At 46.1% G+C, this 220,700-nt stretch overlaps 4 protein-coding genes and 2 pseudogenes across 13 annotated transcripts; 3 read left to right on the forward strand and 3 right to left on the reverse strand.

The window, feature by feature from the left end:
- Positions 1-9,982: 9,982 nt before the first annotated feature.
- On the reverse strand, positions 9,983-60,753 carry Ube3b (ubiquitin protein ligase E3B). 8 transcript variants are annotated; one of them, XM_074060834.1, is made up of 29 exons: positions 60,433-60,752; positions 58,499-58,649; positions 57,043-57,143; positions 55,457-55,638; positions 55,185-55,305; positions 53,273-53,332; positions 52,764-52,868; positions 49,973-50,069; positions 48,459-48,544; positions 47,193-47,275; positions 42,803-42,908; positions 42,380-42,500; positions 41,256-41,433; positions 39,343-39,506; positions 38,609-38,776; positions 34,779-34,950; positions 33,041-33,159; positions 32,329-32,443; positions 31,534-31,633; positions 27,317-27,436; positions 23,261-23,437; positions 23,038-23,148; positions 20,664-20,801; positions 20,263-20,328; positions 18,713-18,771; positions 16,476-16,658; positions 15,910-16,021; positions 12,996-13,088; positions 9,983-12,156 (listed from the first exon to the last, which is right to left on the reverse strand). In XM_074060834.1, exons 4-29 carry the CDS (start codon positions 55,615-55,617, stop codon positions 11,965-11,967), a joined length of 3,207 nt encoding a protein of 1,068 aa, XP_073916935.1. In that variant the 5' UTR covers positions 55,618-55,638; positions 57,043-57,143; positions 58,499-58,649; positions 60,433-60,752; the 3' UTR covers positions 9,983-11,964. The 8 variants fall into 8 exon arrangements, with proteins under 8 accessions (XP_073916935.1, XP_073916934.1, XP_073916933.1 ...); XM_074060833.1 differs by having other exon boundaries at positions 60,418-60,752; XM_074060832.1 differs by having other exon boundaries at positions 60,132-60,752.
- Positions 57,538-57,636, forward strand: LOC141419081 (U6 spliceosomal RNA; annotated as a pseudogene).
- A 45-nt stretch (positions 60,754-60,798) lies between the features above and the next one.
- Kctd10 (potassium channel tetramerization domain containing 10) lies at positions 60,799-85,551 on the forward strand. 2 transcript variants are annotated; one of them, XM_020169977.2, is made up of 7 exons: positions 60,799-60,939; positions 66,691-66,904; positions 74,028-74,197; positions 77,378-77,467; positions 77,786-77,838; positions 79,112-79,307; positions 82,793-85,551. In XM_020169977.2, exons 1-7 carry the CDS (start codon positions 60,937-60,939, stop codon positions 83,015-83,017), a joined length of 951 nt encoding a protein of 316 aa, XP_020025566.1. In that variant the 5' UTR covers positions 60,799-60,936; the 3' UTR covers positions 83,018-85,551. The 2 variants fall into 2 exon arrangements, with proteins under 2 accessions (XP_020025566.1, XP_020025567.1); XM_020169978.2 differs by having other exon boundaries at positions 77,381-77,467.
- On the reverse strand, positions 85,536-158,762 carry Myo1h (myosin IH). The gene is made up of 32 exons (XM_020169985.2): positions 158,478-158,762; positions 129,112-129,273; positions 126,560-126,675; positions 122,431-122,629; positions 121,413-121,493; positions 118,985-119,164; positions 115,743-115,841; positions 114,650-114,763; positions 114,295-114,366; positions 113,603-113,722; positions 112,738-112,805; positions 111,897-112,002; positions 111,536-111,616; positions 109,618-109,709; positions 107,569-107,663; positions 103,821-103,867; positions 100,769-100,849; positions 99,840-99,945; positions 98,943-99,060; positions 97,225-97,338; positions 95,739-95,815; positions 94,461-94,529; positions 93,192-93,276; positions 92,360-92,519; positions 91,391-91,474; positions 90,615-90,708; positions 90,371-90,426; positions 89,414-89,549; positions 89,127-89,197; positions 88,880-88,977; positions 87,343-87,442; positions 85,536-86,261 (listed from the first exon to the last, which is right to left on the reverse strand). The coding sequence occupies exons 1-32, from the start codon at positions 158,577-158,579 to the stop codon at positions 86,238-86,240; spliced, it is 3,207 nt and encodes a 1,068-aa protein (XP_020025574.2). The 5' UTR covers positions 158,580-158,762; the 3' UTR covers positions 85,536-86,237.
- An 11,516-nt stretch (positions 158,763-170,278) lies between these two features.
- On the reverse strand, positions 170,279-181,029 carry LOC141418820 (large ribosomal subunit protein eL37 pseudogene; annotated as a pseudogene).
- Positions 181,030-197,079: 16,050 nt separating this feature from the next.
- On the forward strand, positions 197,080-218,502 carry Foxn4 (forkhead box N4). 2 transcript variants are annotated; one of them, XM_074060948.1, is made up of 9 exons: positions 197,080-197,168; positions 211,412-211,557; positions 212,262-212,387; positions 212,471-212,589; positions 212,868-212,995; positions 213,526-213,622; positions 214,531-214,738; positions 216,800-217,192; positions 218,129-218,502. In XM_074060948.1, the coding sequence occupies exons 1-9, from the start codon at positions 197,083-197,085 to the stop codon at positions 218,386-218,388; spliced, it is 1,563 nt and encodes a 520-aa protein (XP_073917049.1). In that variant the 5' UTR covers positions 197,080-197,082; the 3' UTR covers positions 218,389-218,502. The 2 variants fall into 2 exon arrangements, with proteins under 2 accessions (XP_073917049.1, XP_020025575.2); XM_020169986.2 differs by having other exon boundaries at positions 197,083-197,168; positions 212,262-212,386; positions 212,479-212,589.
- Positions 218,503-220,700: the final 2,198 nt, after the last annotated feature.

A 220,700-nucleotide genomic window follows, 5' to 3' on the forward strand; every position in this document is an offset into this window, starting at 1 on the left:
AATCGCTGACTCTCTACTGTAGAGGGAGTGGAGTGGACACAGACTTTGGGAGGGCGACTTGGCAAGGTGAATGAAGGTCTGGAAGCATGTGTGCCTTATGGTCCTGCAAGTCCACATCTGAGGACCTCTCGAAGCCATAAGGACTTATTTCAGTACAATGTTGATCATTACAGTGAAAATTTGGAAACCAGTGTCCAAAAATGGAGAGCTAGTTTACCAACAAGAGATATTAAGAATATCTCTTAATATCTAAATAAAATGTTTAACAAGATATTAAGAACTATAAAGCCTGGGTGTGAAGGTGCCTGCATATTTACTACTTTGGAAAGGTGTTCGCCAGTTAGTGGGAAAAACCCCAAATTATAATATGTACAGAATAATACAACAACACACATGAGTGCGCACACACACATACACACACAGAAAAGTGGCAAAGATCCATATCTTATTAATGCTTATCTCTAACAGGTACAGTTGTGGGTGGTTTTAGTGTTTGTTTCTGTTTGGAGTTTCTAAATTTTCTACAATGAATTTGGGTTGGATTTGAGAAGAGCTTACCTGTACAATAGACATAATGAAAAAAAAAAGGGAAGACACTGATAACTGGTTTCCACCTGCAGTGGAAAGTAACTCACCGTCTTTTTACCCTTGGGATGGCTGGAGACAGGAGAGAAGAACTTGGAGGATGGTAGTCCCTCTGGGACCCTCTCCCCTCCACAGGTGGAGCCGTCAGTGTCTCTGAAGTCTGGAAGCCTGCAGAAGTGAACTGTGCTCTTTCTGTGAGAGACGGCTGCCACTCTAGGGCAACAGCAGTCAGAAGAAAATGACCCTGGTCCCACTGAGGTGACCCCAGTGTGTGTGTGTGTGTGGTAATTATGTCAGCATCTCACCAAATGGACATTGGTGACCTCCTCCCTCCTCTCTTGCTGACTGCTTCTTTCACTACTACAGGACTTGTGAGTCCACAAAGAACTCTGGTATTTATTGTCTCTCGTGGATTTTCATCCTAATTTCCCCTGGACAAAAGGCATCCTCACAGGTACAGTGATGAGCCCAACGTCAGCCAGTGGCAAAGCAGCACTCAGTCCTGGCCTTTGTACCAAAACCCAGCTTCCACTCTCCTCCCTTCTGCTCAGAATAGGGAAGGGCTGATCCCGGGAAGGAGAAGAGGTACCAATTCCAACTGGCTGCCAGTTAGAAAGAAGCCTGCAGAGGGGCCAGATTCATCAGGAAGAAATTTGGTAATCCATTAGTAATGTCTGCCATGGCCTTGGAGGTATGAGACACTTGGCGTGTGTTTGATGGGTCTGGATTCCTAGGGCAGAGCCCTCACTGATCTCAAAGGAGTGGAGACTTCAGAGCGAGATGTGGTCTCCACATGGCCTCAGGGGAGTCAGCTTGTCCAAGGCTCCCCAGGAGAGCTAACTAGCAGGAGAGAAATTTCTCAGAGCTTTGAGGTGACACATTGCAGCCATAGATCTCCGAGAGCCAAGTACTTGTAAATCTGACTAATTAATTAGTCAGCCCTGATGAGCTCACAGCCATAATTTAGTATTGGAAATTACATTTCGCATTAAAGCATGTAAATTCAAAATCAAAGGCGGTGAGAAATGACGGCGTAACAACTCCCACCTCCTCCTCACCTCCGGCCTCTGCCTCCTTCTTCTCCTGGGGTGCAGTTCCAGACACCACCTCCTTTGAATTGTTTTGTCTCTCAATCCTTGTGGTGCTGTCCCCACTTGTTTGAAGAGCCAGTGCCAGTTCCCACCTCATGAGGTGGCCATATTTAGTTGGGGCCATTCTGGGACTTACAATTGACAATGCCCACCAGCTTCAGACCACCAACAAAACTCCTCCTTGTTGTCAAAAGACACACACGCCACTGTGGGGCTGTGGGTGCCTGAGAAGAGGTTACAACAACAGATTTACTATAGAGTCTCGGCAGTGCTGTTGGTGACTTGGGGAGGGTTCACAGAGCATGGCTTTGCTCTGGGTTGGATGATATCAGGAAACAGGGCTGACCCTGCGACTGGATATTTTAATCTTTCCTAGAAGGAGAGAAGAACTGACACTAAAGCCAGCGACATAGCCATTTTTGAGTAAGTACACTCTATGATGTTCATTCAGAAACAAAATTGCCTAAGAACACATTTCTAAGAACGCATTCCTGTTGCTGAGTGATGCAGGACTGACACTGGCCACTGGCTTGGGGGCCTTCCCTGGCGCCCGTGCACATGCACACCCCCCTCAGATGTGAGCAAGATGGTTTGGGAAGTAACTCAGTCCTCACTGTGTGCCAGGCTCAGCACACAGGGCCCCACTGGATTTAGCAACCCTCTGTGAAGGATGGTCACCTCCATTTTCATGCTTGGAGAGGACAAGTGATGGCTTCACAATGAGAAGTAGCCAAAGATAGATTTGAATTCTAGTCTAATTCCAGACCCTGCATCCTTACCACCACCCTGGGAGGCGGAATGGGTTTTTGAAGCCCTAGAAATGTTAAGAACCCCCTCGTGGATATTTCCTATGTTTGGGGACAGCCCCCAACCATTCCCTCTTCTCTTGACATCAGTGCCTCAATTTCCTTTTGAGGATCTTTCCTGGGACACAATCTCCTTGAGGCCTTTTGTCTTATCTTCAGCACACCAGGAATCATCTTACTAGGGTCCTGTGTGGTGCTTGACTCTCCCTAAACAGATTGCATCCCAGGGCTCAAAGCAGTGCCTGGCACAGGGCAGGTGCCCAACGGTATTCACTGAATGGATATGAAAGAGTGACACTAGTGCCCAGTTGACTTTCTCTTCCAGAATTTTCTCTGACTCTCCCAAAACACTCTCGCATGCCTGAGCAAGGACAGGCCATTGTCTTTCATGACCATGGGGTCTAGAAGAGACTAAACCTGTGCCCTGGCCAGTGTCTTACTGCAGCCTGGGCATCTCCCTTCTCACCCCTCCCCCACCTCAATATCTGCCACTACATTCCTTTTCTGTGACCCTTAAGTGAGGTGAGCTAGTTTATGCCTCTTGTTGCTCAGGAACCCTGGCTGACTAGACACCCGATGGTGGTTTGGAGGTGGGTTGTAACTGACCACTCAGTATCATCATGGTTTCAGCACCTGTTGGGAGGAGCCACCCAGCATGTTGACCAAGGACTCTGGCCGCTGTGGCCACTGTCCTTTTTATTTATTTATTTATTTAGTTAGTTTTATTATTCATATGTGCATACAAGGCTTGGGTCATTTCTCCCCCCCTGCCCCACCCCCTCCCTTACCACCCACTCCGCCCCCTCCCTCTCCCCCCCACCCCCTCAATACCCAGCAGAAACTATTTTACCCTTATTTCTCATTTTGTTGAAGAGAGAGTATAAGCAATAATAGGAAGGAACAAGGGTTTTTGCTGGTTGAGATAAGGATAGCTATACAGGGCATTGACTCACATTGATTTCCTGTGCGTGGGTGTTACCTTCTAGGTTAATTCTTTTTGATCTCACCTTTTCTCTAGTACCTGTTCCCCTTTTCCTATTGGCGTCAGTTGCTTTAAGGTATCTGCTTTAGTTTCTCTGCGTTAAGGGCAACAAACGCTAGCTAGTTTTTTAGGTGTCTTACCTATCCTCACCCCTCCCTTGTGTGCTCTCGCTTTTATCATGTGCTCAAAGTCCAATCCCATTGTTGTGTTTGCCCTTGATCTAATGTCCACATATGAGGGAGAACATACGATTTTTGGTCTTTTGGGCCAGGCTAACCTCACTCAGAATGATGTTCTCCAATTCCATCCATTTACCAGCGAATGATAACATTTCGTTCTTCTTCATGGCTGCATAAAATTCCATTGTGTATAGATACCACATTTTCTTAATCCATTCGTCAGTGCTGAGGCATCTGGGCTGTTTCCATAACTTGGCTATTGTGAATAGTGTGTGGCCACTGTCTTTATGAAGATATTTGGGGCTGAGCGGCAAGGTGTTCATTAAAGGAGACACCCTGCTGTCCCCTAGTGGAATGTGTTCCCAGATACAGTGAAGGAGCCATGATTGCAGTGGATGCTGTTCTTGTCCCACCTGGAAGGGGCTGGTCTTGTCCCTGGCATTTCTCCAGGCTTCTAAAGGCAAACTTCTAAAGGGAGGGAGAGGGGGTATGACAGAGCAGGAGGTCCTTTACTTGTCCAATACTGTCTTGTGGCTCTGTAACTGGGGACCAGCTGCAGCCTGTCATCTCTCCTGGGTTTGCAGGACTTGGAAGTCCAGAGCTCTGAGGTCCTTAACACATCCTTCAAAATCCTTTGGGGATCATTAGCAAAATGGGTGTCCTGTTGACAGTTTCTAGCACCCTGAAGGGGGTAACTAGGTCAGGGATGGGCTGCAGATAAGGGCCAGAGCAGCCAGGGCATAGCTCAAGGTCCTGAGTTCAAACACCCTAGCACTGGAGAGAGAGAGAGAGAGAGAGGGAGACAGAGAGGGAGAGGGAGACAGAGAGGGAGAGGGAGAGAGGGAGAGGGGAGAGGGAGAGGGAGAGAGGGAGACAGAGACAGAGAGGGAGAGAGGGAGAGGGGAGAGGGAGAGGGGAGAGGGAGAGGGAGAGAGGGAGAGGGGAGAGGGAGAGGGAGAGGGGAGAGGGAGAGGGGAGAGGGAGAGAGGGAGAGGGGAGAGGGAGAGGGAGAGAGGGAGAGGGGAGAGGGAGAGAGGGAGAGGGGAGAGGGAGAGGGAGAGGGGAGAGGGAGAGAGAGAGAGGGGAGAGGGAGAGGGGAGAGGGAGAGAGGGAGAGGGGAGAGGGAGAGGGGGAGAGGGAGAGGGAGAGGGAGAGGGAGAGGGGAGAGGGAGAGGGAGAGAGGGAGGGGGAGAGGGAGAGGGAGAGAGGGAGAGGGGAGAGGGAGAGGGAGAGGGAGAGGGAGAGAGGGAGAGGGGAGAGGGAGAGGGAGAGAGGGAGGGGGAGAGGGAGAGGGAGAGAGGGAGACAGAGACAGAGAGGGAGAGAGGGAGAGGGAGAGAGGGAGAGGGGAGAGGGAGAGGGAGAGGGGAGAGGGAGAGAGGGAGAGAGGGAGAGGGGAGAGGGAGAGGGAGAGGGGAGAGGGAGAGGGGAGAGGGAGGGGGAGAGAGGGAGAGGGAGGGGGAGAGGGAGAGAGGGAGACAGAGACAGAGAGGGAGAGGGGAGAGGGAGAGAGGGAGAGGGGAGAGGGAGAGAGGGAGAGGGGAGAGGGAGAGGGAGAGAGGGAGAGGGAGGGGGAGAGGGAGAGAGGGAGACAGAGACAGAGAGGGAGAGGGGAGAGGGAGAGAGGGAGAGGGGAGAGGGAGAGAGGGAGAGGGGAGAGGGAGAGGGGAGAGAGGAGGGGGAGAGGGAGAGGGAGAGAGGGAGACAGAGACAGAGAGGGAGAGAGGGAGAGGGAGAGAGGGAGAGGGAGAGAGGGAGAGAGGGAGAGGGGAGAGGGAGAGGGGAGAGGGAGAGGGGAGAGGGAGGGGGAGAGAGGGAGAGGGAGGGGGAGAGGGAGAGAGGGAGACAGAGACAGAGAGGGAGAGGGGAGGGGAGAGGGAGAGGGAGAGGGAGGAGAGGGAGAGGGGAGGGAGAGGAGAGGGAGAGGGAGGGGGAGAGGGAGAGGGGAGAGGGAGAGGGGAGAGGGAGAGGGAGGGGGAGAGGGAGAGGGGAGAGGGAGAGGGGAGAGGGAGAGGGAGAGAGGGAGAGGGGAGAGGGAGAGGGAGAGAGGGAGGGGGAGAGGGGAGAGGGGAGAGGGAGAGGGAGAGGGGAGGGAGAGGGGAGAGGGAGAGGGAGAGAGGGAGGGGGAGAGGGAGAGAGGGAGGGGGGAGAGGGAGAGAGGGAGGGGGAGAGGGGAGAGGGAGAGAGGGAGAGGGGAGAGGGAGAGGGGAGAGGGAGAGGGAGAGGAGGGGAGAGGGGGAGAGGGGAGAGGGAGAGGGAGAGGGGAGAGGGAGAGGGGAGAGGGAGAGGGAGAGGGAGAGAGGGAGAGGGGGAGGGGGAGAGAGAGGGGGAGGGGGAGAGGGAGAGAGGGAGGAGGAGAGGGAGAGAGGGAGAGGGAGAGGGGAGAGGGAGAGGGAGAGAGGGAGGGGGAGAGGGAGAGAGGGAGGGGGAGAGGGAGAGGGAGAGGGAGAGAGGGAGGGGGAGAGAGGGAGAGGGGAGAGGGAGAGGGGAGAGGGAGGGGGAGAGAGGGAGAGAGGGAGGGGGAGGGGGAGGGGGAGAATTATCTTGAGATCAATGACAAAGCAACCTCCTCCTCCCACCACCCAGGGCTTTGCTCCAGCAGGCCCTTTTGTCTAGAAGGCTCTCTCACCTCTCTGCACACTCAGCCCAGGGCTCTGGCACACCAGGGTTTGGATCCTGGAGCACAGGAGGCCTTCCTTGTCTATTTGGATAAGGAATGTGAGCTGGACTCCCTGGCAGTCTGGCTTCCTGGGATGGCTCCTGATTGGGACACCTGCCAGCTGCCCAGCCCATCTGGCACCATCTGTGCCAGTCACAAAGCCATCCAGCAGACTGCATGCCAGGTCTCTTCTGCACTTGCAGGGTGATGCTCCCTTCCCCAGACAGTGTCCAGTGTGGGACAGAGCAGTTCAGGCAGTCCCCCTGGGGAAAAGATCAGGAAGCCCGATGCTGGGCAAGGTTGCCCAGAGCAGGCAAAGCATTGCTGTTTCTCTCCCATTTATCTCAACCCCAACTTCAGACTCCCCCTCCTTCCCCAGGGACCTCTCCTGAGTCCAGCTCATCCTGCCTGTTTGCGCCCATCCAGCACAGAGTTTTCCTTGGGCAGTGAAGTTCCACAGACCCAGGGCTGAGGCTCAGCTGTGGCACTGTGTGATCTTGTGCAGGTGACTTCACCTCTCGAATGAGGCCGGCTATACTCCCAGTTCCCAGAATCCCTGGGTGGATTAAATGCAGCCATTTGTGCAGAGGGCTGAGCACAGAGCCTGGTCCAGGGAAGACACTGCTGGGTGTCGCGGAGGACTGGAGGCCTTGGTCATCACCATGTGGAGTGTGCTTTGGGGACATGTTCTAGTTGCCACCCTCCACCACCTTCACGTCTTGGTCTTTCTGCTTCCTCCACAGCACCTCCTTTCCCATTTTCAAAGTGGAAACCCTCTCTTCCAGGTGAACATGGAAGAGCATGTCCCCTTTTCCCTACAGACATGAGCTTTTTTTTTTTTTATGGTACTGGGACTTGAACTCAGGGCCTATACCTTCAGCCATCTCACCAGCCCTTGTTTTTTCAAGATAGGATCTCATTTGGCAAGGCTGGCTTTGAACCACAATCCTCTTGATCTCTGCCTCCTGAGTAGCTAGGATTACAGGCTGAGCCACTGGGACCCAGCTGTGAGCCTCTTTTTTGAAGCCATGCCCTCCCATGACTACAGTGACACCTCCTAGCAAGGAGTTGGAAAAAACAAAGCAAACTCCAGAGAGAAGGTTGACTTGGTCTCTGGGAGAAAACAATGAGTTTTAGCAGCTTAGTCACCAGCTGCCCACAGATGGCACAGGTGGGGCTGTTTTCTCTGCATGGAGGTGCTGCTCTCCCTACTTCATCAAAATGACACTGCAGCTTCAAGAAGGTGCCTTGCCCCAGCCTCCCTGCTCATGGGTGGCAGAGCTGGGACACCAGCCCTTTTGTAGGATGCTCCAAAGTTTTCACTCTCACCAGTGCCCTAGTGAGATCCAGAAAACCCCAGTGCGGCTCTGGAATCCACACTCAGTCCACTGCGCAGATTCTCTTCACACATATTGACTATTCTGATTAGGAGGAGATGCTTTCAGTCCAAACCCACACTCCAACGGCTGAGGGAAGAGCAGGTCTGGCTTGGGCCTCCATGCAGTCTCTTCTGACCCTGGGAGTGTGTGTGCTGCTGGACGCACAGCCTGCAAACACCTTGGCCCAGGTCCTTCTGGCTAAAGCCCCCTTTGCTGGACCAGGAACTAGAGAAAAGGTTAGTTCGAGAAGAATTAACCTAGAAGGTAACACCCACGCACAGGAAAGCAATGTGAGTCAATGCCCTGTATAGCTATCCTTATCTCAACCAGCAAAAACTCTTGTTCCTTCCTATTATTGCTTATACTCTCTCTACAACAAAATTAGAGATAAGGGCAAAATAGTTTCTGCTGGGTATTGAGGGGGTGGGGGGTGGGGTAGGTAAGGGGGGGCAGGGGGGAGAAATGACCCAAACATTGTATGCACATATGAATAATAATAATAAAAAAGCCCCGTTTGCTTATGTTCCGCCCACAGGCAGCACAGGAGAGGGCTCATGCTTGTCTTTAGCCTATGAAAGTTCCACAGACGGTGGTGACCTTTCTTCAGTGCCCTGCTGGCAGCAGAAGTGACTCTGGAAGCTTGATAGGAGCCTCAGGAAGAGGACTGATATCTAATGCTTGTTCTGAGCGGGACCTGTGCCCAGCATATCTCAAATGGTGACTGACTAAAGTCTCACACCAATGGAGGCACAAGATTCCCGCTTCCACTTAAGGAAACAGAGGCAGAGCTATACTCACGGGAGTCAGGATCGGGAGCTGGGGGTGGGGCTTGCACCTTTGACTATGACTCCAGAGCCCATGACGATTGATCAAGTGATTTTTGAGAGAGGACCTTGCTATGTAACCCAGGCTGGCCTTTAACTTGAAATCCTCTCCTTCAGCTTTCCAAATGCTGGGATTAAAGGCATGTATCACCAAACCTGGCCCACACTGGTTTGTTTTTGAAAAGTGCACTGAAAAGTAAATAAATCTCTGTCCACAGTTCTTCCGCCCATCTGGTCAATCTGTTTCCAGTGCTGGGTGTAGTGATGCACACCTGTAATACCAATGCTCAGAAAGCAGGAGGATTGTCACTTGGGAGGCCAGCTTGCGCTATAGAGCAAGACTCCTCTGTCTCGGAAAAAAAGGCTGGGGCATGGCTCGGCTGGAGCCCGAGTTCAAGCCCAGTACTATATCCCCAGGCCTCCAATAGTTTCTAGGAAATCAGCCCGAGGCCTAGGGGATCCCTGAATTTACATGAGTCACGTTTAGGGAGAACACGTCTGTCCATGCCTGATCACCCAATTTTGGCAGCGTGATACCTGGTAAACAGTGCAAGACGGAGCAACAGCAGAGACCAGGGCTTCTCAAGACTGTGTTTCACCTGAAAATCCTTAGGCACCTAAATGTCCTGTCAGCATAGTGAAACACAAAGCCCCACTTATTTTTCCCAATTACAAAAACAAACTTTCTGTTTGCAGTGACAATTTTAAGCCAAAATGCCAGAGTAGGGCTTTGTTTTCAGGTAGTGTGCACCACACTGGAGAGGACTAATGTGTTTTGGGACTCTGCAGTATTTTTCCGTTAGTGGTGTGAATGGTCCATTTAAGAGGCCGTGTGCACCAATTCCTCTGGGGTGTGAGGTGTTCTCATTGCTGGGAAAGGGGCTGCGGCCTCAAGACCCCTTCCCTGCCTGCATCTCACCCAGCCCAGCAGAGGCAGCGAGAACTTAGTGGATATCAGAGCTCCCAGGGAGAAAGGAAACGCCATCCAAGGCAGAGTCAGAAAAGGCAGCAGGTTTGAGAAAGGCTCCCCTTGCTGTGTGCGCGAGGACTCCCTGCAGAGCACAAGCCACGCTTGTTCAGTAGTGGTAGAATTTCACTTCATAACTGTCTGAGTTATCTGGATTTTTTCCACAACCATTTATATACTTCTGTAAGCTGCCATATAAAACATGAAATGCAGTCACACACACAGCAACAGGCCCTGGGGTACCTCTTCTGAAAAGAAATGTGGGCACCAGTGTGGCAAGTGGCCAACATTCCTAACTGGGGCTGAGAGACCAGGGCATCTGCACAGCACCCTGTTCATCTTGTCCCTGTGAGATACATACCTGTGCTCTGAGCCCAGCCACATGCGCTGGATAAAAAGCAGAACACAGGGCTGTCAGAGTGGCTCAAATGGTAAAGTGCCTGCCTAGCAAGCATGAGGCCTTGAGTTTAAACCCTAGTACCGTCAAAAAAAAAAGAACACAGCCACAGTGTGCTCAAGTACAAATTTAATAAAGCCTTTAACATCTTAACGCATAAGTTATCTACAAAAACAAAAAAATCCGACAATGTTTTAGAGCCATCAAGAGCCATCAGGGTGTCAATGAACACCAACTGTAAAAGTGCAGACTCAGTGTCTAAGACAGTGCAGTACTACATCTGCTAAAAAGAACAACTTAAATGGAACTACAATTTCCTTGTCAAGAAAACCAACAGGTCAAGTTGATATTGGTGCTTTTAATAAACCACTGCTTCCCCAACTCCCTGCTGGCTCTGATTCTCAGGCAATAAAAATCAAGATGGGCTCCATCTTCTTTGTGCAGATGGACAGTTAATTGGGCACCAGCATCTATGGACAAACTGTCCACACGTGGTCAGTTCAGCAGATACCTTCAAAGGAGGCAGCGATTAAAGACAGTGACAAGTTCACAGAGCCGCAGTTACTAACAAATCTTGTTACCACTTCCTGTCTTCATGTTGCTCTCCATCTTTCCAAGGTAAAGCCCACATACTGTTCTCAGAAGCCCAGAGCAATCTTCTGCCAACACTGGGCCAGCTGCCCCCTCTGATGGACTCTGCGGACCCGGAGCTCGCCTGCTTTCCTGACAACGCGAGGCTCCTTGCTGGAAGGTGTCTCTTGGCTTTGACGAGAGCTGTGAGCCCCACAGGCACCGAAGAGCACAGGAGGGCCAAGCACTCCTGGTCTCTACCCTGGCTTCGGCTGGGTGGAGTGCAGGGAGTTCTATGAGGTGGAAGAGCGTGGGGCTGTAGTCCCAGGCCTATGCCTCAACTCCCTGGACTGGAGAAAGTTCTCATGATGAGGGGGAAGAGGAGGACAGAAAAGGAAGCAAAGTAAAAAACAAAACAAAAAGGGCTGGAGGCATGGCTCAAGTGGTAGAGCACCTGCCTAGCAAGGCCCTGAGTTCAAATCCCAGTACTGCCAAAGAAAAACAAGTAAGAAACATAAAGGAAAGATGAGATAGGAATGCCAACCCAGAGCAGTGCAAAGGCGTGAGGGGGTCTCAGCCTCCTGAGCCTGTCAGGGCTAAGGGCTCCTGGTGCTGAGGAAGTACAGACAACAGGACCCAAGATTCTTGGGATTTTGCAATCCATGCAGTGAAGTCACTGCCCAGATGGGTAGGTACCTTAGGTTAAAAGTGTTTGCTTCCTCATTAGATAACAAGTGGGGCAAATGAGCAGAGAAAGAAGGTGGAACGAGCTGGCTCTGGGTAACAGCCAGGCCAGTGTGTGCAAGGAACGGAGCTGCTCTTCAGAATTGGTGGGCCTTTCTCCTGAACTAGGATGCCATCGAGAATGCATAGGATGGGAGCCAGTGAGGGTTCCCTGGCAGCGAAGCCTGCTGAAGACTTAGAAAGGAGGGCTGTGGTGTGGAGTGCATGGCTTCACCCTGAGGGTAGTGCCCTGAACATTCCTGGGCAGCAGCTAGATTGGCCACCTGAAAAGAGGTGCTGTGGACAGGATGGGAGCAGGGGCGTTGTCAGATGCATAGCGGCTTAGCAAGGACTTACCTGAGTAGAGTTTCAGAACGGGAAGAAGACCGCGTGTGTAGTAGGCTTCGTGTGTTCTGAGCCGCACCATGGAAACCACTCTAGACCCTCACAGTTCCAGGGACTCAGCCTACATGGCTCACTCAGGGGAAAGAGAGGAAAGACACACAGAAAGCCCACACTACCAAAGAGAAGTACCTCAGCAATTGCCAGGTCTGTGCCTCAGGCCACTGGAAGGCAGGGAGAGGACCAATGTGGGTGGAATCGGAGGTTTATTTCCAGCACCCACTTCCCAGTGCTGTCACTGGAGGAGGCTGTGCAGTGCTGTCATGTGTGTATAAAGTTTTTGAGGCCACAGGGGTCTCATGGCCACAGAGAGGATCTGCGGCCCACGTCACCCAGCATGTTGGTCACACTCCCAGGAGTGGAAGGTCTCTAGCAGCCCGGCTGGCAGGCCTGGGATGAGGCTAGGAAAGCTCGAAGCCCGTGTTCATGCTGATGGCGTAGCGTAGCTTTTCTCGCAGGACGCTCTTCTTGCTATAGTTGGGCAGCTTCAGCAGGTTGAAGCAGGTAGAGGAGGTGGGCAGCCGGCCCCCTGGCTCCCGCTTGCGGATGGTGAAGAATCCCCTGAGGACACTGCCCAGGGTGTCCCCAGTGTCCTGCAGTGCACACACAGCCTTGGGTCAGGAGGTGCCTAGCTTGGGTGTCTGGCAGATGTAAAAGCAAGGAGGGGAAGGTGTGTGCTCCCTGTGGGTGTGTGCACACTCCACAATGCCTGAGGTCAAGTTTCAGCTCAGGACAATGGAGCTCACACAAGAAGTCCTGCACTAGAAATGCAGCTCCTGGTTAACGGATGATTAAAGACCAGCACACTGCAAAACTGTTTTAGTTATCAAAATATTTCTAAATATAGCCTAAAGTTCCCTCCCTAGTCTTGCCGGTGCTGTGGCCAACTATAACTTGAGTCAACTTTCCCTTAAGTTCAAAGGCCAAGGATCACCAGGGTCCCATGTGAGGAGCAAACTGCAGTTTACACTGCAGCACAAGGAGGGGCTGCTACATCTGAGCATGAACTGATGTCAGGTTCACAACACACACAGCACCTTGAATCTGGGCACTCTTCTTTAACAGACCTGGGAACAGGCAGCTGTCCAGATGCATGTGGCCAGCAGGGGCAGCACTGGCACACGGACCTGTACTGTTCACTGCCTGAGCCTGTGCCCTCCCCAGTGGCAGACCTGAAGCCTTGGTCAGCCCAGGAGCCATGAAACACAGCATGTTCCACCTCCACCCAGGTCCCCCTTCCCAAGGAAGGAAAGAGGAACGGCCTCCATAGAGCTGGGACTCCGGGGATGCCTCGGCGTTTCTGCAGGTGACTAGCTTTTGTGTTATGATAACCATGGAACCTCATATGGCCACAGGAAGCCCAGCTGCCTACCTCACTGAGACACAGACCTGGGAAGGGCCCCCCACACAGTGGGTACAACAGATTTGGTACCTGATCATCTGACACTTCCACACAGCGGATGGAGAATGGAGGCTTGAGGTAGGCGAATCCCAGGAGGGGGGGCCTGGAGCAGCTGGTCACAAACTGTAACATGAAGCAGGGTCAGAGGGGATGGGGAGAGGCTTCTGTGCTCTACTCAGCAGCAAGGGTGACGGAGGTACAGCTGGCCCAACAAGTGTCCAGGACACATCTCAAGGGCAATGCTCTCTGAGACCAAAGCACGTGAGAGCCTCATCTATCAGACAGGACTGGGGATTTGTGGGAGAACATTTTACAGAGGAGTTTAGGTGCAATGCAAACTCCCAGCCAGGGCACTAGGGTGACATCCCAGGAACAGGTTTCTAATGGGACTGTGACCGGCAGTGGCAGCACTGGGGAGGCCCGGGGCAAGGTACATGCTGGAGGTGGCTACAGGCATGGTGTGGGAAGTAGGCTGTGCTCATGAGCCAAGGCCCTACAGCCAGGCACAGGGAGCCCTGGTACAGATGGAACCTTTCTCACTCACAGTAAACCTGGCGTCCTGCTGGGTTTCTCAGACACCAGGGGAAACTTTAGCCCCGCTCACCTGAGCCCCTGGCCAGTGGCCTGCAGAGAAGTTTTGTGAGCAGGGCTCCCATGGGCCCCGCTCCCAGAGACTCATTTGCTCTGTGTGCTGAGAGAGAAAAATCAAGTCTCTGGAGCCAGCGAAGTTAAGGGGTGGACGGAGGTACCAAGCACCACACGTGGGGCTTGTGGACCACAAACCATACGTCTCTGCTGTACCCTAGGAAGTCCTGGCGTTCACTCTCCTAACACCACACTTGAGTTAATGCCTCTAATGCGCTAGCTCTTGTCTGGACACAGGAATCTGACCAACCAAGAAATCCAAGAGGTCAATGTGCACAGGGAAGTCCTAAGAAAACGCCCTTCCTTTAATTCACCAGTACCCAAAAACGTGCTCTCTTCTCTAGGAGGCACTGGATCCTGCTACTTACCAACACCCAACTGGCTCCAAAGTTCAGTGGTCTTAAAATAAATATAACCATTTCAACAATGTTACAGGTGGTGAGATTCCTGAGGTCACGCAATGACAATTTTGTGTGTCATGCTTCAAGACATTTTTTACGGGGCTGAATGTACTGCTAGTGTAAATGTGTGGCTATGAAATCCACAGGAGCAGCAGCTTGTGTGTAGAGGGCACTGCTGTGCTTGTACACCACGCCAGCACTCTGGGAACACGGTCTCGCCCAACCACTCTGCAGATGCTGTGTGCCTTGGCTGGGGCCGGCCCTGATTTAAGGCTGAGAAGACAGACACAAGGTGTCTGCATGCCCTGCCAGCTGGCTCAGAACTACTGCCCACTGCAAACTGAGGCTGGTCAGAGGAGGGAGGGGCCCTTCACCCTCCTGGGACAGGACTGGAAGCACAGAAAGCCTCTGGATGCTCTGCTGTCATTGCAATGAAAAGCGCAGTCACATCCACTCCTGCACAAGAGTTCCATGTCCTCCAGCTGACTCTGGAGCCCACCTGCAGCCTCAGAGTGGGCAGGCACGTGACAAGGACTTGCAGGTCTGGTGACAGTCTACCCAAAAGCACAGACTCATTGTCATGCAGGTTGGACGTGAGCTGTTGGCTGTGCTCTCTGTGGGAGGCAGAGCACGTAGGGCTCACAGGTCAGCAGATACTGCTCTGCCTAGTTAAGATGCACTGTTCCAGAATCCCTGCAATTACGTCTGCCTGAGTCCCTGGAGACCTGTGGGGCGAATGGAGTATGTGTGAATCTGCTGGACTGGAGGGAAGGCCTCAACAGAATAACCAACCAAGGTGAAAGAAGAGCAGCTGCCACTTGGATTGGTGGAGACACTGCCACATTGTCTCAACAATGGTGGCCACACAAGAAACAACATGCCTAGCCAGGCTCTGCTGGCTCATGCCTGTAATCCTCACTGAGGATCCTCAGCTGGAAGGCGAGCCCTGGCAAAAAAAAAAGTTTGTGATCTTGATGGAAAAAAAGCTGGGTGTGGTGGCACATGCCTGTCATCCTAGCTATGGCAGGAAGCATAAAATAGGAGGACCATGGTCCAGGCTGGCCTGGACAAAAAGCGAGACCGTATTTCCAAAATAACCAGAGTGAAAAATGCTGGAGGTGTGGCTCAAGCAGTAGAGCGCCTGCCTAGCAAGTGCGAAGCCACACGCCTGAAGAAACAGATTCTAAAGCACAAATTTTCTCCTAGGACATGGCAAGGAGTTCGTGCTTGTCAGAGAAGGGTTGTGGTGAAATGGTGACTCTATTTATACCACTACAGTAAAATAGAACACATACACAGGCAAGTAGGCATGTCATCCCGAGTCCTGTAACGAGCTTACACTCTGCTGATGTCCATCATCAAGAGTCTATGCAGTAGCACGGGGGAACGTTTTGAACATTCACAACTCTATTGACAGTAGGACAGAAACTGGTAAACGTCAGCCACTCTATTTGCAAAAATGCACACTGATAACAGCTTAAGCAATTGTGTGTGCGTGCGTGTGTGTGCGTGTTTTGGTGGTCTGGGGATTGAATTCGAGACCTTGTGCTTGCTAGGCAAGTGCTCTACCACTTCAGCCATGGCCCCAGTCCAGCAACTGCATTGTACTGGGACACTGTTATGTGTATGTTATTCATACGACTGAGAAAAATGGTACACAGAGGTGGTCCTTATTTGATCAGAATGTAGACAGTTTAGAAATTCTGCATTGTAGGAATAGTTAGAACTGTAGAGTTGTTTGAGATTTTGTTTTTCTGTACTGCTATGACAAGTGAGAGAAACAGATGTTAGCAAGGCCAGCACAGGTAACGGGGAGGCGTGGTCCCGCTCCTTAAGCCCCCGTGGGGTAGGCCTCCCGCCGTTTCCAGGAACGGGCGTACAGGAAGTAAGTACAATACCTTCAGGAACATGGCTCTCTCATCGGGTGTGAAGTCAGACGCCAGGACATCCCAGAGCCAGGTGATGACTCTGTGGCTTCCGTGAAAGCCACCATAGTACACCGTGTGCTTCCTGGAAACGATACAGACGGGCTCAGCAGCATCCTGATGGGCACTCAGGGACACAAGCGAGTAACGCAGCAGAGTGGCACAGCCAACTCTGTGGGCCTGCATTACACTAGTAACTTCTCTTAATACCCTAAGTTCATGCCTTAATGACTGCATTTCTCTGGAAGGTAAATGGGCAGTGTTTAAAAGAGCTGGCCCTGTTGTTCCTAAGCAGAAGCCAACCACAGGTCCTGTGCCACCACCTGCTAGACCTTCAGTGAGCCCCAGTCTTCAAGACCTCATCAGTCTCCAGGGAGACAAGTGGCTGAGCTTGATTCCAAAGCAGCCCAGCTGGTGACTGGGAAGGAGGAGGTTTGGTGCCGGGCTCCCGGAACAACTCCACAAAAAGAGCCCAGTGAGAGCAGCTCTCCCTCTAGAAGGCCTAGGCATTTCACACTTCCCTCCTCACGTCCCCTTACTTCAAATCTTCTAGATCAATCTCAGCGTTGTCACCGGAGATGAGACGCTGCAGCTCAGGGGTAGAGAACATTCGGATCCACTCGGGTTTGATGATGGGCCGGAATCCGCTAATGAGGGCAGCAGTCTGGTTTTTGATCTGAGTGTGCATTCGAAAATGTGCCACCAGATGGATGTAGCTAATCCTGTCCATAAGGAAGAGCAAACAACAGAAATAAAGAGGACAGGGCAGGTTACTGCCAAATGGGCTGAAGATGGGTCCAGTCATTTCTGAACCATTTTACAAATACAAATAGTACCAGAGCATTTCACCAGAACAGTGACAACCTCTCTGAATGGCACCTGTGGGCCACTCTGAAGGCCATTAAGGGTTCAAGGCGCTGCCTCATTTACTCATCCCTCAAACCCCCAGCCCAGCCCAAGCACAACTCTTACAAATTCTAAGTGTAGTCCAAATAAATCTGTTTTGCCCTACAATGTTCATGTCGAAGTTATTGATCTTGAAAATATTCCTACTTCTAAAAATATCCAGCTGCAAATCTATACATTAATACATTCAAAGGTGACTCTTTCTATTATTACTCCTCTTTCCATGTATTCTTTGAAACAAGTCACTAATACTGTTTTGTTTTACCAAAGAGAAAGAGGAAGAATGGAAAGCTCTCATTACCAGAAGCATGGGATCAAGTATTACCACCACTGCCTCCCCACCCTCTGCCCCCGAGGGGGAAACAGTCATCTCCAGGCCTTGGAATCAGGTGCAGGACTGGATATCCTGGCCTTCCACACTGAGGCTTTATGCTTGGAACTCAAGACTTTGTGAAGTTCATTTCCTGTGTTGGCTTTCAAGGCAGTATAGGAATGTCACTCTGACACAGCCTGCCCAACTCGCCTCCTCTAGCTTTTATTTATGCAAGCTGTATATATACGTTTCTTACCATCACCCCCATGCCACAATTCTGGCCTCTCTAGGTGGCGGTGGCTCATGCCTGTAATCCTACCTACTTGGGAGGCCAAGATCTAGAGGACTGCATTCAAGGCCAGTCCTGGCAAATAGTTCGTGAGATCCCGTCTCCAAACAACTACGGCAAAATGGATTGGAGGTGTGGTTCAAGTGGTAGGGTGCCTGCTTGGCAACTGCAAATCCCAGTCCCACATACACATACACACATTGGCACCTGCTCAGGATCAGGACTCACCTCTGTTCTGACGCCCACAGCCCTTCACCCTGAGCTCTCTGTTTCAATCTAATGTCCGTGACCAGGGGACACGATGGAAACAGTGTGTTTTCCTGACTATTCTGAAAATTAAAATGAAAATTCCCTAAGCTCACAGGCTGACAGAGCCACTGATCTGAGAAGAACAGTATGCCTGGGAACCTGGACTGTGTGGTGCATCTGCTCCAGATGCTGGTGTGGAACTGAAAAGCCGGATAATCAGACGGTGAACAGTTCAGGAGTCCAAGTGCAGCTGGTAGCGGAAGATTGATCAACTGATAAGAGGGCCAGGCCCCATTCCAGATTCTACTGTTGTTTTTAGGTATTTAAATCTTTTATTTTATTTTTGCAGTACTGGGGTTTGAACTCAGGGCCTCAACGCTTGTTAGACAGGCACTTTACCACTTGAGTGACACCCCGAGTCCAGATTCTGTTTAAATCAGGCAAGCATAGGGCTGGTGGAGGCTGTATACTGAGGGGTTTTGCTTCTGGCACCAAAAGGGCTGATATGTAAGACAGACTCCTAAAGTACGTTATCTGTGACAATAGCTGCTGGGCCTCAGCACCTCCTTGGATCCACCATGTTGAGCGCATGTTTGCTATATCTGAATTCATCACTGTGTCTTCTTCAGAGCTGTGTTTTCTGCAACTAAACTCCACAAGTGATCATCCAAAGTGAGATGCCCCGCAAGGTGTCACCACTGCTTCCTGCCCCCCCCCCCCCGCCCCGGTTTAGAATCCATTTGCCTCATTTTAGAGTCATTGTTACATTCCTAAGAACACTGTGACCTGGAGGGCTCTGACCTTAGAAGTGCTACTGAAAAAAATAAATTGTCCATTCTTATTTTGCAAATCGAACTTAATACAATTCCGGCCTATGAACTGTAACCAGCAAATTCCATTATGATATTTATGGCCTCCTTCTACTTCAATCTATCTTAATAAATTTTCAACGTGAGCCCAGAGAGCCAGAATGAAGTCTTTTCAAGTGGTGACCTTAAGAATCTAATTTCTATACTCACTTATTTTCATTTGTAACAGGAATGGTCTTCCCTCCAGGAACCAGTTCGTGGCAGACAAGCTGGGGGCGGGGGTGGTAAGACAGGGAGTAATTACTAGAGAGAATTCTAATGGGGAAATAAAGTTTCCTGAAGATGAAAGGGACTGATGTAAACATCCACGATAATGACAGAATTAAAATGCTGTATGTCTGGGAACCATAATTTTTCACAAAACCCCAGGGCTGAAGCATCAGCAAGCAGACCCTGTGTGACCAGTATGAGAGGTTTTTCTCATCAAGATCCTTGTTCAAACATTTACATTAAGGCTGCAGGATGTCACAGAGGGAAATGTGCTGGCATTTGGCCCCACAGAAGATGTTAAGTAAATGCTGCTACATCCATACTAGGGAGTACTGTGCAGCTATTAACAAATACGGAAGTGTGTACTTACTGAAAGGGTGAAAAAAGTTTACATAACAGCACACCAAACATGAGTGGTATGGTATTATTTCTGCAAACAAAAAGACACACACACACACCAATGGGAAAAGTCTGGAAGGACACAGGCAACATACTGCAGTGTGTCCTCCAAGCACAAGTGGTTTCCACTTGCACCTTTTTGTTCAAAACATAGCTCAATTTTTTTGTGAGCTGTTTCAGCTAGCCTGGTGTTTCCTACAGAAGTTTCCAGTGGACACCTTGATTGTGTGCCACTCTTTGGAGAACTGTTTCCTTCCTTCTTTGAAAGAAGAGCTCTGTGGTCAGGAGTTGGGTGACTTGAAGTACACCTACACTGAGGTTTCTTTCTCACAGGCCTTGGTGCCAGCATGCTCAGCAGCCACTCAGGAGGGGAGGGTATGAAGGCAGGGATCTCATGGTGTTTGGACATTAGTCCCACCAGGGACTCACACTTTGGCAAATGGCACTTTTGTGAGAAAAGACAGTCTGAGTGAACTGAGAGGTTAGCAGGCCTGAGTCCAAGAATCCAGCTCTGCACCAAGCTCGTGGTCTTGCTTCTCCAGAGCAGCCCTCAGGCCATGAGCAGAGCCTCATGTAGGTGCTCCCAGTGGGACCCTACCCGAGGGAGCAGAGGACACTTGAGCAACAAGCCAAAAGGAGCAACTATGGTAGCAAACACTTTTAGCACCATGATTTTAAGGGCCTCTTTTCATCCTACTCTGCTCTTGTTCACATTACAAGGACAGGACTGTGAGAGGAACTTCTCAGGTGGTTTGTCCCCTCAGGGCCATAATCCTCCACTTGTGAAGGCTGATGCTCACCATGAAACCACAAACGGGGTCTCACCACATACATGAGGAACAACCTTAAAATGCGATATGGGATGACATTGCAAGGACTCTGGGGGAAGCTTTACAAGGGATGAGCACGCCAAGGCCAGGTCAGTGGGGAAGGCAAGGGAGCCATCCCTCCTAGCTGGGTGGGAGGAGGAGCCAGAGACGACAGGAAGATCCTCAGTTTGTGGGTCTCTCTCTGAGGGAAATGCCGCAAGTCAGAGGTCTTAGGAAGCCCATGGAGAGAGGGAAGGAGCTTGGCCAAGAAGGCCAGCCTACCTGACCCATGACGTCCTCATCGTAAGACAGCGTTAGGCCAAGGTCCGCGATGTCCCCATCGTAGCGCTAACGTAACAGAGAGGGGAAAGGTTGGGGCAGTGTAGCACTAGGCACTGGAGGAGTTAAACTCTTCCCTCCTTGGGGCATTGTTTGGAAGAGTTAACAACCATGCTGCCCAGAGCTTGGAGCAGAGCAGGCCACTTGTCACACTGAGGGGGGAGGGTGTCTCAGTTGAGAGGGGCACTGTGGGGGCGGGCTATGGAGGTCTGCAGTAGCCCTAAGAGAAGGCAGGGGGCTTCATTCTAGGATGTGAAGACGGGTAAGGTCGAGCCATGCAGGGCTTGGTTTAGTTGCGGGTGCACACTAGCGCCTGGTTTAGTCACCCACTATTTGGCACTGACCTTAATGGAGGTGAGGTTTTTATAGAACTCTGAGTCCAAGGAAGGAAGTTCATCCACGGAGCTATAAAAGATGCTATGGTGGTGCCCGAGCAGTTGGCTCAGGAAGAAGGAGGCAAAGGGCACGTCTACCACAATCCCCTGTGAGGGAAGAGACCCATGAGGCTTGCGGTTCCTCTATCCAGGATTCTGACTTGGTGACTGGCTCAGGCGGTAGGAGTGGCCCCAAAGGTGCCATTGGCATCTAAATGTTCAGTCTGGAGAGCTGTACTTTCTCATCATTTAAGAAACCCAACCAAGTACTGCCTGGGGACCTTAGAGCCACACAGTCCCAGGATGAGATCCCAGGTGAGCTACTGGCAGGCCAGTGCCCTTGCCTTTCTCACTGTGAAGGGGACAGCCTCTCAGTTACAGGACTGAAATAGCACAGCATTGCCCTCTGCCAGCTTCTCTGCAGCCACGGGTGCAGGCAGAGCAGTACAGAGATAGGCTCTCCCCAAGGCTGGCTAGAAGCTTCTAGGAGGAAGAGCTATCTAAGCAAGGACTAGAGGAGCACCTGGCCCTTGTGCGAGGCCCCACCAGGATGAAGCACACCTCACAGGTTTGCGAGTCAGGGAGGGTTGGCGAGCTGTGAGGCCAGACAGGAAAGATTTTAAGCTCACTGCAGTCTGCATTCAATCCTGAGGACCCTACACAGGGAAGTGATAGATTTGCATTTCATGTGGGGATGGACTGGAGAGAGTCAGGGCCACAGCTAGGCGGCTGAAAGGGTGGTGAGACTGTTGCCCATAGAGCTTTGGAAAGGAGGGCCACTCCAACTCTGTGACACATCTTCTTTGAGAGGGCGCAATGCATCCTCACTCCTCACAGCTGCCGGAGGTAAGGGACAGAGTCCAGGCCTGGGAAACAGCCTCACTTTAACTGGCCTGGAGTCTTCTGAGCCTCATAATAGCTACTCAAAGGAGAAAAAAACTAAAAACACAAAACAAAAAAAAAAAATGAAAAGCAGCATCCACCTGAAGTATCTCCATTTTGCAGGTGCAGGCCACCCCACCAGCACAGGCAGGAGGAAAGACCATGTTTGGGCAGGCCCTTGGAAGGACGCTTGCTTTTATCATGGCTGGGGACTTTGACCATAGATAGAATCTTCCAAGGAGAGAAAGCAATGGGCAGCCAAGGCCTCTCTTCCTCCTCCACTTGCTCAGCTCTGTCCCCCCTTTGGAAGGCACATGCCTGTTCCAGGGCTCACTGGGATGAGGGCTGCTGCTTGGGCAGCTCACTTCCTCGGCCCTTACTGAGACCCACAGTGTGGGGTCTCAGGAAGCCCTGGCAGCTCTGAAGCCCATGGTGAATAGCACAAAGATGGCTGCAGATGGGCTCACGCTGAAGTCCTACTTCCTCTGGGGACAGGACTCACAGCCCAGTGCCATCCGGAGGGAGGTCCACTTCTCCCAACCTGGCTGTCAATGGACAGGGACCAGGAGCTATGTGGACCTCACCTGAAGCCTACAGAAGTCCACACCGCTCTGGCCCAGTAAGCCCTCAACCGTTCTCTTATGAGACAGGGTCTCACACGTAGTCCAGGCCTTGAATTCGAGATTCTCCTGCCTCCACTATGTGGCCACTATACTGGTGCCAGCATTTCTTTTAACAATATGCTGATTGACCTGGGTAACCAGGTACCAGACGGTGAAGGAGGCTTTACATGTATTATATTCACCACCAATGGCAGCCCAGCCATGCAGCTTTTCTTATCCCTACTTTACTGACGATATAATCAAGGCTCAAAAAAGGAAAGAACTCAAGTGCACAGTCACATTGCTGGCCAGGCAGGAGCTAGTCTTGACCAGCTTCTATACTTCTTGTTCTAGTCTACGGGTCAACTCCCAGGAGCCCTGGCTCCCTCCCAAGTACTTGCTCAAATAATGGAAGATTTAAAACTGAGCTCAGTGGCAGAGTGCTTAGTATGCGAGGCCCTGGGTTCCACCCCAGCACCCCACAAAACCAAAACCAAAGTCCACAAAACAGTGCCCTCCTACAACAGGGACCAAACTTACCTGAGTTGGGCACATCAATCCCCACACCTCAGGAAGACAACGGCAGGCATAGGACTCAGGCCAGTCTGGGTTTGAATTCTATTTATACTACCTAAGTAATGAGGAGACCTGGACAAATGGGTTCTCAGAGCTTCAGTTCTCTCATCCCTGAATAAAGATGGCAGCAGCAGCCATGTCACAGAACGTCATCAAATCATGGTTCCTGTCCTTTTCCTCAATTTCATCTTAACCCCATATTGTTTACACACAGATATACAAAGTCTGTGGTACCTCACACATTTCATTTTTCATCACTGTCCCATGCTTCCTCATGTGCTTACCTCATACACAGCCTTCCCCAGCATCTTCCCCACAAACTCAAAAAGCTGTAGGTAATTCTCGTGAATGTAGGATGTGGGTGAGGGGTACAGCCTCTCATCCCCACTGGTTGTCTGCCAGGCAAAAGGACAGGGAGAATTAGAGACTTACACGCCTCGTCTTCACTTTTCATCAGTCGCGCCCGGGATTGGCTGCTGCCAGCCCCACTCCTGCCCCCTTAACCACCTTGAACAGATTGAGTGCTGGGTCAAACACCCTCTTGATGATCTCTTCCAAGAACTCCTTGAAAACACCATCCTGGTCAATCCCAGCCTCGTCCACACCAAGGTCATTGACGAACTTCACACGGATCACACCCTTCATGGCATGCTGGGAGAGCTGCCGGAGCTGCTCATAACCATCCTGCCAAGACAATTACAACCCAGTAGGAATCCATGACCTTCTGCATTCCCAGGGCTTCTACTCCCCTTCACAAGACTCTCCTGGTACAATTACTAAGTGTGTAAGTCAGGACTCGTGGGCCCATGAGAAGAGCGTTCTTACTAACTTTGGAATGAGAGAGCCTGTTAAAAGGAAAGACTCATTTTGGGGATGTGATGGGCTTCCTCTCTGGCAAGGGGAGACTGCCCTCAGAAGATGCAGAGCAGCCAGACAGGGAAGTAGACAGAATGAGTCATGACAAGTTCACCACCAACCACCAAACAAAGGATGATAAACAGTGGAACAAGATGGATCTCTTTCACTCTTTTTCTTAATACTAAAGAGTATCTTTCAGGTTATGGAGAAAATGTGAAACTTACAGAACACCATAATATGAAAAACGAAAGCATCCCCTACCTCTCAGATCCTGGAGCCTTTCCCTAGATGATGAAAGACCTTGGGAGTCATGCCCCTGCCAGGGCAATTAGGGGGAAGATCATGAGAATTCAGGAAGGAAACAACAGGGTTGGCTTTGGGTCACAGAAAGATCTATGGGCAGCAGAGCAGACAGATGGCAGAGGATAAGTGGAAGGTAGAGAGACCTGGGTGGAGGAGTGATGCCAGGCCTGGATGAAGCAGAAACAGTGGGGAGAAGCCTCAGCACACTCAGGCTTGTGGGCTGCTCCCTCAAAACATGGCCATTTGCTGGGTATAGCTCATTGGTAGAGTGAGGCCCTGGGTTTGATCCTCAGTACCACAAAACAAACAAACAAACATTCAGCCATTCAGCATGTCTTCCCTTTCCAGAACTCAACCTAACCCATTCTGGTTACTGTCCAGTGTACCACTGCATTATCATGTCAAGTCTTCTGCCTTCTGACTCTGTCATCCACTATATTCCTGATATTTGGGACACTGACATTTTTATTTTAGAGCAGTGATGATAAATATCAGTAAACAGGACAGGGCCCAGGGAAGAGTCCTTTGGCCCAACACAAGAGGGCACATCACCAGGGTGAAACTGGTGTCTTTAGAAACTGTCATATAGTGAGCTACAAATCAACTTCCATATGCTCCTGAGACCACACTGCACCTCTCAGTTTCAGTCACAAGTGCAGTGCTGGTCACATATCCTGCTGCTGACATTAGCTAGACCATTTCCATAGGATCCATTCACCCACCTGTCTAGCTAGTCTGGTCACCTTGTCACAAAGCCAATGAGCAATCTGTCACAATGATAAGACCTGTTTTGGGGTCTTGCTGCCTCCCTGCTGGGCTCACTTAGTGATCCAAAGGGCTGTCCTATCTTGCCTCCAAATCTTACCATGGGTTACACTCCAAGGTTAGTTAAGCCAAACAGAAACTATCATTGAAGCTCCTAGGTCACCATAGGAACAGGAACACAGTTTTGCACACACATACCTGAAAAATCACTTTTTGTGGACATAAGGAAAACCATTAAATTAGATGAAAAAAAAAAAAAAGGGAGAAACAGGAAATGACCATGCAGCTGTAGCAGCACTTAAATCACTGGGCCCGAACTGAAAATCATTTTCCTGGCACTGCACTGAGAGTGGTGAAACTCCAACATGCTCCTAAGGGCTGCAGAATTTCTGTTCTGCTTTAAAGTCATGCTGCCTAATCTTAACCCAAGTAGGCAGATGTGTGGGGTTGAGGATATTAAATGGATGGCACATGTGATGTACTTAGCATGTGGCTGTCCTCAAGGAATATCTGCTGGATTCAGTCTTGCTTGATCAACCCCACATTAGCCTGTGTAGAAAGCAATGGAGAGGAATTTGTCACCTGCCATCTGACGTACTTCCTGCCCTCTGGGAACTGGTGGGGTTGTGTAAGGACTATATATGTGCCTCTTGGGAAGGGGAGAGTCAGCCCAGTGTTTCTCCTGCTACAGCTTATTAACAAGCAGCTTCAGACAACACCCATCTGGGAAAGGCAGGTCTGGCTTCCAGGCCTAGCTCTGTCACTGACACTTGAATGACCCTAACTGAGAATCTAAAGTTCTCTGGCTTCAGTTCTGCCTTTGACAGGCAAAGGGCAAGAACTGGACTAGAGCATGTCTGACGTTCCTCTAGTTCTGAAATACTGGAGTCCAAGTCCACCCTGTGGGAGTTCTGCCTTCCTGCAAAACTGAGATGAACACCTGGAAGTCTGCCAAGAGCGTGGTCTCCCACATAAACCATGAAGGAGGCAGAATAATCCCAGGACTACATGAGTCAGGCATCAGCTTCTTGGTGCCCCCTTGTGTCCATATCAAGCAAATGCCATGGGCTCTCTGTTTCTAATAACCAAAACACTAAATAAACAATCTTGTCACCTTCCTAATTTGACTTCATGACACATATGCTCTCATGGGAAGCAAAGAGGGAACGGATTTTGCCTAAAATCTAAGACAGATACCTCTGCCTGGCTAGCTCAGTTGTACAGCATGAGACTCTTAAGACAGATACCCCTTCTTTTCTGTCCCTGAGGGATGTGTCTTGGGCCCCTTAGACTGGAATGCTGAGTGAATTCCCAAAAGCAATGACACTGAGGAAAGTCAGAGACCCACTACTTTCAGGACATACCACAATCAATACTACTGAACTCTTCCAGGGGCTGGATGCTGGTTCACATCTGAGTGGCAACGATACATGGTAGGACTTTTACAGACAGGGGAGCTGCAAAGATTTGAAGATTCCACATGGGACCCCGGATTTTGGAACTCTAAAGTGCAGAGCATTCTGGAGCCCACATTTCTACACTGCAGGTCCGGAAGACCTGAGTGGTTGAGTTTCTTGTGGGGGGGCACGTGTTGTTCACTTGCCTATCCGTCTACTGCTTCCCAACACTGAGGATGGGTGTCACGTGATATTTATCCACTAGCTCATGGGGTTGTTTTCTTAGGCAGGGCACATAGACCAAGAGGGCTATGTTTTAGAAAAAATGGAAGGGAGGGAAGAAGCAGAAGTAGAAAACATTTCTATTTGTTTAGCATGCAAACACGGTGTTCCTGTGATGAGGGCACCCACCCAGCTTTGCTTGTGCACATGACTTGAGAGCCCCCTAGGGGCACTTAAGTTTCTTATCCCTACTTTTCTTTTCTTTTTTTTTTTTTTGCAGTGCTGGGATTGGGACCCAGGGCCTCATGCATGCTAGGCAAATGCTCTATCACTGAGCCATGCTCCCAGTGCTCCAGCAGACTACAATCAGGCTGAATGTTAAAATCTTACTCTGCGGAGCAGAGTGACAGGCTTCCATAGGTCTCTCCAAGCACCTCATAACCAATCAACACAATATGACAAATTTGTGACACACTGGGGTAAAGCACTTATGGGCAGGGAACCTATTTCTTACATGAAGTGGCTATACAGTGGTAGCCCCGTTCTAGGTTGGCAACTTGTACTTCCTAAGATTACAGCTACAAAGACCTTCCAGTTCCACAACAACTTCGTTTCTGTGTGGCCCAATCAGTGTGACGCCTCCACTACACCCTTGGGAGTGCAGGGATATCTGGGAAAAGTGCTGGCCAAGGCAAGTGGAGTGTGCAGACCTGGGAACAGCCATGCCGCTGCTACAGCTGAGCAATTCCTCACTGCAGAGAGGCACAAGGTGTGCACTCTTGCCGAAGAGACCTCACAGGGCAAAGGAAGATACTGAGGGTGCCCAGCATGGAGGACACAATTAACTGAGAAGCGGACAGAGCAAAAGACCCCTTTCCTGCTCCAGAACTTTGATTTCAGAGGCAGCAGACCAAGGAGTGACAGGAGGAGTTTGCAGGCAAAAGACCACACACTACACCCGTCCCATCTAGCGGAACACACATCTCTGGGCCAGGCTTCTGTAGGCCTCCTCACTCACCTCCAACATCCGGGATCGTCGAATAGTGATGTGAGTGACATGAGGGGAGGCAGAGCTGCTTTCCACAAGCCCCAGCTTCTCCTTCTCCTTGGAAACCATGTTTCGGAACAGAAGAACTCTCTGAAATGAGCAAAGGTGTGACCACAAACAAGTCAACAAGTGACATTTCTATAAAAACCACTCTAGTAAATTACTGAAATTTAAGTCCCATGAGATGCAACCAGTATGGGACACTTTGATATATGCTGCTGGCCAGAGGAGTTGTGTGAGAACAATAAATGTCACTGAAGGTACTTTTGGGAGAAATGTTCCAGAAAGAGTGGTCTAGAGTATAGACAGCAACAGTCCAGGAGGAAATCATTTTCCTCATGCAGTCAATAATCCACCACAGAAACCTGGTGGCAGAATGAGTTGCAGAGGCCACCTTCTGTAGCTGTACCTGCTTCTAAGGAAATCAATATTATGAATTTAAAACACAGAAACAATTCAAAGATAATGTTCCCACAGTCAGAAATATAAAAAATGACCCTACAGCGTGAAGGTCCCTGGCCTTTCTGCCTGCCTCCCCTGTGCCCTCAAGCACACTACAATCCTACCAGTAATATTTTCAATTGTTGGTTGAGAACTCTCTTCTTAGCCTGAAATTTCTGGTGAGCCCTTTATTTTATTTTATTTTAAGAGATGGGGTCTTCTATGTTACACAAGCTGGCCTTAACCCTGAGTCCAAATAATCCTTCCACCCCCGCCTAGTGAATACCGGGACAACAGGTGGGAGGCGCCATGTCTAGCGTTAGCTCTTTCAGCAGAGCATAATCTTTTGCACCATCCTGGGTTGAGAACCATCTGCATAGTAACATTGAAATGAAATCAGCTAAATGAATGCATAAGCCAACCACAGCTGTGTTTTATAAAAGAGGACCTAAAAGTTAGAAGCTTTACTAAATACAAGAGCAGTAAAAACAAGTCAGGCATGGGCCTATAATTCCAGCATTCAGGAAGCTGATGCAGGAACAGCACAAGTCTGAGCCCAGCCCAGGCTACATGGCAAGTTCCAGGCCACTTAGGCTGCACAGCGAGACCTTGTTTCAAAACAAACAGGTAAAAACAGTTAATAGGGTTAACTATGGGGGAACACTAGCACATTTTCACTTAACATTTATATTAACTCTATAAAGTAAATATGGTTAACAGAAAAAACAATTCCCAATGGCCTCTAAGGAGGGGGAGGGGATATCCAGTGGAGGCACCACTGTTCAGCAAGGCACGAGGAGTTTAGAAACAAGGACCCAAGTGCTCTGAAGATTATCAGAAGCTCTGAGGGCTCCAGGGCCCTGAAGAAGGGAGATAACAGACCAAGTGTCCAGTGAGGGGGCCAGCAACATGGCCAAGAATGCTCTCTCTTCTCCCTTCTATGGCAGGGCAGTTTCAGGACTTAGGGGAACAGGTATTTAAATCATGTGGGGCCATGACTGCTTCCTATGATCCCAAATCTTCAGCATTACTGAATGAACAAGGACAGCTGTTCTGTGGAACATGTGGCAGAAGACAAGTGTTGTCTCCAGCACACGGAGACAGGACACAGAAGTAGAACTGCAAAGACGGAGGTGACTGGAGAGTAGTGGTCTCTCAGGAATCAGAAAGCCTGGATCAACTCTGAATTTCCATGTGGGCATGGAAGAAGGTTTCAGACAACCTTGTCCAGGCTCCAAGGGGCTGGGGAAATTCAGCAACTTCAGCAGCCTTCTGGGTGAGGCTCATTATCCCCACTTTGCAGATAAGAACATTGATTCACCCAAGGTCACACACCAGTTGGCATCAGGGCTAGATTCAAAAACAGAGCCCACTTATGGACTACCATGGGACTGCTGCCCACCCCACACCACTCAGGTCTACCAGGCTGAAAGAAGAGGCAAAGGCCTTAAGTCCCAGTCAGGAGATGAGTCACAGGTAAATGAGTAAAAGCAAGGTAGTGAGCACAGAGAAAGCAGCACTATGTGTGTAAGTGAGGCAAGCTGGGCTTTACAAAATGTTAAGAAAATAAGACAGGCATAGAAGTCACCCACTGATAGCACAATGGGAACACGAGAGAGAGGCACCATTGCCCTTCAGTGTGTTACAATAAGACTATTTCAGTAGCAGTCAGTCCGCACACTCTTGGTTAAGAGGAAGTGAGACTGCAGACAGAAAACAGTAGGAATGCTGTGTACACTCTATATACAAGTCTCAGACACTGTCCCAGAACTGCTGGGGCAACCCCCAGGGAGGACAGCCAGGAGATGGCCCAGGGCGGAAATTTTAGGAGTCAAGGATAAACAGCCTTGATGACATCTTAAGCAAACCTCCTCCTCCACCCCCTAAAGAACAGGTCAACAAATGGCCTGCCTTCACAGCACCCCTATTATCTCAGTAATTTTTTATGGCATTCCTAGGGCAAAAGAAATCTTTACCAGGGGCTGGGGCTGTAGCTCAGTGGTAAAGCACTTTCCTTCAATGTGAGAGGGCCTAACAACTCAGACTATTTATGGAGCTGGGGTGGCGCTCAATGGTAGAGCACAAGCTTAGCATATGCAAGGCCCCAGGTTCAATCCCCAGTATCAAAAAAAAAAAAAAAAAAGATTTATGTTCTAAGGAGTTACTAGCTATGTTTTTAAAATGAAAATAAAATATTTGATTTTATTCTTTTTTTGTTGTTGTTGTACTGGGGTTTGAACTGATTTTATTCTCAAAACCTAGATTTGTAAGCACAATACCACTGCAGAGAAGGCAGTGCAACTGAAGATTAAAACCCTGAACTACCTTAACACCTTGACCTAGTTTCCATGGTGTTTCACTGTTCCTCTCAAAGATTTAAATGCTCCTTTGGCAATCCCAAGTGCCCGAGCAGTTTGTTAACTGCAGCTTCATGGAGCTGAGATTCCAGACTACACATTATGGAAACACGAGGGCCAAAGATTGAGTTCCCTGACACACAGGTCTAGGACAAGGGACTGTTTTCAATCAGATGTGTCACCAAACCAGAGGCAGCCAAGGAGGTGAAGGGCTGGGGACAACTTCACATGAAGAACAGCTAGAGAAGCTAAAGCTGCTACACTTGGGAAACAGAAGACTCAGAAGGCAAACAGGGGCCAAGGGGTTGTTCAAAGACCAAGAGAAGAACTTACAGAGCAGTAGATCAGCTAAAGATGAGGAGGAATGTTTCATGCTTTGGAAGAGTACAGCCATAGAATACCTGCTTGCAAAGCTGTTTACTATTGGAGGTAGGGTCAGGGATGGGGAGTGGGAATTTCTTTTAGAAGAGTATGTCTAACTAATCTCTAAAAGGTCCCCTCATTCCTGAGAGTATGTCAAATACAGTAAGAATTTAAACAGTCACATCATTTGTGCATTATTGCTTGAGATGAATGAATAGCAGCTACAGGGGTCAAAGTCAAGGTCAAACAGTATCAGAGAGTAGTGAGTAGTAAGCATATCTGAAAAGTGAGATTTAATTTACAGAAAAGGCATTTATCCTCTTTTCTGAAAATTATGTCTATCTTAAAAAAAGAAGAAAAGGGCACCCCTGTACTCTTAGGGGCCTCTTTGGAGACAGGCATGGTACTGTTATGGCCTCCAGCAGGTATTGCTGCAGTGCCCACCACTCACCAGGGACGTATGTAATGCCTTTCCAAACTTCCTGGATGCTCCTGCCCCAGTACCCAGCCCTTTCCACCTCTCTCATTCCTGGGGATTTGATACCACACTGTCCTGGTTTTGCTCCTTCCTTGGAGTCTCATTCTCTGCTCTTAACAGCTCTGTAAATGGTGAGTCCCATAGAAGGCTGGACTTCTTCCATTTATAGGTGCAGACAGGAGAGCAAGGTGCTGCTCACATGCAGAATTTACCTCCAGACCAGACCTTCCTGAACTCTGGAGCCACCAGGAGCCACAGCTACCTCACATTCTACTGGCTCACAGCTGAAATCACCACTATGTTCCAGAGCTGTCCTTGCCTCTTTCTACCTCACAGTACACTCCCATACCACCAGAATCGCCAGTTCACATGCTTCTCCACTTCTGCACCTCCAGCAGCAGTGCAACCTGCCAGAGTGAGATGGGCTACTGTGTTTGTAGAATGAGAGATGTCATTCCGTCTTTTCCAGTAGCCGTAATGAAGACAGAGTATGGGATATCCATGGGACACAAAGACACACTGGGAGTCCAGCCCCAAGTGCAACTCACATTTTTGTGAGGAATGACATGAGGAATGTACTGCAGGATCAGCTGTGCCCGTTTTCGGTCCTTCTCAAGTTCCTGGAACAGCACACTAGGCTTGAGATCCCTTAGAAAGACAGACATGGGGCTGGGGTTATTAAAACAAGAAAATCACCTTCTACTGCTGAATTTACAAACTATGGTGTTCAGGCCAAATCCTGCCTATTGCTTGCCTTTGTAAAGTGTGTAGAGCACAGCCATACCTGTTTACTCATATGCACTACCTGTGTCTGCCCTCATGCTACAATAGCACAGGGAGTGGCTGTGGCAGACTGTGCTCTACAGGGCTTAAAACCACCTGGCCCTACTCTGGGGCAGAACTGAAACAGATACATAAGTGTTGACATGTCACTGACAATTGCTGTAGGAGGATTACCCTAGCCACCCTCCACCTCCAAATAAACCTGAAAGCAATTTTTACCCTGGCAATTCTGCTGATCAAAAAACTGCTATGCAACTATCATACCCCATTTGCTCAGGTCAGCTAAAAGACCTTTTCCTAAAAACAGCTGCTGAATGTGACCTGGCTTTGCCTCCATTAATGAACTCCAATGATAAAATGGTGCAACAGAATGACTGCTAGGTGGCGCATGCCAACAGGTACTTCACAGGAGCAGCAGCAATTCCTGCCAATGCGGACAGGATGAAAGAAGGGAAAAGCCCTCTGCCTGAGAACACAAATGCTGAATGCTTGGCCACCTCTGCTGCAGGGGTTGATGGAGGCCCCAGGCTGCCACAGTCCCTCCCCACCCTGGTACTCACTTTCGCAGCCAGTGGTCCTCAGGGGCGAAGCGCCGCCGGCAGTCCCGCTCATAGAGCACCATCAGCCACCCGTGTACAGATTGGAACAGCTCCAAGGTCTCACCCTTGGCGTTTTCTGCAGGGCAAACAAACAAGAGGGTCACACTTGTACAGGGCAGAGGCCAGAGTAGGAGGACAACTTTTACCTTTCTCCTCCTGGGCCCTCAGTAAGCCTGCTCTCCCTTGTTCTGAAGTTTCTGTGGAACTGAAAGAATTAAAAGGTCCCCAGGAAATGTGTGAAGTGTCTACTGAGCCCGAGTGTCTCTTACACAAATCACTCATGCGGTCTCCCACTTGTGTGCTGTCCAAGGGCCTTTCTTTCTCTAGGAAGCTATGTATGAACAACCGGAAACACTTTAGAGCTAGTCTCTGGCTGGAGGCGTGAATTGGCACACAGTTCACCTTTATGGAAAGCAACATGAAGACTCAAAGGGAGATGGAGTACCAACTCATACACGTATGTGCAAATCCTGAAAAATGCCTGTTGAAATGAGACTTATAGAGTCACACTACTATCTTAAGAGGCCACAGAAAGTGAAGAAATTTAACTTCCAGTATATAAACTGCATTTTCTATTAATTTTGGTAGACCATAAAGCTAAGCATCAGTTGGTATCATAGACTCTGGCCTCTCTTGGTTCAACATTAACCAGTAGTAGAGATCTTTACCTTACCTACGATTCCATCCCAGATCATCTTAAACACGAAGGAATTCAGAAAAGAGGAGATGGTAACCAGCTCTTCCAGTTTGAATGAAATTTGTTCTTCATAAACTTCAATGTCATCAAGGATCCTAAATCAGACAGAAAATCATTCAGAATATCCTACTAAGAGGGGAAAAAAAATGAGATCTTACTACTTTTAAGACAACATAAACGTTAACAAATACACTTCCATTTCTTTTTTCTGAGGCACTTCCTGTACAGTTTACAGATAAAATAATAGGGATTTTTTTTGGTGGTGGTGGTATTGGGGACTGAACTCAGGGCCTCATGCTTGTTAGGCAGGCGCTCTACCAGTTAAGCCACTCTGCCGGCCCTCAGATAAAATGATAGGATAGGTAGATCTTCAAAGTGACCAAGGGAAGGAGAGCAGTTACATAAGCTGGTAACTGCTGAAGCTGGTGCTAGCACATATGGGTCCATTGTTCTTTCCGCCTTCGATTTACTTGAAATTGTCCACAGTGAAAAGATAAAACAAAAAGAAACAAAAAAACCCTACACTCTTACATTTTTCTTACTGATAAGGCTCTGTGATACGTTCTTGCTTCAGGCCTCATTCATCCCTGAACAGGAGGGAACCTTAACCGAAAGGGTCTGTTCACTGAGGAAAGCTGTGGAACCTTACTCCACATACAGACACTCGTGGCATTTGGTAAGAATTTGTGAGTGAATGGAGAAATGTTTGACAGAATATATGAATGAATGAACACGAGACACAGCTCCAAATGAAAATTTACTAAAACTATTTCACACGCTCCTGGATTACCCTGAATCAGCAGTTAACTGCAGACCCTGCTCTCACCTCCACCTGCTCATTCAACTCCATCCTTCAGGACACCCACCCCATCTGTCACCTATATGCCCTTTGTTCTGCTAAGGTTTGTAGCCTGAATGTAATTGCCTAAGGTCCATTCTATCTTATAATTCTTCACCAACCTTTTAGGAAAAAAGTGGAATTAAAAGAATACCAAGTGTACAAGTAGACAGATATATTTAATAAGTATTTCACATTCCTTCTCTCATTTACTCTTTATTAGATTGGTAACATTATCTCCATTCTACTAATAAGGAAACTGAGGCTCAGGTGTTAGGGAACTTCGCTGGGGTCAGCTTGATAACAATGGCCAAAGCATACTGAGCTTTTCCTATGTGCCAGGGACTGTGCTAAGCACTTGGCATTAACTCTTTCTTTTTATCCTTACCACATGCCTGAAAGACAGGTGCTAGTGTTATTCCCATTCGTAGATGAAGAAACTGAGTTTCAGGGTGGTTAAATCCCTTAATCCCGTGTCCAGGGTGTTTCAGGAAATAGACAAGTCAGGTTTTGCACCCTGCCTCTCTTGATTCTGGAATTTTCCAGTAATCTACCTGGCACAGTGTAAATAGCTGAGTTGTGATTTGAACCCATCTCAGTGAGACCCCAAAGCCCCCAAACTGTTTGAGATGAGGTCTTGCTATGTTGCCCAGGCTGGTCTTGAACTCATGAGTTCAAGTGATCTTCCTGCTTCATCTTCCTGAGTACTATAGGTACACACTGTTGTGCCTGGCTCTTTTCTAATTCCTATAATGACCCGCCTCACAGGTCCACATGTCTGCAATAATCCCATCAGCAACTGCTTGCTTCCCAACATTTTAACTTGGCCTCTATGAATTCTGGGAAAAGTCCCAAGCCCCACAGTGGTCAACCTACGTGACAAGGTGTCGGGAACAGTCACAGAACAGCATCAGCATGGCCAAGAGCTGCTTGGACTCTTCAGTGTTGTTGTTCAGGCATTCCAAGAAGAGCTTTAACCCTCCGTGGGGCCCCAGCTCACAGATAAATGCCCACAGTTTGGGCAGCAGGTCATCAAGGTAAGTGAGACCTGGAAAAGGATAGAGAAACCCAAGCTTCAGGTGCAGGCTCCACCTGGTCATTATTTTTCTTTCCCTTGGAAAAACAAACACTTAAACCTATTAGTGAACATTCAATGTGTGAGAGAAGCTGCAATTAGGAAAAGCACGATGATACTAACAGCCACCATTTAATGGGGCGTCGGAATGCACCCAGATTCCACTCTGAACACCTTGCAGGCATGCTTCCTTCCTCCCATGACGCCCAATGATTCCTCTACTACATAAGAGAGGAGACAAGCAGAGAGGCTAAATAATCTGCACACAGCTAGTAAGTGTCAGAGCCAGGAAAAGAACCCAGGTCTGTCTGATTTAGCAATTATGTTTTGGATCATCAAGTTTTTTTTTCTGTAAAAGCCAGAGAGTAAATATTTTTAGGCTTTGTGGGCCATATGGTCTGTTACAATAAAAAAAAAAAAAATCTCAAGACAAATTAAGTTTAGCAGCGTTTAATTGAGCAAAGAGCAACTGGCACCCTGGGCAGTGCTCAGGACCAGAATCGGTTCAGAGAACTGCATCTGAAGGTGAGCAGGCAGCGTTAATGCCACCTTGGTGCTTTCTCTATTTGAACATGGGCACCTGTGGTTAAGACGGCTGCTATGATTGGCTTAGACTTCGCTATCGGTTACAGAGTAGTCTTCTGAGTCGGCTTTCAGCTTGCTTGCATACTACAGTGTGGTTCATCAGCAAAGACAGTGCATGTCAGCATCCTCAAGCCAATTTAATTTACAGTCATTGCTGCTCAATGCTAGCACAAAGCAGGCATAGTCATGTAAATGAAAGGATTTGGCTGTGTTCTCATAAAAGCTAATTTAGAAAGATAAGTAGTGGGCTGACTCTGGCCCATGGGCAAAATCCCTGCCTTAAACTATCTCTCAGGCTCATCCACATCTCTCAAACTCTTCCTCTAATCTACTTCTATTCTTTTGTACTAAAAAGGGAAAGAAATAAATGACTGTAGCAGAGACACTGTGAGATAACACACTAAATTAACCTTAGGAAGCAAAAAGTGAAGCAAAGGACATTCTATGTCTGCTTCTTGAGGATTCCAAAGCCTCACACAAACTACATCACTGCATATTTTATGTCTAATAATACAGCCAGTGACTAACAAAGTCAGGATCTGAAATCCCACATGTCACGGAATATACAGTGAAGTGTGTCCTTAGGAAAGCAGAGTTGCCTGCATTTGAGCCCTTATAGTGCTCATTTTATAGGGCACGCTGAATTATTTAGTTCTGAATGAAGAACTGTTTGGGGGAGACACGGTAGCCAGGGGTGGGGCTGTGGAGCACTCAATGCTACTCAAGTGTGCTTAGAGGTGAACTGAAAGAATTGTTACCTCAACTGAATTACTTATTTCTGAGGTTTGACCTCAAACTTTCAAGAGTAGGAGGATGTGGCTACAAAGAAGTCTTTGAAAAGCAAGAGTTTCTTGACTAGGATATTAGGTACATATGTGTTGCGCTTTTAGGTAGTCCATGTTACATCATACATATTAAAGAACACAGAAACCTCACAAATTAAAAACAGGTTTAAAAAGAAATGAAGTAGTCATACTGTGGAGATCATAAATATGTCCTGCCGAACCAAAGCAGGAAAGCAGGGTCTTGGCATTACATGAAGTGGACTCATGGTGTAACCTAAATATCGGCTCACAGCTTCATCCACCAACTTGGCAAGGGCTGCATCCTGTGATTAGACAGAAGGGGAGATGCTGTGCCCTGAAGAATGGTGTATGAGGACCAGCAGAGCTCCAGTGCTCCTGGGGACACACGAAGAGCAGGAACAGTGATGCTTAGTAAGTGGTAAGAGTTGAAAAAGCAGTATCTTTGACTTAAAATGTATTTAGCTAAATGAATAGACTACCACGTATTTTATTCTTTTTTCCCTTGTCTTCTTGGCACTGGAGTTTGAACTCAGGGTCTCATGCTTGTTAGGCAAGGTACCCTATGCCTTGAGCCACACCCCCAGCACTTTTTTGCTACTACCTATGCTCCCAACTAGCTGGAATTACAGTTGTGAGCTACAGCGTTTGGCCATCATTTTATTCTTGAAAGTGTGTATTTTTTTTACTGGTCAAAAAAATTATTTTCAGATACTCTCACTTGGGAAATGAGATTAGATGTGAGCTCATTTTAAAAAGCTCGAACAAAGGGTAACCTCAAAATCCTCTCCCCCAAGATATTCCCAGGACCTCAAGTGTTGGGGAGCCCCAGGCATGGTCTCAGTCCTTCTCTCCTCCCTCTGATCTCTCTTCCAGGGCTGTGTCCAAGCTCTTACCATCAGTCTCTTTGTTGACGTCCCCACAGTGTGCTCAAAGGTCTTGGCCACCTCCGCCTGCATGCTCAGCAGGTGCCTTACACTTGTTACAGCCCAACATAACTTCTAATTCCTCACAAGCCCCACACCTGATGGGCTTCTCCAGCTCAGCAAATGGCACCGCCATCCACACAGATACTCAGCTCCAAAACCTGGCATTACCTTTGACACCTTTAGTTCTCACCCCAAATCCAATTTACCAGAAGAAAAAGACTGCACCTCTGAAACGCATCCAAAATCTGCCTGCTTCCATCTCCACTGCTTCTACTAGCCAGTGCCGCTCAATCAGGGAGCATTTGGCTATCTCTGCAGACACGCTTGACTGTCACCACTGGGGAGGAAGGTGCTACTGGGCCAGGGAGCCATCCAATGATGTACAAGGCTGCCCTCTACGACAAAGAATCACCTAGCCCAAACGTCAACAGTGCTGAGGCCAAGATACTCTGCTCTAGTCCAAGCCAACACCAGCTCCCTCATGTTCTTTTTCTACAGTGGCCATTTTACTTTTTACTTGTGCATTGTTGGTCTCCCCATTACTAGAATATAATCCTCTTGGGGACCTTAGCTGTCTTGTATCCTCAGTGCTCTATAAATATCAGAAGCGTGAACAAGTAAATGTGAAAGAGAGAAGCAGCAGCAATTGATGATTTCGGACACAGCAGAGTTTTTTATGTAGCAAATGACTTTCATGTTTACAAGGGCCCTTTGTACTAATAAAACCAATTTGTCCCAACAACTTCTGAGCTGTGTCCTCAAAGCCCTTGACACCTAATTCTGTGCTTACAGATGAAACTTTCTTGCTCCGTTAAAAAGAAATGTTGGGCATATGGAGGCGATAAGATAGCATGCTGTCAATGAAAATGAGGTTTTTGAAGAACTGTTGACATGATAAGATAAAATGCTTATAAAAGATTCATGGACAGGGAACAATAAAAGGCTATATGTTAGTTTAGATACATTTATGTTATATGTGTAACATACTTAGGCACAAGTTGTCAGCTAAAAGTGGTATTTCTTTCCCTGCCTTCCTACCTTTTCTGTGTTCTAATTAGAAAAAATAACCTTTTAAAAAGTTGTACTTTACAATTAAAATAAGAGCCAGGTAACAGGAACAAAGGGGAAGTGCTATGATTGAGGCTGGCTTGAGTGAGACATGCCACTCTCTAAGAAAAATTGCTCAAAAAAATCCTCCTTCAAAATCTATTTTCTGAGTCAAGGAAGCCAGAAAAAAAAGAAAAAAATCAACTTTTTTCTGAGAACTGTTTGCCAAATTTGAAAGCTGGGAGCAGCAGCCTTGGGCCTCCAAACCTGTGAGGATCTGCAGGCGGATCTGGGTTAGAGTTGTCAGCGAGGTCTGGTAGAGGACACAGATGTTGCAAACCTTCTGTACCTCCACAGAATCCACACGTTTACCCCCGACAGGCCTGAGGATATTCCGAACCGATGCAGATTTCTGAAATGCACGCTTGAGGAGACCTGGAATAGGATAAAGAAGACATGCAACAGAAGTTCAGCCACCTGACAAATCCCACCTGGTCAAGGGAAGGGCATTTTGATAAAACTCCAAATCTACAGGCAGGACAGACAGTGGAGCTGCTGCTTGGCTCAAGACATCACTTTGGAATGAACTGGAAAAATGTTAGTAGTGGGCTTTTAGGAGCAAACCACACACCTTTTCAGAGCATCAGAACATTTTTCAGAACAAGCCAGGCATGCTCAACCACGACATGATATTCTTTTACTGAATTACCTAATTTCAGAAGCCATAAATACTAAGAATTCAGAGACCCATATGAGGTGGAGGGGAGAGGTTTTTTTTGTCTTTTCTTTTCTGGTGCTGGGATCGAACCCAGGGCCTTATGCATGCTAGGCAAGCGCTGTACCACCGAGCTACATCCCAGCCCCAGAGGACCATATGAGGGGAAGAGGGCAAAAGGCACAGAGCCCTACTGAGTCTCAATTTTGTGTACTTTATCATGGGGAGAACCAGCGGCTGGCCTTTGGTCCTGCAGAGCCCTAGGGCAGCCCACTCTGTCACTCACTCTTCACTGGGAGCACATTCTGTGGGGATGCTGGCTGTGTGGGGGCTGGCTCGGGGTGCTCCAGCAGTTTCTTGCTGAGGATGTCACTGAAGAAGATGCGGATAAGAGGCACTCCCCACAGGAACTGCAGCTGTTTGGTGATCAAATACATGGACTCGTTGAGACTAGGAAAAGAGCAGGAGACCGGAGTGTCAGCCCCACAGGCTACAGGGCCAGGGACAGTCCACTCTGTACCCCAGTGGGAGTTTAACTTGTAGATACAGACTGGCACTCCATGGCAGAGAAAATAAGTAAGAACTGAGCTAGGTGTGGTGACACACACCTGTCATTTTAGCACTTGGGAGGCAGAAGCAGGATCACGAGTTCAAGGCCAGCTAGGTCTGGCTCAAATAAACAAACAGGAACCAACAAAACTGTCACTGAGGACTGGGAATGTGAAGACAGTGAATCTTTGTGTACTGCATCACCCAAACTTCCTGAGCTGCCACCAATATTATCACTTTCCCCAGATCACAGTCATCTTGGAGACCATCCCTTACCGCTGGTGGATCAAAGCTGTCTCATGCTAGCTGTGCTACCTCCCCCATCCCCCACCGCTGCCAGACTGCAGCCGTGACCCCATCTGGATGACTCAGCACCTCCTCAGTGTCTCCTTGCCTCCAGAGGTTCCTCTCCAGTCCAGGCAGCAGTCCCTGTTCCACCCCCATTCCCGGAATCTGCTCACATCACCACACTGCTCAAAACCCTAAGCTGGCTTCCACCAACATGCTTCTCAGTGGGGACCCAGTGGTGGCCCTGAGTGCACTGTCTTCATTCATCCTCAACACAACCCTAACAGAGGGGTTATGACGATGACCTCACACGTTAGACAAGGAAACTAGGGAAGCAAGTTTTTCAAAGGGCCTCAGGGAAGAAGCAGTGGAGCCCAGACTGGGCTGTCCCCTAAGGGGCTATTGTGTCCCACCCTGCCCCTAGAACACCATCCCCCAACTCCAAGAACACATGCTCCATTCTTTTCAATGGGGATGTCACACAGGGGTGGCTGGCCTCTAGCAATAAGATAGTACACAAGGATATCACTCAGGTATAAAGGAAAGGAAGCAAACCAGGGATTTCCTTCCATGGCCCTCAACTTTTAAGGGTACCCACCAGGGACCCTATGCCTCGGGCAGACGTCTGAAAGGATAACAGCTGGACACCACAGCTGCCTTTGCTTCATCCCAGCCCAGGGCACATGGCTCACACTGGTGCTACTGCCTTACCTAATCTCTGCTCTTCCACTCTAATGCTTCTGAGCCCTGAATAAGAAAATGCTAAATTCATATTCCACCTCCTGTACAGGATAGGGCGACTGTTATCTCTTTGAATTACTTGTCTTGTTTCAGCAGATTCAGAATATGGTAATCTAGTCAATCAACAAAAGTGGTATTTCTCTTAATTTATTAAGAGAAAGAAGAGTTTGAAAATTTAAATGACAAAAAAAAATGAAAATTAAAAAAAAAAAGAAGAGAATGTAAAATCGTATGATCTCACTTTTATAAAATACTGATGCAAAAGGCTGAAAGGATATTCACTCAGGTCATCTTTGGGTACTAAGATTATGGGTACAAAAACCCATAATTTTGTTTTGTTTTTACAGTCTTGGTCTGATCACTGTTTCTTTTTCCCACTATTATTTTTTTTTAATATTTTTTTGGGGGGGGGCTGGGGATCAAAACCATGCATGCAAGGCAAGAGTTCTACTACTGAGCTACATCCCCAGCCCTTATCTCTATTTTATACAATGAATACATACTATTTTTGTAATTAGAAGTAAAACAACAGAACCTGGAAGAAAGAAGGAAGGAAGAAGGGAAGTGGTGGTAGAGAGGCAAGAAAGGCAGGAAAGGCAGCGACTTGTCTCCAGGACTTACCCATAATCCACAGACTGGGAGAACCAGCCGAGGACAGGGTGCCAGTGAGTCAGGTTGGATTTCTTCTGGGACACATACTTCTGACAGTAGCACAGCATCTGGGTGAGTAGACTCACAAACCCATCAGTTTCCTCCTCTAACACTTTGGGGCTGAGGGAGCCCAAATGTAGGAGGTTGCCTACAGAGAGAGAAGACCAAGTGTGCTGGACTACACAGATACACTTGGTGCCCCCTAGCTTTGCTTTCTGCCTGTGGCTCAGGCAGCCACACCTAAGAGATTCCATGTGAGAGGCACTGGTCAGTGTAAGGGGCTACACTGTAGCCATGGCGGTCTGACTTCAAATTGTGGATAGGCCACAGATGAGCTGTGTGGCTCTCAACCTACCTCTTGAATCTGTTTCCTTATCTGTAAGACTGGAATAAAGATTCCTGCTCTTCAAATGAGGATTGTATGAAGAACATGTAAAATGTCAGGCACACAGAGGTACAGGGTATTTAGCATTATACTTTAATGTTATGTATGTTAATATTTAAAAATCAGGAGTGAACACAAGAAATGACAGTAAAAATATCCTAGGAAATCATTGTTATTCAGTGTTCATCAAAGTCCTTTAATATCTCTTGTGTGAAGATCCTTTTCAGACATTTTCCTAAACTTCAGCCCTAAGAACCTTTTTCTACCTGAATTTCTTCTCATTAGGCAATGAGAACTGCATTGCATTGTTGTCAAATGCTTTCATCTACAACCCTTCCTTCACCTATAGTGGAAGCACTGTGAAGTGGCTGAAGCATCTGCTGCTGGGAGCTTAGCTTCACCTCAGGGCTCCCTTCCTGCTCTTGTCAATCATCTAGGTGGCTCACCACACTTATTTTTTCCGTGGCTGCCGAAAGCCACAGGCTGAAACCTAGTGTTAATTTATAGTCATGTACCTAGCTTGCCAAGTGTGCTTTCCACATGATTTTTAATTCATATTATATTAACTATTTATGTTATCTATCTGAATACATTTTTTTTTTAACAGAAAGAACTTCCAATTGTTACTAAAAATAACTGATGATCTCAGAAAAATATTTGGGCTTCCCTGATGGCCAGAGTCAATCAAATTTCAGCCTCCACTACTCACCCATTAGGCAAAGCGTATGGCATCCTTCTAAACTTTCACATATGTCACGGCATCGACCTTCATCTCTTAAAAATACGATGAATTTACGGAGCATGTCATGAGATTCTAAAACAGTGAGACGCTGCAAACAATGGCAGACTGTTAAAGTGGAAACTGACAGGAAGTTTCCCACTAAAACATGAACTTGATCCCTGCAGATCAGCCCTACTGATGTAGAACATGCTCTCGAGCACGGACAAGAGAAAGGAACAAACAAGAACCTTGTTCTTTGGGATTAACACGAATGTGTCTATACTGGTTATTAGTTTAGAAGAAGAACCGGGAAGAAGCGAGAATTAGCAGAGAAATCATTTTACCTTCTAAGTTCTAAGAACAAAAGCAAAACCAGAATTAGTTTTAGGGGGCAACTCAGAGCCCACTTACCTCAGGGGTCACTGTGCTGAGATGAGTCACAAGAGCAGGCACAGACACGATGTGAATGAGGAAGGGCCGAATCAGATTGTCTGAAAATTGTGCAGCAATCACAGGGCTGGACACAGACAAATCAGCTCAGTCAGTCAGGTGCCACTGTGGATTCTGAATTAAAAAGCAGCTCCACCAATGCCCTCTGACTTCTAGAAATTATGCTTCCAGAATTTAGAAAAACTACAGGCTGAAAATGAGGAATTCCTAAATCAACAATGGTACAGTCATTATGGCGCAAAACTGGGCAGCTGAGTAAAACCAGTTTTGAATACTGATATGAGAAAATGCTCATGCTAAAATAAACCAAAAAAAAAAGCAAAGCTGGGTATGGTGGCTCACCAGAATCCTCACCATTTGGGAGGCAGAGATCGGGAAGATCACAGTTAGAAGTCACCCCTGGCAAAAAGTTAGTCATCTCAACCAATAGCTGGAGTGAGGACCTGCACCTGTCATCTTAGCTAAGAGGGAAGCACAAATAAAGGGATTGTGATCCAGGCTGGCTCGGGCATAAATATGAGACCCTATCCCAAAAATAACAAAAGCAGAAAGAGTTGGATGTATGGTTCAAGTGGCAGAGGGTCTACCAAGCGCAAGGCCCTAAGTTCAAACCCCAGTATTGCCAAAAAAAAAGATAAATCTCTGGACTGTAGAATTCTTTATATTTTTTTCTGCTTCATCTAGGTTTTCTACAATAAGCATGTATTCCATAATCAGAATTTTTTTTTTTGCACCCATTCTGCAAAGTGAAAAAAGTAACAACAGACTATATATTACATGAACCCACTGATGTGGAATACCCAGAACAGGCAAATCCGAAGGAACAGAAAGTAGATTAGTTGCTGCCAGGGATTTTGGGGAGAGGGCAAAGGAGAGTGACCACTAATGAATATGGAGTTTCTTTTAAGGTAATGAAAATGTTCTGGAATCTGACAGTGGGGATGGTTGCACCACTCTGCGAATACAGCAAACCCACCTTATTGATGAATTTGTTACATGTGGTTTTGACCAACTGTAGTTAAAAAAAAAAAAAAAAAAGGGGATTAAAAAATCAAAACAAATTTCAAAAAAAGATTTAAAATTTCTGTGCACACACTATGCAGCTCAGTTGGTGTGGAGCTCTTGGTCAAGTCACACATCACTGTCAGTTGTGTTTAAACTGTGTGACCTGCTGAGTGTTTCTCTGCCTTTTATTTTGTGAAAATCTACTTCCCCCAAAGCAAGTGGTGCCTGAAAAGCAAGATAAAAGTTATGGTAGTCCTTCCAAGCCAGAAAGGGCACTTAATGTGCTTAATTTAAGTGATAAACTGGAAATTTTATATTTTGAAAAGCGGCAAGTCTTTAACGGAAGTTGGGTGTATACTAAACACCACCAAACAATATACTTTTTATTTATCTATCTATCTATTTACAGGGTCTCACAATGTGTATAGCCCAGGCTGGCCTAGAACTTACCCTCCTTCTGCCTTAGCCTCCTGAGTGCTGGAATTACAGGAGAGCACCACCAGGCCTAGCTGAACTGTACACTTTAAATGAGTGAAATTATATATGTGAATTATACTTGAATAAAAATATGATTTGGGGCTGGGGATGTAGCTCAGTGGTAGAGCACCTGCCTAGGCAGATGAAGCCCTGAGTTTGAGCCACACTGCCAGAATAAGAAGTTACTTAAAAAAAAAAAAAATCAATCAGGAGGTCATGCAGACCCTAAATTCAATACCCAGTACCATAAAATAAACAAAAAACAAAGAAACAAATAAAAGACCAAAAGAGGCCATCAGAAAAAAAGAAAAGAGAACTCCTAGGGGAAAATGAGAAATGATTTCTCCTATCTAATGTGTCCAACAGCAATGAGCAACTGTGTCACTGGTGTTTATCAGAATTCGTATCATAAACATTATAAACTTTTACTCTTAAGAGTACCATTTTTGGAACAAGAAAATTTTATGAGACTGAAATGCTCAAAATATCAGTGCCTAGGTGAGGATGACCAAGCAAGTTAATCTCACCGGTCTAAGCAAGGTAAACCACAAGAGAATCAAGTTATTTTCTGCAGTTCAGTAAGCAGTTTAAAACAGGACCAAACAATGCTCTAGAGAGGAAAAGCATACTACAAGGGAATGCCACTGAAACCACTAATCACATTCATGATCAGAGCTCCAGAGGAGAAGGAGCAGTGCCTTCTCTGAGGGCTCTCACAGGAACCTGTGGGCTATGCCTCCAAGTAACTCAGCCTGGCAGGCACCAGGCAAGACATGGAGAAAGGTACTAAGGACATCCAAGGACTGCAGGCATCCCTCATGAGGCCAGCCATAGAGAAGTATCACCGGCTCAAACATTCATGTTTTCCTCCAATTCCTGCTTTCTCCCCAGCAAGAGATCACCAGAATCTTTCTTTAGCTTGTAATTACTCTTAGGTCACCTTGGGTAACCAATTAAATGTACTATATCAGTGTACTGCTAGTTTTATGTTTAACATGGCTAGATATAGCAAAGCTTTACAAGTGTAACCAGGGACCCAGCAGGCATGAAGGGAAAAACAGAAGCTAGAATTAGTGGATACACTGTAATGCACCCTGGGAAAGGGGTATGTGCTCAGATAATAAATGTCCGGGTTTGGGGAAGGTTTCCATATGCCATTTATTTATGTACTGTTCTTAGAACACAAAAATGTGTCCAATATGTGAGGCAAATACAAAGAATAAGGAGCAGAGTGTGGGCACGAGAACAAGTGGCATAACTTCTCTGGGGCTTTAGCTTCCTCATATGTAAAAGGAGATAAGAGAATGCGGTGAGGAGTCAGTTAGTATGTGTAGCAAGTCTTAGAACAATGTGTGGTCCATGATTGTGAGCTAGTCATACTTCAGGACTAAGAGTAATCATGTTTAAACATTTATTGACTTATAGACTTTCACTAGCTTCCTGTATCATGACACCACTGAACACCTAGTTTTAAAAGGAACTGATTATGTTCAATTATATTCAGAGGTGGGGGGAAGTGCACTGTTTAGGAAAAAGAGCTTTGGAGTAACGCAGCCTTAACAAGAGATCAGTGGAATCCATACATAAGAGATAGAATTATGCACCATGTTATACTTTTAAAGAAATGAAGTGGAATGCTTAAATGTCACCACGCTGGTGAATCACACTATGAATTATGAAAAATTCTAAGTTGGGATCTGTCTGTATTCACTGCCCTCCTACCGCAGTGGCACAGTAGCTGCAATGGAGGTTGTATGGCTCAGAGAGCTGAAAATATTTACTATCTGGACCTTGACAAAAAAAGTTTGCCAATACATTCTCTACACTATCAGATTTCAAATTAGTGCTGGATGGGAAATGACTTCACAGGACATTAACGGACATATATTACCATCTGAAAACAAAGCTCAGACATGCTCAGACATTTGGTCCAATGTCAGGTTGAAAAAACCCAAAGGGTCTTCTGAGAACCACAGGACTTCTCAGAGTGTTCAGTACCAGGTGTGCTTTGGACTAACAGCAGAGGGTGGGGTAGGCTGCTTCTCCTGAGCTGGTGATTAACCTCTCTTCTAAGAAGTCAGTGACCCCCTTAACAAGTTAGGATATTCTAGACCCATGCGTGAACACAGTTTTTCCATTTGGCAGTTCTCAGAACTGTAGGTCCAATCTGTTTAAGAAAACTTTTGTTTGTTATGTAGCCTGTATCAACAAATTAAGTGAGTAAGACAAATCTCACATGCTTTCTGCTCCTCTCAATTCCAGCACTTTCAGCCTGTGTCCCTAGCACTACTCCCTCAATCCCTTTCTCCTGCAGTTCTTTGGTTTCCGTTATTTTGTCAGTTCAGAACTCAGATGGAAAAGTGATTGCACCCTGCATCTTGCCACTGACAGAACAAAAGCAATTCATTTTGAACAGTTTCCCTCAGTTCACACTGCAAAAATACTCAGTCTGGAAACTGAAGTATGAGTTGTCATAAAAGTGTTATTTTCACTAAGAACCATACTTTCTGTAAAATCTGATGAAGCAAACAAGGCCATGCCTGATATCAGTAACAAGAGAAAAGAAAACCAAGAGGAGGACCAGGCATGGCAGCCCATGCCTGTAATCCCAGCTGCACAGGGTATATAGGTAGGATTGCAGTCTGAGTGGCCACAGGCAAAAATGTGAGACCCTACCTGAAAAACAAATGAAGCATAAAAGGGCTGGGGGGTGTAGTTCAAATGGCAGAGTGCCTGCCTAGCAAGTATAAGGCTCTGAGTTCAAAACTCCAGTATTGCCAAAAGAAAAAAGAAAAGAAATAAAAGAGAAGAAAACTAACAGAAGAAAGCATTCAGAAGCAGGCAACCCCCCAGTCAGTTTCTTACTTACCGCAGTGCTAGAGAAAAGGCTGCTGTTAAGGTGGATTTGGACAGACAAGGCCTGGATCTGGCTAGGCCTCGGGTTAACAATACCTGAAAAGAACATTTAACTGATCAGGGGACAATACTAACTTTATATCAGTTTGTACATTTAAAAAAAATAAAATGAGTGCTTAAGATAAAAAAAACTGTTAACTGGAACGTGTTTTGAAAAGAAGGAAAGTAGTGGGTCTGGAGGATCATTCTACTACTGTTACCCTACTTCAAATATTGTGTTAAAGTATTTTTATCAGTAAACAGTTAAAAAATTAATAGCTCCAAGCTGGGCACAGTGTCATGCCTGGGTAGTCCTAGCTACGCAAGTCTGAGCCAGGAGGATCACTTAAGCCTAGGAGTTCGAGGCCAACCTGGGCAGCAAAACAAGATGATGTGTCTTAAGAGGAAGAAAAAAAAAAAAAAGCTGGGTGCCACTCACGTCTATAATTCTAGCTACTGAGGAGGCAGAGACCAGGAGGATTGCGGTTAGAAGCAGCCCAGACAAAGTAGTTCGCAAGACCCTACCTCAAAAAATACCCATCACAAAAAAGGGCTGGTGGAGTGGCTCAAGGTGCAGGCCCCGAGTTCAGGTCCCAGTACCGCAAAAATAAATAAATAAATAAAAATTAATAGCTATTAAAGAGAACACCTAATCTAAGACTTAAGGTACCATGTTACTCCGAGACAGCTCAGAGTTAGTGCTGAGCAGAAGATAAGCTCTCAATAGGCCACTTTCTGCTGTTACACCACCTCACAGGATTGTCCAAAAAACCAAACTGGGAGACAGTCCATCACAGTGCCACGCAGAAGGGCCAGATCAACGCTCCTTCCAAACCCAAAATTCTATGGTACTTCCAAACAGCAATCAGGCTCTGACAATTCTTGGGATGCAAACTGGCATGACAGGTACAGAGTGGACAGCAGGTCATTCAAGGACAGAGCTAGAAACATGCTTCCAGATACTGACCAAGAAGGAACCTGAAGAATGAACATAGAGGCTTCCTTCCAAGCCTAAACTTGCAGCCAAAATGCAGAGTAAAAGGGGTCTGGTGCCACTGTCCTCCCTTTACCTGAACCACAGGTCACCTGAGGCAGGAGTAAGGAGAGGACACTGTATACTTGACTCTTTCTGAAGAAAGTGTTTCTGTGAGGAGGGCTCCGGACATGCCAAAACCCATGTAAAAATCCAATTCAGGTGTTGGAGAGTGGAAGGTCACATATTGGGGACGGGCTCACAGACCTGCAGCACAGAATAAAAGCCATGCTGGTTGAGATGTCCCATTATATTTGCACAAATGTGGTTCATGGCTGGTCGAAGGCTCTCACCTAAATGAAAAGGAAAGTTTGAGAAAATATTTCTTGCATACTATGCCCTACTTATGTGGGACAGAAAATGATGCCCCAGGTCCAAGTCCAGAAGGAAACACAACACTCTCTGGCATGCCTTTAAGCCCTAAGGGCCAAACCAGAGTACAGGAGGCATGGAGGAAACCCCTCCTCTTGGGAGCCAGGACCTTTCCTCACCCTAGCCAGAAGGAACACTGCTGGCCTGTGGCACCTTCTCCAACTCCCTCCTAGAGTTGGCACTTTCTACTTCCCGCTGGGACACGACCTCACTGGCAGAGCTCAGAACTCAACAATTTTTAGGTTCCTCCCCATATCCAGAATGCATGGAACAAAGCCTCCTGTTTCGTGTGAAGCCTTTGCAGTTTCCTCTGCTTTCAGCTTCTCCATCCTCTTTCTTCACTCTAGCTCTGAGCTCACACTACTTCTTCAGGAAAGTCTGAGCCCCAGACCATGCAAAACCTACCACCTCCACTGAGTACTCTCCTTCCCTTGGGGCTCTTTCTACCAAACAGTTGCCACACTTGTCATTTTATATAAACAGTTATTGCCAGGGTTTTGTGGAGAACTGCTACCCCTTAGATACCAAAATCTGTCAATGCTCAAGTCCCCTATATGAAACTGCATACTGTTTGCATGTAACCCACACATATCTTCTTGGACATTTTAAATCATCTGTAGATTGTTTATAATACCTAATACAATAAAAGCGATATATATAGTTGTTATAATGTATTAAGGACTAATGACAAGAAAAAAAAAAGGCTGTACATGTTTATTATAAATGCAATTTTTTTCAGATATTTTTAATCCTTAGTTAGCTAAATCCATAGCTATGGAGCCTGCAAATCTGGAGGGCTGACTGCATATGAGTAACTGCTACTTAATATTTTAAGTTCTAAGATTCTAAGTTCTTGAGGATGGGAACACCCAAAGTCCCAGAAGATAGTGACCTTTTGTGCTTTGCTCATCACTGTGTATGTACGAATGAACGGATGAAATAAATACATAAAACATATAAGGACAACTTTCAGGGAAGGAAGCAGCTTTACAAGGCAAATATTATGGGCAAAATAGAATTATCTGACACTTAATGATTTTCCAAATGTAATGAGAAGGTTTAAGTGAACATGACAGTTTCCAGGCTAAGGTACAACACAATATAAAAAACAAGATCAGAAGAGCCATCATCTTTAAACATAAATTGAAAAAGTGGGAGAGCATGACACACAACAACTAACATATTCAAAAACTATGACCCAGTCTGATAGGAAGTGCCAAGAGCACTTGTATGGTCTCAGAGCCCTCCCTGAGGGTTGTGGTGGCAAAACTGCTTCTTATAAAGGAGAAAAGGTACCCCTCTCTCTATGGATGCTGGTTAGGAAGGATTGGGAGGTGGGTCCCACAGACCTTTTCCCCAGAGAATTTTCCATGTTGATGTGTCTGTGAAGGTGACAAGCATCGTGAGGTACAGCGTGATGAGTTTGGAGTCTTGCAAGATTTCAGGCTATAAACAAGAAAGGGAGGAGTATTAAAACACACACCTCCAACCCCACACAGCAGAGCATTACTTCACACCTTTCCTCAGTACACCGACTGGAGTCAATGAGTCAAGATACTAACTGCATCCTTTTACTCTTGGGAAATGACCATGGTAGGAATCACACGATATGGCTTTTGATATGTAGTGCTGAGCCATGGAATCAAAAGGCTCCTGGGAATGGAGAACTGAGCATTCTTAGGAAACCAGAGGTAAGCTGGTCTGCCATTTGTGCACATATCTTACTGAAGGAACAGTAGAAATGTAACTGAGCCTAACAGGAACTCTGGACTCTGACTTCTGACTTCAATACTTACCAGCTTGTGATTGTGGGCAAGTTTCTTAACCTCTGTGCCTTGGTTTCCTCATCTGCTGACTAGGGATAGTAACATTCCTTTCCTCCCAGGGTTACTGTGAGGCATAAATCGATTAATGTACACAAAGCACCAAGAACAGTGCCTGGCACATAGATAGCTCTGGGCATTATTGGCTATTGTTACAACCATGATGGTAGTCACTGTTTTTGTAAGAATAAGTTAGGCAAAATGCCTACTTTCTAGGCTCAGAGACCTTGTAGCACATATACCTGGAAAGGACCCGAGAGACCATCAAGATCAAAGCCCTCAGCTCGCAGAGAACAAGAGAGGGGAAGTGACTTCAATCAGGGACGTGTGGAGAATCAGCAACAGTATTAGGACTAAATCTCAGTTCTTCCCGGCTGCAGACCCAGTGCTCTTTTCTCCTAGCAGCTGTTTCTGCACATAAACTTTTCTGACATGTTCACAGCAGGAAGACCTGTCTCACAGAGAAATCTGTTGGGGAAAGCAGAAACAGAAAGAGGCAAGAGGGTCTGACTGGCTCAAGTGAAGGTAGGGGAAAAACCTGTCTGCTTGGCCCTAAGGCATTTTGGTGGAACCCCAGAGCTCTAAGGACTAGGGTGTAAGGACCTCTGTTCTGTGCCTTAATGCCTCATCTGACAAGCCACTTGGTAGGTGGCTTGCTGTCTTGGCAGGGTCGTGGACAAGAGCCATTCATAAGAACCTCAACAAGGCAGGCTGACAATGGATCACTGCGGGCTCTGGGACATTTCCTTTATTGCTCGGCTACAACCCGAGCCCTTGCCAAGCCTCTGTCCCTGAAACTTCTCCCTCCCTGAGCAAAGCGGAAGTGGCTGCTGTTTGTGTCTGCTCACACTCCGTCCACCTTTGCATCATACAAGGGCAGGCACAGGACCAGGCTGGCTAATGGCAAGACCCCATTGCTCTCACTACTACGATGGGATTGGGGTTGAGCCCAGGATCCCACTGGGCCTCTAAGAGTCCTGAATTTTTGAGCCAGAGAGGCCTCCTTTTTCATTTTGGTCAAGACAGGGTAAGGATGTGAGGTCAAGATTGCTAGCTGCCAAGACACAGGAAAGGATGTGGTGACTCCAAAAGGGAGAAGAGATAAAAGAACCAGGAGGAGAATCCAGAAGTCCCTGACTCTTGTCATCCAGTTGCCATGTTTCAGAACATATTCTGTAACAAAATGCTCTTTTGCATCATTAGCTGTGCTCAGGTTTCTGTAAGTTACTTGTAAGAAGAGGCCTGATTTGCATAAGATACACCATACAGTATACATCCAAAGACCTAAAGGAGGACAGGATTGCTGCACCATCAAGCCTGTGGCAAGTATAGTCAAAGTCAACCTGCTGTACCAAAGCAGGGCTCACAATGACCATAGCATCTACTTTGCTCTCTCTCAGAACAGAGGCTCAACATGATAAAAGCGAGAGCACACAAGGAAGGGGTGAGGTAGGTAAGACACCTAAAAAACTAGCTAGCATTTGTTGCCCTTAACGCAGAGAAACTAAAGCAGATACCTTAAAAGCAACTGAGGCCAATAGGAAAAGGGGACCAGGAACTAGAGAAAAGGTTAGATCAAAAAGAATTAACCTAGAAGGTAACACCCACGCACAGGAAATCAATGTGAGTCAACTCCCTGTATAGCTATCCTTATCTCAACCAGCAAAAACCCTTGTTCCTTCCTATTATTGCTTATACTCTCTCTACAACAAAATTAGAAATAAGGGCAAAATAGTTTCTGCTGGGTATTGGGCGGGGGGAGAGGGAGGGGGCAGAGTGGGTGGTAAGGGAGGGGGTGGGGGCAGGGGGGAGAAATGACCCAAGCCTTGTATGCACATATGAATAATAAAAGAAAAAGGAAAAAAAAAAAAAAAAAGAACAGAGGCTCAGCCAATGATTCCTTACTTGTTCTTTACCTCAATGCCTCAGGGCCAAGCTGACAGGTTATTCCCCTACCTTCACTCGAGCCAGGCAGACCCTCTTATCTCTTTCTGTTTCTGCTTTCCACAACACATTTCTCTATGAGACAGGTCTTTTTGCTGTGAACATGTAAGAGAAGTTTATGGGTAGAAGCAGTGCTAGGAGAAAAGAGCCCTGGATCTGCAGTCAGGAAGAACTGAGATTTAGTCCTAATTCTGCTACTAATTCTCCACACATCCTTGAAGGAAGTCACTTCCCCTGTCTTGTTTTCTGAGCACTCAGGACTTTCTCACTGACAGATCTCCAAATGCATAAACAATGAGGGAATGCTGGGGACTGTGAAAGCACACACTAAAGGTGCCAGATGAGAATGATAGATTTATTATTTTTTTTTTACCTTGAGCTGCTCAAGAAATTCACAGCAATACCACAGAATGTCCTTGATCTGTTTAATCCACAGGAGAGTGAGATCCTTGGAAAGAGCCAGAGACACATACCACACCTACAAGCAGGACAAAGAGGAACATCACGGGCAGTTACAGGGATTACACTACATGTAGTCCGACTATTGGAACTGGACCTATTAGTTAGGTCCCACGCCAGATAGGGCAATGGGAATAAATGAACAAGCAGAAAGTAGGGCTTATTTTAACACTAAATTCAAAGATGAAGAGCCTAGAGAGGGAATATACTATCTTGAATAGCAAGAGCAGATCTTGCAAAACAGATTCTTGGACAATGAGGACGAGGGAATCATTTGTACTTTGCCAGTGTTCTCCACCCACTGACTACTTATTTGCACATGTATGAATTAAAGTCCTAACACTTAACAGGAACTTTCAGAGCTAAAAAAAACTGGTCCATGGGACTGTGGGAGACTTCCCTCCTAGCTTCTGACCGGCTTACCTTGGGCTCGCTCTCAGCATCCATGCTGCTCAGGATGCAGCGACACAACTTCTCGAATCTCTGCAGAGGCAGAAAGGTTATAAATTCCCAACTACTGAGAACAAGGGAGAGAGAGGGAAACAGGCACGTGGTAGGCACCTGGCATGTGCAGACAACATATCAGGCGACTAGTGTATATGATCATATTTAATTCTTTGCTATAGACATGAAAGCTGAGTATCAGAGGGCTGAAAATACTCTCAATCTGATGGCCTATAGGCTAGATGAGCCCCACAAATGTGTCTTATTTATTTTTCAATTAATTAATTTTTTTTGCCATACTGGGGTTTGAACTTAGAGCCTCACGTTTGCTAGGCAGGTGCTTTACCACTTGAGCCACTTCAGCCTGCAAATGTGTTTTAAAAATTGCTGTATTTCAGGGTGTATATGATGGCTCATGTCTGCACACAACTATAATCTCTGCTACTTGGGAGGCAGAAATCAGGAGGATCATGGATCAAGGTCAGCCACAGTAAAAAGTTAGCAAGGTCAATCAGTAAGCTGGGCATGGTGGTGTGCACTGTCATCCCAGCTACTCTGGAGGCAAAGGTATCAAAGAAGGGCTGACTGTGGTCCCAGGGAAGCCTGGGCAAAAACCTAAGACCCTACCTGAAAGAAACTAAAAGCTAAAAAGGGCTGGGGGTAGGGCTTAAGTGGCAGAGTGCTTGCCTAGCAAGCATGAGGCTGAGCTCAAACCCCTGTACTCTACCCCCCACACCAAACTGGAGTATTTCACATAAAAGTCCAGAATACAGCTTCTTTTGGAAAACAAAATCCATCTGGAAAATTGGGCCTGAATTCATGCAGACTAGTAGCTGTCTCCTAACTCAGGCTCTACAGCCTGCCATTTTTTTTTAAATGGTACTGGGATTTGAACTCAGGACTTTGCACTTGCTACACAGGTACTCTACCACTTGAGCCATGCTTCCAGCCCTTGCAATCTGCCATTTTGTAAGCACCAGGGACACTAACTTCTGCCTCACAGCCATCAGTCAAAGATTGTCATATCACTGCTTCTATCTGATATATAAAAGAAAAGTGGAAACAAACAGGAACAGATCCAGATCTGCCCTTGAAATGGTGCAGTCCTGTAGTGTCCTCCTTTATATTCGGGCTCACCGCCCTGAGCTTGTCTCTCCTCATCTTTGTGACGGTATGTTCACTTGTGTCTCCCTCAGCTGGTGGACTAGGAAATACAGACGGTAGAGACCTTGCCTAACTTGTTTTCTTGTGGGGCCTCACTGGTATCTTTACCATTATTACAGATACTTATCACTTTCCTGGGGTTGTATATTCCAGGACGATCATTTCTATTCCTAAAGTGCAAACTGACATGTTTTGTTTTGCAAGATGTTAAAAAAAAAATTCAAATTAGCTGCTAACTTTTACAAATAAGAATATTAAGAAGAAAGGCTCAGATCTCTAGCATCTCTCCAAAAACACAGAGTATGTGTCCACTACTGGCGGAAGCCTAGTAGCACATGTCCTCTTTGAGTGGGGCAGAAAACAGACCCACTGTGCTCTTGATGACCTCTCTCCATAGCCTGTCAGCTACTGATTACTGTGATTCCAGTTCTGCATGACAGTTTGTCTCATATACAGTAGCTTTCACTCATGTGCCTAGGCTGCCTGGCTCCTGTAGGTATCAGAGTCCAACTCATGCTTGTAGTTGTCAATGTGAAAAAATCCCCAGAAGCCCTGGGCACAATACCTGCAAAATAGCTCCCAAGAAAACAAAAGGGGCAGGGTGTGGGGGTGAAAGTGCCTACCTCACAGCAGTGCCATAGGAATGAAATGAGCTAGTATTTATAAAATACCTACACAAAGTCCTGGTATGTGGGCAGTACTATGTATGTTTGCTATTATTATTTACCTCATTATCCTCTTTAATTTTGAATATGAACAGCAGTTTCCTGGCAATCTTAAAAATACAAAGTGCACTTCTCTTACTGGATCCAGAGTCATCAGCTTTAAAGAATTCATCAATCTCTTTCCTAGGGAGAGAAGGGTTAAAAAAAAAAAAAAAAAAAGACATTTTAAGTGAGTTCACAGCACCTGGAAGGCTTTTCATGCACTCTAAGGGAAAGGACATTTTCTACTAATTGGGAGCAAGAGGCAATGTGCTAAGGAGTTCCTGGAGCCCACCTGATGTCTTTCTGCAGTTGACTCCGACGGAGGAAACTGCGGAAGTGGGCCTGAATCGCCACAGCCGCACGCTCCCGCTCCTTCTGCACCAGCCTTTCTTCTCGTGCCTGCCGGGCTCTATCGATGAACCATGCTCTTGAGGTCTGAGACACAGTGAACATGTTTGCAAGCTGGCACAAACCCTGCAAGGAAAATAGCAAGGTGCTGCTGTAGATCACTGTGTGAAACACTCAAGAGAAAGGGGCTCCAGTGCAAAGAGCAGACAGGGACCTGGGCAGGACCTCCTGTACCTGCCCAGGTGCTCAGAGCTCTCCTCACATAAATCCTAACTTCCTACTGGCTCCTTTCACATACCTCACCAATACCAGGGATGCTATAGCCTGTATTAAACAACATTCTCTTAAGGAAAGAGCACAGTGCCTGAAACAGAGTATGGCAGGGTCTGCACAAGTTTAAAAAATGAACAAAGCATGACTCAATCCCACTTATAAAGCCCCAGTTCAAACCAGGTATCCTTTAAATCAAAGACTCCTAGATATTTGCATTTTCTGGAGCAGTCCACCACATTTAGGGAGATACCAATAAGCAGCTAACTTCCATTTTGCAAGGTAAAAACGGAGCATGATTATTTATTGTCACTATTATTTTAGTCACCCATTCACTCAAAAAATGTTTACTAGTGCAACCAGGTGCCGGTGGCTCATGCCTATTATTCCAGTGACTCAGAGGAGGCAGGAGATCAGAGGATCACGGTTCAAAGCCAGCCCAGGCAAATAGTTCACAAGACCCTATCTCAAAAACACCCATCACAAAAAAAGGACTGGTGGAGTGGCTCAAGATGTAGGCCCTGAGTTCAACGCCCGTATCACAAAAAAAAAAGTTTACGGGTGTATACACTGTGGTCAGCACACACACACACAGAGTCTTTAAGTGCTTATTTTAACATTAAAAAGCAAAAGGTACTGTACATTACTTATTTGTTTGTTCTTATTGTTCCCACACTATGAAGATTTTACAGCAGGATTGCTCTTGCCCACTGACAGGTACTTTGCTGGGCAGAGGCACTAAAGTCTATATTAAGTCATTTTCTAATCACTAGTAACTGCCTTTATGCCAAAGGGTAGCTGTCAAAATCTCACAGCACTGATCCATGAAACATCTCGTACGATGACTGCTTTAGATGCTTCATAACTTCTGTCATTCTATTCAAAATACAGCCAAACTGACAAAAACACTGAAAGGAATTATTCAGGAATTCAGACTTTTGGAAAACCATCTCTTTACGTGGATAATTCACTCAAAGCAGTGCCATGATGGAACATCATCCGGAGTAATGATTTCATGCTGGGCTTCTGCCACATGAATACAGCCAGGGACCTCAGAAGACCCTTCTCAGCACTGACTCCTACCTGTCAAAGAACACCAGGGCTTTGCCAGCATGTGGGTCTATCATCAGTAATTCCTGAGACAAATGAACAGAACGTGACTAACCACAGGAGGGAGGGTAAGAAGACTGGAACGAAAAGGGCAACTGTATTCTGAATCATTCATACCTCCTCCCACCCACTCAAGTCTGAACACCTTACCTGAGGACCTGCCTGTGTAGCAGAAATGCTAGGTAACCATTAGTGATCCTGCACAGGACACACAGTGGACAGCTTCTCACTTCAAAATAGGTTGTGTTTTTCTGGCAGAAGCAGAAGAAAAAAAATTCCAGATTTAGGGTTAAAGTTTTTTTTATTTTTATTTTTATATTTTTTATGGTTGGACTAGGGTTTGAACTCAAGGCTTCATGCTTGCAAAGCAGGTGCTCTACCACTTGAGCCACACCTCCACTCCAGGGTTAAGTTTCATGGGTGTGGTACGGTCTTCCTCATTGAGTGTCAACGTCAATAATTAATATAGTGCTATGGTTAAAAGTATTATGTCCTCTTTAGTTTATGTGTCATCTAAATGTTAGGCTGTATCTCCCCAATCATCACAAATTAAAGGGAAAAAGTTGAAGATAAGAAGTTATTAAAGCTTTAAGTACACTTGATGATAAGCAAAAAGAATTGATGGAATGTTTAAAAGCCATTAAAGTGCTGTGGCAGCACATATACTAAAAATTAGAACGACAGAGAAGATTAGCACCCCTGTGCAAGGATGACACGCAAGTTCATGAAGCAATCCATAGTAAAAAAAAAAAAAAAAAAGCCATTAAAAATTGTTTGACATTTAATGGTATGAAAAACTTTTATACCTTAGAAGTGAAAAAACAGCTGCCTGTGACCCAATGTGACCCTGACTATATATGGAAAAGACACAGACACAAAATTGCAATGAAACAGGACTACATGTTAAGACTTGCTTAAGCATGAGGCCCTGAGTTCGAGCCCCAGCACCATAGAGTGGGGGTGGAAAAGCAGTCATTTTGAGGTAATGGGATTATAGAAAAATTTCCACAGAAAGCACGTGGTAAGGTGGCATGGCACAGGAGGGAGCACATGAGATTTGGAGCCACACAGAACTGGATGGAGCCAGTTCCTGGCTTTGTCAGTACTGTCAGGAGAGTCTCAAGAGTCTTTCTGTCTTTATCCGTTAATTGAATCAGAGGCCCATCATGAGGCCTATGAGATGAGCTGTATCAAGCTCCTATTGATGACAGAGCAGTCAATAAGTCTAATGGATGCATTCTTTTTATGTTTTTTTTTTTTTTAACCTGCTGAAGCTCCCATCTGCAGTCACTAAAGTTCTTCACGTAGGAAGTAATACTGGCTCCCTGACACTGCTCACCAGTAAGCTTTTTCCCATCTTCAAGTGTATTAAGATTTACCAGTCCTAGCACTTGGGCGCTGAAGTCCTGGTCCTGTTTAAATTACAGAATAACTTCAAGGTCCTGAGAGGACTAAGCAGGGTTCAAGCCAGGGGCACAATGCTATGTTCTCTCTATAACATGTCCATTACTGGCAAAGGGGACCGAGGGATCAGAAGAGGGAACCTATTCCCAAAGGAAAAATAGAAGGTTGCATACAAACTGTGCCTTAGTATCTGTAAGATTACCTCAAAACTTTCACTTCTCCCAGGGTAAGAACCCTTCCTTGAGATTAGCATGCTCTCAGCAATGTTATATGCTGGTTTCTGTTTACATGGCCTGATGTCTATTCTTTGTAGTTTTTCTCATTCTTTCCTATATACCTCCTCCACTTGTGTTCTGTAGCATCAAACAAAACACATAATCCAATTATAAGTACTTTATTCTGATAAATGCCACAGAGAATCAAAGAAAAGACTTGTGTAGCAGAAAAGGCCTTGGCTCAGAGAAAGTAGCCATGCTTCCTTTTAGTCCTGATTCCACCTTTCATTTTTACCAAGTTACTTATCTACTACTCTAGGCCCCAATTTCTTTACCTGTAAATTGGTGGTAATAATAGTACTACATCCTAGGGTTACTGAATTTAATCATTGCAACATTGCGATTATGATTAAATAGGAATTATTAGTAAGGAGTATTTGAAAGCACATAGCAAGTGAGCTTTACTGAATTGTTCTTGTGAATTGCACAACCTAATTAGGGAAATAAGAGTTATACAGGTAGAAAATGAGAAGCTGGCATAACCAAGACCATTTGAAAAGGAAAATGAGTGTTCCGCAAGTGTCAAGTCTGTTCTAAATGATCTCATCTAGTAAAGGCAGCAATGGCATGAGAAGATCACTTGCTAATTTCCTTAGTCCAGGTTAGATGGTTAAGTGGCACAGCAAAGCTTTTAATACTAACAGATAAGATTCAGATTCCGTACTACCTCTATATTCCCATAGGATCAGATCAAAAAGCAGTCTTTTCTGGATGAGGACAACATTAAGGAGAGCAAAAGTGCACATCAGAGCTGAGCATAGTGTCACACACCAGCACCTGGGAGGTGGAGGCAGGAGGATTGAAAGTTTGAGGACAGTTTGGGCTACACAGCCAGACCCTGTCTTAGGAAAAAAGAAAGGTGCAGGACAGTCCAGAGTATCATCATAAGATGAAGTGCCATAAATATCAACTGCTGAGTGATTTTTCCTGTATGGTGGGAAGAGCTGGGCTGCCAGGTTTAATAGCCATCATTTGCTAAAGGCATTTTACATCAGACACTGCACAGATACCTAATCTACCTTGTCTTTTCAACAGATCTATCCTATTAGGTCAGTAGTCTAATTTTTTTAAAGTCAAGAATAAACAGCACAGAGACAAAGAAAAAATAAGAATAGGCAACAGGACTTGGAGAAATCATTAATACTAGCTATCGTTTATGGAAAGCTACAGCCAATCTACATGGGTTCTAACATCAACCCCATGTTCTCCTGGGCAAAATGACAGACACAGAGGAGGGATGACTTGCCAGAGTTCTCTGGGCTCCTGGATTTGAACCCCAAAGCAATCGCTTATTGGTAAGTATAATCAACAATATTGGTAAGTATAATCGCTTATTGGTAAGCATAATTTGCCATTCACAGAATGGCAAAACAAAGAGAACCTGAAAATGCAAGGCTGCCCATGATGGCTATGTTGGGAGTTAAATTATAATCAAGCTTTTATTAAGAGTTCAGTTTCAGGCATGAAACTAAAACATATTATAAAATACGCTCTGTGAAACGATCTTATGACTCCATTCTACAGAGTAAGAAACAGGGTCAGAGAGGTGAGTGGACTCACCCAAGGTCACCCAGAGCGAACAGGATTAGAACTCCAGTTTGGGTGATTCCTGAGGCCCAGGGGCTTTCCTCTGCGCCAACAACCAAGATAACAAGTCCTTTTCGCCCAGCATTAGTCCGTTATTAAAACAGAAAGGGCCAACATAGGCAGGCCCTGGATCGCGAAAGCCAGCCCTCTGAACCTGGTCCTCCGACTTGATCATGCACGGACTCGTCTCAGAACCACCTCCTGTAAAGTCCCCGGCTCCACCACCCAGAGGACCGAACACCCTATTGCCACTAGCTACCCGCAGCCGGTAGACCTTTATCCGCTGGAGGTCCCCGCGCTCGGGGTCCGGGGCGCAGCTTATCGCCGCCTCAACCCAATATCCCCGACTCCTGCCAGACCTGGGGCAGCAGCCGAAGCCCGACCGCCATCTTGCCCCGGGTGTCCGCTCTTCGAACTCCGCCTGGAAGCATCCGGTTCCGGGAAACAATAGTTCCACGGAGCTTATTTTCCTGGGAAAACCAGCCTGCATCTTGTCCTCTTCTTTGGCAGCTAAAAAAATGGGAACACTCAGAATTTGGATAAATGCCTGACCAAACCAAGAAGAGGTGGAATCCCTGCCAGAGAAGTGGGAGGGAAAGCGGTCGATGTCTGGGGCCACAACGGACACTTTAAGAAGGTGCCCCCTGCGGGGCGGAAGTGGTGTGAGAACGGCGGAAGTTCCCGCCCGACCTCGCCTCCGCCCCCGGCTTGAGTAAGCTGGGTGTTTCCTGCTTCTTTTCAGTCCGGATTTGGAGACTCCGGCGTACTCCGACTTTTCATGGTAAGGAGGGCGGTGCCCACGGGTTCGGGGCTCTGGGCGGCGGAGGGAGCCGAGCAGCGGCAGGGAAGAGGGGGAAGGCACCCAGAGGAGGGTGTGATAGGGTGGTGGCGATAGTGGAGAGGCTGGCGGGGGTTTGGACAGGGGCGAGGCCGGAGGGTGGGGGAAGGGCTTTGAGTGGGGAATGGGCGGCTCTGGCGGCCGGTGATTTGGTGGGAGTGAGTGGAGGATTAGAGTCCTGAGTGATTGTTGGACATCGGAGTGGAAGATTGTGTGAACAAAGAACTGACATTGAAAGCAGACATTGGGGTGAAAAATGAGGATTTGGAAGGAGAATGGTAGGTATGAGGAGGTGAAGAGGGACTCTTTGGAACTGAGCGTTTGGATCTTGGAGGTTGTAGCTTGAGTGGTTGAACATACCATTTTGAGGGGGCCTGCAGGAATTCAGTGCTTGGAATTCCAGGGAGAAATGCCAGGGGTCTGAGGTCAGGAAATCTTCCCCATGGAGTCTAGTCTCAGGTGGCGCCCGGCTACCTATCTAGTCATTTCCATTGAGGTCCTGGATGGCCACACCTTAGGAGCGCAGGATGTCTCACATTGCTGTCTGAGCTGTGGGAAGGTTTCTGTTTACTTGGGAGTTCTTGAATAGCTTTTTGTTCTTGTGTGGGGATGACCAAAGCTCAGCCTAGATCCTTTTTCCTTGTTTATCACTTCCCTAGAACGTGCAGTCTTTAGGGAAGATCAATCCAAGCTGAAAAAAAAAAATAACTGAACCCGTATTTGACTATGATCTGCTCCATTTTGTGCAAATGAAGGACCATTTCAGGGAAAGAAGGCCATCTGAACCAGTGTTTCTCAAACTGTGATCTTCAGGCCAAAAGCATCATCTGGGAACTTGTTAAAAATGGCAGGTTTTCAAGCCTTCCCACAGACTATCTTGGGGTGGGATCTATTGATGTGTTTTCATAATCACTGCAGGGGTTAATGATTTCTTGATTTGGGCTGTGAAGTGAAAGGGACATGGGAATTGGAGACAGAGGCCCCTTAGAGTTCTGATTCTTAGTTTTCTCCCCTAAAATGTGGAATTGATAACATCTTTCTCATTAGATCTTTGAGAGAAATACGCTGTTTGTGTGCTAAACAGAAAGAGAATGTAACTGTCTTAGAAGCAAGTTTTGGATGCAAAGTGATGCTACATACAGTTAAGTGGCTGATTCTGTTTAGTTTGTTTAAAATGGAACAGCAGACTTCGGAATTGTTGCAATATTTTGGGAAGTGTTAGGCCTACCTTAAATACCATGTTTCTTAACTCCTCCCCCCTTAGATGAAGCTTCTTACACAAACACCTTACTTAGCTCAGTGGTACTTAGCTCTGGCAGTGCATCTAATCACCCAAGAGCTTTTTAAACATCAGTTACTGAGCTGCTGCCCCTCCTCCTCTCAAAGATTCTGATGAATTGGCCTGGGGTGTAGCCCAGGCAGGCACCAGCATTTTTAAACACATCTAGGTAGGTCGGAAAAAGCTGGTCTTAAAGCTAGGGTGCCAAGTGTTTTAACATTCATTCCTTGAGGGTCATTTTAAAGATGATGGCTTTAACATACTATTTTACAAGTTAGGAAACATACTTGAGTTAAATCAGAGATCTGAATATCAAGAAGAAAGTGGTAGAACTGAGGTTGCAGTCCAGGTGTCCCCAGCTCACAACCATTTCCCTCTGCATACATACACACACACTTGAACTTGGTGTCTTTTTTCCTATTGTCCTTGCTTGGGTCTCCCTTCAAATGAAAAGTTTTCACCCTTTAGCTGATTTGTATGTTTCCAAGCATATGCACAGTCGCTTCCTGTCTTTGGCTCCAAAGCTATGAAGTGAGGCTTGCTTTTGTTTATGGTGCTTTGGTTTGTTTTTAATGTGTGGGTCAGGAATTCTCTGGACTAATAGAGCAAGAAGTTGAAGAGCTTCTTCAAGACCACTGAGCTAATTATAGCTTAATTAAGGGCTACAGAACTTTTTAGAACAGTGGGTTGCAATCTTGGCTGTACATTAGAGTCATCTGGAGGATTTTAAGTTTCTATTGCATAGGCCATACACCCCCCAGACCAGCGATACCAGAATTTCCATGGTTAGGACCTGGGTATCAGTATTTTTAAACCTCCCCTGGTGACTCCAGTGTGTGACTAGGTAGAGACCTCTGTTTAAAATCAGCAGCAGTACATTTGGGGCAGACAGGTGGGAAAGAAGCTTTAACTTACCCATCTAGCTGAAATAAACTGATTGAATCGAATCCAAAACCAGTATTAGTTACCTCTCTTTTTCTTGAAACCAAGTTTCCTCTCTCTTGTTCCACCTCCCCAGCCCCATTAATAATGAAATCAATTTTGGAAGAAGGGTAATTGCACGATCCCACCCATTAATAATGAAATCAATTTTGGAAGAAGGGTAATTGCACGATCCCAGGAGAGACAGAGAGAGAGAGATGTTTGCTATAAGAAGTTATTGTCCACTGCTCTGTGTCCTTGGTTCACTGGAACTTAGCCTGAGGGATGTAACATAGCTCTCTGAGGGTCTCTCCTGGTGTTGGGTTCACTGACCTTGGAAGGGAGTGAGCTCTGGGAAGGTTCAAAGCCTTTGCCTAGTCTGGAGTCTCAGGCTAGATCAGGATGGTTTCTGTCTTGTCTCTTATTCATTCTGTCATTAGAACTGGAAACAGACTCCAAAGAGAAGAAAATTTGAGACTTTGAAATCATTACCAAATAATCATAGTTTGAGTGTTTCCTATTCAGGTGCTTACTTAGAGCCAGGGCAGCACTGAATACTTGCTGTGGCCTTCCTCAGCATGGAAGCTTGTACAATTGGTAGATGGGACTAGATTCAGATTTCTCACCCATGCTCCCACAGCTACCAAGTGGCAGGGTTTAGGGGAACCCTTAGCCACAGATTGCCTCCGTTCTTTCAGGGCTTTTTATTTTTTTTAAAGAAGGAAGCTGAGGCTTCTCCCTTTTCAACTTAAATGTTATAGCTGTAACTATGCCAGGCACGATGGGCTCCAGGCCACCCAGGCCTTTGACTTGCTCATCATTGACTCCCCTCCTGTCTTTGAGAGCTAATGGCCTCTCTCTGGGATGTGATATCTTTGTTCTCATTTTGTTTTTCTAGGAACAGGGTCTCACTATGTAGCCCAGGCTGGCTTCAAACTTCTGCTTTGTCTCCTGGGTGCTGGGATTGCAGGTGTGCACTGTCATGCCTGGCTCTGGGTTATGGTGTCTGAATCCACAAAATGGAAACGACAGCTTTTTTTTCTTCCTGCATTGTTTGGATTTCACAAGTTCGTATGTGGTGGTAGAAATGAAGTGGTAGAGGGACATGGAGGGGCCTTCTAGAGCCATGGAAGTGAGCTCTCTACCATGTTGGAGTGGGGCTACCCAAACTCATCCAGCAGTACACTTAAAATGGACTTCATTCCATGCAGATTATCTATATAAAAAGGTATCGACAACCCACAGAAGTACACAAAGTATACTTTGTCTTTTTTGTCTTTTTCATGGTAGATTACTTACAAGATGCTGAACCATTTTCCATGAACATATTATTACATAAATTTAGATAGGAAAAGGATGCCAGAAAAGTATTTCCATTTGGGGGCAAATTCCTTAAGACCCCACAGAACTATAAGACTTTCTTCTTCCCTCCAGTTCTTCAAAGTTTCTAGAAAACTATTCTTATAAGCCACATCTATCATCCCATGGATAGAGTTTTTCTGAAGGATATGGCTGACCAACACAGTTAGTGAGGGTCTCTGAGGACTGATTTCAAAGGAAGCTGGAAGGGCAGGTCACCACATCCTCAGTTTCTTTTATGTGTGGCATCAGGCCACAGGGACTCCAGGTGAGCTCAGCTTGAGCTTTTGACAACTTGTGTTCTTGTGATGTTTTCACATGAGAAGCAGGAAGAGTTGCTGAGAAAGCACTTCCTTGCAAGAGGCACTCAGCCTGTGATTTCCACGCCACCCTGGGGGGATGGAAGTGGGGAGGCTTTGCACCAGAGTTGTGTAACCTCAATTGGATATCGCCTGTGATTGTCCTGTGACTGTCCCTCACTCATTACCTCTGCTGTTACAGGTTGATGCCATTTCATCCCCTATCCTGTTAAAAAAAATAGCATTTGTGTTTACCAGTATAAATGTAATACATGTTTAAGAAATCTTTCTGAAAAAGATAGAAAGGTGTACAAGAACTAAAAACAATCATTTTTTTCAGAACAGTTAAAAAAAAGTCAGCTGGGTGTAGTGGTAATCCCAGTACTAGAGAGGTAGATGTTGGAGAGTCAAGAGTCCAAGGACAGCCTGACTCACGAAAGGGAAAAAAATGTTTTGTGCTGTGGGTGCCCTCCAGTCAGAAAGCACAAGGATCGCAGCTGCAGCCCAGCACAGTTGGGATTGCCTCTGGTTTGCATTGCAGAAGAGCTGCAGGGCATCTCAGAATGAGGATTTGGGGAGGTTCAGAGAGGTGGGGCTTTGCTCTGAGTTGGATGCTGCCAGCAGGTGGCTACTTCTGTGGTCTGGTCTCAGTGACTCCTATCCTAAAGGTGGGAAGAATGGGACTGGGCTGAACCTCCATTTGGCACAGCAACAGTAGCAACTTGCATCAGCCTGGATAAAGGGCTACCTGGTCATTTTCGTATTTTGGATGGTGCTCATGCCTTTTGCTTATGTTCAATGTGACTATGAAATGGTACTGTTTTTGTTGTGTGGTGAGTCATGACAAATCACAGAGTAGCCTTGTCTGATAACTAAGTGCTGTGAAATTGTTTCTGTTCTATGTGCACACCAGGGCCTCACTGCAGTGGCTCTTCAGGGCTGCTTTTTCTCAGGAGCCATGCCCCAGATTCAGATTCAGGAAAGATTCTGCCCAGTGTTGGACATTATCTCCAGTTCTACAATTTTACAGAACTATTCATTCAAAAACTGATTTCTTGGAATACATGTGTGGCAGGTGTCAGTCTCCTTTCCCAGGTGTATGTAACGCAGGCATTTCTGTGTCCATCTCTTTGGCTGAGCTATATAGGAGAGCTGGCAGGGTAGTCAGCAAAACTGTTACAGGATCTTGCTGTCTGGGTTGACACTAGGGCAGGAAGTTTCTCATTTTTTGGGAACTTGCTTTCTAGAGTTTCTGTTGTTTATGCTCAGAAACACTTTTTTCCCATAGGCAGCGTTGGAAATTGATCCCATTCAACATCATAAAAGCCTATTTCATGTGTAATTCAGCTGAAAGATGGTACATTCAGCTGTTCATGGTGTGCGGCAATAAGGAAAGGTAGTGGGACCTGGGCAGTGCCTTGGGCTGCTTTCATTTGCAGCCAAGATATCGATTTATATGGGCATTGGACAGAAAAGGAAGTCCTTGTAACGCAAGAATTAGTGACAGACTTTGGCCTACAGGGTTAGCAGGTGAGGTCAGCTGTCTGGGTAAGGATTGGTGCACGTTGGGTGATACATGCCTCTCTCTAGGGGGCATCCAGTCCCCCAGTTCCCATCAGTTGTTGCTTCCTAACCCAATTGGTCTCTGATTTTAAGAGAAGTCAGAAATCCAGATATTTCTATGAACTTTTCTGAGTTGTTAACATTGGAAGCAATCTTTAAGTTTTAAATGCAGTATATGCATGGATCAAACAACACCTCAAGGCCAGATTCAGCCCATGGGCTGAAAGAGGTAGGCTAGGTCTGGTGTGGTGACCCTGTCTTCTCCCTTGGCAGGAAGAGATGTCAGGAGAAAGCGTTGTGAGCTCAGCGGTGCCAGCGGCTGCTACCCGCACCACATCCTTCAAGGGCGCAAGTCCCAGCTCCAAGTACGTGAAGCTGAATGTGGGGGGAGCCCTCTACTACACCACCATGCAGACACTGACCAAGCAGGACACCATGCTGAAGGCCATGTTCAGTGGGCGCATGGAGGTGCTCACTGACAGTGAAGGTAAGTCACCCTGTCAGCCACTGGCTGTTGGTTCTGTGTCTGCCACTGCTGCAGGCACTGAGGACATGCTTATGGTTGAGGGTTCAGTCTGTTCAAAAGACCAAAAGCAAATGGGCACTTGGACATTTGTGCTCCGTGTTCTCACAGTGTGCAGGGAGCCCTGAGAGTCACAGGGAGACTAGATCTAATCTCATGATGTGCTTAAGGAGGATTTCCTGAGGAGGTGACATTGATGCTCAGATCTAATGATGATTAGTAGTTACCTGGACAGGCACTCTTATAGTCTTGACTTAGCCGATTTGCTGTGTGACTTCAAGAAAGTCATTTCCTCACTCTAGGCTTCAGCACAGCTTGACTTGACCCTCTTTTACCTGCTTGAGATTCACCTTTCATGCCTGTGCCTCCACCTTCCAGGGATCTGGACTTGGGAGAGTGGGCAAGTCTTGACACATGCAGGTAGGTTCAGGGCCCTAAGCCGGTAATGCCATGTTTCACTCTCTGATCCTAGTGTGGGCTGCTGGTTAGTTCAGGTGTTTTTGCATTCTGGAGGAAGCCAACCTGGGGGACAGAGAGTCTGCTTCTCAGACTTCCAGTGAACTTGTGTTTCTGGTCAAGCAGCAGTTAAGTAAGAGCCCCAGAGCTGCTACTGTGCCTCACAAGGAAAATACAGTATTTTATGAGTGGGAGGCTCCCCTTTGCTATGCCACACCCTGCATTGCCCAGGAAGATTTGTGGAAATCAAGACAATAGCACTCCAGCTGCAGAAGGAAACAGATGTTATCTGAGAATCCAAGATTGTTGAGATTTTCCTTCCACCATACCCAGTCTTGGGGGTGGAGTAGTTCCAGAAGGACAGATGAGTGGCTTTGAAGGCTAAGTGGAAGCCTCTTCCAGAAAGCCCTCACCTGGGTGGCCTAATGCCTTATTGCAAATGAGATGGAATCTGCAGCCCCATCACTCAGCTGGCACTGGCAGGACTGCTTCTGTTCTAAGCACCGACTAAAGTATGGCCTTTGCCCCATGCTGCCAAACTCCCATCTCTGGGCAAGCAGTGTCGTCCACGGGCATGCCAGACATGTCACATTATCAGATCACTACAGCTCCAGCTCCCATCTCGTCTGTTTATGAACAACTCGCGGTATGGCATTTGATAGTTGGTACTTTGCTTAATCCTCACCAGAACCTTGTTGTAGAAACTGGCTACCATTCCCAGTGAGGAGTAGTCATCTCAGAAATACTTTGCTCACAGCTATAGGGCTAGAAAAGGTGAAGCTACCAACCTCAGGATTCACTGGCTCTTAACTATCTGCTATCCCAGGTTGGCCGTGGGCCTGGTTGCCAGGCCAGATCACTTGGCTGGTTGCGTGGTAGTCTTATGGGTCAGCCACAAGATTTCTGCCAAAGCCTCCAGGGGCCTTATGAAGCCTGGGCCATCAGGCTGAGCATCTGGTCTTTCAGCCATCAGCCATGCCAGACAAAGCAGTCCTGTGGCCCTGGGAGAGAACAGTACGCAGCCTGACCCATGGCTTACATGTTGACCTTAAGTATGCTCTTGAGTACAAATTAGAATAGACTTCCTGGGTCTTATAGCTTCTCCCTGGCCTTGGGACTAGGAGCCTGTTGGCTGCTTTGAAGTTTGCTATAAACAGAAATGTCAAGTGCAGCTCAGCAAGGCAAGGGATCCAGCAGTACAACTTGCTAGTAAAAAACAGGAGCTTTGACAGAAAGTGTATGTGTCATGTTTCTAAAATTTTCTAAAAGGATGCCTGAAAGAGTGGTTGTTTCAGGAGAGTACCCTGGGGTTCAGGCTGGGTAGAAGTCTCTCTTTTGCTTCCTGTCCACCTGCCTGCTTGAACTTTTTACCATATGTTTGCAGTTCCTAAGTGGAGAATGTAGTGTGGGAATCAGACCTGGATTTGAGTGCTGGCTCTGCCGCACGATAGCAGTCACAAAGACATTTATGGAGCTGTTTCCAAGAATCAGATACTGTGCTAATTTTGACTTGTTTGCTGTTTACTGGAATTACGATATTGGGCAAGTGACTTTCTCTGAGGCTTTCTCTGAGACTTTCTCTTTCTCAGTTGTGAAGGATAATGTCTTGCAGTTATGAGGTTGAATGAAGATATTAGAAAGCACCTGACCAGCGCCCCTGACAATGACCACCTTGTCCTGCCTGGGGCAGGGTTGACAGATGGGAGGGAACAGCCTGCTGCGGGGCTGAGGAGAAGCAGGATAGGACCACCTTGGCCTGGGTTGCAGCTCCACATTACAGTCATACTGGGGTGGCTTCGCTCAGAGGACATGCTGGCAGTGAGCAGGCCTTTCCCTGACTCCCCCCAGAACGTTCAGTTCTTACAGTGCTTGAAGTTTTACCTGAGCCCTTGTCAACATGGCCATTGGTCCCGTGGATTTGTGTTGGACCTTTCAGGGTAAGAATTGATATTTCCTTTAGCACTGCAGTGTAGTTGAATGTTTTGTCCCTGTACCTTGGTACTCTGCTTACCTAAACCTCTTAGATGGTTTCAGATCTCTGGCTTATACTTTCAGAATTAGGGAGTACATAAGCTGAGTAGTTCTGGAAAACCACTCAGACCAGGCATAAAGCATGACTGCACCTTGTCTGTCGTCTCCTCCACTCCAGAGGTAGCCACTAGTCTGACTCTGAGGACACGAGATGCATCTCAGCCTTGTTACCCAAGGACTAAATTCTGATGCCTACATCTTGGCCAGGTGTGATTGAATTGCAGCATGGCTGAGGCATTTGAGGCGCGAGACTTCTCCAGGTGATTCTAGTGTGCAGCCAGGGCTGGAAAAGGTCTTTGTAGACTTTATGTTTCCCACAGCTGTGCTTGTCCCTAAACAATGCCCTGATGGCATGCTTTTGAACATTTTGTAAACGGTGCTGTGTTGTTTATATCCACTTTTGCTTTAACTTATTTAACCTTGCTTGGGATGAACCATGTGTCAGTAGCTCTTGTTCAGACATGTCCCTGTGGTGGTGTTCCATTTTTGAAACATACTGCAGTTGATGGAGCCATATGTGCCTGGTGACCACATAGATTGTTTCCAGTGCACTGTTAGGAATGTTAGTGTCCTTCAACATTCTCCCTGTGCACATGTGACTTTCTCTAGGGTATTGTTCCCCCTTTCATGGTGCACACAGATTGTCCTGTTTTTACTTCGGTAAGTGAGGAGACTCTCTGGGTCCCACCTGCCACCTTGGACTGCAGCATTAAGATCTTCCCCCACCCCTGGGAGCACTGCCCTAGTTTATTCCCAATAGGTAATTAGGAGTAGCATCTTCCCCTTCCTTAGATACTGCCAGAGCCCCATCTCAGGTGTCTTTGTCAGTTTACACTCCTCATGGTGGTCTGAGGCCAACACTGGGTGCTATCAAAACTTTTGCTATTGCCAAGTGTATGGCTGTGATTCAGTACCCTGTTTTATTTCTCATTTCCTAATTTCTAGCATGTCAAGCATCTTTTAACTGCCTGAAGCATCTTATTTACACGTTTCCTGTTCTTTTTTTTTATTACTTTGCAAAAGTATATGTTCTGGGTCCTACTTCTTTGTGGTTCCATGTTGCAGTTACCTTCTCCCAGTCTGACTTGTCTCAGCATTTTTAATGGTCCTTTTTTTTTTTTTTTTTTTTTTTTTTACAGTGCTGGGGACTGAACCCAAGGCTTTGTGCATACTGTACAAGCACTATAACACGCTGCTACACCTCCAGCCCACATTTATCCTGAAAGCTTCAATCTACCTCAGTGGTGCTCAGATAAGGATGACTTCTTTTTTGACCCAGGGGACATTTAGTAATGTCCAGAGATACTTTCGGCTGTCATAGCTTGGAGGTGGGGTTGTTGCTGGTGTTAGTGGGTAGACGCCAGGAATGCTGCTAAATACCCTGCATTTACAGGATAGCCTCCATAACAACAGTTATGCAATCCAAAACTCCAGTAAAGCCAAGGCTGCAGATTCTGCCCTAGAGGTTCAGACTCAGGAATCAGGCAGCTTCCCAGAGTCTCAATTTTTTTGTTTTTGTTTTTGTTTATTTGGTGGTACTGGGGTTTGAACTCAGGGCCTTGCACTTTCTAGGCAGGTGCTTTACCACTTGAGCCACTCCATCAGCCCTAGAGTCTGATTTTGTAACAAGTGTTTAATTTGACTTTTAAGGTCAGGAACCTTAAAGATACAGGTTAGAAATACCTTAGCATGGCGAAGAAAGTCAGCTAAGGTTCCCTGGAGGAGGAAGAGAAGGGAAAGGAGAGGCCGGACATCCCTAGACAGAGGAAATACATGGTAGTGTTCTCCTAGGGCTGCGAGGAGGGGAACCTAGCAGTCCAATGGCCTAGCCCTTGGGCAGCCTTCTTACCTAGGTATCCTGAAAGTCACACAGACTCTCTCCTGAGTTCTAGAACTTCTTGTCTCCTGACACCCGTGCTGCTCTGTTCTCCTGCAATAATGATGACATGGGGCGGGCTCATTGTCAAAGACCTACAGCTAATTTTGAATGCTGCCATTAGACTCGTGCTATGTGGTTTTGTGCATTTTCTCATCTTTATGCCAGCTCTTTGAAATACCATTTTTACAAGAGGAAACTGCTTGACAGAGAGCTAGGTGAAATACTGGTACATGTGGCAAGTAGGTGGCGGGTTGGAGTTTCTAACACAGGACCCTGCTCTAAACCACTGTGCCATGCTATGAGATGTCCCAGAGCTCAAACCAGGGCCTCCGGGGCTGTCCCATTCTACTCTCTAGCTTTATTCTTATGGGTCATCGGAGGGGTCCCAGGCAGCCTGAACTCAAACAGCTTTCCTAAACAGCCGTGTACTCCATGATAGTGTGATGGATTCCTCTACTGGCAAGAGGCTGCTTGACGTCTGTTTGCTGTTCTCCATGCAGGCGTTTGAGCTGACTGTTTCTGAGCATAGATTCCTGCTTTAAAAGCAACCAAAATATTTGTAAGTCAGAATGCTAAGTGAAACCTCATGGAGAGCGTGCCTAGCTCTTTTGCCCTTATTTGTCCAAAGTATGATTCCTTCACCACAAGCATTTCCTGGCCACATTCTTGAGCTGGAGCCTAGTGTCACAGTCTGCTTGTTCGTTTAGGGAAACTCTGGGCTGTCACTTGGATAATGGGTTTCAGGTCCTTGCACTTTTCTCAAGATTCTGAGTTGTCCATGTATCACAGGCAAGACATGTACAAGAGTTGAGTGGGTTGCTTGAGGTCCTTTATTATTTGTGGTCAAGCCCTGCCCTCCCCACTTGGGAATGTGACTCTTTATTTGTGCAAATGCAGGGAATAAGCTCCTCCCTAAAGAACAGTTGGAAAAATAATACTGTCTTTCCACATCTTGTCAGCTTTGGGGGGAAAATACTTGGTCTGAGGAACATAGGCTATAGGCTGGTATCTACAAGCTGAATTCAGCCTGAGCATGCATTTTATTTGCCTTGTGATGGGTTGATGACTTTTTCTTTTTAAATTAGTTTCCCATCCTTTAAAACTGAGGAGATTCACAGAAAAATCTGAATTTCTGCCATTGCTTATACTATCAGAGCTCAGGCAGCCCTGGGCTTACATTCCTGCCTGGCCACTCTTGCCAGAGAGTGGCTGGAGCATGGAGGCTGCCTGATGAGGGGGTTGGGGAACATGCTCTCCAGCCAGCTGCCTCCTCCACCCGCCCAACTGTACTCACTATATTGCTTGCAGCCCATGTGGGCACCTGAGTTACGTATGATGTTAAGTCTGTATATTGTTGTCTCAGATGTAGAAAGCAGAGGGGCGAGAGAACATCTGTCAGGGCATTGTGATTTACCAGGCCTGTGAAGGCCTCTTCCTTCCTCAAAGCCAGGGTCAGACTCCAGACTACACATTTGCATTGTGTTAACCTAGTTGGGCATTCTTCTTGGTATACCCAGGAAAACAGAGCAGGTGGCAATACTGAGTGAAAAGCTCTCAGGGAAGAAACCAGCCTTCAACAAAAGGCCCAGAAACAGCAGGCTGAGAAGGTTCAAGAGAGGAGCATGGAAACTCACTGGTGATTGCTATAAAGGATATCAAATAGTACACTAAAACTATGAGAAACCACGTGGTAGGAGCTGGATATTGGGTACTAAGGGGTAGAGGGAGGTGGCCAGGCTTGTGACTTAGCTGCTCTTGAGTTTTGTAGCTCTCTGCTTCTAACCCAGGGCCCAGGGGTATAAAGAGGACTCAGGGCAGGGCACAGTGACATCAGGAGTGCAGAAGTCTGTCCTTCTCCCAAACTGGGAGCTAAGAGGGAAGAAAGTAGGGGCACAAAAGGCTTGATTCCTATTTAAGCCTTCTCACTAGGCTGTGCATTGATACTTTCTTCCTGGTGAAGGGGAACAGGAGACACAAAACCCCCTGCCTGAGGTCACTCTGCTAGTCAGGAAGGCCAAGGCTTATCCATCTGTGTGGTTTCTTTTTACTGCTTCCCATTTTCTATTGAGAGATCAGTGGTCTTTGTTCTCATTCTACCTCTTTTCTCTCATTCTCTTCCCAGGCTCCAGTCCTGACTCCAAATACGTATTTCAGGAGAGGAATCTTGATACCTTTAGGCTCTCTAGTGCAGGGATAGTAGTCTAGGGACAAAATTGAAGAGAGCACTGGGAAGCAGAGGGTTGGTCTCCCTGGCCCCTACTCCCAAGAATTCTACTGTGTGTGGTTCTGACCTGCACCTTGGACATTTTCCCATAACTGATGAAAGCACCTTCCATCTTCCTGTGTTGAGTGAGCCAGCTGATGTCAATAAGTGCTTATTGGGAGACGTCATAGGCAGGTTGCTTCCTATGATGGTGCTGGGAACAAGTGAATATGGCCCTTCTCCCGAGGGGTACTTGAGGACTTTTCTGAAAGATGCTTTTACGCTTTGAGGACCTTGGTGTACCATGGTGCTGAAGACCATGGGAATCTGGAGTTGGGATTGTGTCTAGCCACAGGCCCCTCAGGCTGTGTCAGTGCTGCCTAGAGGAAGACAGGTGGACAACTCTCTGTGTGCCTGCTCTCACCTGGGAAGTGGAGGGAGCCAGGAAACACTCCAGTTCTGCTTCATGCCCCCCACAGAAGGGCACCATATAACTAGCTCCTCCCTCCCCGCTGCAGGCTGGATCCTCATTGACCGGTGTGGGAAGCACTTTGGGACAATACTCAACTATCTTCGAGATGGGGCTGTCCCCTTGCCTGAGAGCCGCCGGGAGATCGAGGAGCTGCTAGCAGAAGCCAAGTACTACCTGGTGCAGGGCCTGCTGGAAGAGTGCCAGGCAGCCTTACAAGTAGGCACCCAACATACCTACCGTCCTCCTTTTCCCTCTCTACAGAGTGGGGGCAATCCTTACCTCACTGATGTTGGGAGACATTTTGCAGAGTCAACTCTGGAGCCTCTCTCCTCTGGTCGGAGTGACCCTGAAGCAGGGGTCCCCTAGGAATGGCTGTGCTACTGGAGAGTCTGAATGCAGCAGTTTAGAGTATTATCCCTGCTGTTGGGATGTGGTCATTTGGACCCATTTTGTCCAGGATAGTGCACTAGGCCCCTCTTGGGATGCTGTAAGGGGTATTTGAGGGTACTTCAGAAATACGCTTTTAGACTCTCTGTATGGCACAGGCTACATGCGTGCTTGCTGACTCATTTTAGTCCCCATGCTATTGGGTCATCTCGTGTGTACATTGCAATCCTGCAGTAGTGAATGGTGGGATGTTAAGCAAGATCACTTTTCTGGATCCATCTTGTGACTTATTCTGGCCTTACTGGTCATCATTGGGAGCTCAGCATAATCTCTGCAGACAGGCACCCTTCTCTCCTCAGATGGAATGGGATAGGGTCCATGGGGTCTACCGACAGCAAAGTCACACAAAACAAATATTTCTGAGTGTAGCCAGAGCTCTTTCATTGCAAGCAGAGTTCCGAAATGCTAGACAATCAGAAGAGGCCTTTGGGCTGTCCAAGGAGCATGATTTCTATATGTCAGGTACTTTTTTTATGCCTTCCCTCAGCCATATGGCTGTGTCCAGGTCTGCCCCAGGGCAGTACCTATAAGTACCAAGCTCCTCAAGGTACTGGTTGTGCCACAAGCCACCTCTACCCAAGAACTGCGAATTATCAAAAATCTAACTGAATGCTGAAGCATTTGCATAATTATTTCATTTTTATGTTTATTAAAATAATTCATGCACATCATTTAGGAAGTTAAACAGTATTGCATGGTTGATGTGAGAAACACCACTATATCCTTCCCACCACCCTCGCCCCTGAAGTAGGCTCTTTCCTTTTAGCAGGTTTTTCTGTTTACTTTCATATTTCCACAGAACTTGTTTATACTGCTATTTATTGACTTTTCAGTTTTCAACTCTATCTACTGGCATTGCTATAGAAAATTGGAATTTAGTTCATGCTCTACCCTCTCCTTCCTTCCCCTCCCTGTAGCTTACATATATGTATTGTTCATCACAGTGTTGGTTGAACCAGCATTCAGAGTTAAATTATGATTATAAATATTGTTAACAGTCGAGCCACAGGGTGTTTCATTTGCTTGATTTCCAAGCATATATCCTAATTTAGCCACACATTCTCAGACAGAAGAGTCAGTCTCTCCTACTGGGTTGTTAAGACACACTGGAAATTGTCTGGTTTGTCTTTGTCTTGGAGATAAGCCCTGTGGGTTCCTTTTCTGTAAGTTTGAGATTCAGCCTCCAAAACTGACACCATTCTCTTTCCTCCTCCTTTCTCCTGCTAGGTCCTTCTACTTTCTCAGAGTTGAAAATTTTCTTTTGAAGTTTATCTTTTCAACTCTTGTGTTGAATTTTTCATTTCTGCTATCATGTTTCTACTTTCCAAGAGACTTGTTCCTGAAAGCTGTTTTCATAGCATGCTGATCCTGTTTCAGAGAATGCTGTGTCTGTTTTTGAGTGTCTGATGATACTGTTGAAGTTTTCTTTCTACTCCCCACATTGTCTGACTTCTTCCTAACTTTTTCATTCTTTGTGTTGGTTTCTGTCTCATATTTGGGAAGCTTCCCACCAGTAATCTGAGCTCCTTGGCTTCTGTTAGGCTTAGGCGTAAGATTGAAAAGCTGTGTGTGCAAGCAATCCTTGTCCAGTGAGCTTCGTGGCTGAGTGATAGATTTTCTCAGTAGGGATCCCAGATACCAGAATCTATAAGCCTTTTGGGGACAGATACTAGCTGTAAGAAGTTCTCTACTGCTAGAAATGTTGGTGCTTGCCTGTAATCCCAGTACTCTAGAGGTGGAAGCAGGAGGATCAAGAGTTCCAGGTCAGCCAGGGCTAATAACCAGACCCTGTCTTAAAAACAAACAAACAAAAAAAACCAAAACAAGAAGTATTCTACTCCCTTCTTGGGTGGTGGGGTGTAAATGTGGCTGGCTGCCTTCTGGGATGTGAGTAGGGGGAGAGTTGGCAGCACTAGTGGTGATTTAGTTTGCAGGTGTTCACTTAACCCTCTTACCAGAATGGTGACTCAACCCTGTCCTCTGCTGTGCAAACCACAAGGAAAAGAGACTTTTCTCCTGACAGAGGCTGGGGGTAAGGGATGGATTTGGCTGTTTCTGACTGGAAGCCATGCTGTGTTCTTGCCCTGTGCCCTTTAGCCTGCAGCCGCACTGTTGCTGAAGAATCTGCAGGCTTCTTTCCCATTCACTGACTTGGCTTTCTGATTCACCAGTGGTGGGCTTTCTAGCCTCCAAGTTTTGACACCTTATGTCTCCTGACCTCCATTCTTTTTTCTCCTCCTGTATTCCTCTGCAGTCATTGTAGGGGGTTTATGAGCTTTGGATGAGGTCTGCCATATTGAGGGTTTGGTTTTGAATGGCTTTCCAGGCTGAAGAAACTGTCATCTTGTTAGCATTTATTGAGCACTCTGGCATGTAATAGTCCTAGACAAAGAGCTGACTTACTAGAAAACTCCACTCCTACTCATTTCCCAAAAACATTTGTATTAGCATATGTTCTTTATACATGGGGTTTTATTGTGACATTTCCATATATGCTTACAATGTACCTTGATTAGTCTCATCCCCACCATCATTCTCCCTCATCTCCCTCCCCCATACTTAAAATGATTTCAACAGGTTTTAATGTTCTGTTTTCATACAAGTATGTAAAGTACACCAACCATATTCACCCTCCTTTACCCTCTCCATTTACCCTTTCCTTCCCAATAGTACTCACTCCCCTAACAGGACCTGTTTTACATTTCTGTCCTTCATAATTTAAGCGCATATTCATTGTTCAAAGGTGTTTTGCCATAGTATTTCACCTGTGGATATATTGTATTTTAATAAGATTAACTTCCACTACTGAGTCACTGATAGTGAGAATCCCCTCCTCTTCCCAGCCATGACTGCCCTATCTCCCTCATCAGAGGTGGTTCACCTGGCAGGCCAGCTCAAAAAACCCAGTGTGAGGCATGAGGCCTAGACTTAAAGCATATTTTGTTTCAGCAGAACAAAGATACTTATGAGCCATTCTGCAAGGTTCCTGTCATCACCTCATCCAAGGAAGAACAAAAGCTTATAGCAACTTCAAACAAGGTATGTTGGAGGTACCCCATGGGATTTCTTATGCCACCAGAAATGGTGGAGATTCTTCTCCCTAAGTTTTGACATAAAAATATGTGTAATTGCTGGAGCCAGGCTCAAGCAGGGTTAAGAATGGGAAGCTCCTTTCATGTTCCCCTTAACATTGGATCATGTGCTCTCCCTCTCCCACCAGCAAGCTGTACTTGTCAGCATGCCCTCTTCTGTCTCTGGGCCCTCTTCTGTCTTCCCTCGCCCTTTGGGAAGCCGGCAGCTGCCATGCACAGGCATGCCAAGTAACTCTCTTCTTCCTTTTTTTAAAATAACCCACAGCCAGCCGTGAAGTTGCTGTACAACAGAAGTAACAACAAATACTCATATACAAGGTAAGGAGTCAGACAGAGAAGACACCTCACTTGCTAGGAAACCTTCCCTGACACCAGCCAGGCCCAGCCTTCGAGTTCCCTTCAGCTGACCATGGCCCCTTGCACCTGTGGGCTGGGCACATGGCTCAGTAGATAGAGCTTGGAGATGCAATTTACATATGCCACAGAATTATCTTTAAAAACTATATAGTACAATGGTTTTAATGTATTTACAAAGTTGTGCAAACATCAACACTTTCTAATTTTAGAACATTTTCATCACGCTAAAGAAAAAACCCTCTACCCATTATCAGTCACTTCTGATTTTCCTCTAATTACATCCCCTGAAGCCATGGACAACTGCTAATCTACTTTCTGTCCATAGATTTGACTATTCTGGACATTTCAAATGGATGGAATCAAATAATGTGTTGCCTTTCGTGACTGGTTTCTTTCACTTAGTGTAATATTTCCGAGGCTCATCCAGGCCTGTATCTTTAATCAATACTTCATTCCTTTTTATAGCAGAATGATACTACGTTGTATGGATAGACCATATTTTGTTTATTCAGTCATCAGTTGGTGGGCACTTGGGTTATTTCTATTTTTTGGCTATTATGAATAATGTTGCTATGAACACTCGTGTAGGTTTTTTTCTTTTTTTTTTTTCATGTATAGGTTTTTGGTGGACATGTTTTCATTTCTCTTGAGTAGATTCCTAGGAGTAGGATTGCTGTACCATATGAGAACGCTGAGTTGCGCTATTATGTAGCTGTATATGTAGGTTTCTAGAATGCCTTTTGGCTTTCCTGGGAACATGTGGATATAAATCTAGATCTTTAAGATAGAGGGGAAGTTTAATGAGGTTGTTCGAGACCTATAAACTTTAAACTTAGGATTTAAAGTGCCCCTCATGGGGCTCAATGAAGTACCCACACACACACCCACACACACCCACTCTGGTGCCCATGCCCTAAGGGTCCTGCACAGGGTAGGCTCTCGAGCCTGCTGGTTAGGAACACACACTTATGGTCTAAAGCTGTTTTTTTTTTTTTTGAGACCCATCGCTGCCATTTATTAGTTTTTGACCTTGGACAATTAACCTAATTTCTCTGACCATCGTTTTCCTTCTTTGAACAAAGAAGGAAAGTGCCTTTCTCATGAGGTTCTTGTAAGTTGAACTGAGATAAAAGAGAAAAAATGAACCTAGTGGGGTCCTGTGTGTTAGAAGTGCTCAGCAAATAGAGTGGTTATTACCAGCTTATGATCACCTTATTGAATATTCTTTTTGCAGCAATTCTGACGACAATATGTTAAAAAACATTGAACTGTTTGATAAGCTGTCTCTGCGCTTCAATGGAAGGGTCTTGTTCATAAAGGATGTCATTGGGGACGAAATCTGCTGCTGGTCTTTTTATGGTCAGGGCCGCAAGATTGCTGAAGTCTGTTGTACTTCCATAGTCTATGCTACCGAGAAGAAGCAGACCAAGGTAAGAACCTGGAGAGGACAGTTCTGAGCAGCTGCTGTAGGTTATAGAGAACTTTTTTCCGCTCAAGCAAAGCAAACTCAGTAGGGGAAGCCTTTTAAAATGCTTTCCTTGCTCTGTGGTTATTCATTGTGAGACTGATTATCTTTGGAGCCCTAGAAAGATGGAAATGTAGGTCTTGGAGAAACACAGTGCTATTCCTCAACAAGTAGAGACAGCCATGCTACACCGTAGTTCCTTTGCTATACCTATGGATTCAGATTTATCCTTAGACATGTGTGTTTCCTGCTTCAGTGTTTTCTCCATCTGATCAGTCATTTTCCTGACATTGCCTAAGCTGCTCCTCATCATCAGATCTTGACTTTGGCTTTGTGGTCATGTCTTACCATTTACTTGCCATCTGTCTGTCTGTCCTCTTGCCCACTGACCTGGAGTTGCCCTCCATTCTCATAGGGCCAATATGTCATTCCACCTCCCACCCTTGTTGACTTTCTTATGCACACTCTTAACTCTGACTGAACTGGACTCTGGATTTACCGTGAGATCATCCTCTTCAAACCAATAGTCTTGACCTCTCCCTTGGCTTTTTCTGCTGAGACATCTGCAAAGCTAGATTGTACAGCAAAGTGCTGCTAGAGGTCCAGATCAGTGTTAATTAAACATCATGCTCTCTGGGCCTTCTCCTTGCCTCCACTCCCTTCCTCTTCCCTCACCTCTCCTCCTTTGCCCCCCCTCTTTCTATTTCTCTTTCAGCTTTTAATCATACTGAACATTCATTTCTTTTTCAACCTAAGGGAAATCTGATTACCTGCGACATACAGTAGGTAGGTCTGCCATAAGCAGATTATCATGCTTCTGGCCACCTGTCAGTCTTACCTGCTCAGGTTGCCATTGTGCCTGCAGCTTCGGGAGGCACATAGTGAATTTGGATCTGGCCTCAACCAAAACAGAAAATTGAGAGAAAAGCAGACCAAAAAAAGAAATAAAGCCTTTTTTCCCCCTAACTTATTACTGGAAATTTAAATCATACCCAAGATTAGATAAGTACAGCTGGGCACAGTGGCGCACACCTGTAATCCTAGCTACTTGGGAGACAGAGATTGGAAGGATCATGGTTTGAGATCAGCCTAAACAAAAAGTTTGTGAGACCTCATTTCAGCTAATGACTGGGTGTGATGGCATGTGTCTGTCATACCAGCAATGCAGGGAAACATAAACAGGAGGACCAACATCCAAGCTGGCGTGGCTATAAAGTAAGACCCCACTTCAAAAATGTAATGCAGAAAGGGCTGGCAGAGTGACTCAGGTGGTAGAGTTGCCTGCCTAGCAAGCCTGAGGCCCTGAGTTCAAACCTCAATACTGCCCCCCCCCAAAAATACAGTGATATCATCCATTCTCAATGGCCTCTAGCTCATGGTGGCTTTTCCTTCATCTGGGCCTATTCCCTCTCCCCAACACAGGATTGACTTGACAACCTGTTGCATTCGTAAGTATTCAGAATATATATATTTTAAAAGATGTAAATTGTTTCTAAGGTAGCCAAGAAGGGACAAACACTGAGATTCTTTTTTATTTCAAAGATGGCAGGGGGACCAGACCACTTGCTCTCCTTGTCATGCTAGCAGATGACACCATGTCTCCTCTCCTGTGAACTTTGTTTTAGGGTATGACTACCTCCTCTAACAAGACCCCATTTTGTCATGGTTTGCATTTTTAAAATATGCCTGGGTTGCCTTTTCCCTTGGGTAGTAAAAGGATAATCATCATATTGACTGCATTTTAAAATACTCAGATTTCTCATGTTTAGAGCTTAATAGGGAGCAAAGGGATTTAGAGGCCATGTCTGAACCCAGCTGTTTATAGATGAGCACACAGCTCATCCCATGGGAGGCCAGGGTCTCTCTCCTTTGCTGTGTGGCCACCATCTAGGGGCTTCTTCCTTTCTTCAGGGGGAACCTGTGGGGTTGATTTGCTAACTACTTACTGTGCCTGGGCTTGCCTCTGAGGCCACCCAGTATGAAGCTGCTAAAAAAACCAAAAACACAAAACAGTTTCTCCTCACCCTGCTGAGCCCACCCTTCTCATCAGAAGGGAAGGACTCAACCTATGAGTTTTGAGTCCTACAGGCTCCTCCTTGTAGGAGAGCTTTGTTGGCTGCCATGAGATTGCTGGGGCTTTGGTGCAAGAGCACAGACAGAACAACTGGGAACTTGGCTGCTCTGTGTGTGTTAGACGCCATTGGCCCTTCAGCCACTCCAGGCCTTCTGGAGCTCTGTCCTGGTGCCTGGCTCAGGGTTTTGGGTGGCGTCTGTGCTGGTTGGGCTGAATGATAAACACACTGCTGGTACCAGCTTTCTCCCAGTCCTGTTCTGTGTGCTCCTTGCTTAGCTACTACGTGGTCCTCTCCTGCATGGTAGCTCCAGGAGAAGACCGGGTGGAATGTGCTCACTCCATCTGTCCTGCAACACCGTCCTTTAAAACCAAGTCTGGTCTGTGTGTCATGTGTCTGGGACGCTCTCATGCAGCCCTCTTGTTCATTTGGCGCTTCATCAAAGTGGGAGGGATCATGCCTATTTCTTAGGGTGTCTAGCTGATGCCTGTTCGGAAAGAAGACTGTCCTAAAGCCTGCCTTCACTTGACTGCACCGCTATTAGTAGCAATGTGTTGGAAATGACCAAATCCCCAGAAAAGTGTTTTTTTAATTCTTTTTTTTTGAATATGTTAAATGTGTTTTTTAATCCAGTCTAAAAGTCCCTATCTTTTTTTTCTCATTAATTTTTTCTATTAGGATATATTCGTTGTACAGGGTGGATTCATTGTGACAATTCCAAATAGACTTATATTGTACATTGGTTAGATCGCCCCCACCATCTCTTCCCCTTGACCCCCTCCCTGCCCTACTTAAAACTATTACAAGAGGTTTTCTTGTTCTATTTCGTGTAAGTGTATAAAGTCATCAGCCATATTCCCTCGCCTTAATCTCCTGTATTTACCCTCTCCCCTCCCACACACTGTAACCACCCCTACACTGTACATGTTTTACAGTCCTATAAAAGTGGGCTTTTGATTGCATTGTCAAATTTTTTACAATTCCTTGATGTGAAATGATCTCCAGTTAAGCTAGGGACAGGACTATGTGGTAGATACATTTTGTAGCTTTTTTTTTTAAGTGTGAGAGTATATGTATGAATATTCATGTATATGAGATCTCTTAGGGTAAAATGATAAGAAGTATTGCCTTTTAAGAGAAACTGGGGGAAGGGAGGACAGGGAGCCCTATTTCACTGTTTCCCCTTGGTCTCTGGAGAATTTAGCACCACGTATAATGTTGTCTGTTGAAAACAACTAACTTAAAAATAATAGCATCTTTATGGGCATCCTAGGGCCTTGTTATAGCCTATGGCCCTGTGAGAAATATAGGTGGTGCCGAGATGGTGGGCTGTGTGTGTATCATGCTAACTTACTTGCCTGTACTTTGTGGGACACAGGTTGAGTTCCCTGAAGCCAGGATTTATGAGGAGACCCTGAATATTTTGCTGTATGAGGCCCAGGATGGCCGGGGACCTGACAATGCGCTCCTAGAGGCCACAGGTGGGGCAGCTGGACGCTCCCATCACCTGGATGAGGATGAGGAACGGGAGCGGGAGAGGATTGAGCGTGTGCGGCGGATCCACATCAAGCGCCCAGATGACAGGGCCCACCTCCACCAGTGAGCAGGCAAGAAGACTGAGCCACCTTCCTCCATCCTCCCTCCTCTCTCCCTACCCTTCCACACTCAGATCCTATGCAGGCTTCCAGCACCTTCCAATTCCCCTGGAGTCTGGAGATACTTTTGTAACAAGCCAGATAATTATTTTGATATTTCTCGACAAGGTGGATTGATTCTGTCTTGACCAGGTATATGCGCCCCTTTTGTTGAACAAGCTGTGTCTAAGGTCTCTACTTTTCGTGATTATTCCGAGAATCTGTGGAGCCAGGCTTTCTTGATTCTCAGAGGAAAAGTACGAATGAGTGTAAAGTGTATGTGAGAACTTTTGTTTGCAGTATTTATTTTTGTGGGTGTTGACTACCTATTAGAGCTTCTTGAATGACACTCCCTTAAAGGTTTGGTTTGACAATTCTGGGGGGTGGGGTGGGGCGCTGCAGTTGACAGGAACCAGAGGTGTTTGTGAGTTAACATCCCATAACCTTCCAGCCTAGGCAGACTGGTCCTGGTCCCTGTGCGTTCTGACAGTTACAGCTTCAAACAGTGGAAATGGGACCCAATGAGCATTCTGCCTCTAAGTTGTTCCTTAATTTTTGTAGCTGTGGGGGCAAAACCTTAAGGAGCAAACTTTTTGCCACCTTGACTGATACCTACCATGTCTGGCAAGGATCAGAGCTTTCCCTGGCAGCGAGTGCTCAGCTCTCTTCCTGGCTCCTCCCCCGATTCCTGCCCCTTCAATTGCTGTCCTTGTTGATGCACTCCATTCCAGGAAGGTCACCTGACCTCCCTGCAGGAATAGCTCACAAACTGCTACTCCACAGAATCTTCTCTGTCCCTTCAGCCTTGCCTTTTGGTCAGAAACTGCAGTCCCAGATGCTGTCCTCCCAGCCCAGACAGGGACACCATTCACACTACCAGCGGCACTGTAGCTTGCCTGCCTGTGTTGGGGCTGTTTCCCTGTTGTAAACCACTGTGCCCTGGTGCTCCTGTCTTGTCTTTGATTTTGATGCAGAATAGAATGACCAAGGGTGAACAGGCTGAAAGAGTGTTCAGACAGTTGTGGGTCTGATTTGTGTTCATGTTTGTTAAAGGGATGTATGAGACTATTGGTGGGGATGTGTGCTTGTGGGGCACAGGTGCCCCACGCTGGAGTCTTGACTGTGTGCATGGTGCTTGTGTAGGATGGACGTTCTTAGTTACCTACCTCCCAGTTTCCTCTGCACCTGCACAGGAACAGAAGCAAGTCGTGACTGACATGGATGGTTGAGTAGACTAGGTAGAGTAGTTACAAGGAGATGTGAATGTGTGTTGGGTAATGGACGGATTTTGTCTGCTTGGCAAGGAAATTGTTACTGTTTTATACCAAAGGTATTAACATAGGCAGCCTTTGACACATGTATTCCAAAAAGCGAGTTTCTATTTTGCAACGGTTTTTATGTACTGCCCTACCTGTGACAGTTGTATGCCTTTCTTTTTATCTAGCAGAGCCACAATAAACCTTTCAAACAATCATGACTGAAACTAAAAGCCATGTTTTGGGTAGATAGTTTTTAAACTGTTGGTATGGGACAATTTTATATTAGGCCATTTGGGTTTTATTAAGTGCTAAGGAAAGGGAACTTACAAAATAATGTTTTGTAATTATTTTATACTGTTTAAGTTTTAAATACCAACCCTTGCTACTGGGGTTAAACTTTTTTAGAAAGTTAATGTCAGTTCTGATGTTTTCTGTAGGAATGAAAAAGCCACTGTATAAATTCTGTTCTTTAAATGTCTGCATACAGAGTAAGTTTGTGGAGCAATATCATTCGTTTTGGCTTCTTTGCCTTATGACCTACATCTCCCTTCCCTCTTCCTCCAGCTTTGCATGTGAGTTATGTATCTTTGCCTCCCAGGGATAGGAGCAGGTTTGTAAAACATTCCATGGTGAATGGGTCAGCTACATCTAGCCAGCCAAGAGTTGTCAGGCAGTGTCAGCTGGTCCAGACCGCAAGAAACTGACTTTTCTTAGGCCAGCACAAAGGTGGAAAGTCAATATTTGTATTTATGAATGATCCAGGTATAACACTGGCCTAATATTTGGTAAATAGTAAGGCTTTATTATACTGTAATAGCTTACACTTAAGACAGAAATTGGTCCACGGTAATCAAGTTCAGGGTTCTGAACAAGTCATCGAATGACTGGGTCCTGTGCCTGCGACAGATCCTTGCCCACCCTCTCTTGTTGCCTTCCTGAGGTGATAAGCTGGGTGACCTCTGTGCAGGTCCTGTCCTGTTCAAGTGTGTTCACCTGGACCTGGACTTTACAGCTGCTTTTTATATTTAGCACCTGTGTGTGAACACCACTCAGCCCTCCCCTGGAGGGATGCTGTCTTCAGGTCTCCACCCAAAGTCGCTGTAACCTTTAAGCATTTCATTAACCTTTCTGTCTCTGTGCCATGAAAAAAGATGCTGTAAGTTTGAGAAACAGTCACTATTTCTGTCTTGTACAAGCATTTGTGGACATATGTAAAATAAAAGTTACACCGTGCTGTATTGGAATCTGTCTTCTGGGTCTTTGCAGAAATGCCCAGCACAGTCAAGCCATTGAAGTGCAGTTGACAGCAGAGAGCAAGGCATTGCTCCTGCATTCTGCTTTGCACCTTAAAGTTGCTCACTGTGGAAGGAAGAGATGAGTCATTTTTCTGTAGTGTTTGATTTTAAACACTGAAAGGAAGTCGTGGGGTGGAGGTGGGGCTCCACTCTGGGACCTAAAGAGCCTATCTGCTTACTCCAGTTCCTTGAAACTTGTAAGTTTCATTTATTTAAAGCAAAATTCAAATTTTGCAGCTTTATGGAATTTCATTTACTTAGTCTCAGACCATAAATAATACTTTATTGTGTCTCAGGGGCAGCTTAACAAAAGGTGAATAATCTGTTGCCCACCCTGTAATGACATGCTAACATGCCCATTGCATGTAGGTCGTGCTGGGGACATTTAAAACCATCCTTTGGACAAGTGGAGCTTGGGTCCCTGAAGAAGACATTTTATTATAGTGACTCTGGCCACTGAAAAGCTGGGGTCAGGCTTTGGTGGAACACATCACTCGGTTTCCTCAGGTGTGGTCCTTTTCCAAGAGCCGCTGGCATTTTCCCTGAAGATGTAGCTAACTGGATCAAATTCTGCTTCTCCTGGTACTTTCCTCAGAACAGAAATGGTGATGGTAGAGGTCAGATGTCATCCTCTATCAGGACTTCCTCCGGACTGACACCTGGGGAGAGCCACACTTGGCTTGAGAGCCTTCTCAGCTGCCCTCACTTGGAAGGAAGCAGTTACCACATCAGCACGCAGCATTATCCAGCTGGGTATGGATGAGCTGAAAAGCCAGCTCCATCTCCCATGGGACAGGTCAGATTTAGAAAGTGGCTCTGCTGAGGCCTGTCAGCATCTTCAGCCTGAGGCATTCACAGAGGAAGATAGACTGTGGCTGCACCCTCTGGTGTAAGTTTTAAGACAGCATGTCTTGTAAACTGAACAACTGCCTTAGAGTTAACTTTCAAATTCTCACTTTAACATGTACCTTGAAGGAGGCCATTATGCTATAAAAGACACTCTTATATGCCATTCACACCCACAAAACAATTTTACATGTAGGTTAAATATGTGTAAATGTAAATGTATATGATGTACATGACACCTTTTTTTTTTTTTTTTTTTTTTTTTTTTTTGAGATTTGGGTCTTGCTATTTTGGCCTTGAACTCTCAGCCTCAAAGATTCATCCCCCCCCTGCTTTTACCTTTGACCTTCCTAGCAACACAGTCATCTGTTTCCCGGATTACAAAGAGTTTCCAAATCTGTGTCCAGACTGGAATCTGCATGCATGAGTCCCTCCCTTGAGTACTGTGAGTCACTACCCAGAAAAGCCTTTTTGACCCTCGAACCAGTGCATGGTACAGTTGGGGAGGGCCAGGCACTGAAGTGCCTCGGCTCAGATTCTTCAGGAGAGGGCAGTGGCTCCGAACCTCTGTGCCCATTAGACCTGGGCTCTTAAATCCCAAAGCCCAGGCCAGTTAAGGTGGGACTAGAGCACCCAGGTTCCAGTGGGGAGGTAAGATCAGAGAATCCTTTGTCACCCAGTAGGAAGCCAAACACTTAAGACTGAGAAGTATTTAATGGCAACTCTGGTCAGCCTTTTCCCCTTCTCACTCAGTGTTTAAATTCATTCTTTTAGTATGAATTTCCTCCTGTATTTCAGATGCAAAATGAGGACTAGAGGGGAAGAAATGAACTCTTTTTAAACCTATATTCTCATCTAAAACTGCTTACCTCCTTCCCTCAAACAGCTACTCACCACTGTTAGCTGTCCATTTTTATCTTTATAAACTTGTTCTTCTGATCCAGAGTCGAAAACTATTGTGCCTTCTTTTCCAGGACTGATATAAAACTGTAAGCTTAAAATGCACAAAATGACCAGTTACCAACTTTCTGTTTTCTTCCCTCAGCCTTTGGTCTGCAAAAGAAATTCACTCAGGACATGCTGTTAGTTTTACAATTGAATTCCTGATTTATAAAAGTGTCTTACTGCACATTTGAGTGATCAAAAGAAGACCATTTCCGTGAGTGGGCAGCTGGGGTGCCTCTGTATTTATCCTCACATCAGCTCAGCCCATCCAGTTCTAAGGGCCAGTGTGACACCCGAGGAATCCACACATATTTATGACTAAAAATCCTTTTTTTCCCCCTGCGGTACTGTGGGTTGAACTCAGGGCCTTCACCTTGAGCCACTCTACCAGCCCTATTTTTGTGAAGGTTTTCGAGATAGGGTCTTGAGGAACTATTTCCCCTGGCTGATTTCAAACCGTGATCCTCCTGATCTCTGCCTCCTGAGTAGCTAGGGTTACAGGTGTGAGCCTCTGGTGCCCAGCCTGGCTAAAAATTCTTACAGTGATCTAACTGTTCCCTCGGATCTCAGCAAAAGAGACAATACTTTACAAAAGTAACCAACTCACTCTCCCTATTCTACCTATGAATTTCCCCCATCAGGTTGTTAAAAAAAAAAAAAAAAAAAAGCAGGAAAAACACGGTTGTCTGTCTCCAGGAGCAGCATGCTCCCATGGGGGCTGTGTGGGTGCATTGCTAAATTGTGGTACATGTTAGGTGTGAGAACGAGAATCACGTGTGGGCATTTGGGCCACACCCCCACACTGGCCAGCCATGCACCTTCTGGCATGCCAGGTAACTTCTGCTCCACTTGCCTCGCCTGGGAAATAGAAAAGGTGGCCACTGTTTCAGAGTCAAGAGAATTAAATAAGGGGATTTGGTTCTGCATGTTAGGTATTTTTCTTTTAAACCCGTTCTCTGATAAATCTGCAGGTAACCTGCAGAGCTATGGCTCCAGGCATGGAAAGCTCTACTAGGCATCCACTGCAAAGGTGTAGCTGTGCCCTGCCTGGGCCTAGGGGTCCACCTTGCTCTGGGTGGCTGGTGACAATGTCTCTCAGGAACAAATGCACCTCCTTTGAAAACTTCGTGTGAAGACTATTAGTTCCTGTGGTCAGTGAGTGAGCACTGACCTCCTCATTTCCCTGGAGTCCAAGGGCAGGTGGGCAGCGGGGGCACTGTTTCATTTTGAAGTACTGGGAGTTGAATCCAGGGCCTTGGGCATGCCAGGCAAGCACTCTGGCACTTGAGTCACAACCCCACCTGCGAAGCGTTGTTATCGGGGAAGGCAAGGGGAAATCCTTGGAGCCTCCCTTCCCTCCTCATTGGAGCCTACTTCGCGGGGAGGAGGCAGGCATGGGCGAAAGACCAACCTTTGCATATCCTCTGTCAATCAGTCTATCAATGCTGAGTTACTTTCAATTCTGAGTGCAGATGAAGCCACCTACCTTCCTTGAACAACATGTACAACATTCTCCTCCTTAACCAGCATGACAAGTTTAGTAACTGCTTCAAATACATGCTCACATTGTAAGATGGCATCCCCCTGGTGAAGAGATGACAGGGTGCTTTCAGTATTAGTGGTTTAAAAGAAAATCACATAATAGCTCCAATACTGAGGTCTCATGGAGCTGGACTTAACATTTCATCAACTTAAGATTCCCCTCTTTCAGCAGACTGATGGCTGTCAATCACCTTTTGCTTGTGGTCCTCTGGGGAAACATGAATGACCAAGATTCCATCACTCAGATTGCTAGTAGAGACACCTTAAAATAGATCCAGAGTTAGGGCCAAGAAGTGAGCAGCTTGACATGAACAGAAAACAGAAGAGAGGAGCCCAGGGACTCCCTGCTGTACCTTTCTTCCTCCCAGCTGGGCCAGGCCAGGGGCTGCTGGGTGTCCTCCCACCCATGTCCCCCATTTGCAGGCTTCTTCCTGGCCGAGTCAACCCTGGGAGCAGTCCTAAGACTGCCTGCTCTTACCTTTGAGTGCTGAGTACTCTATTTTCTGCTTGACTTTGGCAAGTTCTACCACGTAAGCTGCTTTCTGAGTAAGGATGAGTTGCCGTTGCCGCGCCTTAAAGCCTTTCCTGTCATACTTGATGACTGGGACCCCATACTGCAAAGAGGCTAATGTCACCACGAAGGGAGGCTTCCTTGTCACCATGAAGGAAGGGGGCCATTCTGAGTTTGTTGCTGCTCAGAATCTGGTGAAGTTGCTTCAAGCACTCACAGAGACTCAGACATTTTACATAAGCACATTTTCCCCTGTGCCCTGGTTCTGTGTGGAAGATTTTAATTTCCAGTCTACCTTACTGTGTGGCCCTCTGAGGAAACTTAAGACTGACCACCTGCCTCAGAGGTCTGCTCTGAGAAGCTAGCGGAGAGGAAATCACTCTGGACTCACACCCTCAGCCAGAGAGGAATCCGCTCCAGTCACATGGCCTGCTGTTCTCCAGGGAACCAAAAGAACAAGCGGCAGCCACGTACCAAGGTTTGCTGCTGCTACTTGCAGGCCAGGTTGTGTCCTAAAAGCTTCACCCCTCCCTGCACCTCATCCATTCAACCATCCTGTGCTCCACAGCCACACAACATTAAAGGCACCCAGGATCTCCCAGCCGTGATGGCAATACACAGTCCACCCCCTGCCCCTCACCAACATTTGGATGTTTCTGGATGAATCCCTGGGCTCACCTCTCAATTTCATAGAAAAGCAATTGAGGCGGTTTTAGAATAAACAAAAGACCCAAGGAACAGCAACAGGTAGCTGATCGTCATATGTCACCCTATAATCTTAGTTAAGACTCAGAGCAGCAGTTAAGAGCCCTGGCCCACCCAGGTGCTCCCTTGCATTTAAGAGTATTCCAGACACTTGTAGAGAGTGTAGCCCATTCTCAGATATAAGGGCTCTTGTTGGAGGCCAAGGACACGTTTCCTTACCTGGATTTTCTCACTGCCAATTAATTGAAGCACTTTGGGATTAATGTCTCCTTCATCTAGGGAAGGAACCAGAACGCTGTGAGTCATCGCTAAATACCAACCCTATAGAGAAGGCTCAGCTCCCTGCTGGGTTTGTGCTCCTCCATGCTGAGGCCTCAGCTGTCAGGAAGTGTTACAGAGTGGAACATCTTCCCTTGACTGTCGTAGAACTGAAAAGCTGAGTACATAGAGAAAGCGAACTTACCTATCCGACTGTTGGCAAAGGGCTGGTTTAAACTTTGTGCATAGCCTTCTTTCTTTCCCCTGAATATTTCACTTGCAACCACCTTTTGCTGCATCTGGTAATACATAATTAAAAGTGCAAAAATGGTAGCCCTGAGACGGTTGTAAGGAGAGAGGAGCTTAGAGCCATGGTTCTGTATATGCTGTGCTGGATATGCCTTAGGAACCTTGTGGCACTTGGGCAAAGAAGTCAGAACACGTTCCTGCTTTGGCCATATGCCCCCAAAATTATACCGGTAGACACTGAGGTTGACACTTTTGCAGCTCCCCTTACTTGCACAGGCTTCCTGAAAGTGGACTTCTCGGACTTTCAAGAGCAGTTCCTCTCTTCCAGATCAGTGCAGGACAGACTACAGTTCATGGGTCACATGCAGCCAGCCACCCATATTTGTAAGGTTTTATTGAAACATATCTATGGCTGTCTCCCTGCTGCAGAGCAGAGCTCGGTGATTGCAACAGAGGTTATGTGACTTACATAACCTCTAACCCGTCTCAGAAAGCACCTGCAAGTAAGCATCCTCCAGTGGAAAGGAGTCAGCATCTCTTGCAGTGCAGGGGCCATCTGGGTTCTGTTCCCCTGGTAACTGTACAGGGATGCTGACTGTAACAGCAGCTGTCATTCTTTCTCAACTCATCTATAACTCTTGGAACCAGCATGACACTTGACTGGTATGGGAATGGTGGACTGGCCCTCACCCTCTGCACCATCCTCCCATGCCACAGATGCTACATCCCTACCATGGCTTTCCACTCAGCAGTGACCCCACGGCAGTACTTCCGAACCAGGTTCCTGGTGCACATTTTCCTGAGCAGATCTGAAGCCTGTGTGGAGAACACATACTTTTTGATCATCTGCCTCACTCACACTCTATCTTGGGCTGTGGTAGCCAAAACAGAAACTTTTCAAACACAGTGGTATTTAGTTTTAAGTACAGCATGAATATTTTATACTCAAAGTAGCTAGCCTTCCAGGTTGGTACTAGTTTTTCTTTCTTTTTCTTTATTTTCTTGATTTGTTTTGTTTTATACAGGGTCTCACTAGGCAGCCCAGGCTGTCCTTGAACTAACTCATTATCCTCCTGTCTCCACCTCCTGAGTACTGTGATTCCACCACGCCTGGCTTGGTTCTAGCTTTTCAGTATTGCTTAGTTAGTGCTTCTCAAACTCAGAACATGGCTATGAGTTGCCTGAGGGGCTGGTGGTCTGAGATTCCCAGAGACTTTGATGAAGTGGGTCTTGGATGCAGCCCAGAAATCTTAACAGTAACCCTCACTCTATGTCTCAGACACACAGGGTCCTAGACCATCCTGTGAGAAATCTTGTGGCAGTCTCTAAATCCCAGGAAAACTACATCAAAGATGGAAACCAAAAATGCTCTGTCACTGGGTGTGGTGGTGCCCACCTGTAATCCCAGCACGCAGGAGGCTGAGGCAGGAGGATCATGAGTTTGAGGCCAGTCTGGACTACACAGTAAGACCTGTCTCAAAAAAAAAAAAAATGCCCTGTCTAAACAGACCTCCATTGGCTTTATAATTCCAGTAAGGATATCATGAATTCTAAGTTAAATTTCAGAGTGACATCCTCATAAGGAAGTGCTTTGCAAGGCAGCCCTGTGAAGCCAGAGGTAGGCAGCACAAAGAAATACAGGAGACGAATTCGGTCAGTTCCTGGTCACCTGTAACATCAGACTCCCAGACCAGTCCTTACGTTTTCCAAGATGCCAGGAGGCCTCAGCCAGCTCTTGTCCAACACGTCCTTTGGAACGTGATACCGCAGGTTCAGGATGTAATTCCTCCGCACGAACACTATGAACTCCTCATTGTCAGGACAAAGGGGTTTGTAGCGATTGATGAATCCCGTGATGAACCTCGAGGAAAGCGTTTTGTTCGGTTTCTGGTCCACTTCCTCAGACTTGCGTTCTCTCCCCACTCCTTTGATTCAGAGGAGGCCAAAGTGATAGGGGTTCTTTACATGAGCACGTAGGACCAGAGCCAGTAATGCAGCCACAGGCCAAATCTGCCTTAAAGGCAGGATCAAGTTCACCCACACTGCCTTTTGTTTTAACTAACTTGAATTGGTTGCCAATTAAAAAAAAAAAAAGTGAGAGGCTGTACGTAAAGGCCATGCAGCTTTCCTTGAAAATCGAGCCACCTGGCAGCACACCCAGCTCATCTTCACCACAGCAGCCCCCTGGGGCAGAAGAGTTACCACGGACCTACTGAAATGGCCTGAACTTTCTGGTTGGCTGCAGTCTCCACCACGCCCTACTGTCTTATCCCACCTCATGGGACTTGCTCACTTTGCCTGCCCAGCACCAAAAGACACTTGACTTTGTGACTTTGAACTAGGCTAAGAGAAGTCACAAGCACACCTAGTTGTGAACACCAAATTTGGGCACACAGAGCACAGACATGGAGCTTCCCAGCAGCATCCTGAAGGACATGTCTCCTTTCTGCACTAACCCAGAAGTCACAAAAGCTCAACCAAGCCCACGCCTCCTCCCCGCTCTGCATCTAGTAACCTGTCCTCCCTGTCATACCTTCTTATTATCTGCACAGCCCACTTTCTCCTCTTGATCTCCTTCCGAGCCAGGGCTCCACGCCAGTGGGCTTCCAGTTTGGTGGCTGTAAGAGTCCACTGCTGGCATTAGAAGGTGAGCACAATCATAGGGAAATACAAAAGGCTTTTCCAGAAGGATCCATCCACTTAGCACACATCAGGGTGCCCATCAAAGTGCTTTGCTGGTACATGCAGTCAGATACATGTCATCAGGTCATACTTGGGGTGCTCAGAAGGCAACAGAATCAGGGAGGCAGAACAAAGAGTGCCACGGGCAGCATCAGGAAAGCTGGAAGTTATGTGAGGGATTTCCCAGGTCTTTTTCAAGGACAAGAGTGGCATCTGTGATGGCATAGATTAGTCTTACCACCCTGTTTAGTTTCTTTCACCCAACACTTAGTTGTCTACATTTAAAAATTTGGATATATAAATTGGGACACACAAAAATTAGATCCAGGCTTGTCTCCCCATTGTTAAATACTTTTCAGATTTTTTCCTTTTTGGTTATTTGGATTTTTTTAAAATGTCTTTCTGTTCTTCCCTACAGCAGCACTATTACAGACTCAAACAAGCAACTGAAAGTAACCCAAGTTTTCATCAACAGATCTAGACTGTGTGATATACCTATAACTCAGGGGCTGGCACACTATGGCCTGAGGGCTGGCTGCCTATTTATATAAATAAAGTTTTATTGCAACACAGCTATGCCTATTCATTTTCATACTGTCTAAGGCAATTTTTTTGTTTGCTACAGTGGTAGAGTTGAGTAGCTATGATAGAGAACTTATCCACAAGTTTAAAATATTTACTGTCTTGCCAGCCTCAAACATGAGGGAATTTATTGGTTAGCAATGTATCCATATATGGTAAAACTATAAAGAAAAACAAAGGATAAGAAGGGCAAAATTCAACAGAGAGATTACGTCTATGACATGGGGATGGGGACATCACTTGAATGATTTGGGGGACTTCAAGGGTCTTGGGGTGTTTCAAATCTTTAAAAAAAATTCTTTAAATGTGGACAAATAAAACATATCCATGGAACAAATATAGACTACTATGTCAAAATTTCTTGGTCAATAAGGTAAAAATGAGAAGAGACCCTCGAAATGGGCCCGAGGCAACCCTCCCCTCATGTTTTCAAGGATTGGCAGGGGGAGAGAGCTTGTACCTCCAGGTGCCAAATGGAGAGAGGGAAGGCGTCATTCTGGTGGGTGGGCACACTGGCAGGCTTCGGTTCCCCTCTTACCTGCTTGTCTTTTTCTCACATATTCTCTTCTTCCTAGGCAGCCTTTGTATGTGGCTTGGATTCTCGCAACTGGAAATAAAAGTTTTGGTGAATGTGCCTTTTTGGTTGTGACTTCCAGAGTGGGGGACCTCATAAGTGGCCCTCAGAAGCCTGTATTGATGACAGGGAGCCAAGTCAGTATCTCAGAGCTTGGCAGGTTACCTTAGCCCTAACTTCTAAGCATTGTCTAACAAATTTCCCCCGGGGTAAGGAAGAGACTCAGAGGTAAGAGCCCCGTAACAAGTTAGGCCCCAACTAGGAAGGCAGGCAGGCATTGCCAGCAGGTTTTTACCAGTAGGCACCCACACTCAGATGGGGTTGCATGTTAGGTCTGAGGTGACACAGCCACTAAGGAGAGTGAGCCCAGGGCTGAGTGACCACCCTGAAGCTTCTCCATCCTGTCAGTCCCTCCACTCCCTCCAGAAGCCAAGTTCATGTAGGGCTTTGAAGATCACAGCTTCAACATCTCCTGGGAGCTGGGCAGGAATACTGACTTAGCCCTCTGCAGCCTGGCTGGACCAGCATCTGTGGGCACCTGCTGCTGTAGAGGTCAAAAATGAGACCAAGGGTAGGGATTACAAGCCTAGGCCTTGAACCCTCATTCGAACCTGGCTCTGCTTCTTACTTGCTGTGTGGGCTTCTGTGGGTCACCAACATCTCTGTGTCTCCATTTTCCTGAATATAAAGTAGGGATGAGAACGCCTATTTCCTGGGTTTGTTCTGAGAACGAGATGGCATATAAAGGCATACTTGCTGTGCCCTCTGCAGCTGCCCAAGGGTGGACAGTCCTTCCTAGACCAGTTTGCAGTTCCAGAACAAGGCTTCCTGTTATTTTTCCATTCCTTCCCAACCCACTTTTCTCATTTACAACAACACCCTGGTTGCAGGCATTGAAACAAACTACTCTTGCAACATCAGATACTTACACAAGTGAAGTTTTAAAAACCTGAACTGAAGGGGAATGGACTCTTCTGGCTTTCGATCCTACTGTGTACAATAGAGTGCAAACCACAGAACTGAGAGGACACTAGAACTAAGTTTCTGCCTGCATCCACGACTGCCCTCTGAGTGCTTATTTAAGACATGAATTCACATGCAGCTTATCAGAATCCCCTGTCTTCTTCCTGGTTTCCGAAGTGAGTGTTTCTAACAATTATATCAGAATCCACATTTAAGATTTAAACTAAACTTGTTCATTTCTCATTCTGTTGAAATCAGGGCAAAGGAAAAAAATCATACCTAGTTGATGTTTACTAAATTCAAAGGCATCTTCAGTAGCAAACAGAGTTCTGGGGAAACGAATGAATATCTTGGTTCTAGAAGGGAAAAAGAGATGTTTCAATTATTAATTGGTCAGTTATCACCTGTAAGTGGTTGAGTAATGTCCCCAGAAAATTTAGGTCGATTTAAATATCAGAACGTGATCTTTGAAAAGAGGGTCTTTGCAAGTGTGATTCCGGGATAGGTGGAAATGGGGTCATTGCCAATTAGTGTGGGCCCTTGTAAGAGACAGAAAAGTGCATGGGAAGACATAGAGATGGAAACCATGTGAAAACAGTGGCTGGACAAAGTAATGCCACAAGCCAAGGAATGCCAGCAGCTCCGGAGAGGCAAGGAAGGATGGTTCAGAAGCAGCACCTCAATTTTGGACTTCTGGCATAAATAAATTTCTGCTGTGATAATTTTGTTATGTAGCCCTAGGAAATGAAATGAATTCACCATCTTAATTTGAAGTTGCTTCCCGTTATATTTTTGGGCTTTAAAAGAGTGCTAAAGAATTGGGGTCTGAGTTTAAAAGGTGTCTCTAGCCTGCAAAGGTAAGTTACAAGTACTGATGCAGGTTGCCTGCCCCACCCAAACACCCACTTGGGTGAGAAACTTCCCAGGGCGGCCACTAGGGGCAGGAGTGCGTCTGCCCTCAATCCTACTTCCCCTTCCATGATTATGCAATGGAGACAGCACCTCTGACCTTCCGGGGGCCTGCCTCCCCCCAGAAGTGCTGAGCCCAGTTCTCCTCAGGAATCTGGATTGAATAAGTAACTGAGTCTTGGAACAGGGCCCAGAATACAAGCCTAAAGATAGGGGTCAGTAGGACCCCAGAGGCCATGTATAGTGGGAGGTAGGGGTTGGCAGGGAAAGCCCACTGACAGATCCCTAAAGCAAGGAGGCCCTACAGTCTGGAAGTGGATCATCTTTAGGCTTGGGCACCTCCTTGCAACCAAATTAACCCTGGCCAAAATGGTAACAGCACAGGCTCAGGCTACTTTGATTCATCCTACTGAGTTGTGCCTGAAAGCTTTCACCATGTACAAAAGTTCTTTGCAACTCTACTAAGAATGATTCCTGGCAATCTAGAACACCATTTTCTGGGATGCTAAAGCCAATGTCACATCATATAGGTCCTAGGATCTCTAGGAGGTCACTCGTACATTTGGACAACGGACGAATCTATGTACTCAGAGGTGAGATCTACCCTGGCCGCCTCTTCACTTTGCAGGCAGAGGCTCATCCCAGCAGCCCAGGCAGGTGTAGAACCCAGGGCTCCTTTAGAAGTTCATCTCTTCCTTCTAACCTTTGAGAGCTGCATTCAAACTGAGTAGATGGAGGCGTCTGCAGGCAAATCTACGTAAGTTCCTAAAAATGAGGGTGCGGATGAATGCAGACCAGTGCACAAAACGTTCTGATAGCAGGGAAGAGACCATATGGTGGTTTCCTGTTCACTTACTTCCCTAACTTGTACTCTTCGGGTTTGTAGCCGATGTACCTGATCAGTCGTTCTACACCCTCTCCTGGGGGCCCATGCCAGTGTGGCCAGGTGTCTGGGCACAAGGACTTGTACCTGCCAGGAGAGAAGGACATGCAGAACCATCATGGCACCTTACTCTACCTTCTCCCACCACCTTGGAGGTCTACTTAGCTCCCCCGTGGCATCTCAGCCACTTGTCTCATCACACAAATGTCCTTAAATTCAATGACATACACTTGGCAGAAAGAATGGAGAGACTGGTTCAGTGGAGTGGCCAGTTTGCCCTGTCTTCCTAAAACAACGAAGAGTCACTGGGCATTCAACCCCAGTAGCGCTGTTCCACTCCTTGGGGTACACCCAAGAACAATGCAATCCGTGTCCACACAGAAGCCTGCGCACGAATGTTTAGGACAGCATCACTCGTAAGAGCCGAAGCATGGGCGCAGAAGTGTATTCCCGCACAAAAGACCATGCTTGGGAAAGGATGAAGGGTTTTTCCCAAGGTAATTGTGGCTCCATTGTTAACTTAAGAACTGGATTTGAGCATGCACCTCCTTTCTAATTTGCAGCTGCTGTAAAGACAACTGTGACCCCCTTACCTAAAACGAGGGAGCCCTGCCACACTTTCTCCTTGCCCAGACCTGTTTTCCTTCAAGGAATGCAGCCCTGCCTGGCCTCATGTCTCTTGTTATCACCAGCCTCTCCGCTAGAAAGTAAGCTCTGAGGGCAGGGGAGGGGTCTGTCCTGTTCTCTGCTGTCACTGTCCTAAGCTAGGACAGTGTGGCTCAGAGCAGGTGCTCAGGAGTATTACAGGAAGATGGAGGAGCCTTGAAAAGCAGCAGAAGTAGAATAAAGATGTATGACGTTCAGAATCTGTGGACCACAGAAACACCAAATGTGTGTGTTTGGAGTGGGGTGAGCAGTGGCTGTTGCCCCCTGCCTTCCCCAGACACCAGATTTTAAAAAATTGGTAGGATGAGGGTGAATGAATGACACATAATTGATGGCAAAAATGGTGGACAATGGAAGTATGTCCAGAAAAGTAAGGGAAAGGAAGGAAAGGAATGGAAAGAAAAGAAAAAGAAAAAATGACCATTTGACAATACTTGTCTTGAGAGTGTTGCCATTTCAGTAGCAAAAATTCACATACGAAGGAAGTGTTGGCATACAAGCAGTTGTGGGGGTAGAAATTACTTTCACCAAATTCTTAAAACCTTCCTGAATGCAGACAATGTAATCTTGCCGTTCCAGGTAAGGAAAAGAGGTCACAGTTCTAAGAAACCAAGTCTGTGGTTCCAGAGCCTATGCTCTCACCACAACACTATTTGTTGTTATAATTTGCTTTATTTTGTTTTTTGGCGATACAGGGGTTTGAACTCAGGTCTTTGTTTTTTGCTAGGAAAATGACCCAGCACATAACGTCACAAATGGAGTCTGCCCCAGCTGTCAGACCCAAGCAGAGTGTGTGCACTTGGCCTCCCCTGCCTGGACCTCAAGAAGTGAAATGAATAGAAGACAGAAACTGAGTTGGGTTTTTATAGTCTCCCAAATGCTAGTGGTTTTTTGCTTTCATAGCGATTAAGATCTGAGCTGAGTTCCCTGAGGGATGTCACCGTATTTATGATCATATCCCAGAGTCCTGCACGCAGTAGGGATCAACTTTACCAGCTTTGGATCATCAGCAAAGCAAACTGTACCGTTGTAAGAAGTGCTCATACTTCCGCCGGTATGCAAAGCCCGCCCGTCTCACCCGAAGGTGCTCCATTAGCCCCAGGTACTTGATCTGATGTCTTATGAGGAAGTCATCAAACTTGCCTTTGAAGAAACAAGAGAAAAGGACAGTAAAGAGCCCCGGGCTCCATTTCAACCCACACACACCAGACACTGCAAACTGATGGTTGGCGGGCTGAATCTGGCCACAGAAACATTTTGTTAGGCTTTCGTTGTCCTTTTAAGATGGGGAAATTTAGAGGAAAATCTAGACTTCTGTTTTTCTCCTGAAAAATGATGAGCTCTGGCCATCCTGGGCCCAGAGTCCCATGTTGGCAAAAACTGGCTGGAAGTCACTAATGTCATTCCCCTTTTAGACAGGATATGTCTGGCTTTTTTTGCACTATTGGGGATGAACTCAGGGCCTACATCTTGAACCACTCCACCAAGCCCTTTTTTTGTGATGTTTTTTTTTTCAAGATAGGGTCTTCCAAACTATTTGCCTAGGCTGGCTTCGAACCTCGATCCTCCTGATCTCTGCCTCCTGAGTAGCTAGGATTACAGGCGTGCGCCACTGGCACCCGGCTTGCCTGGCTTCTGTAAGCCTCTGGCTGTACAGCTTCCTTGTGAGTCCACAGCAAGAGCTGGCTGGAGAGAAGCCATGCTGTCTCCCTTCACCTCTGACACCTGCCTGGCTCAGCTGCGCTGCTCTGAGCAACTGGCCAAGCTCTTAGCAGTGTTCACTCTGTTTAAAAAGGAAAATGGTGTGCACAAGAACAATGGGTCTGGATAGCTTTTAGGTCTTAACCCTCGGCCATCTTGCTTGTCTCCAGCCTCTTCCCCTGCGCACAGCGATAAGAGCAGCTGATAGATAACTAACTCACTGGGTTCTTTCCTCGCGTTGGGCTTGATGCAGCGGATGTATGAGGGCTCCTTGGAGATGAGAATTTCCAAGAGGCTGCTCAGGCTGTTCTTAAACTGAGTCGCCACCTGTGGAGCGAGAGATTGTGCCCAATAGACATCGTTGCTTCCAGTCCATTGGGGAGATGCCTGATTGGGGCAAAGACACCAGTCCCTTAGACCTAAATGCTTAGGACTGTGTTGGTCTAATTTTTGTTTATTTGTTTTGTTTTTTCTTGTTTTGTGCTCTTGGGGATTGAACCCAAGGGCGTTTGAGCATGCTAGGCAAATGCTCTACCACTGAGTTTCAAAACATTGGTTTTGCCTATTTTTTGTTGTTGCTTTGAGACGGGATCATTCTACACAGCCCGGGCTGACCTTGAACTTGCAATCTTCCTGCTTCAGTGTCCCAAGTGCTGGGATTACAGGAATGAGCTGCCATGCCCAACTTCTGTTTTGTCTGGGAAACGGAGGGTTTGGATGTCCTGACCGGAGGTTGGTCCGGTCAAGCATTAGCTGCGGGGAAGTGTTGTGGCTGAGCCCCGCCCTTCTGCCTTCTCCCCTCCTGACGCCACGCTTCCTTCAGGATCTGTGCACTACCGTAAGTTCTTTATTTGGTGATATTGTCCTCATTCTATTGCACTAGACTGTAAGGCCCCTTGGGGACAGAAGCCTTGGCTGGCTTGTTTTTGCTAAACCCCTGCGCTCAGCACAGAGCCCAACACACAGTAGGTGCTCAAGTGATTGTCTACGAATGAAAGAACTGGTGCAACACTTGGAAAGTATGCATTTCATGGAACCTGTCAGAGAACACTTCCAAAAAGGGAGAGGCTCCTTTTTGAGTAGAGGTCTTGACACCCCTGTGTGAGTTTAGTTCCCTTTCCAAATCTACACACGGATTTTCCCTGCTCACCGTTGGTGGCCTTCTCCGGTTTTCTAGCTCGGTCACCAGGAAGCACTCCCTCAGGATGCTGTTCTTGGAGCTGCACAGCACCTACAAGTGAAGAGATGTGAGCGTCATGACTACCTGCTTGGGAAATTGCTTCAGAACCTTCAGGAAACTCTCAGAAGCACGGGAGAGGTAACAGAGCCACCTGCTTCTTGGGCACCAGAAGCCACTCCTAACTAGGAGAACGTGGGACAAAGCACAAGCAGATGTGGAAGGAGTGGGTGTGGCTCATCGCCAGCAACACACACGTGCACACACACGCACACGTGTACACGTGCACACACATATCCTGGCCTGTGTGACCCCAGAGGGTACTCAGTAAGCTGGGAAGAGAGACTAGGTGGTATGGATGCTAGGTTTTGTATTGTTTGAGCCCCCCTCCCCCCTCGGTCTACATATCTTCAAAATAATCTGTATTATCAAAAAGTCCTTCATTAAAAAAAAATAATTCTGAGACAGATCAGAGGGACCCAACGCTCCCAAACAGTACCTGGCTATGGGTTAAGCACTGTTAAGAACTGTTGATTCCAGTATTGGTTTTCTCTTTAAACGAGCCATGCTGTTAGGAATGAACCACTCTGTCCCTTGGTGGAAGCTGTCAGTCAGGATTCAGCTGTGACACCAATCAAGCAGCTCCTTTGATGACTTTGGGATTGCCATCATGGCAGTCACATTGCTTTACATACTCCAAGGCCACTCCTGACAGCTGGCACCACCTCCAGGACTGACTGTAGCCACAACCGGCCTTGGTGACTCCTCGGTCACACTCCCCTCCCCCTGAAGCAACCTACAAGACCCTATGCTACCCGCAGCTGCTCTGTGCAGTAGCAGCCCTTAGCAAGGTCAGGGAGGAGAAGCTCCTGGCCTACTGACTCAGCAAAAAGCTTGTGATTGACACAAAGGAGTCAAGGAACCTAGTCTAGGCTTGTGACTGGTGCATATCTGAGCCCTGTGACTGGTCAAACTAGAAATCCGGCACAGGTCAGACTGTGATTGCTGGAATTAGAGCTGGGCGCACCATGCCACACAGGTTGGTGTTTACTCTTTCCCCGTCACTCTGGGAGGTTTTTCTCTGGTACACTTCCTCCCCTTGGGCTACAACAAAGCCCCAGCAAAGGCTTCTTCCAGAAAGGTCTATGACTGCTTGCTTGTGGTCTTTATCACAGGTAGAGCGGACTGAGCTGGTAACACTAAAATCAGATGAAAAGCTGGGGTTCCAGCATTAGAAGGTGGCTGCGAGTGACACTGTCCACTCTGGATCACTCAGCAGCTCGGAAGCCACTGAAGAATTCCAGAGAATGGTCAGGAGCATAGACTGTGGAGACTATGAAGGACTAAGAAGGTGAAAGACTGCACACTATGGAAGGCAAAGAGGTTACCAAGAGCTGGGATAATGAACCCCAGTCGCTGGAAGAGTTCCAGAGAGCTGCCAAGGGTTAAGAGCTGAGGATCTCAACAGCCCAAAGCCCAGGGGCTGTGACCCTGGGGGCCGGGTGCAGGCCTCTGCTTTTAAAGGCTTGGAGCTTGCTCCAGCTGTAGGCCTGAGCACATACAGCAAAAAGTCTAGTTTTTAAAGCCTGTAGTTACCAGAATTAGAAGTCTCTGAGTTTGAAAGTCCACCCCGTGAGCCTCTGGCATTCAAGAACTCAGCGCTGCCATTATGAAAACAGCTGCTACTTGCCTATTTGCCATTTCTCTCAAACACTGTGAAAGGACTCTCAGCCAGCTGTTTGTGACAAAGGTATATCAAAAGCTTTAATCTCCTGTATCCATCCATACAATGGCCTAATACTCAACCTTAAAAAAGTAAATCCTGACACATGCTACAACTGAGCCAGTCACAAAAAGACAAAGAGTATTTGCTTCTGCTTACATGAGGTCCCTAGAGTAGTCAAATTTATGGAGAAGAAAGAAGAATGGTGGGTTGTTAGGGGTTGAGAAGTGGTGGTTGAATGAATATTTGATTTTGCAGGATGAAAAGAGATATGGAGGTTAATTATACAACAATGTGACTATACCTAAGATTACTAAACTATAAACTTTCAATGATTAAAATGGTAAATTTTGTGGTATGCATGTTTCACAATTACAACTTAAAAATGTGAGGGCTGGAGGTATGGCTGAAGCAGTAGAGCACCTGCCTAGCAAGCGTGAAGCCCTGAATTCAAACCCCAGTACTGCCAAAGAAAAACATTTTTTTTCATTTAATCCATCCCAGTTTTTAAGTAGTGACACAGAAGAGTAATTTGCTGGTAGAAAAGAAAAAATGAGAAGTAATCCATCAGAGAGTGCAGGAACTTGAGCCTTGGTTGGGGAGGTGAGAGAGTCAAAGATGGTCCCCATGGGATGCCCGTTCCATGGACTGGTTTGTGAAGTGGCCCCATCTCTGTGGGCCATGATGGCAGCCAGGCGCTCCCTCTCCTGCCATTCACAGTGACTCCCTGAGGAGGGCATCATGGGATCCACCTCATCAGTGGGGATGTGTGCCAGGAAGCCCCAGCTAGGGAGGGATCGGTAGGGACTCAGATCCACAGACAAGCCACCAGATACAGAGATTCAAAGTCAGGAATCACCGATCTGCTCCTAACCCACAGAGGTCGGGATAGGTGGTCCCAGAAGTGGCAAAGGGAGCTGAGGAAGGTTCCCAAAACACTCTTGTGACTAACTTGTTGCTCAGTCACTCTGAAAACGTCACCAATGGATGATTTCTTGTGTATCTATTTATTCTGCACATCCCACCCACCACTTATGCAAACACCACCAGAACAAGGAACTCTTGTCTTGCTCCCTGCTGAGCCTCCAGAGCTGGCACACAGAGGGGCACCTCACACACTTGAACCAGTTGGTTAAGTGAAGAATTTGTACAACTGAACTTGAATGTTCTGGTCATGACATGCTAGAGTCCTAGCATAATACATGGGCGAGAAAGATCCAGAAGACCTTTGGTCCAAATCCTGTGTGTCACAGAGATATTTCAGAACCATCAGAAACACATTGGGTTAAGTTTCAGACTTACTTCTTTCAGGTGTCTGTAAAGGAGATCATTGTTTTTTTCCAAGAATCCTGTAAAAAAAATTCCGAATCAATGGCTTTGTGTAAAAAATGCAATTCTACCCCAACTGACTGCAAAGAGACATCCCCAAGATTCTCTCTCAGGATCAGATCAGAGTTTCAGGACCAGATTATTCTTTGTGGTGGTGGCTGTTCTCTGACGTCTACTCACACTACATTCATAGTAGCATCTTCCCAGTTACAAAACCAAATATAACGCTTGACATTGCCAGATAGCCTGGGGACATAATTCCTGGTTGAGAACCAGGTCCTTAGAAGTAAATTATGGCATCCATGCTATCCTCTAAGCTCTCATAAACTATCATGAAATTGTACAGCATTTATTTATCCATATTTTTGAGACAGTGTCTCGCTGTGTAGTCCAGGCTGGCCTCAAACATTCCATCCTCCTGCCTCTTCTACTGAGTGCTGGGATTACAGGTGTGTATCACCACACCTGGCCTCAGTGTATAATACTATGTATTGTACACACATTCTAGTCTAGTAGCAGACATAGACATATAAAGATTCCATAGAAACAATGAAGGGCTGTGAGCCTCAAGGGTAGCCAGCAGAGACCGTGTGAATGGATGAGAAGTGCAAACCCGAGCCCTTTTAAAGTGTCTTTTTTTTTTTTTTTTTTTTTTGCAGTGCTGGGGTTTGAACTCAGCCCTTTTATGTTATGGGTATTTTCAAGATAGGATCTCAAGACTACTTGCCCAGGCTGGCTTCAAACCACCATCCTCCTGATCTCTGCCTCTTAAGTAGCTAGGATTATAGGCAAGAGCCACTGGTGCCGGGCTCCACCAGTGTCTTTTTTCAGGGAGCTCTGACTTGAAACATGGCTTACAAGTATCCACACAAAACTCATTCATTAATTTAGTAACCAGATAGCACAAATCAAAGCAGTAAATATGACATGCATCAAAAAAGAGACATAAGCATGTCTAACACGTAACCTTTATAGGCGACAATTTTGAGTTATAAAAACTAGCATTTTTTACTCTGGTAAAATATACATAACATAGGGCGGGGGCAATGGCTCAAGTGATACAGCACCTGCATAGCAAGTGAGAGACCTGGTTCAAACCCCAATAAACACACACACACAACATAAAACTTACTCTTTCAACCATCTGTAAGTGTACAGTTCAGTGGCTCAAGTACAACCACACTGTTGTACAACCATCTCCAGAACTTTTTAAACACCCCATTCTAAAACTTTATCCCCATGAAATAACCACATTCCCTCCTCTCCCGCCTCTGCCACCACCACTCTCTTTTCTGTCCCTGTGAATTTGGCCACTCTAGATGTCTCATGTAAGTGGAATCATACAAAAGCTGTCTTTTATGGCTGGTTTCTTTCCCTTTCAGCATGATGTCAAGTTCATCCATGTTGTAGCATGGACCACCAGACTCTCCTTCCTTTTTTTTTTTTTTCCAGTGGGGTTGGGGTTTGAACTCAGGGCTTCGAGTTTGCAAACCAGGCAATCTACCATTTGAACCACACCTCCAATCCATTTTATTGTTTATTTTGGAAATGGGGTCTCTCAAACTATTTGCCTGACAAAGCTACGAACCACAATCTACCAATGTCAGTCTCTCAAGTTGCTAGGATTGCAGGTATGGGCCACTGGCACCAGCTCTCAAACTAACTTTTGATAGAACCTTTAACTCAGCAAAGCTCCTTATGGGAATTTACCCTACGGATATGATGTGCAAAAATGAGCCACCTGAAATATACAAAAACGCCAAGTGCAGTAGCATTTATAAGAGAAGTTGGGAGTAAGCAGTGTCCATGAAAAAAAAGGCCAGCACACAGCCCTACAACCAGATCTGTTCTACCTAGAAGGTGGATGCAGGTTGAAGGGAAAAGGCTTGGGTTTGAACCCAAGCTTTGCCACTTACTGGCTGTGTAACTTTGGGAAAGTTACTTAACTGCTCTGAGCTCAATGTCCTTATAGATTAAAAGGGAGATAATGTTCCCCACCTAGAATGTGGAACGGTGCCTGGCCCACAGTAAGTACACAGTGAGCATCAATTAGAATCCAAACGATCGCCAATAGTTATTAAGCAAAAACGTGAAATACACAGCACAAAACAGATCTTTGCGTTATTCAAGAGCGTGTGTCCCAACCTTTATTGGTATGTGCAAAAAACATTTCTATCTTTCTGGCAGCGAACACAAGATACTATTGATTCTTGTCGTTACTCCAGGGACAAACTAGGACTAAGGGGACTATCAGTTTTCTTTCTGTACTTTTCTGTGTGGTTGGCAATTTCTAGCGGTTCATGTGCTACTTTTATTCTTTGTAAACAAAATCAAAAGATTATCCACACACAGAGATCCATTTTATTCTTAAAAATTGTTCTTTGTGCCACTTTGCATTTAAAGAGAAAAACTTAACATTTTATTACTTTTTAAAGATTTTTAGCAATAAGCTTATAGTGAAAATAATTTTAAACCAAGTAAAAGTGACAAATCAAAGTTAAAGTGGACTTCATCAAACTAAAACCTTTTGTGCTTTAAATGATCCCATCAGTAAAGTGAAAAGACAACTGAAGAATTGGAGAAAATATTGGCAAGTCATACATTCTAGTATCCAGAATATACAAACAACTCTGACAACTCAATAATAAAAGAAAGCACTTTTTAAATGGGTAAAGAGTCTCAACAAGCATTCCCCCATGGAAGATATATAAATGAAAAGACGTTGGATCTCACCAGTCCTCAGGGAAATACAAAACAAGACCGCAAAGAGACAGTGTCACATCCACTAGACTGACTATATTAAGAGGATAATTTTAGGGTTGGTGGAGTGGCTCAAGTGGTAGAGCACCTGTCTAGCAAGCACCACCAAAAAAAAAAAAAAGAAGGAGAAAATAATTTTAGGTGTTGTTAAGGATGCAAAAAATTAACAGCCATGGAAACCAGTCTGGAAGTTCCTCAAAATGTTAAGCATAGAGTTCTGTAAGACCTGCATCCCACTCCTAGCTACATAGCCAAGAAAAAAGAAAACACTAAAACTTCTACAGGAAGCATTTATCACAATAGCTAAAAAGGTATCAGCAACCTAAATGCTGAACTGATGAATGGATAAAGAAAAGTTGTCTTTCCATAGGGTGCAATATTATTTGACAATGAAAATGAATGACCTTATGGATGAACGTTGAAACCAGCTAAGAGAAAGAAGCCAGACTCCCAAAGACCGCATCTTGTACAATTCATTTATAGAGCGTGCCCAGAATGGGCACAAGTATGGAGACTGAAAGGCTGGGGCTGTGGGAATGGAACAGAGGGTGTGGGAAGTGAGGAATGACTGCCAGCAAATGCAGGGTTTCTTTAGGGGTTAAAATTCTAAAATTGTTGATGGTCGCACAACACTGCGAACATACTAAAAACCATTGAATTGTACACTTCAGTGGATGCATTTCTTTTTTATTTTTGTGGTACTGGGGTTTGAACTCAGGCCCAGAGCCTCACGCTTGCTAGGCAGGCAATCTTACCTCTTCAGCCACTTCACCAGCCCCTTTAATTTCTTTCTAAAATTTTGGTGGAATATGGACTATATCTCAATAAAGTGGTTATATATAAAAGTAGTAAATCAAGAAACTGGAAGGACCTTCGAGATGGCTCTGCTGAGTGCAAGGCGTTTCCTCGGGGGACTCGATGGGCGCTGCATGGCGGGGACCCACGCCCCACAGCCACTCACCCTTGGTGCAGTAGGTGACCTCTCCCGCGTAGTGGAGGAGCCGGAACTCCATCCAGCCAATCCTCCTTCTGCCCTTGGGGCCAGCCAGCTTCCGGCTGCAAGACAAGAAAGGAGGTGACCAGAGTCTCCTCCCTCCTGCCCAGGCTCCTCGCCGCCTAATGTCGCTGGAGATCAAGGTCCCTCTCCTGAGACCTGAGCAGACCGAGGAGACGCGTGCACTTTAGAAATGAAATCCCTGCTGTGTGTCCCAGTGAGACCTCAGGAACCTTACACGTGTGCACAGATGGAAGTCTCAGATTCGGGGTTCACAAACGCCTAAGAACCTGTCCGATATCTATAACGTGCTATAATCTATATTGACAGCACACACACCCCAAGCTTGCAGCTCCATGAGTATCCGAGACGGAGGGGCCGGTGCAACCAGCACCCAGACCAAGAAGCCTAATGCCGCCAGCGCCCAGCACGTGGATCTGAGCCACGCCCACCCCGGGCCACGCCCACTCGCCCGGACCCCCCCGCCCACTCACTCGGAGCCCCGCCCGCTCGGTTGAGTCACGCCCGCCAGGACCACGCCCACCCACGTGGGCCCCGCCCAGTCTCAGCCCAGCATCTCACCGCATAAGTGAGTTTCACGTGATTATACTTTACACACGTGGCTTCTCTTGGTCACGTGCTGCGTGCTTGCCCGCGTCACTGCAAGTAGTTAGGTTCTTTGGTAGGCCTGGGTTACTATTCCATTTGCCAATACAGCACAGCCTATTTTCCATTTTGCTTTATTAGCAATTCCATTTACTTAAGTATTCTACAACAGGCCTCATAAAGCCACTTCCATTTCCTGAGACTTCACTGCAGCCACAAATTTTACTAGGCAATTTCTGTAGACATTTACGATGCTGTATGGTAGTGAATACATGTTTTTTGCTTTTGGTGTTACTGGGGATTGAACCCAGGGCCTTAAGTTTGGTAGGCATGTGCTCCACCACTTGAGCCATACCCTCAGCCCAGGTAGCTACATTAATATCCCCACCTCCTGGAAGGGAAAACTGAAATGGGGGGGGACTAGTTGCTTGCTAAAGTCAGGTGTGCAGAAAGTGGCCAAACTGGGATTGAAAAGCAGGTGTTTTTTCCCTAGTGCTAGAGATGAACCCAGGTCTTGTGTATGGCAAGACCAGTGAGTCACATTCCCACCCTCTAAAGCAGTCTTTATGATGCAGAGCATATGGGCTTTTGTTTGTTTAATTTTGGTGCTGGGGATAAACCCAGGGCCTCCGCAGACTAAGCACCTGTTCCACCACTGAGCTGCACCCAAGTCCAGAACGTATTCTCCAGCTCTCTCTTCCTTGTCTTAAAGACTAGCTTAAATTTCTAATTTCTCTTCTGGGATGTTGTAAGTGCTTTATTCATGATCAGCATGGTGTTATATGGGTATTGTTGGAAATGTGGGCCCCAAAAGTCACCACGTGGAGAGGAGTGATCTGGCCAAGAGATTCTTTATTGCCGGGTGGGAGAGGGAGAGAGCAGAGAGAAAGAGAGCCAAGAGAGAGAAGCAGGAAGGGCAGGGGCTTAAATACCCCTCAGTGGGACTCAGCATGATCTGATTGGTTGGGATCTTATGGTTCATGCTGATTGGAGGTTGGGGCAGAAGGAGGGTTCAAGCTAGAATTGAGGCAGGACCGTGACCCTGGAAACGGAAGCTTAAGGGTGCAGTAAGAACCGAAACCTATCTGTGCCATTATTGCCAACAGGTATATAATATAAAAATTCACTTGGTTGTATATTTCACTTATTACTATATACTTTATATCTAAATTTTTAAGCGACATTATTTCATGCATGATTATCGAATAAAGCAGAATACAAAATCTTTTTAAAAATTCCACTTGGAATCCACTTGAGTGTGATTTCTATTAACAAGATGTATGAAATGGTGTGTCACAGTAATATTTTTATGTATGAAGAAGTAGCTGTACTCTCGAGGTACCTATCAGAGCGCGTGGGACACCCTGGTCCTCCTGCACACAGTCCCCAGCCAGCCAGGGGAGCACTTACGTTTGGAAGTGTGCGTGGTTGCCCACTTTCTCCTCCAGTTTCTCCAGGAAGCTGAAGTCTGTAGCAGGACCTGGACGGATACACTCTTCATCCTTCAAAAGAAAAAGGAGAAGCTGTGTCCATCAATTCCAAGTTTAAGTGTTTTCACCAGCCATGGCAGGGTCCTGTGGAGTGAAACACCGCCATCTCCCACAGGCACGGGAGAACCTGCTGGAAGCGATGGGTTGCACCTCACATGTTCTCAGCTTCTCAACTTGCTGAGGAAACCAGGACCCTAGAGAGACTGGAAATTCCATGAGAAGTTGATTCTTGGGGCATCTGATCCATATTTTTGAGGTCTTTCTGAGGACTCCCCCATGTTGTCATGGCTGTTGTCTGAACATTCCACCTCATTTTCTCCAACTGGTACTGGGGTTTGAACTCAGGGCCTCAGGATTGCTAGGAGGCACTCTACCACTTGAGCCACTGTGCCAGCCCTGTCTCCCACTCATCATCACACCATGAACAACCTGTGGAAAGGTCATCAGAGTAGGAGCAATGCCCTCATGGAAAGGAAACGTGGGACTAGTTGAGTTTAACCTGGGGTATTTCTCAGGCTTGTCTAGTTCCTGTATTTGCTCCTGGACATGTAACTGACCAGCTTTAAAGGAGCTTCTATTAAAACAATAGCAGAACTTTATGTGAAGTGCATTTCTAGGCTTTCGGATTCCGTGTGGAAACTGGAGGAGGTGAGAGTGATGATCCCAAATGACAAGCAGGACAAAGAAATAATTTCTCCTTTGCCTTGAAAATGTATTTTAAAACTGATGCTTGAATTTGACCATTTGTTGAATTCAAGGACTTTGATATTTTCTCCTAAGTTGGAATAGTTCCAAACCAGCCCATTGCAAGGATTCTCAACTCAAAGCAAAGCTTTTCTGTATGCTTCCTGCTCTGACCTAAGCATGAAAGCAGCCCTTCTCCAATTGTTAACTGTATTCCAACTTCACTTTCTGTTACTATAACAAAACCTCTGAGGCTGAACACTTTATATATTAAAAGGGTTCATTTGGCTCACAGCTGTGAAGATCCAAGGGCCTGATGCCAACCTCTGCTCTGCTCTAGTAAGGGCTCAGGGTGGACAGCATCACAATGACACTCCTGTCATGCACTCCTGCATGGCAAGACAGGAAGCCAGAGAGACTGGGGAAGGGCTACGCCTGTTGTTCTATAACAGTCCTCCTGCAAGAAGTAACAAGGATCCTGTAAGACCTACGTCAACTCTCTCTGAGAAGAGCACCCTGAGTGGTCTAATATTTACCTCTGGGCTCCCCCACCTCCCAGCATCACCACCCTGAGGTCCACGCTCACATCTCCTTGCAGACACACTCAAACCATATCAAAACCATACCAGCTGCCAAACACTTGCCTAAACTGAGTCTCCAGTTCTCTGTCTCTGGGAATGTATGTGCCTGCCTTTGTTCCTAAGGCCTCTCCTTGCTGTCTCCCGATGGGCTGTAATTTAGGCCTGAGAATGTGAAGGACAGGAAAAGGCAGCACAGCTCCCAGCAAGCCCAGCAGGGAAGCTCAGGTTGTGTCTTCAGTTCCCTCGAGGGGTCCGTGCTCCAGCCCCTCCCTTTATAGCAATAAACTCAGGGGCTTGAACTCAGGGCCTCACATTTGCTACAGAAGTACTCTCTCTCTTGAGCCACATCCCCCATTCTTTTTTTGCTTCTCATTTGTTTTCCAATAGAGTCCTTTGCTTTTCATGCTTTTGTCTGGACTGGCCTCAGACCTCGATCTTCCTATCTCCACCTTCTGAGTAGCTGAGATTATAGGTAAGCACCACCATCCCCAGTCTGCTCTCCACCCTTTCGAAGCCTGGGGAAAAGTTCTTCCACATGCTGCAAACGCCATGGTTCATGATTCATTTTCTCACCAGAATGGATATGATTCCTTTGTGTCTCTCCTCTACCAAATCACAGATGATCTTGTTGTTGAAGTACTGAATTGGCTCCCACTAAAATGACAAAGAGGAAAGAATTCTCCAAGAGGTATTTCAATGAGCGTAATCTACCTTGGTTTTAAAATTTCTACAGAAATTTTTCTCAAAATCTGATTTTGCTGTTCAACCTTAAAAAATAATATTTTTCTGCATAACATAATGATTTCCCAGGAAATAATCAGAGAAGTAAAAAGTAACTCTTAGACCAAATCAAGCCAAGTCTCCAATGAGATAACCTTGTTCTGGTGAATATCTTCACCTAGAAGTCCAAGCAGGAGCGCATCGCACCCTTTACCTGGATGCCTTCCGCCTCGTACTCTGCCTGTTCGGCTTGCAGAGTCCGCTCTGTCAGCAGCTGCTGGAGCTTCTCATTGCAGTAATTTATGCAGAACTGTTCAAAGCTAGAGATGCCCGGAATGGAAGTGGCTGAGTTACGCAAATTGGCCAATATTTTTAAAGAACTGTATTTACTTATTTTATGTTTGAGGCAGGGTCACTATGTAACCCAGGTTGGATGATCCTCTGCCTCCCGAGTGCTGGGGTGACATGTGTCAGCCACCACATGCATCTGTATTTTTTGGCAGTACTGGAGTTTGAACTCAGGACCTCATACTTGCTAGCTAAGATCTCTACCGCCCAAGTCACACTTCCAGTCCTTTTTGCTTTAATCATTTTTCAGATGAGGTTTTGGACTTTTTGTTCAGGTCTGCCTCAGACATCAATCCTCCTACCTACGCCTCCCATGTGGCTGGGATTACAGAAGTGTACCACCACATCCAGCTTACTTGCTGAGGTGGGGGAATCTCACTAACTTTTTGTTCTCAAACTGCAATCCTTCTGAAATCTTGCCTCCCACATAGTTGAGATTTACAGCCATGCACCACCGTGCCTGGCTTGTATTTACTTATTTTTAAGTGTATTTTTAATAAGGAAAAAGCAAAATCTCTATTAATAAGACAATTTACTAAACCAACTGCAAGAGTCATATCTTTTACTTCTAGATCAGCCTGTGAATTAGGGCTGCAGAAATTCTAGGGACAGGAAAATCAATTCCAATATTGTTAAAGATGACTTAAACCTCGACTAAACCATGGCGAGGGGTGAACGCCAGGTAGCAAGACAACAGCAAAACTCACCCATTCTTGTCGAAGACTTCAAAACCATATATATCCAGCAGTCCAATCCCAGTTTTTTGGGTGAAATCCTGGTCAAATAACATGCAGCATTAGTGGTCAGTTGAGGTTTGGATGGTTTAAGTCTGCCATGGGAGACTTACCCCCCCACTGGGAGGTAGCAGAGTTTGGAGCTGGGGCTTCTGGGTGGTGATTAGTGGGGGGCCCCCATGACTGAATCCCTTGTGGTTTTATCAGAAGATGGAGAGAGACCAGAAGACACTCCTCCCTGCCTCATGCCCTGTGTCACACCAGGACTCCACTAGCAAGAAGGTCATCACCAGATGTGGACCCCTAAACCTCCAGAACTGTGAGCTAGATAAACCTCCTTTCCTTATAAAGTTACCCCGCTTTGGTCAGGCACCAGCAGCTCACGCCTGTAATCCTAGCTACTCAGGAGGCAGAGATCAGGAGGATCGTGGTTCGAAGCCAGCTAGGCAAATACTTCTCAAGACAATATCTCAAAAAAAACAATCACAGAAAAGGGTTGGTGGAGTGGCTCAAGTGGTAGAGCGCCTGCCTAGTAAGCATGAGGCCCTGAGTTCAAACCCCAGTGTATGTATATATTACTGTTAAAAGTTTCTGTGTCCACCCGAGCCACCTGGCATTCCACAAGTGCTGTGCATACCACACTTTGGGCCACGCTGCAAAAACCAGCTGGTGTACATTCCTGGAAGCTGGTGTATGTGACACATTGGAAGGTAGATGTGAAAAGACCCTACTCCTGCCTGCGAGGCGTCCACAGTCCAGTTTCACAAATTCTTTAAATGAGCTATGCCAATTATAAGTCATTACCACTTTAGTGAGAGCAAGCCATGTGTGGACCAACCTTGTTAACTAAGGAGGAGTTGATTTTGTTCACCAGCCAGGTAAATGTTCGTCCGTACATAGCCTTGGCCATTGCATCCCTAGCGTAGACAGAGAGTGCTACGGTCAGCGGGCATATCACCTGGAAAGAACGACAAGGTGCATTGTTACAGGTGGGAAGAAAGTTACCCAAGTTTTCCAACCAGTCTGGGGGACCATGACAAAGACATACAGTCCCTTAGTGGGTTCACAGTTCAGTGGAGGGGGGCAGAGGTGGGGAGACATGGGGAGAATCACACACGGAAGGGACATGAGGGCTAAGAGTGACAAGTGCTACAAGGAGATACAGGTGGCGCGCTTTGAGGCCAAGTTGGGAAGATCAGGGGAGGCTCCTTGATCCTGGGCTCCAGGACCCCTGAGAACTGAAGGATGCAGACAAGTTTGCTAGATGAAGCCTGGGGAACAGAGTTCCGGAAGCAGGAACAGCACATGCAAAGATCCCACGAAGGGAAGACAGACACAGAATGAGTGCGTGAGTGTGGGCGGGGTGTGCGGTGGCGGTGGGAGGGGAGGATGAGGCCGGAGCTGGACCCTATGGGGCCTGGTGGGCTGGATATGGAGGCTCACCCTCCCCAAAGGCCAGCATCGAGCTGTTATCTCAGGGAAGCAGCCAGGCAGGGATGACAGGTGCATCTCACCCACAGCTGTTTTTACCTCCTCCGTTTTGGCTTCGATCTTTCTGTGGGTGAGGGCTTCCAGAAGAACTGATGGGTGGACCCCCAGGAGCTGAGTGGAAGGAACCCGAGGTGCCATTCAGTGACTTGGTTTGACTTGCGCACTTGTGAAGGGTTCACGTACTCCAGGCCCAGGGTCTCTACCCTGACCACTCACTGGGCTTTACCAGACCAGCTTCACCTGATCATTTCATGCTGTCTAAACCTCCTAACAAGTGTTCACGAAAGAGCACGGTACTGGCCACCTGATCTAACTGGATGTCCAGGGGCCTCGCTCCCGCCTCCCCCTGCTCTTTAATGGCCTCCCTTTGGGCTCTTCTGAAGAGGAATGTCACCTTGGCGATCCATTTAATCTCATGAGTGTCTGGGATGATGGCACAGCCTTGCTCATCTTCCTCAAAACAAATGTTCCCCAGGTGCAGGACACTGCCAATAATTCCAAAGAGGCTCTAGAGGGTGGGGCGTGGGGCAGGCAGAGAACAGGGACAGGGAGAGAAGACAGACGCCTGGTTGGTAAAAGGCATGAGACACCCAAGGAAAAACACACCCTCTCCCAAATCCAGCCACGCTCACACGCCATCCGGCTGCTTCCCCAGAAACCGGCTGGGCAGGACCCTTTAGCAGAGGATGGGAAGATGCCTCACTCTACCTTCAGCACAGAATATTTTTATTTTCACATCACAGTCATAAAAACCTAGATTTATTTTTCATAAAGTAAACCACTTTCATAAAGTATTTTAGAACAGCATTTTATACAATGATCCCCAGTCGGGCGTGGGGGTACACATCTATACTCCCCACACTCTGGAGGTGCAGGCAGGAGAATCGCAAGTTCAAGGCTGGTCTACACAGCGAGACCCTGTCTCAAACAGAACAAACAAAAAAACCCATCAGTGAACCATTTAATTTTCAAATGCCATGGTCCCCACTGTTTGTTTGTTTGTTTTTTTTAAAGCTACATTCTGGTTCTTGAAAGATTAATAGTCTAACTATCAAAATTTAAAAAAAAAGACAAAATGATGTGAGAACAAAATTTTTATCAATGCTACAGTTTCAAAATGTCCTAAGTATAACTAAATGATCATCCTGTACTTCCGTGGGATCTAAACTGTCGACATTCAACTTAATTTGGGGGAAGCGGCCACTGACTCCTTGTACCAGACATTAGGAAAACAGGGTTGCAGCCAAAATGCAAAACACCCAGCTAGCACTGAAGTTTCAACTAATCACAGACTAACATTTTTAGTATTTTTTGGTCACATGCAATATTTGGGATGCATTAATACTAAAAAATTCATTATTGGGCTCAGAGACCCACATAACGGGGTCTTGGGTTTCTCCTTGCTCGGTCTGGCAACCCTACAGAAATGCAAACTCCAAGAGAATAGGGTTGTTCTTTAATCCCACACAGAAGCCCATGGCTCATACCTCCAGGTCAGCGTCATTAAAATCGATGACAGAAAAGGCGCTGGAAACGGCTTTCCAGTCATTCTTGTCATTGATAGATGTGTCTTTGGCACAATGACCCTGTGACACAATTGGGTCATTTAATGCATTTTAAGGACGTTAACTGTACACACATCTATTGCTAAATCAAATGGCTTTCTGCCCAAGCATGCAAAAACTACTTCAATAATGTATTGAACTGTAAACAAATACATTTTATTCACTCTCTCTAGTGTGTGACTGCTTCTCTTTTCAAATTTATTTGAAATTTTTGAAGTTGCACATACTAGATAAATGGAAAGTCATTTATCTCAATAAATACCTGTTGCAACACACAAGAAATTACAGCTTTGAGCCGCCTGGACTGGCTTAGGACCTCCAGTGACAACCTCACAGAGGCACTAGATCAGAGGCTGTCCTCCAGGAAATAATAGTTAGGAGGAACACAGCTTATATGGAAATGATCACCAGCAGAGATGTGATAAGGGGAAGTTGTCTTTTAAATAAGGAACAGACTGACCAATGTCAAATTTAGAGAAAATGTTCTAGACAAATATTGCTTTTTGTGTGGGGGGCCGGGGGGGCCTGGATTTGAACTCAGGTCTTCATGCTTGCAAAGCAGGTGCTACCACTTGAGCCACACACCTCCAGTCCATTTTGCTCTGTGGTTTTTTTTGGAGATGGGGTCTTGAACTATTTGCCTGGTCTGGCCTCAGACCTTCATCCTCCTGATCTCAGCTCCCAACTAGCTAGGATTACAGGTATGAGTCACCAATGTTCAAGTGTTGGTTCTTATTTTGCATTTGTGGTACAAGGTGTTGCCACTTTTCTGGTTATCTAAAATTCCTCATCTTAAAAATTTTCTGTGTTGCATGCAGCCTCAAAGACATAATCCTGTGAGAATATTCACCAGACAATTAGCCAGTACAACAGTCTGTAATCTCAGAAATTCAATTCCCCTTAGCACCCATGAACTCTGCATCCTCAAATCCAACCATCCATCAAAAATCTTAAAAAAAAGTGTCTGTTCTGAAAATGCACAGACCTTTTCCTAGTCATCATTCCCTAAGCAATACAGTTTAGCAATTCTATACATAGATTTACATTGTATTAAGTATTGTAAATAACCTAGAAATGATTTCGATCTATGGGAGAACGTACTTAGGTTACATGCAAATATTTCACCGTTTTGTGTAAGAGTCCTGAGCATCCTAAGATTTTAGTATCTGTGGGGGTTCCGGAATGAATAAATCCCCTGTGGACACCAAGGGATGACCGTATCCCTTCAGTCACAGTCAGCAACAGCTATTCCCAAAGGCAAGGTCTGTGCAAATCAGTCCTTTCTGAAGCAGTGCCTATGTACTGCAGAGAAAAACCACAGACTTTGCCAAAATTAAGGGAAATGGTGAAACTGATTAAAGAAGTAACATGACCAATTGACAGGACCATTTCCAAACCCACCAGGCATCAGGAACTGGCTAAAATTTTTGTGACCAGGAAACATCTACAAGAACAAAAAGGTGATAGATTCCAAAAGAGAACGATATGGTTATTGAAGAGCGAGTGAAGCCCTTGTGACAGCGTTTGATGCTCTCAAATATTTTCATCAATTGCTCATATCACTGATTATGCATTGAAAACCCAGACATGGTGCAACCATATGGCTTTGTTGGAAAAATTAGGCCCTTAGAAAGAACAAAAAAATTGATTTGTTTTGTTCTAAGAATTAATTCAAAGTTTGCTAAATATAAAATAAGATTATGATATTCTTTCATGTTTTTCATTTAGCTTTGTTTTTCAAGGTAAATTGTCAGCATTCTTTTCTTCTAGGATTTCTATGAAATATTGGTCCTCATCTTGTGAGATTAACTTTATAAAATCTGGTTCCCTCTCTCAAATGATGCCACAGCTTATGCTCTGCAAGGTGACCTCAGTTCAAAGCCAGGTCCAGTAAGAAGGAAACATTTTTGAAAATCATAGGGTAGGTTGGGTGCCAGTGGCTCATGCCTATAATTCTAGCTACTCAGGAGGCAGAGGTTGGAGGATCGTGGTTCAAAGCCAGCCCAGGCAAATGATTCACAAGACCCTATCTTGAAAAACCCTTCACAAAAAATAGAATTAGCAGAGTGGCTCAAGGTGAAGGCCCTGAGTTCAAGTCCCAATACCACAGGAAAAAAAAATCATAGAACCCTAGCACCGGCTGCAGAAAAATTAATGCTACAAAGTTAAAGTCTAAACACACTAGGACTGCTTGTGGGATTGGGCTAAACTATTTCTGTAAGGTGGTGCCTTCACTTTGTAGCCAAGAGTTCTCAAGGTGGGGGCCCAGTGCTGGTGGCTCACATCTGTAATCCCAGCTACTCAGGAGGCAGAGATCAGGAGAATCACGGTTCAAAGCCAGCCAAGGCAAATAGTTTGTGAGACTCTCTTTCAAAAATACCCAATGCATAAAAGGGCTGGTGGAGTGGCTCAAGGGGTAGAGTGCCTGCATAGTAAGCACAAGGCTCTGAGTTCAAACCCCCGTACCACACACACTCAAAAAAAAGAATTCTCAAGGTGGAAGGCAAGAAGGTGGGAAAAGCACTGTTCAAAAGTAGCTGGAAAACAGAAGGAAGCAGTTTGGCCAGTGAGGGCTCTTTTGTCACATGTACACCAGCTCTTCTCACCTTGGCTGCACTTAAAACAATAGGGGAGATTGTCGTTTGTTTGTGTTGTGGTGCTGGGGGTTGAGCCAAAGCCTCAGGCATGCCTGACAAGTGCAATACCACTAAGCCACACCCCAGTCCCCCGGATCATTGCAAACACCTCTGAGGCCAGGTGTCTCCCTAGATCCATTAATTCCAAATCTGGAGAGCTGGATCTAGGCATTTGTGTTTTTCTTTGTTTATTTGCTGGGGATTGAACCCAGGGACTTGCACATGTTAGGAAAGTGCTGCACCCCTAAGCTACACTTGTACTCCACACAGCTGTGTTTTTACAAGACTTCTCAAGTGATTCTAATTTCAGCCAGGGCTGAGAACCACTTGCTTTACACACTAGGTTGCCGAAGCAAGATGGTACAGCTGTCAGGCATGGAAGGAGATGGGTTAGTTTACTTGTGATGTGTGCCAAGAAACCAGCCAGGAGGCAATGAGAAATCTCTGGAACACCCAACAGCAGCCCCCACAAACACCCCTGACCCCTCCTCCAAAGGGTCCCTGAAACTAGGTGCTGGTCCCTCCCACCTGCGAGAGGTATTTGTACAGCTGGGGATCTCGCTGGAGCCCCAGGTAAGCGAGGCGCTCCGCTTCACCACCCGCCAGCAGCTGGTAGAAGACGTGGAAATTCCGCTCCCCCTCGTTCTGATAGACGACTCGGGACTTTTCTATCAAGTAACCGATGATATGCCCGCCTACGGGAACACCCTTCAAAACAGAATAAAAATAGGCCAAGGACATAACAATCAGGCCACTCTCTTCCTGGTGTCTTCTGATGAACAGAAGCTCTTAATTTGAATGAAGTCCAATCTATCAATCTTCTATGATTCATGTTTCCTGGGTTCTGCTTAATATACTCCAAGGTTGTGAAGCTGTTTTTTCTGTTTGTGTCTAGAAGCATGAGTTTTTATGGCCCGTCACACTATTTTTGTATATGGATTGAGGTAGGGATCAAAGGTTGACTTATCCATATGAATATTCAGTCAATGAATACCAAGTGCCAGAAAGGCAACTTCATTCCCACTGAATCGCGGTGGTGCTGCTTTTGTCCCAAGCATATGTGGGATTCCTTCTGGACTTTGTTCTAGTCCATTGGCCTCCTTATCTAGACTCCTGTCATCTACCCTGTCTTTATTATCTTAATAATCTATTCTAGAAGGATTTTTATTCTAGAACATATATAGAATGCAAACCAATAAGAAAGTGCAGAAAGCCCAATTAAAAATGGGTGAAAAAGTGGCCGTTAAGCAAAACCTCATTAATTTTCAGGGAAATACTAACCGAAACCATAGTGAAAAACTATCATAGCTTGCCAGAACTTGTAAAACTAAAAGAACTAACAATACAAACAGCAGCAGGGTGCAGCAAGGGGAGCCACCGGTAATCATCACAACATGGCTGGCTGTCAGTCAGTCACTCTGCAACCCCACCTGTGGTTGTGTCCTCTACAGAAATGAGTGCCTGCATCCACCAAAAGACATGAGCGAGGGTGTTCAGCACTATCTGCAATAGCACCCCCAAAATGACCCAGTTACAATGCACAGCTCCTACGTGCAACAGCAAGGACAAAGCCATTGACAGAACGGTGAGTGACAAAAGCCAGATAAAAATGAGACCATTCCGTATAATTCCATTTAATTGAAGTTCAAGAACCAGCAACATGAATTTGTGATTATAGAGGTCAAGATAGTGGTGACCTCTAGGAAGGGGGATATGGTCGGAGAACCTTCTGGATGCTAGAAATTTTTATATCCTGACCTGAGTGGTGGTTACACATGTAGATCCATATATGTAAAAAAATCACTAACTGTCCTTACGACTTATGTGCTTTTCAGTGTATGTATTAAACTTTGATAAAAGTTTTAAAATATGCAGAGCCATTAAACGTCTCTCCAGGCATTTTTGTTTTTTGTAGTGGGACTGGGGTTTGAACTCAGGGCTTTGCCCTTGCAAGCAGATGCTCTACCACTGGAGCCACACCTCCAGCCTAAACGTCTCTCCAAATCTCTGCACAGGCCACCGAGGCTCACATCCGGGCCTCTGGAGACCCTGAGCCAGCCTGTTTCCATGGCTATGCTCCATCTGCAGAGGGACTTCTCCAGCCCTTAGGCCTTGCCACTTGGAACATGTGTTGTCCTTCAGAACTTTGCCTTCCCATGTGACCCATTAAAATTCTGATTGTCACACAACCACAGCCACTCTTTTATGTGCTGCCACAGAGATGGGTAGTTGAGAAAGAGGCTGCATGACTCCCAAAGCTTGTAGTGTCTACTGTCTGTCTCTGACAAAGTTTGCTGGTCCCTGACACACAGGTAGGCATATTGTTTACTTCTGATCTGTTTTCAAGCTTATAAAAAGTGGCATCACTTTGGCACACAGTTCCCAAGGCCCACCGTGCACGTGAGGCTCTAGCTCTTTGCTGGCACTGCTGTATCCTCTCTGTGCACACGCCACACGGCAACCATTCCCTTGCCAGTGGACACTGAGCCCTCTCCAGACACGTGGTTCTCCCTGACTTTGGTGAGCACCAAAGCACAGCAGAGTTGCTGTGCATGTGCTCAGACGTCCTTGGGGACACCTCGGGATGGGAATGGCTGCTTTAGGTTATGTGATGTTAGCTTCCTTGCATGGTTTCATAGCACTGCTGCAAGCCAGGTGGAAAGCAATCCACCTTCAAATGGGTTGCACTGATGTATATACACCTGTCAGCAATGTGTAAGAATTGCTAACAATCCAGGACCTCACCCACAACTGCTGTTCTTAGACTTCTTAATTCTTGCCCATCTAGGAGGTATAAAATGGGGTCTTTGTTTGCATATCCCAAAATTAGCATCAACCCTGGATTTTCAACTGTTTGAGTCGATAAATGCCCTTCCCACCGTAAATTCCTTGGGTTGGGTTCTATCCTAGCCCAATAAGGGGTCCTCATTAGCCTGTAATAGGAGTTTCGGTGTACCTGAAAGTCGAACTGTATGTCCATGTATTTTCCAAATCTGCTGGAGTTGTCATTCTGGAGGGTCTTGGCATTTCCAAAAGCCTTGGAATACAAAGTGTCACTCACTGTCATTTAAGTTCACCATGGTTGTAAGATTCCTGACTCCAAAAAACACGATTATTATGAAAACGGGAGAGTAAGTGGGGAGCCAGGGAGGAAAGCCATACTTTATTTTCTAAGAAGGAGTTGCTAGCTACAGAGGACTTCAGGCCAAATGCCAGACTTAGACTCAGGGAAAAGCAGGGAAAAAGACTTTCTCCCTAGAACTTACTGTAGGACTATTACAAGTGGCCTAATGAGTGGTACCAGGGGCCCTAGGCCCCTGCTCTTTTAGAAGTTCCAGTCACCCAACCCCTTCTCATACCAAATTGTTCAGCCCAAAGGGTCTGCTGGGAAATTCCTTCAACCATAAAATTTTGATTTTTATGTACCCCAGGATAGTTTTGAACTCTTGGTCCTCCTGCCTCAAGTACTTGGGATAACAGGCGTGCATCACCATGCACACCTAACCATAAACATCTTTTACAGAAACAGCACCAAAAACGCAGGAGAAAACGACTGTGCAAGATCAGTTAGCAAGTCAGTGAACTGCAAAAGTAGACAGAAGATAACAAAATTATTTCAATTAAAAGAAAAAAATAATAAGGTAGTTCTTTGGTGTTTACTAATTCTGCTATGTGGTTTTGTGCATTTATCTTGCTTAATCCTCAGAATGGCTTAAGAGTCAGGTACCATGAGCAGAACCATTCTGCAGATGGGAATACAGACTCTGGGGTTAGAAGCGACTTGCTGAAGCTGGCTGGTACTTGGCCACACTGGATTAGAACCAGACTTATGTCAAGGTCACGCCCTTAACCAAAACACTACTTGTGAACTCCCTTTTTTCAGTGGTGACCTGCCCATTCTGACTGTTCTTCCGGGCAGCAGATTCTCCTTCTTTCATGACCTCCTGGAAGATGTGTCCTTAGGGATGGCTTACCTCAAGCACTGGGGTGGAGAGCAGCAGCCTGTCACGGGCGATTTGCAGTGACCCAGTCATTGGGCAGGTCACTGCAAAGTACTGGAGGATCTTCTTGGAGGCCTCTGTTTTCCCTGCTCCGCTCTCTCCAGAAATGAGGATGAAGTGGTTGTTCAGCTCGGAGCACATCGTACGGTAAGCATTGTCAGCGATGGCATAGCTGAGGAGTGGGCAGAAACAGACTGGCCTTAGTGCAGCTTCCCTTGGCCTGACATCTCCCAGTGTGGAAAGACAAAGTACCCTGCCTCTAGGAAGCCACATCAGATGTAGGTACAAGGACACTGAGCTCAGATAGATAGCAAACCTACAGACTAGATATTAGAACTCAAATAACACAAGGGTTAAAGTGAAGAACTTGAGTGGAAAGGAAATCTTTTTCACAATTTACCTAATTTATTTATTTTCTTAAACCAAGGTCTAGTGCATGATAAGCATGTGCTCGACCACTAAGCTCCATGCTTAGCTCCATCAAATTAATTTTTTTAATCCCTCTACATTTCCCCAAGAAACCGTGTATCAACTGTAGGTAGAAACAGCATCTTGTCTAAGTGTTAAATAACTAAACAAATATGATCAAATCTCGTGCTTTCTCTTTCCCTCAAAATCTAGAGCATTAAGAATGTAGAGGAAGGAAACCAGAGAGAGTAAAAACTTCTGTGGTGCCACTAGGGCAAGAGGTAAAACTACTATTAGGGTTTTTTCTCTAAGATTAGGAACCAAAGCTCTCCCAAGAGCTGGAAATTTCAGGATTCAGTGGTGAAAGGGCTATGGAAAGGTTTTATAATGCCTGGAATAGCTGAGTCTCCAACACAAAGGAAGGGAGAATCTTTTTTTTTTTTTTATTCATATGTGCATACAAGGCTTGGGTCATTTCACCCCCCCTGCCCCCAACCCCTCCCTTACCACCCACTCCGCCCCTCCCTCTCCCCCCACCCCACCCCCTCCCTCTCCCCCCACCCCCCTCAATACCCAGCAGAAACTATTTTGCCCTTATTTCTAATTTTGTTGTAGAGAGAGTATAAGCAATAATAGGAAGGAACAAGGGTTTTTGCTGGTTGAGATAAGGATAGCTATACAGGGCATTGACTCACATTGAGTTCCTGTGCGTGGGTGTTACCTTCTAGGTTAATTCTTTTTGATCTCACCTTTTCTCTAGTTCCTGGTCCCCTTTTCCTATTGGCCTCAGTTGCTTTTAAGGTATCTGCTTTAGTTTCTCTGCGTTAAGGGCAACAAATGCTAGCTAGTTTTTTAGGTGTCTTACCTATCCTCACCCCTCCCTTGTGTGCTCTCGCTTTTATCATGTGCTCAAAGTCCAATCCCATTGTTGTGTTTGCCCTTGATCTAATGTCCACATATGAGGGAGAACATACGATTTTTGGTCTTTTGGGCTAGGCTAACCTCACTCAGAATGAAGTTCTCCAATTCCATCCATTTACCAGCGAATGATAACATTTCATTCTTCTTCATGGCTGCATAGAATTCCATTGTGTATAGATACCACATTTTCTTAATCCATTTGTCGGTGGTGGGGCACCTTGGCTGTTTCCATAACTTGGCTATTGTGAATAGTGCCGCAATAAACATGGATGTGCAGGTGCCTCTGGAGTAACAGTCTTTTGGGTATATCCCCAAGAGTGGTATTCCTGGATCAAATGGTAGATCGATGTCCAGCTTTTTAAGTAGCCTCCAAATTTTTTTCCAGAGTGGTTGCACTAGTCTACATTCCCACCAACAGTGTAAGAGGGTTCCTTTTTCCCCGCATCCTCGCCAACACCTGTTGTTAGTGGTGTTGCTGATGATGGCTATTCTAACAGGGGTGAGGTGGAATCTTAGCATGGTTTTAATTTGCATTTCCTTTATTGCTAGAGATGGTGAGCATTTTTTCATGTGTTTTTGGCCATTTGAATTTCTTCTTTGGAGAAAGTTCTGTTTAGTTCACTTGCCCATTTCTTTATTGGTTCATTAGTTTTGGGAGAATTTAGTTTTTTAAGTTCCCTGTATATTCTGGTTATCAGTCCTTTGTCTGATGTATAGTTGGCAAATATTTTCTCCCACTCTGTGGGTGTTCTCTTCAGTTTAGAGACCATTTCTTTTGATGAACAGAAGCTTTTTAGTTTTATGAGGTCCCATTTATCTATGCTATCTCTTAGTTGCTGTGCTGCTGGGGTTTCGTTGAGAAAGTTCTTACCTATACCTACTAACTCCAGAGTATTTCCTACTCTTTCTTGTATCAACTTAAGAGTTTGGGGTCTGATATTAAGATCCTTGATCCATTTTGAGTTAATCTTGGTATAGGGTGATATACATGGATCTAGTTTCAGTTTTTTGCAGACTGCTAACCAGCTTTCCCAGCAGTTTTTGTTGAAGAGGATGCTATTTCTCCATAGTATATTTTTAGCTCCTTTGTCAAAGATAAGTTGCTTATAGTTGTGTGGCTTCATATCTGGATCCTCTATTCTGCTCCACTGGTCTTCATGTCTGTTTTTGTGCCAGTACCATGCTGTTTTTATTGTTATTGCTTTGTAATATAGTTTGAAGTCGGGTATCGTGATACCTCCTGCATTGTTCTTTTGACTGAGTATTGCCTTGGCTATTCGTGGCCTCTTGTGTTTCCATATAAATTTCACAGCAGATTTTTCAATCTCTTTAATGAATGTCATTGGAATTTTGATGGGAATTGCATTAAACATGTAGATTACTTTGGGGAGTATCGACATTTTTACTATGTTGATTCTACCAATCCATGAGCATGGGAGATCTCTCCACTTTCTATAGTCTTCCTCAATCTCTTTCTTCAGAAGTGTATAGTTTTCCTTGTAGAGGTCTTTCACATCTTTCGTTAGGTTTACACCTATGTATTTGATTTTTTTTGAGGCTATTGTAAATGGAATTGTTTTCATACATTCTTTTTCCGTTTGCTCATTGTTAGTGTATAGAAATGCTAATGATTTTTCTATGTTGATTTTATATCCTGCTACCTTGCTATAGCTATTGATGATGTCTAGAAGCTTCTGAGTAGAGTTTTTTGGGTCTTTAAGGTATAGGATCATGTCGTCTGCAAATAGGGATATTTTGACAGTTTCTTTACCTATTTGTATTCCTTTTATTCAGGAAGGGAGAATCTAAACAGTAGCTCAGGTGTCAACCATGGAGAAGATAGAAATTCAGCAAAGTCTGCAGAGTACAGACCAGGCAGGAAATTGCTCAGGTAAGATTCTAACAGTGGGCATTCTTCCTAGCAGCCATGACACTCAGACACCAGCAGGTGGCACTAGAGAAACCCACCACCCAGAGAAGACACCTCTTTAGTCACACAGATTTCTAAGCAGTTACACACATTTTACCTCTTGTCTATTTTAGATTCCAAAATGACTTAGTGACATTTTCTTCTACTTTCACTTACTTCACAAGAAGGTATCAGCTTATTGAATATGCATCGACATGTTAATGAACATGCAGAAAGAAGCAGAACCTAGCGAACATGCAAGGATTTGGATTGATGGATGGATGGGTGGATGGGTGGATGGGTGGATGGATGGATGGGTGGATGGGTGGATGGATGGATGGGTGGATGGGTGGATGGATGGATGGATGGATGGGTGGATGAATGGATAGATGGATGGATGGGTGGATGAATGGATGGATGGATGGGTGGATGAATGGATAGATGGATGGATGGATGGATGGATGGGTGGATGGATGGATGGATGGATGGATGGGTGGATGAATGGATAGATGGATGGATGGGTGGATTAATGGATAGATGGATGGATGGGTGGGTGGATGGGTGGATGGACGGGTGGATGGATGGATGGGTGGATGGATGGATGGATGGATGGGTGGATGGATGGATAGATGGGTGGATGGGTGCATGGATGGATGGGTGGACGGAGGGGAGGATAGATGGATAGGTGGCTAGGAAGAAGGGAGGGATGGTTGGAAAATAAAAAAATAGCTGGTGGAGTGGCTCAAGTGGTAAGAGTGCTTGCCTAGCAAGCATGAGGCTCTGAGTTCAAACCCCAGTGCTGCCAAAGGGGGAAAAAAAAAAAAGAAAACTGTACCTAGTGACCACCCAATGGAAGCTACTTACACATGAGGTGGCAGTTCAAAGAAATTGACCCCTTGGTAGAGTTCCATCTGGCTCACAGTGTAGATCCCAAGCTCCTGGTATGGATTCACAGACACAAGGAGCGTCCCAATGTAGGTCTAGAGGAATGGACCACAGCACGAGTGAAGATCTCTGGGCACAGAAGACTGTCACACACTATGATGCATGTGTGTTGGGTCAGTGTGGGGCTGAGACACAGCAAATAACACAGGTGTGGTCTCTGCTGTCAAAGAGCTTGCAGGGGGAGAAGGTGAGAAGACGGACAGCCAAGGGGCCAAGGCAGCTGCAAAGAAGGGCCTGTTTTGAGAAAGTTGTACAAAGGGAGATGAGTAAGGAAGACTTCATTAGCTAGTTGGCTAAGCCTTCCTTAATAAGAAGATAGCTAAGTGAGAACAGGATGAAGAGCTAGTTGTGAAAAAGTAGGTGGAAGGTGTTTCAGGTTAAAGAGACAGGCAGGCAAGCTGTCTGCCCTGGAGCCAGTGTGGCTGAAGCCCATGAGAGAAGGGAGGAGGGAGAAGACAGAGGATGTTTAAAAAGGAGCAGGTTCCACTTGCCAGGAGGAATTGGGGTTTTATTCCAAATGCAGTAGATGATGGAGACATTGCCCTCCGCTACTGAAAGGAAGAAGGTGACCTAAACAGTCCCACGGATGGATGGCTTTAACAGGAGAAACCAGGATCTGATTCATACTTTGCTAATGTCTCTCTGGCTACAGGGTAAATATGCAGAGTGACTTTTCCTACCAGTCTTCTACAACAGGGCAAAATCCACCCACACTAGCACTTACCTGTCTATAGTTCAACCTTTGACTCGATCTAAGGTACACATATTTGCAGTATAACCACTAACAAAAGACCTCTGGGAATACGATTATAAATAGAGCTCTAAGATCTTATACAGAAAAACCAAATGCTTGAGCTCCTTTGAAAACACATCTGGCACTTAAAGATTCTGAGTTTGTTGTTTTAAATACTGGAGATTCTAAAGCCCAAAGACTATAGGATTAGACACCAGGACTCCGCTAAAATAGTTTCAGTGTTTCCAAGGTCCAGTACAAAATCAAATAAAGAAATGGAAGCAAGACAATGCTTTTTGTCAAGACTAAAATTCTGTATTCCTTCAGTCAGTGGAAACATGGTCCTGAAATTTATTGTTTCAAATTGAAAACTTTTAGCATAGTTTTGATACTCCTCTTACCCCACCTCAGCTTCATACCATGCTATATATGCTTTGCTTATACTGAATTAGTGTGACTTCTCTATTTGTACAATTAAGAGTGATAATTCTGAAGGTTAGGCTATGGAATATATACTTTAAGAAATAGCTTGAGCCAGGTGCCGCTAGCTATCAGGAGGCAGAGATCAGGAGGATCACGGTTCAAAGTCAGCCCAGGCAAATAGTTCTCAAGACCCTATCTCGAAAAAAAACCTTCACAGAAAAAAGGGTTGGTGGAGTGGCTCAAGGTGTAGGCCCTGAGTTCAGACCTCAGTACCACAAAAAAAAAAAAAAAGAAAGAAAGAAAAAGAAATAGCTTGGTTTCTATATAGAGATTTAAGTCAGAGACTATTGCAAGCAAAATAGCTATAATATAATTCTTTCTGTTTTTGTTTTTTTGAGACAAGGTAATAAGTAGCCTAGGCTGCCTAGGCCTCCCAAGTGGACATTTATCACTATGTCCAGCTAACACAAATATTTTTTAAACTGGTCTGACAGTAAAAGTTAATACAACCATACAACCTCAAAAAGTTCAGTACCATGATACATGCAAAGATAGTATAAAATTTACAGAAGAGGAATATGTCTGGAATTTGATTGGCCCAATCAAATCAGGGTGTGATGAGAAGTGGAGAATTTGATAAAAATTGGCCACCACTGGATCTCAAGATCATCATGAGAACTGGTCTTATCCTTGAAGATCTAAGGAACGTGATGGGGTTAAGATTTTTTCCGCCTGGCATCCTGACCCCTTTGTACTTGAAGGAACCCAAGTACAAAGCTCTCAGCCCTCATCATCAAGGGAGCTCTGCCTCCTCCCTCCAGGGGCCGGTCAGAACATTCCTCATTCCTCATTCCTAGCCATGGAGATTACTTGAAAGATAGGCATGTGACCCAGGATGAGCCAATCAGAGCTAACCAGCACAGCTCTGGGACCAGTGCAAGTCCTAAGGTCCTGGGGCCTTCTCAGTAGCAACATCCATCAGCTGATCAAAGGCAGCTGTCTTGACATTAAACAAAGAGAGGCTGCCTGAGGAAGAAACCGACACAAAGAAAAGCAGAGAGATGGAGAGCGTATCTGAACCCTAGGTTGGTCCCGCCCCTCTTAAATTGGTACATTCCCTTTTGTGACACAGGCCAGTTTGAGTTGAGTCTCTGTCACAGGCTGCCATAAAGGCCCTGGCAGGAAGGGTCAAAGTGTATCTGAGGGTCCTCCACACATCCCCTAACCCAAGAGAGGGACAGCACACAGTCAGCAGGGCCGTGAAGGGGGAGGGGACGAAACACTAGGACGGCAGTGGAGAAATGGGTTGGGTTACATATATGAGGTTCTTGCTGAAACGCTGGCGAAGATTGTCCACAAAGGCAGATTCACTGGTGTGTGCATCCAGCAGCACAAAATCCTGCACCCCGACCTTGTCCCGGGCCGTCAGTGTCCCTTCCATGTGCAAATGGATGCGTTTCCTCCTCGCTTCTTCTTTCTGCAGGAGAAAGGACACTCCTCAGCAGTGTTCATTTAGAAATTTCTATGACACGAGAACATGGAGGTAATCAGATGTTAAACCCTGGGGTAGTAGACGGCCAGGATTATGACAGAGCTGAGATGTGACTCTGCGTGTTTCTGCTAGTATCTTCAGTGTACCTTTTCTGTGTTTAGAGATGTTTAGATTCACAAATACCATTGTGCTACAACTGACAGCATTCAGTGCAGTAGCATGCTATTTGGTGTGTAGTCTAGGAGCAATCGGCCATACCAGATAGTCCAGGTGTGTAGCAGGCTATACCATCTAGGTCTATGATGCTCACAGAGTGATATTCCTCAGAACATACCCCTATCATTAAGTGACACATAACTCTGCACATGCATGTGTATGAAAATAGCAATAGAGGGGCTGGGCATGGTGAAGAACTCCTGTAATCCCAGCTACTTGGGAGGCAGAGGTAGAAGGACCATGGTCCAAGTCCAGCTAAGGTGAACACATCAGAGCTTATCTTAAAAAAAAACAAAACCCTAAAAGCCAAAGGCCTGGGGATTGTGGTTCAAGTGGTAGAGTACCTGTCTAGAGAGAGCAAGACCCTGAGTTCAATCTCCAGTACCTCCAAGAAAAAAAAAATAGCAATAGGTAACAGAAAGTAAGCATCTATGTTGTCAGGTACTATTTTAAAGACTTGACTTCTATTGTCTCATTTAATAGTCATCCTGGCCCCAGGAAGTAAGTACGATTGGCAAAAGTTACTACCTATTTCCTAAAGGAATGGTGGGTCTCGTTACAGTGGATTATTCAAAGAAGGACAAACTTGGAGTATCTCTTCCTGAGGCCGTAAGACCTCACTGGAGAAGGTGGGTGACAATCCACTAGGAACCCCACTAGGAGACCAGGGCCAGAGCTGGTCCATGGTCATCAGGCAGCAGGAACAACCCTCCTCTGAGTTGGGGGCAATACCAGGTGAGAAGTCATGGAGGGTCATGGAAACAAACTCTGCAGAGCTCAGGTAGCTGAGGCCGGAGGGAGGGTGTGCATCTGGAGTGGGTTGCCCTGCAGAGTTGAGGCCTGGAGTGAGTGATTTCTGGGTTGGGATGGCTGTGGCAAAGAAGTCACCAGGCTATTGGTCAGGCTGTGAAGTTGTCAAGGATTTGTCAGCACACAGGGCATGTCCTGCCTGTGTACCATTCTATAGTCAAACCCAAGAAAACCCCAGACGTGACAAAGGAAACCAGGAAGTGACACCCCTGCTATTATGATGCCTCTCCAGTGACAAGAGTTAATACCATACCACTTCAGGAGAAACGTGTGAATCCAGCTTTCATTGCTGCAGAGCAGGTACTGAAGGGTGAATGCGGATCTGGGAGGCAACAAATTGACACCACATACAGATAGAATGGCCCAAAGAACCTTGAAAAGACAAAGCTAGAGGACTCAACTTCTTAACTTTAAGTGATCAAGACTGTCAATCAAGTTTTGACAAAAGTACCAAAACAATTCAGTGCAGAAATGGAAAACCTTTTCAACAGCGGTGCAGGAGCAGCTAGATATCTATAAGCAAAATTTTACATTTTAGTCCCTGCCTCACACTGTATGTATATATTTATATCCACATATAATGTATATAAAGATATGTCATGTATATATAGAATGTACATACATATGTACACTTGAGGTGAATCTTAGACCTAAATGTAAACGTCAAATCCGTAAAGCTACTAGACAGAAACAAAAAAAAAAATCTTCGCAATCAGAGGAAGGCAAAATGTTCTTAGACAAGACACAGGGAAAAAATAATTATTAAAGACAAAGAAAGAATTAAGAAATGCATGTATTAGTGGTGCTGGGGTTTGATGTAAAGGCCTTGTACTTACTAAGTAGGACTTGATCCAAGTCCTCAGCTCCCCCCAAGAAAGAACCTACACTTCATCAAATATAAAACTTCTCATCAGAAGACACTGATATTCACAAAACATTTACAAAGTATAGCTGCAAAGGATTTGTATCTGGAATAAAAGATACCATGGTTCAATAATAAAGACAGATCCAATCAAAACTGGGCAAAAGACTTGTGTGGACATTTTATAAGGAAAGATAAATAAATAGTTAATAAACAAATACAAAAATGCCCAATGTGATTTGCCATCAGGGAAATGCAAATTAAGATAACACCAGAAACGGTCAAGTTAAAAAGGCTGATGATGCCAAATACTGGTGAAGACGTGGAGCTGATTAAAAGCCACAGTCATGGCTGGCCAAGGCCTTTCCATTAAAAAAAAAAAAAAAAAGATCTGGCAGTTTCTAATGAAGTTAACCATGTCTCCAGCCTTTGATCCAGCAATTCCACCCCTAAGTATTTACACAAGAGAAATGTAAACAGATGTCCACAAAAAGACTTGAACATGACGTTCAACTCTGCTCAACGGTATTCATAATGGCTCCAAACTGGAAACAATCCAAACAGCCATCAACCGGAGAATGGATATGGTCCATCTGTACAAAAGAAGGAGCACAGCAATACAAGAGAAAGTAGCATGGATGACTCACCGACATTGTGCTGAGTGAAAGAACCCTGACACAAAGGAGCGCGTACTGTGCGAGTGCGTTTGCAAAGCTAATCTGCGGTGCAAAATCATAACAATTGTTGCTTGGCTCAGGGGATGTGAGGGAAGGGACATTTTTGAAGTGATGGAAACTTTCTTTCTGTTGATGGAGCTGTGAGTTACCGTGTGTCTATTTGCCAAGATACATTGTTAAAATTTTGTGCATCACAGTATGTGTAAATTTTATGAATTTTTATTAGAAAGAACCATGAAAATAATCAAGTGTTGGGAGGGGTGAGTGAAAATGGAATGGCAAAATGTTAGTAATTGCTGAGGCTAGATGACGGGGATGTGGGGAGAATAGCATGGTATTCTGCTTATTTTGTATTTATTTGAAATTTTCCATAATAAAGTTTTTTTAAAAACAGAATGGCCACCAGATGTCTCCCTACACTAGCCAAAATGAAGCAAGAATACCGCCCCCCCAACTCTATTTCATATGATATCTTTTACAATTGGTTCACTCAAATCAGGTCCCAAACAAGGTTCACTTGTCACATTTTAGCCAATGTCTCTCTCAAGTCTCTTTTGTTCTACAGGTGCCCCTTCTCTTTGTTTCTTGCAATTTATTTGGGGAAGAAATTGGGCAATTTGACCAATCCACATTCTGGATTGTGTTGATTACATTCTGATAGAGTCATTTAATATATTTCTCTTTCTCCTGCATTTCCAACAAATTGGTAGTTTGATTTAAAGTTATGATCTGATATGGGATTGATTTATTTTGGCAAATCATAGGCATTCTGTTTTTTAAAAAATTTTATTATGGAAAATTTCAAATAAATACAAAATGAGCAGAATAGTATGACGACTCCCCACATCGCCGTCATCTAGCCTCAGCAATTACTAACACTTTGGCAGAAGACACCCAAGGGGGACCATCTCTTCAAGATGTCAGGGCTCCCTGATGCACACTGCTCAAACCCACATTTTCTTAGGACATTATAAAATGGTGATATTTCAGTTCTATCCCTCCTTCATTTGTCAGGTAGAAACTTTCTATGGAAAGAAACTGTCCTTGTCAACTATTTGTCCCTCCAACCTCCATGGTAGAGTTTGTAGGAAAAGACAGTGCAAGTGCTTGATTTGTGGGTTTCAGAGTAGGGTGCTGGTGTCATAGCATCCTTCAAAGGTGACACCAACCCCTTAATATTGCTCCAAGTTTATGACTTTAAGTTTATTTGATGTGTTTCAATTGATAGCAATCATTATCCTTAGCGAAGCTCAAACCTCTCATGTTTGACAACTGGGAACCTGTAGGGGGCCCTCAAGTTCATTAAAAAAAAAACACCTTTAGGAGCACATATTAGCTGCACAAAGGGGTTCACTGTGATGTTTCCCCATATACTTACAATGTACCTTGTAGATTCACCTTTCCCCTCATTCTCTCTCCTCCCCCTTTTAAACAATCTCAACAGGTGTCATTGTTCTACAATCATACAAGTATACAAAGTGCATGGACCATATCTGTTCTCCTTCACCCTCTCTGTCCGCCTCCCTCCTCCCACTAGAACCCATACCTGAATAGGACCTGTTTTACATCCTTATCCTTTTTCTTTGTAGAATTGGGGTTCAAACTCAGGGCTTTGCACTCACAAAGCAGGTGATCTACCACTTGCCCCATGCCTCCAGTCCATTTTGCTCTAGTTATTTTGGAGATGGGGGCCTCTCGAACTATTTGCCCAGGTTGGCCTCAAACCTCGATCCTTCTCAGCCTCCTAAGTAGCTAGGATTACAGAAGTGAGCCACCGGCATCCAGCTGTCTTCATTTTATAAAGTGTGTATTTGTACTAGAATGGTGTCTGCTGTGATATTTCACACATGATTATATTATACTTCAATTAGCAAGTTATCACGGGCATATTTTACAACTTTGAATCTGCAGTTTCTCTGATAAATTCTGGTTTCTGTCATTAGGAAGATGGTAGATACCACAATCAGACACTAGGGGCGCTCCTTGCGCCTGGGAGGCTCCGTATTTCCAGGCTCTCAATAGAGAGACCACACAATCGTTTATTAAAACATACCATGAGTTTATTATGATTCTATCAATTCAATAAATAAGGGTTTTGCACATGACCTTATTTTTTTTTATATCTCTTCCCCTTTGTCTCAAAAATTCCAGTTCAACAACCCAAGCAGGTTTTCACTGGCTTTATTCCACACTACACACAACAGTCTCAAAATAACATCCACTTTATCACCAACACGATTACTGAAAACAGGTGGGATTTTTACGAACTCTTTGTCCTCGGGGCATAACTCACTGAGTATGGACACGTTGCTGTGCTTTTAAGTTCCCTTGAAGTATTTGATCTCTCTGTGGCTGTGGTAGCAACTAGACACACAGTTGGGTTCATTTTTCTCATTTTACTGTTTACTTGGGAGAACGGATTTTTAAAATTAATTTTGTTTTATAATTATGTAAAATATTTAATGGATCCGAAACACAAAATAAGACATACTTAAGGAACTAGCTGCCATGCATGTCCTTCCCACCCTATTCCTTTCTTCCTCCTGTAAACACCCATTTAAAAATGTTAGAGGGCTGGTGGAGTGGCTCAAGTGTTAGAGTTCCTGCCTAGAAAGTGGGAAGCCCTGAGTTCAAACCCCAATACTGCCAAAAAGTGTTAGAACTGCCAAAATTATTTCTCTTTCAAATATAACCAAGTACACTTTGGAAAACAGTCGGGCAGTTCTTCTAAAGTGTAAACAGAGTTACCCTATGACTCGGTGGTTCCACTCTTAGGTTTATATCCAAGAGAAATACAGAGATATCCCTGATGTGGGGAGGATTTCACAATGCTATGAATAAACTAAACACCGATGATTTGTACACTTGAGTAGATGGACTGTTTGGTGTTTGGATTAGACCTTGATAAAGCTATTATTTAAAAACAAAATATGAAAGAGTTACCAATAATCACAATGTGTGCATTTGTGTGTGTGAGTGTGTGGTGCCAGAGGTCACATCTACCACCTTGTACATGTTAAGCATGTGATATGCTGAGCTATATCCCACGCTCTGGATATCATTTTTAAAAAGGAAAGAAAGACAGCTATCAACTGTCACAAATGTGAATTTCATATGGATCCTGATTCAAATGAATCCATCAAATGGATTAAATTTTCATACAATCTGGAAAATTTGAGCAGTGGCTTAACAATGAATTATATTAAGGAGTTATTATTAATTTGTGTGATAATGACATCATGGCTATGTTTTGTGGGGGGTTTTTTGGTGGTACTGGGGTTTGAACTCAATGCCTCACACTTGCTAAGCAGACACTCTACCACTTGAACCATTCTGCCAGCCCTTAAAACGTTCTTTAATCCCTTGGAGGTAAATACTGAAATACAGAAGTGACATTGTGTCTGGAATTTGTGTCAGAATAACATGGTTTGGGGGAGTGAGTGGTATATAGATGCCTGATCGTTGTCCAGGAGCTGATGTTTTCAAACTTCATTCAAATTATAAGACTACAATGGACGGGCTGTGAGAACATCAGCTAGGTAAAAGGATCCTGTTACAAAGGACTAATCATGCATAATTTTATTCACATGAAACACCCAGAACAGGGAAATCTATAGAGATAAAAGTAGGTGAGTGTTTCCAAGTGCTTGGAGGTTTGAGGTGGCTGCTAACAGTACAGAGTTCCTTTTCAAGATGATGAAGACACCCTAAAATTGGCTGTGAGGATGGCTTCACAGCTCTGTGAATACACTACAAGCCTTGAGCTTTAAGTGGGTGGCTTGTACGATATGTGAAAGCTACATAATAAAGCCATTACCAAAAATGAAATTTGAAGGTGAAGACAAAAACTAAAAGCTATAGAAGTTCTCTTCATGACTTTGGCATAGGAAAGGATTTCTTCATAATTCACACAAAAAAGCATCCACCACAAAGAGAATTTATTTATGGTATCACTATATAGCACCACAAATTCTATATTGTGACTATTTTAAAATTAAGAATGCTGTTTATCAAGATACAAAAAGTGAAAAAAAATACAGACTGGAGGAAAGCTATTTCTAATACGTAAAGAGACTCTAGAAATGAATAAGAAAAAAAATCAACCAGCTTAGTCTGAAAGTAGGCAAATGAAGGAGTAGGCATGGGGGTACATGTCTGTAATCCCAGCTACTCAAGAGGTGGAGCTAGGAGGGTCAAGGTTCAAGGCCAACCTGAGCAAAAAAGTGAGCTGAGTGAGATGGTGCATGCCTATAACCCCAGGTACTTGGGAGGCAGAGGTAGGAAGATCAAAGTCCAAGGCTGGCCCAGGCAAAAGCATAAGCATAACTAAAGCAGAGGGCTGGGGTGGTGGCTCAAGTGGTCGAGCACTTGTGTGAGGCCCTAAAGTCAATCTCCAGTACCATCAAGTTAAAAAAAGTGGGCAAATTAAAATAGGAATTTTATAGAAGGATCCAATGGACAACACAAATATTAAATACATAAACCAATATGCCAGTGAGGTATAGTTTCATTCTTGCCAAATTGGCAAAAATTTCAAAAGCCTAACAAGACAGGCAAGGACGTAGAACAACAGATCCCCTGGCACTCTTTTGTTGCCCACTGTGTAGACGGGATGGAAATGCTACAATTACTGTGGAAAGCCATCAGCACAGCCTAGTGAAAGTGCAGGCACTCTGTAACCCAGCAGAGTGTGATTTCCTCTTGCTTGCGTGTGGTGGAACCACACACACCAGCAGTATCCTTGCATCGACTCAAAAACCGACAATCCCAGCTGTGGCCAGTGATAGAATAATGGTCCGGTGACACCACAGCAGTTATACAGCGCTTCAGGCACCCAGGCTCTGCCCCAAATGCTTTTCCTATATGAACAAATCTGAAACCTTTCAACAACCTGTGAGATAATAAGTACTCGAGATCCACTCTCCACTTTGCAGATGGGAAACTGAGATATGGACAAGTTAAATAACTTGCCATGTGGGTGATGTTGACTGAAATTAAAACCTTCTGCAACAAACTCTTTTGACCACAGTCTAAACGGTACCTAAAAATCCTGCAAGAGATGGGAAGGGAAGCCAAATGAGAACGGGAAGCGTCAGCAGACATGTTTAATGCAGCCTGACGCTTTGCACCGCCGTGAAAGTGGATCGGTCACTTTTATGCTCAGCATAGACTTTGGACACCAAAGAAAGCAAGTCATGTAGATACACACGATTTACATCATGTAGACATTTGGTTCTAGTTTAACAAAGGCTTCAAGCAAGAAAAATCAATCAATATAGTATTTGAGGATGCACAGGTGGTGAAAATGCAAAGAAAATCAGTGATGGTGCTTCATGTCTTCTTTTTTATTATTCATTTATTCATATGTGCATACTTTGTTTGGGCCATCTCTCCCCCCTCCCCCAACCCCTCCTTCTTCCTCCACCCCCCTTGGTTCCAGGCAGAACCTGTTCTGCCCTTTTCTCCAATTTTGTTGAAGAGAAGACATAAGCAATAATAAGAAAGACAAAGCGTTTTTGCTAGTTGAGATAAGGATAGCTATACAGAGAGATTCCTAGCATTGCTTCCATCCACATGTGTGTTATAACCCAAATTGATTCATCTCTACCTGACCTCTTCACTAGCTCCCAGTCACCTTCCCATATTGACCTCTGTCACTGTAAGATTACTGTATTAGCTCCTCTGCAGTGGGGACATCAAACACTTTCATGTTTTGGGTTTCCTACCTATTCCTGTTCCTCTTGTATGTGTTCTCCCCTTAGTGTGTGACCCAGTAATATTACTGCATTTGTTTTAGGTCTATAATCCACACATGAGGGAGAACATGTGATTTGTGGCCTTCTGAGCCTGACTAACTTCACTTAAGATGATGTTTTCCAGTTCCATTCATTTACTTGCGAATGGTAAGATTTCATTCTTCTTCATGGCTGCATAAAATTCCATTGTGTATAAATACCACATTTTCTTAATCCATTCGTCAGTAGTGGGGCATTTTGGCTGTTTCCATAACTTGGCTATTGTGAATAGTGCTGCAATATACATGGGGGTGCAGGTGCCTCTGGAGTAACGTGAGTCACATTCCTTTGGGCATATCCCCAAGAGTGGGATTGCTGGATCATATGGCAGATCTATGTTTAGTTTTTTAAGAAGCCTCCATATTGTTTTCCAGAGTGGTTGTACTAGTTTGCATTCCCACCAGCAGTGTACAACGGTTCCTTTTTCCCCACATCCTCGCAACACCTGTTGTTGGTAGTGTTTTTGATGACAGCTATTCTAACAGGGTGGAATCTTAGTGTGGTTTTGATTTGCATTTCTTTCAGCTTCATGTCTTTCACAAATAAGAATGACCAAGTGGCATTTGTTCCAGGAATTCAGTGTCAGCAAATCCTATTAATAAGAAGGTTAGCTGGGAATGGTGCTTCACCCCTGTAATTCCAATCCCTTGTGAGGCAGAGGCAGGAGGATTGGAAGTTTGAGGCTAGCCTGGGCAATTTAGGGAAACCCATCTGAAAGTAAGAAAAGTTGGGATGTGGCTCAGTGAGAGAGGGCTAAATCAGCATGTGGGAGGTCCTAGGTTCAACTCCAGCAATGCGGATAAAGGATTATTCTAGAATTAACTATTAGGAAATCAACTCGTAAATAACACTTGCCATATTTCTAGATCAAGAGTGAAAAATCACACATTTCCGGAAATTGTAAAAAGGCACGTCTTAATCCCAGCACTTGGGAGACTGAGACAGCAGGATTGCAAGGTCAAGGCCAGCATGGGTCACATCGCAAGATCCTGTCTAAAAAAGGGAGAGCTTGTCCCAAACATGTAGGAGGATTTATGAAACGATTAAAGTAGTATTTCAAATTTATGTATGAACACGAATTATCCAATAATGGCATTAAATAATTGAGAAAACTTGAGAACATTCATCTAAAAGGATGAATTTTACTATATATAAATTATACCTTTTAAAACCTAACTTTCAAAATTAATGGTGAGGCTGGCAGACAGGGTCAAATGGTAGAGCAAGCATGAGGCCCTGAGTTCAAATCCCAGTACTTCCAAACCCTCAAACCCCTCCCCATCCCCAAAATCAAAATTAATGGTGAGACATCAGGTAGTTCTTTACCAAAAAAAAAAAAAAAAAAAAGTTGGCTACTTTGCACCAAAACAAAGTCTAGCAGTATCTAAAAATAAAACATTAAAAAAAAAGGAACTATAAAGGAAAGGAAAAGCACTAGAAGAAAATGAAGCAAAAAATGCCTTTCTAAGTAGAATACAAAATTCAGAAACCTTAAAAGAACAGCTTGATCAAGTCAAGCACATAGAAAATATTTCTGCCAGGAGGAAGCATCACAGAGTCAAATAACAAAACTCGGGCTGAGGGTGTGGCTCAAATGGTAGAGTCCCTGCCTAGCAAATGTGAGGCCCTGAGTTCAAATCTGACACGGCCACAAAAGGACAATTTTGGAAAAATACTTTTGCACTCACATCCCACCGGAATGACTACTTTCCTTAATATGGGATAGCTTCCATAAATAATAAATCCCCACATGCCAGTCACCAAAAACAAAGGATGTAAATGACAATTCACAGAAGACAAAACACCAACGTGTAGCAGATGAAGAAGGAACATTGACTCAACCCCACTTAGAAGGGAGACGCTGCTAAAACACACTGATTTGCTGTTTAGGTTTTTGGAAATCTTTAGGTGAGGCTTGTGACCATACGCTGGAAATGAGGCCTAACTTTTACTGTGCACTTGCTTGTACTTTCTAAATCTTTTAACCTGTTCAAAGATTTTATAAAGTAAGTAATTCTCCCTACCATTCTGTATCTCTGCAGCCTTTGTTTTTTTAAGATGTAGATTAACAAGGATGAGATAGCTAACCTTTTATTGAATTCCCTTTTTGTTTTGTTTTGTTGAGACAGGATCTCAGTGCAACCCAGAGTGGTCTAGAACTCAATCTTCCTGCCTCAGTCTACTGAGTGCTGGGATGACAGGTGTAAACCACCATATGCAGCCTATTTGCTTCTTTTTTATCCTTATTTTTTATTAGCATATATTAATAGTACAGAGGGGTTTCATTGTGATATTTCCATACATGCATGTAATGTGCTTTGATCAAATTCAGCTCTCTATTCTCTTTCTAGTCTCCCCTCCCCGCTTTTTAAGGCAATTTTAGCAGTTTCGTTATTGTATTTTCATGTATTCTTTGGTTTACACCTGCACAAAAGCACTGCAGCCTCACTACTCAGTTTCTTGCTCATGGGCAGACTCTTCTAAAAGCCCCTCAAGGTTAAATCCTGTTCTTTGTGTCTGCAGCCTCTAGCTCAAGTTTTATCAAATAGGTGATTTACATTTCTTTGTAATTCTTTGCCTTGTATAGATTTGAAACAATCTAGAGAATTCAAAGAGGAAGATTCTAGCAAAAATCCCTACTCTGAGAGAGACCACAGCAGAAAGAAACCAAATCAACACTGACTTACCCCAATATATCCCCTTGCCCATAAAAGGTAATAGTAAAATGAGTAGCAGTCCTTTCTTTCTTTCTTTTTTTTTTTTTTTTTTTGCCAGTACTGGTGTTTGAACTCAGGGCCTCACGCTGCTAGGCAGGTGCCCTACCATTTGAGCCACTCCACCAGCCCTTCTTTTGAGTTGGGCACTTTTGAGCTAAGGCCTCATGAAATATTTCCCCAGGCTGGCTTTGAACCTCAGTCCCCATCTCTGATTCCCGGGTAGCTAGGATTATAGGCATGAGCCACAGACGCCTTGCTAAAGTGGGTAATAGTCCTTTCTATTTGCTGACTTTTTTATAGCGTGCACGTGCGGTAACTGGACACTTTGCAAATATCTGTCTTATGTCATGCCCATGAGAGCTCAGCAGGTGGATGGTACTTTGCTCACTTTGTGACATAGAAACACAGCAGTTAAGGGACAGGGGAGGCTGTGGAAAAGGCTCAGGAGTTAGAACAATCCACTGCTAAGTAGCTGTGTGACTTTGGCCATGGTCACTGTCTCCTCTGAACCTTGGCATCATACATGTGCCAGGAACTGCCTCACCACCTAAGGGGGAAACTGTCCCCTTCTCACTCCTGTGTGAGGGGCAAGGGGAGCCAGTCACCTGTAGATCTGAGCCCATCACTTTCTGGGCCTCAGTTGGGGAGGAGGATGGACCTATCTGGGTGGGCTGGAATCTAGCCCAGAAGTCTGGATTGGGAGCTCTGAGGCTTAATCCACCTAGGCATGGAGAAGACCTGGGGCTGGAGCAATGGCAGCCTAGGTGTATGCAGATACATCAATTTGCAGTCCCAGGACAGAAAGTCAAGAAGAAAGCCCTGCAGATGCTAACTACCTGGTAACTTCTTGGTTCCCGTTAGATCTGGCCATACTCCTTGCAGCATGGTGTGTGTGTAAAAGAGAGAGAGACTAAAATATTAACATCACTGATATCCATATCATTTAAAAATGTCAACCAGTCCAAAAAGAAATGAACAGCAAAAGCTTCCCTTATTTCTTTAAACCTCAGTTGCTTCCCCAACATTCACTAATGTCCAGTGTGGAGCCTTCCTGACAATTTATGCACAGATATGATTTGGGGTTTGTATTTCTACAGACAGATTCACTGCATACTGTATCTTGTTTTTTAAAATAATAACCCGCCATTCTGTACCTCACAGAGCATACTCTCCCTGTAGTACAGGGTCTCCATCCTGCTTTTTTCTAACTTAAGCAACAAGCATATAGCATATTTTATCAGAAGAACAAGGATACAGAATATCCTGGAAGAAGGCTGTAGTATATTTCATCATTCAAACGACCTTATTCTTTTTTAATAACATATTATTGTTTTTTGTTTTGCACAGCACTGGGAATCGAACCCAGGGCCTCGAGCTTGTTAGGAAGGAAAGGGCTCTACCACTTGAGCCACTTTTTAAATTTTAAAACCTTTTTATTAGCATAAATTAATTGTATGGTAATGTACAAGGGCATACAAGTATATAATGTACATTGATCAAATTTACTCCATTACTCTTTCTTAACCCCCCCACTTCTCCTCTCCCTTTTTTCCCATTCACTCCCCTTCCTCTACTTTTCCCTACCACTTGAGCTGCATTCCCAGTACTTCTGTTTCGATTTTGGTTTTGAGACAGGGTCTTGTACCTTTACCAGGGCTGGCCTCCAACTTTTGATCTTCTTGCCTCCACCTCTGAGTAGCTGGGATTACAGGTATATACTACCATACCTGCCCCAGGTAGCTATGATTTATGACCTTCAATTATTTGCCATACATTTTTCAAGCTCCTTTTATGTGCTGGGCCCTGTTCTATGTGCTTGCTTGGTCTATCTCAGTGAACAAGCCAGAAAAATGTCCATTCTTCTGTCTACAGAGAGGTAAATTGCTTTTCAGCTCTCAGTATCACAGCCCATCGTTACTCACTAGCATCCTCTCCCTTGTAACTGGGTCTCCTCTGTGAAGAGCCAGCAGGTGGTGTTTACAGAGAGGAGCTGGTGGGTCCAAGCACGGCTGGAGGGCTGGCTTAGCAGCAAGTATCACAAAAACGGCTCCTGCTCTCATCCCGACAAACGTGAAAACACAGGCTCCCCTAGAGCCTCCCTAGCACCAGTGTGACGGGACTTTGTGATTCTCAACAGCCACAGAGTTGGAGATTTTGCTTGTCTCTTTGGAAGGTAACATCGTCATGTGTAAAGAGCATACGTATTTCCATGGTGTCACCTAAAGTGAGTCACCTTAAATTTATAACAAGATTTACAACAATAGTGAGTGCGTTATACCCCGGATAGAAAACACAAATATTAAAGAGTGTTTGTAAAGGTTATGTACCAGTGTTTCTCCCTGCTGGAGGAGGGCAGCAGGATGCAAAGGTGTACATGATTACAAAATATATGCAGAGTTGGGGTGCATCTCAGAGGCCGAGCACCTGCTTACATGTGTGAGGCCCTGGGTACCAAAATCCACAGATGCTTAAACTATATAAAATTCTACTGCATTTGCACAGAACCTAATTACAGCTTCTGTTTATACTTTAAATCACTTTGAGAGTGTTTATAATACCTAACATAAGTATTATGCAAACAGTTGTTGTACTATCTTGTTTAGGAAATAATGCCAAGAAACAAGTCTGTACCTGTCCAGTACAGATGCAATCTTTTTCAAATATTTTTGATGCATAGCTGTTTGATCCTGCATCTGTAGAGCCCACAGTACAGGAGGCCCAGGTACGACACAAACTGGACTGCATGGAGTTTTACAAGCAGAGTCATATGCTCCCAGCCTAGTGTCTGTCTGCTTTCCCCACTGACCTGTCACACTCCAGGTCCCAAACTTTTATTATGTTCCTATTATAGTGCCAGAGATCTGTTTTGCCACCCCTTCTCCCAGCATCCAAATTTCTTCTTCTGACTTCCTCCACAGTGCCTTCTTTTTCAGGTGGGACCATCCAACAAGACCTAGCCAAGGGAAGGGGTAGCACACAGTAGACTTTGGATCCTTGTCTCCAGGAATGCAGAGCTCCAAGAGAGCGGTGCAAAGAACAGAGTTGGCCATTGCTGACACATCAGTTTGGAGGAGAACTAACTCAGTGTCCACCATTGGGGACTGGTGAGCCTGGGAGAGTTATTATTTGCTATTATTATTGTTAATCTCTTACTATGCTTTATTAATAAGTTAAACCTTGTCATAGGTATGAATAGGAGAAAGCATGAGGCATATGTGTTCAGTACTAGCCACAGTTGTTTCTGGCATTCACCTCCCATAGATAAGGAGGTAGAACGTACGGTAAGGCACACCTTCTTTGTCCAGTCATTCTCCTATACACTGTCCACTCCTCATCAAAGCTGAGAGTAAAAGTTTAATTCTCCTTGTTTGGGGGCACCCTGTTTCTGAAGGCTCCCATGTCATATAAAACTAACATTACACAAGTTTGCATGCATTTTCTCTTGTTAATCTGTCTTCTGCTGGAGGGCTCTCTGCCATGAACCCTACAATGAGTGAGGGAAAGATTGAACTTTTTCTCCCTTATAAAATAAAATATAAAGGACTAAATTAGTAGTATTATTTGCAGAGCATGCTAGGCAAGTGCTCGGCCACATAGCAATCCTCCCAGCTCAAGGATAGAATTTTTTAATAATAAAATTTAAATTCTGGAAAAAAAGATACTATTTTTTGGCTCAAACTAGAACTCCTATTGTGAGATCATAAGGTCGGATACAAGGCTATGTCTTTTGAGTAAATCTCACAGCCCACAGAACTCCCTTTTCTCCCCAGACAAAATAACAAAGGACGCAAAACTCACGGCCACACTCCCCCGCAATTATCTGGTGACTCGTAGTTCATGAAAAAATGGCTCATTTTGACTGGTAGAATTAGTAAGCCTGTGAGTGGCTGAGCAATAAATGCTGTTGGAAGTCTGCTTTCTCTTCCCAAATTTAAACAGAAATAAATCCACTTCAACCCAAAAGAGTTACCAAGGATGCCCGTAGTTCCATGTCTCTGTGGCAATTTTTGCTGTGTCCAAATGTCACCTTTTCTATTATTGATTCAATTCTGTCTTCCTCTCATCTCCTTATGCATAACAGGACCAACTCATGGGATTCTTTTTCTTGATACCAGGTAAGACAGAGCTAGGCCTAGTTCCATACCAGTTAGCATCTCTGTAAACTGTTCGGATTTTTAAAAAGATGTGTATGTGTGCACACACACAGAGACAAGCACACACATACGTATTGTCAATACTTGGCAAATGATTCGAAACAAGTCATGAAAAATCAAATAGTGGCTGTCTTTAGTGACTATGAGGAAGGTGAATGGCTGAGACCTATGAGGGGCTTATGGGGGCAGTTAGGAAACTCTGCACCTTGACCCACACAGAGGTTACATAACATAGACGTCATAAGAGTACAGTAAGCTGCCCAGTTATTTTGTGTATTTCACAGTTATACACCACAAGGAAAAGCCTTTAAAAACTGCATGTCCTAACTCTACAGTATCCCCACTCAAAGGAAAGTGTATGGGATATCCGTCTGGGTGGGAATGCCACTATTTCATCTTTCTCTTCTTTTATATAAAATTGTGCTTGGGAAGCCAAGAAGGTGAGAAGCCTTGTTTTATCAGGAAATTAGAGTTCCAGAATTTTCATTTGTCAGCAAAGCCAAAAGAACAAGGCTTGATAGAAGCTGTGTTCACCTGTTAGGGGACCATCTGCCATTAGTCTGCTATACTTTCACAAGGGGGAAGTTTTTGGTTCAATTTCTGTGATTTCTCTTGTCTGAAGCGTATAGACCGAGAAGGCTTTCAGGTACCATCTTGCCACCAACACCTATTTCTGTCAATATCTCTAATTCATAAAGAAGAAATGCATGTTTTTTTCTATATAGTACTTCAATATGATTATTTTCATGGGGGAAAATACTTTAAGTGTATTGGGCTCCAATCCACACATCCTCCAAGAGGGTGGGTACCTACCCTCTGTCCCATGAAGGCAGATGGACAAGGAGTTACAAAAATTCTGTATACATTTCACAAAAGTTTAACCTACAAGTATCAGAAAACCAACCACAGCTAGCCTTGCCTGCAGATACCCCAACATCAGTGAAGAGAGAGAAAGACAGAGAGAGAGAGAGAGAGAGAGAGAAGAGACTAGACTAGACTCTGGTTATGATAGTTGTCTGATTGATTAACAACAAAACAGCAAAACTCTGACATTCACAACTCTACTCGGATTCATGAGGCACCAGAAACTCCCCAAATTCATGTTATAAACCAAGTAGAGCTGGTGCACAAACCCACGTGTCTCAGTATTTAGAAAGACATTGAATTAAAAAAAAAAAAAAAGACATAGAGTAGCCACTCAAATAGTTTCCCCAATAAACTCCATGAGAATTTCTTAATAAGTTCCCAGCAAGGTACCACTTGAAATTTCTTGTACTCTCCTATTTATACACACAGATCCAGAAAAAAAAATTAAGTATAGCCAAAAGAAAGTGTCATTCCTGGGATCTTTCGATTGTTTCTAAGAAATAGGTTCCAGGAGTCTTGTAAAGGCTGATGGTCCAGCCGCTAGAACAGGACAGAGGTCGGGGGGTGGGGGAACCCCTTCACTTTCCCAAATCAAAAGGGGGGAAAGTAAGTGAGAAAATCTTCTGAGTTCAAACATTTCTTTAAACTTCACAACTTTAAATACTAAATGTGTTTCATGGCTGCCATCTTGAAAACCATTCGTTTGCCAAAGGCGCCTTTGATTTCCATTTGGGATGGAAGCCCTCGCAGATAATCCATTGAAACAGGCGCAGCACAAAAGCCTTCTTGCAACAATCACGGTGCTTGTGAAGGACAACATTTTTGTGTGCAAAATAAAACATTTTAATGGCTACAATCCATTACACACATAGCCCTCCATTTCCTTTCAGTAATTATTCATTAGAAAACATTTAACGTCACTGTGGATTTCACACTGAGCAGTCCAGACACAAAGAACAAGAGATGGCCCATTTATAAGGGGCTGGGGCCTGCTTTCCTAATCTGAGAAACTCCAAGGAGGTGGGACCCGCAGCACACAACAGGCCAGCTAAATTGTGCGGTTAACGGTCAAAGGCCCCCTGCCTACTTTGACACTCATTTAAAGATGACAGGGAACAATAGAGATTTGTTCTGTGCAACCCTTTCTTGTTGTACCGTCTACATCGGCTCCGCACATGAAACCGCCTGATATTTTATTCCACCTGCCATCCCCTCCTGCCTCGGTCCCCTCCCTTCTTCGCTTGCTCCCCCTTTAACACAAAGAGACAGGTAAAGAATATAGTTAAAGGGGTTCATTCAGCATGTCAGCTTTCATAATACAATTGCCTGTCAGGTTCCCCATGAGCTGTGAGCGCGCCAATGTCTGGGTTTAGGCCAGAAATGCAGCCCGCAGTTAGGTTAGAGAGCTACCCGGCTGCCTCCTGCCCTCCGGTAAGGGGAAGGCAATCTCTCGGGCCCAGAGCCTGCCAATCATCTCTAATAACAGCAGCTGGAAACATCTGCTATGACAGCAAGGGATCGAACGCCAACTCCTGATGGGCTATGTGTGCCTTTCTTTAGCACCTACATTTCCAACTTTCACTAAAAATTCATACCCAAAGAACCAAAAGCTGACTTATAGGAAAGGTTGGGAAATATTTACTGTAGAGCCACTTTTTTAAATGTTCTCATCAGGATCCTTCCGGAAGATGGTAAGGAAGAAAACTAATCTTAACAGCCCTACCAGAGGATGTGACACAGGCTAATCATACAAGAACACAGGCAGACCTGGCATGCTTCTGGTGTCATCCCCACTCCACACACTGCAGACTGACAGCACTTAGGATGCTTCCACAATGCACTGATAAGAAACCAGTAAGCAGCAGGTGTAGTGGTGTATGCCTGTGATCCCAGCCCTGGAGAGGCTGAGACAGGAGGATGGTGCGTTCTATGCCAGCTTGGGCTAGGTTGCAAGACCCTGTCAAAAAAGAAAAAAAGGCAGAAAGAAAAAGAAAGGAAAGGAAGGGAGGGAGGGAGAGGAGAGAAAGAAGGACAGGAAGGAAGGAAGGAAGGAAGGAAGGAAGAAAGAAGAAAGAAAGAGAAGGAAGGAAGGAAGAAGGAAGGAGAGAAGGAGGGAAGAAGGGAAGGAGGGAAGGAGGGAAGAAGGGAGGACAAAAGAAAACTAAAAGCAAAACAGGTCTGAGGCTCTGTGCTAAGGATCAATCCAGTCCCAGTGCCTATATTTTCAAGGGCCCATGAACCAAGAATATCTTAAGGTTATTAGGAGAAAAATCAAGGGAATATTATGTAATGAAATGAGAAGCTTTGCCAGCACTAGTGTCTCACACCTATAATCCTAGCTACTCAGGAGGTCAGGAGGATCAAGGTTCAAAGCCAGCCTAGGCATATAAGTTCGCGAGACCCTATCTCAAAAAAAAACCCATCACAAAAAAGGGCTGGTGGAGTGGCTCAGGGTGTAGGCCTGAGTTCAAACCCCAGAACCACCTAAAAAAAAAAAAGAAAGAAAGAAATGAGAAGCTTCTATGAGATTCATCTTCAGTGTCCACGTGTGATGCTGCTGGAAGACAGCCACATAAATTTATGTATGCGGGTGGCTCCTTTTGTACTGTCAGAGATAAGTGGTGGCCACAGAGGCCATGTGGCCCTTTACAGAAAAAGCGTGTCAGCGCGGCAGTATGTCCTGTTCAGCACTCAGGGCCTCTAGCTTGCAAGGCAGGAGCTCTACCATGTGCACCACTCTCCAGCCCTTTGGTCTCTGCCCAGGCTGGCCTCAAACCATGATCCTCCTATCTCCTCAAGGGCCTTTTAGAAAGTGCACACACCAAGAGAAGCAAAGCAAGATTTCAACTATACCCTTGTTCAAATACACATGTAGTGCTTCATTATACATCCCTTGCACTTGGAGTTGAGATACTTCTAAATTAAGATCTTCTTCACCAGGTATGGTGATGCATGCCTATAATCCCAGCACTCGGGAGGCAGGAAGATCATGCTTAGGTGGCATAGCAAGACACCATCTCAAAATAAATATGTTTTTGCTCAGCAGTTGTACTCTTACAGCACTAACAGCATCAAAGTCAGCTAGCGCTCCAGTTGAGATGCCACCTTGCAGGTCCGTTGTTGCTTCCTGGATTAACAGAGACACCTAACTGAACTGTGTTACTCCCATAGAACTTAGTGGACGTCCACTCCAAGGTGCTGTCCCTAATTCTGAAAGCTAGCACTCAGTGGCATCTGAAATCTAAACCAAAATGTTGCGGAGAACACAAGTGTGGGCTGAGACTTGGATTTAAGGAGTCTTAGCTATGAAACCGACAAGCTGGCATGAGAGAGGAATGATGTCACCCATTTTCATGGGACTGGTGGACGCCATGCTGACAGCTGAAGGATTATCTTCTTATCTAACGACCAGAAGTCTGTTGGCGTTTTCTTATCCAGCTGCGGCCTCTTAACCACCAATGAATGAGTGCAATTATGAATATCAGCAAACAGAATGACGCTTGTACATTTCCTCAGGGATTAGATAGTCTGCCTGTAAAGCTGAGAACGGGTCCTGGAGTCTTTACTGGGCCATGGGAGTAACAGGGAGAGGGAAAAATATTTGCAAATATATGATGCTTATTTTTCAGCATGAGTACAGGGTGAAAGCACATTGACTCAGGGATGTTAGAAAAAATGTGTCAGAATAAATGTTGGTCTTTGGAGCTTTGTAAACGAAGGCCGTCTATGCCAATCATGATGGAGGCTCCTTGTTTGCCTATCGGTTTGTACGTGAACTTGAGAGAGAGGCGTTTTTCTTGCTGTAAGGGGCATCTTCTCAGCATCCTCAGCCAGCTGTTCTTGGAATAAAAGATACTTCAAGGTAAACACAGCAGAAATCAATATTGACGATGGAGTATACTAAAACACACCTGAACCAACAAATGCAAAAATTTTCCCAGGGATTTTTTTTCCCACTTCAATCCAAGTCCATTTGGGTTAATGAGGAAATTAATAGACATCACCAAACAGACAGCTTTCAACATGACTTCATTTATTCCTCATCCCCAAAAGGGTGTTTAACTAATACTTGGGTAAAAGTGGCTTGTGGCTCCTGGCACACTTAGATGTCACTTAAACCTATACTGCACAGGTCAAGGTTCCCTTATCTGAAATGCTTGAAATCAGGAGTTTCAGGTTTGGGATTTTTTTTTCTGGATTTTGGAATATTTGCATAGACATAATGAAATATCTTGGGATGGCACCCAGAAATCCATTTCTGTTTTGGATACCTCAGTTGAACATAATTTTATTCAATAGATTTTGGAAGGCTTTGTTTTGCCTGTGACCCATCAAATGAGGTCAGGTATGGAATATCCTAGTGGCATCGCATCAGCCCTCAAAAAGCCTCAGATGAAGGATACTCAACCTATAAATTGTCAAATTTGAGCAGGTAGTGGGATTTGCTGGTGAATTTCGGAACATATGCAGCTGGCTGATGGTTTTCAGGCTTGCTAGGGCACTCGTATGAGAGCAGCCCAGGGCTGTACTTCTAACCCTGCTCCCTGAGTTGTGGTCCAGGCATGGCCGCCTCCCTTGGGAGCTGGTTATGATACAGACGTAGCACCTCTCCTCGACCTGAGTCACGCTGCATTTGACAAGATCTGTAGATGACTCATGCCACTTTGCTGTGCTCACTTACTGGTGTTAGACCCAGTCCAGCGATCTAGGGCAAACATAGGTGACTGTCATTCCCCGAGACAGTGTAAATGCAAAAGCCAGAGTGAAGACAACCAAAGATGGAAAACTCCTCCAAACACTGTTATATGGAGAAAGGAGAAAGGAGCTTACAGAGGAGGGACTGGTAACCAAGACCCACCAGGACCCATCTGCTCCATCACCAGGAGGTGGCCATTTGTTAGTTGAACAAATTGTGACACCAGTTATTTTTTCCCCTACAACCAGAGATGAGAGATTGTCCTGCCCATTTTCCTCTATCTCAGTGTCAATCACGTGACTTCTCTTCCATGACACTGAACTTGCCAAGCAGGGTGGACCCCTATTCTTGGCTCTTCGTTCTGGAGAGGTAGCCCAAAAAGGCCTAAACCCAAATCTATCAAAGTCAAGGCTAGGCAGACATGGAGACCAGAGAGGTACCTGTCAGTCCTCAGAATTACTCTTTCTCCAGAAGCACGCCTTCTCTGCCCCAAATAATAGAAAGTAAAATGCACAAGTGCTCTAGCCAGGAGCTGCAAGTAACGACTCCCCGGTGGGCACCGCCACGCAGGTGGGAACGTGGGTATCATGGGCTGGGGTTTTACAGCCTGTTATGGGAAGAGAGACGAAAGAAAGAAAGAAATCACCTTGGGGACGAATAGGCAAAAAAAGAAAATGCGGGCAATTACTTTTAAATTTTGCTATTCTGTATTTTGCTATTACACTGAATGATTTGTAGTGAGATAAAATAGGTAGACAAAACAAGATGCATGCTCATTAAATAAGCAGCTATTAAGAGTAAGCCAATGGATATTGCTCTTTAAAATATTTTTTCCAGTCTGATTATAAGAGAATTACATATTCAATTTAGATATCCTGGAAAAAAATGCAAAAAAAAAAAGACTAAAAATCATCCACAATCCCACCATTTAGAAATTACCTCCATTTTCTGTCCATTTATGGATGAGTGAATATATACACAATGGAATATTATTCAGGCATAAAAAGAAGGAACTCTGTCAGTTGCAGCAACATGGATGTAGCTGGAGGACATTATGTTAAGTGAAATAAGTCAGGCACAGAAAGGCAAATGCCACACAACCTCATTGATTTGTGCAGGCAAAAAAAAGTTGATCTCATAGAAGTAGAGAGTAGAACAGTGGTGCCCCAAGACTGGGAAGGCTGTGGGGGCAGGGAGATGGAGAGAGGATGGCTAATAGGTACAGGGGTACACTTGCATGGGAGGAATGACTTCTGATACACTACAGCACGGCAGAGTAACTTATCAATTACAGAGTATTTCAAAATTGCTAGTAGACAGGAGTTTGAATGTTCTCAGCACAGAGAAATGGTAAATATCTGACCTAACCGCTGATCTGATGATTACACACTGTATACATGCTATGAAATGTCACACCGAACCCCAAACGTCTACAATTACTACACACACACACACACACACACACACACACACACACACACATTTGCTGTGCTGGGAACTGAACCCAGGGACTTGTGCATGTAGGCAAATGCTGTACCACTGAGACATAGCCTCAGCCTCCAAATGCATTTTTTTAAAAAGAAAATGTCGCCATTTCACGTTGGACAATTCTTCTGGCCCTCTCCACCCCTGTGCATATGCGTTTGTGTAAATAATACAGCAATAATGTGTTTATGGTTTACAATACTTTAAAAATAACACGCCTACTCTTCATAAAACACTTTCAAATATCTCAGAGTGAAGTCAGTGGGATTTGAACAACTGGAATTACAAAGTTAGAAGTCAAAACTCAAGTAACAGTTGATTTCTCAATAAGTTCTATGTAGAGACTGCAATGGTATTGTTTACGTCTTTTGGTCAGAAGACCAAATTATAATATTAATTATTATTTTTTACAGTACTGAGGTTCCAACTCAGGGCTTCAAGCTTGCTAGGCAGGTGCTCTACCACTTGAGCCACATCTCCTGTAGTGCTAATTCTAACAATTAGAATTATCATCACCAATAAATGTTACCATTTTTCAGGGTTCCAAAATCCTAGCTACTCAGGAGGCAGAGATCAGGAGGATCTCAGTTTGAGGCCAGCCCAGGCAAAAAGTTCCTAAGACGCTATCTGGACCAATAAGCCAGCTATGGTAGCATGAACCTGTGATCCCAGCGATGCCGGAGGTATAGGCAGAAGGATCTTGGTCTGAGGCTGGCCCTGGGCAAAAATTTGAGACCCTACCTGAAAAATAACTAAAGCAAAAAAAAGGGCTGGAGGTATGCATCAAGTGATAAGAGGCCCTGAGTTCAAACCCCAGTATGACTAGAGGAAAAAAAGAGTCATGGACAGAGTTATGCTGTTTTGACACAGGGGATTTGACCTTGGGGATCCTCAGCTTTTGAACTGCACTAGGATTACCTTTTTATTCCACTCACTTGGAAAACTTAAATTCTGAAGCAAAGAAGGACAGCAGAGCTCATGCCAGCCCCTAAACACCCAGAAACCCACTTGGAAGGCAAAACAGTTTCAGTTTCCCCAAATGGCAGTGATGGGAAGAAGCAGAATCTGAACTGGTATCTTCAACCACTGTAGAACTTTCTACATTGACTCTGCTTGACTCAAGCCAAGCCAAAATGAAACAAGTGTGTGGCACCTGCTAAAAACTATGATTGTGAGTGTTTGCCCAAAATCTCTGTTGCCAGTTCAGGAGTAAACGACCGTGCTGGAGTGTAGTCCAGTGGGAGAGTGTTTGCCTAGTTCAGCCCCCAGCATGGTGGGTGGGTGGGGACCTGTAGTATTAGCTAAGTGTGGTGACACACAGCTGTAATTCCAGCACCAGGGAGGCTAAGAAAGAGGATTGTGAGTTCGAGGACATCCTGGATGATACAGATATGCTGCCTAAAAACAAGAACAACGAGTGCAATAAAGCAGTTGATGATCACTGCTATGGTTTGGACGTGGTTTATGTCTAAGTGTTCATGTGTTGGAGGCTTGGTTCTCAGGTTGGTGGTGTAGGGTGACGGGACCTTTAAGAGGTGGAGCCCCCATAAGAATAATAAAACAATAAATAAAAAAAAAAAGAAAACCTAGGGGGAAAAAAAAAGAGATGGAGCCTAGTGGGAGATCTGTAGGTCATTGGGGATGCTGCCCTCAGTAGAGATTAAAGTACTTCTCAAGGACCCCTCGATTATTTTGGGTGAGATGGTCGTTACAAAAGGAGAAAACCTGGACCTTCCTCTTTCCTCCAGCTTCCTCTCTGGAGGTGTGATCTTTACTCAAATTGTGTGCTCTTAACCCTCCAGAAGTGTGAGCTAAACAAACCTCTTTTCTTTATAAAGTAATCTAACTTCATATACTTTGTTATAGTCATGAAAACTAATGCAGAACCATATTGGGACATGAGCACAATTCCAATCATAACTGTACAGGTTTTGTTCTTATTTTTCACGTGAGTCTAACACCTGAGTGACCAATCGGCAGCTATTTTGAATGTCTACTATGTGCAAGGGCCCTGGGGATTTACAATCTGTTTAGAAATAAAATTAGAGGCTCAGGGAACAAGGCAACAGTCTTGAACTCAGTGCCTAGCCTTTTAAGTGGCTTTTAAGCAGACACCAATAAAGTTACAGTTAATTAGGAAGTTATTTAAAGTAGTGTCACCATTCCTGTGTTGAAAGCACATACGATTTGACTTTTCTTCAAGGTTTCAATATAAAGCACTGGTTTTGCTACTTGCAGTAACATCTCGGAGGCTGAGTGGAGGAGAGTTCACACTCTTACCTGCACGGGAGGGTGGATTCAAAACACACTGCTCCAAAAGTTTCACCTTTGCTTTAAAAGTCAGCCATACCCAGTACAAAAGTAAGGATATATGACTTTAAACAATGCGAAGTGGCATTACAGAACAGAATATAACTGTGACTGGACCTTGACAATGAAAAATTGAGTTTTAGAAAAATAGGGAGACTGCGGGGTAGGGGTGATAAAGTGTAAGTGGATAAGAAAGCCTCCACTAGCCAGGCTCCAGTGGCTCACGCCTATAATCCCAGCTACTCAAGAGGCACAGAGGAGGATCACAGTTTGAGGTCAGCCCGGGGAAATAGTTGGTGAGATCCTATCTTGAAAATACCCAATACAAAAAAGGGCTGGCAGATGGCTCAAGTGGTAGAGCACCTGCCTAGCAAGTCTGAGGCCCTGAGTTCAAACCCCAGTACCACCAAAAAAAGAAAAAGAAAGTCTCCACCTGTCAAAACTAACTTCTTGTTTGCAGTACTTGGGTGTGAACTCAGGGCCTCCCATTGCCAGGCAGGTGCTCTACCACTTGAGCCACAGCTCCAGATGTTTTTGCCTTAGTTTATTATTTTTTTTATAAGGATAGATTTGTTACACAGGACAATCCCACTTAGGCTTACATTGTACATTGGTTACATCACCCCATTGTCTCTCCCCTCAACCCCTCCCACCCCACTTGAAGCCATTGTGAGAGGCTTCTTGTTCAATTTCATACAAGTGTATGAAGTCCATCCACCAAATCCCCTCACCTGAATCTCCTTCACTCCCCCTCCCACTATCACCCCCCCACTGTACCTACTTTCCAGTCCTGTCTTCCGTTATTAATATTTAAGTCGATGATCAAGGGGTGTCTCAGTGCGTCCCCGATGTGGGTGTAATTTACTTTGATCCGTTCAACCCCTTCCATCACTCTCCCTTACCCCTTCCCTCCCACTCCCCATTTTTCAGCAGCTTTCAGTGCACATCCTTCTATCCTCTACCCTCACAGATGTGATGTTCTGCAGTCTTACTGACACTTTGTCATTCTCTTTTCCTTTCCCTCCTTCCCCGTGTCCCATAGACCACTTCTACATCTGAGTTTGTGTAGGATCATGCTTGTTTTTGTGCATATGTTTATCTTTGGATCTATCTTCCACAAATGAGAGAAAACACGCAGCCTTTGTCTTTCTGAGCCTGGCTCACTTCACTTAACGTGATGTCCTCCCGTTGCATCCATTCACCTTCAAACCACATGTCACTATTCCTTATGGCTGAGTAAAACTTGCCATTCAAGGGAGAAGACTCCCTTGAATGAATAACTTTGAACCCAGCTTCTCACATTCTATGCGAGAACGCTGCCATTTGAGGCACTCCCAGCAAAGAGACTTCCCTTGCAACACAGCAAGTAAGTCTCCCTTTGGTATTTCCTCCAGCAGATTTAAGTAATGTTGAATCATTTTGTAAAAAGAGATTACCTAAATTAAAAAAATTAATTTCTTGTTTTGAAATAATAACAGCCTCATAAGAAGTTATGGAAATAGTGCAGAGAGATCCTGTGTAGCCGTCACCCAGCTTCCCCCAATGGTCATCTAACTGTAGTGTCAGGACATTGACCTTCGTACAATCTTCAGAGGTTATTCAGATTTCGCTAGTTTTATGTGTACTTGTGTGTGTAGTTCTATGTGATTTTATCACTTGTATAGCTCCCTACAACCACCATGCTAATACAATGCAGAACTGCAGCCGGGCACCGTGGCTCACACCTCTAATCCCAGCTACTCAAGAGGCAGAAATCAGGAGGATCATGGTTCCAGGCCAGCCAGGGCAAACAGATAGAGACACCCAACTCAAGCAATAAAAAGCCGGGCCCGATGACACATGCCTGTCATCTTAGCTATGACTGTATGCCCAGGAAAGTCCCAGCATTAACTCAAGACCCTGTTTGAAAACTAAAGCAAGAGGGCTGGTGGTGTAGCTCAAGAGGTAGAGAACCTGTCCAGCATTCGCAAAGCCCTGAGCTCAAACCCCATACTAGAAAAATAAAAAGGTGCAGATACAGAATGGTTCTCTCCTCCCCACTGATACCCTACAGTTACACCCTCCACCCTCTGCCTCACTCCTGGCAGTCAGTAATGTCATTTTGGGAATGGCATATAAACTTTTGCAGCTTTTTTTTTCCTTATTCAACATAATATCCTTGAGGTCCATCCATCCAAGTTGCTAGATGTAGCTAGATATATCAATCCTGTGCCTTTTTTTTTTAGAGGCACTGGGGTTTGAACTCGGGGCTTCATGCTTGCAAAGCAGGCACTCTACCACTTGAGCCACACATCCACTCTTTTGTTCTGGCTATTTAGGAGATGAGAGTCTCACAAACTGTTTGCCCAGGCTAGTCTTGAACCTCAATCTTCCGATCTCAGCCTCTCAAATAGCTGGGATTACAGGCGTGAGCCACAGGTGGCCAGCTCGTCCTGTTCTTTTTAGACACAGTAGTGTGGTGCTCCATCCAGACAATATTTTCCCAAGGCATGAGTGAGACAGATCCCTTCTACTCCACACTCAGTTCTTATGAGGGCTGTTTGGCTGGAACTGGGAATCCAGTTAATGGTGGGGGTGCTACCGGAGTTTGAACTCAGGGCCTCAGGCATGCTAGGCAAGCGCTCTACCACCTGAGCCACTCCTCCAGCTCTTTCTGTTTTAGTTTGGTTTCCTAATAGGGTCTCTGCTTTTGTCTGGCCTTGTACCTCAGCCCTCACACGTCTACCTCTCGAGTAGTTTGGATTACAGGTGTACACCCACACAAAGAGCCAAGTTTTACTAATTTTCCATGTATGTGGGGATCTTAACAAGACAGTGAAGTCTGAAGAACTGACCAAACCATGGCGCTCTTACACTATTTTAGATAAAGAAAGAGAAGTCCGTGAAGAGATGACTGGACACATGGATATCTAGAATCTGGGAGATTCTAGAGATGTTGCTGGGGGGAGGAGATGTGGGAGCTCGTGAGGAAAGGCTAGCCAGCTTTTCAGGTCCACTGCAGCCCCAATCACCCGCCTGTGGTGATCACGGCCGTTTTTCAGCCTCGGTAGGTAAAGGACATCCTCCCCCAAAATATACATGGCTTCTTGCTGTATGTAGAAAAGGCAGGACAAGTGGCCCTTTCTGAGTGACAGTTAAGTAATTTCAGCTGGAAATAGTCAACGTGCCAATTTAGCATATTTTCCCTTAACTCCTTCCAAGAGAATCTGGGACTTCACTCATAAAGGAGAGCTGTCTTCATTGATATGTCCAGACAACATACCAATAAATCTACCTGTTTACCTCAGCGTGACTTTCATATAACAAGAAATGCCACCCACACCTTGCTGAGGACATGTACACCTGTCGCCTTTCTTCTGCAAAACTTCAGACAGTAAATGTTTCGCTCTACTCAGCAAATTACTTTTTCCCAACGAAACAAGCTTCCTAGAGTTCCCATTTCAAGATGGAATGTGACCAAGGAAAGCGAACCCAAGACCTTGACCTGGGAGTTCAAACACGTTTCAGTCAAGGCCAGTGCCATTTGGAGTTAGTGGTTGCCAAGGCAACAGTATTCGGTGCTATAGAAATGGGTAATTGACTGACTGGATCGATGACAGGCTGTAGCTAGAGTTTCCTAGTGGCTCATCATTCTGACTAAATTATTCTGACTGCGTACATAAATGTTTCTGTAACCTTTTTGGTTGTCTAGAGGAGAAATAAGCTAAGAACAAATAATGATCTCTAAGTAGATAACACATGAGCTAACGATTAAAAACAGAAAAACGATACTCTTAAGTATGTCTATAGTACTTAATTATAATACTTAATATAACTACTGGAAAAAAAGTAATGGGTTTGACATTGAAGTTCTGCCTTCCGTCTCCCCAGAAGAGCCTTTTCACTGTTCAGCTTCTGTTTAGCTTTGTTAAATTAACTGTTACCTGGGACAGCTTGGGGTTATTGCATTGAGGAGTAAACAGAACCTGAGATAGAAAAGTAAATTTACAAATAGTCTTACATGTGAAAACAATTATCACCTACAATTCTCTTTAACATTAGGTCACGATTATTTAAGGCTCTGTATCAGTGTTGTCTAATCCAGTAACCCACTAGCCACTAACCACATGTGCTACTTAAGTTAATGAAAATTAAATAAAATGACATGTTAGCCACATTTCATGCACCCAGCAGTCCCAGGTAGCCTGATCGGCCAGTATGACACAGAACATTCTATCATTACAGAAAGTTAGCCTGGACAGCACACTGTTCTAGATCAGTTTGAAGTGAATTGACAACACCAACTCATTATTTCTAACTGTCCAATTTTTTTTTTTTGACAGATCTTGCTATGTAGCCTAGACTGGCCTTCAACTCACCATCCTCCCGCCTCAGCCTCCCAAGGGCTGAGATTACAACCACCACACTTGATTTTGGTTCTAAATTATCATACCAACCAGCAAAAGGGAGGCATTTCCTTAACCATCTGAAACAAGTTTTCACCAAACAAGTTTATGGGCAAACCAGTTCCTTCTCTGTGACTACTAGAGGCCCAGTGTCACCATCCTTTGGAACTGACAGAAGAGAGGCCTTCAGGGGAGGTCACCCTCAAGTCCCTTACCTTGGATCCCATCCCGCACAGAGGGAGAGCAGGTGAACAACTATCCACTTGAGCCACTTGGAACTTGCCTCCCACTAGTTGGTGACCCTGAGCCTCACACATGACTCTGCAGCAAGATACAGGTGATTCTAGCTCACCGGGTGGAGCGGAGTGAATAATGCATGGTGGGAGGCGGAGACTGGGCCTTGCAGCTGCACACCTGTGGGCACACACACCCTTCAGAGCGATAAGATGGGGAAACCGGACCTCCCTTGAGATTATGTTACAGCCACTGCTGATCTTTGATTAGTCCCTTCATCTGAGGACTGTTGAAATAAAGACAGGTCCTCGGTGAGCCATGCTGAAATGTGAATTCTCCCAGCCTCTTGGCCCCATCCAGCTTCGTGGAATCTCCTGGCTCTGTTTGGAAAACTTTCCATCCTCAAATCTCAGGGAACCAACTTGCCTGTGCAAGTTCAAGGTTCATGATATGAATCTTTCCCACATCGCCTTTGCTTTCATTTTGTTACTATTAATTTTTGGATGCAAAAGCAAAGCATGCATTCATTCTCTTTGTAAAAACGGCAATGTTAGGGTCGGGGCAGACAGCATAATTACAGATGGCGTTATCTTTCATCCAGGACCTTATTTTGTATTTATAAAGTTGTATTCTTTTTCCTTTTTCTTAATTAGGAGGATATATTCGTTGCATTGGTGGATTCGTTGTGACAATTCTAAATAGGCTTATACTGTACATTGGTTAGATCACCCCCACCATCTCTCCCCCTCGACCCTCCCCTGCCCCACTTAAAGCAATTGCAAGAGGTTTCTTTGTTTAATTTCATGTAAGTGTACGAAGTCCATCAACCATACACCTCACCTTAATCTCTTTGTTCACCCACCCCTTCCTCAAGTAGCGCCCTCCCCCACACTGTACTCTTTTACAGGCCTGTCTTTCATTATACTATTTAAGTCGCTGCCCAAGGGTTTTCTCAGTGCGTCCCCACTGAGAGTCTACTTTACTTTGGTCCGATCAACCCCTCTTTCCTCTCTCCCCCCATTTTTCAGCAGCTTTCAATCTACATCCTTACATCCTCTACCTTCACAGATGTTGTTTTACGATATAACTGATGCTTTGTTGTTCTCTTTTCTTTTCCATCGTTCCCTGAGTTTCATAGAGCAGTTCCACTGTTACTGTGAGTTTGTGTGTGACCATGCTTGTTTTTGTGTTTATGTTCATCTCTGGATCTATCTTCCACATTGTATTCTTTTTCTGTAAAAGAATCCCTCTCCCAGCATGTCCTACAAGCCACAGCCCTGAACCTGAGCGAGCTGCAGCAATTGGCTGGTGACTGACGCATGCTGGTGCCTGCCACACACCATGACAAAGGCACACTTGCATCACGTGTGGGGTGTGGACACACGCACATACATGCAAGGCAGCACTATATAAAGTTACACAACGTCAGTATTTCTTTTTGAAATCATTCAGAGGCACAGTCTGGGGATTCTTTTCATTTCAGTGCATAAACATACCAGGCTTTTACTAGAATGTGCACAGATGGTAAAAGGAAAGGGCTCCCAATCAAAGTCCTTGCAAATTCCCTCTCTTTTAAAGACATGCAAGCAAGGGAAGTATTGGGGGCTCCAGCCTACAAGGTCTGATGTCATTGGTCTAGGATGAGCCTGGCATTGGAACTTTTAAGCTTCCTGAAGGATCTGAGTATGAAACCAGATCTGAGCAGCCATGCCATAGAGAAAGGAGTCTGTGACTGTGACATCCCGTAGACTAAGTGTGCAATAAATGACAGTAAGCAATTACAGCTCACAGTTCCCAAGCCCGTGTACAATCATTAACACAGGCACATGGCTCGCCAGGATCTTTCACCACATTGACTGCCAGGAGGTGTTGCCTTTCACCTATCTTGGAGCTGGTCCTGTCAGCTCTCTGAGCCTCAGTTACCCCATGTATCAAACCCGACCGTGATGTTTAGGGCTTCTTCAGGTCAGTGGTCACCATCAGCATAGCTCCTGCCTTCTACACAAAGTCCCAGTGTTGTATGTCATTACAGTAGACAACATTGACTGCTATAGACAGTGATGCACATAGACAGTGACGCACAGATGACACACGCAGGAATTTCAGGTGCTCAGGGTTCTTGAGCCTGCTCTGAGAATGAAAGCACAGGCAGACTCCAGCAGCAGAGGTCGGAAAGATTTTATTTGTAGAGAAGAGAGTAGAAAAGCTGCGTAAGGGGGCATGCAAGGGGACGTGGAAACTGGTGGTCCTGTGGGTCAGGGTGGAGATTGGGTTTTTATAGCCTTTTTGCATTGCCTGAGGGTGGAGATGTTTCTCAGGTGCAGACAGAAGTTTCCTGGGAAGAAGAGGTGTCTCTTTGACCACTTATTACCTTTTGGGACCTCCTGCAGTCTGTCCTTCAACAGCTCTGTGATGGAGGCAGGGGCATAAAGTATCCTCCCTTTCTTATGGATGATGGTGCTAAGGGTCAGATGGGTAGGACAGGAGTAACTTGGGGACAAAGAACCATGGCTTCTTTCTCCCACACTATGCTGTGTGCCGCCCTGTCCTTATAACTAACATCTAAAAGGAGGTGATGGGAGGGGAGCTTGCAGCTTTACAGTGTTTACTTCCTGTTTCTGATCTCTTTATTAGCATATAATAGTGGTACAGGGGGTTTCGTGTGACATTTACATATGTGCTTACAATGTATCTTAACTAAAGTCACCCCCTTCATCATTTTCCTTCATTCCCCTCCCCCAATCCTTAGAACAACTTGAACAGGCTTCATACACATATACAAAGTAAATCCACCATATTCACTCTCCCTTTACCCTCCCCCACACAACGGTAGTCACCCGCGGGCAGGACTTGTTTTACCTTCCTGACCTTCATTTTTTAAGTGCACATTGATGCTCAAAGGGGGTTCGATTTGGTATTTCACACATGGATAGTATGCTTTCATCAGATTATCCCCATTACTTTCTTTTTCTCTATAGCCCTGCTCCCCTATTATTCACCAGCTTACTTTACGTTATATTATCTTCATACACAGACACATTGCATTTCAATATTACTCACACTTATTAATCTCTTTTACTCTCCTGCCTTTCCTAGCCCCTTAGACAGAACCACTAATAGAATCATGTGTTCCCACTCAATAAACATATCTATGCATATATGATCATTTATGTATTTATGTTTGCATTTATAGATCTAGCTTCACCATATGAAGGAAAACATTCAACATTTGTCCTTCTGAGCCTGGCTTACTTCACTTAACGTGGTCTTCAGTTCCATCCATTTACCTGCAAGCAATGAAAATTTCATTCTTTTTTATGGCTAAATAATACTTACATGTAAATAATAATTACATAACAGAGCATTATTTACATATGACATTTTCTTAATCCATTCATCAGTTAAGGGGCAACTAGGCTATTTTCAAAGCTTGGCTATTGTGAATAGTGCTGCATTGAACATGGGTGTGCAGGTGCCTCTATTGTATCCTGGTTTACATTCTTTCAGGTAGATGCCCAGGAGTGGTATTGCTGGATGGTATGACCAGTCTAATTTTCAGTTTTTTGAGGATCCTCCATACAGCTTTCTAATTTACATTCCCTTGTGTATAAGACTTCTTCACCCCCATCCCTTTATCCTCACCAACTTTTGTTGCTGTTTGTGCTTTTGGTAATAACCATTCTGACTGGAGTGAGGTGAAATCTCAATGTCACTTTGATTTGCATTTCCTTTAGGCCAAGGGTGTTGAGCATTTTCTTCACTTACTGGTCATTTGTACTTTGTCTTTTAAGAAATGCCTGTTCAGCTCATTTGCCCATTTACTCAAAGGGTTGTTGATTCTTTGTGTGGGGTTAGTTTTTTGAGCTCCTGTATTTTCTGGTTATTAATCCCTTGTCAGAGGTATAAATGGCAAAGATCTTCTCCCATTCTGTAGGCTGTCTCTTTAGTCCGGTGACTGTTTCCTTTACTGTGCAGAAGCTTTTCAGTTTGATGCAGTTCCATTTGTCAATCCTTTCTCTTGATTGCTAAGCTATTAAAGTTTTATTCATAAAGGTATCACCTATACCTAAATGTTCTGATGTATTTCCCCTTCTTTTCTGTAGTAGTTTCACAATTTCAGATCTTACATTAAGACCTTTGATTCACTTTGAATTGATACTAGTACAGGGTAGAGACTGGGGATCTAGTTTCCATCTTCTACAGATAGAAATCCAGTTTTCCCAGCACCATTTGTTAAAGAGACTATCTTCTCCAACACATGTTTTGGGCTCCTTTGATGAAAATCAAATGGTTGTAGCTACACGAGTATGCATCTGGGTCTTCTTTCCACTGGTCTTCTTGTCTGTTTTTGTGCCAGTACCATGCTGTTTTATTACTATGGCCTTGTGATACCTCCAGCTTTGCTCTTTTTGATCAGGATTGCTTTGGCTATTCAAGGTCTTTTGTGCTTCCATATGAACCTTAGGGTTGATTTTTCTGTCTCTGTGAAGAATGTTGTTGATATTTTGATGGGGCTTGCATTGAATATATAAATTGTCTTTGATAGTATAGCCATTTTCACACTATTGATTCTGCCAATCAATGAACATGGGAGACCGTTCCATCTTCTGATGTCTTCACTAATTTCGTTAGTGATTTATAACTTTCATTACATAGGTCTTTCACTTACTTCATTAAATTTATTCCTAGGTATTTAAAATTTTTGACACCATTGTGAATGGTATTGTTTTCCTGATTTCTTTCTCTGACTGTTCACTATTTGTGTACAGAAATGCTACTGATTTTTGTGCATTGATTTTGTATCCTGCTACTTTACCAAACATGTGTATAAGAGCTAAGAGTTTTTGGTGGAGTTTTCAGGGTCTTTTTGGTATAAAATCCTACCATCTGCAAATAGGGATAATTTGACTTCTTCCTTCCCTATTTGAATCCCTTTTATTTCTTTCTCCTGTCTAACTGCTCTGGCTAGGAATTCCAGTACTATATTGAAAAGGAGTGAGAGAGTGGACACCTTTGTCCACTCTGAAATGGTTTCAGTTTTCCCCATTTAGTATAATGCTGGAGGTAAGTTTGTTATATATAGCACTTATAATGTTGAGGAATGTTCTTTCTAGTTCTTGTCTCTTCAGAGCTTCTGTGATGAAAGGATGGTGAATTTTGACAGAGGCTTTTTCTGCCTCTGTTGAGATGATCATGTGGTTTTATCCTTGATTGTTTATTATGTGCTGTGTTACATTTATGGATTTGCATGTGTTGCTCTATCCTTGCATTCCTGGAATGCAACCTATTTGATCATGGTGTATGATCTTTTTCAAGTGTTGTTGGATTCTGTTAGCAGTGTCTTATTGGGGATTTTTGCATCTATGTTCATCAGGGATATTGGCCTGTAACTTTTTTTTTTGATGCGTCTTTACCTGGTTTAGGTATTAGGGCAATACTGGTTTTGCAGAATGAGTTTGGTAGCATTCCTTCTTTTTATAACCTATGGCATAGTTTGAGGCTCATTAGTGTAAGTTCTTATAGTCTGGTAGAATCCAGCAGTGTTGGGAGATTTTTTTCTTTTTGTCCATTTTTTCTATATAACTGTCTCAATCTCATTGCTTGTTATAGATCTGATTCAGTTGTTTATGTCCTCTTGGTTCAATTTTGATAGGTCATATGTATCAGTAAATTTATCTGTTTCTTCTTCATTTTCTAGTTTTCTGAAGTATAGGTTTTCAAAATATTCCCATATGATCTTCTGAATTTCTTTTGTGTCTGTTGTAATATCCCTTTTATTCACTGCCAATTTTATTAATTTGTATCTTCTACTTTCTTTTTGGTTATTCAGCTAAAGATTTGTGGATCTCATTTATTTTGTCAAAGAACCAACTTTTTGTTTCATTGTTCCTTGTGTCTCCAATTCATTGGTTTCTTTCCTCACTTTATCCTCTCTTTCCTCTGTTACATTTGGGTTGGCTTGTTCTTGTTTTTCTGAGTTTGAAATGCATCATCAGATTGCTTATTTGAGATTTCTCTTGACTGTAAACATCCCTCATAAGACTTTGTTGCATCCCACAGGTTTTGGTAAGTTGCATCCTCATTTTCATTTAAATCTAGGAATTACTTAATTTCTTCAATGACCCATTGGTGGTTCAAAAGTGTGTGGTTCAGTCTCCATGAATTTGAATGACTTTTGTGGTTTTCCTTGTCATTGACTTCAAATTTTATTCCATTACAGTCTGTTCACATACAGGGGATTTTTTTCAAAATTTTTTTATTTGTTAAGATTTGCTTTATGACATAGGAAGCGATCTGTTTTGAAGAAAGTTATATAGGCTACTGAGAAAAATGTGTAATCTGCTGCCATAGGTTGGAATACTCTATAAGTGAATGTTAAGTTCATTTTGTCCAAAGTATTGTTTAGTTCTAGGATATCTTTGTTGGGTTTTTTTGTCTAGATGTTCTGTCTATTAAAGAGAGTGGGGTGTTGCAATCTCCCATTATTATCTGTTCCTTTAAGCTTGCAAGTATTTGTGAACTTGGGAACACCAATGTTGAGTGCATATATGTTTAGGTTGTCATGTCTTCTTGCTGAATTTCTCCCTTTATTAGTATTTACTGACTGATGTTTGCTTAAAATGTGCTTTGTCTGATATGATAATAGCTACTCCTGCTTGCTTTCAAGTTCCATGTGCCTGGTATATTTTTTCCAACCTTTCACTTTTATTTTATTTGTGTTTTGGGGTGTGAGGTGTATTTCTTGTAGACAATAGATTGTTGCATCTTGCATTTTTATTTAATCAGACAATTTGTTTCTTTTGATTGGAAAGTTAACTCTGCTTACATTTAGGGTTTTGGTTGAGAGGTATTTTCTGATTCCTGTGTTTTATTGTTTTTTGTAGGTTGAGTGTTGTGTTGATTGTTGCTTACTTTTGGCTTTGTTCAGCTTCAGGTTTTCCTGGTTCACTGGGTTGACCATGGTTACTACTTTCCTAGCTCTTGTGGGTTCATCAGTTCCCCTTTTGAGTTTTATTCTTTCTTGACCTCTCATGTTGTGATGTTTTGCTTTCTTTTCTGCGTGAATTACTCCACAGACAGGTAAGTGTGGCTGCCAATACTGTGATTTTCCTTTCCCAGCTCCCTTTCATGTCTCAGCTTGCTGCAAGTCAAGCATCTCCCTCTCCACAGACCTCTGTGGCTATCCCCTCTCACACACTGCAGCCAGGGATCTCATGATGCCCTAAGCAGTGATTGCAACTTGTTTTCAAGGCCATCCCCAAGTAGCCCCATCTTGATTAGGAGGCCCTCTCTTCAGCTGGCACCTTGCCACAGCTCTCTGAGGTATGGGCAATGAAGGGTTGTCTTGACTGTTGCTGGCCTGTCATATTGGGGATGTCACTGTCTAATCAAATCCCCACACTGCAGTTTGGGTTTGTGGGAGATGTAATTTTTGTCCCACAACTAGATCTACCAGTCTGTCATGGAGACTACCTCCTTACTCCTTCCCACTGGTACCCACCTCAGACAGGACTTATTTTACTTTCCTGCCCTGCCTGTCCTCTTAGTGAAGACCGAGGAGGAAAGCAATCATAAATTTTTTATTCAATAACAATTTACAAAAACACATTTGTTAATTGACCCAAACATATTGTAAGAGTTGAATCCAAATTATTACAATAACAGAATGAAACAGATCAAGATCACCTGTGTCCATCTAGTCAGGTAACTGGGTAGACAACTTCATTTACAAATGTCTTTTTAGTCCCAAGTGTTTGAAAGCTATCTCTTGAATACCTGCTTTTTAGTTAATCTTGAATATCACATTAACTTCATAACAGTAGTTTAAGAATTATTTTAAAGATGCTCACACACACATACACATATTAACAAAGTTTTAAATTAGGTATCTAAAAAAAATGTCCATGTAAGCATGCATAAGATGATCTGGAGCTGGGTGTGATGGCTCAAGTCTGTAATCCTAGTTACTTGGGAGCCTGAGATTGAGATGATCTTGGTTCGAGGAGTTCAAAGTCTCAAGTTCAAACCCCAGTACCACCAAAGAAAAATATAAGCTTGAGTTCCAGGAGAAAATTACATTTTGCCCAACACTGTTTCTAGGCCTCATTTTGCTAGAGACATTTCTTGATGACTGAAGCAAGAGTAAAATTCTTAACAGGACTTCTGCTGCCACCTTCAGAATTTTAGCTTCCATTGAGCTTATCATAAGCACCAACTAACCGACATCCACAAAATGATACACAAAAAATACACCCTCAGATAATCCTGTCAGCCACAGGCTTGAGTCAGAATTTTCCTTAGCAATGAGTCAGGCTCAGGACCTTTTATTCTTATGTGAATCACAACAGACAAACTGCAGAAACTCAAATCAGCTTAAAGGTACACAAACGGCTCAGAATCCCGAAGTTGCTACTGGCATCTCTTAGGGTTCAATTTTGGCTACTTTACACTGTTAATACAAATGATTAACTTCTCCTTAAAATCCCAATATTTTTTTCAGGGAGGATCACCACCCCGTTAATGACACGTTCTTTACTCTCTCACCTTTATCTGGAGAAGACAGTAGGGAGGAAAGCACAGAAAAGAGGTGGTACAACTGTTCTAATTTTCGAGGGCTCTTTTGAGCCTCCTTATGGGCCCTTTTAGTTTGGGGCTACCCTCCTGGAACTCCTTTTTTTTTTTTTTTTTTTTGGTGGTGGTCCTGGGGTTTGAACTCAGGGGTTTGTGCTTGCAGGGCAGATGCTCTACCACTTGACCCACGTCCCCAGCCCCTTTTGTTTTAGTTATTTTTGAGATAAAGTCTTGCCCAGGCCAACCTGCACCACAGTCCTTCTATTTATACTTTCCACGTAGCTGGGATTACAGGCACGTGCCACCATGTCTAGCTTTTATCGGTTGAGATAAAATCTTTCAAACTTTTTGCCCAAACTGGCCTCAGACCACAATCCTCCTGATTGCTGCCTCCTGAGAAACTGGAATTACAGGCTTCAGCTACCATACCCACCACCTTACAAGACAGATGTGTCTATTCCTTCAGTGACTGATTAATAATCTCACTTCATCCTGTGAGAGTGGTGTCCCCTGTCCCAGAATGGCAATCCAGCATCTTTTCAAGATGACCTGGCATTCCCTGCCAGCTAAAGAATCCAGCAACTAGGCACCTTAAAACAGGGTTTAGAAGAACAGGATCCTAATTCTTAGTAAATGGTGTGTCTTTATAAACACCAAAACTTAGATCTCCAGTAATTCCTTTTGGAGCCTGATTTTTGAAATCAGAATCTGCACGTCAGGCAGGAAGGGAAGGGGCAGACTTCTGCATGAGAAGGACTGCATCTCCACTGACACTGGTGGGGACCCAGTGATCGTAGGAAGCATGGAAAAGGTAGAATGAATTAGCCCCTCGAGAGTTCATTTCGGGGGACATAATCATGTGATCACAAAACCCCAAATGCCTCTTTAAATTCACAGCAGTATTCAATAAGTGGGTTGTCATTCTGCCTCTTAGCTGCTGCCATGGCTTGGGGTAGCAAGGTCCCAGTTTTAAGTTCATAGGGCGTTTGTAGGACCACTGCCTAGGCACATGTGCTGGGCCCCAGCAGGCCACCATGGTGTGCATGACTGCACAGATGACTTGTATGAGCTTGATTGTGGAGTGGGAGGGTAGAGGGAGTGGGCCCACACCCATGACTGCATGGTGTCCTGGCCATGAGAGGGTGTGAGCTTGCTGGGGCCACTGCCCATGGTGGCCTGGACATGATCCATTCCATCCCTAGTCTTGATTTGTCTGTGATGGGGGAAAACAACCCATCTCGAAAGCAAAGCTGAAAGAAGAAAACTTAGTAAAGAGAGTTTAGGCAGACTTAGAGGTTTAGCATTAGGTGGAACAAATCCAGGAGGTAAGGACAGAGAAACAGCTCCGACACATAACCACATGCCGTTCAGAGTCCCAGTTGATTTTACGTTTAAAGCAGAGGACCATATCTGAGACTGAAAAAAATTGACTGTTGGAACAGAAAGACAAGAGCAGGACTTCTCTTCTTTCCTCTTTTTCATGTCTGGGAAAGAAGACAGGGGTAAGCTGTGGAGTAGGAGAGGTGAAAGAAAACCTCCACTCTGGCTAAGAGACAGATTTTAGAGAGAGAAAAGTTCCAATGCTAAATGCTCTCCATACCTTATGAGACTCAACTCCTGGCTGGCTCGCCAATTTTCTCTCACTGGAGGAGGTGTGAGGAGGTTCCCACAGCTTCACGTTTTCATGCAAAACCACAGGTACTTGATATCCACATGTGAAAAGAATTTTAAGATGTCTCCCAGTGGCAGTTTCACAAAGTGGAAGTTTTAGCAAGGATTTATTTTAGTATAATAGGATCAAGTAGGGAGAAGTGGGAAAAAGGGACAATTACTTCCTTTTCTCCATGCAGGAATTGAAGTAAAGACTCAAAATAATGGCTCTTACCTGCCAATTTTATACTTTTTAAGCTGGGGGGAAACACATGGTTGTGTTGTCTAGAAACCTCTTATCATTACAGACAATGGTTCTGGGTGTCCAAGATGGGTGATGTTTATTATTTAAACACAGAGATGTACTATAGGCCTACCCAAAATGAGTTCATAGAAGAAGAGTCAGGGATCCAGGCACCAGTGACTCATTCCTGTAATCCCAGATACATGGGAGGCTGAGATCAGGAAAATCATGGTTCAAGGTCAACCCAGGCAAATAGTTCATGAGACCCCCATCTCCAAAATAACCAGAGCAAAATGGACTGGAGGTGTGGCTCAAGTAATAGCACCAACTTTGCAAGCACAAAGCCTGGAGTTCAAAACCCAGTCCTACAAAAAAAGAAGAGTCAGGGAACATTGACTACTGTTTCACTTAAGAGTTTTCAAACTTAGGAGATTTCTGGATAAAGTGATGTCGTACCAGGAAAAGTAAAGAGAAACAATGCAAAAAACCCTAGAATGACAGAGAGCTCAGCAAAGTGGCTGAATACAAAATAAATACAAGAAACAAGAAACATTTGCCTGTAGATTTTCTAACAGAAAATGGCCAGAAAACCTCATCTACACAGGCAATAAATTGTTTAGCACTAACATTAAGAAGAGGCTTATATGACCTTTCTAATGAAAGATCCAGAACCCTACTGAGATAGGTAAAAAGATGGCTGTAGCATTCTTATTGGAAAGACCAAATAATTGCAAACATGTCAGTCACCTCCATTGATGTTTAATCAAAATGCCAGGCAATAAAAAATAATAAAAGAAAAAAAAATTTCAGGCAGTAAGTGTTGAGAATATAGGGATGTTAGGACTCCATACACTGCTGATAGAAATGAAAGTGGTAAGGCCACTTCAGAAAATCTTACAATTCCTCAAATGATTAAGTATGAGGTTTCCATATGACCCTAAACGTGTGCCCAAGAGCAATAAAAATATATCTTCACACAAAAATATGCATATATTCATAGTAACATGGATGGTGGCCAATAAAGGGAACTGTACAAGTGTTCATCCACTGAAAAATAAATAAAACATGTTGTAGTTGTGCAATAGATCATTCAGCGTGAGGAAAGAATAAAGTTTGATATACATTACAACATAGATGAACCTAAGGACATGAGGCTGACTGACAGAAGCTAGAAGAGTGACCACCCACCATATGACTCTACTTACAAGAAATGGCCAGACTGGGCAAATCCATATAGACAAAAGGTGGGAGCTGCAAACATGGGGGAAGGGTGAGAGGAGTGGCCAGTCTGTGTGGGTTTTTTTTTTTTTTCAAAACCAAAACATTTATTGTGTAATTAGTCACTGAAATTCTCAAGATGAACTAGATACTGCAACAGCTGCCCTCTTGGGTTTAGGTGCTGTACCTTCACGGAATCCATGCCTGAATCAGCGGTAGACAATTTTTAGGTGCCTCATGCGACCAGTCCCTGTAGTATTTCGTCTCTTAGTCTTGGCACTCCAGTTACACTTTCTCTTGTGCTTGGCAGGGTAGCCACATTTGCCACAGGTCGACTTCTGAAGGTGGCAGGCCTTGGAACCACAGCGGTGGTACAACGTGTGCGTCTTAGTATGACACCTTCCAAAAGATGCCCTTCCTCATCTCGCTTCTGCCGCCCAGACCCTGTGTGGGTTTTCTTTGGGAGCTGATGAAAATGTCATCAAACTGACTGTGGTGATGCTTGCACAACGGTGTGTTTTAGTCTGAGAGGATGCATACTGTGATACCTAGAGCACCACTAAGAATGTAACTTTAAAAAATAGTATAGGGCTGGTGGAGAGGCTCAAGCCATACGGCACCTGCCTACCAGGGGTGAGGTCCTCAGTGGAAGCCCCAATGCCACCAAAACAATGTTTTTTGTGTTTAATTAGCTTCTTTGTATTTTTAATTTAAAATGGCACTATAAGATTTGTGTTTCTGAAATTTTATCCGATATGATTAGATTTTCATTGTTCCTACCTACTTTTTTTTTTTCTTATAGATGGAGGGGTCTCAACGTGTGGCTCAGACTGGCCTTGAATTTGCAATCCTCCCCGTCAGCCTTCTGAGTAGCTGGGACTACAGGCAGGTACCACCATGGCCAGTCATTTATACCTTCTAGTACATGTCACAGTGTAACACCTCGTAAGTATAAGCAAACACAAAAAAGAAAGTTTAAATAATCTGAAATTACAGTAATACCTTGCAATGCTGCCAACACAGTATGCGGACCAAAACAATAGTTATAGAAATGGAAAATTGTACTGCAACTTTCTAAGCTTTTTAACATGGATCAACTAGCCCTACCTCCAACCCCTGCTACTCAGACTCACGATAGTATATTTGAGACAGAAAGGGGAGTGTAATTAGTATTTGGTCCCTTCTGATACATTCATGATCAACCTGAATTATGGTCAGATGATAAAATGATTCTCCGGTGCTTTTCTGTGTGGGATGTGCTCAATAGGCGACAAGCAAGGTATGTATATATTTGCACCCGACTTGTAAGAGTCTTCTGAGTTGACAGGCATGGTGGCACATGCCTGTAATCCCATCACTGGAGAGGCTGAGGCAGGAGGACTGTGAGTTCAAGACCAGTCTGGGCTGCTTAGTCAGTTTTTCAACTCCCCCACCCTCCACCAAATAAAAGAATAATAATAGCCTCATTTTACAGAGGGACAAGTTCTAGATTGCAAAAACCGAGTAACTTGCTGTGTTAGACATCACGGTAATAAAATGTTTGAGAAAAGCAATTTAATGGAGGAAAGGTTTATTTTGGCTCATGGTGTCAGGGGTTTCTGTCCGTGGTCTCTTGGTTCCGTGTTTCTTGGCCTGCAGAGAGGCAGAGCATCGTGCAGAGAGGCCACCATGCCTGCTGTTTGTTATCTCTGAGACAGGGTCTTGATAGCTCTGCCTCCCAAGTAGCTGGAGGATGTTCTGTCGAGGTCCAGGGCAGTGTTCCATGGACTGCAGATGAACTGCAAAGTGCAAACTGGTGATTGCACAGTAGAGAAGCCAGACAAGGCTTTGGCGTCAAAAGTTAGCCTCGCCAATGTGGGGCAAACGCCCACAGACCAGGCATGGATCCCCAAGAAGAGAGCTACATCGCCTTTGCAGGGTCATGGCAGGAATTATCAGAAGACACAGAGGAAGAATGTTCTTTTAATAAAACAGGGGTGGGAAGATACATTCTTCCAAAATATCAACGTTATAAAACACAAAGGAAAAGGTTTCGGGCTAAAGAGCTCTGACAACTAAATGCACACCTGGCCCTCGACTGAACCCTATTGAGGAAGAAAAAGAAACACTGGAAAGGAGTGACTTGGGAGTGAGGACAAGTCAGATGCCATCAGGATGAACAATAGGCAACCAAGGAAAAGGACACAGGGCCTTCTTTGTACTATTTGCATGCTTGCACTTTGCTTTCTTTCTGTTTTTGTTTTTTGAGATAGTGCTTCACTGTGAAGCCCAGGCTGGCCTCAAACTGTGATCCTCCTGCCTCAGCCCCAAGTGCTGGGATTACAGATGTGCATCACCACACCGACTCCCACACTTTTCTTATTCTTGCAAGTAAATTGAAAAATGAAGAAAAAAATCTAAAACCATTCTTCTGACTTCAGATTTGATTTTTAGTATTTTTATGATCACCACAAGGCTAATTATAGTGAACCTTTCATGATCTCATCTTTCTTTGCACTTTCCTTTGGTGACAAAAAAAAAAAATCCCTCTCTTCCCACTCGACTTCATCATGGAAACCACATCTGAGACTCACTTGCTTTGCAAATGTTTTACTGGCACCCTGGCCTTTGCAGCAGCTCAGGCACGGGGGCTCCATCTCCAGATCCTGCATTGTAGCTGAACGTCCTCTAAACTTGAGAGAGGATTAGTCCTCTGAAGGTCAGTTACGCTGTGTGGTTCAACTAGATGCTGACTCTCCTTTATTTACATTTTCGATATTCTACTCATCATGGATTTTTGCATTACTTTTCTTTTTAAAATAATGCATTAAGACATAGTTTATCTTGACTTTGAACCTGAGGTAAGTGCTTCACTGCCTCACCCTCATCCTAGTCCCACTGAGATTCAAAGCTGTTTTTTAAAAATCAGAAGTAGACTGAAATATGGTATTGTACAATATGGTTGAAGATATTTACCTGATAAATTTATTTCTCATCTATAATTGGCTCCTTTTACACTAGGAAAGAGAAATTCCGTATAATATCATCAAAAAAGGGAAAAAAAGTTTACAGAACACAGTAAGAAAGAACCATGTAGAAATGGAGGCGAAGTAATATACCATGAAAAAAAAATGTCGATCAACTGATAATGGATAAACAAATGTGGTATATCCATACAATGGAATATTATTCGGTCATAAAGAGGAAATGACATCCTGACATAGGTGCATAAATCTTGAAAACCTTATGCTGGGTAAATTAAGACAGACACAAAAGGTTACATATTGTATGATTTCATTTATATAAGAATAAGCATATCCATAAAGACAGAAACTAGATTAGCGGTTGCCAAGGGCTGAGGGAAAAGGACACGAGTTTCTTGGGGAGAGAAAAAATGTTCTGGGATAGTTTAATGGTCGCACATGTTGTGACTATACTAAAACCTGCTACCCTATGTTTAAAAGGGCATGTTCCACGGTATGTGGATATCTCAATGATGCTCTTATTACGAAAACAACCAAAAAATTATAAACAGAGAAGAAAATTAGGTTATAGGACTGACAAGAATGCTAAGTGTGAGGTGTAGCTCAGTGGCTAGCCTTGCCTAGCACTGCAGAGCTGGCTCTGTCCATGGCTTTCCGCACTTCAGTTTCTTATCTGGGAAAAAAAAATGTGCTGAAAATATCTATTTCCCAGTTTGCAGGAAGGTGCTTGAGGCTGCTTGTACATGACCCAGCACTCAGTAGGACCACAGTTATGCCTCTGGCTACGGTCCAAGGCAGCAGAACAAAAGTGGAAAGAGGAAGAGCGTTGTTAGAGAGGGTTTGTGTGGTGCCTGATTGTTATGGGGTGACATGATTCTGCATAGCGTCACTAAGGCCTCTAGGTACCATCTGAACTTCAAAACTTTTTTCTTTGTTTTCTTTGAGATTAACAAGACTAAAGAAACCCTTCATTGAGCCAGGACATAATACCAATTACAGTGCCCTGCTTAGAAACCCTGGCATTCAGCTGGGTCCCTGGGGTTATCTGCATGTGCACACATTGAAATCCACACCAGGATGCTCTGCAGTGGCCGGCCAGTGACCTCAACGGAGTGACACAGGGAGCTCTCAGTGCTTCATCCTCTACATAAGAATGGCTGCTCTGATGAGGGATACGACAATTCATGTTTGAAGTCAGGACTTCATCCAAAATGCCACAGCCTGTCATGCAATAAAGACAGTGCAAGGAAGCATGGCAGGAGAGGACCATCCCTCCCACCCTCGGTCCTTGGTTGGAAGAATCGGGCTCTCTGTTAGACACCCCTTTACCTTTGGAAGTGTTGCAGTTTTTCCAAGCACACCGGTCAAGTCCAGCTTAAACCTGGGGCTGGTTTAGTGTGGACTGAGACTCACGACTACAGCACTGCCCTCCAGGAATGATAGCCAATCCTGGCACACCCTTTTCTGTGGCAGGCACAGTGGCCAGTCAGTGCTTTGCCCATTTAAATCGCTTTTTCCTTACAATCCACAGACAGGTTCTGTTCACAGAGTCAGGAAACAAAAACAGAGGTGCCTGGTTCTCTGCAGAAAGTCAGCTGCAGAACCTGCCTCCGTATTCCACACTCTCCCATTCTACCTCAGGAGGCTTGCTTCACCAGATGTGATAGAAACCACCATGACATCTCACCTTGTGTTGAAATGAGTTTTTCAAGAGACACACAATGATTCTAACCGGTTTCCAACATGCTATCATAAAGTGGAAAAGATAAGGACACTCTGGCTTTGCAAAGGAGACTGGGTAATTCAGACCCTGGGGCTCTCATCCTGGCAGACCAGCCTCGATGCCCTCCCTCCTCAACCAGAGGGGCAAAGAAGCCCCTCTGTGAGAGAAATGTGACCAAATACCTCATGTCTGGTCCTGTTCTGGGAAAGATTTATCTGGAGATGCTGACATTAGAAAGTCAGATGGGAAGTCTAGAGAATGTTCTCAGGAAGGAGTTTTGTTGTGATTTGACCGAACTGTCTTCCTATAACTTAGGCCACATGGTTACATTTATTTCCCTCTCAGCAAAGGGAAAATGTCGAAGGTGAAGAGGCACACTGGGCTTATTTTTGGTGCCATAAACACACCTTACATACACCGAGAAAAAACAGTGTTGATGTCTGTAGATGTTAACTGCCAATCTGACATTACTCTAGCCTTCTTCTCAATAGGAAAGAGTCCTGTCCCTCTCCTTTCTTGAAAGATGGAGACGAAGTTTACAGTTGCTCAGGATAACTCCGGGAAGATCTGTGACAGGCCCCTATACCTCTGTCTCACCTTGTCTATGAGGACACATTCCAAGAACCCCCACAGGCGTGAAGCCATAGATAGAACCCATTCCTACACACACTGTGGTTTTCCCTAGACATGTGCACTAACGACAGCAACTAATAACAGAACAATATAACAAGCGACTAGAATAGAAGTTATTTTTAACTTACAAATTACTTACTTCTGGAATTTTCCATTGATACTTCCAGGCACAGGTAACTGAAACCACAGAAAGTGAAATTGTGTGTGAGGGGGTGACTCCAGAGCTTTTCATGGCACCTTTGTCATCTGAAGGATCAGCCCCCAAATCAGGCTCATCTACTGGAGAAGAGAAGGCGTGGGAAGTCTCAAGCACAGAAGGAGGTGGCAAACCCTGCCAGGTTGAGCAGTCTATAGGCTTCAGAAGTTCCTAAATATAAAAGCACAAAGAATAAATGAGACAGAGAGACTTGGCCCAACTGTCATATGGGAGCTACCTTTGGAAATCATGGCACAGGAGGTGCAAGGATTGACAACTGCCTCCCAGACCTTTTCACAGTCCCCAGAAGGCCAGCCCTGGCCCCTTCTATCTTTCCTGAAAGGCCTAAAGAAGTATTCCAAGAGGCGAGGCAAGGAAAGGCCACTGCTAAAGACCCTTGCTTGGGGGTCTTTCCTCACAGAGGCTGCAAGAAGGGCCTAGACTTTGTGTCTGAATGTTTGGCAAAGCATGTGGGGTGTCAGAGCCCCCCACCCTGTGTGTCCGCACTCTGTCATGCCCAACTTCAGACTTGTACCTGGAATGGGAACAAGTCCTCATGAAGCCCTGAAGCCATTGGAGCTTGTCTAAGCAGGGTTGGGGCATATCTGAGGAAGATAGGTTTACAAATAATAGTTAAAAAAAAAAGGGGATTGCTTCAATGAAGTCTACTCACATGATCAAACTATGATTCCTTTAGTGAAATAGACCACCAGGGTTTTGCAAGGATACCACCGTTTTTTTGGGGAGGAAATGGGTCCTATAATCAATGAGGTGCTCAGTAGATTTTTAATTACAAAACAAGAAGAATTATTTGCTATCTTGGATGGTGTAAATATTAGGAGTGGAACAACTTAAAATCAATAGTGCAAGAACCAGGCATGGTGGTGCACGTCTGTAATCCCGGCACTCAGGAAGCTGAGGCAGGAGGATTTTGAGTTCAAGGTCAGCCTGGGCTACATAGGGAGACCTGGTAGGAAGGAAGGAAAAAAGGAAGGAAGGAAGAAAAGAAGGAAGGAAAGAAGGAGGAAGGAAGGAAGGGAAGAGAAAGGAAAGGAAGAAGAGAGGAAAGGAAAGGAAGGGAGGGAGGGAGAGGAGAGAAAGAAAGAAAAGAAGAAGGGAACCACATCTATAGCCACAGTGAGGTGATACCTAAGTGAGCAATCCGTCCGATTGCTGAGTGTTGCAACAGTCATGAGTTTCTAAGGGCACCTGGCATGGCCACTACCTACCTGGATGCTAAGACCCTGACACAGACACGGCCAGTCCTGACTCAATGAGCATTTTCAGTGTGACAGTCGGAGACTGCAGCTCCAAATGACAGCAGGGAAGAAAAGGGTAGAAAACAGTGTGATTTCTTGGAAATCCCACAATGCAATTTCACTTTGAACTTGCAATCGAATATCCAGGCATGATCTGCATAAAATGAGACGGTGTTTCCTTCTAGAACGATGGGCCCAATTAAAAATAATGAGGCCTGTCTCCAGCCGCCAGACCCAATTAGAGGTAACGAGGGCTGACGTCCCAGAAGCACACTCATTTTTCTCTGACAGATGCGTTGGGACAGGGGTCCGGGTAGGGGTCACTGGGATAGGCCTGGCCACAAAGGGCGAGTGGCTCAAGCTCACGAAGCCCTTCTGAATCCAGTTACTAAATACGGAAGTAGGAAGTCCCGTGGCTCCCAAAGCACTAAAGTGGCCCCACGAGCAGTGTCCCCTGGCCACTTGCACCCTGCCACATTCAGCTGGGCATTGCTAGCCAGACAGCATGCCTGTCACTGAAAACTTTTCAAGAGTGACTGCTTTTAAACCACTGGAAAAGTTAAGGAGCAAGAAATGCTAAGTGTTCTGTTTTATCATTACTCATTATACTCGTCTGCCAAATTGTCACTCTGTACCCCGTATACATGAACAATTATGTGTTAATTAAAAGGAATAGTGAGGGCTGGGGCTGAAACTCGTGGTAGAACATGGGTTTAGTGTAAGCCACATGCACACATGCACAAAAGAAAACTTGGAAAATTCAGTGTTGCTGGCTTCAGGTGTGTCCACGTGTGTGCGTGGCTGATGAACGCATGTGCATTTGGAATAAATTTAGATTTACAGTCCTCCCTCAGAATGCACAGAAGAGTGGTTCCAGGCACCCCTGCAGATACCAAAATTCATGGATGCTGAGTCTCTTCTGCAAGATGACGTAGGGCCTGGGGCTGTGCTTAGCATGTGAGGTCCTGGGTTCAATTCCCAGAGGCACAAAAAATAAAGAAATGAAATGGTGTGGGAGTTGCACTACGTGCTTGCATCTTCCTGCATGCTTTAAGTCATCTCTAGTTTCCTCACAACACCTGACACGAGGCACGTGCTCTGTTGATGGTTGTTTGACTGTATTGTTTAGGCAATAATAACAAAAAAAAGTTTGTATGTTCAGTACAGACTTTTTTTCTGTGTTTGGTTGAATCTGAGGATGTGGAGCCTTCCGCTACAGAGCCCTGCTGCTGTTCTGCAAGGTTGGAAAGAAAGAACAGAGTTCTTGTTCCACCAGGGTTAGCAACCTGTGACCAGGAACATCCGCCACAACTGAGAGAGGAAACTGACACCATCGTTACCTAGGCTCTGGGTTCGAATTTCACCACTTGGCCCCAATGTTTCTTTTCTGTCCCAGTGCCCCGCTGTCTGAACTGATCTGGTCATTCACCCGCCTATGCATCACCTTCCTCCTCTCCCATCACCGTCACAAAGAACAGAGACCACGGCTGACCTTCTAGGCCTGTGTGTCCCCAGCACTTAGCTTTGATCAGCACATGGAATTCCAGGAAGCAAAGCGTACTTTGGTCCTAGTACAGCATAAGGACCCTGGAGCAATCTCTGGCACAGAGCCATGGGTGACATGAGCTGTCATTAAGCAGGTGTCGCAAGGCGATGTGAAGAATGCACAGTAGACACCTAACCGTCATGAGTGGAACAAATACAAGGGAAAGGCCAGCACTGGTGAAGGTGGAGTCAAGAGGCCACGGTTTTTCTAAACTGTTTCATGGAAACCTGCGTTGACTCGTTTTCCAGCAAAGGGAATAAGAAAAGGCTACATCCCAATCCCCAATCCCCATGCAATTCAAAATCCATCAGGACTCCCACCGAGCCGACCCTTCACCTGCTCTCTCTGGTCCTCCTGGGACAGGGTCTCTCCCATGAGTCCCAGGGACAGGAGACAGCCACACCTGTGGAGAGGCCAGTGAGGTCTTCTGGGAAGAGCTAGATGGGAAATGTTTAAGTCTCTACAGGCCATAGAGGACACTGTAGCAACCACCCCACTCTGTTGCCATAGCCAGAAAGCAACTGAGGATAACACAACACAAATGAACATGGCTGTGTTTCAATAAAACTTTATTTACAAAAACAAGCTGTGGGCCATAGGGCATTTTCTGACCTATGACCTAGGGCCTACCCTTGTATAAACCACACATGTACCGCGCGTCCACATGACGTAAGGCAAGACACGGAACAGAAGAACAGGGACGAAGCTGAACGTGGCATCCAGTGAACAGGGTTTGTGCACACAAAGGAGGGTTCTAAAGATATATACTAATTTGAAAAAACTGAACAAGATCCAACTATTTAATCTCATTGTACTAGGAGCCAGTGCAACCTATCTGTCAGGACAACCATTAGTCATCTCCAATGGCTGCCATTTTTTCTGTGTGGTGAGGATTCACTTTAGCAGATGCAAAGATATGCTAATAAACTTGATGGATTTAATCATTTCCAATGCATATGTATTTCAAAATATCACATTGTACACTCGAGAATCTACAATTTTTATCAATTATACATCAAGGAAGCTCAAAAAGAGAAATTACTTACAATGCAATACTTAGAAAATAAAGTGAAGCATATTACCATTAGGTTTCTGCATTACCCATAGAGGAGGACACACTGGAAGAAAGGCCATTTTCTGTCACTTGAGCGTCATAACTGTGTTATTTTGGATTGATTTATTAAAAGGCACGAGGTGCAGAGAGAAGAGACTCAAAGTGACTGTGGCCAGCACGACCACCACACAGCTCTGTGGACCCTGTGGTGCCCGATGGGCCTGGGTTTCCTGGAATGCTTCCAGGGGGTGAGCCGTGGGCTCACAGGGTGCTGTGCAGCCTGACCTCCTGCACAGCACCCCGAATGGGGCACGTGGCACTGACTTGTTCCCCGTTAAACAGCTGACTTGTGTTATGTGCATCTCACCTCAGGGAGATCGCACATATGTTAAACTCCAGTGACCATTTCCAGAATTTTGCAGGGAGAGCTGCAACATCTTAACGACAGCAAGACACCTACAAATGGGACATTTTAGAGGTCATCCATCCTTCTTTCTTTTTTGGTGTTATGGGGTTTGAACTCAGGCCCTCAAGTCCTACCACTTGAGGCATACCCCCAGACTCCCCTTTTTCTCTTTAGTCATTTTTCAGTTTTCACCCAGGACCAGCCTGAGAGAGACCACAATCCTCCTACCCATGCTTTCCAGTAGCTTGGATTACAGAAACATATCACCACGCCTGGCTTATTGGTTGAGATGGGTCTTGCTAACTTTTTCCTGGGGCTGGCCTGAAACCATGATCTTTCTGATCTCTGCTTCCCAAGTAGCTGGGATTACAGGTGTGAACCACAATGCCCAGCTTTAAATAATTCTAATAAATATTTTTGAAAGCCGAAAGCAGGGCTAGTTCATAGAAAGCATTTAGGACAGAGCAACACTCAGTAAATGCTAGCTATTAGCATGGTTGTTAAGCCATACTGGAAGTGGTAGAACACTTGCCTAGCAAGCACAAGTTCAAAACCTAGTATCTAAACAAATAAATAAAAGCTAACTGTTGTTAAGCCACAAGGGCCCAGAATGTTAAAGCTGAACTGAATTTTATAAGAAAGTGCCTCGCTTGTTTGGGGACACTGTGGGCGGGGGGGGGGGGAGAGGGACAAGAAGGCACTTTTGTTTTTCCATTTGGCCACTGCAGAGCCTGGGACCAGCTTGGCGCCGGGAGCGAATTCCCTCCTCGTCCTCCATGTGTGGAGGGGATGCTGGGTTCTGAAGCCATCAACCCCTCTCAGTTCTAGGGAGGAAGGTGACTCCTTATGCAACAGAACTCGGCAGAAGGAACATTGTGTGGCTCCCATCACAGAAGTTCAGCCTGGGTAATGGAAGAAGAGAGCCAAGACGGGCCAAGAGAGAGCCCAAGAGCGAAGCAGCAGGAAGTAACACACACAGTTAACGATGGGATTGCTCACCTGGCCAGGTGCAGACGGATGGTCAGGTTGTGCTGAAGGAGTCGCAGCCCCTCAGGTAAGGACTGCTGCATGTCGACAGGCCTCAGATGGCAGATGGCAGCCGCCTTAGCCAGGCCTTAGCACTTCAGCACACACGGGCTTTCCAGACAGGGCCACCACCCAGAAATGAATGTGCGATCGCCTCATGTCTGCCTCAAAGGACTGAGAGCTAAGGCTGTCTCACGTGGGGAGGGACATTTGGAAGGAAATCAGCGTTCTCCACTGTCTTCACCCCCTGGTTCCCCGAGCAAGATATTAAATTACAAAATAATGACAATTTTATTATCTAAGAGTTGTATCAAATACGTGTTGCATTTCATTGAAAGCATTTTGTTTATTTGGGGGGCAGCACTGGGGTTTGAACTCAGGGCCTTGCCCTTGCAGGCTCTACCACATGAGCCACTCCCCCAGCCCTAAAAGTATTTTAATCATAGAGAAGAAACGTTTTAAAAATAAATTTTGTAGGCTGGAGTTTCCAAAGATGGTGGCAACAGTGTGTCCACACCATTTGTTCTGTCAGACTCGGCCACTCTTCTCTCAAAAGATGGGGCCGATTTCCTCCCTTGAGTCTAAGTAGGCTTGAGACTTGCTTCTAACAACAGAATGAGCAGAAAGGCAAGGTGGATGGCCCCTGGGGCTGGGTCAAAGCCACAGCCACCATCACAACAGTCTGCTGCCCTGGGGCCGCCATGTTGTAGGGAAGCCCAGCTATGTGGAGGCCAAGTGCAGGCACAGTGGTCACCAGGCCTAGTCTTTCAGCCTCTCAAGTCTCTTCCAGCCTCTGGTCCAGGGAACAGATGTGAGAATAAGTGAGTCTTTGGATGACCTGAGTCCAACGATCAAGTTACCTCACTCCAGCCTTTGAGCCAAGGCCCCTGACATTGAGGACTGACTCTATGAACCAGACCTGATGAACTTTCAAAAGCAACAGACCTTCTAGAACCTTCCTACCTAAGATCTGGGGACCAGCTGGGTCAGCACCGTCCACGACATGGAGACCCACACAATTCCAGCCCCTCCCACCCTACTCCAATCAGAAACTGCCTTTGGAGAAGACCCGCGGGTCGGTGTCTACTGTCTGAGAAGCAGAGATCTCTTCAGCACCCACATGTTTCTGTCCCCAGCAGACGAGTCAAATGCTTCACGAGACTCACCTGTATGAAGTAATTCAACATTGCCATTCTGTGCACAGGTGTGGATATTGCTCACAACGTCTGCGGAAATGTGGCCCAAGGGTTAATGTCTACTAGATCAGGTGAGGGGAGAAAGCTACAAAAGTCACAGTGACAAAATAGCTGGGCATGGTGGTTCATGCCTGTGATCCCAGCTACTCCAAAGGTAGAGATCAGGAGAACTGAGGTTTGAGGCCATCCCGAGCAAAATCTTAGTGCCCCTTCATCTCAATCAAGAAGGTAGGGATGGTGATGGGTTTTATAATCACAGCTACACAGGAAGCCACGGGTAAGAGAATCATGGTCGGAGACTGGCCCCAGGGCAAAAACACAAGACCTTATCTGGAAAATAACTAAAGCAAAAAATTGTCTGGATGTGTGACTCAAGTAAAGTGTCTGCCTCTCAAGCATGAGGCCCTGAGTTCAAGTCCCAACCACCATACACACAAAAAAAGACACAGTATAAAAATGTAGAATGCTTCTACACTCAGATTGCTTTGGAATTGGATTAGTCCCTTGCTCCACAATGGAAAGTGGTGTTGGAAATCAGAGACAGTTCATTGTGGATATAATGAAAGACACAACTTAACTTGGTCCCACATCCAAAAAATAACCCAAACCAAAACTACAACCAAAACCAAAACAACCAGTGAAACCATTGATTCTGCTCGGATGCCTGACCGTTTTTGAGTTTAGTACTGGAGGTTTTGAGTTTGTCAGTGTTCCTGGCAGATGCTCTGGACTGGTGACCCGAATGCTGGATGGAATCCCTCTCTTCCCTGTCTTCTATTATCTAAGTGCTGGAAATAAATGTTCTGGCTGCCAGACTCCCTTGCAGCTATGGGAGGCAAAGTGGATTCATTTTAAAGAGCTGTGAGTGGGTCGGTCAAGGGAAAATCTTCACAGAGAACATAGAAACACTCATGGGTTGGTGTCTCATGCAGCAACAAACATTTAAAAAATATCCTCTTCAGATCTTTAGCTCATGATTGTGAGACACAATTCCATGTAGCCCACATTTCAACACCACCATTTCCCTAAAGTCACAAATTCAGGTTTGAGGCAGCTTGCCATTTCCTTTAACAGCAGTTCAAGGACCAGGGCACAGTTTCTTGGGATTGTGCTATGGTTTGGATCTGCGTGTGTCAGAGGCTCGGATCCCAGCATGGTGCTCCCGGGAGGTGGTGAAATCTTTGAGTCATCAGGGGCGTGCCCTCCAAGGGCACTGCAGGGACTCCAGCCTCTTCTCTTTCATGGTTCAGCCTCGAGGCGAGTGGTTTCGCTCCACTGTGTGCTCCCACCACATGTGTCATCAAAGGTCTAAAGCAGTGAGGTCAACCCACATGGACTGATGGGATCTCTGAAGTGTGAGCAAAACAACCCTTTTCTCTTTATAAGTTGATTGTCTCAGTAGCTGTTGAACTAACGGAAACCTGACTGACATGGCTGAGACACACACCAGCACAATGTCATTGTGTCCCTTGTGACTCTTTTGTATAATGGTGGCAGCCCTCATCTGTTGCTCCTTTAATGGTTACAGTTCCTGTCCTCTACATTGTCATTGTTGAGGCAGTCTGATGGGAGTAGGGCATAATTTCACTGTTGTTTAATCTTATAGTATGCTGGTTTTTCTTGAGGTTAGAAAGACTGATCAACCATGATTATCCAGTAGGTTCTCCATTCTGGAAATGCCTGGCCCTCCTTTTTCCTATTGTTTCTTTTTAACTTCTAAGTCTACACTGAACCTCATGTTCTTTGTTGCTTGTATGTGACGTCTTCAGATGAACATAAATCCTTAATATTTAGGTGAATAGATTCACCCACTTTTGCACTTAATTTGTGTTCATGGGGGTTTAAAAGTCCTTCCCAACATCTTGCTGTCTTGTTTGTCATTTCATATTTATGCTCAGCCATTTATATCTGGGGTTTCCAAGCCCTTTTGAGTTTACTTCTGTACAAATTATGAGGCACAAATCTAATTCATTTTTTTCACATAAGGAAGAAGTTTTGTTTTTGTTTTTTTTTTTCAGCTCTGCTTTGAGTAACGCCTCAGACACCCAAGTCCACCCTTGGTTCTGTTGTCCATTGTTTGTTCAGGTGGCTGTCCCACTTCCACCCTGCTTTCATTGTATCTTAGAGGGAGGGATTAATCATTGTGATTGGAATTTTCATCAAGTTGAGAAATTTAAGGAGAACTGACACACACCATTGAATATCCCTTCCTACTTGTAAGAGAAATGCAAGTCAAAACCATAAGGAGCTGTCATCCATTAGGATGGTGGTTATAAAAAAAAAAAAAAGAAAGCAAAAACCAGAAAACAGCATCAGAAAGGACGTGGAGACCCTGGAATCTGTGCATTGCTGGTGGCTGTGTAAACTGGAGCAGCCATTATGGAAAACAGAATTTTTGGACACTCCAGCAATTCCATTTCTGGGTATGTATTCAAAAGAATTGCAAGCAGGTGCTTGAATGGAAATCTGTACACCCATGCCCCCAGCAGCAGTGTTCACAGGAGCCAAAATGTGGCAGCAAACCAAGTGTCCATCAACAGATGAACAGACAAACAACGTGATATTTACACCACAATTTAAAAGGAAAGAAAGTCTGACACTTGCTGCAATGTGGATGATGACATTGTACTAAGAGAAATAAGCTGGTCACAAAGTGACGAATATCGTGCAATTGCACTTGCATGAGGTTCCTCGAGCACATTCAGAGACAGAAAGCAGAATGGAGGGTGCCAGGTGGGGACAGCTAGTGTGCCCTGGGGACAGAGCTCCAGTCTGGGAAGATGAAGAGGTCCTGGAGGCAGATAGTGATGACGGCTGCACAAAAGCATGAATGTACTTGAATCTGAATGGTGTACTTAAAAATAGTTAATATGGTAAATTTTGTTATATTTATACATATGTACACTTGTATATTACCAGAATAAAAAATTACCCCAGCCATGAAAAATAAAATCTTCCCTTCATTCTTGCCTTTTCAGACCTTTAGAAGTTTGAAAATTTTTCTTCATAAAAATCTTTTATATGCTTTGCTTGGCTAATGTCCATTTAGGTGTTGGTTTTTGTTGCTATTGTGATGTTGCAAACTTTTTGGGTTTTTTTTTCACATTTTAAGACCTTATATACTAATAAAATAATTATTTTATTTTTGTGGGATTGAGGTTTGAAATCAAAACTTTGCACTTGCAAACTAGACATTCTACCACTTGAGCCACACCTCCAGTCTAGTTTGCTCTGGAGGTGGAGATGGAGTCTTGCAAATTTTTTACCCCATTGACTCTGATTGATCCTCCTGATCTTTGCCTCCCAAGTAGCTAGGATTACAGGTGTGAGCCACCAAACCCCAGCTAAGACTTTCTTTTTTAAAGAAGTTTGACATTCACAGCAAAATTGAGAAGAAAATACAAAGATTCCCCCATACCTCTAGCCCCCACAGATGCACAGCCTCGCCCCCAGCCCTCATCCTCACCAAGCCCTCCATTGGTGACATGGATAAACCTGAACCATCATCTCCCAAGTTTGTAGTCCATAAAGGCCATGCCATGGGTTTGGACCAACGCTTGGCGACAGTATCCACCATTACAGTATCAGACACAATGGCTTCTTTCACTGCCCTAAACATCCTCTGTGCCCTGACCGTTCACCATCTAATGCTGCACCTTAAAATGTTCTCCAAACCCTAACTCACTGTCATCTTTTAATCAGCCAAAGTTGTACCAACATCTCACCTCACCCCACTCTCAAGCCACTCTCCCAGACCATTTTTGTGGTTCTGTTTTCCAGACCAGATGGAACCTGGTGGATCAGTAAAATGTTGGTGATTTGACATCTAAACTTTTAAGACATAAAAAGGGAAGAGAAAATAAAAAAGAATGGCGTCACCCAATTTGAGACAATGGGAAAGAGAGGGTTTGGGGAAAGAGAAAAAGACAACAGTCCCTTCCTTTACCCAGACCCTGTGTTCCTTATTCAAGCCCCAGCCACACATGCTGTGTGGCTGAGTTACCTCCTCTCTGGGCCTCAGCACCCTATCTGTGAAATGGGAGGTCTTGGGGTACTGTTCTGTCACCATCAGACCCCGCCCAGTGCTGCCTGTCTGCTTCTGTGACCTGAATGTCTTGAAAGGGAGTCTGCATTTGCCAATTCTGAGACCTAATGGGAGACGGGAGTGTGGATGGCTACTGTTGGTCATTTCAGTAAGGGGAGCTAGTGGACACAGGGGGAATGGTCCAGACACCCTTCCCATGTGCCTACAGAATGTCACTGGCCACACACAGCTCTGTGCACATTTTCTCCTGCCCCAGAGCCAGCTGGGTGAAGATGCCAAGATGCCCTATGGCACAGTGGGAGGAAATTGCTAACCATGATTGTACTCAGCTGATGGAGCTCTTCCACTTCACCAAACGCAGCACAGAGGTTCTAAGACAGAAGCTGACTTGTGAGATATTCCGCTGCTTGTCTCCCTTAGTTTGACTGGGGCAAGGACAGGCAGCGTGGCCACTGCCATGGCTAATGGTTGATCTTGTTTCTGCTTCACTGTCTCCATCACACACATCGATATCCTGGAAAAGATTTTACCACTGATAAGCTAAAGCCAACGACCTGCCAACAGACGTGTTTGTGATGCTGCTGATCCATGGCACCTGTGTTGTGGAGCCCGGTATTCATGAACCACGTGAGGTCACACTTGCACACTGATGACATTAAAATGCAAGAAAATTTAAATTCACTTTTAAATTCAAATAGCCCCATCGGGCTTGTATCTGCAGTATTGGATACTGGATGTCTAGACATTTGTGTTACTTTTCAAAAACTCTGTTTTTGTCAGTCTTACATAAATAGGCTACTAGGTCCAAGCTGGAGTCAGTTTTGTCCTTTGAATCCAAGGGGACATTGGCCACTGTCTGGAGAGAGATTTGGTCTTCTGCTGGGTGGGAGTGGGGGTGATACTGGTATCTCAGGGGTAGGCCATCCTACACAATGCACAGATCCCCAAACAGAATTATCCAGCCCCAAATGCCAGTGGCAATGAGGCTGAGAACCAGGCCTTTTTCATGGCTAAGTAATGTTTCCCTTTGCTTGTACAATTGTTAGTCTTCCTGTACATAAAATGCTTAATTATGGTGAATAAAATTTAGCATCTGGATCATTTTTAAATGCACAGTTGAGTGCTATTAAGTTTATTCACATTGTTGGACAGCAGGTCTCCAAAACTATCGCATGTTTCCAATCTGAAACTTGGCACCCTTCAACCCTAACTCCCTCCTCTCCCCAGCCCTTGTCACCCACCATTCCATCTTCTGTCTCTGAATTTGACTACTGTAGGAACCTCATGTATGGGCAATCGTACAGGATTTGTCTTTTTGTGACTGGCTTATTTCACTTAGCGTAATGTCCTCAAGTGTCACCATTGTGCCCCGTATGAGAGGATTTCCTTCCTTTTTAAGGCTAAACACTATTCCATTGTGTGTATTGTTATCTTAATACACACTGTGTATATCATGTGTTACTTATGTGTACATGTTTATTTAAATATGGTGTGTTTGTTTTATTTACCCATTTGTCAATGAACACTTGGGTCTCTTGCCCCTTTTGGCCACTGTGACTACTGCTGCTGTGAACATGGGTAGACAAATGTCTGTTCGAGTTCCTGCTGTCTATTATTTTGGGGATACATCAAGAGCATGGGGGCCATGAGCAGTGTTTCATACCTGTAATCTCAGCTTCTCAGGAGGTCGAGAGGAGGAGGATCAGGGTTCAAGGAACCCCTGGCAAAAAGTGAGTGAGACCCTATCCCAACCAAAAAGCTGAGTATGGTGGTGTGCACCTGCTATCCCAGCTTCAAGAGGGAGGTCCAGGCAAAAGCATGAGACTCGAACCTGAAAAATAACTAAAGCAAAAAGGGGTGGGGGCAGTGGCTCAAGTGGTAGTAAGTGTGAGGCCCTAAGTTCAAACTCCAGTTCCAAAAAAAAAAGAACATAATGTGTCATAGATTTTTAAATTAACTTTGTTTGGAGTCGTTTTAGAATGACGAGAAAAGCCACAAAGCCGTAAAGTTTCTGTCTGTCCCTCCTGTGGTTCCCCTATTGTTATCTCTGACAATACCATGGCAGATTTTTACCACTAAGAAATCAACGTTGGTACATTTCATTAATTAAGCTGCAGGTTGGTTCAGAATCACCAGTTTTCCCATCACTGTCCCTTTCTGGTGCAGCATCCAGGGCACCACATTGCTTTTAGTTGTTGCACCTGCCCAGTTGACAGTCTGAGACACTTTCTCATGCTTTCCTTGTATTTCATGACCTTGACAGTCTTGAAGGGCACTGGCCAGGTATGTTGTAGAATGCACTTCAAGTTTGGTTTGTCTGAGGCTTTTCTCAGGGGCAGCGTGGGGTTGTGGACTTTTGGAGAGGATGGCACAGAGGTGGACTGTCTCTGCTCTGCTCGTGACATTGCACCAGGGGCACATGAGGACCATGGGAATTGCTGGCGACAGGTGCCAGGCTGCTCCACTCTGATGTTCCTGTCTTTGGAGGTGAACCACTGAGGCTAGCCCCACACTAGCCTCAGTGGGACCAGGGGACCAGGGGAGAATTCATTTCCACCTCCTGGAGGAAAAAGTCCCTACTGCTGTTACTTGCCATTCTTCTATAAGGAATGTTTGTCTTCAATCATTTCTATCAGTATACACTCGTGGATATTTAGTTAAGACTTTGGTTATGACACAATTTTCATCACATCTGCCCAATCCTTGCTGTTTTTAAAAAGTGTACTAACAACTACATATTTTGCATCTGATACTTTGTGACTTTGTGTTTCAAACCTGATAGCAACAGACTTTTTCAAGAACTGAGTCTGGCTGCATAGTCACAGTTACTCATGTCATTGATAACGGTGACAAGTAAGACTGCGATGATGATTCTGAACAAGCACTTGAGAGACGTAGTTGAACTAAGGACCAGAATTAGTCTGGGAAACTGACAAGCCCCCTCAAGACAGGGCTGTAGAGCCTTTTAGAGAGGAAATTAGTCGATCCAATAGGGAGACATTGTCACTACTACCCAGTTGGCCCAACCCTTTCCCAAATCCCCAACTTCAGGAATAAGCACTGAAACCTGTGTGGGGCCCAGACCCCAAAGAAAACAAAGCCTCTCCTCCAGAGGACAGAAACATCTGGGTTGCCTTCATTTTGCTCTATAACCAAAAGGTGTGCAGAAAAAGAATTTATTTGGGACAAGCAACAACTCATTTGATAAAGAGATTCTGTTGTTTTTTTGAGAAGCAAACCCTTAAAAGCCAAGAGAAGTGTGTGGAGTTCTTTTAAGCAATTTTGGCTTTTCTATTTTTCTCTGAGTCTATTCTCCTACAAAGCTATTTCTCACTGATGCATCTGAAATCAAGCCAGAAATTTGCAGGGAAGATTTGAGTGTAGATAAAAGTTGTACATGAATTCTAATAATTACCATTGAAATGGCCATTCTTGGATTTTTCTCCTTTTTTTTTTTTGCTTTGTGGGGCTAGAGATCAAGCACAGGACATTGTACATGCTAGGCAAATGCTCTGTAACTGAACTACATTGCCAGCCCACTATTCCTTGCTTTAAAAATTTAGTGAACAATTATTTAAAAATAAAATATGGGCTGGTGAGGGGCAGGGGGCTGGTTACAGCTCAGCAGTAGAGCAGTTGCCTAGCATACACAAGGTCCTGGGTTCCATCACCAACACCACACACACACACACAAAAGATATATAAATTGCTTAAAAGAAAGCAGCCTTACTTGGTTATTCAGTGTCCCCAGCCCATACAGGCTGGTCACTACTGTAAGATGATCTGTATTCAAGGGCGTGAACAAGTACACCACGTTCATTCTCAACGTCAGACTCAACTCATTATGGAGTTTTCAGCTGGGGCTCAGCGGATGACAGTTTCAAATCAGGCCTATTGTACTTGGAGTCCTTTTCACATCAGGTACAGATTAATTTTTGAGGCAGTGAGCCCTCCCCCACCCACGGAGGGCACGGGAGTCTTTCCTGAGCTGCAGGTGCTGGCTCCCACAACAGACTCTCAGCTGGGCACAGGGAAGAATTCTGAAGGGTTAGAATTCGGAGAACATTTTGCATTTGCACTTGGCGAGTTTTAGACTCTCAAAATGGACTGCAGAATTGCACATACATTAGGTGATGAAACGGACACTTTTAGGGACTCAGTGTCCCAAACCAGTCAGGCGCTAGGACCCCCAGTGTATTCTCCAGCCTAAGATGGGGAGGTCTTTTTGTCCGTTACACCCATGCATGTAATCAGTGATTGTTCCTATTGTAAATCCCAGATTTGCCATCTGTATGCTCCAAAGGCTGGGGGTTGTTAATACCCGGTCCCTATGGGATTAATCTGCAATTTCACACTAAATGATTTTTAAGTATAATTTGTTACAACGATACAACATTGCCGTTTCTACAACAAACAGCCAGGATTGTTACTTTTACCAAAGAGAGGAAATTATCCCCAGGGTGCTACACTGAAACAAGTTTATATGCCGTTCTGTTTACCTTTATTTTACTTCAGAAACGCGTGGAAAGATGTTGAGTCCAGTCTCGAACCTTGAGAACTGGCTGTTTGTCAGTGGACGCTCTGCTTTTGGTTACAGGGGAACAGGGTCTGAATGCTCAAAAGCAACAAGACCGAAAGAAAACTCAGAGCGGTTCTTCAAAACCACTCAGGGTCTGGTGTTTGCAGAATGAAACCTGCAGTGAGAAGACTGAGTTTGCAATCTCTGTTGAGCAATGAGCTATTCAAAGCCCTTTTGTGGATAAAGGAGGAGGCCCTGAAATTAGTCTGTCATATTAAAAAGAGCTGCCTTGAAGCATGCAGAGAAACGAGTCCTTTTCATAGGATACACCTAGTTTAATGTCTTATTTATTACACGAAGGTTATCCACACAGATTTCAAAGTGTATTATGTAAAAGAACATACATCTTTGAAATCAAGCATAACCATAGCAAGAATACAAACATTGAGACACTTTCTGCTTTACTAAGATGATAGAAGCTTTTTTTTTTAACAGTACTGGGATTTGAACTCAGGGCCTACATCTTCAGCCACTTCACTAGCCCTTTTTTGTGTTGAGTATTTTCCAGATAGGGTCTTGCAAACTGTTTGCCTGGGCTGGCTTCAAACCTTGATCCTTCTGATCTCTGCCTCCCGAGTGGCTAGGTTTCCAGGAATGAGCCTCCAGAAGGAAGCCTTTCCATTGGAGTGAAATGGACATATCAGTTTTATCCTCCTAAACTTTTTATGGTGGCTCAAGGATTCAAATCACATGGTTGAGATGTTAAATTCAGTTACTTAACAGAGTTCTAAAGCAGTCTGCATGTCCAGTTTGGTTAACTCCATTAAAAAACTATAATGTACCCCAGAACTAAAGGGGTTCCCTCTAGATAGGCAAGGGAGGGAAGAGCAATTCCCCAGTTACGTCTTTGGCTGAGTCAGGCATAATAATAAAAGATGCCAGATGCCTACAGTGCCCCGCTTACCAATCACTTGGTGAAGAACAGGAGGGAGGGGTCTTACCTAGCACCCCTTTTGCATCCTCTGACACTGACAGCTCGTCAGCATAGGTCAAATCAGAGCTACCACCTTCTCCCTTACAGGGAGGCAAACTGAGCAAGGCAGGCTTACTGGGCAGAGTAGGTGATTTAAAAAGAAAACATATCAGTTTTATCATAAACTGACAATCTTCTCAGGTTTTGATGTTAGCACAGCACAAAAAATTTTACTTTTGTCTTTATTATAAGAAAAACAATGAAGAAAAACATGTTCAAAGACAAATGGCAAAGACCTAAGCCTTTGGGTTGGTCAAAGGCCAACTCTGTCTTATTGAGGAGTGGTGGAGCTTGTGGCATCCTAAAGGTCATGTGACCATGCCTGGAATGGGGCAGCTGCACTCAGTCCCAGCTGGTGGCTGCCTCAAGGGACTTGGGGTTTAGTGTGGCTAACATTTCAGATTCTTTGAGAAAAGCTGGAAATCCTGACATGAAGGATTTTTAAATACTGCCATCTAATTCAAACTCTTTAAAAGATAGTTAATGGGCCAAACACAGCTTGTCAGTGGCTGAATGTGACCAGCAACCCCTTGGCTCAGGATCTCTGATGAAAATCAATAGGAAAAGACATAGAAGGAATATGGAACTTAGAATAGTGACAGTCACATGCTGTCTAATGTCGCAGGTTCCATGAATATAAATTAAATAAACTGTGCCCATAACACAGATCTCAAGACTGGAGCAGTGAGTTTGCAAAATAGAAGACAACACCATAAACGACACACCAGACAGGAACTGGTGGCTCTTGTCTATAATCCTAGCCACTAAGAAGAAAGAGATCAGGGGGATCACAGTTTGAAGTCAGCCCAGGCAAATAGTTCAAACCCCAGTCCCCCAAAAAAAGACACACCAAGTAGTCAGATTAAAACAATTGTAGCATTCAGGGGTAAGAGCCCTTTCTGTCAACTGGGATGGCTGAGTGGCAGGTCTCGCTGTTTAAGCCCAGCACCTGTCAACTCAGCTATGCAGGAAGCTCAGGTGCTCACTACCACATGCAGCTTTTATTGGCTGAGTTAGGGTCTCTGGAACTTTTTGCCAGAGCTAGCCTCAAACCTTGATCCTTCTGATCCCTACCTCTTGAGTAACTAGGATTACAGGCATGAGCCACCATGCCCAGTTGTGGGTTACATTCTTTACTAGAATTAATTTTATTGGGCACAATTCACCTTTCTGAGAAGTAGAACAAGATCGAGATTGAACTGGGTGAATCCAGTCTAATAGACTATCATGAAGCTACAAAGACATTCTAGTAGTCCCTTCCTGGAACCATCCAGAGGTTTAGCATCCTTTTATTTAAAAAAAAGATATGTGACTGCAATTATAACCAGCAATTCCTGCACAGTCATGCTCCAAAGACAACCATAGTACACACATCAGTCATGCTAACAGCTCTGAGGAGTTCAGCCTGCATTCATGCTCTCCTAAAAAAAGAAAAAAACTGTGCTCTCATCTTCAGAGGTTATTTTCAGGCTTTCACAGGCTGTCTGTGGCTAGTTAACTCACATCTTACAAAATCAGAACCAGAAATTACTGGCATGAACCTTGGAGAGGATACTCAAGGTACCCTTGACAGACTTCTTATAAGAAAGTAGCTCCTGATTAGTTTTTAGTGGCTGGTGAAACAAAGGGGAAAATCTCCAGAGTACATGCCGTGTGCCTCACACAGCCCGAGTGCTGTGGCCTGAGGTGATTCTGGTATAATTGGTTCCCTGCAAAAGACATCAGTATTTCTGCCTCAAAGACATGCCCTGTAATTCACCACATTGAGCCATTAGGGTGCAAGGAAGGCAGCTGATTGTTTATTGCTACAAATCGTGTGTTCCTGACCTCGCCCATCACCGCAAAATTGAGCAACAAGCAAAGCAAAAGTCAAGATTTTAGGAAAAAGAAGAAATGGTCATGACTTAAAAGAAAACAGCTTCTTGATCAAAGACAACCAGCTTTAAATTTGCCATGGGACTTAATATTTTTAATCTTTCAGTAGGAACACTGTCTGAACATGTAGTCCAATATCACGGACAAGTATCTCTTACCCAGCCATGGGCACCCTAGCTCCAAACAGGACAGGCAGGTAACTGCGCTGTTAAACTCTCATAACCTATGCAACAGAGGTCCACATTCGGGCATTTTTCATTTTCTACTACATAGAATGGGAGGATGGGGCCAAAAGCTGTAAACCTATTACTTTTTCTCCCTTCTGCAAGGTTTCCTGTGTAATCAAAGGTCTGGTATATCAGGTCTCTGTTGGGAATCTTGCTAGCAGGGACTCTTGAGCACATTTGCAAAATCAGAGCCAAACCAAGTCAGAATGCTCTCCCTACCCGGGAGCAAATGACAGAGGGTGATAAAGCGATGCAGATGGGTAAATTTCACATTCTTTCACTTAAAAAGGAAAGTGGGGTATCAGCCACCTTCAGGCCAGTAAAGGTCTTCTTAGTCTAGGCACCCCAACATGGTTGATCATAGATTCCACCTGACAATTGTTAGACAATGAGGATTCTCCAGCCATTCACTTTATTGACTTAATGTCACGAGAGGTGACTTAAAATTGAGAAAAGGGAAAAATATATTCATCTGACAAATAAAGGAAAGGTTCTGTCTAACCCTGGGCTTTCTGCATAACCCTGGCAGTACGTGTGTGGGTGGCAATATTTTCACCAACAGTCCTGAAGCAAACAACACACAATGTCAACTCTAGTAAAATGACTGCAATTCCCAGCGAAAAATCCATGCAGCGAAACCAAGTTCTCAAAAGAAAAGGAGAGCTTTGAGGGCTTCCCAGAACCATCTTTCCTCATCCCTGCACCCCCCCTTCTCCCCTCCTCCCCCCTCCTTCCCCACTCCCCTCTCAATATCTCTCTCCCTTGGTCATCTTTTCCATGGATGCCTGTCATTTAAAAGCTTTACTGAATACAGGACTTCTTTCCAGATCACTCTAGACATAAAAATAAGCCTTCATGAAAAGGGCGTCACCTCAAAAGGAAGCTCTCGGGTCACTCCTCTTTACTTAGGACTCCAACAAGGATTAACAGAAATAAACCCAAATTTGAATGCTTACAATGTAACTGACAAATTAATTACAGTTCATTCGGGGCCATTCAAAGCGACCCCAACAATGTAAGCCACCTTTTGAACGGGTCAAACCCCAGATTTTAAATACATGCAGGCCAGAGAAAGATGAAACCCGAGGGTTCCTGACCATGGTCTTAACTACCCGGCAAATTGATCTATTTACTTCTTGCTCTTAAAAGAAAGGAGGAAGGGAGCCCAGGTGCCACAGAAAAACCATTCAGGAGGCCATGGCCCAGTGCCAAGGTCACAGCCCACCTGAATGAAAAATGAAATCCAGGCACACCCAGCTCAGAGTCCTGGGTTCTTCCTGAGCTCTCTGATCACAGGTGTGGTGACACGGAAGTCGCCTCGGGAAGCAGCGCTGGACCCTGAGCCTGGCTGGGCAGGGCCGGCGGACTTGAGTGGTCTGGTCCACTGTCCAGTGCAGGTGCGCGGCCGTGGCCTCTGCCCCTGACGGACTCCAAGGCTTCGTGTCCCCCATATGCAAAAAGGGGGTCACCCTAACCCATAAGACACGGTGGGAGGAAGAAAGGTGGTGCAGGCTTAAATAAACGAGGGGGGCTGTTGTGATTGAGAACATGGCAATGCCTCCGCCCGAGGCGCAAGAGTTGGGGTTCCCGAAATGCAGACTTTCGCAGGGGATCAAACTCCTGCCCGGCGAGCTGTGACCGCGCCGGGTCCCGCCGCGGCCCGCGATCGGCGCCACCTTTCCCGCGGCGGGGCGGGGCGGGCGGGAGCGCGGGCACAGCGGCGGGCCACCGCGCCAACGGCTCCGCGGGACCCAGTGCCGCCGCGTCCCCGGCCCCCGCGCCAGCCAGGTCCCGCGGCGCTCGCCCCGGGCGGGCTCACCCTCGGCGCGGGCAGGGGGGCCCGGCGCGCAGACCCGGGCGCCCCCCGCGGCCAGGCAGGTGGAGGCGCCCGGCGCGAGCGCCCCCCGCCCGCCCACCCGCCCGCCGGGCACAACTTTCTTAAAGGGACAGGTGGCCGGATTGCATGGCTACCTGGGGCCTGGACTGTGCCTCCAGGCGCGTCCCCCAAAGGGGGAGAAACGGAGGCGCGACAGATCACTCCCCCCGCCGCCGCCTTTACCCCCGGGCCAGGGCCGCTTGGCGACTTTGCCCCCACCACCTTCTTGCAACTTCATTCTGGCCCGGGCCACCACTGCTCCCGAACGCAAGGTCGCGGGCGCGCAGTGGCTGCCACTGTTGGCAAAGTTTGCAGAGGGGCGTCCCCACCCCCGCACCCGCCTCCCCCGACACCGCCTCCCCCCACCCCGGGACACGCCTGCTGCAATCCCCTTGACCCTGCCCTGTAACTGACCCTTGGGGAAAAAGCCCCCCGCACGGCGACTGCGCATGCTCCGAGCTGGACAGCTCCAGAGAGGGAAATTTAAAAACGGTTCGAGCTGCGACGGTGGCCAAATTGCGGAGCGCGAGGGGCGAGCGCGAGGGAGCCGCCCCCCCCCCGGACCCCGCGCGCCCCCCGAGCGCCGGCAGCGGCCGCCCCGCCGGGATCCGCTCCAGGTACCGCCGTGCAGGCCGGCCCTGCGCCCTCCTCCCGGGCAGGGACCCCTCTTCTTCCCGGGAATCCTCGATGACTTTAGGGGCGGAACTGATCGGAGCCTTTGCTGGGTTTCTATCCGTCTCAGGCTTGGCGTTTGAGAAATTTAGGAGGCTTGGAGGCTTGATTATTATTTTTTTTAAGGGTGCGTTGGGGGGGAGGCGGGTGGGGGGGGGTGGGCGGACTGGTTTTCCAGCCAGACTCTGTGGCATCTCTGAAGGCATTTCCAGGGCGGGAGCCCTAGGGGATTATTCTCTTTGCAAGTGGGAATTTGGCTCCCCCAGAGAAACATACACAGAACATCAGGCTTCCCTTTCTATTTATTTTTTTATTTTCAAAGTGAGCATAATGCATTGAGGTTGAAAATTTGGGAAGAAATAAACTTCTGATTCCCACTTTGCAAGTGCACGTTTTCCAAAGCTTGATGCTTGCTTTCTAGATACTTCCCTCTGCAGCTTCCCCTGTTTTTTGAAATAAATCGGAATTGTGTTCTGTTCTCTTCACTTGCTTCTAAAACCCTGCAGAATTGTCCTGGGTTTGTGACTTGGGATGCCAGGAATCCTCCGTTCTGCTAGTTGTCTGAGCTCCAGCTTTCTGAAAGCAGGTGGGTTTCTGCTGTGTTGCAGTCATTGCTGATGGGAACTTTGTTTTCTGCTGTCTTTTCCTTAGGACATGATAGAAAGTGACATCTCATCCACAATGTCAGGAATTATTCAAAACGCAGGGCAAAATCACCACCGGTCCCCACAGGATCACAGGTGAGGCTTTTGACAGTAACAAACTGTACATTTTTAATTGCTTGAAGTCCTTACGTGCTTTGTGGTTTCTGAGACTGTTTCTGCAGTATTGTGACTTTCCCCAGAGCTAGAAGGACTTGATCTCAGAGTGGGTCTTTGCTGGTGTGGGTTGTGGTCTGGCACAGTGGGGCCATCAGATGCCTGCAGGTGTTCATTCCCGCCAAAAGAGGTCCCCTTCTGGTTAAAGACTGGATGTCTTGGTCACAGCAGCAACTATTGCTTCCCCTCTCCAAAAGCTTTCTGGGGGGGATTGGGTTCTATCCTCCCTGGAGGCTGGAAAGTTGTGAGTCATTCCTGGGTTCTCAGCCTGGCTGTGAGACTTTCGGCAAGTCCTTTGCCCTCTCTGGGCCTTGTTTCCTCATCGTGTAATTGATGCTGTTGAATTAGATGGAATGTGGGGACAGAATTAATTGAAACTTAAGCAGGAAGAAGGAAATTCAGGTGAGGGGGTAGGGGGTGTCCTCAGAGCCCTTCTTTTTGCCTTCAAACCTCAGAAAAGGAAAGGCCCTTAAGGATTCAACCAATCCAACCTCTTCTTGGGAGAACTGAGGCCAAGGGAGGGAAAGGGGCTTGTCCAAGTTCACACAGCTGCCAAGAGGGAGAAAGAGGAATAGAAAGGGCCTGGAGTCCCCCCTCCCCTGTCTCTCTTCTTTGAGCCCAAGGAGGCCTGGCTTGGTTCCCAGGACCCCCCCAGCCAAAACAAGCACCATGTCTGGGTTGAGGAGTCACAGCCCGTGTTAGGAATGGGGACGGGACAAGGGCTGGCCTGGGAAGAGCAGGCTGTCACCTTGGATCAGCCCTGTTTATCCTAGGGTCGTCTGATCCTCACTACCTCACCCTGGGCCACTGCAGCTCACGAGCTGAGCCTGCTAGGGCAGTCAGAAGTCCCCCAATTAAAGGGAGGCTGCCCTCTGAGAGCCAAATGAGGCCACAAATTCAAATCACTGTTCAGAGAGCCTTCTGAGTACAGAGCTGCAGCAGGTGTGTGGTGGTTTATGCCCCCATCATTCACCTTAGGGGGGTGCTGCTCTGATGAACCCCATTACACAGGTGAGGAAACTGCAGCCCCCAGAAATGAAAGGGCTTTTTCTCAGGCCACACAGCCAAGAACCTCTGGCTTCCTCCCAGTACTAATAGGGTTTAAGTAACAAAATGAGAGGTCTATGGAAGTGTTATCAGTTTGGCTGATACCCAGCTTCTCTGGCTGTGTGAAACTCTCTGAGCCTCAGTTTCTCCACCTGTAAAATGGGAATAAATTAGTACCCACTGACTACATGGTGACATTATGGCAACTGAATGACTACTTTTGACTCTGCCACTTGCCAGTTGTATGATCCTGGGCAATTTCACCTAGAAGTCTAGTGAGTTCATGGTTAAAGGAGACATTAGCCACCATGAACCTGGCTGGGTGCCTGGCATCCAGCAGCACCAGCCTAGCTGGGAGCTTATGAGAGCCCGGTCCTCCCAGGGCTGGCTGGAGGAGCTGTACCTGTGGATTTGTATTCACACCTGAAAGAGCTGCATAAAAGACTGGGTGGAGGCTCCAAGTCTGGCTTTGGACAGGCCCCATGACTGGCTTGGGATTCCTTATCTTTAAAATGGGTACAATTAGGGCTCTCACAGGTGCTGGGAGGATCACATGAATAGAGCTTGGAAAGTCACTTAACTATTTCTGTGACTGCTTAGTCATATCAGAGTGCGGCTTTCTGTGACAGCTGGGCCATGAGATCTGAGGAGTAGGAGTGCGGAGGAACTGTTGGGGGACAGGGGGAAGGGTGGAATCTCTGCATCCAGGTACCCAGGTGTTGCCCAACAGGGGCTCCCACCACACTGGGCCCTGCATGTCCAGGCAGCCCAGCCCACAAACTCAGGGCAGGGCAGGCAGAGCTCTGCCTCTCAGGCCTGGCAGTCATGCCCAGCTTACTGGGGTGGGATTGGGGGGTGCTGGGGGCAGAGGGAGGAGAAGCAGGCCTACCTCTGTCAGCCCGCGATGCAGAGGTGCCCGTCCCCTGCCTGGCACACACCTCTCCTATTTGTATTGATCTGGGCTGTTTTCCTGCACCAATTGACCAGGGTTTCCAAAAGGCAGAGAATAGAGAAGACCACGACAACCATGGTGACGGTCCCTTAACCTTTACTGCTTGCCTTTACCATACCAGGCTCTCAGACTAAATCCCAACCAAATCCCCAAACCGTCCCACGAGCATAGCACTCTTGTACCTATCTGGTGGATAGGGAAACCAAGGCTCGGCAGTTTAAGGCCTTAACAAGATGAAGAGTAGTGACAGGTCAAGGACTCAAACATGAAGCCACCACACTCTGAGAGCTGTGTGCCTCCAGTCCCGCATCTACTAGTGAAGAACACACACTGCTGTGTGACCCTGGACAAGTCACTGCCTCTCTCTGATCCTCAGTTTCACTGGCTATGCAATGAAGCCATTCTTGGGTGGCTTTTGTGCCTGCACTGGGGCAAGGTATTCGCCAGGCTTGGGACAGAGGAGTTTTATCATGCAGGAGGCCTGGCTTCCAAGCGCTCCCATTTTCCTCCCTAAATAATAGCCCAGTAGAAGTTTATGGGCTTCACATTTGTCTTCCTACATCTCGAAGGACCACTCAGGCTGCTGACCCAGCAGAGGTCCAGCCCCCCTGCAGCCCATCCTGCAGCTGCCCCTGGTCCTCCATCCCCAGGGGCCGACTTTGGCCGTTATCTTTCAATGCCTGTGTGTGGGGAGGGCGGGGACCGCAGCTGGAGGCTGCAGCCCTGTCCCTGGGGAGCTGAGACAGCAAATTGGCAGCAGCCTCTCCGCCCCATTGCTGATGCCAGGACAGAGGACAGGGATCTGGGGACCAGGGGCGGTTCCAACCTCAGGAGCAATGGTGTGGCAAATGCCCATACTTCCTGTAAGCTAGTGGGGTTTCTTCTTAGCTCAAGGGGTGGGAGGGGCTGAAGACAGTTATAAGCAGCTACCCTGTGCCCAGTGCCTGCTCTGCCCCCCCAAGCAGGTGCACCCTCCCAATTCATCTCTGTGGTAACTGTAAGCCAGACATTGCTGCTGCTGCCCCAATCCACAGACAAGGGTGCTGAGGCCCCAGGACTTGCTCATTTGGGGAACATTGCATAATTAATGCCTTGCCCCAACTTTTATTTTGAAAACCTCTGGTACTGGGATTTGAACTCAGGGCTTCACACTTGCTTAGGCAGGTGTTCTATCACTGAGCCACTCCACCAGCCTGCCTCAACTTTTAGAACTTACTCAAGAGGTCAGGTCCAACAAGTTCTTCCAGGGACTGGGAAATGGGGGCCTGGAAGCCAGCGGAGGTGGCTGTTGGATCCTCTCAGGACCAGGAGGCTCAGGGGTCTTCATGCAGAGTCTCACCCTGGATGGTTTCTTCCCCACATGTCAGTCTCTGTCCTAAAAATGAGGCGACCTGGGGAAACCCTTCCTGCCTCTGGCTGGTGATTTTGTTGTCTATGAAGTGCGGGACTGGGCCTGGCAGATACTTTGTACACACTGATAAGGATAGATGAGCAGATGAACAAACAGACGTGTGAAGCTGTGCATCCATGAAAATGCAGGGAGGGGGACTTCCTTGCACTTGTGCCATGGGAAACTTCAGGAGTCCCAGCTGTGGGAGGATGGGGCCAATGTAGCCCCCTTCTGGGAGGCTCCACCCACCTGTTGTAACCTTTTTGGGGGACTGGGGGTGAGGACACAATGCACCATGTTTACACCCTCCATCCTTGAACAGGGTAGAATGCAGTCCCACTGCCTTCTGGGCAGGAAGAGAGGTGTCCTTTCTGGGGTCCAGCCCTCTTTCAGTCTTGCCGTCACCCCCGACTGAAACATGTGCACACACACACACACACACACATGCACACCCCAAGTCCAAAGCTGCCTGCTCAGAAAGAAAAGATGCTTTTGCAAGTCACTAATCAAGGCATTTCACACTATACCCACTCTTGGCCGGGCTGGGAATTTCTGAGCTTCTAAGTGGCATTTAATTTTCTTTCTCCTGTCAACGGCTACAAAAGATATCACAAAAGATATGTTAGCTAAATAAATACCGCCCTGAAACACCTAATCCCTCTTTGTATAATGGTTGGACTGAAAACAACAGTGTGTGGCGACGTAACAGTTTCTTACCAACCATGTCTCAGGAAGGCGGTGACACTGCCTTGTAATCGGTGACACTGCCTTGTAATCGGGTGGAGGCGACAGCCTGATGAGGCTGGAAATGCCTCAGGGTACCTGGACGATGTGAGCAAGGCAGTGTTTGCTGGGCAGACCCCTGGTGATGGCCCAAGGCGGGAGGAGAGGACATGGTAGGAGGTTGCAGACAGACAGGTGACCTGGGGACCTAGTGTGAGCGTGAGATAGGTATCTGAGGTCATCCTCACATCTGCAACCTGTGGTGGCAATGGCTGTTATTCCACTTTACTTATGGGGAAACCAAGGCGCAGAGGAGGCAAAGCGACTTGCCTAAAGCCATACAAAGGGGCTGAGGTGGGATTTGAACACACACTGCGTGTTCCTTCCCCTGTACGATTGCTGTGTCAATTCTAAGGAACCCCCAGAGAGGAGTTAAGTGTGGACTCCAGACTCAGCTGTGTCGGTAGAGATCCTGGCGGAAACTGTAACCATCTACGAGCAGGTGGGGCCCTGGGTGGGCACCTGCCACACTCACTAGCAAGTCACGATCCCATTGGACCTCTACAGCTACAGCCACCGGCAGTGCATGGGAACCAGCTCACCTCGGGTGAATGCATACTTGCCAAATAAAAGTGAGCTGTTCACTCTAGTCTTGTAAGGAGGCGTCTGCACGTCTGTCCTTGTCCTCCAGCCTTTAGGGAAGGATGGATAGGAACAGATATCTGACTGAAACTGTTAGGTGCTCCCGGGCGGGGTTAGCTATGTGTGGAAACTAGACACACTAACTATTTCAGGGACAAGAGAATGGGATATGCTGGACAGATCTGGGAGGGCTTCCTGTGGGAGGCAGTGTTGAAGCTGGGCAGGAAATTGGGGAAGGTCTCTGGGGTCTCCCTCCCTTTCCTATTCAAACAGGTGTGTAACAGATGCCCACAGAGTGCCAGGTCCTATGCTGGGTACTGGGCAAAAATAGGGGGCTTCCTAGGCCTTGTCCTCCTATAGCAGAAAGACAAGAAACATGCATAACTAACTACCTCATGGCAAAATGTTAAGTGCTTTGTGGACACTCACAGGAAAGACCACCAGTGGGGTGGCCAGGAGGGTGTCTCCAAGGGGAGAACCCATCTGTGAATGGTTACATGGAACAGCATTCCAGACAGAGGGAACTGCATGTGCAAAGTACGTAACATGGGTGAGAACTTAGACTATTTAAGGAACTGAGAGACAGACAGATTTTGAGAGCTGGAGGGAGGGGAGGAAAGTGTGGGGGCAGGGGAGGAAAAGATGGGGGGAGATGGCCAAGATCATAGTGAGGAGCGTGACTCTTACTCCCCTGATACACTTTAAGGACTTTTAAGGACAGTGACAGGTTCTGGTGTCCCTTTTAAAAGGATACTCTGGCTGCTAGGGCTAAATTTATCCATGGTACAGTGCCCACCCTGAGCAACCATACCAGGCCCTCTCTACCTGTGGATTACCTGCCTGAACCAAGAAGCAGGCCCTGTTCTCACCTCCATTTGGTTCAGGAGAACACTGAGGTTCAAAAACACTGGGTTACCTGTCCAGGGTCCCCTGTCAGGAGAGGAGGCAGCACTGGAACTCAGGTCTCTTGGGACTCTCCCCCAGCACCCGCTCGACCACCTCATCTTCCTTGTCTCCTGTATTTGTAGCACAACTGGTTAGCTAAGGGTGCCATTTTCTTGGGTTAGTCTCCTGCAGCCAGGGTTGCTATCACGGATTTCAGTGTGTCTTGCCTTGCCCGGTGGCTGTGTCACCATGGGGACACCTGGCAGCATGATCCTTTTAAAAATGGTTCCTGCCATAGTCTGGCTTCTTTCTTTTATAAAAAAGTGACTTTATTAGTGTATAATATTTGTACAGGGAGACACACGGTGATCGTTTCATATGTGCTTTCAATATATCTTAGTTAGATTTACCCTCTAGCTTCCTCTTCCCTCTTCCCCTCTTCTCAGAACAGTTTCAACAGGTTTCATTCTTCCATTTTCATAAATAGATACAAAATATCTACCGTATTCCCCTCATTCCCGCTTTCCTTGTGCCCACCCCTCCCAATGGTACCCACCCCCAGAAAAGATTTATTTTTCCCTCCTGCCCTTCTTCTTCTTTTTTTTTTTTACCAGTTTGGCCATCTCAGGCGAACTGGCCAAGCAGTCAAGAGAAGAGGCTGCAGGGCTAGTGCGTCCCTGTTTCCATCCAGCACCTTTGTGGGTCCTGCCTACTGAGGCAGGTCACCTCATCTCTCTGGGCCTCAGTGACCTCCTATGGGATGGGGATGAGAAGTGACCTCCCCACCCTCAAAGCTGTTGGGAGCCTTGGGAGGTGCAGACCGAAGGGGACCAGCAGCAAGGTGCCCGCCACCTTTGGCAGTGCAATCAGGAAGTCATCATGGGGACAGGGCCTGGTGAGCCATTCAGCAGGGAGGAGTGGCACAGACTCCTCCTAAGAGTTGGACACCCTGCCAGGGAGCCTGCATCACACCAAGTCCATACTGTACAGAGGATGTGCCCAATCGTGTGAACTAGCATTTGTGGCAGTCCTCCCTCAGTGGTTCCATCCCACCATCACCACACCTGGGGAGTGGGCCTGAACACTCCCATTTTACAGCTAAGCAAACTGAGGCTGAGAGGTGACCAACACAGATGAGTACCAAGGAGGCTAAACGGCTGCGTGGGATTCTAACTCAGGCCCGAGTGGCCTATGTTGGAAACCACTATACTGCTGTGCTGTGGACGGCAATGGGGTCCCATACTGCACTGCCCCGTGGAGGCGGGCGTTGCAGAGGGTCTGTACCTTCTTAGCTTTCTGAGCAAAATCCAGAGGGGCGTGAGGAGCACACAGGGAAAGGGTCACACTGAGGGGCACCGTGATCTGACTTTGATTTTCCTGGGTGTCATCTTGCTCCTGAGTTGGCCCTGGCCCCTACTTTGGGCATCTCTTACAACAACCCCTTTACAATGTGACCACAGCCCTCACAATCCCCGCCTCCAGGCTGTCCCCACAAGTCCCATGTCACAGCAGCAGCCTCCGAGGGACAGAAGGGGCTCATCGTTACCCCCAAAGCATTTCCTATGGGGAAACTGAGGCCAGGGAAGCAGATGGCTGGGGCTCTGGGTTTGGCAAGCTCACCTGGCTTGACCTCATGTTTCCCGTCTGTGAAAGGGGCATGTGCGCGTCAGGTGTGCGAGTGCATGTGTGTGCGTGCGTGTAAGGGAAAATAGGCTCCCGGCTGAGATTTGAAAAAAGGAAGTGGCCCTGGGGGCGGGGTGGGGAGCTGCTGGCAACCATTGAATTCAGCCAGGGCTCTGGAGGGCCAGGTAGGTCTTCTTACTTGCTTTTTGCCCACAAAGCTCTCTGTTCACTAAGGAGGACTCCCTGTTGGTGACAAATCCCCAGGGGGTGGAGGAGGACCCATGGTCAGGAGTCAGCCCAATGCCAGGCCCTCCGTCCCACCTGAGGCCCAATCACCCGTTCCCACATCCTTACCGGGCTCCCAAGGGTGGGCACGATTGTCATTCCCATTGTACATATGGGGAAACTGAGGCCCTGCCCCAACTGTGCTGCTGTGCTTCCCTGGAACCTGAGCACCCACAGGCCCAGAGGGGACCCCTACTCTGCCACTTTACAGGGGAGAAACCGAGGCCTGCAGAGGGAAGGGGCTTGCCCACAGTGAGGGAACTTGGGAGGTGTGACCAAGAGGGTCCCCGATGGACCCTTCCACACACCTCAAGGTCTTTGCGTCAAGAGAGAAGAGAGACTCTGGAGGTGGCTCGGTTCATCGTTCATCCACCGGGGGACCAGGCACCTCGTGCCCTTGGGCACAGCTACAGCGCTCCAGACACAGAGCTTACAGCTTCCCGAGTTGCCTGTGCACAGCTCTTGCTCTCCCAGAGCCTGTACCTTCTTGCTGGGGGCAGGGGTTGACAGATGGAGCGATCCTTTCTAATGAAACATGCTAAAACTCAAAATCCCACGAAACCAGCATCTTCAATCTCAGAACACATGTCCGGTTGTTTGAAGGCAACGTAAAAGTGCCCTTGACCTTTCCATCAGGATCGAGAAAGAATGTTCCAGACCACTGCCACCTGGTGACGATGGCGATGTATCCTTGCTGGCCATGCATGGCTATGCAGTGCTTGAAATGTGGCTGGTGGAACTGAATCTATACATTTTATTTCATTTGAATGAACTGAAGTTTAAACAGCTGCACGTGGGGACTGGGTGTGCTGGTGCACACCTGTAATCCCAGCTACTAGGAAGGCAGAGATAGGAGGATCTCCTTGCAAAAGTAAGACTGTCGGAAAATAACTAAAGCAGAAAGGTCTGAGGGTGTGTGGCTCAAGTGGTAGAGCACCTGCCTAGCAAGTGCAAGGCCTGAGTTCAAATCCCAGTCCCGCCAAATGAATCAGTCAATTAATTAGATAACCACACATGACTAGTGGCTATCTATTAGAGTACAGTGGTAGGATTTTCTAGAATCCACAGAGCACACCTCTTTAAGCAGAGAGAAAGGACAGGGCACCAGGCCCACCCAAGCTCTGGAAGTGGCTCCCTTGACAGGCCTTCCCCCCAGCCCAGCCCCACCACACCTGCCTCTGGCCTCGGTCGCCTCACCTGGCACCTGGGCAGTAGGGGACAATGGCGCTCCCAGCCTGGTCAGGCAGTTGTAAGACTAAGTGCGTAAGTATCTTTGGCACACATGGAGGGCTCGCTTCTGCAGGCCATGTCCCTGGGAACAGCTGACCCTTATGCCCTTGCCTGGCACCAGGGAGTAGAGGAGCAGAGCATCTGGAGAGCTGTATGTATCCAGCTTGTAATTATTAAGCACCCACTGTGCACCTGGGCCCTGGCATATGGCACCTCCCTCGCAGGCGCAAAGTTTCCTCCTTCAGCATCCAGGGCTCCTGGGGCCACTGACACCCAGCAGGGGACCCGCTCCTGTGCTGGCCTCCTCTGAATCAGACCTCAGTGCCTGACCCTCCAAGGGACACCACTGGAGAAGGGGGCAGTTTGTGGCCAACTAAAGTGCTCCCAGAGGCTCAAAGAAGTGGGGAGTTTGATGTGGAGATGCTGAGAGGCACAGGGAGGGAGAAGGAAAGGCGTCCACCATGAGGGAACAGAAGAGGCAAAGGCACAGAGGAAGGCACAGTGGAGGTCATTGGTGGAGGCAGCACTTATAGTCGCACCTCCCAGGGCCCACAGTTTAGTAGTGGCCACTGGGCCTGTCACCCCGCTCCTGGGTCAGAGCAGAAGCCATCCGGAAGGTGGAGTGGGGACCTTAGCTCCCTAGTGCTGAGTGGCCCGGGCACCTCTGCCACAATAGGGGGGCAGAGGTGTGTGGGATGGAGATGGGTCTGTGGGAGACGGGATGCCCCCCCCCGCCCCGTCAGAGAAGAAGAGAGGAGGGGCTGGCTCTTTTCTGAGCTCTATGCGGGCACATTATCTCCATAGCTGCGACCTCATCCTCAGGTGAGGAAGCCAGTGTTCAGGAAGATTTAGAGGCATATCCGAGGTCACCCAACAGGAAGGGCAAGGCCAGGACTTCCCCATGGGGACAAAGGAGAAACACAGAGGACATTGTGGAAGAGAGCCAGGGAGCCCAGGGAGGAGCTGGCTTCTTCAAGTTCAGTCTTCTTAGCACTTCTGGAGGTGGCTCCAGGCAGACAGGCTGTCATTGGTGACACTGGTGACCCAGGGCCAGGAAGGCTGGCTTTTCTCCTCTCTAGAAACAGGTCAGATGGAGTGAGCAAAACAGGCCTGGACTCTGCCTTTTCCTTTGACTTCCAAAAGTCCTGCCCTCCTCCAGTGGGGGGAACCACTGGACTCGGGCATAGGGTCCCTGTCTCTGTCTCTTAATCTCTGTATCTCACCCCAGGGAATATTCCCAAACCCTCCGAGGTGTCAGGACAGATCAGATTGCCACTTCACTGCACACCTCTGTGCCAGGCCTGTGGGGTCTGAAGTACTGCTGCTGCTATTATTATCGCTGCATGCCCATTTTACAGGTGGGAAAGCTGAGGCTGGGGATTAAAGTGCCCTTCCCTGACAATGGCAGGGAAGCCAGAGTGGTTCCTGAGCCCCATAGTCTTCCACTGTCACAGCACCGTTGACTGTAGGTCTCACTCTCTAAAATGAAGTGCTAGCAGGAGCCCAGCCATCCTTAACTGGGGTGGGGGTGGGTGGGGGGATGGCTTGAGGCATTGGTGAGGGAGTGGTCTGGAGGGGCCTCCCAGGCAGCTGTGGAGGGGGGTCTGCTGATGTACCTCTCTGTAGGGGACAGCGAGGGTGAGGACCAGGCAATGGGGACAAGAGACTCCTCCCATTTAAGCCCTGGTGCATCACTCCCTGGTCCCTGGGTCACATGGTGGGAGAGGCCTGAATCCCAGGGAGACTCAATAAAATAGGGGACACAAGCCAGGCTCATTCCCCGCTTCCCTCCCCCAGGCATCCGGCTTGGGGGAAGAAGTGGGGACAGGCCACCTCTGGGATGCATGACACAGTAAGGGGCCACCCCCTAACCCCCCCGCAAGTGAGTAACACGCCCCACCCCAGAAGGGGTGACACATATCCAGGGTTACAAGGACTCAAACCCAAGCTGCCCCATCAAAGCTTGTACTTTTCCCAATCCCTGGTCACAGGGGCACTGGACTGTCCTTCCCCCAGGAGGAACAGGAGGCTCTGAAGGGAGGACTGAAGGTCTGAGCTGGGTCTGCATCCTGCACTTTAACCAGCCGCTCAGGAGGGGCTGGCTTGTCCACCTGCTGCTGAGAGTTCCCCAAGACACCTGATTTTCTGCCCAAGTGCCACAGGAACAACCCGAGATGGCAGTGGGTTCAAACCCTGGTCACCTCGCTTACAAGCAAAGGAATTTTGTTTTGACTGGTCTAGCCTCAGTTTACCCATCTATAAAGTGAGGCTTTCTGCTCCCTGTCCCCTTCCTGGGGTTTTTCAAGGATCCCAGGAGCACTGGGACAACTCTAAAAGTCAGTGTCATGTCACTCTTCAGGTTGGCTACCTGGGCTCAGGCTCTTTCAACTAGGCAAGAGGGCATCTGAGGTCACCTGCTGCATGTGGGGACCCAGGCAGGGTGAGGGCTGGCCGGGTGAAGTGTGGGGACTGGCCAGGATGCAATGGGGTCCCAGAGCTGCGTGCCGACAGCAGTTTCCCAAAGCAGGAGAAGGAGGCAAAGGTAGGGGGAGCCCCAGCCCGTCCTCATCCAGAGTGAGATCAGGAGTGAGGTCTGGGAGGGCATGGAGGTTAAGAGGCCAGAAGGGCCTTGACGTCCAAAGACGAGTATAGTTTGGGGGTCAGCAAAGCAGGAAGGTGTGTTCCAAGCAAATGTAGGGACATGAAGGTGAGACTATGGCCAGGTGAGCTGGGCGGGTGGACTAGGGCAGCTCCTGTTCCTCACGTGCACAAGGACGGGGACGGAGGAATGGTGGGGAAGGGGTGCTACACAGGACTCAGAGCAGGGAAGAATAAGTCAGGACCAGATCGTCACCTCTGAGCACTGCCAGCTGCTCTTCCATGTGCTAAGCACTTCCGGACTTCCCCTGCGGGCCTCTCCAGGCCAATAGGCTTGGTGCTTAACACTGCTCCAGGCCTCAGTTTCCCCATGTGTAAAATGAGGACAGTGTATAACACAGGCCGCTCCCCAGGAAGTGGGTAAATAAATAAATGGAAGTGGTTAGAGGTAGCCATGACAGCGGCAGGTGTGCAACCCCAGGGCAGGTCTGTGTGACCCCAGGACACTCTGTGTGACCCCAGAGGCCAAAGTTTCAGTGCTCATGCATATTTCTGGCTACTCGTAATAGTATGGTTGACATTGCTATGGATACTAATAGCTAAATAAATGCTCATATTGAGCTGGATACTGTTCAAAGTGCTCCCGATGCAACAATACACGTAATTCTCATAAGATCCTATGACATAGGAACAATCTTACAGATGAGAAACTGAGGCTCAGAGAGGTTAAGCCAGTGGCTTGAGGGGAACCAGAATTTGAATCCAGAACCCAAGCTCTTCTTCAACACTGCAGTTATGACCTACTGGGTTCACCCACTTCCAGAGTTTCGCTCCATTTTGGTGCCCAGGAGCTGATTTTACAAGCCCCTTTCCCCTGCCCAGCAACTCAGAGAGCTCTGCGGGATCCCCATCTTGGGAAACCTGCCAGAGAGAACTGACCTCCACCCCTCCCCAGAGCTAAGCAGAGCAACAAGAGCAGTGGGGAGCTACAGCAGGTTACTGAGCAGAAGTGGGGCTCACATCAGCAGACCCTGGGACGTTGTCGTGTGGAGTGAGGAGGGAAGTGGGGTCAGCCAGGCGGCTCGAGTATCAGGTGGCATACAAGGCCCTGCCCCTCCACCTCACCCCTCAGTCTCTGAGGACCTAGGGGACAGATGGCATCACCCAGGCCTGGGCTGTGACTGTCACTCAGCCAGATGAGTTACAAACAGGCCGAAGGGGCGGCAGCAGGGAGGCTGCAGAAACAATAGCATGGAGACCCAGGACAATGGGGGGCCGCGTGCCACTGGGGCAACAGTCGTTTGTCGTACAATGGGCCACCGGGGACCAACAGCAGGGCCAACTGTTGCCCCTGACACAGGCCAGCTGAGTTTTCAAATCATTTCCAGGCCGTGTTTTCCTATGAGGCAGCCAATGGTGGGGCAGCCGGGCAGTCACCTGATCCCAGCTTCCTGGGTTGAGGGCCCAGGCCTTGTGACAGCTGAGCAGCTGTGGTCATGGCAACGCTAATTGTGGCCCTAAGACACAAGGAGAAGAGAGGGCGGAGAGCTGGAGGAGGGGAAGACTCAACGAGTGGGCTCCAGGACAGGCCTGTGGCCCATGCAAACCAGAGGCCGCGGTTAACCAGGTCCCCTGTCTCCCTCCCTCCACTCTCTCTGAGCCTGACCCACCTGATGTCGAAACTCAGAGCTTCAAATTTGGACTGTGTGCCTTGTTGCAACAAAACCGACTGTGCCCGGATGTGGAGTGGCACAGGCGTGGGAGCTTCTGCTGCTGCTGGGAGGCTGGTGGCCAGTGGCACACATGACTTCGGGGATAGCTAGGAGGCCTATCCCAACTCGGGATCCCTGACTGGGGTCCGTGACAGCAGCTTTTCTCTGTCCGTGGCAAGCAATGTTTGTGCTCAGGAGTCCTGGGAGGGGTGGCGGGCGCAGGTCCTGACTGGATTCTCCGTGATGGTGGGAAAGGGCTCTGGGCCACATGGGCCATCCCCACCCTTCTGTGCCTCGAGCAAGGAACTCAGTACTCTGAGCCTCAGTTTCTCCTGCTGAAGAGTTCTTCAATACAGGTTAAATATCCCTTACCCAAAATATTTGTGACCAGAAGCGTTTCACAGTTAGAATTTTTCAGATTTGGGAATGTTTGCATATAATTAGATAGAAAAAAAGATAGACAACCAGATAGATAGATGTTAGACCGACAGATAGATGATAGATAGATAGATGTTAGCTAGATAGACAGACAGACAGACAACAAGATCTCTTGAGGACAGGACACATGTGTAAACATGAAACTCATTTGTTTCATACAATTTGTGCACACAGCCGCAAATGCACTAAGGTGTGGGATGTTCGCCTTGTGGCATTGTGAGGCACTCAGTAAGTTTTGGATTTTGGAGCATTTCAGATTTGGGATTAGGGATGCCCAAGCTGGTGTAGTAATACCCTTTGCCTCATAGGATGGGTGACTGGGCTCTTAAGTGGGTGAACACTCTGAAGGGCTTGGCCTTGCCTGGCACATAGAAGCACTCAACAAACATTAGTGCTGATTATTTGTGGAGTAGGTACTAAGTATGCTGTGTTCAGTGGGCTGATGTTTGAGGTCGTGCTGTCGGGCTGTGAACCCTAGGGCTGGCTTCTCACACCCAGAGCCAAGGAGGGCAAATTGGCAGGCAGGAGTGGCTTAGAGAGGCGAGGGGCTAAGGGGTGTTTCCAGAGATCAGGAAGCCCCCCCAAAAAAAAACTGGCCAAAACTCCCCCTCCCGCCCGAGCTCCCTGCTCCTCTCTGCAGCCTCGTGCCGCCCACCAGTGACGATGACCTCCCTGGGGACCTGCAGTCATTGTCGTGGCTCACAGCCGTGGATGTGCCTCGGCTGCAGCAGCTGGCGAATGGCCGCATAGACGTGGGCAGACCCAGTGTACCACATCCACACCCAGGTAGGCTCGAGGTGGGGCAGGGTGTCTCCCAGCCCCCCCACCCACCTATGGGGTTGGCCGTGGATGGGTCCCTCGATCTCACTCTCTCTTTCTCTCTGGGCCTCTATTTCCACATCTGTAAAATAGGAGCAACCCTACCTTTGTCAGAGGGACCTTTGCTTACTGGACACGATACCAGCCCAGGGTGAGCTGAGGTGGCAGTAGAGAATAAAGACACACCTGCCACTCTCCTGGCCATGTTGAATGTCATTCTTATATTTGTCAAGGATTGTAAAGAGACAAACAAAAAAACCAAACCAAAGATGGATAGTTGGCAAGTCCTAAAATGCTTGCTCTGTAGCCCTTTAGAAGAGATGTATGCTGCCCTATTCTAGAAGATTCCAAGGGAATCCTGGCACACAGTAGGTGCCCATAAATGGCAGCTAGTTGTGATCTCAGCAAGTGGGTCAGATGCTGAAAACACAGAGGGTTGAAGAAAAACAAAACAATGACAAAGCAGTCACTCAGCTCATTAAAGAGTCCATCAGTCATTTCCTGAGACTGAGCAAAAGGTATCCAGAGAGGGTCAGAATGCTCCCTTAGGGACCAGGAAATATGTTTTTTATTTTATTATGGTTTAATGAGACATGCTTTCACCGTGTAGCTCATGCTGTTCCCAGCTGTGGGCACCATTCCTCCAGCTTCTCTGTGCCTCCCTCCTACAGGTGCCTTGGCTAGGGCAGCTGACTTGCGTGTGGGAACCAGCCCAGGTCCCCTGCTCCACGGGCCTGCTGGCATGGCCCCCCGAGGCATGCTGGGCCTAGGCCCTGTGACCAGCCATGGAGCCAGTGTAAGTACCACCACACGGCTGGGGAGGGAGGAGGGTGTCCCCGGGGGCTACTCACCCTGACCCTCTGTCTCTTTCCCTCCTGGTCCCTGCAGATGCGCCAGTTCCCAGTGGGGGGCCAGCCATCCTCCAGCCTGCAGAGCACGCCACCACTGTACGCACCTGCCACACAGCTCCAGTTCCCGCTTCCTCCAGGGGCGCAGCAGGTATGGGGGAAGGGCGCTGGAGGAACCCTGGACTCAGAGGCAGACACCCCTGCCTTGGGCCAGCTAGAGTCTCTGTGAGCCTCAGTATACCTACCTGACATATGGGGATGGCATTCCCGACCATGGCTGTGCCCTGGGGTCATTCCCTTCCTGTGCTCTGAGCCCTACCATTATAACTCCCTAACCCTCACCCAGCACTGTGGGTCCAGAATGGGGGGGTTGTTACTGCCATGTTCTGCCTCATCTTCTCTCTCTCTTTCTCTTTCTGCACTCGGAAGTGCCCACCCATGGGCCTCTATGGCTCCCCTTTTGGGGCACGGTCTCCTTATCCCCAGGCCCACGTGCCAGTGCACCCATCTCAGGAGCCGCACCCCAAACACTACCCCAAGCCCATATACTCCTACAGGTGAGGTTTGGGGTACTTGGGGAGGTGGGAGAGGGCTGCCTTCAGGGCATTTCAGCTGAGAGTGGTGGCCCAGATTTCCTAGGGGAGCTCCTGGGTGAGACCTGTTCTCAGTAAGGACCATGATGTGCCCAGGCTTGAGAACTGGCTTCAGACACTGACAGTCCATCCACTCACGAGCTGTGTGGCCTTGGGGAAGTGGTTTGGCTTCTCTGAGCCTCTGTCTCCTCAAATAGGAAAAGTCACCACAATGCTGGGATCATGTGTTTCGGGTGTTGGGGAGGGGAAGCGGCCTCAATAAAAGCCCATAGATGTTAATTCTGGGGATGCGACAAAGAGAGGAAGAGATAAGATTTCTCAAGTTCAGGTTGAGCCCAGGGTCCAGAAGAAAGGTAGGGATGGGAAAGACCTTGGGTCATGAAAAGGTGTGAGTGTGTAGACTGGTGCTGGTGGGTCAAGTAGGGTGGGCTTCCTGGCAGAAGGGGACTCAGGTTGTACCCTTCACTCCTGGCCTGCCCCACCTCTCACCCCAGCTGTCTGATCGCCATGGCTCTGAAGAACAGCAAGACAGGCAGCCTGCCCGTGAGTGAGATCTACAGCTTCATGAGGGAGCATTTCCCCTACTTCAAGGTGAGGGCCCACCCCAGGGTGGGGGGCCTGGAGTTGCCCTAGTCTCTCCCTGCCACTCCCAGATCCACGGCTGGGTCACCCTCTTTGGCCCCCACTTATGTCTGCAGACCTGGTAGTGAGGACACAGGCACGTACACCCACACAAGGCAATTTAAAAAGAGAAGGGGGCATTTGAACTGGACTCTGATGGAGGAAGGAGTTCACCACGCATCTCAGGAGGCAGGGGGTGCAGCCTCCTTATTCACCACAGACTCAGCAAAAGACTGGCTTTACAACAGCCTTCATCTCTCCAGGCCTCGTTGCCTCTGTGAGGCGGGAAACACAGAGCCAGTGGGCAAGTTAGCGAGGATTCTGCACAGAAAGGTCCTGGCCACTGCTGGCTGTTCGTAAAGTTATCCCTGTTAGCATCAAAGCAAAAAGAGGAGCAGGAAGTCAGAGGGACCCAGGCTGCGGGGGTCCCAGGCTGATCAGCGTCACAGTGGGGCTCAGATGTGCACGCATGTATACCCGCGAGCTATCAAAATACTCGGTGCCTTAGCAATGCAGCGTGAGCGGTTAAAATGGTTGCACTTAGTCCACTTGTGCAGCTCTCTGTTGGTTAGCATCCGTCTTGCTTGCTGTGTGAGCAAGAGAAATGAAGGGACAAAGTGAAAGGAAGGTCTGGCCTGGGCTGTGTCCCACACTGTGACTGTGGGCTGGAGCTGAGCTGCAGCTCCCTGTTCACCAGGCTCGGCCCTCCCATCTGCTGCAGTCCCCACCCCTCTCTTTTGTCTCCCCAGCTGGAGGCTGGGTACTGGACACTGTCACACAACCCCTGCCACTGTTGGGCCTGTCCCCCAAAAGCCTGGGTGTGAGAGGGGATTCTAGGGAGTTCCAGGAAGGGACCCGAGTGCCCATGTCTCCCCCAGACGGCCCCCGATGGCTGGAAGAACTCGGTCCGGCACAACCTCTCCCTGAACAAGTGCTTCGAGAAGGTGGAGAACAAGATGAGCGGCTCCTCGCGCAAGGGCTGCCTGTGGGCCCTGAACCTGGCGCGCATTGACAAGATGGAGGAGGAGATGCACAAGTGGAAGAGGAAGGACCTCGCCGCCATCCACCGGAGCATGGCCAACCCTGGTGAGGCCCCGCCCTGCCATGTGCAAGTCTGCACATGGGTACACGCATGCGCACATACACGTGCGCATACACACACAAATACAGCCATGCAGACACGCACATGTGCACATACACACGCACACACAACCATGCACACACAGACATACACACAGTACACGTGCACACATGCACACAGGAACACACTACAACACAGGCACACATGCTCACATGGACATACATCACACACATACAACATAGACACACAAAGGCATGCACACACAGACACATATGTGCACACATGCACATACACCATCTCCCCTCCCAGCTCCAGCTAAGCCTGTGTCCTGCCCAGCCTGGCACATATCTCAGCCAAGTGAAGGGGACACAGATGCCTGGTGAGCCCCTCTATCCCCTGGGTCATGCTTCCCCCACCCTCCGTCCAGGGCTGGCAAGTTGAGGGTCTTGGTCAGGACCATGAAAAGCTGTGGAGTCCCAGTTTGTCACACAGAAACGCCAAGCCACTCAACCAGGGGCTAACATGCAGCATTGCTTCCCTACCACACTGCAGGGATGTTCACAATAATGAAACAGTAGCATTCCATGTGGCCATGATGGGGTGACAGGTGTTGTCATACCAAGTGGATGGGAATGAGAAACTTTTTGAGGGCAAGGTTGTGTACCAAAACCCTGCAAACTGAGCTGGGCATTGTGGTGCAAACCTGTAATTCCAGCACTTGGGAGGCTGAGGCACAATTAAAGGTCAACCCACGCTACGTGGCAAGTCCATGTCTAAAACAAAACAAAATGACAACAAAAATGCTGTACCCATGTATCAGTCCAGTTTTTCTACTCTTGACAACATATGCTGAGGAAATCAAAGATTTGAGGGGAAAAATGATGTATGGGGCCAGGCATGATGGCTCACACCTGAAAACCCAGCATTCAGAAAGTAGAGTCAGTAGAATTGCAAGTTCAAGTCCAGCCTGGGCCACATAGCAAGACCCTGTCTCAATGCCAAGGGTTGCGTCTTATCAGTGGTAGGGCACTTGCCTAGCATGCAAAAAGCCCCAGGTTCAATCCTCAGCATTGCCAAAAAACAAGATTATCTGTCACAAAACCACTTGTGAGGCGTAAACAAGTGAAAGCAATCTAAGCATCTCACAGTTAATACAGGGGCGATCATGACATTCAAGATGCAGTCTTGCTAGGCTTCTGCACTGGTCACAAATTGCTTTTATATTAGAAAAAATACTGCATCTGCTGGCTGTTTCAATCAAGGAATGTGAGGGGGCGCTACACAAGGGACACAGGACTCTGGCCTGCCTCTTTGGTTCCCATCATGCTTGAATTTGGACGCGAAGGGCCAGAGAGGGGCAGAGATGAGCCATTCAAGGAGGTGGGGGAAAGGACGCAGCCAGAACCAACAGGCCCTTGCAGGAGGCTGTCACAAGGCACCCACCCACAGAGCTCTGGGGTCTGGCTTGAGAACCAGGGCCAGTCTTGACCTTTAGTGTGAGGTCTTAGGCAAGCCATTGACCCTCTTAGATTCTAAGAGTCTTCATTTCTGAAGTGGGTGCAACCCACATAGATAGATCTTGGGACCCCAGTGGTCCAGTCTCATACCGCTTCACGTGCAATGAGACGTTGCCAATAGCCAAGAGTCAGAGTCATTTGTGTCCAAGAATATTGAAGAGGGTGCAGTTTTGAACCCACAGCAACACTTCTTTAAAGGCAGGGAGTGGCAACGCCCCCCTGTGTTAACAATCTCCTCAGATCTGCAGTTCCTGCCTCAGTTCCCTCTCGTGGGGCTGGTACAAGGTTCAAGTGAAGTGGTAGGGCTCCAGGTCCGAGAGATGTCCACAGGAGCAGCTGTGTGGTCACGTGAAGACACCTCTGCACATTTGTGAAGTTATTAAATCTGCACAGCAACACCGTGTGAGCCTAGAATGTCATCTCATAGAAGAGGAGACAGAGGGTTGCTAAGTTCACACAGGTGGTAGCACTTGGACTTGAACCCAGGCCTGGGCTAGGGCCTAGTGACCACAGGGTAGGTTCTGAGTGCCCTCTCCTATTTGTCTGCAGAGGAGCTGGACAAACTCATCTCGGACCGGCCAGAAAGCTGCCGGCGTCCTGGCAAGGCAGGGGAGCCTGACGCCCCTGGGCTCACTCACGCCACCACAGTGGCCACAGCCCACAGCTGCCTGGCTGTCTCCCAGCTCCCCCCACAGCCACTGATGACCCTGTCCTTGCAGTCGGTCCCCTTGCACCACCAGGTCCAGCCACAGACACACCTGGCCCCAGACTCCCCGGCGCCGGCCCAGACCCCACCTCTTCATGCCCTGCCGGCCCTGAGTCCCGGGCCCCTTCCCCAGCCTGCCATGGGCAGGGCTCCTGGGGACTTCCTCAACATCAGCACTGACATGAACACCGAGGTGGACGCCCTGGACCCCAGCATCATGGACTTCGCTCTGCAGGGTGAGGCCGGGGGGCTTGGGGCAGGGGGTGCAATGGGTGGGGGAGAGAGGGGAGTGCATACTGTCTGCATCCACCCACAGCTCATTACCATGACACCCACCGAATGTTAGCATACTAAGCAGTTAAGGGGCACTTACTGTATACCAGGCGCTAGGCATACAGCAAGTGCTCATTACTTACTATATACAGTTCTCTGACCCACTGCCATTTCATGTTCCCATTGTGTCAGTGAGGGCAGAAAAGTCCCCCGGCTAGTCAGTGGAGAGCTGGGATTTACACCCAAGTTGTATACAGTAATTGCTTCAACTTGCATGTTCCAAAGTCGTATCAGGCTACACTGTGACCCTCAGCCTGCAGCATGGCATCCTCAGTAAGTGGGATGTGAATGAGTGGATGAACAAGCAAGCAGAATGGTGAGGGGGTTTCAGTGGGCTTCATGATCGGCCACCCTCCCGTGGGCGCACCTGCTGTGCGCCCTCTGAGGTCCCCATCCAGCCAGAGAAATGGACGAGGTAGCCGGTCAGTTAGCAAGTCAGTTACAGCTGTGAAATGGGTCTGTGCGGACGACCCTGCCTTGCCCCTGGATTGCTGTGTACATAAATGAAAGAGAAAACACTGTTTTGTCCTTGTGGCTTCAACCAGGATGCTACTGCTAAGGAGAACTAACGCTTTGCACACACGTAACCCTTGCCACCGCCCTCAGAGGTGGGTTTTCTGATCATCTTCATTTTATTCTGAGGTTCAGACAGAAGCGGCTTTGCCAAGGACAGAGGGAAGAGGACTAATGCTAACACTGTAGCCTCTCCTTGCTCTTTTGCTATATAATGTGTGAACTTCAATGCCACACCTGGCCTTTGGCTTTCCCTAAGAGGGGGATTTGTACTCGGGTCTGTCTGACATGAAGCCAGCTCACCCAAATGCTTTTGTCTTTGAAAGGGAGCCTCTGGGAAGAGATGGAGGATGAGGGCTTCAGCCTGGACACTCTGGGGGCCTTTGGAGACTCCCCACTCGACTGTGATCTGGGAACCGCAGGCCTGACCCCCGTCTCTGGTGGCAGTGACCGGTCCTTCTCAGATGTGCAGGTGACAGGTCTCTATGCTGCATATTCCACCCCAGCTAGTGTGGCCCCATCAGCGGCCTCCTCCTCCCCTCAGTACCTAAGTACCCCAGGGAACAAGCCCATAGCCCTGCTTTGAACTCATGCTGTCACCTGCCCCTGGGACCCCCAGCATCTAGCTTGGGTAGAGAACTGAGCAGAACAGGGTGTTCCTGGAAGAAAGACCCTCAAGAGCCTGTGGCGAGGTTGCTGGCCGGACAGGGAGCAGCTCCTCTCGGCACCCCTGCCCCCCACAGGAAGCTTCTGCCACCCCAAAGTCAGAAGGAGAGAGGAATATGGACAAGCACCCCAGCCTCACTGCTGCTTTGGGTCCTGAGATGCCAGGCCTCAGGACAGCCAGGCCTAAAAACCTGCTGGCCCCCTGTGGCCACACCAGTGCATCATCAGGACCTTGCAGCGGGAAGCCCCCCAACTCCAGCTTCTTGGAGACGAACCCTCTGGCCAGGGCCAGGAAAGCTGCGAATCTGTCTTGGACAATACAAGCTGAGGTCTGCACCCAGTGCCCCCAGGGCCTCTAGCCCAGGTTCTCCTGGAAGGTGCTAGAATTCCAGATGGCAGCTTCTGGGGTCATGCTGGGCATTGGGACCATGTGTAAATGGATTTCTATTTATTACGGCCTGTCCCCCACCTCTGTGAGCCCAGCTGAGGCCTGTGGAATGAGACTCGCGTCCCTACCAACGTAACCAGCGCGCCTGACCCCTAACTGACCATGGGCCACAGGTCAGGGCAGCCCTGAGCAGTCTTGGGCGTCTCTTTAGAACAAGCAAGCACTTTTGATTCTGTGACGCATCCCTTTTTTAAATGTCAGAGAGCGGATGCTTTTCGAACTGTCTCTTCCTGTGAGCCCCTGAGCGAGGAGGTGCCATAGTTGTGAATTTGGGGGACATCTAAGAACAAATGGGGCTGAGAATGGGAGGACTGCAGGGCGCTTTTTGTCCTGAGATTAGAAGACACTCATGCATGTGGCAGGGGCAGTGCAGAATAGCCATTGCTGGTCCCTTTTGCCTATGTCCATGTGTTTTCAGTGACTGATTTTCCATGGGAGGAGAAGGGGTGTGGCGGGAGAAGCTCTTCCAGCCAAGGCAGAACTGCAGTAGCAACAGCTGTGACACCAGCCTCCTCTCTCTACCAACCTGGACGCTGACTCCCATGTCTGCCAAAATGTTCAGATGAATCACGAGGCCGGCCAGTGGCTCGGGAAGGTGGCGCTAAACCATGTCTGGAAGGGCCATCGTCAAGTCCTTTCTAGTTCTAGAGCTTTCGGTCAAGCTTCACCATCTTTAGACTCAGCCCTGAGCCACCCGTCTGACCAGCACTGCCCAACTTTGTGGACTGGGACCCCCCACACACCAGAAGTTAAGATGCTTAAGTGGCTGTTAATGGAGACCTCCCCTGTGCGGGTGGTGCCAAGACTCTAGGTGTAGTGTTAATGAGTGACATTTGTCAATAAAGGCTGAACAGCAGCTCTGTGGCTGGGAAGCAGGGGCAGGGGACATCACGCACAGCATTGGAGGGAACAGGTCTCTGACACCAAGTTCCCATTGAAACTGGGGCCAGGGGTGGGGTTGTTAGTGATAAAATTCATGTGACCAGCACGTGGCAGGCATTGTGGATGTGGTTTACTGCTGCAGAAGGAGAGGTCCAGAGAGGCTGGGCAGGACTGAGTCAGTGTGTGTCACACTGCAGGCCTCCAGGGCCACATGGAGCTCGGCGGCCCTGCTCCCGCCTCTTGGGTGTACACCAGGGTCTGAGGACAGCACCATGGGAGGATACTCGCTGTCCTCAGCAAGCACCACATGCCAGGCCCTGGGTGGGACCCTGCCGTGAGCTCACACCATCCTCACAGCAGCCCTGGGACATGTGGCGAATTAGTTGTTGTGCTCATCTTGCAGATGAAAAAAAACTGAGGCTTGGAGGAATAGAGCAGGTGACTTGCCACCCAAGATCCATGCAGGGGGGGGTGCATAGATCAGGAGTGTGATCTTTAAGCCCAACTAGGAAGTTCCTTGCAGCCTCACTGGAGGGTTCTCAAAGAAGGAATTGCATGGGATGGTGGGAGCCAGAAAGTGCTGAGCGGGGCACTTCCTCAACAGAGACTGGGGGTGCAGGGAGAGGGCTCCTGCAGCAGCCACCCCCCCCCCGGGCTGTCCCACTCTGTCCAGCTCCTGTGACCCCACTCCTTAGTTCACATCCAGGTAGCTTGCCCCGTGATTCAGACCCAAGATACCTGCAATCATCGGTTGAAGGAGGGACAGCTGACCCAGGCCATTTGGTCACAGCTAATGAGGGCTTTGCAAGAGCTCTGAGTAAGGGGTGCCTTCCTCTGGCGTGCTAAGCTGGGAGAGTGAGATACCCTGTGGGGTCACCACGTGGAAAGGGGAGGCTGCAGTT

Source organism: Castor canadensis, chromosome 18, assembly GCF_047511655.1.
Source record: "Castor canadensis chromosome 18, mCasCan1.hap1v2, whole genome shotgun sequence".
Lineage (NCBI taxonomy): Eukaryota > Metazoa > Chordata > Mammalia > Rodentia > Castoridae > Castor > Castor canadensis.

Coding starts and splice junctions, on each gene's coding strand:
- Myo1h (XM_020169985.2), bottom strand. CDS start 158,579: ATGTGTGAGGCTCAGGGTCACCAACTAGTGGGAGGCAAGTTCCAAGTG. Junction 111,617..111,896: donor ACGAGGCGGAAGGCATCCAG/GTAAAGGGTGCG, acceptor TTGTCATTTTAG/TGGGAGCCAATTCAGTACTT. Junction 103,868..107,568: donor GGTCACCTACTGCACCAAGG/GTGAGTGGCTGT, acceptor TTTTTTTTACAG/GATTCTTGGAAAAAAACAAT.
- Kctd10 (XM_020169977.2), top strand. Junction 77,468..77,785: donor TTATAGCAACTTCAAACAAG/GTATGTTGGAGG, acceptor AATAACCCACAG/CCAGCCGTGAAGTTGCTGTA. Junction 79,308..82,792: donor CCGAGAAGAAGCAGACCAAG/GTAAGAACCTGG, acceptor TGTGGGACACAG/GTTGAGTTCCCTGAAGCCAG.
- Foxn4 (XM_074060948.1), top strand. CDS start 197,083: ATGATAGAAAGTGACATCTCATCCACAATGTCAGGAATTATTCAAAAC. Junction 212,996..213,525: donor AAGCCCATATACTCCTACAG/GTGAGGTTTGGG, acceptor CTCTCACCCCAG/CTGTCTGATCGCCATGGCTC. Junction 217,193..218,128: donor CATGGACTTCGCTCTGCAGG/GTGAGGCCGGGG, acceptor TGTCTTTGAAAG/GGAGCCTCTGGGAAGAGATG.
- Ube3b (XM_020169974.2), bottom strand. CDS start 55,617: ATGTTCACTGTGTCTCAGACCTCAAGAGCATGGTTCATCGATAGAGCC. Junction 42,501..42,802: donor TCAGCACAGTGACCCCTGAG/GTAAGTGGGCTC, acceptor CATTGTTTGCAG/CGTCTCACTGTTTTAGAATC. Junction 23,149..23,260: donor CAGCACTCAATCTGTTCAAG/GTGGTTAAGGGG, acceptor TTTGCCTGGCAG/ACAACCAGTGGGGATGAGAG.